General features: G+C 39.4%; 3 protein-coding genes and 1 pseudogene across 4 annotated transcripts; 1 reads left to right on the top strand and 3 right to left on the bottom strand.

The window, feature by feature from the left end:
• The first annotated feature begins 20,263 nt into the window (after positions 1-20,263).
• On the top strand, positions 20,264-61,786 carry SCAMP1 (secretory carrier membrane protein 1). Its single transcript, XM_074569962.1, has 9 exons — positions 20,264-20,424; positions 34,030-34,107; positions 47,076-47,174; positions 47,448-47,559; positions 51,170-51,298; positions 54,339-54,498; positions 56,009-56,110; positions 58,023-58,140; positions 59,956-61,786. Exons 1-9 carry the CDS (start codon positions 20,368-20,370, stop codon positions 60,118-60,120), a joined length of 1,020 nt encoding a protein of 339 aa, XP_074426063.1. The 5' UTR covers positions 20,264-20,367; the 3' UTR covers positions 60,121-61,786.
• A 6,954-nt stretch (positions 61,787-68,740) lies between these two features.
• On the bottom strand, positions 68,741-71,386 carry LOC141735726 (uncharacterized; annotated as a pseudogene).
• Positions 71,318-194,544, bottom strand: LHFPL2 (LHFPL tetraspan subfamily member 2). Of its 2 annotated transcripts, XM_074570655.1 has the most exons (4): positions 194,428-194,544; positions 130,673-130,725; positions 86,641-87,429; positions 71,318-71,712 (listed from the first exon to the last, which is right to left on the bottom strand). In XM_074570655.1, exons 3-4 carry the CDS (start codon positions 87,068-87,070, stop codon positions 71,456-71,458), a joined length of 687 nt encoding a protein of 228 aa, XP_074426756.1. In that variant the 5' UTR covers positions 87,071-87,429; positions 130,673-130,725; positions 194,428-194,544; the 3' UTR covers positions 71,318-71,455. The 2 variants fall into 2 exon arrangements, with proteins under 2 accessions (XP_074426756.1, XP_074426757.1); XM_074570656.1 differs by lacking the exons at positions 130,673-130,725; positions 194,428-194,544 and adding an exon at positions 87,628-87,648.
• A 24,895-nt stretch (positions 194,545-219,439) lies between these two features.
• Positions 219,440-285,886, bottom strand: ARSB (arylsulfatase B). Its single transcript, XM_074570628.1, has 8 exons — positions 285,571-285,886; positions 282,002-282,188; positions 279,388-279,578; positions 278,608-278,815; positions 252,000-252,243; positions 243,855-243,925; positions 220,665-220,793; positions 219,440-220,103 (listed from the first exon to the last, which is right to left on the bottom strand). The coding sequence occupies exons 1-8, from the start codon at positions 285,859-285,861 to the stop codon at positions 219,838-219,840; spliced, it is 1,587 nt and encodes a 528-aa protein (XP_074426729.1). The 5' UTR covers positions 285,862-285,886; the 3' UTR covers positions 219,440-219,837.
• Positions 285,887-288,358: the final 2,472 nt, after the last annotated feature.

The following is a 288,358-nucleotide window of genomic DNA, read 5'->3' as shown; positions in this document are numbered from 1 at the left end:
TGAAGCTGAATATGGAGCTTGTAGACCTATATGCAAGGTAAGTAAAGCAGTTGTATATAGAAATCACCATTACAAGAACCTAACATTTTATTACTTTAGCAGCCAAGTAAATACCATTGCCCTTCATAACACTAAAAGTTACCTGTCCTGGGATTTATGAGCAGTTATCACTATCCTCTCCCTCCTCTCCAGTATCATCAGCTGCTGTATGTAAAGGACTCATCCCTAGTCCTGGAAAGGAGTCACTGTATGGTCTGCCTCAGCAATTAATGTGGGTGGCTAATACGTAATAATGAAGATACTGAAAGACAATTTAGTAAGTTGATGAATGTGATGGACAGCTACTTAATTGCACAGGAGAAAGTTAATTCACTACTGAAGTGTCATTATTTAAGTAATGCTTGTCTGTTCAACAGGCATCTACTTAATAGAGATCTTATTAAAGCTAAATTACAGCAAAGCTGTGAGACATCTCCATCTAAACAAGACAGGCAAGTCAAAATGAGTGATGAGATACTCATTTTAGTAATTTTCAGTTTAGCCATTTATTGTAATTGCTATTGGATGCTATATCTTTCGTTGCTTCATTTGTCACTTCACGTTTTGAGCCACCTGACTTATACTTTTGTAGTTGTAAGTACATAAGTGATATAAAGTAGTATAGAACTATTTTTTTTTATTTAAGAAGTTATTTAGTTGAAGTGATACAAAACCAGGATAAGATATGAAGCAACAGAAATCAGGATTAAATATGAACTGAAATAACCTCAACTGCTAGATGAAAATGGGCATATGTGAATATCAACTTTAAATTTCAGCCTCTCATGGTTGCAACAGAAAAGCTTTGAAATGTAATAAAAGTGTTAACTGCAAGATATAAAATTAGAATAGATATTAAAAACCCTCTGTTGCCATTATTTAAATCTGATTGTTTTTAAGGCAAGCATTTGTTCTGGAGCAGAGAGAGGAGTTAAATATTAATATAATAGTAATAACAATAATAAATATAATATTAGACTGCAGCAATATAGATCTAGATTACTAAACTTATATCAAAACAATATCTAACCCATCCAAAGCCTTAAAAACAAGGACCGAAGAAATTTAGGGGAGAGAAAATTCCTCTAATGCATTCTTGTGCATTTCTTTTTATCTTCATATTTTTAGTACCAAAAAAATACCAATAATGTAATTTAATGATTCCACAGGTTTTCAATGCCGATCAGCAGTAGAAGCTAAATGCAACATGTACTCACATTTCTGCAATACTTGGATGGTAACATAAAATTGAAACTCTTTTCTACTTGTACGTCCATTAAATCAAGAGATCAATATATGGGGGCAAGCAACCTCACAAATTCTGTCACTGTCAGAAGTTATTCTGCACTAACATAGATGAGGATACAATCCAAAAATAGACTCTTCAAATTTCACAAAGGGTTACTAAGTTTGTTTTCCTAATATAGTCTTGAGAGTCTTTGTACAGAATCTTCTCTGTTTAGAGCAGGTAGCATGGGAAAATTGAAATTATTTATATTTAATGCATTTTTTTATTTCAATACATAATAAAATTTGTATATTTATTTTGTTATTGAAATTTAATTCAACCCAGACAATTGTCTTTTACATTAATGTGCTCATCTGTTTTGCTTCCTTGGTTCTTAAGGTAGATCCCAGCAGTGTAATAACTTGTATACAATAAAAAAGACCACTGATATTTAAACAAGCTGTTTTGACTATGTTTTGTATTTACGCATTTTCTTTTAATGTTACGGTTTGTAAAATAGTTTAATTCCAAGTTTGTTCTTCATGTATAACGTTCACCTTTTAAATTGCTTAGTGGATTTATTCTCTTAAAATATCAATTCTTTTAGTAATGCTAAGTATTATTTAGTAATACTTAGTAATATTTAAAATATAATGACTACTGACATGACATATTTTTTCATTTAATTGATTAAGATTTGGCATTGAAAGAACTTGTTTTCTCCACCTTCAAAGAATGGATAAACAACAAAAGGTGTTTCTTTACTCATGGGTCATATCATAGCTTTACATTAGATTTTAATGTATTTTGTTGCCCAATCCACCTTTATTAAAATACGGAAAAATGATCTGCATGGTGATTTCTCTTTTTCTGCTAGGTGGCTACAAGTTCAGACTAAGGGTCTGACCTGTCATCCTTTATTTGTGTGAGTACTCTTTCATCATTTCAGTAGTTCTCCTGTCAATTTTGAGTATTAATACAAATAAAGGGTGTTTCAGTTAAGCATAAAGTGTGTTATTCAGCTTTAATCACTTATATTTGGATTATTTTCACTTTCACTTATGAATATTTGATATCTTAATCTGTTTTTCCCTTTGATCGATCAATTCCAGAAGTTGTAGCTTCATTTCTTTTTTCAAGAGGTCTGGCAGAAATGTTCCTGAATATATAGCTTCATGTTGCACAATTTTAGTGCAGTACTAAAGGAAATTGTTAAAAAGTCAAGTTTAATTATTCCAGTCTGACACTGAAGACAAAGAGAGTTTTGTTTACACAGGTCTGACCTCTAAAGCATGCCAGATGTTGTGGAATGAGCTATATCAGAACTGAAATAGACGTTTACTCCTCACAAAGCTAGGCATGTTCCTCAGAAAAGAGGTCCTTTAACTGATTGCTCTCATCTGTCCATTTCTACATGAATTGGCTTTTTATTACTATTCTATTTAGTGCCTTTCTTCCTCCCTGGCAAGTAGGAAAAAGGCTTTATTACTCAGATCATGAAGTAAGTACTCCATATAATAATTACTGCTTCAGAAATAACAACTTGAGAGTAAGTTACAGGCAACATATGGTTTCATTTACACAAAGCATCACCTGATAAAGTGGAGAAAGTAATTCGTTATCTCTTCCCAGTATTTTATGGCATCTTTGAAAACTTTGTTTAACTGTGTCTTTTATTTATTGTTAACTCCCCAATGAAATTAGGACACTGTTAGTAACTTTCTCAGTTGGCTGTTTTGAATAGTGTTTGCTCTTGGACTTAAACAGCTAGTGAGAACTCTTTTCCAATTAATATTACCTTGCTCATTAGGCTTAGAAAGTGGGTTTCTCATTAACCAGTATTGGTTTGACCTCTTTTTGCCAGTACTTTACAATATTCTGTGAAAATTTTAAAATATTCTGAAAATGGGTCAACTTTCCAAAGCAAGCCTTGTGGGAACCAGAGCTTACTTGTGAGAACCGACTTGTTGAGAATCAGGCTGAGAAATCTATGGAGCCTTCTTCTACACTCACCAGCTCACCTCTTCATAAGGTCATCTTTGTTGTGTAGTTATCCAGACTGAGAGTTCTTACTGGTCAGCACCTACTGTAACTTGCCCATAGTTATGGAACAGCAGTATAATAGTGAGAGCCATGAGCTCTAGCATCACTTCTAATGGTCACCTCTAACGATTTGTCTACTTTGTAGTCTTTATGTCTCCTAGAAAGTACTAAAATGCCTTCATCTTACAAGTGAAAACTAGGAAACTTGCAGAGGAACATTCCAGGAAGAGCTGATGTTAGGCACTGTAGCAGATCAAAGTTTTGTCAGCTGAGTAGAAAGGCCTTTCAAATTCACAGGTATTCAGTATATACACTTATCTATACCTGCAGCATAATTCCTCTCTTACCTGCTTGCTTTATCAGGCAGTACTTACTGGATACTGTTGCAGATTAGAGACGTATATGAAAGTGCTATCTTTCAGTTATTCCACATCTAATATATTAATTCGGCATTATTCCTGCTGACTAGTACGATGGATGTGACAACCAGACTGGTTGATACAAGCAGTTACATATACTGCATGTAATAAATTACATAAATGCAGAATATCAAGATTTCTGTGTCATTTGTGTTTTTTTTTTTTTAATTTAGTGTCTAACAGCTCTAATATTTCCAATATATCATACTTGGATTCAACTTACAAGAAGGAACGAAAGTAGGCATCTAGGAAATAGTGAAGAGATGTTTTTCTTGCTGTATTATGTTGTGTAAATGTCTTTTAAAACTCTCAAAATTTTTTCTAGCTTGTATCGGGCATTGACCATACAACTCTTACTGTTTTAAATGGAAACAGTACGATTATACTTTGGAAACTTTGAAAAGTGGCATGATACACAAATATATACCATATGAGATTTAAACTATTGTTTATTTCTGTCTCAGGCCAGCTGTTCTTCATTTTAAAACTCATGCAGGGATTTGTATATTGATATCACATATTACACATTATATTTTAAATACTAATAATATAATGTGTATTTTTATGACATAATGTTTCTAATGTTGTATAGAATATAATAATAATAATGTTATCTAGTAGCGTTATATTGTATTAATGCTTTGGTATGATAAACAATTTGCTATATTTCATACATTACACATTGTACTTTATATATATTACATCTTAGAACATATTCAGCTGAGTATGTGACATAGAGCTGTATTTGAAGTCAGAAGGGAAATGCACAGGTCACACACAGAACTACACATTATCTATTTCTTCATGGCTGGAATTCTGAAACAATAATTCTGTTTCAGCCACAAGCTGTGCAAGTGCCACTCTTCAACAGTTTCTCCTGTCCTGGCTTTAGGATCCATTTGGATAATCCAGAATACTTACCCTAAAGTCTAATATTCTTTAAAAAATGGAAGAAGTACAATGCTTTCCTGGCATTCAATTCATTAAAATGTAAATTCTACAGGATAAACAACGATATCAATAAAAATATCATAATTTAGGGTATATTGCTTACTAAGTCACTGGGTGTAATGAGAGACATAAGGATTTGCAGAATACAAACAAGGACACAGGAGCTTCCATACACGGCCTCCTAAGTGCCTTGACTGCCCCTTCCACTCCGAGCTTCTGCCACTCAGGAGGTGTACCCATAAGAAGAGTCCTCTAAACACAGAAGTAGGTAGGACCAAAGCTGAAGTGGAATGGATGCTTCGTCCAGTGTTAGCTGCTGGGTTATGCTTCTGTGGTGCAAAGCAGTCTTGGTGTTCAGGACATCCACCTTCTGCTATACAAAAATACCCCTGCGTAGGTGGTAGTTACTACAATGGCTGAAGAAGACTGGTAAGATGGTGACACCTGGAATATACTAGCCAACAGGGGAAAGAAGTACAGGGAAGGCTCTGTGTCTTCTCTGTAGTTCTCTGTTAGATGTGTTCAAATTAAAACGCACAAGATCCTGACTCAGACAAAGAGCCAATACCACAATTCCTTACGAGGAGAACTAGAACAACTCACGCAGCCAGCTTTCCTTTGGCTTTGATATTAGTGATAGATTTCAAGTAATTTAATGTAGAATGAACTCCGAAGCTTTCTCTATAATTGGAGGCATTCATAATGTTCCCTTTATAAATTTTCTGGTGCCTAATAATGTAGTTTAGTTAATGTTGCAAGTTTTCCCTCATTCAAGGCACTAATATGGTCTCTCACCTATACACTTATTCCTTGAAACTTGGAGGAACATATTTTTTAAATGGTATTGATGCACACGCATGCACACACATTGACTGAATAACAGCAATTCCTTAGGAAACATTCAATGCAGAATTCCCATGTCTTTCTGTCAGCTCCCTCTAAGAAGCTAGATGATCCTCTAACAAAACTATGAGTTTCATCTAAAAGATTAACACTAAGAGAATTACCCTTTAACGCTAATAGCTTTAAAATTAGATTTATTATTTATGTTCCAAATATGCCAAAACCAGCATGTTATACTACTTTATTGCCTAATATTAGACAAACAAATCTCACTTCATTCCCAACCTGCTTGTTGCACACATAATGGCAAAGTGGTTACATTTCTTAAAAACTTCCTACTACAAAGTAAATACTTTGCAAGTCTAAAATTTTACCTAAAGCAATAAAAAGAAATGTAGCTAGAAAAGCAACATCCCTTTATGCAACGCAAACCACAGAGCTCTATGAAGAGCAAAGAACCCTGAAGTGATAAAGTGGCTTTTTTACCTCTTATATGAGATATTTTCAGATGAGGGATATCCCAAAAACTTACATGTGAAACTCTGATATTTTCTGCCTAATAATTTTTGTAACACTATTAAGATACTAGCAGGCTACCTTTAGAGTATATCTGTATTTTAATTGGAATTCACTTAAAATGTCACAATGCACCAAACGTCTGCCCAGCATTCAAATATGTTCACTATTCAAACATTTCAGTAAGTGCAAGAAGAGCCAGACCTTCCCTGACCTTTCAACATTTCCTGAGCCTTAAGCCCTTGCCCCAAGATACTCAGGAATTGACATAGTTTAATGGATTTTTTCAAATATATCCCTGCAGAGACTAGAGGCCGGGAAGCCAGCATACTTCAGAGTCTGGAAATGCCTGTTTTGATATGTAATAAAAGAGAGGGATCTAATAACACAAAAGGAATAGAAGAATCTCATAATTAAAAACCACAGAAGCCTTCTCCATCAGATGGTTACCTCTTTAGATATTATCTTTTAGTGTAGGTAAAAATATGCACTCTGGTCTTGAAGTGCAACAAGGCGCTTATTAGGCTTCTTCCACCAGACAAACACAGCTTTGATATACGAATCAGGTGAGGACTGGACTGCTTAGATACAACAATCTGTAAGCCTTTTTTCTTTAAGGAATATTTTTAAAGAAACATTTTCATCAAAATGCTGGCATTCAGGTAAAAAATGATTATAACTAAAGTTTACTAAAAGTAAACTAGCTTTAGAAAACAAAGAAGGCCTGTATGCAAGATAAAACATTTACATGAGATAAAGAATTCTAGAACAACTAACAGAAAGACATACTACTTTAACTAAGGAGAAGGAAAAATATTTGAAAATGACAGGATATCTTCTTTTATTCAGAACATAGAAGAAAGCTGTTTGGGGGGACACTTTCAGAAATGAACTTAAAATAATGACTCCTCAGTTGTTTGGAAAACAGTAGCAAAAACCATAAACAATAAGATTACACATAAGAAAAAGATATGGACACTTCTTATCATATTTATCACTTGTTTTAATTATGAAGCCATATAGGACAGTTGAGTGGGGACACAGAAGAAGCTGGAGGGATTTACCTAGTGGAAGTAGAAATTAAGATTTCATTATATGCTTATGACTTTATGTTCTTCATAGAATATACGTAATAAAGTTGGGAAGGATTATAGGAAATAAACCTTTTTTCAGCAATGAGGACATGAATTAAAATACTGTAAATCACAGACACGGCATTGTGGCCTAAAACAGTAAAGGATGACAGATGACTTCTAAAATTCATAGATAATAAATTTAGATATTTTGGCACTAATGTTACAAATAAATAGAACCTGTTTCAATGAAATATGGAATGGCAATTATTTACTGTGATGTAATTGTGAAAATATTATTACCAGTGAAATGACCTGGTGAATTCCAGGGCTTTAAATGAACAGTTGGTCTTTAGTATCTCTTTTTCCTGAAACTCTCTTAATCCACAGAAAAATCTTAAAGAATGCTATAAAAATAATTAAACAACTCCTAAAGGTTAAATTGTAACTTACTATGCAAAATAGAACAACTGAAACAACGTCATGGTGGGACAAACCAGGGCATTGCTGCCACAGAATTCCTGGAGGAAAAGCTTCTTCAGAAACACTGATAAAACAGAACTTACTGACCTCAATCCTGTAATGTAACTCAGCCCAAAACCTTTGGTATAAAAATTCTGGCAAGCATGAAACAGTCTCTGGAATTTAAAAGTGTAAGTGGCAGTATACAGCACTTTGGCCAATATGGAATTAGCCAATATAAATATAATATATAGATATACACACCCATTTACATATACAGTGAAGGTGGGAGAGGAGAGAAATGTTTTCACTCAGGCTCAAATTAAAAATTGCAAAAGTCTTGAAACAAGCGGAAGTATTTATTCATGGCATACAACCTTAGATAACATTATATTTATAACAGATGTATTTAAAGATAACTATCTGTGACAGCAATTCTTAAAACCAGTCCTTTACAAAAAAATCTCTTAGAAAGCAAGCTGATAAAGCTATTTACCTTATGAAACTTCATACAGAAACCTGAAACATGCAAAGGCAATGGAAATTGTTTTATAATGTATTATTTCAAGGCTACGCTTTTAAAAGACAAAATTCAAAATCTGTAAATTTATGAAGTGTGGACTGCAAATATGAACCAACAACACAAGATTAGAATGAGTTAATACAGATCACAACTATCTCAAAATGAAACTGATAGCACAGGTTCATTCATATCTGTTTCATGGAACATTTTAATCTTTATATGATTAGGTAGTACTGTTGTCCCAGGTATCAGTGTGAAATGTAAAATAACACAGGCCCCACTTCAAACAGGACGTGACAGAGAAGGGAGAGCTCACGTAGGGACGCAAAACTGATGTGGAAATGAATTTTGCAATAGCATTCTGGGAAGATATGAGTGGTGAAAAATGAATTCGTTGGGGAAAGGTTGTTACAGTAAATGTGATATGAGATGATGAAAGTCTTGATGAAGGTTTTTGCCTGTTGGGGTGGATAAGAAAGGGGGCCACTATGACTGCGTATTGCTAACATTTTTACTTCACTTTAATTTATGTTTCATGACAGAACCACTGCCCAAGCTTACCTTTTGGATGGGACATCTAGGTAAAACTGCATCACTTTTTAACATTTCTCAGATAGTTACTAAATGGATGGAGTATTTATTCTTGTGTTGCACTTTTCACATAAGCATTCATCTGAATTAAATACCAAATATGTTATTTTGCTGACTGCATTTTCTCAGCATTTCTGCAATGCTCCAAGAGATGCCCTTTCACAAAAATAGGAACAGTATTGTTCAGCTGCCAAGTATTTCTCAAATGTTAAGTGCATCTCACAGCAAGGACATGGGCATGAAATAGAAAGTATACAGCTTCTTTAGTCTGTTACTATGAATATTGCAAATTGAAGAAGAAATGTTTTACAATGCAGTCACACTTCTGAATAGAGATTTTCCAAAATCTTGATTCAAAATTTTGCTCTTTCTGTTCTGTATAACATTTGGGTTCTATATCATTCAAATTTTCACTGATTGTAAATATGGATTTTCTTCTGATTCATTCAGCATGAAAAAAACTAAGCAAATTTGAGTTACAGTTGTAGTTTGTATCAAAAAATAGAAACTCCTTTGAATCTAAAATTATACTTCTTTATATATTTTCTAAAAGCTAAAATTATAGCAAAATTCTCCATTCTTTGAAAGCTGGTCTAAGTTTGGAAAGCAGAAAAGCAATAAATATGGAACACTTTTACTACTATTTTTGCAAAGTCACATTTCACAGCAGGTCCAGACTTTACAGTGCCACTACCAAATGTTTTAAACATCCTGTAGGATGGTACATTTGTATGGTGTGAAAGGAAGGCCGTCTCTAAAGCAATGGAGTTGCACACCCATGAACGTTAGTAAAAATGTTAATTCTTTCCTTTGCTATTTATTCCTGCGTACGGAATTTGAAGAAAGAGGGGAAATAAATACCGAGAAAAGCGTTGAAGACAAATTTCTAAGGGTAAGTAGTATTTGACAGACATGTTGGAATAAGTACTTGGACAAAAACTGAAAGAGCATTTCCTTATTGACAAAAAACTCACAGAACTACTCCATGTGTGTAACTGCTCATTAACTAGTTCTTCTTTAGCATAACATATGCAAGGGCCATTCTTCCCAGTGAAAGAAAAACTCTTTGTTTATGTAATGAGTCTCATCTACATTGTTAAATTGATATCCAGCAGATAACCATACTTTTTCCCGGGAGTCAAGGTGATAGGAATTCAGCTCTCACCTGCTCTTTTTTGAACAGTATTTCCCCTCAAGCATCGGATGAACCCCAGCAGGGTTTGCTGTTTACATATTTAGGTGTTAATTCCATATGTTTTCCCAACAGTACTTTCTGACTGATGACTAATACCTATTTTCTTTCTTGGATTTCTACAGAGTTATTGTACCATGAAAACCAGAAAAATTAGAGTCTTTTTGAGAAAAAAACCCACAAACACACACCTGCTAGAGGGAACCAAGGAAACTCAATAAATAGAGATTACAATTACTGAACATTGTGAAAAACAGGTGTCAAGGTTTTCTGCTGGGAGGCTTCATTTCCTAAAACCTCCCTGAGTCCAAGATAGCTCAAAACATACTGCTACAACAGAGACTGAGGTGTCTCTTCTGGGTCCTGTTTGCTCCTTCTTTGGAAGGTACTTTAACTATGCTAACCATGCCTTAAACAATGTGACAAGATCTAGCTGCGCTGACAGCACAACACCAAGAGCTTACGCTGGAAGCAAAGATGCCAGACCAAGCAGAACAGTGCTGGAAGCCTGGGCTAGGCAATGGGGTCTCTGGGCTAATCAACTGCTGACCTGGCCCTGGGTTTTGTCAGCAGGGCTGGAGACAGAGGCAGTGAGTTGTTCCACTCCAGAGGGGGTCCCGGCGCTCATGCAGCATGTAGGGCCCTGGATGGGGTGGAAAAAGGATTTCCCAAGGCAACAGTAACAGGGTCCCCCATTGTCACTTAAGTATCAAAGCCAGAACATCCATCATTAAAATAACAAGCTCATCAATATTTAGTGAGTGCAATGCAGTAATATAATCATTGAGTTTGTTTAACAGCATGGTACCATGTTTCAAAGTGAGCTTCTTTACACTGATCACGTACCTTCTGGTGACCATTTTTTTACTGAGCTTAGTGAAAGTGACATCTCCTCCACCAAACCAGACACACCTATCAATTGCTAACACAAAAGCAATGGAAAAGGTTATGGCTTTCAAGGCAAATGTGCTTTGAGAACTAAAATAACAGTTTATTATCCCATCTTTTGCTGGCCATTTAGAGTACTTACACCATGCCGCTAGTCTGTAGATATTGATAGTCTAGGATATTGATAGTTTACCAGTAGATGAAAAATGAATTCTTCGTTTCTGCTAAAAATGCCCATGAGACTTATCAAAGGGTAATATCTAGCACTTTGTAATACCTGTTTATGAGCTGCACTCCGCATTATCAGTGGCTGGAGAGGTTTACATTTATTTCAGGGTTCTATTACAGATTCACAAATTAGTCTTTACTGAAGGACAGATCGAATTTTCTAAGGGGAAAAACTTGATTTGCATTGATTCACAGTATTCTAATTGTCCACACATACCTCTAAATTTTTTTCTTTCGATAAGCACACAATATTTGGCTGGAACAGGGCATTCTGCATACACCACAGCTCTACCACACAGTAATAATGATACCATATGATATTTGAAATGGTTTGGCAATCCAGTTTAATAGATGTGCACTAAGTATATACTCTATCCATCACTCTTTATTCCACATAAATGTTAACAGTATTCTCTGCTTCATCTGCAATGCTTATGGAAAGACTGAGACAAGAATATCCTTGGCAAAACATTAACTTTGTCAGTGGCCAATCTCTCTCACCAAGGACCTGCACGTTTTCTCCCCAATACTCCAAATCTCTGTTTACTGAAATGATCATTTGACATTTACAACCTCCAGGTTACTCTGAGCTTTGAATTTTCAAGTACCACATAGAGCTTGCTGCATGCTTCCACTCAGGTATTTCAAAGGGAATATTCATTTGACTTTAGCATGCTTATCGTTAGTAGTTCAGAGCTGGCATCACTGTCTTTAAAGCCAAGCATTTTTATGAAGTCCTGGATTTCCTTAGCTATTCACTTTTAGACAAATTTTATCATATATAAAACTATTTTGTGATGTAATTTTTAATTCTCTTTTCATCTTTTATCTTTTCATAAAAGGCTACATAGTCATGAAAGGTAATGGGCTGGAATGGAGATTAATGGACATTCTTGGCTAATTCTGCAATTTAATTTAAAGAGCTACTTTTGAAACCACAGAAAAAGCAGTTGTCTTTTCTAAATGGGGGACAAGGGGATGCAACCCTAATAAGAAATTTTTTGCTTATGAATTGAAGACTTTCTTAGCACATATGCTCCTAAATAACTTTAAACTTTTGAGCTAATAATGCAGTGTTGCTTCCCCTGCTTCAGAGATCCAAAATTTTTTCAAAGGCAGCAAAATACGTGTTTTTTCCACCACATTTGCTATGTTTCCAGTGAGGCTTGATCCAACCATTGAATGAACTAACTTTTGGTAACTGTTAACATTTTAAAGATTATAACTACAATACTTTTGTAAACAACAGATCAGGGTCACGATAAAATGACTAATCTGTTTCCCGTGTTGTATTTCTTCCCAGCAGTTAGATTTAGTGATATGCCTGCTTTCTTTTCTTTTTTTCCCCTTTTTAAAAACAAATCTGTCCTAATAAGGAATCAGTACAAAATGGAATCAGTGTTGAAATCCTTTCCTCCAGAGATCTGTAGTGCTTTAAAGAAACAATACTTTTTGTCTTGAAAGCATGCACTGAGCTACTGTTATTAGAAAAGAGAGAGCAATTACTGCATTTTTAAGATAAAACATCCTTCTTCTCTAATTGACTTTAAATCTGAAGAGGCACAAGTTTAACAAACATTTCATTTATGTTTCTTCTTCTTCAGAGAAAGCCTAATCTGCACGCTAAAATATGTCATTTTTCATATCCATAATTTGCCCCTTCTGAAAATAAGCCTCTCAAAATAATGAGTGGGTGGGTTTTTTTGTTCTGCCAAGATGTTTTTCCTTTTAATGATCTGATTAATAACTTGTTATGAATGTCAAAGGGCAAATTCAAAGCAAAGTGTTATTTATTAAAAAAACTGAAAGTGTTTTTTTTATATGAACCCTTGTGCAATAAATGTCTCTCATTTCAAACTATGCTGTCTCTACAGTTCTGTGCATGTGTAGCTATCAGAAACTTCCAGACGTCTTTTCTGTGTCCGTCCTCACTGCTTGCTCAGTCCCCTGCCCTTTCCTGCACACCTTTTTAAGTATGCAAGTAAGATGCAAAAGATTTTTCAAAAGTCAGCCCTTAAATGGATGTGCTTTCTTAAACCCTACATACAACTCCCAGGAGAACATAAACTCCTGAAAAGGAGACAACAAAATCCACATTATATATGCCATCAGCAATAGACCACCATGTGATTTTTTGTTGTTTTTGTTCACAAAAGGAAGGTTTGCAATTCATTCCTATGGATTATTTCATAAAGGCATGTCATACAATGCAACATATACCCCTCTGCTTTAGGTCACATGCCTATTACATGTGATAGGCTACTGTTTCTGGTTCTGTCATTGCCCTAAAAAATTCTGAAGAATAAAGCCTGAGAATACAGAGAGAAAAGCAGGAAAAATCCTGCATACCTTTAAAAAAACGATAGTCCTACCCAAACTGGGATATCTGCTTACCTAACTTACGGTTTGCTGTCATCTCTGCTCCTTCCAGTTGCTGACATTTCTGGGAATCACTCCTTTTTAGTCTTTATATAAACAGCAGACATGAACACATCAGAATCATGCCTATCCAAATTAAACCAAAATCTGCCTTATTTTCCTTCAACACTGTATCTTTCCTATTTAATGTTTAAATCATACAGATATGAATCCTTCTGTCAGCTTCACTTCATGTCTGCTTTTTCTGCCTTCAGAATATCTCCACCACACCACATCTCCCCAGCAGTGTCATAATCTGCAAGACTAATTTCACCAGACGATCCTTAGATTTAATAATCTTTTTTTACATCTGAGATTCAGCTTCAGAGTGCAGGTGAATGCCTTAAATTTCCTTCGTTGTCTAAGCTGTGGTTCCATGTTTGTGGTTGTGCATTGTCATATTACCTTGGAGTACAGGTCTGAGTCAGTCCAAACACAAGTGCACTTTTCCAGCACTGCTGTTCACTTCGCAAGAGCTAATGGCAGAGGGTTTTGGATGGTGGGAAGCCTGATGCTCTGACCGCTGCATGTGCAGCTGCTCACTTGTCCATCCTCTTTCCACGTGGGGCTCCCTGCGGACTGGCCTCTTTGGAAGAGCTGGCCTTCTGTTTATAATGTCAGACTTCCCCAATGTTGGTGGCCAGAAACAACTGCCTTTAAAGCACTGCTTCACTGCCAGGACACCATTCAGCACTGCAAATGCAATACATAATTTTTGCTTTCAACTGAGAACTGACTGCAGCAGCAGATGCACAAATCTGTGCCTAATGACAGCTGTACGTGTCCTGATGCAGCTGTATTGAGACCCTCTGTGCCAGATATGAGCCTTCTTGTCCACTAATGGTCACACACAGGGAGAATTGGTACATGCAAAGATGGAATGACAGCAGGCCAGGCTTCCCCAAGCCTAAAAATTCTCAATACATTGTCGGGCTTTTTGTGAAGATAAGTAACTACTTGCACCTGCACATCAGAATCAGGAGAGTCAAACTGTGAAGGATGCCCTCTGAACTATTTTATGCAAAACCACATATTTGTTCTGCAAAACTGTGTATGGTTTAATTGAAACCAAGATACCATCATTCCCCACACCTTTTGTTCTCAATCTTTTTACTTTGTCTTATTCGTTGCAGAACAGAACTCCTGACATTTGAGGACGACAGTTTTGAATCATTCAGTCCTTACATGCATACAGATACCTCCCTGAATTGTTTCCCAGATCCCAGAATTGCAATTCAATTGGTTTCTAATTGGAATTTAATTGCTTAATAATTACAACTTAATAATCACTCAATGAAGAAAATATGAGTGATTAAAAAGCAATGCAAAACATAAACCAATCAAAATTCAGACAACTATTTACATTCAACTGTTTATGTACAGTTTTAAATTGGAAAGGATGAGAGATGTTGAAAAGTTATTTGTCAGAATCGTTTGGCTGGAAGAGATCATAGCACAAGTCCTGCTATGATCTGTCTAGCCTATGAACTGTCTAGACAGTTCCCACTGAAGTCCACCACTGTACCTCTTCTTAACGGGTATGAATATGAGAAGAGGTTGGGGAGGTGTAAGTAAAGGGCTGCAGAAGCCAGGCATCTGCAGGATAATACAGCAAGAGATAATACAGTGGGAGGAGGAGACAGGTGAGACTGAGGTCTGCTCACTGCCTGATCTAGCTCTTTTATCACCTGCCTTAGCTTATGCTCTTCCTCCCACTCTTGAGCTGGTATGGGAACATATGCAAGAAGCACAGACTGTTAGTGCCACTTGGCTTCACTCCACAGCTGCCTGGAATGCTCTCCCCACTCCCAAACAGCATGTGTTCGCTTTGCCGTATCTTCCCTCGTGACTGTAGCTTACTATTCATTGCTCCCACGCGCTGGCTCCCACAGTAGGTTAGCCGTCCTCTTAAAGGCAGCATTTGTGGCAGCGTGTGGCTTCATCCACAGGTGTCACGACTCTTTAGACAAAAGTGGGAAAACTGCTACTGTTCCGTCCCCAGTGAGATGGATGCGTAAGTCTTCTTTCAGCACGAATAACTTTTCTTACATGATTACATCCTGCTGTCTTGGCCAGTGCTAATGATTGCTGCGCTCTCTAAGTGCGCCTTTGCTGCCTGTGGGATGGGAAAGAGGCAGACAAGTTCAGTCTGGGAGAAAAATTAAGACACCTTGCTGGTGATAGCTGTGCTGTGCCTGCATGTTCTTGAAATACAGGCATCCCCTGCCGTGGGAGAAAGGCTCTGCTCCTTGGACAAAGACGAGCAACTGGTCCACAGGGAAAAGACACAGAGGGAAGGATGGTTTGCTGATGATCGACTCTTTGCAGAGTCCCAGAACAGATGGAGCAGAATAGGACTAAGGGGAATATGAAGAGCAGCAGAGACTAATGGCTCCACTGGGGACAGCTTTTACTTTTCATATCTAGCCTTTGTTTTGAATGACATGACATTGAGCAATGTCATTCTAGGTCAGCAAAAATGATCCTTTGCTCAAGCCAAGAATGACCCAATTTTGTTATTACACAGCATGCCCTTAGAGCACCCGGACATTAGCGAAATCAGTTACTCCAAGTAACAAGTATGAGATGTCAGTTCTCTGCTGTGTGCTAAAGTTCAGTTCTGATGCCCCTGAGAAGCATGAGGAACAGTGGCTGGATGCACAAGTCCTTCAATCTGTGTGGGTCTGGAGTGCAGCGTATAGGGCAGGGCCAGTCACAGCAAGAAAGTGGGGCAGAGCGTGAGCTTGCAGGGCACGAGATCACTGGCAGTGCTAGACTGGCCTTTGGCAAAATGTCCACAACCTGGCTATGCATCAGTTACTTGCTCCCTGCTGCAATTCAGCTATTGCCTTGGGAATCCTTCTCCTACCTCCGAAGAGGTGAGCTGTTGAGAGAGGATAATTCCAAATATCCTGCTACGGTTCTGGAACACAATGGGAAAATCTAAGTGTGGGGCTTCACAAAGTAGTCAGGGTTCTCATAAAAATGGCAAGACGCTCACCAGCCTGTGAGCATTCATTGTTGCACCTGTTAGGTGGCCCTAGAGGTTTGGCTTGGTCACACACCACCTGCTGTAAACTGGCTAATCTGGTTCTACTCAGAAAAGAGTGCAAGCGTGCCTTCTCACAGTAGAACTGGCAAAGCTGCCCCAGTCCCAGAAAAAGACTAAATCTACCTCTTCAGACTATTTAAAACAAGTTTATATTAGCTCAACGCTTTGCATGATGGAAACACAGAGATTTTGATTCAGCAATCAGCACACTACAACTGCTTTTATTGTCTTGTGGAATCAGGGCTTCATTGATTCTAAGAAAGAGAGAGGTTAAATGGGAGTCTGCTTGTAGCATATTTTTGGAGTTCTGAATGCTGCCATGATTGCTGCCCTTTCTCCTGTCTTCTCCACATATTTTTCTTTTAAATTGAGGCAAAAGCTTTTGGGGAACACTGCAGCTCATGACCTTCAAGTATTATAGTGAAATGCCTGTTTATCACACTTCTCTTCCCTCTCTCCTAAATTAAAATCTTTCCAACATTTTGCAAATAAACTTCTCTGCTGTAAAACCTAGAAAAAGGTTCTTGTTATTTTAAATTGTTCCAAGAGCTGTTATCGAATAACCTAACCTAGGTGTCTTCTGCCTAAACTTTCAGCAAGACTTTAAAATTGATATCTGTACATGATCTAACTTGATGCTGTAATTTGTGCTTACACTACCACAGAGTTCCCTTGCTTGTTTCTACTACATGAGTTTCCAGCAGTCACTGAGTCTTCAATGCCAGTCACTTTGCCCAACTTCTGTAACAGAACTGTAGCTATGTGCTCATGTGGCACATTGACACTCTCCGTCCCTGCTTTCTTCTAAGAATTATGCTTGCATTTGATGCTGCATAGACTGTTCCATTTTATGAAACACTTCTCTGCAAGGGTTACTTTATTATTTTCAGAGAACGGTCACAATGTCCATGATCTGAAGCACCAGTAACCACAGAGGAAAAGACATTCTTTTCAGCCAAACCTTCATTCATTCATGTATGCATTCATTCATTCACGTTCAGTTGAAAGAGGAGCAAGTATACAGTTGCCAATGCACACAGCTTTTGAACTATCAATACATATCATTGAGCTATGATATATTGAGCCATGGGCGAATATTGGAAAACAACATGATTTAATTTGCTGTCACCATAAGTGAGCTATGTGAATGATTGTGACTAATACTGTAACTTACTTTTGTTGATTGTACAACAGCTGCCTTTGTGTTTTTTGAAGTATGAAGTATTTTACACTTCAGAGCAACAAAAAAGTTGAAAGTATTTTGTCGTTTAGAAGCTATGCTTTTATGATTTGTCCCATTTGCATACCATCTTATATCTGACAGTCCTTCACAAATAATTGAGGAACTTTTGCATAAATTAGAGCAAGCCTTGAAGCAATTATTGCTTTCTTTACTGATCCATGCAAAATCAATTCTCGTGTACACATAGGATTTTTCCTGACTTGTTGACAGAATACCACCATTGTAATACTGCCAGTGTCAGGATCAGGGTAATGATATATGCAGAGCCATTAAAATACGTAAAAGTGTTAACATTCTTCAAAAAACCTTGGATAGCGTACCCCACAAGTTAGTCTACGATTATTGCATGTGAAAAAAAATCACATTTGAATACGCAAAAGTTACAAGGCCAGTTTTACTTTCATAGCAATTTCTTTTCGTATGACCTGCCTTAAACCTCTATTTTTTTGCATTTAAATGAAAGTTTAAATCATTTCTTTAGAAAGCATGTAAAGAAATTCAGGATTCACTGGTTTTAAAAGGGTTGCATCAATGTAGACTGTTTGATATCAAGCACATGGGATTTCAGATTTCAACCACAGCCCTGAACCAAAGGTTCTTCAGTGCTTCAAACAGCTGCTCCCACTTATTTGTATCATTTGGACCGGATTCTTCAAACTGCAAAGTCAGTATTTCTAAGGAAGTATTTGAAAAGTCTTTCAAACAGCTCAAAATAGTTGAACACTTCCAAGAAGCCCTTTTAATGTGTCCATCCATGGAAGCAGGTTTTTGTGACCGTGGTTCAAAGCCATACCCTCCCTACAGCCCTTGTTGAACCTTTGTGCAGGACATCTGAGAAGCCTTATGCCTGGCAAGCTATCTATCATGCCAACAGACGGGAAAAAGGGAGTAAAATTGTGTTTTGCCAAAAGAGCGTCACTATGAAGGCTTTTTTTCCAGGCCAGACAGGCTGTCCTGACCCACTCTGAGGAAAGGAATTTTGAAATGAAGTGGGACTCATTTCCTTCCCTCTCACAAAATTTGCTATGATTTCCTTTTAATAATCCCATGAATTTTAAAAATAAATAAATAAATAAACACCATCTGTTTAAATTAACACAACTTCTTAGAATTGTTTCATTAGACAGTGTGGTACATGGAAGCCATCAGTCAGTCTGGCGAGTAATCGGGCCCATCACCACAAAAAAGACATTGAGGTGCTGGAGCAGGTACAGGGAAGGGCAACAAAGCTGGTGAGGGGTCTGGAGAATAAGTCTTATGAGAAGCGGCTGAGGGAGCTGGGGTTGTTTAGCCTGCAGAAAAGGAGGCTGAGGGGAGACCTTATTGCTCTCTACAATTATCTGAAAGGAGGTTGTAGAGTGGTGGGGGTCAGTCTCTTCTCCCAAGTAATAGGCGATAGGACAAGAGGAAACAGCCTCAAGTTGTGCCAGGGGAGGTTTAGGCTGGATATCAGGAAAAATGTTTACACTGAAAGGGTTATTAAGCATTGGAACAGGCGGCCCAGGGAAGTGGCTGAAGCACCATCCCTGGAGGCACTTAAAAGACAGGTAGACACAGTGCTTAGAGATCTGGTTTAGTGATGGTTTTTGTCAGAGTTAGGTTGATGGTTGGACTAGATGATCTGAAAGCTCCCTTCCAACCTAGGCAATTCTATGATTCTACGTATGACTGATAATCTGTAAATACCTAAAAAAAATAATTCTTGTTTGTTAAACCTGTGTCCACTGTCTCGCTGAATAGAGCTCCTGCAAATCTGCAGTGACGCACAGGCCTGATGGCAGCTTTACAGGCTCAGGTGGAGAATTCTTCTCAACCTTTCACCTGCTCAGTAGGGCAAACCAGTCTTAATGGTCAACCAAGAAAAACAAATTACACTGTGTGCAGATACTCCTCTCATCCAGCCCCCCGGACTGGTCTGTTCCGTGGTGCTGCCGTAGAAAATGGGAAGGCAGCCTTCAGCTAGGGAAGAGATCACTCTTAAACAGCGGTATTATGTAAATATCAGCCAGCCAGTACCCTGTGTGGAGGAAAGCAGAGGCCACGCACCTCCTCCCTTTGGGGACCGTCCCAAGGGCACCGAGTAGCCCCGAGACACGGCTACCAAGCGGAGGGCAGTGGGCTACGCTGGCCCAGCCGGCGCCTCGGTGCTGCCCGGCCGGGCGCCGCTCCCCGAAGGGAGGCCCCACTCCCGCCATGGCCGCTGGCAACGTCCGCAGGCCCTTTTCCAGCTGCCATGCCGGGAAGCCGCGGGCCTCCTTCTCTCCCCAGCTCCCGATGACAAGCGGGGGCGACAGGACAGAGTCCCCCATCAGCCCAGGCGAGGGCGACGGGCGGCCAAGAGCTCTCTACCCCCGGGAATGGGCTCTCCCAGCCCTCCTCCCTCCCCGGGAATAGGCTCTCCCAAACCCCCCTCCTGCCCGCCCCGGCAGCTGCCGCCCCCCCTCACTTTCAGGGCCGTCCCGCCCCGCAACCTCACTTCCGGGGCGGCCATTTTGGGAGGTCGGCGCTCCGTCTGGCCGGTGGGTGGCGGGGGGGGCGGGCTCGTGCCCGGGCCGCAGCAGCTGGTGACAGCGGCGGCGGGGCGGGGGCGGGGCAGCCGGCGACTGTCGGGGCCGCCGCAGGGGAAGAGCTGCCAGCCGGTGATCGCAGCGCCTGGCCATGTCGGACTTCGACAGCAACCCCTTCGCCGACCCGGACCTCAACAACCCCTTCAAGGTGAGGCGGGGTGTGGGCGGCGGCCGGCCGTGAGCCTTCCTCCGTGTGGTGGGGGGGGGGGAGGGGGGGGCGCTCCTGTCAGGGGAGCTGTGGAAGGGCCGGCGCTGCGGGGCGGCCTCGGGGGGGGCCTAGCGGGGCGGGGAGCGCTGGGCGGCAGCGGCGGGGCGGGAGGGGGGAGCTCTGGCCGCCGCGGGGCTCCGGGCATGGCGGCGCGGGGCGGGGGTGAGCAGCGGATTTGGAAGCCCTTAGAAAAGGGCCGTTTCACTAGTTCAGGTTTCCGTGTTTCCTTCCATTTGCTAAAATAATACAAATCGCATTTCAGGTGCGTTATCTTGAAGAAGGGGGGAAAATAAAAAAGGTTTCTTGATTTTGGCAGTAACTTTATGTGTGTGTATAATACTACTCCATTCTTTATTCTTCCATTTGACTGACCCAAATACTTAAGCTTAGTGAATTTACTCCCTGTTTCCTCTCTAGCCTCCTCCCAGCCTCTCATCGACCTACCTGCTTCTTTACCTTGTTTCTGAGGTGCGCAGGGTACTGATGGCTACGCATAAGTTCTGCCCTGCATCTCAAAATGCCGTGTTGTTATGTATTCTAAAGCTTTTAGCTTTTGCACTGTTGACCTGCTATACAGCTGAGAATTGTCTTTTACCCGCTGTTGCGGCTTCAGCTGTCAAAATGAACTGACCTCCTTGGATGCTTCCCCTCCTTATCTTTTCTTTTTCATTAGAATCCAGTTCAACTAATTTTGTGAGCTTCTTAATTTAATCATTTTGCCGAACCTTAACCATTTTGCCTCGCTTTTATTTTATGCTAACAGTTTAAAGCACATACTTAGTATATGGCAGTGAGTTTAGGATTTCAGCTGGAATAATTAAACCTTTTAAAAAATGAGCAGTCACATTTCAAGCATACTTTTGTGCAGGTAGCTGCTGGAAGCATGGTGTTACTGACATTTATTCACTGGAGTCCATCCGAATCATTAGTTCGGTTTTTATCGTCACAAAATTTAGTTTATAGTATTCCCTAGGCTAGACACTGTGTTTTTACTTCATGTATTATACAGTGCAGTGACCTTCCAGATGAACAGCAGCCCTGGCATTGAGGTTGCTGCCGACAATAGTTTGGACTGGCACCAATGGCAGTGAGCACTGTTCTTTTAAATGCTTTTTGGCACCAAGCATTGAAAAGGTGTCATTGTTCTAGAATATGTCTTCAGCAACAAAAATACGTGATACCTTTTCTCACTTTTTGTAATAGTCATGAAAATAGCATTAGGAAAATTTATTGTGTATCAGAAGCAGTGTAGTTGCCCCTGAATGTCTCATTAGCCCAGGTAACTTGTCAGAAACCAGTGTTTCTGAGACCTAAGCTAGGACCTATCTCATCCATGCTTATAGTTTGAAGGCATTGCTTAAAGTGCACTAATTTATTCCAGTTTCTTTTCAAGGAAAGACTTCTAGTGTAGCTGTCAGTCAGAATCCACGCTCTACTTCTTATCTGCATCATGATAAAAGGATGTTATAACAACTTCTCTGCTACTTGAAGCTTACTGTTAAACATGCATCTGGTTTCATTTACTTGCAGAAGTTGTTTTAGGAAATCTATATACTTTTTCTTTTTTGGAGGCTTTTTTCAGTTCTTTCAATCTTTGCTGACTTCCGCCTACAAAAAATAATCTTGCATACCTTTGCTCATCCACACATTTACTTGAAGAAGCAGAAGGCCTCATGTATAAACCAAACTTTGATTGTCATCTTCTTGACATAACAACTTTGTTGTTACTGGGTATTAATGCATGTCTGCATTTAAGTTTTGTCTGACTATGTGTTTTAAAATACTTTCCCCCTAGAACCAGTATTTCCGGATGGACCCTAACAACCTGAGTCACCCGAGCACCTTATTCAAATGTACTCATATTTTTATTTGACTGTGCTTGATAATTTTATGTATAATGAGATCAGTTGTTTTCCTACTTTTGAAGCCAGTTCCTGTGCTTGTGTAAAATCACAAAGTAGTATGGCAAAGAATGGGGGAGAGCATCACGTGGAAGAGTTGTTGCCAAGGTCTAAAGATAGATCCTTCTTTTTCTTAAATATTTTGGTTTTATTAATTATCTGTGATCTGCTTGTGAGGTTTCCTGTGACTATTCTCATGCCTTTTTATTAAAAGTTTACAGCAGAGATTCTTGCTTCATGTTGAATCAATTACGTATGTTCTTTGGGATGATAAAGGTAAGGCAGAAACATCTAGTTTGCTCAGTATTTTGGGTTGTTAATTCTTTTGGAAACCTAGAATTAAATTATGTTTCTGGTTTGGCATCTCTTGGAAGTAATGAAATTTAGATTGTAAAATAAATTTTCTTGGTAAAATACTAGCTTGCTTGGATTGATGATAAAACATTGTTGATTTTTGAGACAGTGGCTGCTTAACCTCTCTTTTTTTTTTTTTGGTATTCTTTTTAAAAGAAAAAACCCAAAGGCTGATATGCTTTTGAAGTAATAGTATTCCTCTGCAAATAGTAGTCCTCTGGATGCTGTACTATCAAAACCAAGAGATGTTTTGGTTTGCAAAACAAGAGGAAATGAAACAGATAAGTAACACTTTAATGTTAAAAAGGTTTTGATCACATTGAAGTTGCACAGAAGAAAAAGTGCCCATGTACCATACAAATGAAGAATTGGTAATCCTGCATAATTTGATGTAGCAGCATTGTGAAGAAATACACATTTGTTGTAACGTCAAGTATCATAAATGAAAGTGGACTAATAGTGAAAACTGTTTCATTTCTTTCACTGAGTAATCCTTGTCATAGCTTGTGAGCATGAATTCACACGTGGTAGAGTTATGACTGCCAGTCTCAAACAGGGTGAGCAGAGCAGGTCTGGTGTTTGTAACTGCCTTCAGCCAAGAGTTTAGTGTCTGTATAGAGATGGCAGATCTGAGCCCAAGTTAGAAAGTCAAGTTGGGGTTGGTATCAGGTCCAGAAAAACTAACCAGGGTTGGCCAAGCCTGGTGTTGACCAGGCAAGTCCTTAGTGAATGAGGCAGGTCTGACCACCTAGGACAGGTTTGGGCATCCTGAAGGCCCTAACAGTTTATTCTTGAATAAACTAAAACAGCAGAAGTAAATTCGGTATGACAAAGCAAAGGCAAATTTCTAATGCCTTTTTTTTTTTTTAATGTCATATGATATGGGATGGTTGTAGTCTTCTATCTTGGAAGATGATACAGATACAAAGGTTCTGAAACGGCAGTCTGTTGAAATCCACTGTAAGTTTCATTTACTCTGAAACAATTCAGCAATTCATCCACAATGAACACATGTTGCATTGTGTGTTTTGTTTTTTCTTTTTCTTTTACAAGTGAATGATACTATTACTAAGAGAATAAATTCTTTTTTAAATAGAGCTGTGGATTTTGCAGGCCTTTGTGGCTTGGCTGACAGGCTGAAAGATTTGAGGGCTGGCTTTTACAGCATCCAAATATATGAAACAGTTACTTCTGAGTGACTGTGGAATTGGGACTTCAAAAACTCGTTTCTGTGATGAATTCTTTTGGGTCAGTTCACCTGAGGTGTTTAAAGATCTGAGCGGGTGCAGGTATTTAATACTATAGAAATTATGGTAGGACTGAAAACTAAGATATATTTCTGTTTAAAAGTGAATGGTGACCTTCAGGTAAAAATCAAACTACTAAGTGATACGAAAAAAATGCCTCATGTCTTGTTCGCTTATAGTGTGGAAGGACACAGTCATGGAAACCCCAAAATGTATGTAATGTTAATTATGTGAGTAGTTTCTTTGTGTGGGATTAGGTATCCAAACTGTGGTTAGCTGTGAGTTGCTGCTCCAAAAAGACATGGGTCTTTTGTAGTTCTGTCATGACTGCCATTTTTGTGTGCATGTCTGAGATGCTCTAAGGTGTCTAAAAACGGCATCAGGCACCTGAATTGCACTCACTGAGGTCACAGGATTACTTGAGTCACTAGAGCTAAGTATATGTTAGAGTTTAAATTTACTACAGAGGTAATTCCAGTTATAATTTGGATATTACACTTAATCTGACTCACATGAGCACAAATGAATCTTCTATCTGGTTTGGCAGGAAGTACAAGCCGAAGGTTTGATGCTGAAGCTAATAGTGTGCATGACTGTTACCTTGTGTGGCAGCAGAATCTACAGAGTTTACACCTTGATTGCTAAAGTGAAGCTAAAGTGATAGAAATTTACAGGAAGAAAGGGAAGTCTTAGTTGTTTTTGAAGGATCAGGACCCTAATTAGTTGAAGCATTTCTGCAGTATTTGTGCTTTAGAATTCAAGAGTTCTGTTGTGTGCCTATATTTATATATGAGTTTTAATTCTTTTGTATGACTATAAAATACATCCAATTAAGTTGTCTGTCTTTAAATTAGTAAAGGACATAAAATACAAATATTTTTCTGACTTTATTACCTGGTTTCCCTTCATGATTTCAACATTTATAAATTCCCCTAAATCTTGCATGATTTAATGCTGAACATCATGGTATTGGAGGTGTCCTTTAGCTGTCCTACATGGTAGTTAACTTTCAAGAGTACGCTTCATCAGTGCTGTAACTACACTGTAATCTATTAAAACTGTGAAGTGTTTTACTAGATACTCAGTATTGGTTACAGCTGCATTTTTTTTCTCCTTATTTTCAGTAAAGTGTTAGCACCTACTGCATTAGTATTATTATTGCAGTATATATTCAGATTTAACATTACAAAGGGGAATATAACTCACCTTTCAGTGCTGAGGAAGGAGAGAGATTTGAAAATAGCTATGAGATGGAGAAGATGCTTTGTTAGGCATCCAGTACTCCATTGCAAGATGGGACCAGCACGGACTTCAGGACAAATTAGGCCTTGTGAGCCTATGAAGTTCTTTTTGGTTTCAGAGAGAGGGAATTTGTCTTGCTCAGTAGCTCAGAACCCTTCATAGCTCTGCTTTTGTCAGATAATGTGGCGTATAACGGAAACTGCTTGAGAGCCAAGTATAAAAAAAAACCCAGTTGGCTACTTTTGCGCTAGCCTATGTAATTATTATGTTCTGGCAGTGCTAGAGTGAAAATCTTTTGACTATAATTCTGTGAGGTGTGTGGGAAATGGCTGATACGTGAATGAGATGTTAGACTTGAAATTGGGAAAGAACTGTTGTAGTGGTTACTGAGTTAATTTTTTTTTTTTCCTTTGGGTTATTTTTTTTTAATTATAAGTACAAGAATAGTCTTTATTTTGCCTCCAAGTCATTAATTCTACCAGGTGTTACATGTGTAACCTTTGAGGACAGTTCATTTGTGTAATAAGTCATTTTTAATCATAGGTTAAAATATACTGTTGTAGATGCAAGGCATTAAGGCTTCCTTTATACTGTTAAATGTAAACTTTTTATACTACTAATGTATTATTAGGATAGCGAAACATGAAATCTCAATTTTAAGTTGCTGATTGTGAAGTTTCTGTGACTTTATTCGTTCTTGAGCATGCGATGATGAAGGAACAAGTAGAGTATGAAGAAACAGCAACGTTTGATGCTCCATCAAAACATCAGTAGCTTCTTGAAACTTTTCCATGTGCAGCTTGTGGTAGCATGAGCAGGGAGGAAGTCCTTGGGGAGTTTAGCTGTCTGATTTATGCCAAATGTTTACTAAACATGTGCAAATTGCAGTTTCAGAGGCTTAATCTGGCTGAATATAAAGTGTTACGGGACTGAAAAACACATCCTTCATGTGCAGGCTGTCTTTTCCAAGTGTCAGGTCCTAATTTAAAAGCTGAGACCCAACAGTTAACACAGGAGGTAAAAAGCTTTGATATCCATTGCTGCCAAATACATTTTTTTTTCTTTAAATTTTGTTCTCAAAAGCTAAGCTTTGTCAGAAATCTCTCCCAAAAACTGCTTATGAGGACATACTGAAAGCAAAGTATATCATATGGAGAGTTTCAGCTGAAACAGCAGTAGCTTTGATTGCTCTCCAGAACTCATTTATGAAAAGTAGGATGGATAGTTTTCTTTTTGATTGAGAAATCAAACAACTCAGGCCAACAAACATGGTTTCAGCCATTTTTCATTGTGTTTTTGCTTAATTTTCTGAGCCAGTCATGTGATGTTAGGAAGTACTCAACAGAAAGCAAGAAGTTAACTATTTAAAAAAAACCAAAACCAACACTCAGGATAAAGTCTTACTGGAAAGTGTACAAGTAGTATTATTCATATTTAGAAAAGGCTAGTATGAAGTGGGTATTGGTGATAATTAATGGAGAGCTTATTGTGAAATAAAAAGATCTTACCCTTTTCATGTAGCAAAAGAAAGCCTTTCAGTAGAAATGGTAGGGATAACAAATCCTAGTTGGTCAAGATTGACTTTGCTAGATTTGTGGATCTAATCGCATGATTTCCCCAGGGTGGATTTACCAGTCTGGCTTCAGTCCTGGTAGACCTCTGGCTTCTGCTTCTATTCTATGTGCAGTCAGAATTCTTTGAAGGTATAACATACCATGTTGGTTAGTTCTGAGGATAAGATTGGGACTGTGTCTCTTTTGCTTTCTGGGAGCTACTTTCCAAGCATAAAAAGCCAGAGGGAAAATGCATAGCTAGGTGAAGGTGGTTATAGAAGAGTAAATGCCGAGGAGGTTGGCAGGCTTAAGGCTGGTTGATGTTAGTGAGTGGTAAAGCAGTTAGGCTGGATGAAGTTATTTGCAGGGATCTTGAAGTAAAAGAGAAAAATTGTGTGGTGGCAGAGCTGACGGTTAGCCAGTGAATGATGTCCAGTTACTGATGAGGGGGGTGATAGGATTGATACAATGAATTATTGATATTTTAAAGGGACTTCATCTTCTAAGAGATTTGTGATGAGGAGGACTGTTTTCTCAGCTTGGATTGAAACTACTGTCATTAAGAGATCATTCTTAGTCTTTGAGCTTAACATAAAACTAAGGTCCAAAATGAAGATTTCTAGAGTCGCCTTCAGTACCTTATTCTTCCCTCAGCTCTGGAGCTACATAACTGATGTTATCCATGTTTTCTGACTTCATTCACTAAAAGTAATCGATCCTTTTCTTTTATAAGCCATTTTCCTGTTCATAGTGTGTTGTTTCTGCTTAGTCTTTTTTTCCTAGGATGAACCAGGTGTAATTCTGACAGTTTACTCATATATTGTATTTGGTGCTATCCCATGTAAATTTAAAATAGAAAAAAGGGGGGGAAAAAAAGAAAAATTCTGTCACTTCTAAGTATAGCGTTTCAGTTTTATGCTTTTTCCAAACAACATGACTATTATATTCTTTTGATGTACAGTACTGCTGGTATCCAAGTCTTGGAAGATACTTCGTTGTCTTGCTTACTTGCCCATGTCAGCCAGTGTTAAAAATTGACTTTGTCCCATTTCCGTATTAGTTACCTTTGTTCCCCCTGTTCTTTTCATTATAAAAGTATTTTAGGTGTTTTTCTGTTTTTCTTTCCTATATTTTTTTTGTGCTACTTAGGTTATGTGATTTTTACTTGAAATTCTTGTTTTCAATTGCTGATGTTTTTAAACCATTATAATCACTATCCAAATCAGTGTTAGAATGAGTGTTTATAAATGCTGTTTCTTGACCTCTGCAATAAGGTGTTCTTTGCTAGTCCTTGGAAGCAAACCATACTGAAAGAAATTAAATGTTCTGTGCAGAGCACTGATGTCACTTATTTACTCCCATTTAGGAAAAAAAGGCAACACAAGCCCATATTATCATTGTTACATTTTTAGCCTGCTCCCCCCCCCCGCTTCTATTCAATGTTAAATTATTTGCGCTTAAGATAAATGCTTTGGCCTTTTTGGTAGAAGAATGGGGTACCTCAAAAGTGAAAACTTTTTTTAACAACCTGAAGGACAATTTGTAGGGGAGGATTTCTAGTTTGCTACTTTCTGTTTACTTAAAAGAATTCAGAATCACAACTAGCCATGTAAACTTAGCTGAGGGTATTTTCCAGGATATTATTGGGTTATGTGTGCTATCAGAGCATCTTAATCATGGTAGAACAATGCTGGACCCATTCGCACTGAACAGTAGTACAAAGAATCGTTACAGATCTATCTACTTCTTCAGTCTTTAATTTGCCGATCTCTTTTGTATTAATGAAACCTGGTAGCTGATGACTAGTTTTGGTCTCCTAGACAACAGTGGTCTCTGTTCCCTTCAATGTGATTTTTAGAAAGCTGTAAAAACTTGCATAGAATGGATTATTCTCCTCCATTTTAAACATTCTCCCTCTGTGTTAACTGGGTACTTAGGTTTTTTTTATCTGTATCTGAGTAGTGTGAGTGTAATTTGTTAACGTGGCAGAGAAAGTGTTTTTAATAGTTCTGTAGGTGCTCTTGTCAATGTGGGATATAAATGTGTTGTGTTTTCTGTTTTTGTTTTGCTGGTTTGTGCTTTGTTTTGTGGGTGTTTTTTTTTTTCTGACTGACTTTTCTATAAAATACTGGCGTGCTTCTTGTACCTGACTTAGTGATTCAAAGTGTGATGCTAGTCTTTGCTTTTGAGATTGATGTTATAGGAGGTAAGCTACAAGAAGCATGTAAAATTAAAAATTTGATGGGAAACAGTTAATTAGATTCTGCTGTTTTTTTAAACTCTGGTCTCCTGAGCTAATTCTGATCTTGAAAATGTCATCTGAAACGACTGTGACTTCAGTGCACCGATAGCTGCAGGAGCTGGGTGTGAAACCGCCTGTTCTTTGATTCTGTTCTGTGGTTGGTGTTACTAATAGTTAAATAAAAAGATGGGAAAATCAGGGGGCTGAACTGTCAGGATTTTGGGTGAGAGAAGACTGGAGAAGGAAGTATGAATTGAAAAGAAGGAACAGGGAGTTGGACAAGATGAGAATTAGGGGATCAGCACTCAAAGGAGGAAGGACTGGGCGTGGCTGGGTGGCTGAGGAAAATCAGGTCATGGCAATCAGGCAGAAGTACTGGTCCACCATGACATAGCTTTCTCAGTCTGAGATTGGACCAGGCATTTTACAGTTGCTGCACTCAGTGGCTGGCATCAGATATTTAAAATCTGTCCCAGAAATTCCTGTGTTCTGTCTCTGCAGAACATAACCCAATTTTTAATCACTTAAATCATGCGGCAGGTTGAGGTCTCTTGATGTTTGGTGGTTCCAGCCATGCTGCTGCTTTGTGTTGGTGTCCATATATTATCACCTATTGGAACTTGTCTTTCTGGCTTTTTTCTGTTTCTTAATATTAAAAACCAAAAAATAACTAAAAAATAATTTGTTTTAACTTTATTATCTGGGTGGAATACCAAATATGGAAAAATAAGTTATGCCAGACCAGTTTCACTTATTCCTGTAGAATATTAAAGTCTTCCCTGTTTTTAACCACTAGAACATGTGTCATGCAACATAGAAATTTGATAGGATTAATTTAAATGACACTTTTTCTTTGAGTATGTTGTCCTGCATAACACTTATTGCTCATGTTCGTTATTCAAACCCCGTTTTCCAACATGCATTTTTAAAGTGAGATGCAATGAGTGTAAGGTAAATGATTCAAAGTAATTATTTGTATTCCCTGGGATATCATGTCTAATCTCTTCAGAAATCTCTTAAGTGTTTTGAAATACAAAGTGCAGCTCCCGTTGGCACCAGTTGTTCAATGCACTGTATGTATTCAGAAAAATTTGAAGTCTAGCAGCCTTCACCTTGACACCTAGACTATGACGAGCTTATTTCTTTCCATGCTGAGGATAGTTCTAGCACTAGAGAAGATCGCAGTGAGTATAGGAGAGATGCACATCTCCAGACTAGTGTTACCTTCTCCAACTACAAGGTTACTCTTCTTTTCCTATGATCTCTAGTTTACTTCTTGAGTCTTTCTGCTTGTGGAAGAAATCAGGCCATGAACTTCTGTTGAAGTCCAGACTGTGTAAATGAGGTTTTCTGAGAGCAGAATTTGAATGCTACTTGTCATGGTGGGGTTTGTGTATTTCAGTACAACTATAATTATTTCTTTTACTAGGTAATGAAACTTTTCTTATATAGAGCTGATACTGAATGTCATGCAGTTTTTTTCTGAGCTGCTGCTACTTTTGCAAACAATAGCAATTATTTGGTGAAAGTATAGCAATTATTAACAAAATGAGAATGGACTTCTGATGGAGGGCTTCTTGGTCTACCCGCTGTGTATATTTAAGCATATTCTAGACTTTTGATGTAGTAAGCCTATTTGGATCAGCATATGTTTCCTGTTGCTTGTCAGCATTAGAATGTCACAATAGCTGTGTGATGAGATCTGAGAAACTTTTTTTCCCCTGGTCTTCTCTAAAACACTCAGAGAAAAAAGGCTTTCTTTCATCAGATGTTTATTATTGTTTGCTTATTGTATTTCTAAATATAGATTGCTCTTCTGAATTTGACTTGACCACTCTTTCCTGCTTTTTGGAAATCTGCTGCTGTTCAGTGGCTGTCTCACGAGTGTGATATTCTAGTTATTCAAATAATTGCATTTATTGTCCTTCATGGGCACAGCTGGGCTGAGTTATTTGGTTAGTAGTGCTCTCTTAAAACACAGAAGTTTAGTGTTGAAATGTACTTTTTAAGCAGCTAATTTAGCTTAAAGTACTAAGTGCTATTTGAGTTTTAGTAATGTAGACATACTGGTTTCACTAAGTGGCTGATGGTTAGCTGTCACTAGTTTCATATATGCCTATACTTAATGTTTTTATGGGTGGAAGAGGGAATTATATGAGAGCATTTGTGGAAGGGGTACCATACAGAAAGCATGAACAAAGAATAAAATATTTTATGCTCTGCTAATTCACACTAACATGTAAAGACTAGAGTAAGTGTGCCGCGTCTGGCTAGGATGGAGTTAATTTTTTCAGACTTGTGACCAAAATGGTGATGGTAAGGCACCAGTGTTTCAGCTGTTACTGAACAGTGCTTGCACAGCATCGTGCGCGCCAGTTTCACACTCTGCTTCCCCATGGGGTTAGGCTGGGGTTGGGCAAGAGATTGGGAGAGGACACAGGCAGGACAGCTGACCCCAACTGACCAAAGGTATATTCCATACTATTGCTATCATGCTTAGCAGTAACATTGGTGGTGCTGGTGGGAATGTTCCAAGATAACCATTGCTCAGAGGCTGGCTGGGCATCAGTCTGCTAGTGGGAGGTGGTGAGTGATTGCCTTTGTATCAGTTGTGGGGGTTTGTTGCCTTTTTTTTTCCTTTTTTTTTTTTTTTGTCTACATGTCCTCCCCCCTTATTAAACTCTCTTTCTGAACACCCACAAGTTTTACTTGGTTTTGCCTGTCTGATTCTCTTCCCCAGGCTACTGGTGAGGGCAGTGAGCAAGTGACTAGGTGGAGACTTAACTGCTGGCTAGGGTGAACCTACCACACTAAAAGTTTTCAGCTGTATACAGCTTTCTGCCATTCTGTATACTGAATTATGAAATTGTCTTATTTGTATTAACTTTGCTTTAAGTTAATCTTTTTTGATCTTGCATTGACAAGTCTAGTAAACTAATGCTAATTCAAGTGTCAGATTTAATTCTTCCCCTATTTTTTATGATCTTTTTATTCAGTGTTTCAAATGATTCGTAGTTGAATTTTGACAACAAACATTCTCCCGGCACATGCACTTTCTCTTGTTTTTGTTGTTCATCTGCATGATATTTTGTGGCAGTCCTTTAATGAAAGAACATGTTACAGAGAATTAGTCCATCATTTTATGCAAGACCTGATGAGATTTCAGTTGCAATAGTGCATTCAAGTCTAGGATGGTAACGAAAAAATATGGCAGGCTTGTTGGGGAGACTGTCACCAGGGTGGCTTTATTGAAATCACCAATTATGGTGTAAGTGAAATGTAGGAAAGCTGACTTTTAATTGCATGTAATGTTGCAATGTTGCTTTATATACATTTATATAAAGGGTGATTCCTGTTTAATCACCATTAAAATACTGCTTTAAAGCTAAATGTATGGTTTAGCCAAAAGTGGCAGCATTTTATATGACCAGGAGGGTAGTTTTTATGTATGCTTATGCACATGAATTTTATTAAATTTGCAACATACATTTTTTTTTATTTTTGAAGCAATTGTTTTCTTGTCAAACTTTTTTAATAGTAAAATTTTTTTCATTGCCTCATATTAATAAATTGGTGACTATAGCTAATGGAGAAAACAAGCTTGTTCTCATTTGCTGTGTCCTTCAGGATTTTAGAGTTGATAGATTCTGCCCTGTTTTTGGTTTTGTTTTTTTTTTTTTCCCTAGCTGTAAATAGGTTGACCACAGCCATTAAGAAGATACTGTTCCTGCATCTGCATTACTGCTGCCAAGACTAAACTAATGCTGTAATAGATGCTGATTCTAAGAATCTAGATTTTATTTTTCAGTAGCTTAATAGTTTGTATATTTACTTAAGTGTAGATTAAGTAATTTACTGTATTTTAAAAAAAGACACATATTTCATGTAGAGGTTTTAAATGTAGCTGATGTTGAAGGAAATATGAATGTAAATGTATATAAATGTAAATGCTTATCTTCTTCCCAGTCTTTATCAACTCCAGTTTGTTTTCTTGAACTCGACTACTGAAGTTAAGAAAATCTATGTATCTAGACATAACAGTTATAAATAAGTAAATTGTATATTCCCAGCTATTTTGTATGTTTGATGTACATATAAAATATTGTACACTTGTTTTGTGCATTTATGTAAAAATACATGGTACTAACCATATTGAATAAATGGATCTCTTAATTTTCAAGAAAACCTTCCTTTCATCCATTCTTATGTTCTGAAGACACAAAAACCTTAAATTAAGCCACAGAAACAATGTATTGAAACCAGACATCACATGGAATAAGTACAGTTTTTCTCCCTTCAAAGTTAGTGTTGCTTATGGTAGTGGGCACTTCCGTTCTTCTGCAGAGCCAGGCCTGCCTGTCTCTAGCACGGAGAAACGTTTCATTCCTGAAATTGCGTTCTCAAGCTAAACTTCAAGCAGTCTTTCTTACTGTATAGTTCATTGGAGGAAAAAAATTACACTTCTTCCTTAATTTTACCAGCTCAGGTAGAAGCTGAACCAGAGGTACTTTTGGCATTACAGGAGACTGTTTCCTCAGCTTTGTTCTTCTGAAATGCTATTCCTATTCCTGAAGGTGATGGAGGTACTTCTGGGTAGGGGAAAAAACAAGAGTTACAGAAAGTTCATTTCTTCTGTTGTGCTTTTTGGGTGCATAGTTGTGAAGTCCAGTGGTCAATATAACGGTTTTCTTCCCTTGAGAACTTTTGTCCTTATACATCAAATATATGACAGATGGAGTTTCTTTTAGGCTGTGTTAATCTAGGTTTATAAGAGGCTCAGAATGGAATTATGTCATTTTGGAGACAGAGGCAGATGTTTACAGACTTTTTTATTGAAAACAATTTTATTATTTTTATATATATTAGTATTATTTTTATTTTATTTTTAATTTTTATTGAAAACAAACCTCTTTTATATTGAAACAAAAGCTGAGTTTTATATGATAAGTGTTGATTTGTCGCTTACATACACGTGCATACATTTACAGAACTGTTTTCTCTTCTAGGATCCTTCTGTTACACAGGTGACGAGAAATGTTCCTCCCGGGCTAGATGAGTACAATCCTTTCTCTGATTCAAGAACAGTAAGCACATTTATTTCATTATCATGCTCTTAATCTTTTTAGGTAAGATTCGTGAGGTATTGTTTTCAGAGTTTGGGACTGATGTAAAACATGTGATGGGCTAGCTAGAGGTAATGGACGATGTGTAAGGATGGATAGTCCCATAATGTATTTGGAGGATTCAGTGGGTAGGTTGACTTAAGTGAGCTTTGACCTGTTAAGGAAGAGTGGCTCTCTGAAAGGGGGCCAAAACAGAACTGAGTTTTCCCCCTGTTCAGTAAGACTTCTGTTAGTCTGTCCTTATGCTTTTCTGAATTTTACTTGCTTTAAAGGTTGTGAGTGTGGCATGCCTCCCCATTGTCTTGTTTTTGATTCCCATTTCCACTTAATGAAAGTGCTGCTCAGAATAAGAAAAACATTCTGTTTCAGTGACAGTACACAGGCTATGAGTGGTTATGCTGTAGTAAAAAGAATATTTTATGTCAAAGAAGCAGTTGCTTTTTGCCTCTAATTTGTATAGTTTTAATTTGCCTTGTGCTTATTTTCACCCATGTCAGTGCAAATATGAGGAATGGGGTAGTAAATTCATACTGTAACAGCATTTTTCAGTGGTTACTTTTGATAGTGAAGATCTTGTGCAAGATTAGCAAAATGTATGGATGATTACTGTCTGTCAGTATAAACATTCAAATACTTTATTTTTCAAATGTAGGCTTATTTCCTATGGTAAATCTGATAGTCCTGGTAGGAAATATTGGTATTCGAGTCTGTAGTGCAGCACTAAGGTTTCATACACTGTTAAAGTGCTAGACTGGAAGAAGCTCGTTTTTGAGTGTGTCTTGGATGAACTGTTAAAGGCAGAATGTTTACTATTAGCAACAGTATTAAATAAGTCCCCAAATTTTTTTTCTCCTAACTCACAATATAATGAATTATGTTTGATTTATCTTTCTGAAACTTGAAGAGCTTCAAAATTGCTTTGTATTAACCATAAGTTATAAAGACAGTTGGTCTTGTTTAGAAAAAATAATAAAGAGCTACTCTGACTTTTTTGTTACTTACGTACTTATTTTAACATGCAGCTTTGTGGGAAAAGGAAAACTGAAGTATATGGCTAAAGTTATTCGGCCTTGAACAGTCAGTGGTACACGTATAAAAAAATCTAATCGTGCACTACAGATGTCACTCATAGAAAACTGGGAGGATGGAGGAAATCTTGAAGTCAGTGTTCAGATCTACTGAATATGTGCAGTGTTCATGCACTGTGATTGAACTAATAATACATAGCATGTTGCAAAATTCATAAAAACTGAATTTGCTGAATTGAATGAGCAGTTCTTTCAATTCAACTGAATTGATTGAGCAGTTCTCTTTCTGTAGAGGAAAAGAACTTTCACAGGTTTTCTTGCAGAAAGCAAGACTGAACGAATAAAGTATATATTCAGCTACAAGTGCAGTAATAATCAACCTTTAGATGATGCTCCCCTTCCTCTCTCTGTATCTTGTGGATGCTGAATATGTAACTGTTTATTCTGTAATAATATGCATTTGCAGAAATGTGCTTAGGTACCTGAGGATATGCTCACAATTCCATGTGCTCACCTCTCTTTTCCAACCAGCTTTGTGTGCAAGAGACAGATATACTATGCTTGTACAAATAAATGTATGCAACAGGAGTGAGGGAAGGGGCAGTAGAAGTGAATGCCTTTGAAGATTGGATGAACAGAGGTAGAAGCAGCGTCTGTGAATTTTAGATTTGGAGTATTACAATGTCTGTCAGGGTAGGGATAGGAATTACTGTACGTTTCGTGTGCTGCTCAGAGCAAAAACATCCAAGTAGTTTCTGAGGGCTTTGATTTGCTGCTGTTCTTTTTTTCTACCTTTGTTGGGAAGCTGAGTCACCTTTAACAGTTTTGCGCAGATATCCCACTTCTAACATTCGAAAGCCGTAATGGCACTAGTGAGCAGAAAGGATACAACCTGGTGGTAGCAAAATGTGTCCTGGAGATTTCTGTGCTGTTTAGTTTGACAGTTGCTGGTCTGTAAGACTTAAAATGTTGTTTTTTTCACTCTCAGTAAAAACGTGTAGTTGTAGTTTTTAAGGAAGCTGAGAATGGTATCTTCCAGTCTATATCATTAATACAGCATTAACCTTCTTCCCCCTTCCCTGCAAATTAAAGTTAATAAGGCATGCTGGACTGCAAAAGTATTTCTCCATTGCAAATCCAGACAGGGACGTTTCTTCTGTGAGAAAGTGACTTCAGTCTCTGAATACTGACATTCCTTACCTTGGCTCAGTTGATGTTCTCCTTTAGCCAAGGGAGACGCTTCCTATCAGTTCTTTCTTGATTATCAGGATAGGACAGGAAAAATAAATCTACTTCTTCTCCGTATTCCTTTTTTCTTAAGTGTTTCAGTGCATTCACCTTTTCTCAGTGAATTTATATCCTTCACATCTGCAGTGGGAAGCTTGGTAGGAAAATAACGTGTAAGATATAATGACGGACATAGGAGATTTTAGGTCTGCAGTGTCACCACCTTGACATCTAATCTGAGAAATTAGAGTCTCTTGTTTTTTTGCTTCTTAGCAAATTTCAAAGCTTCTCTTATTTTTGATTGTTAAATACAATGCTTGCAACTACATCACCATTTCAGAATGTAAGGAACCTACTGTATGCTAGCTAATGTTGCAGTAAATACTTTTACTGAATTTTTTTTGCAGCTGCTTTTATGAAGTTAGCTTACTTCTTAATTGAGCTAACTTGAGAGATGGCAATTAGAGCAAATCTGTGCTTACTCTGTATTTGGAAATTGATGTGAGATGTTAACTTCTGGAATTTTGCTTTGTATTGCCTTTTTAATAACTGTACAAAGAACTGTCTGCCTTACTGTTTGGTCTACCAAGCCAATAAACTGTTATTTCTTTTTATTGAGTATGTTTTAATTGCATGTATGAAGCAACACTTGTTTTGACTACCTTGTTTTCACTAAGGCTTAGTCTGCATAACCTCTGTTGTCCCCTGTTCTTGTTTGTTTGCCTTGTATGCATTTTTATTGAACTTCTGTTTTTCCAGTGACTGCTGATTACTGTGAAATATATTTATAGGAGAAAAGAAGACGTTAAGTGGTTTCTGAGAAAATGTTATCACAAATAAATCTTTCTTCTTCTTTTTCTGCTGTACCCTGTACCCTTTTCTTACTATTTATGTCAGTCCAATAATAGATAATGTGTGTCAACTGAACTTTATTTAAGTCTATGCAGTTCTCCAGATCTGCTGCACAATGATAGAGCTTGAAGATATACGCGATTTAACTTCAGTACTTCTTGCTTCTAGGAAAATCCCAAAGTGTACAGCTATGTTTTACGGGTTTTTTGTTTGTGGTATTTTTGAGTAGTGGAATGATTTTCCAGGGCAGCTGGAGTCTTCTATTTGTTTCTTGCTAAGTGGCGAAGGGAGGGTGAGGGGTGGAGGGTGTTGTCGCTCGGCTCTGCTTAGGGATGTAAAAATGAGTACTTCAGTTTGATAGGAAGACATAGTGCAACCTGAGTTTAAAATGATTGTGTGCTGGTTGCGTTTTAAGAGACATCTCTTAAGAGCATAGGAGCAGGCAATTCCAAAGTATTGGAAATGCAGCAAGTGGGGTGGAAGGCTGGCTCAGCTGAGCAGTCATCTTCTAGAATTGAGGTGGAAAAAGAAAGTGTATGGACATTGGAGGCCAAGGACAGGCGCCATGAGAGGACTACAGAGGTGCTCTTCCCCAACGTAGGGAGGAAATTCTTATGTCCAAAGCTCGATTAGAGTTCAAGCTGGCCAGCACTGTGAAGGACAACAAAAAGGGCTTTCTTAAATGTGTTGACAGCAAAAGGAGTATCAGAGACAACATTGGCAACCTGATGTTGCGGTTTTGCCTCAGCCAGGAACAAAGAACCACGAGGTCTTTTTGCTCACTGTGTGCCCCTTTCCCCTTCCCCTCCCTCCTCCCCACAATGTCAGGACAGGGGGAGAATCAGAAGAAAACGGCAAAAATCGTCGGTTGAGATAAAGGCAGTTTAACAGAACAGCGAAGGAAAGAGGAAAACAACAATAACTGCTCATCAACTGGAAGCCGAAGCCCAGCGGTTTCTGCCTGCCCCTCCCCCCCCCCCCCTCCCCGCACAGCTCACTGACTATATACTGGGCACGGCACTGCCTGGTTTAGAATATGTGTTTGGCTGTTTTGGGTCAACCTCCCCACAGTGCCTTGTGAAAATTAACCCTATCCCTGCTGGAACCAGGATGCTTAATGAGGCCAGTCACCTCACAAATAGGGATGTAGACAAAGCAGAAACATTTAATGCCTTCTTTGCCTCTGTCTTTAACAGTGATGATGGGGCCTGTGACTGGGGGGATGATAAACTCCCAGCCAGCTCTGAAGTTCTTCAAGACTGGCTGTTCCAGCTGGATGCACATAAGTCTATGAGGCCTGGTGGGATCCATCCCAGGGTACTGAAAGAGCTGGCCAATGTTATTTGGCCATTTTTTGTTTTTTCGATGGTCTTAGGAGTCTGGAAAGGTACTAGTTGACTAGAAGCTGGGAAATGTTGTCCCAATTTTAAAGAAGGGTAAGAAGGAAAACCCTGCTAATTACAGGCCTGTTAGTCTCACTTCAGTGCCTAGTAAAATTATGGAGAAGGTCATTCTGGAAGTTAGTGAGAAACACTTGAGAGGCAATGCAGTCATTGGTTGGTCATAGCCAGCATGGGTTCATGAGGGGAACGTCTTGCTTGATTAACTCAATTTCCTTTTATGACAAGGTCACTCAACTACTTGACCAAGGGATGCCAGTAGATGTGATGGGGTGGGATTGTAGCAAAGTTTTTTTTTATACTGTCTCTCAGAGTATCCTGGTGAACAGAATGTCCAGCCCACAGCTTGACATGTCCGTGATATGCTGGGTGAGTAATTGGCTGATGAGTTGAGCTCAAAGAGTTACAGTAAATGGGGTTACATCAGGCTGGCAGCGAGTCACCAGTGGGGTTTGCCAGGGCTGAATTTTAGGATCAGTGCTCTTTAGTGTTTTTATAAATGATCTGTCTGCAGGAATTGGATATACATGAAGTAAGCTTGCCGATGATACTAAATTTGGAGGAGCTTGGACTCCCTTGAGAGGCTTTACAGGGACATCTGGTTAGACCAGAGAGCTGGGCAATCACCAATTGTATGAAATTTAACAAGAGCAAGTGCCAGATTCTGCAGCAGGGGCAGGGTAATTCTGGTTATACATACAAATTGGGAGACAAGAGGCTGCAGGGCAGCCCTGTGGAAAGAGTTCTAGGGAGTTTGGGTTGATGGCAAGTTGACCATGAGCTAACAATGTGTCCTGGCAGCCAAGAGGGCCATCTATGTCCTGGGGTGCATCAAGCACAGCATAGCCAGCCCGTCGAGGGAGGTGATTGTCCCTCTCTACAGTGCATTGGTGTGGCCCCACCTCAAGTACTGCGTGTAGTTTTGGGTGCCTCAGTGTAAGAAGGACATCAAATTATTAGAGTTTGTCCAGAGGAGGGTGACCAAGATGAATGAAAGGTCTCCAGGGCAAGACTTGGGAGGAGCAGCTGAGGTCACCTGGTTTGCTCAGTTTGGAGAAGGGAAGGCTGAGGGGTGACCTCATTGTAGCCTGCAGCTCCGCAGTGGAGGAGGAGATGCTGATGTCCTCTTTCTGGTGACCAGTGACAGGACACAGCAATGAAGGTGCGTCAGGGGAAGGTCAGATTGGGCATTAGGAAAAGGTTGTTCACTGAGAGGGTGGTCAGTCACTGGAAAAGGCTCCCCAGGGAGAAGTGGTCAGGGCACCGAGCCTGTCAGAGTTCGAGGAGCATCTGGATGACGCTCTTAGTCATACGGTTTAGTTTTCGGTAGTCCTGCGAAGAGCAGGGAGTTGGACTTGATGATCCTTAAGTGGGTCCCTTCCAACTTGAGATATGCTATGATTACAATGCTTTCTTCATTAGGTTCTTGATCTATAAAAAATGATTTATAATACCTATGCCTCTTGTGCATTGAATTGTGATCTTTGACTAATAACCTAGAAAAACAAACACATTAAAGCAATATTGAACTTCCACCATTTGAGGCAGATTTAAGCACTGACACTTTGGTCCCCTGTGCACACATTAGGAAGCTAACATAAGTGATTATGAAAATACAGTCGCATACAAAACCATGCGTGACTTTTTCTGTACTTAATGAAGAAATGCAGTATTTCAGCAGCTGGCTGTATCCTGTGAATACAGTGGTTGGAGTGCAACTGTTGCTGGGGTTATGTTCTTAATACACATATCAACCCAGCAGAAATTCTGGAATGATACCCAGCAAGAATTAACAGCAAATGTTGAAGTAGATACATGTTTTTTCTTACCTTTCTTTACTACTCTGTTAGAAGCTCTTCTGTCTACCTTTTCTAAGATCCTGCACCGATTCTATCAAGTGATACTAAATAACTCATAAAGGATGTTAAAGGCACAATAACATTCATTGAATGGTGTAGACACACTGTAGCTCAAAAGTATCTGCTTTAGATGCACCTTAAGAAGGCACTAATTGTGCTGGGTATTTGCTGCTTTGTTAAGCGTGCTACTGGGATAATACAGCTCATATAAAAGTGGAAGCAATTCTCAAAGAAAACTTAAGAGCTTAAACTCTGCCAAGCTTAAGTGTAAAAATGTAAGGGAAGCTCAAAGCTTTGAGGAAAAACTTGTAGAACAACTTGGGAAACTTTCTTTCCTGAAAGCAGGAAGCTTCTGCCATCTTCTAAGTTTGTAAGAGTACTAAAAAAATCATAGAATCATAGAATTGCCTAGGTTGGAAGGGACCTTTCAGATCATCTAGTCCAACCATTGACCTAACACTGACAAAAACCATCACTAAACCAGATCTCTAGGCACTATGTTTACCCATCTTTTAAGTACCTCCAGGGATGGTGCCTCAACCACTTCACTGGGCAGCCTGTTCCAATGCTTAATGACCCTTTCATCGTAAACATTTTTCCTGATATCCAGCCTAAACCTCCCCTGGCACAACTTGAGGCTGTTTTCTCTTGTCATATCACCTGTTACTTGGGAGAAGAGACTGACCCCCACCACTCTACAACCTCCTTTCAGATAATTGTAGAGAGCAATAAGGTCTCCCCTCAGCCTCCTTTTCTGCAGGCTAAACAACCCCAGCTCCCTCAGCCGCTTCTCATAAGACTTATTCTCCAGACCCCTCACCAGCTTCGTTGCCCTTCTCTGTACCTGCTCCAGCACCTCAGTGTTTTTTCTGTGGTCAGGGGCCCAAAACTGGAGACAGTACTCGAGGTGGGGTGTCAATGGTGTAGGAAAAAGCTAACTGAATTGTTTCTGTACAGGGAAAGTATCTTAAACTTGAATTCTCAATAGAGTAGGCTTTAGAAAAGCAATGAATTGCCAGCAATAGGTAGTCAGATGAGTGTTAAGAAAACTAAGATGGAAAATTGCTAAAGCATGAACTGGAATGCACCTCAGCTGGCTGTATACCAGAGGTAGGAAAAGTGATAGCTGTCACACTCACTATAGAAAAGGCTCTTAAAAGTATTAAAGAAATTAAGAGGCCAGAATGTATAAATTCTTTATTGGACAAGTGGGATGGTGAGTGGGTCACAGAAAAGTATACTAATCATAAATTATTTTTTGTTGGTTGGATGTTTTTTTTGTTTAGTGTTTATTTTGTTGGTTTTTAGCAGACCTCTATATAGGGGCTTTAATCTTCAAACAGACATGGAAGTTGCCTTGACCGCTTGGTCATTCCTGCATTAAGTAATGGTCTGCAGCGCACAGATCTAACAACATGAGACTCAGGCCAGCTATTTCCTTGCACTGCAGTGCTTGAAATAATGAGCCTGGAGTGTCCTGCTTCGTGTTACTGCAGTGATATGGGTGTATGGTCTTTGAGGGGCTGATGCCTGAATGAAGATCATAATTCCAGTCATATTATTACAGAGTATCCAAAGGTATATGTGTTTCTTAATCATGTACCCTCCTTTTAAAAGTTATGATAGCTGTTCAGATGCAAACCTCCAAATAATTAAGTCAGTCATACAGGTTACTGTAAGGATATATAGAATGTGAGACCATCTGTTTCATTAAGGTTATAGACTTTTTTCAGTTTAAAGGGAGTAATTGGTAAAAAGGAAAGCAAAAAAACAAAGGCAGAAACACAAACCTGATAGATAAGTGATAACAGTGACAAAACAGAAGACCAAAACTCTTTAGCCACTAATTTATGGGCTTTGAAGAGGGACAGCCTGGAGTTGTTAACTGATAAGAAGGAAGACAGAAGATAAGCATGAATATTATGCATAATTGAGGGCAGCCTGTGGGACTACAAAAAATTATAAAGGAATATTTAGGGGAATAGCTAAAGATGTGGAGCAGTTGAAGACTGAGGAGGAGCAAGGAGGAGACTAGAGAAGAAGATGGATTAAAAGGAGCTGGTTGCATATGAGTTGCTACCAGTTCATACGCTTGTCTGACAGCCATGTGCCTAATCACTGCAGTTATTGTTAAATCCTTTCTTAACTATGTTTCTGTGGCCCTTCCCGCTCTACCACATATGTGACTGCTGCAAAGTCTAGGTGCCAGCAACTGGAGAGACTAGAGAGACTTAGGTGCCAGCAGCATGGTCAGACCCCAAGTAGTAGCGGTCCATATATCTGTGGTGTAAACAACTGAGCTTCTGGGTGTCAGCAGCTGGAGGAACCATGGATCATAGGGTCCATGTGATTGAGGTGCCAGCAACTGAAGGGACCAGTGTGTTTTCCTCTGTGTGTATGTGTGTAATTCACTACCAAACTTCAGGCTGGACTAGCTGGCAAATAAAAGAAAAACCTCTCTCTGGGAAGACTCAAAGTCTGAGCCAAAAGTGAGTAAGGGGGTCTGGGCTTGGATATACGGCAAGACTGTGCTGGTGTTTGAAGGGGCTGCGAGTGTGGAAGTTCCTTCTGACACAAATGTATGAGTGCATGAATCTTCTAGTGAACGTCAAGCTGGGGAAGCTGGCAAACTGGAGGAAACTTTTATACCGAGTAAGAGAGCTCCAGATCCAGGAAGGTATATCAGGCAGGCTGAGGGCCCACTGCTCATACCTGAGGGATCTGAAACTGCTTGTTGAGCTTGTAAATCTAGAGTGAGGCTTTCAACAGTGAACTTCAGTGCTGATCAGCTGGAGAGGAGGAATGGGATATGACTCTGTGTCCCTATCTTCTATGTAGTTCTTACAGGATTATGTGGGGGTGTTGTTAAAGGCAGTGTCCTGTCTGTGGCATTTTGTGTAGCTGGCCATCCTAGTGTCCTTGGTGTGTGTAGGTCTATTTGTGTGCATCCCAGGGATATGCACTCAACTTGCTACTCGCTGAACTTGGAAACAGGAAAACAATAGCTGTCTCCAGCAGCCTGGAATGGAGTGCCCTCAGAGGGTGTCAGGGCACGCTGGACTGGGCTCCAGTGGTCGGAAAGGAGTAGTTCCCAGGTCTTGGAGTCTGTTGGAAGTGGTAGCCTTTGTAACATCCCTTAACAGCTTTTGGACCCCAGCCCCTCTTGACTTTTTTAGGCTTCCAGGATGCACAGCCCCTGCTACAAATCACTGGTGTAGTCTTGTTTCTCACAGGGAGCACAGGCTCTTACCTAGGCACTGAGTCTTTTACACAATTGTTGTTACGTGCACAGTAGACAGCAAGTTTAACACCATATACAGAGGGACCTGGACAGGCTGGATCGATGGGCCAAAGCCAACTGTATGAGGTTTAATAAGGCCAAGTGCCGGGTCCTGCATTTTGGTCACAACAACCCCAAGCAACACTACAGGCTTGGGGAAGAGTGGCTGGAAAGCTGCCCGGCAGAAAAGGACCTGGGGGTGCTGGTGGACGGCCGGCTTAACATGAGCCAGCAGTGTGCCCAGGTGGCCAAGAAGGCCAACAGCATTCTGGCCTGTATCAGGAATAGCGTGGCCAGCAGGAGCAAGGAAGTGATCGTGCCTCTGTACTCGGCACTGGTGAGGCCTCACCTCGAGTACTGTGTTCAGTTCTGGGCCCCTCTGTACAAGAGGGACATTGAAGTGCTGGAGCGTGTCCAGAGGAGAGCTCCCAGGCTGGTGAGGGCTCTGGAGACCAGGTCATATGAGGAGAGGCTGAGGGAGCTGGGCATGTGTAGCTTGGAGAAGAGGAGGCTGAGGGGAGACCTCATTGCCCTCTACAACTACCTGAAAGGAGGCTGTAGAGAGGTGGGCGTTGGCCTCTTCTCCCAAGTGAATAATGACAGGAGCAGAGGAAATGGTCTGAAGCTGCGGCAGGGGAGGTTTAGATTAGATATTAGGAAGAATTACTTTACTGAAAGAGTGGTCAGGCACTGGAACAGCCTGCCCAGGGAGGCGGTTGAGTCACCATCCCTAGAGGTGTTTAAGAAACATCTAGATGTGGCACTTCAGGGCATGCTCTAGTGGCAGAGATTGTAGGTTGGTTGGTTGGACTCAATGATCTCAAAGGTCCTTTCCAACCATGAAGATTCTATGATTCTATGTAGATGGCCAAATAGCGTGTAGTGTAACATAAACAATGTAGAAATCTGAATTGGAAGAATCTTGTACATAAGTAGTACCTTATGTTAATGTTCTGTTCATACATGCTGTTGGCTAACATCTTCAATTAGGTAGCTCTAGTGAGCTTTATGTTTGGTTCCTTTATTCATAAGCGTGTATGCATGCTCCAGTCATTACTAGCACTGCAGGCTGATTGGACAAAGCATCTTTGAAGGATAAATATTTTGAATCCATTGTTCAAATATTTTCTAGTTTGACAATCCACCTTTTTACACTATTACAGGTAATATTACTATTACTTTTTACAGTTTATATGAGGGCTACTGGAGTCCTTGTTGGAGATTGTGAACAGTCTTGTTCATTAGTCTAGCAGGCTCATCAGTTGTGCTTTCAAAACTACTGTTACATTAGCCACACAGCTACAATAATCAGACTTTTTTTTTTGGCTTTTGTAGCATTGCTCTAGCTTACAGTGCATAATGCGTAAGAGTTTTTGTTCAGTAGGTTTTTGTTTACTCTTGCAGGTTTTGTATCTTATGTTTGAAGCAGAAGATGGTAAGACTCTTGATGGTTGTCTAGTTTTTGTAGGAGTTCTTATACAGGCCTTTTTCCTTACCACAGAATGCTCCAACATAAGGAACAGCAGTATTAACTGTCTTTAACCAGCTTCATAGAATCGTGTAAGTTGGAAAAGACCATTAAGAGCATTGAGTCCAACTGTTAACCTAAAACTGCAAGTCCACCAGTAAACCATGGCCCTAAGCAACATGTCTACACCAGGGATGGTGACTTAACAGCTTCCATGGGCAGCCTGTTCCAATGCTTGGTAACACTTCCGGTGAAGACATTTTCCTAATATCCAATCTAAACCTCCCCTGGCTCAACTTGAGGCCATTTCCTCTTGTCCTGTCACTTGTTACTTGGGGAAAGAGACTGACCCCCACCTCTCTACAGCGTCCTTTCAGGTAGTTGTAGAGAGCAATAAGGTCTCCCCTCAGCCTCCTTTTCTCCAGGCTAAACCACTCCAGCTCCCTAAGACACTCCTTGTAAGATTTTTTTCTCTAGACTCTTCCCCACCTTTGTTGGCCTTCTCTGGACATGCTCCAGCACCTCAATGTTTTTCTTGTAGTGAGGGGCCCAAAACTGAAGACAGTATTCAAGGTGTGGCCTTACCAGAGCTGAGTACAGGGGGACGATCACTTCCCTAGTCCTGCTGGCTGCACTATTTCTCATACAAGCCAGGATGCTATTGGCCTTCTTGGCCACCTGGACACATTGCTGAGTCATATTCAGCCAGATGTTGACCAACACCCCAGGTCCTTTTCCTCTGGGCAGCTTCCAGCCACTCTTCTCCAAGCCTGTAGCGCATTGCATGGGATTGTTGTGACCCAAGTGCAGGACCCAGCACTTAGCCTTTGGTGGTCTTCATCGTACAGCGCTGAGTAATCTTTCCTAGGATGAGAAGCCTAAATCACTGAGCGTTTCTGATAAATGAGACCTCTCTGATATCTCATCTTACAAGATCACAAAACAGAGGTCTTTCATGTTGCAAGCTCTACACAAAGAATTGTAGTTTCCCCCCAAGCATATTTAGGAATAAAAGAACATTATAGTTTTGCTATACTGATCTGCTTTGGTAAAGTTCAGTTGATAACTTCAATCTAGGCAGTAGTTTTTTTTCCTTTATTTCATACCTATTGGTTAACATTGTATATGGTAGAGAGATGTGCAGAAAGTCAGAGATGATGATGAACAGGAATAAGAAAGAGAGGATTTAAAAATAGAAAGAACAAAAAAAGAAAAAACCTGAGCTACTAAAAGCTTATTCTAAGTTGAGTTCTTATAGGTAGTGACCAAGTGAATGAATTCCCAGTGGTACTTGAAGCTAGATACTACGGTACATACTGGTGGACTAGTTAAGCAGTAGATTATGGATCTTGAATTTGAGAATTTAATATGGTATATTGCTTCTCTAGTTATCCAGGTGATATAGGCCTTTGTTAAGTAGAAAGTTCTGGAAGACATTACTCATAAATGGCATCATGTTTCAGTATATGAATAGATCACTGTTAAAATCTTCACCTCTCTTAAACAGTAACTGTCCTTACTCATATCATGTCTGAACAAAATTAAAATTCTGTTTACTTTCTACTGATCCCTAAAATTCCATGTGTGATTAAGGCAAGTAGTGCAGTGTAAAAACAAGTAAGCAGAACACTGCACCATGGAATATAGTTAACTTCTTTTTCCTAAAGGTTATAAATATTGCAGGTAGCATATCAAATTTTCAGTTTACCAGTAGCACTTCCTTTAAAACAACTAGATTGGTTCTTACAGAGTTAATTAAAAGATGTTTATTAGAAGAGGAAACTGTTTTCCTATAATTGTTTCATGTTTTCTTAGCCTCCTCCAGGAAATGTGAAAATGCCTAATGTACCCAGTACCCAGCCAGCAATAATGAAACCAACAGAAGAACCACCTGCTTACACACAAATTGCAAAGGTTTGTCTGTAACTTTCAGGCCCTGTGTTCCTTTTAATTATAATTTTTTAAGTACAGTTCTGGAGTAATGTCTTTTATAAATAAGCATTGCTTTCCTAATGATTTATGAAAATTATAACTGCCTTTAAGTAATTGGTTAATGCATGAATTCATGCAATATTATGTCAGTCTTCATCCATAACTGGGGATGCTTAATTATAGAAAACGGACTTGAAATATTTATTTTGTGTTTATATTTTTTTATCAATATCTAACAGTGCTTGTTTTGTTCAGGAGCATGCCTTGGCCCAGGCAGAACTGCTAAAGCGTCAAGAAGAACTGGAAAGAAAAGCAGCTGAACTAGATCGCAGAGAAAGGGAAATGCAGAGTCTCAATCAGCAGGGGGGTATGCATGAAAAAAATACTTTAAATTGCAGAAATTTCACTTTTTCGTAGAAACTATTTTAGTTTACAGTAAAATTGTGAAATGGATCAAAGAGGGATTTTTATAAACTCTTCAGGAAAAGAAAGTTTATCTCCCTTGAGACAGTGCATACAGTGAATAAAAACTGGCCTGCCCTGTGCAGATTTTCACTGTAAAAATTTTAAATGTGGCTTCTGTTACTTGTTACTGTCTGCTATGAGCTATTTTTATTATAGGTTAGTATCTAAGTAATACTATTGAATAGAAATGGAGCATTTTGAGAAGTAGTAAAAGTACCTTCATAAGTAACATCTCTTTGATTTCTCTTCTGTTAGTATTTGTATCTGTAGAACTTTACTGTTTTGAAATGTTTTCTTATCTTTTGCGATGTTACAGGTGTAATATTCTATGCAAATAGCAAAAGATCTATTATTTATCTTTTATTCATTTTTCATATGATGCTTTGGAACCCATAGTCAAGATCAGCATCTCATTTTGCCACAAACTGTAAGTATGCTGTGCAAAACCATTAGTTTTTGTACAGCGTTTTTACAAATGAGAAGATCTACATCCTTTTAACTACTTCTACTGCTAGGAGTAGATCTATGGGAATACTCCTTTTCAAAAGGAAGAACTTCAGACTGAAATTAGAAAAAAACCCAAAACTAAACACAAAACACTGTGTGCAAGGTTGACTTTGTGTTGTCTTCACACTTGGATCTGGTATTCTGGCTGTTTTATTTCCACATGTGCTGGGTTTTTTTGAATATGCAGTGGTACAATTCCAGATTGCTTAGTAATTCAGATTCTCAGGGAATTTTATGGAATGGAATATTTTCAGTTGGAAGGGAACCTACAATGAACATCTGGTCCAACTGCCTGACCACTTCAGGGCTGACCAAAAGTTAAAGCCTGTTATTAAGGGCATTGTCCAAATGCCTCTTAAACACTGACAGGCTTGGGGCATTGACCACCTCTCTAGGAAGCCTGTTCCAGGGTTTGACCACCCTCTCAGTAGAGAAATGCTTCCTTGTGTCCAGTCTAAACCTCCCCTGGTGCAGCTTTGAACCATTCCCGTGCCTCCTATCATTGGATACCAGGGAGAAGAGATCAGCACCTCCCTCTCCAATTCTCCTCCTCAGGAAGGTGGAGAGCAGTCACGTGCCTGTCATATGCTAAAATCTGTGATTGGGAATTGCTGTTCTTCTAAGGAGAAGAATCGTGGTGATACTGTTCCTTCATTAAACCATTTTTATTGTCTCAATATTTGTTCTTTCCAATCTATTAAATCTCTGTACCTGTTCTCCCAGATAATGATTTTTATGCTTGTTTGTTTTTGTTTTTGTTTTTTCATTTCCTTCTCCATGTATTGTCCTTCTAATTTCACTAACTTTTATTGATGGTCTGAATTGATTACTTTTCTCTTCCAGGCTTTAGGGACAGTTTTGTTCATCTGTATCTTAGGAAACATAACTCTGAAAACCCATGCATGTTTCAGGATATTTATAAAATGGGTATTTCTTATTAGGTTGCACTTGTTCACATCAAAGTGCTTGAAGAATCGATGAAGAATCTAAAGGATTCTTTAGCAAGGATGAACAGAGAAAAGAGAGCTCTTAAAGCTTTAAAGAAGATACTAGTTTTTAACCAAAAAACTGTGTAAAAGGTGCTGCAAATCAGGAATTGTATATTGTGACTGAGGGGAAAAATATTCTTTTCCTTTTGATTTTTTTTTTTCTTTTGCACAGTCATTTGAACTCCTTCCACAAACACTGTAGAGTTGTCCTGATCAGAGGACAGGGTCTTTTGCAATACTCTCGCTATTTGCATTCAATTTAAGATGCTGGCTGCACATCTAGGACACTGTCATATGCAGTTGACTACAGTGGAAAAATGTTCAAGCTGGTAGGTCAGCTCAGCTTGATGCCTTTGGTCTTCTCTGCTCAGGTACTGTGCAACATTGCATTTGAGCTAATTGAAGTGTGCTGCTTCCTATTGCAGCTAGTTCTTTTGGGCATGCACAAAATCCCTTTCTGTGCTTGCATGAAGCTAGTTTGAATCTGCATTCATAGCGTAGGCATGCCACTGAAGTTATGTTAGTAGACCTTGAGGTGGTAGCTTGTGTTGGATGAAATAGCTCTGAGATAGCTCTTTGCTTATCAAGGTAAAGTCTTGGAATATGAGTATCCAAAGCGTATTTAGAAAAACACCACTTTGTTTTTGATCTCAAACCATCTCACCAAGCTGTCTTTCAGTCTTAGTTGAAAATTCTGAAACCTGTAACAGCGCAGTGGGAAAGCACATGAAATGCAATTCTTAAATAATAACTTGAATTATTATAAGATACCTGAAATTTTCCAGAACTCTATCTTGAAACTATATACTGTGGAATGAAGATTTGAATTACTATCAGATATTTCCCACATAAGAAATCCCTGAGTAGTTCTTAATATGGATGAAAATCTTACTTGATTGCCTTCTGTATGCTCCCTCTGCCAATCCCCTGCTCTGAAAGGCTTGGTGAAAAATTCAGCTAAGAGGCAGAAAACTTAACAGATACTCAGTGCTTTGGACCTGTTTGGACAGAACTGACGGCTTCATCTTGTCTGAGTAGGGAAACAAATAAGAAATAATGCAAGTATGTAGGCTTTGCAAGTTTTCTTATTAGATGAACTGCTAGTAAAGATATGGTTGAAGTTAGAAATTGCAAGCAAAACCTTGTCAGAATTTCAAATAAAGGCACCTTTAGGTTAATCTCTAGTTCAGTTCCACTTTTGGAACATGGCAATTAATGTATCTCTTGCATCCAGAATTTGAAATGCTATGTTAAAGTTTTGTTGTAGTTCTTATCTCAGTTGAATCTCTGAGTCTGTGCTTGGTATGACTTGTGTTCAGCAGAATGTACACTCTAGCCTGTGAGCGGATCAGCGTACAGGAAATCCAGTGTCTGATACTGTGTCCTTTGTGGTGTCCTCACTCTGTCGCGCAAGTGTATCAAAATACAGTGGTGCTGTAGGGTATCTTCTTGTAACAAAAGTAGTTTAGACCATTTCAGTAGCTGCCTTTCTTGAGGATTATGGGCTTTTAGGTAAAGCTTTGACTGTAAACTATATTGGGAAGTAGTTCAAAGTGTTGGAGATAGCCTGGTGTTAAAAATATTAGGATTCTGAGAATGAAGAATGCTTTTCAGTCCCCAATCTTTGTGTTCAACAAAGTATGTGAGTATGGTGGGATTTTAGGGAAATGTGCATTTAAAAGTCAAGGAACTCTGCCCGTATTTGCTTGTTTTGTGAAGCAAAACACTTTTCTCATTACTTTATAGGAACCATCAGATGCCTGCTTAGTCTTTTACATAGACAAAATATCGTACTTTTCTTAATCTGTCTGCACTTCACTGTATTTTATTTCCAAAATTTATATTCAGTATTGTGTGAAGATTGCTGATAAAATTCCTGGGTTTTCGTAGCCCAAGTTATCCATGCGCTTGTGAAACTCATGCATAAAACAATTTGAACAAGTTCAAGTGCATATCACTTCCTAGTATACAGAGATTAAAACTGTATTATAAAGCTCCTTTTTTCCTGTTTTGCAGGTAGAAAAAACAACTGGCCACCTCTTCCTGAGAATTTTCCAGTAGGTCCTTGTTTCTACCAGGACTTTTCTGTAGACATTCCTGTAGAATTCCAGAAGACAGTAAAGATTATGTACTATTTGTGGATGTGTAAGTATTTTTTTAAAAGAAAAAAACAAAGTGCCTGTTTAAACTTGCTACCTTTGGCTTTTGCAACCTCTGTAGTGAGAAATTGTTTTAAATCCAGAAGTCAAATGTTGAAGTGAAATCTTTTTGTTAGTTTCAGTTTTTAAAGTACTGAATTATTTCATAGAAACTTCCACAGAAAAAATGGAGGAGGATAATCCTAAGGCAGTTTGGTTCTACTATATTGCAGCTTTCTGGTTTAAGTATCTCTCTTGCTGTAAAATGAGCTTTGAACATTTATTACCTTAAAAATAATTCTACTGTTCTTAAAGTCAGTTTATATATTAAGAAATACCATTCACAATCAATGTTAATAGATTTGTGAATTTGAGAAGTATAACATCCATTTGCTATAATATATATAGTTTTATGTAGTTTAATATAGTTTTTAGTCCTTAGTGAAGACGTACTATAATTTTAGTCTATTTAAAAAAATAGTGTAAAGTAAATCAGCTGAAGAATCAGTCCATGTTAAAACTATCCTTTGTATACCAAGAATGCTCTACACCATCTTTGTGGGGTTAATTTCGCCCTCATTCAGGTGCTGTGTTTTGACTGGAGAACTGCTGGATGAACCAAATGTACAAATGCCACAACATTTGTTTCTTCTGCCTTGTGCAGTGTGATGAGAGCCTAACAATTACTCTGAGACTGAGGAAATTCCAAAGACTTAGGTGCTTTGATGCCTTAAATATATTTTTAGCATACTAAGGGAATGTGAATTTTAGAACTTTTCTGTATTTTTTTTAGGACTTCATATTTAGTTAGCAAATCTCCATAATTTTACCTGTTAATCTGGTAATCTTATTACTGTGATTGAACCACATAATTGAAACATATAAAATGAGCAGTCAGCATTGAATCAAGTGAATTCCACCTCATTATAGTCCACAGTTTTCTATATTCATTGCTGGGTCATTAATCTTCAAATAAGCAGCTAAATCCACTGGAATGTGTGACTAGTCACTCTCATAAATTCTGGCAGATATTTAAGATTTATATGTAATCTAAGGTCAAGTACTCCAAAATTTTAGGATAGTTACTAATTACGGCCATTTGCAGGACTGTTCTGAAGAGTTCTGATCAAAATACATAGGAGTTGTGCTTTTATACTAAGATAACAGATTTTCTTCTAGGTAGATGGACAGTTTTAACTGAGTCCTATTGCTCTTTTACTTCTTTAGCTCTAAGTACTCTCTGACTTAGGGATTGCTCAGGAAGGAAGGAGAAGGGCATAATAAAGGAAAAGAAAGACAAAATCTATTTCAGGAAAAAAAAAAAGATTGAGTGCAAAACTCTGTGCCGTAGGGCTGGCTGTTGAATCAGTCTTTGTGACTGTTCTTTCCCAGGATTGTATCTACATGGTTTGGCTCATTTTTCATTAGAAGCATTCATATACTTCTTCAGTGGAGGCACTTACTACCATAGCAAACCAGCCTGCTTCTGCTTGCTGCTCTACCCTACATTTTATTTCCTCTTCCAGAACCTCCTCATGTCTTCCTTTTTTCCCTTTTTAAAAAAGGGGGTTATATTTCCCCCTTTCCAGTCAGTGGGAACTTCACCAGTCTGCCACAACTTCTCAAATATGATGGCTAGGGGCTTAGCAACTTCATTCGCTAGTTCCCTCAGGACCCATGGATGCCTCTCATCAGGTCCCATGGATTTGTACACCTTCAGGTTCCTCAGACGGTCTCAAACCTGAACTTCTCCTACCGTGGTCAGTTCTTCATTCTCCCAGTGTCTGCCTTTGCCTTCTGCCACTTGGGTGGTGTAGCTAGAGGATTTACTAGTGAAGATGGAGGCAAAAAATTCATTGAATACCTCAGCCTTGTCCATGTCCCAGGTGACTAGCTCTCCCTTTTCCTTCTAGACAGGGCACACATTTTCCCTAGTCTTCCTTTTGTCACTGACATACCTATAGAAGCTTTTCTTGTTGCCCTTGATGCCCTGGCCAGATTTAACTCTATCTGGGCTTCAGCTTTCCTGACCTGATCCCTGGCTGCTTGGAGAATTACTCTGTATTCCTCCCAGGCTGCCTCTCCTTGCCTTCACCTTCTGTAGTTTTCCTTTTTCTGTTTGACTTTGTCCAAGAGCTCCTTGTTCATCCATGCAAGCCTCCTGACATTTTTGCCTGACTTCCTCTTCACTGCGATGCATTGCTCCTGAACTTGGAGGAAGTGATCCCTGAATATAAACCAGCTTTCTTGAGACCCTCTTCCCTCCAGAGTTTTATCCCGTGGTACTCTAGCAAGCAGATCCATGAAGAAGCCGAAGTCTGCTCTCCAGTCCAGGGTAGTGAGCTTGCCGTGCACCCTCCCTGCTGCCCTAACGATCTGGAACTCCACCATCTCACGGTCACTGCAGCCGAGGCTGCTCTCGAGCTTCACATTCCCCACCAGCCCCTTCTTGTTGGTGAGAACAAGGTCCAGCACGGCACCTCTCCTCATTAGCTTCTCTGTCACTTGGAGAAGGAAGAAACGTTTTTACTAAGTGGCTTTGTTTTTTTTTTGCTTTATCACATGGAAGACAAAGAGCTTTTAATTGAAAGATTGTTTTTGAAATCTTTATTTTCAAATTAGAATGGGTACAGTGCTAAATTTGTGATGCATTTTATATCATTTATAAGCTTTCTCAAAAAATATTCAGTAGTCTTAAATATCTGTATCCAGTTGTTACTGTAGAAAAAGTATCAATTATTGCAGCTGTCAAAAACTCTTTATTATTTTAAGTTTGAAAATATTTTCTTTTTATTATAGGACTTTTTCCTTCACCATATATCTGACAGTACTTGAATTTTCATGTTCAGTACTTTACTTGTGAATTACAGGGTTTGCCTGAAAGTTAGAAAACTCTAAAAATCATCTTATTGCTGAGGGTATTGATTTATTGTCATTATGCTGATGTTTTGTTTAAAAATGCTCAGTTTGGGTATTACTTTAACAGTTGTAATAATTTATTGTATAAATATAATCTACTTAAGCCTATTTTGCTTTTGCTTTTACAGTCCATACAGTGACACTGTTTCTTAATATCTTTGGATGTTTGGCCTGGTTTTACGTTGACGCTACGCGAGGGGTTGATTTTGGATTGAGTATTCTCTGGTTCTTGCTTTTTACCCCTTGTTCTTTCGTCTGCTGGTACAGACCACTTTATGGAGCTTTCAGGTAACAACCTCAGCTTGACTTAGGATATTTAAAAACTTGTTGAAATGCATTAACATTCCAGAATTTGCTTGATTATCAGTATGATAATCCTTTAATATGCTTTCAGTAGACACAAGTAGTACGTTTGCCATTAATTCAGTTGTTGTATTTGAAACATAGATGGCAATAGTCAGGAATATCATGGAATATCCTTTGAAGTATTTATAGCTTCTACCATTGACAAAATATTTGTAGGAAATATTTAACTTTGTATTGGGCTGATAACAATTTTAAGGAAAATTCTCATTTAATCTCTATCCCGTCACACCAAAATGAGAAAAAAGTAGGTTTTTTGTGAAAATCAACATGTAGATATTCTAAATCCTGTATTCTTTCAGTACAGTCCTGGGATTTTTTTTTTTTTTTTACATTAAAGTGATTCAGGATATTCTCAGTTAAAATACACTAATTCTTGTAGAGAAAGACTGATGGCCAGAAATTGCAGTTAAGCGTAACCTTTAGACTAAAGGAGATAAGTGTCTTTTTGCTAACCGAAGAAATACTGCTGCACCCACACGTCTTTCAGCAATCATATAGTTTAACTTACATTTGCTCTTTAGTAAATCCATAGCCTGTCTAAGTGAATATTTGATTGTTTGGAAAACTACTACTTGCATATTCAACTTTCTGTCAGTTGCTCATCTGAAAATGAAATAGTTACTGAGATGAACTGGTTGAATAAATAGAAATAAACTCGTTTCTGCAGGAAGAGCTATTAATGTCAAAATCTGGTTTTGTGACTTAAGAAGGTGATTTCTGCTTTCTTTACAACTCTGGTGGCAAGCATATGATACGATCATTAGTTTTGATAGTAGTAAGTTGAGGTCGTCTTTGAGATTTTGCCTGTACAAAAGGCATACTAATACCATATTTGGTTTGGTTTTCTTTTGTGTGTGTTTTTTGTTTTGGTTTGGTTTTTTAACTTTCAGTATTTGTCAGGCTGGCATTTTATTAATTTAAACAGCAAACCTATTTTGTATACTTGCTTTCAAGCAACAGCTGCTTCAGTATTCTGGTCTGCACTATGTTTCAGTAATCCCATAATAGATTTTATTTCCTTTTACAAGTGAAATATTTTCTTCCTATCCTGCCAGCACTGTGAACTTCAGTCTGAAAGTGGACCAGAATTCTGTTCTTCATGTATTGTAGCAAAACTTCTACATTTAGTCTAAGAGGCCTGAACAGAACACTAAGGAATAGTATTGTGCTGCTATTCTCACCTCTGTTAGAGGTGCAGGTGACAAAAAGACTATATTAAAGAAGGAACAGCTCTTTTAAATAAACACTCTACAAACCCACAGAATTACCGATACTTCAGGTCACTGTCAATAAATGAAATGAATGAATAAATAAATAAATCAATCACTTTTCCTCTAGTTATCACAGAAAAAATAATTATATTGGTACTACAGTATTTGCAAAAAGTCATTAATTTCCTGGTTGCTTTAATCTTTTTTCCCCCTTCTTTCAGGAGTGACAGTTCATTCAGGTTCTTTGTGTTCTTCTTTGTATATATCTGTCAGTTTGCTGTACACGTACTTCAAGCTGCAGGATTTCAAAGATGGGGAAATTGGTGAGTATTCTGTTTGCTGTAGCATTGTACTGTCTGTGAGACACTCATATTTGACAGAGCAACTGCAATGCAGTCTGAGTGTTTTCTTAAAAAAAAATCTTGTGCTCACTGTCAGTTGTTAAATTTAGCACTCAAAAAAAGCATTTTTGGAGTGCTCTTAACTGGAAAAGTGGGTGAAACGCAGCCCAAGATTGTCAGGTACTTCTGTTATTAGGCTGGTCAAAATTTTATCCTTCAGTGTAAACCACTTTGAACTATTCTTTTATACATTACCTCCTCTATTTTGGTAGTGTGTGGGGATGCTATTTGCTCTGTATTTAAGGTAGAGACATAAGCAAAACTTAGAGAAAAAAAATATAATTTAGACAGCAATAATATACTGTTTGCATATTATTTTGTATCATCAGTTATTTCTAATTATATCAGTATACTTACTAGTTATTAAGGAAATTTATACATAAAATTTGAAGAATGAGTTAACAATGTATTTGGGTGAATATAGTGATATATCTTTGAAAAGCTAATTTGTCCGAGTCAGATCCTTGTTCTGTAATAGTTGATTTTTGTTGTTGCTGCTTTTAAGTATATAAGCTTTTACATGAAGCTTTCGTTTATATTATCTTTTAGTTGAGCTTTCGAGATCTAATATTTAGATTTTACGAGGAAAAACTATTGGGAATCAGTCACCGTCCTCAGAAAAGAAGCCAGCAAACTGGAATTAACTAAAATGTGTCTGTAGTAGCCAGGTGGTAGCACGGAGAGCTGTGACTGGCAGCACTGTAGTTGGATAGTGACACTTCTCTGTATTGGTGCTTTTTCCTGCTAACCTCCAAACATACATAAGGCAGACAAAACAGCATTGCTTTAGAACTGTAGTGTAAGGAAGGATCCTGTTTTATTATTTTTTGCGCTCGAATCTGCTGTATTGCTTTTTCATAGATACATCGATTGACTTTAACAAAATAAAAAAGTATTTTAGAGGGCCAGCTCTCCACATATGTGGAGTGTGCTTTTAAGGATACCTGGGGAAAGGGTATGAAAAGAGCATCAGAAATGTTCATAACATCAGAAAATGTAATTTTTTGATTATTAGCAATAAATAATTATCAGAAAATGCTAATTACAGTTTGTATTTTTGAGTTTTGTGATAGTGTCCAGTTGGACGTAAGGGATATCAAAGCAATTTGAAAAAGGTAGAGGAATGTTTTGAGGTTGTTCAGGTTTACAGAAACTTTTTGCTTTTTTTTCCTGTGGAAGAATCTTTTCCATCTTAATGTTCTATTTTCCTTAAGGCAGCCTACTTTTTGTGGTTGCAAGTTTGATACTGTATTTTTCTGTTGGTGTTTCAATTTTGAAGAATGGTGTAATGTTTGAAGTGCATACTGATACAGCAGTCTTTTCTATTAGTTAATCTGATCCTATCTACTTAAAAAAACTATCATATTAACATCAATTGAGAAACCATCACTGTGTGGATACAATTAAATGAGTCTTCCCACATAGAAGCTGCGTGCATGGGGCATGTTTTTGGTTTATATTTAAAGGAGTTAAAAGCTATCTTTTTAGGGGCATATTGTCTTCCACAAAATCGTGTAGTCTTAAATCGGTCTGAAATGACAGTATGACAAAAAAATCCCCAAAAGTTGATGAGCAACTCTCTTAATGTTTTCACAGTTCTGCTCAAGGATAATCATTTTTACTACAATTTTTTGTATAGTTTCACTGCATGTGTTGGGAAAAACAGAAAGCTCTAAAAGCTTAGTATAGAACCAAAATATGCTTATGTAAAATCCCCATGACTTCAAAAATATTCACAGTGGAACAGAACGAGGTTATAAAGCTTCCCTTGATATGGATACCTGTGGTTGAATGGTTCATGTGCCGTGCTAGTAAAGTTTGTCTTTTCTTTCAGTGGGTGGATTTCGTCTCTTACTGGTCTTAATAAGAGTATTCCTGTTGGCATTATGATGATAGTCATAGCTGCACTTTTCACAGCATCTGCTGTTATCTCCTTAGTTATGTTTAAAAAGGTAAGTTACATATTATTCTCTGCTTCTGTTTCCTCTGTTTGACCTGGATTTTGCTTTCCTGCATGAGAGGGGTGCTCTCTCACAAAGTAATGGAGATTAAATGATATTCTTGGGGGTGTGCCTTATGTATTAACAACTGTACTTTTTTGCTTATACTGTTGTGGAGTTACAAAATGCCGTTTGTACAATGCATGTATTTTCTGCAAACTAAAAGGGGGAAGGATAGCTCTGAATATGAGAAATTGGGAGGTAAACCCACAATGAAAGGGTAGGTGAATGCACTGGACACAATGATTGTACCTGTAGATGCCAGGTTGTAATTTTCAAATCTGTGGTGATTCATCAGGCGGAGTGAGGTGTGATTCAAATGATTGGTAGGTTTCAGCTCTTAGCAAAAGCACTTCCATTAAAATCAATAGAAGAGGGAGATGCCTGGCACCTTAGAAAGGGATTTTCATTTCTCTGCTTATATTATTTTATCATTTTATGGTCAATTAATGATTGCATAGCATAAAAGCTCAAAGAAAGATGTTTTTTTCCCTTGGTTCCTTTTTGTGAATTTCCATTCGCAAGACCTAAGTTTTTATTGTTGTTTAGATTAAATGTAACTGAGAATTCTGATGATGATGTGCTGGCAATTCTAATAATTCAACCTCAGTTACAATTACACTTAAAGATTTTCACATACCCAAACTCTCCTGGCTTACTTACAGTAAGCTAGAAATTGTAAGCATTGCGGAGATGGCCCTTCTCCTTATTTGTTTTCTGCATAAATACTCAGATACAGGAGAAAGAAACGAGCAAGAAAAATGTATTGTGGAGCATTTTTTTGCACTTTTCCTACCGTATGCATCTGGATTCTTTTCAAAAACCTGCATACTCAGATGTGACCTGTTGCATCTTTATGGATGAGAAATAGTGACATTTATAACAAAGAAAAATGTTAATTAATTTTCCTGCTACACTTGAATGAAAATGTCTTTGCAATGTTATTTGACACCTTTATTGTGACTTGATTGAATACGAGTCTGAAATAGCATTTTAATTTTAATGCTCAGGTAACTGGAAGTTACTCAGGATTTGGTTTTCTGTTGTAGTAGAGATTATACGCCATATTGTTTAGAGTGTTTGTAAATCATATTGTTTAATACCTCTGCTTAATGTGCAGAGCTATTGGTCATCATACTAGCTTAGCAGATACATATCTGCATTATTAGGATATCTTGTATTTTTTAATATTCAATCATAGCTTTGCTTGTTCTTGTAACCATATCAATCAGAGAAATTAAAATTTTTCTAAAAATTGATGTGGAAAAAAGCTCACCAAAATGTTATTGAAACTGAAATCAAAACTACTTTTTTGGTTTTGTTTCCTGATGCTTTTTTTAATGTAATGCACCCTTACGAACTCTTTTAATGAGTACGACAAGTTGTATACAAATTGAGACAGAAGATATTTATTGCAATCTATGAGCCCTGAATTATGCTAAGGATGCAGCCTGTTTGTGTATTTAAATATGTTATTTCAGTAGATAGATACCACACACGTTTTAGTAAACACCTATAAGACCCCTCTGAACTTGCAGAAGGTTACAGGTATTCCTACAGTCAAACTGTTTGTGCAGCAGGGCAATCAAAAGTTGTAGGTTTTGTGGGGAAAAAAGTTCATTTACTCATTTCTGAATCCCCCCAAACACATGAGCAAACCAGATTTCCGCACCAGACAACTTCGCTTTGTGTTTGAGACTTTGCTATTAGTCTGCCATGAAGTGGAATGTTCAGCACTGTTTTTTCACTGCTTTTCTACCTCCCCAGGTGCATGGTCTCTACCGCACGACTGGTGCTAGTTTTGAGAAAGCGCAGCAGGAGTTTGCAACAGGAGTGATGTCCAACAAAACCGTACAAACGGCTGCAGCTAACGCTGCATCAACAGCAGCAACCAGTGCAGCTCAAAACGCGTTCAAGGGTAACCGAATGTAGGGAAACATAAAAAGTGATCACAGTTCTCTCCAATTGTACTTTATTTTGGAGTCACTTACTATATTCCCTAAAAGCCTAGATCAAAATTCACACAGCATGTTTGTCTCTTCTGCAGCTGTGCATGGGTAAAATGGGAAATGTTTGGTTTATTTTATTACAAATTTATTTATTTTAAAAAGATAACCATTCTTTGCCCTTCTTTGAGATGTTGCAATTCTAGACTATAAAGCCTTCCATATTTTACAGGGGATAAATTATTTCAACAATTGGCCTGAGAATGAATTGTGGCATATAATGATAAAATAAATGTATTAAGTATTTGGAAGGTTTTTTAGTGGTTCACTCCGGTATTTTTTTAACTTCAGGAAAGCACTTTGGATCAATTCTTTTTCTTCATAATAACTTTTTTTCCTATTTGTAGTATAAGAAGTGGGGTAGACTGAGAGATGTAGAAAGTTAGGTTTGGCTACTGCTTTTGCAATTTCAGCAGCTGCTGGAGGACAAATACAAGTAGGGTAGATACTATAAATTCTTTTCTTGGGGTTTTTTTAGGATAAGTCTTTTGATATGAATCTGTAAGCTTGCATGAATACTGTTGAGTTATCTGATCTTGTTAAAATAGTGTTTTGGTCCAGAATTTACCTGCTCCACTTTATAATTATAGCGTGCGTTTGTATCTATTTTCATGGAGTATTCTCTACCTGTGAGAAATGACTATGGTGCATAAACATTCTCTGTAATAGAATGTGTAATGCAGTGTACAGTTTAAGGGAGTTAACTGATGGTTTCAATCACAGAGCTAAATGATTATATATTTGCTATTTTTAAGTTCAGTATTCATGTCTTGGGATAATAATTTTGCTGGAAAAGAAACCAATATTGACTTTTAGAACACTAGTTTCTTGCCCCCCTTCCCTCTTCTACATGCAGTGGTATTTTTGTTGTGTTTGGGATTTTTTGGGGCTTTTTTTTTTTTTTTTTAAGTGTAGATTTGTGTTTAACAGTGGTACTAAATCTATCTCTAGCCTAGTCAGCCACTCTGTTTACTGCTTGTCCAAAACCCTAAATATACAGTATTTAATTTTCTAACAGAAATATTGTCTAAAACCAAGCTTTTTAAGCAAAGGCATTTAACAGATACTTTAATTCATTTTAACATTAACTCAGCCATCTCTGTGATGTGATCTAAGCTGGGAGGGGGAAGCTTTTAAACTATTTTGAGTTGGAAAAATGAGAAATCTTCATTTTAAACAAAGTTAAATTTTAACTCATTGAACCGGATGCCTAAGAGGTTAAATTGGTGCTGTGGAACTGAACAATCCATAATGGTACATACCATCATAATACTCTAGAACATAATCAGGTCTTAGTATAACATCACATTTCTCTCCTTTGAAAGACTATTTATGTTCTTGGATTGCCTCATGAGTCTTATGCACAATACTTGGGCTGTTTTTTCAAGCTCTGTTTTAGAAATGAGAACAGGAAGGACCACATCCCACAACCTGTAAGTATATTCTGTGGCCGAAATTAATTCATCTCTTAAAGTAAATCCCTTTTAGTAAGACAGCATAAAATTCTGAGGCACCTCCATGTTCTGAATGTGGAACGACTTTCATAGGTTCTTGTTCACTAGACTGTATTCATAATAACAGAAGAGCATTACAAAAAATAAAACCCCTGGCTTAATCCCTGCATCAGTATTGTACTGTTAGCATGAGGTCCCTGTTAGTCTCCTTTCTTTCAATAATTTCTTTAAATCCAACTTGAATTTGGATAAATGTCGTAGTTTCACCTATGCTGAAGTTCATATTAACGAATATACTCGCTTCTAAATGTTCTCTGCATCATAGAAGTTAAAACCAATTTAAATATTCTGTGTAATAGGGGCTCTAAAATTTCATACTAGTGGACATGCAAGCATTGAACTTGAATTTGTGTGGGAATGTTATTAAAAGCTTTCCAGATAAAAGCCACCATTTTCTGTTGAGATCAGGCATCATCCTTTGTAGGAGCTGTATACCAAGATTGTTCTTTTCATAATCTTTTGAATTTGAGGGTTGTATCTAGAAAATCTACTTTTAAATCTAAATTTAAGCAATTCTCTTGGTACCTCTTGGATAGGAGTCCCAGGGACATCATCCTTGCAATTTAAGTTGAAGATGGCATAATAACATACATTACCAGAATATATTATGGAAAAAACCAGTAGGAATAAAACCTGAATTTGGCAGGTAGATATTTTTTTTCCCCAAAATGTTTAAAGGTTTTTGAGAAAACAATTTAATGTTCTGTGTATAGGGAGTGTGGATTTCTAATGTCATGGGTTGAATGAACAGATTTAAACCTCCTAAGTGAAATTCAAGGTTCAGTTTCATGTGAATTGTTTAAACCAGAAATCTCTGATACTTTGCAGCCCAAAGGGGAGGGAGAAATTTGAGTTTAGCTTTGACAACAGAAGGCTGATACTTGTTAAAATATTTTGTACCTAATGAAAACTAGATTTTACAGTCTGTCTTAATATCAGAGTTATGGCACCCACTGAAGCTGTCATTTTGTAGTATTGTGGCAAATTTAGTACAAAGTACGAAGTTTAAACACTGGAATGTCAGTAGTCATTGATCTGTAATTTAGGAGTCAGTTTTATTTATCTGAGGGATGTTTGTATATTTTGTAAATTACTAACAATGCTCTGCCATCCTGGTGAATGTCACGGTTCTGTACAAATGCACTTCTTCTGTCCCTCTGTTGCATGTCTGAGTAGTTCAGAAGTTTTGTATATTTATTGTATTAACACAGTGTAATAGAATAAAAAAAAAAACTTTTTTCCTGGCTGTTTGCTTTGTATAGTTTTGAACAATATGGGGATTTTTCTTCTAACAGTCAGGATAACGTGCAGGGCCTATCATCTGTGTAAAAGTCTCACTTGGTTTTTGTAATTCTGTATAGAAATGCTGTATTTCTGTTGAAATGGGGAAGCAAAATGTCCACTATCGATATAATACATTAGGGTACTGAGAATTAGTCTACTCAACTGTTAAAAAGAAAATTCTTACGCGCTTGCAGCCCGCTTTCTTGTTCTGTAAACTCACGAGGGTTGAAATCTAAACGTGTTCTGTCATTACTGAATGAAATTCTACAGGTATTAAGTGAATCCTAAAACACTATTGGAAAGTAAAATGAAGTTGCTGAAAACAGCATTGTTTGGTAGTGTTTATTTTCCTAATTTCTGCCTATGAATTGACATTTCTGTATCGCTCCTGTGTCTTGCTTTTTCTTTTTTCAGTCTGTTGATTTTTTTTTTTTTAAAAAATAATATCAACTGTAACACCTGCTCTCCAGTACGGAGTTCATTGCTGGGTTTTCTTTGCAGGGCAAAACGTCTTCTAGACCCCCGTAACATGGTTACGTTTGCCAATGCACAATACAGAGAGCAATGCTCTGAGGTACAGTCAGGATTATTTTGGGAGATAGCAGACATGAGTTTTTGAAGACACGTGCACATGCATGCATCATTTAGTAGTGAAGTTCTTCATCAGCTTGATCTGCTGCTTTGTAATTTACGGATCTAGGATGGCAGTGGTAGCAGACTACAGAAACAGCTTTTGTGCAGCATTGGACCAGTCATGTTTTATGGTTTGAATTATTACACAATTTAAGTGCTATTGTGGGGAGATAATTCCCCTGGTTTGCTGAGGCTAGTTTTCCTCAAGAGTTTGTAAGCACGAAGTTGGGAAGGCATGTGCACAGAGAGAAAACAGCACAAGGAAGAGAACTGTGATTAAAGATACCCAATGATATACTTCTGGGAAGATATTTCTGCCAAGGAAAGGGCATGCACCTGGAGTGTTCTGGTTATGAGTCAGTAGTAAGGCACAGTGGATCAGATAATTAAAATAAATGTGTGTTAGGTTTCACTCAGTTACATTAAAATGTGTAAGAATTAGTTTGCATTTTATTTTTCCTAAAAATTAATTTTATGCCTGCAAGTAGCCTTTATTCTCTTCAATAGAAAAATCAGGAAGCCTTACAAAAGAAGCGGTGCAGACTTCTTACCTCAGCAGCAGAATACTAGTTTAAGTTTGTGCTAAGATTAAACTAGATACCATGTCACACACAGCCAAGCATGGGGGGGCAAGGGGGAAGTGTTGATGGGAATTATGACTTGTGGATCACGCTGCCATACATTCTGTTCTGGAAAAAAAAAATTAATTGTCCAGCTGTTTAATGGAAGCAGATACAGCTGATCTAAAATGTACTTTTTCTTGGATGAATGGATAGTGGTTACACCAAACAACACTGATTTTGTTTGTTTTACTTGCCTCTCAATATGCTTGGTGCTGCAATGTGATGATGCGACTCTATATGTATATATAAAAAAAACATAGTGACTGCTTCAGCGCGTGTTCCTCCACATTGCTGTTAGGTCAGTCAGAGGTGAAGGAGAACCGGCCAGTGCAGAGGACTTGCTCTACAAAGCGTTGAGAAGACCAGGTTCTGCTGCTTTGTACCCATGGTTCAGGAGGGGAAACTTTTAGCTGGTGAGATGGAAATTCCGGGCTGCTTCTTGGTGATGAAGTTTGAGGTTGTGTAAGTAATTGTCAGCGTGCTGGGAACAGGAAAACACGGCCTGCTTTGGAGTCCAGTTACTTGTGACAAGGCACTCAGCTTTTCTGCTCCACCAGCACATACCACCAGAGCTGGGGCCAGGCCCTTGGAAGAACTAGCTGCCCCTGACCACTGATGGTGCTGCTGCAGCATCAGTTGCTCTGCTGCTGTTTCAGCTGACGGTGCTGCAAGTAGATTTTACGATGTTTATAGCCTAATTAAACAATTGCACATCATCTGAGCTGTAGTTATTGCACACGTGCCAAAGCACATGTTGCCCTTTTGCAGTGCAGGGCACTTGTCTTTGCTGTGCATGCATTTTTTGGTGTTTTAGAGAAAAAAGTTGATATGCTGCATTGGGCATATGATACTTTTGCGGGGGTGATACTTTTTGTCCAAGGTAAGAATCACAGAAGGGTAGGGTTGGAAGGGACCTCTGGAGATCATCTAGTCCAACCCCCTGCCAGAGCAGGGTCACCTCGAGCAGGTTGCACAGGAACGCGTCCAGGCGGGTTCTGAATGTCTCCAGAGACGGAGACTCCACCACCTCTCTGGGCAGCCTGTGCCAGTGCTCTGCCAACCCTCCTCATGAAAGTAAAGAAGTTCCTCCTCATGTTTAGGTGGAACTTCCTATGCTCAAGTTTGTGCCCATTACCTCTTGTCCTGTTGCTGGTCACCACTGAAAAGAGCCTGGCCCCATCCTCCTGACACCCACCCTTGAAGTATTTGTAAGTGTTGATGAGGTCCCCCCTCAGCCGTCTTTTTTCCACACTGAAAGGACAAAAGTCTCTCAGCTTTTCTTCATGAGAGAGGTGTTCCACTCCCCTAATCATCTTGGTAGCCCTTTGCTGCACCCTCTCCAGCAGTTCCCTGTCCTTCTTGAACTGGGGAGCCCAGAACTGGACACAGTACTCCAGGTGTGGCCTCACCAGGGCAGAGTAGAGGGGGAGGATGACCTCCCTCGACCTGCTGGCCACTCTTCTTGATGGACCCCAGCATGCCATTGGCCTTCTTGGCCACAAGGGCACATTGCTGGCTCATGGTCATCCTGTTGTCCACCAGGACTCCCAGGTCTCTTTCAGCTGAGCTGCTCTCCAGCAGGTCAGCCCCCAACCTGTACTGGTCCATGGGGTTACTCTTCCCCAGGTGCGGCACCCTACACTTGCCCTTGTTGAATTTCATAAGGTTCCTCTCTGCCCAATCTCCAACCTGTCCAGGTCTCTCTGTGTGGCGGCACAGCCTTCTGCTGTGTCAGCCACCCCTCCGAGCTTTGTGTCACCAGCAAACTTGCTGAGGGTGCACTCTATCCCCTCATCCAGGTCATTGATGGATATATTGAAGAGGACTGGACCCAGTACTGACCCCTGGGGAACACCACTTGTCACTGACCTCCAACTAGACTCTGTGCCCAGAGTAATGTGATTGAATTTGCAATTATTTTTTTCTTTACCTTTCTCTGCTAGACCGAACTACTGATCCCACTGCACCCGAGTGATGCCTAAAGCTGGTTAGGGACACAGATTCCTGCACTCAGAAGTTCACTGAGATGAAGATGCCACAAATCAAATAAAAGGCACCTATTTGAACCACAGGAGCAAGACAACAGCTTTATATTCCTGGCCCTCTGATATTAATAATATACATTCACTTTCCCATTGCATCACCATTCTAAACCTAACTGAAGTTTGGGGGAGAGGTTACTGGAACACAGAACTCTGTAATAATTCACACAATTAGAGAATTGGACTCTCTGCTCTTTATTGTCAACTCGGTTAACCTTACTGAAAAAGTGAGGCAGTATTTTTAGCTATACTAATCAGTACTTCTTTGCAATTTCTTTCAGCAGTAATTTGTACTGGTAGAATAATAACTGCTGTGTCTGTACCTGCTTTGAAATACATAAAGATGAGTAATGCGGTGGTGTATCGAGTGGCACCTGTCCCTTATGTCTTCTGGACTGTAGGTTTCTAAATGTTCCAACTTTTAACAAAGAGCTACTTCTTCGAAGTTTAGAAACCGTTGGAAGTGTAATTAAACTAAATGACATTAATTATATGTAAATTTAATAAAAATGGACCATAGCAACTATGAAACAAAGGTGACATCCTGACGTTAAAAGTTCTTTAAACTGCTGAAAGCCTTACTCCTGCCATCAATTTGCTGTGACTGGACAAACACTAGCCGGAGGTGAAACGTAAGACACATTGTGGCAAATGCCATTTTAAACGTCTGTGAGGAAGCAGCATCTGTTCTGAACCTTCGCTACCCCTTTTAACGAGAAAGGAACTGTGGTGCTTTAGTTGCGAAATGAAAAAACATTTGTCAGACATATATTCAATTAGAAAGTCTGTTTAATGCAACTATATTGTATAATACATAGCTACAATTTCAGATCGCATACTTTTTGATCAGTAAGTGGTAATAATTGTTAAAGTTGGATGGACATCTGAAACACTAACATCAGTGGGCTGGGATTTTAAATGCTATTAAAGCTACAATTAAAAGCTACCTTGCTGTGGCTCAACTTGTCCAATATGTTTGAATTAAGGTAGTCAGACTCCTGTTAAAAGTTTGAAAACTCACATTTTAATTGAAATTTAGATTAAAAATAACACATCAGGTACATCATTCATGCTAACAAAGGTACATAGTGGTGACTCAAGAACAGAAAAACAGTACCACAAATAAACCATGGCTCAAAACCTACTCTAGCTGGATGGCCATGGCCCCTCTTCCTACACCAAGCGGCGGCGGTGTGTACGTTGCTGCCACGCTCCGGTTTTGTTGGGCTCTGACCTTTCCTTGAGGTAGGCACCGGCGCCCACTGCTTTCAAGGAAGACTTGAACTCCTCCTCTCCCTTTACCACTAGGACGTGAGATACTCCCATGTGGGATAACGATGCACAATGGAAATGATATGGCTGGAAGAACATTCTCAGAAGCCAGAGAACTTTATTGAGTAAAATAGATACAAAGGTGATATAGGCAACCCAGAAACAGCTCAGTAGCAATGTTTTTTGCAGTGCCGCGTTATAAATAAAGCACATTAAGAAACCTTGCTGAGCCTTTTCAGCTTTTAGATTGTATATTGCCAGAGATAGTCACAGCTTCACATTTGAATTGCCTGTATTATATAAATCTGAGTATTTCCAATCAATCTAGAAAAGATTTTTGTTAAATCTTTAAGCTGCTGTTACTACTGCTGTATTAATCTTTGAATACTATTGTAGTATTAATCTTCAAAATCAGTGATTCTGTTGCATTACCCTATGCTTTATAGTTTATCCACACCACCAGAACTCCAGCTGCTTCTTCCCTGGGAAGTCCCTTTTCAAATCTCTTGTTTAAAAGCAAAAACTAAGGAAAAAAATAAAAACCACAACAAAACCCATTCCTGGTATTGCACATCTCACACAAGTTTGTGTATATATATATATATATATATATATTTTAAATATGCTACAATTAAAAAAAAAAGTCTATGGCACTTTACAGAATATAAGTTTACGAAGTTGATCAAACCACAGATGTTTGAAGAATTCTTCAATACCACAAAACCAAAGTTAAACTGAACTAATTGGCACACAGGTTTTAAAGAATCCACAGCAAATTCTTCTAGAGCCTATGCAGTGCATGTACATTGAGAAGCAGTTACACTCCGCAGCCCCCTCATGAAATTAATTAAATTAGCTTTAAGCTAATTTATCTTCTTTTTTCCTTTGTTTTTTTTTGTTTTTTTGTTTTTTTTCTCCAAAATATCTTTGAAAGCTACTGCTGAGGTGAACTTCAGGAACAACTTTAAACAGCTGTCAAGTTTAATGAGTGCACCCTACACCTGATAACAACCTCCAGGAAAAAAAAAACAATCTGCAATATATACCATCTTATCACTTGCTAGAAAAACAGAACCCTGAGAAAAGAAATTCTGATTATTTTTTTTCTGTATTTCTTCCCAGCCTGTCTTCTATCTGTGCTATGTGATGAACATGGATATTTTTTGCAAGTTAGTTGATTATGTTGTTGCAGAGCAAGTTGATAGTATACCAGCAACAAGCAGAAGAGCTGGTTCTTCTTGGTTACAAATGCAAACAAAAGCGAAACATGCCACTGAAAATATCTCCTTTGTACTTAAAAACTGCACTATAAAAAAATTTTTCAAGCGTTCTGTAGATCACAGCAGAGGTCAGCTAGCAACGTAAATGAAGGTTGATCATTGTTTACTTCTAAGCTAAAGCAGTATATCCCCTCTAAACCTTTTGGAAGAACTGACCTTATTCTGACTGATCAAGTGCTCAAGCCAAAGCAGCATTTGTCACCATAATATAGCATCGAGATTTGCTGGCAGCGGTGACATGGACATTGGATTGCTACCCACCTTAAAAAAAAAAAAAAGCGCTAAACCCCTAAATCTATGTAGTAGTTAATTCTTATCTGCTCTACGTGCTACTCTTCTTCTTCCCAGCCCCCCTTTTCCAACTGCAGGGCCCCCAGGAGCGCAGCCGGGCTGGTGGCCCAGCCTCTGTGGCGCCGGCTCCAGCAGAGGGCTCAGGAGGAACGCCACAAGGACGCTGCTCGTCAGCCGTGATGGACCCACCGTACCAGCCAAGTGCGTGCCCTTCCGACCCAACGGGACGTTTGTGGGTACGGGAGAAAAAACAAGGAGAACACCACAGGTGCACACAGGACGTGCCGGCTGTGATTTTTTGTCCTCAGACATCACTTTGTGATAGTAACTTGGATAAAATCTTGCTTTGTGCAGGCGACTGGCAAAAATGGTTCCAGACCATAACTTTTGGGTTTTTTTAAATTAAACATTCAAAAGAAAAGTGAATTACCCTGTTTAAACTAGAACATGGTGGGCACAGCTTACAGGAGCAGGTGAATGCAGGGAGAGGCTAGATTAAAACAATCCCTTTTTAATATCAGCAGACGCTGACCTTGTTTGTTGCACGGCGGCTCAGAGATCGCCTCCATATCCATCCGGCACGTGGCTGGAAGGTGCCCTGGGCACTGACCCGGGCAGGCTGGGAGCTGGGCCTGGTTTGCTCCACAGATGTGCCATGCCGAGGAGGTGCCGAGCAGGCACCGGAGGGATGCTCCACCACCACCACTGCCAGCGCTCACCCGTGCTCACAGCTGGCCACGACGGCGGAACAGCTCTTGTATCACCAGTTACTTAAGCAGTATATTGAAATTAGCTATCTACCTGTACAGTAACAATGATTTTTTTAATACCTATAAATAACTAATGGCACACTTTAAGGGAGTGACCAGGCACAAACAAGAATCTCTGCTCCACATTATACAGTGAAGTGATGGAGAATAACATTGTCACTGGAAGATGTTAAGCTACCAAGAAGTAAGAAAGAGGATTCTAAAATTCACTTAGTATTGCATTAGAACTACTTCTCGGATGAGTTATCCCCAATGCCTGTATGGCACAGTTGCATCATTCCTGTGTTTTTTAAAATACCTTTTAAATTTTGTTTTCAGCAGTAGTTCTAGTAAGTGATGCAACACCACAAGTAATACAACCAACTGCTTTTGAGAAAGGAATGTCATTTGTGGCAAGGTCTGTTTTATTTCTGTTGATTTAGTTGGAAAAGGGTCCATACTACGTGTGGTTTTAAAAAAAGGGAAGAGATCTTCCCAGCTGTGTAGAATTTGGCAAGACTTCCTGAAAAATGTAAATTTCTTAAGGCCTCATGTGGCTCTGGGTCATGAGACAGACTGATCTGTAGATTAGGAATGAGGTTTCACTGGCAAGAGAAAGAATAATACTGTTGGAAGTCCAGTGTGCGATCTACATTTTCAGGAGAGGCTACAGCCCAGGCCAGACTGTTGGCATTCACAGGATAATGCCCAGCTGTGCTGTGGGGAGCTGTCATCTGCTTGGGCTTTCACGTGTTTTAATCAAGGCCGTAGAAATATTTCTGAGAATGGTTATTTCAAACAATTTTCTCAGAACCAGGTGGAAGCCAATGTAAGAACAGCTTCTCCATCTAGTCAATGGAAACAAAATGATTTACCTGCTAAGTAACAAGTAGCACACACCTTGCACTGTAAGTTTTGAGACAAAAGAACCCGGCAGGGACCCGACTTTTTACATGCTTAAAGATTGGTGTAAACTGTGTCATGTCAACTTTGCTTTCTCCAAGATATACTTACTATCTGAGAAGGCACTGTACTTTTAAGTTAGTTCAGTATCAAAAAGCACCTCAATGAAAAGTATGGTACCAAACCAGGTGGTGGTGGAATATTCACACGCGACGGGAGCCCTTGGAAACAAAGCCTAATTAAATAGGCTTCTCTTTTGTATAAGAAAAAAATAAAATAAATGTGCTGGCTTTTTAAATTTTAAATCCAAATTCTTCGAAGTGACCAAAGTGGGTAAGGCAATCCGATCAATCAGAATTTGTCAGTTAGAACAACAACATTCTTGCTATATACACGTGATTCCTCACCTCCTCAGTCAGATTAATATATTCCACTACGTCCTGATCATAGAATGAAACTAAAAATATCCCCAGGTATTTACATTCTGCTTTCTTGGGATCCTTCCTCTGATCCTCATTGCCCAGCAAGGAAGAAAGACCATTTCAGTAGTTCGGGGCTGGAATGCATGGGGCTCAGTCACACAAATGGTAGCAATAGGTAAGCAGATCTGCCTGTCCAGTCAATGGAAAGCAGATCAAGATCCAGGCACTGGTGTTTTTCCCCACTGGAGTTAAAGGAGGCAGATAAGGTTTTTTCCTTCTTCTATTTCTTCCTGCACTTTGTCACTGGATGTGGCTATTTCAGCTTGCGCCGAGAAGACCGCACAGATGAACGTCAGAATAGTGCCACCAATAGCTGTGTAGAAGGCCCAGCCCAAGGTGCAGTCTCCTAGTTTGTAAGCAGAAGCGTAAGGTCCACAATAGCTTATTGCTTTCTGGCATCCCCAACCTGCAGGGTAAAGTATCAAGCCTAAAATAAGGAAGAGGCCTAGAAATAAAAACAGAAAGACAGGAGTTTAACAAATGATCAGCGTAACAGCAAACGCAAGACACACAGTAATGGTCATCATGGTCACTCCTCACTCCTAAGTACCAGGATTAGGAGGAGAAGACTCAGCATTATCCATCCAGCTTTCCTTTACTGATTGTTCCCTAGTATATACCGTGCAGTGCTTCATCTAAACTTGGAGATATCCCGTTGTTTTTCTTGTGAAAGGCTTATTTCATATGACAATGGCCTAGTTCCTCATTTTAATCTCCATATTCCCTCTACATCCTTTGTTTTCACACAGAGTTTGCAAAACCTTTGAGCATCTCTACCTACTGTTTATATTTTCACTTTTCAAATACTTAAGAATGTTTGCATCCACTTTTGAGTTTGTGTTCAGCTAGTCCTCATTCAGCTTTATTTAGTTGTTCATCATTAACACGTTGCCTTTTTTCATCTGGATTTTTGCTACATTGATCTTCTGGCCTGGAAAAAAAATAAATAATTTCACGCTGCATCTGCTTATTTGGTCACACTATGACACGGTAGAAAAATAATACTGCCAGTTCAGTAAGCTGCTTTTGTAATGAAGGGACTCTGGAATCAGCTCCAAACAAACAGATGGAAGTACCCAGGGCCAGCGCATGGGTAACACCGGCATCCTCTAAACTGGAGATCGACTGATGCAGAAGGAAAGCACGTTTTGAGTGATGCAGGAGCAAAACCCTCAACTCCACAAACACCCCACTGTGCCTCAGGCTGGAAGTAAAAAGCTCAGGCTAGATGTTTTGCCTGTCCAATCGTCTCTCATATTCATAGTTTTCTCTCCTATGAGGACCAGTCGTTATCTAAGCAGTGAAGGGCTTCCTTAAGGAAATTAAACGTCACACTAGAGTTCCTGCACACATGATGTGGTCTTTGCACAAAGACGAGAGATTTAATCAAAATGCCTAATATGCTAGCGGCTACAGTACACTTTTATGGGTCTGGCTGAAAAAATCACAGATCTCCCTCCTACAAGGTATGTAAGAAGGAGCTAAACATCAGGACAGCTCATAGGTATCAAAATTTACTTTCTGTTTTCTTTAAAATTTTACTCAGAACAGGAAGAATTATGAAAAATAATTTTTGCTTAAACACAAACAGTTTATCCAGAAAATAAATACAGCCTTCCAGATCCCATAAATATTATTTATGTGTCCTGCACTGTAAAGCCCTTTATTCAACATGGCACCTTGACAAAAAGAGCTGGTAAAGGTGCTGTCACTTTCTAGAAGTGGGCTGAAAGGTGTGCTTTTCATGTATGGTGCTGGTTCATCCATGAGATTTCATCTAATCCCAAAATTTCTACCACGTAATGAAATAAAAAACAGTCCTTTTTCTTCCCTATGCTGAGAGATTACCAAGAACAGCTGTAACAACTTGTTTGCATCTTCAATTCCATTACAACTAGCCTATTCTGCAGTATGTTACATTTCCTTAACTGTTTGTTTAAAGAAATTCAGCCAGATGCAAGAAAACTTCCTCACTGAGAAAGAAAAGCTGGGTCCTAGCTAGTAAGCCGTTAATATACACAAAATGCAAAAACCATCATCCAACTGTCTAAAATTGATGTCTACGAATGCCAGACATCTCACAAAAGAAAGTCCTTCCTCCAGCGTTTTTCTAACGATGACACAACACCATGGGCATGAATGAACTGAATGTCATTATTCTTTGGGGCAGCAAAATCCATTAGTGAGTGATATCCGTTCTCTGTGAAGGGATTTCATCACTGCTTACATTTAAGAACCAATGACAAATTTTATGCAGCGTTTCCTGGCTGATTGGCCAAACTACATTAAGTATAAAGTATTGCTTTATCTTGGACAGACCTGGATAAGCTGTGCTTTCATCCTGCTGAGCCCCGCAGCCATTTCAGACTAAACACCAGCAGTTCCTTCTCCTCTACTCATCACTAGCTTCCTGTTCTGTGTAACCGGCATGACCACACTATCTATTTTTCTGACTGTATGCTCGTATGGGCAAGTTGCCATTTTCTCTAATGATCACAAGCCCTTTCGTAGTTAAAAATCACCATCACTGAATTAAAAGCCGGATCGGAAATGCCAATGTAGCTGCTGCCAACAAGGAAGTTTTTATTTAAAATTTACCACTCCATCACTCACAAATCCAGAGAGCCCATGTTTAACAGCAAACCTGGCTTATGACTGAGTCACAAGCAGGACTAAGAAGCTACATCCGTCTGTTTTTACCAAAACCAGAGCTCTGAACAACTCCTGAAAGCTACTGGTTCATGGTGTGAATGCCCCAAGCTGAAAGGCTGTTACCCAAAACTCGGGCCCCCAAAAGGCTACAGCGATGCTGTCAAGTGTAGTCAACAGGACTTTACTGAATTAAAGATTTTTTTGTTAGAGTACAGAAAATCCATGGAGAAATATTGACTACAGCCCATAATACGATAAACTACAGCTGTTTTCTCACAGATGAAAACAAAATTTGTAGAGAAGTCTTAAGTATGGACTGGAATATGGTCAGAGTTTCACCTGATTTTTCCTTCATATGACTAACTGTGAATCCTATACTGGCCTAGCATAATAAAAGAAAAAAAAGAAAGTAATGTTTCCACCAGCAAACCTACCTTCTACTACTCCATTTCAGGGCAGATAGAGAGCTTCTCATTTCTCATTTCATTAATACCTGGTTCATACTTGCTAGGAAAAGTGAATAAAGATGATCCAATCAAGCCAATTCAACACACCCACAACAAAACCAGCACTCCTTGGATTTCCCACTCACTAAGAGCAAGTTTAGAGGCACGGACTTCCCCATCACATATTCAACACGAAACTCCAACACCCAGAGCAATATCTGATCTGTGCAGGGTGCAGAGACCCCCTCCTGAATCTCCCCACCTGCCCAAAAAGGGGCGCTCAAGTGAAAAGATCAAGAGGAGCTTTGCCTCTTGCTTCCAAGTAACTACAAAATAGTCACAGGCTACAGAGCTCATGTCAATGACTCCTGCAGCTTAAACAAAATAGACAGAAGATGCTTTGCCACCCACCAACAGAGCAAATCATGGGCTAAAGCAGAACCAGCAATCCACAGCACTTAACTGTCCAACTACCTGTAACCAGAGCAGCAGCTTCCAGAGACTCCCCAAAGAGAAACGCCTCTCTGCTCCTGGGAACATGGACGCAGACAGAAGGGAAGGAAAAACACCCATGTGGAAAGACCAAGGTAAGATACAGTAGGGGTAGCAAGGGCAGGAGAGGTTCTGGTGCTGCTTGGAAAGTCATGGTCTGCTTTTAAACATGCAAAACAGTTAAACATGATACGAGCAGCTCGGCAGTCTCTGTGCTCTTCCGCCTTTGACCGAAGGAGCGCTGCACAACCATTTCATGCAACACGGAAAAGCCAGAGGGCTGTTTCTACAGCTAACAGCGTAGCCTTGATCTGCATCTAACACACGTGCAAGCAGCTGCAGTTGAGCAAAGACCACTTACAGGCCGGTCTGTGGCCAGACAATCCACAAGGGGAAAATACATGGTGAATTCTCAGCGCTGATTTCCCATACCAGTGTCTGTAGGGCAGAGCCTGGCCAGGCCCCTTACATCTCTTTGCTGCTTGGACAGAAGTTTAAGCTGAACTGCCAACATGCCTGCCTTTCCGGGGCTGCTGCTCAGTCCCTGGGGCTCACCTGCCTGCAGCTCTCTCGTTCTGGTTATTTATTTGCATTTCCACAGAGCCTGCCAGCTCTGCTCACAGCTTCTGCCTCCAATAGCTGACAGTCTGCTTTTCAGACGAGGCACACCAGCGAGACATAACCTCAACCAGCGTATTGGCAATAGCTTCATGAAATCCATAGCCTGCTGGTTACCAAGGTTTTCTTTTACAGTCTCTGCAACAAGACAGTCTTAAGAAAAACGTCGAAGGAGGAGAAATGGGTTCTCAGTTGCTCGTGGACGGCGCTAGGCCACACAGGTGCACGTGGTTTTGTTTTGTGAAGAGTCCCCAGGGGCGCCGGATGGGCTGCACCAAGCCGGGAGCAAAGTACCTTGCCAACGAATGAACCACAGCGGAGAGTGTGGCCTGGAGCTTACAGGGGGCTGGAAAGGGGAGCCCAGCACCTTATCCCTGGCACTCATCGATGCTCACAGCACACAGGAACACAAGACCAGCTCCTAGTACAATCTACAGATTTGTGTATAAAAGTTGCTTTCTGGATTGACTGACTATTATAATTATTGGGTTTCTTGAATTTGATTCAGCTGTTCTTACACTTGATTCATTCAAATATTACTTCTGTATTTAATATGTATTGTCCAGCTTTCTAAGTCATTTAATGCTGCAAATTAACATTAAAGCACTTAAGCTTTTGTTAGCCATAGAAGTACAAAGCTGAGTTTTGTGTTGCATAACTTCATGTCAGCATAATGTGATAAAGCAACAGTTATCTCCTGTCAACAGTTTGCCTTGAGACCTATATGGCAGGACAACAGTAAATATTAATGACAGAGATTTCTTTTTCTTAATAAATCAGGTTTTGCTCTTGTCCCAGTGTCTTTGAAGAGAGGGCAATCTTCAAGAGAAAGAACAAAAATCAAGCGCTCTGCCTGAAGAAAAGTTGTCTGCAACAGATTGTTGCAGTTCTTCACGCGGACGTACTGTAAATGAGTTTTAATTCACAGCCAACCTACCTGTGGAATTATTGCTGTTTGTTCCCCCTGCTGGGAGACACAAACTCATTTTGAGAACATTACAAGCTGTTTTCTGTTGTGCTCCTCTACAGGCTCGCAGAGCTCAGACTTGCTCTGTTACAGACTTCACCCCCTCCCTGAGCACAGCTGCGCTGCTGGGAGCGTAGCTTCTGCTGTACACATGCTCTTGTTACGACTGCTTAATTAGCTCCATCCCACTTCTTTAAATCAGCATGATAATTTTTCATAATTACATTTTCCTTTTTGTTAGCTGTTGCAGGCTCTCAGTTACCTTTGCTCTTAGTTGTCCGTAAAACAGAGGTCTGAAAGAATGATACGCAATGCTGCCAGATGCCCAGGAATGACAAGAGAAAACTATTTAAGTTACTTTTTTTGTCCAGAGACCTCATCTAAAACTCTTTGGTGTGAGTCTGTCAGCAGAGAACATCTTCCCGTCTTTCACTGAAGGCAATTTTCCCACTTACTTAACATTTTATTATGAATCCCTAACTATCTGCTTCCAAAAAGAAGCCTTAAGAAATACAGAATTTAGATGAGATTTAGATTTTATTGTGATTATTAGACTAAAATATATTTCCTGATTACAACACAGACAACCTATTAAACATCAGCCTTTCTATACTCAAATGATGTAAGAGCAACTGCTTTCTCCTAAAACACCAAAGCAAACCGTGACAGCATACTGTGAAATATCAATATAAATATAGCAGATCGCATGGCTGTGCAACGACATTTCTGAAGACAGTTCAATAATGCTTTTTCTATAGGAGAAGTCTTTTTGTATTTGTGCACCAAGAGCTTTTCCCCTTCTAAGGGCCTGGAACTGCAGCAATCGCTCCTCCTGGTTTTATACACTGTGAGCTGCCAGGCTATCGTGGAAAACCAACAGACCCATCTATCGTTACGGGCATTTGTATGTCACACTACATGCTGGGGTCAGATCTGAGTAAAAGCTTTTTCATTGCATCCTTGGAAGCAACCCTTGAGACAGGGTTTAGGCAGATGCTTGTTTAGCTAAGTGAAGGCATTCTATTTAGTTTTGACAGTCTCCTGTGCAGCTGCTGTTGTGCCATATTAAACAACAGCATATACTAACAAAGCCAATTTCCATTGCAAAGCCTGAAACTATCTTCTCATTTCCTAGCAAAATAGCAAAAAAAGCTTTTAAATGCTGCTGAAGAAACAGGAAATTAAGCAGCTGTGATCAATGAGGTGGTACTGCAACAGGCTCCCATGGAGCAGCACAACCAAGCAACAACATTTTAGGAGAGGAAGAGAAAAAAGGGTAAAGGTGGGGAGGGATTAGCCTTGCACAACACCATGCAGGCAACCCAGGCAGGTCGCTTCCTCAGTGGCAGTGATCCTGCTCATTCTCATCTTCTGCGCAACCACAGGAGATTAACGCTCAGCCCGAGGGCATTGCACCAGCCAGGCAAAATAACCCCGCCTTTATTGCTCTTCTTTCCAGATCTGTCAATAAGCTACCTGAATACCAGAACAATTTTATGCATAAAATATTTGTACAAATGTACTACACTGGCTTAACCCAAGGAGGCTTTCACATATGCAAACTTTCCCTGACAAACCCCTACCCTGGAGGAACACTACCAGGTCACCATTTGCGTGCTTTTGACCACTTCAGCTACCGACACTCAACCAAAGCACCGGCCTCCTACTCAGCAGCTGTGTAACAGACACCTTCAACCCTGTGAAATGATTCGGTAATCCCATCTTAATCAGATGAGAGCTAATGAGGTGGACGCAGGCCAGCTGATGTGGTGGTCTCAGCACTCCACACTGGATATAGGAAGAGGGTGAGGGTAGTGCTGAGATGCTGAAGGGAGGAGCACAGGGCCCCAGACCTGCCTCTGCAGCTGCTCTCCATCCCCCTGGATGACGGCCAGACCCACCAAACACATGGAGCTGACCAGAGGCAAGAAAGGTCTTTGTCCAGGAAGAAAGGGGAGACACTCTGCAAGCCCTAGAGCCCTGCAGATGGCCTCTGGCCCACTTGGAAACGCTGCACAACAAACAAAAGAAAAATTAGTAACACTGAGAAGATCAATGCTTAAAAAAAGCCTACATGGGCACCACACTCAATGCAGGTTTGCACAAGCAGAGGGGATCAGGGGTAAGTTTGGAAGCACAGCTGTTGAGGGTGGGGAGCATTGCTGGCAGGCAATGCACTGTGGTAAGGTCCATACCTCCACACCTGCGGTCACTGCAGAGGACCGCAGCCATGTACAGATCCCAGTGAACCTGGGATACCCTAAGCTGAGGCAGGAGAATTAACTGTTTATAACCAGGTGATATTGTTTATATTGTTTATAACTCAGGGTGATATAAGGGTAAGCAGTTACCAGAGGAAAAAGCAGTTCCCTAACCACTGCTTTCCCCAAGCTGAGGAAAAGGATAAGATCCCCACTCTTTTCAACAGTAAATTAACTATACCATTTGTTCATGTGTCTTTTTCCATTTCTTAAGCAAATCAAAGATGCTCATTCATAACCAAACCTATGCAAACATACGTAAACTACTGATGCTGGGATGTGGAAACAGGGACAGGACTACAGTGCAGGGGGCTACTGGTGGGAGACAACTGAAGTTATTTTGCTACCCACAGAAAAAGCCAAAAATAAGTCAGTTTATCAGCTTGACATGGATTGCTTTGGCAGAATAACATCATTTGGGGGATTCAGGACTTGGTTTATTTGATACTGGTGTGATCTAACTGCTTGGATTTCTCTGTAATGAAATGTGACCCTGCAGACTCTTGTTTTTAGGAGAGTGCAGGGCAAATTTGCCATTAGCTTTTAATAATTTTTATACTTGTGGTGAGGGTCCCCATTAGTTGGGGGGGAAGGAAATGCAGAGACTCAAAGTAAAATCAGTCCCAAGCCCTGAAATGACACCGCTGCCTCTTCACTGGCCATCAGCCATATGCAGTCATGTCACCACACTACGGGAGCTCCTGTGCGGCCGATGCTAACCCTGCAATTAAGTCGAGATAAAGCACCTTATAGGGGAAAAGCCAAATGTTTACAAGTTTTCAGCAATGCAGAGGTAACTGCAGTTACTCATAGGGCCACTGCTCAGGCACCACTGCAAGGGCTGGTCACCTCTCACATTCTACTTTTAAAGCCAATGAAGCATTGACTGTTTTTAATCTAGGACGGCCCAATAAAAGGCTTGAAGCTGCGAAATGAGAAACTCAGTTGTGGATGGTAAATTCCGGAGGTTCCTGCATCAAGGAAGGAAATATCAGACCGTGCCAATTATTCCATCCATGAAAGAAGCAGAGGAGAAGACATAGCATGTTTCACATCACTCACCGTAACCTTTTCCCCTGCCATTTGACCAGTGAGCGCCATGCCCTCCAAGGGAATGAAAACCACCACCTCCTGACCACAGCCCTGTGGGGGCGGCCAAAGCAACAACCTGCCTTGGCTTAAGCCAAAGAGAAAAAAAGGCTGCAGGCCATCTCTTTCATGGCATTACATTTCCTCAATACTGATCCTGCAGCACAAACAAGACCTTGGGGGCTGCAGGGGGAAGGAGCTGCAGAGGAACTCCATTCAGCGAGAAGAAAAGAGGAAGGGGGATGCAGGATGGGGAGAATTTTGGGTGTCTTCAAGGGTTGTACAGCAGCAGAGTGCAGGTGATCTGTGTGGGGGAAGGAAGCAAAACTCAAACCCACTGATTTCCCTTACCACCACACCTGGCACACTGAAGACAGGAACTAATCATAAATTAGCCCCCCCCGTCTTGATAGAGCCACTTTCATCTTTTTTCTTGTGTTTGGGTGAAAACACAGCATTTGCTGAGTTTAAATATTCTCCTAGTGTTTGCATCCTATATATAAACAGCAGCACCAGTCTTGGCTCTGAGGCTGGGAAGCAAAAATCCGAGGGCAAGGGAGCCCTGCTAGCCTCCCGCTTCCTCCTGGCCTCTCGGGGGGCAGCCAGCGCTCCCTTAGCCCGCATCGCCAGGGAAGGGGTGTAAAGAAGTTCTCGGCAGCCCACCTATGCCAGTAGAGGTAAGGGACCTTGGTGTACACATGTGCCACAGTAAAACACTTCTCAGTGGGTAGCGTGAGTGTCTCACACTGAGCACTGTTTGATGGAAGAGATTTATGCTTCCTGAGAAAATCAGCTGCCAAACTTGATCACTGAAACCCTGTATTTTTTGTTTATTTTTCTGTTCTATTTACAATCTGCTGGGTGTCGTCTGGTTCCCACATGCCCATCCTGGTAGCGCAGGAGATGAGCCGACCACCAAATCTAACTAAACACTGAAATCTTCACTTTATTTCTTTGAAGTTACTAATACTCTCCCTCAGGCTCAACAGCAATTTAGCACTTGAACTCAATTTTCCTTCCCTGGCATAGTCCAACACAGCAGTCCCCTTCACTTGAACTTTCAGCAGCCAAGCGTGTATTAGATGTCGTGCTGGCATTTGGCCATATAGGTTACAGGAAGCACTATACCGCAGACAGCAAAAGCAGTTCAGACTGTCAGGATTTCCATTATAAATCCCTCCCCCCTTCCCCCCCCCTTTTTTTCTTTCTTCCCACCCCAAGAATTCAGAATTCTGGCATCAGAAAAGAAAAACTCTGAGCTGAATCCAAGAGGAAATATACTTTTTGAAAAATGCATGCTCTGCGTTTTAGAAAGACAAACAAGAAGCTTCCTTGCCTTCGAGGGCAAAACCACTTTCGCTCTGCTCTCCTGCTGCCTGGGCTCCCCGGCCGAGCAGCAGCTTCCGTCGCCTGCAGGCAGCAACGTGAGCTTGCAAGGTGCTCTCTTCCTTGCTTGCCAGCTTGGCCCTTTCTCAGACAAAATAATGCTTCTTTACAGCACGCTCCTGCCTACAACCGAATATCCTAAACTACTCTGCAACTATCATGACCTTTCATGTCATGCTCTGAGCATCAGCGAGCTCTATAGCAGTGCCATGCCCCCTCCACATCAGCTTGCTGCTCCTTCTGCGTTTTCTCCCCTCTCTGAGCAAAGTCCTGGCCAACCTCCCACTTCCTCCTCAGCTTCCTCCTCCGCAACTCCCAACGGCCTCCCTACCTTCCAGCAGCCAGGAGCATGCAGCCGCATGGCCCCATGCACCCCGAGCCCACCCTGCACAGCCGGATCCTACTGCGTACACCCCCACAAGCAGCTCTAGACCCTCTTTGCCTTCAGATGGTTCCCATCACGCTCTGCTCAGGCCATCTTCCTAATTACCTAGCTTTCCCAATGGAAATGATGACCAGTAAGTACAATACACTGAACTCTTTTTTATTGCAAGAGAAAACAAACTCTTCCAGCAGCAGAGATGGACTGTTACAGACGCAACTGCCTTCAAACTTGGTTTCACCTCTTCATGTTAGAAAATTGTGGAGAAGTTTCCTTGCATTTGAGGGTAAAGCTGCACTCCTGGAACTGAGCTATTGCCCAAGTACTGCGGTTGTTTCTGATAGAGGAACCCCCCAGATACCACAGCAGGGAACAGAAGAAGACATAAAAGGGAAAAAATAAGAAATCATGGGCAAAAGAATGAACACGGGAGAGCTTGTGAGATACCCAAATAGATAATGTGGAAGAGACTTCACTGCTTGGGACTGGACAGAACAAACGCCAAGTTAAAAAACAGTCTCCCAGAACAAAGCAGGGGTACAAGAGGAACTGCTGGGCAGGAATAAAGTAGGGTGAAACATTAAGGAAACCTCAGCCTTGGGTGATCAGAGGAGAATACTAAAGTAGGACCCTGCAAAGAAAGAAGCCGAGTCATCCCCAGCAATGCTGCAGGAGAAACTGCTGGGGTGAGGGAGGGAAGCCCAAATCTACTGCAAACTCCTGGGCCCAAGCAGACAGACTCTGACAAAGTGGCCGGGGGAAGCTAATGCTCCCGGCCCACCTGCGGCAGCCTCTGAGGCCACAAACGTCTGCTTTGTCTAACTGGATGTATATCTGCTACAGGCGTAACAAGCCCGGCCCGCTAAGCCACAAGACAGCAAAACGCAGCCATGCGTTCACCTGACCAAACGAGACACCCCTCAGTGTGCGGCTGGGAAGCAGCTGGTGTCTTGACTGATGCAACCCAATTTTTACATGCTTTTTTTTTTTTTTTTCCATGCGCTTGTCAGAAACCTGTTTAGTCAAGCCCTGTTTGAGCTAGGAGACAGTGGGCTGTGAACAGAAAGTGGTGAGAAGGGGGTGATGCACAGGAGGCACCCCAGATGAAGCCATCAGCACTAAGAAAGGCTTTAGAGAAGAGAAACTATTTTACATCCCTTTTCGGTCAACTGCCTGGCAATGCAGCCCTGCTCCAGCATGGCAGAGCAGGAGTAACTGACACCGAACTCCCAAACCCAGCCGCCTTCCTGGCACGCCAGCACCCTTTCCGCTCCACTCCCCACAAAGCCTTCACAGGAACATGATGGCATCACTCCCCACAAGGAAACACAGGGGCCTGCTCGACTTTTGCGGTTGAGATAATATACATGCTGCTAATTTAGCTTCCGCCTCCTGGCGTGGGGTCAGGGTGTCGCTGGCGGGTTGTGGCTCACCAGCAACCTGTGTCCCCACAGGCTGTGGGGAAGGGGCCATGTCCACCCAGCCGTGATGCTGGGGACCAGCTATGCCCAGCTGTGCCCACAGAAGTAAAAAAACAAAACAAAATAAAACAAGAAAAAAAAAAAAAAGGCCAAGAAAAGTTGTTGATGATGACCTTCACGAAGGAAACTGTGTCAGGGACAGAAACCGAATCTTTTTAGCCTCTGTCCATGTTATGTTTAGAATATATTACTTAGCACCAAAGTGAAGTACCCAAGCCCAAATAAGGCTTGTAAACACACATGCAGCTATCGTATATGCACACCAAGATATGTCAATAGGGAATCTAGTTATATTTACTTCCTATAACTAGATGATTAATGTGAAAATGTACTTCAAATCGGTTCTTGTCAGCTACCATATAATAACATGCTGTCTCTTCTAGCCTCTGCATTTCAAGTGATTCACAGACTGCAAAAATAGAGTACTTTTCCCAAAAAGACATTCAAATGAAAGTCTGCCTGGTCTTCTTGCTGCTGGGTAGTAATTATCTATTTAATTACATGGCTCCATTCTTTGCACTCTCTATTGCAGAGAAAAGACGCTTTTCCAGATGAAACGATCCTCATACTTCTCCAAAACCAGGGCCACTGGTTACTGTTTCTACAGCTCCAGAATGAAAGGCACTTCAGTCTGAAAATAAGTGGTAAAAGGTCTTGCTCTATAAAAGAAATTACACGAGTTTAAACAAGAGCCATATTTTCTTCTTTATGGCTTTGTCTTTCTAATTTCCTGCCACAAAAAAACTCTCTATGGACCAGATACATGTATGGCTCTTTTCCGCTGACCTTAATGAGAGTTTGCACATTTGTCTAAGGGCTGTAACAGAAGAGATGTTGCTTTCTGCTCTGTAATTTCACCGTAGGCATCATCCAGGTCACAACCAATGTTGAAAGATACATCCAGTGTCTGTTATTTTTTTTTCATGACAAATTCCAGGAATAAACAAACTTGTTGTATGTTTTTAATTATATTAAATCTCCACTGCAAAGATATAGAGATTTTAAATGAGATTAAATCTGCAAGATCCTGGGTTCCTGTAGATGACTCTACCACGGGTGCATCTCATCTTTGAAAATGAGATGTTTGACATACTTGCAAATATTAGACTGATACAGGCTGATAAACAAAATGAATTTGTGAATTCTTCTCCTACGCTTATTAAAAATATAATTGTTCACATTTGAAAGAACGATCTTATGCTTAAGTCAATCTAGGCAGGGTTATATCTTATTCTCTGGTCAGGGCATTAGTCTAGCTATCATAATCCCTGTATGGATTAACTATGCCGACAACTGTCCTTGAACAACTTGCTTAAGCAACCTTAAGCAAATTTTCCAAAACTGAGGAACTGAGAAAGCTGAAATTAACAGCTGCGATAAGTCGTAAGAAAAATAATTTCAACTAAGTAAGCAGATGCTGTAATGCTACTGGCACAAAAGTAGCAGTGGACCAAATAAAACTAATCTTGAGAAAACAAGTTGCTAGCCACAAGACGCCTGGCTGCAAACACTGGCAGGCGTACTTCTCACAGCAACGGTTTCAGTAACGTGACCTTTCTATTACCCGGTTTCATGCTGTGTCATTTATCTGAATTATAAGAAAGGAAGTGCTTCTATCCTCACTACAACTCAAAAAGGACTGATCTATCCCCTAACATGTACAAAATGCTTTGTGGACTGTATTGTTTAATTCTTGAGGCCACAAATTCCATTACAGGTATAGCTGGTTTGATAATAAAACATAAAACTGTCTTTGCACATATTTTCTCACAAATGTATTGTCTCCAGAACAGTATGCTAATACACAAGAACCTACTTCCTGCTATCTTGATGTTAGACTAGGTATTTTGAGAGGGTATCGGAGTTGTAAGTAAAGTTATCTTTTCAACAGACCCAAGTCTGACACGTGAACATCTTCTTATGCTGCTAACCAATCCCTCCGATACAAATACCCCTCCAACAGAGAACAAGTAATGCCATCTCCTGAAAAACAGGTTTTGTGGATTATTTCTGAAGTACAGGGTAAAGCAAGGAGCTAAAACCTTCCCTGGCTTAATGTTCACTGCAGAGCTGCTTCCTTGTCGCACTGGTTCTGGCAGATTCTGTAAACCAGGAGAGACTACAGTAAAACCTGTAGTTTTTATCTAAAGGAAAGTCATCTGCTAATTGTATGCCATGATGTGAACAGAAGCATCTTGAGCCAACTCAGGGATCTAATTCTGCCCCAGAAGCACAAACCTTACATTGTGGGTGATATGAAATAAGTAGTATACTTTTATACCGAACATGCGCGAAGTGGAGGATGGCGAGAGCCACCACAGTAGTGCTTCAGGAGCCAGCGTCAGTTGAACCCTGGCCCATACCACTGGCTCTGGAGGGCTGCAGCAGGCAGCAAATTCAGTTTTTGCCTACTTCCCCGTGTGTGGTTGGAGTAAGATTAATTTAGGCCTCAACCGAGCAAACCAGCTTCATAAATGTTTGAACACCTATCATTACACCTCCTGTCTAGGTACAGCCGCCACAGATGTGTTTGGCCACCTCAGTGAAGGTAAAGAGGGGAGAAGCTGGATTCATGTTTCGAGCAAACAAGTTAAAAACCCTTATTTTTGTTGTAACAAAACCATTTTATGAATTGAAAACATCTGCTTAAGAGCACCACCAAGAGGGAAAGAGGAGGTGGCCCTGGCTCATTCCCTCCCTCCCCACAGGTCTCTGAGGGCTGCCAGAGGTAGGGCAGAAGGCCACTCTCCTCCTCCACACAACCACACACACAGAGCACAAAAGATGAAAACCTGCCTATGGGACAGGTTCTCCCCACCGCTCACTGGCGAGACAGAAAGCCAAATACTTCTCTAGCTAGGGCTGTCCAGTGTTGGTTTACTAACAATCATTTAATCTCTGTAAAATCCATGGGTTTAAGCAGAAACACCAAATCTCTAAAACCTATTCATCTTTTCAGGAAAAGCACAACTGATACTTGGACAGTGAAAAGATAAGCTCATTGGGCTGTGTAACTGCAGCGGAACAATACGCTGGCTAAAGGAAGGGCTTATTGTAAGGTATCGCTTGTCAAGCTCACAGCCTTGAAGGAGGCTGCTTAGCATGAAACACTGGAGAACTGGGCGTGTGACTGCAGGCTCTTCTGATCCCCAGGGTGGTAATTGCTCTTATTGCAGTCATGAAGCCTCTGAGACACTGAGAGAACTGCCTTTGGTCCATGAAAAAATTACTAAAGTAGCAAGAGGCAGATAGACTACCTCAACGTGAGTATTAACTTTGCTCTCTGCTGGTAACAAAGGAAAGAAGTTTTTGTTACTGAAAGAAATTCAAACAGAGGGAAAAAACTGAATAGCAAACAAAAGCAACACTAGTCAGTTCATTTTGGCACGCATCAGGCTGAAATTCTGCTGCCAATGTCAATCCATTACATGCTGTGTAGCTAGCTATAAATTTCAGTTGTGTTTGAATATACACCAGCATATAGAACTGCTTTGGGTCTGCCTAATGCAGCCTGTCTGTAGACAGGACAGAATCACTGTATTTCTTCAGCTGAATGGCCCCAAAATCAAAATCTGTAGTTGCTGTCAAAGTGCACCTACCTGCAATCCCTTGTAGCAGCCCGCAGACATTAAAAATGCTTTTCTTCATAATACTCTGCACGCACATAGTAAAGACAGACACAAACGCCACGGCACAGAGAATCATGATTCCCACAGCTAGGAAAATAGCGGTTGCCTGCCAGAACCCACTGGCAATCTCATTGAAGTTTTCGGCGTAAGGACCACAAAGCGTGTCTCGTCTAGAAAGCTGCATGTGAGAGATTCTGGTGCAGCGCCCGTAGATGCCCAGCGTCGGATGGTAAGGCTCCTGCGACCCCCCTGTTCTGTTGTCCACATCCTCAGAGCTTGACGGCTTTGCTTTGCCAATCAGCCAGTCTGCGCTCATGAAAGCGATGAGCTCTGCGAAAGCCACCACAATACTCAGGAGAGTCCATAGCATCGACCGACACGTTACAATGACATGACACATATTGATGTCCAGCGCTTGTGATCAGTGCAGCTGGCAGTCTTAAAATCCAGGCGTGAGGAGGAAAAAATTAAATTAAGAAAGAAAAAAAAAGGACCTTAGGAAAATCACTGCGGCTGCTCTGCCTTCTCTTTCAGCTCTCTCACAAAGGCCAAGATGAAATTTCTCAGGAGAAAAAGTGAACGGCCCCAAGTTTTGCAAGCAGTGCAGTCATTTGTTCTCTCCGTTTAGTTCCTCCTTTTTTCCTTCTGGGATGCTGAACTCTGAAGTACGCTTTTCTTTCTTAATATTCATACTGGCACATGACACTGCAGGCTGGCGGGGGAGGCCGCAAGGACTGCCCACTGTTTGACATCACACACCTACAAGAAAAAAAAGAGACAACACATCAGCAGTGGAAAAAAGTTTTCATTTCCACCCCCAGAACGAGCCAAGATCTCGCTCAGATCCACATTAACATGCAAAAGCTCTAACAAGGGCCCGTCAAACAGAGCCTGCTGGAAACCTCATGGGTTTGTCCCAGGGGAATGATTAATCTCCTGCTGCCCGGCTATACTTACAGCATCTGCTCTACCCCATCCCATTCCGGGTGTTTGTCAAGCACTTTGCAAGCAAAGGTCTAAGTAACACCCAGCAGTCCCACCCACTCCTACCACCACGCCCCCACCATCTTCTCTGGTCGAAATTACCAAGGTTGCTGGCAGTAACCCAGCAAAATGTTCGTACACGTTTAAGCAGTTTCACAGACGTGCGGCTCCTGCCTTCAGTTTGGGGAGGCAGCACGGCGCGCCTTCAGTAAGGAAGCTGGGCACAGCTCCACGTGCCAAGGGCACCTGGGTCCAAGGAGCAATGAAAGAACCTTGGTCCAACGCCCTGGGCTTCTGCTGACTGCATATGAGCCAACCCTGGCCTGGAGAGGAGGCAAACAGGATTGCAGCTGGGGAGAGCCCACCCTGGGAGGAGGTGACACAAGCCCATCATTTTGAAGCCCGGGTTTTGCAGGAGTGGTGCTTCCCTGGGTTCTCTACCCAGCTTTGCACCAGCGTTTCAGAAAAGCAATCTGCCTGCAGGTAAGTCACACACCTCACCATGAACTGATGCCAACACTGTCAGCCTCCGGTGACTTATGCCACTGGAAACAGGAATCTGCGAAAAAAAAACACCCCAGTGGCTGCCATGCGGCCAAGAGCCCCGGTGAGAGGGGCTGCCAGTCAGCCTCAAGCTTCTTGACTCCTCTCAAATCCTCCCTCCCACCGTCCTGTGCGCGCTGAGACTGCAGCAAAATGCTCCCCAGGGCTTTCGACAGTAGCTGATGACATTCCCAGAGTTACACTTATCTTTGTACAAGAGGCAATCAGAGATCACTAGACTGCCAATCATATCCAAATACTGGCCTCAAAATAATGAACGGGTCATCGCACACGCCTCTGCGCTTGAATTGAAACTGTGTCGCCTGAAAGCAAAAGGAGGGAGCAGGAAATGCCCTCACGTTACCCCTTCCGTGATGAGAATGTAGCACTTCCAAGTTTTCCTCACAAAAAACAAAATACTGACATTGAACTGGAGGCAAGAGAGTTGAGAACCAGATCTGGACCTCATTGCTGCGCTGCTGCCAAACACAGAGGGGTCACCAGAAAAACAGACATCCCCAGTTTTTTTTAGCTTTGTCATGGGGTTGGTATTTAACTTCTTAGGAGTTTCGAGCCCAGTGGTTGAATCCTAGTCCTGCTGAACGCAAAACAAAACACATACCCACAACTTCAACAATTCAGAATTTCATCCAGCAATTTCTGCTCCTTTCTATAGTAGTTGTAGTGAATCATACGCAAGATTTTATCCACATTTCTTTTCCTTGTCTAGATCCGCAGGCTCCTCTGGTACTAGCAGATACACAGACTTAAACTGCTGTGACAAAAATTGAACTTTGTCTACCTTAGTCTGACGTTATGACACTGCCTTAAAGAAAGGCAAAAGATACTCAGATGTGCTTTTAGCCATATTGAGATAACAGTTCAGCTCATTTTCCATTTTTTGGGAGAAAGCATGAAGTTTTCAAGCAACCTGACAGACTCATGACTCGAATACACCCTTTGTAATAACTGAGAGCTGAAGTGTCAGCCTGCCAAAAAAAAGTTCATTCTCTCAGTATTTCCACTTTAAATAACAACTGGAATGTAGGAAATATCCACTATAAACCTACAGTCTTCTGATGTCATCTGCACAATTAAAGAGAATTTAATAGAAAATGTCTTTATTTCTTACAAGAAGTTCAAAAAAGCACTAGAACCAGTATTTCTGTGCAGGCACTGCACCCATGTGAACTCCTAATCTTTCTAACTCCAGGATTTCAATTGAGGTGCAAAGTAAGTGTTGAACACTCATCATAGCTGTTACTGCTTACCCTGTACTTGCTGAACATAAAATCAAACAAAAATTTGAGCAACCTGGTCCAGTGGGAAGTGTCCCTGCCCATGGCAGAGGGGTTGGAACTAGATGATCTTTAAGGTCCCTTCCAACCCAAACCATTCTATGACTCTATAATTCTGTTTATTGAACACAGATGAGAACAAAGTTCATATTTACTTAAGTAGGTTGAAATTCCACTAACAGACATAAAAACATGGCACTGATAACAAACATGGGATGCTGTATTAGAATCAGAGGAAAAGACCAAACCATGGGATTCTTTTCCATTTGAAATACAATGCCAGAATAAATTGCAGTAACATTTTAAAACACAGTCTGTCCAGAAGTCACTGCATAAAGAAAATAGCCTGTCTGAAGGTGATATGGAGGTGGCGTCAAATCTCAGGACTTCGCTGAAACATACATTTCCCTGTTTCGCAACATAGGGAAACTTCACAACACCTAAAAGTTGGTAAATGTCATCAATAACAACAGTTCAACAGAATATACTTTGCTTTCCAGTGAGACATTTACAATTCTTCTTTTCCCAGGTAAAGAGTATTTTATTCTGGTATAAAACGTATCTCCAGAGCAACATACCCTTATTCATGGGAGAACTTCTGCATAAAGTTATTCCTGCTCTAATGATGCCCTTGAATGGTAGTGCTACTCACAACTCCTGTTCGTGTGCAGGTGGACAGAAACATATTAAGTAGGATGGCACATAGTCCAGAGGAGGGACACGGGCATTTCTTCTTTGTGGGACTTTGAAAGGAACGATTGCAGAATGCTGGAGAAAAGTTACAGTTCAGTCCAGTTTAGTCACACTTGTGTAGTTAACCTTTTCCTTCCAACACACCCAACCTTGAGTTTCCAAATGAACCTAATTAATTCTTACGCAGCTCCAACAGGATTGTTTGTGCCATACAGCAAAACCTTTCCAGCTACAGACTGGGCTAAATAATTGCACTTCATTAAGTTTCCCTCCAGGACTCTGCGCACCCCTCTTCTTCCATTTTTGCTTAAACAGAAACTCAAGCTAGGCCCTTGCGAGTCTGAAAACTGGCTGTTTATTCCTCCTCGCAGTTTCCCATCCCTCGATGAGTTTTTTCCATTACAGAACTGTTATGTTCTTCACAGCACACCACTCAATATCCACTTCTGACTGACTGTCAAAACATTTGCTTTGACAGCCCAAATTCAAAATATACAGCGGTTCTTTAACCCCTTTGATATTAACTCATTCAAAATAATTCTTGCTGAGGAAGCAGACTACAAAAAGTAGGCTCATCCCTTAGTCATTTGGGCCTCCCCCTACTTTTACTATTGCATCCAGTTGTACAGGTGTGGAAGGCGGCTGCCTGCGCTGGGGAAGCAGGTGCCCCAGGAGGGAAACAGCCCTGCACAGCAAGCACCAGCATGAGCCGTACACCACGGCAGCTCCCCAGTGTGAGGGTCTTGGCAGCGCCATCCCACCCCACCACAGAGGCCACTGTTCCTCGGATGGACAGCAAAGCTCTTGGACGCATCAAACCTACACCTTCAGGCTCATTTACACTGCTCCCTGAACAATGCTCATGGTCAGGCTCTGCATTAAGTCTAACGCAGTTAAAAGATGTCAGTGAGAACATCGGCTCCTCACAGCACCCAGCGAGAACAAAACTGAGTTTTTGAATGCAAAAATCTTTTGGTTGTTTTAATCTAACAAAACAAACCATCTTAAAGTATCATTAAAACTTTCTTCCTCTTTAGATGCAATTTGACAGCCAGATACTCTGCCTCAAGTTAATACTTTCACAGACTGTTCAGCCATTGCCTTTTACCACACAACATTGCTATATGCTAAGTAAATAAATAACATCTATTTTTCTGAACTAGATAAAGAAACACACTTGCCTCCATTGCACTTACACTGCCAAACCCAGAAAGTTAGAAGCTGATCCAAATTATAATATTTGAATTAAGGTTTTGATTTTAGAGATGTTGAGCTGCAGGGTTTTGCTCTGGCATACCAGGCAGATAGGAAGGAACAGCTGCAAAGTTCAAATCTGAGTCAATCACATACCACGGCTGTTTATTTTAAAAAGGTATCCTACAATCAATGCACAAGAGACCCACAAGTACCTTCCAGAACAATGCTATGGCCAGTCCTTCATGCTCCCCTTATAGTTTGACCAAAGACAGGGGCTTAAGACTAAACCCTACTATTCAGCTTTCACCCTTCCCAGCCTGGTTCCATCAGCTCAAGAGTGAGAATAAATCATCTTTAGATAAGTGGCTTTTGGCTTGGCTTAAACAAACGGCTGAATGGAAGGCCACACAGACTGCTGAAACAGTCCCAATTTATAAAATAAATCCAGGCACAATTAGACATTTTCTTCTAAAGCTTGCTACAGTCCAAAGCACAACTACGTGGAGGAGTTTCTAAACCTTGTTTACAATACACAAGCTTGAGCATCTTACAACCCAAAACGTGCAAATCTTGGAAGCCAGGGTTCTGCTTTCTCTGAAACATTGTTCGTTAGCAGTTATAAACACTGTGAAAACGCTTTGAACTATGAGAGTGGAAGTGGCTATTTATGTTGATGTTTGCAGACTTATTATTTAAAACAAACAGAAAGAGGCTCACACAGTAAGACTCAGTTACCTCAAGCTGACCCCCCCCCAGGTTGACATGAGCTCCCACTTTATGCAGCTTCCATCCTTAGGTGTTGCTGGACAAGCAAGCTAGTCAACTCTTGAGCTAACCCTGCCTGGCAGAGTGATACAGCCACCAAATGATGGAGGCAGTAGGGACAACACTTAAGACAATGTGGGATGAGCATTAGAGATTATTCATTTTCTGGGTGAGTGATAAATGTGAGTGAACGAACTTCTCTTCCCACTTGACCCCCTCACAGGAGGTGCATTCTTCCAGGAACTGCTGGTCAGTAGGAGAGGGCAGGCTCCTGCTGACTTCCACTCAGTCTTCAAAGTAGTGGACCAGGCACCATGCAGCATTTCTCAGGAGATACCATCATGAACATCAACCCACTTTGCCAAAGGTGCACCTCTCATTTCTATCCCCACGCACTTAGAGGTGACTTACAAATGTAAGAAAAGGTACGTTCATCACATTCCCCCATCACAAGAGAACAGGGACAGGATTAGTACTTAAGGAAAGACAAGTTGTCCCGAAAGGTGTGGAGCAAGCTTTCTCTGCAGACCACAAGGAGCTCTGCTGGCACTGGCTTCTAGTGAGCAGTGTGTACTTACCACAGGAAGCACCTGGACCAAGAAGAGAGAAGGACACTTGGATGCTTCAGTGTGTCTTTGTTTTGTTTTTAAATGCAACACATTTCAAAGTCATCAAAGATATTCAGGATCAGATAACAAAACAGGAGAAGGTGCTTTAAAGCTGAAGTGGTTGCACAGCTTCAGACAAACAGCTGAGAATAAGCAAAGGATTCCCTCCCCCTCCATCCACCTTCATATTTTCATCAAATTATTGCCTCCTAAAACAACATTCCAGAGCAGAGCTTTTTACTCAAAGAACAGAAAGCAAAGCTTTGATTAGTCGTCACTTGTGAATTAAAGGAGGAGAGCAAACATTTGCATATCTCATAAATATTTAACTGTTATAAACCTGCCCAGGCATATTAATGAGTGCATTATTGTGACAGGCTGTTGAAAACATGCCATACTCTATTCACAGACAGATGCATTTCGCTGGTAATAGAAGGAACGTAGACTTAGAATGCATCATGTCTTGTTCCTGTTGGCACAATATAAGATGTGAAATACAACCAAAATATTTTGCAAAATAGTTAAAACTCACTGAAGTATCCTAATCAAATCTCGTATTTCCTTGCCTTTCATTTGAATTATGCCCTGTTGATTTCAGCCTTTTTCTACCAAAGACAGAGCTTGAACATGTAAAATCTTTAAATAAAACTATTGCTCATGTGCCCAAATTCTATGTACTGCAACAGGTAAAAAAAAATATAAATAAACGACAAGAAACCCACTGACAGTGACTGTTCTCCTGATGCAGTATGAGATGGTTATTACATCCCATCTTGCAAGGGGGCTTCTTCCTATCATGCTATGGAAAATGACATCTATATTTGTTTCTAGAATACATCACTGTAAAAGAAATGAATATAAAACTTATTTCCAACTTAAAAAAAAAGCAGTTGAAATGTACTATTCTCTTTCTGACCTCATTAAAAGCCATGGCAAAACTCCCACTGACTTTAATGGGGCCAATACATCACTGAAAAATCACTAGAAGAATGAGAGTTTCCAAATTTTCAGACCGACTGCAGGGGAGGTTTAAACACAGGATTCATTTCCCTCTTCCCTCATCCAGACAAAACTTTGCTTATTGCCCCCCCACTAAGAGGAGATCAAGCTAACTTGGATTTCCAGCATCTCCTCTGAACCGCAAATTCTCAAGCAGATTTGTTCCACTGCTCTGTATTTATTGACTTAGAAAATTCCTTAAACCTGCAGCCATTACGTTGTGTTTTGAAAACTTACTCAAGATCTTTTGCAATTCCAAAATTTATTAAAACCTATGAGGCTAAGAAAAGCTAATGTGTAGTATTTCTATTGTTGCTATCTCAAGAGAAAATTACACATCACATCAAAAATCATCACTGAGGGAGCAATCTTGGCTACAATTAGTGATAGCCTAACTGCTCAGGAATTTACCAACTGGGAGTGGAATCGTGAGTTTCCTTTCCTACTTCGATTCCTCACTAGCTCACTGAAGTCTCAACCTTCAAGAGCCTCATCTGAAGCGCCCTTTCTTGGTTACCTACAATATCACACTTATCAAGCAGACTCATATATTCATTGTGTTGCGATTACTTCTTACAACCCCTAACTACAGATTCTAAAGGACTTTCGTGGGGGAGAAAGGGTCATTAGGAGGAAAATGGGAAGTCAGAAGGGAAGTACTACTAATATTTGGTAGCAAACAAATCCTTGCTATTTTTATACTAAGGATTTTTACCTTAAAAGGAAGCTAAGCTTTGGCTGTTTAAATAGTTAATAGTGTGTGCATGAGCAAGAGCATCAGCCCAAAAAACCTTGGAATCTGTGCTTGCTGTAAAAAGCAATTCAATCCCATGAGTTCATCGTGACAGATTTGGAACTGCTCTTAATAATTTATGAATATTGTATTAAGATATTTATTATACTAATATACTGCTTATTGTTTAATGTGAGGCTGGTGAGAAAAACAGGCAGGAAAGGAAAGAATGACTCAGTTATGCCACTTCTCAGCAAACTCTGGAGAATTGCTTACTAAAAAGACAATACTAAGGCAGGAAAAGCCTCACAAACACAGCACATCAAAGATGCAAGGACTGTTTAGGAAGGAACAGTCTCTCAAACTGAAGGGAAGAAAAGCTGTTTAGGACACACAAGCTTAAGAAAAAGGGACCTATTGGAGGTGCCTGTTGAAGTTAGGCCAACACGAGACTTTAGGCAAAGCAGATACCCCTGCAAACCCCCAGAAAGGAAACACTGCTTCAGTTAATTCTGGAAAGGAAACCGTTGCCGTATCTCCTTTCACAGTTGTGGCTGCATGAGCAGAGCGACCACAAAGGTTATGGATCTCCAGCCTGTCTGAACAGCCCGGGGTGGGTCATCCTGCTGCGGAGACAAGATCTAAGGCTGTAGACCCAAGGACTGCCCTTTGTGAACAGGAAGCACCCAGAGGTATTTGCACTGTTACTCACTGCATATGCCTGCAAACAATCTCCTACGTCAGTCCCTCCAGAAAGCCACCAGTTAGCAAGTCACCTGACAGGTATCGACTGTTCCCTACCTTCATGATGCATAACGTTCCCACAGCACGGAAAGGACGCACTTTCAGAACAGGCTGCACTTTGGATCCAGGCCTCAAGGAAACAACCCAGCTATGATACCAGTGACAGATGAGAAACTATCATGTTTCAAAATGCAGGTATTCATTTATCTTCCTCTTAATTCAAACTGAAACATCCTTCAAAAATAATCAATACAGCCAAGCAGCTCAGCACAGTCACGCGTACAAACTCACATACATGACAGGAACACCGTTATTGAGCAAACACTGATTTTCAGTGCACTGGCGCTGAGAAGACCTGATAGTGACTCAAGGTATCTGAAGAGCATCGTGATGGATCAGAGCTGCCATGTTTCCATACTGGAAAGGCATGTAGACGTCTGAAATATCTGGGCCCATATACAACAGTAAATTTGAAAAGGCGATGTACTTGGAGAAACACAGACACGCAATATCTCTGCAAACATCTACTGAGTGTGAGCTTTAACCATTATTAACCACGGCCAAGAGAAAGAACTGAAATGAGATGTTTCTGATACTGCATATTTAATTAATTAATAATTATAGGAATGCTGTGTTCAGTTGAGATTCCTACACTTTAAAATGGAAGCTCATTGCAAAGAGCTCGGACAAATCTAGACTAATAATTCAAATTCTGGAAACCCCATTTTAGAGCAAGAAACAAAAAGAAACAAATGATTTATTTTAGCCACTGGATTCAATTCTAAAGCTGAGATTGGACATACTTCTACAAGATGAGCCATGTACAAAATTCTGCCTTGTTTTATGCATTTTGACTTGCCAGATTAGGTATCAATGACAGCCCTTTTCTATCATTAAAATGTATACGACTGTGAAAATTAATAACTAATAAAAAGTTGAAAAGGGCTAGCATCTACACCTTTCTTAGCTTTACTTTCTCTGAAAACAGTCTATCATCTCTCTGCCACCAATGTCCTGCGGTTTGTGTCAGAGTAGCACTTAATGGAGCAAACTAATAGTGGACCTGTGTATGGATATGCCTATAGGTAAGGTACTGCACTGTTAAACATCCCAGTTTTCCAGACGAAATGTTCCTCAGTCATTTAACAAGATCCGTAGCAACACTGGGAACTGAACCTGAATTCTGCCATTAAAAACCTTAAAACTTTGGCGGTTTTATGTACTCCTCAGTTTCATACACTGGTGCCAACAACTTTTCTTGTCATCTTTCAAACACAAACTTCAGCTATTCCTCTGTCACTTTGAGTCTCCAGCCCTGACACACTGCCTGCAAAGGTACTCTTTACCAAGTATGACCATGGACAAATGATACCAAATGAAATTATCATATCTCCAACAGTAACTTTGATCTTCCTGGTCGCGGAAAAACAGTTTCATTATTAAACTGTAATTTTTTCCTAAAGTATTCACAGTTGAAACAGGTAATTCCCATAGCAACAGGCCACAACAGCTTGTCCATCCTATGGGGAAATACAAATTCACCTGCAAAGAAACAAACTTACCGCTACAACTAGCCTTTTCTACTTGTAGTTCAGAGAAGAACGTAACTTCAGTCGTAACACCTACAAGGGATTGATTCTGCCCACACGCATACCTTATTGAAGAGAACGAAGCTATAGGACAATAGCAGATATTCAACAGGTCCCACAAGGTTATACAGAGTGGACTTACTTCAGGACAGACAGCCTTTTTATGTATTGGGTTGCTGAGTTTTCTTTTTAAAGAAAACTGACATTCATCCTTTTGAAAGCAGTCTAAAAACTAGTGTAGACGTAGCATCTGAGTGTACTGTTGCCAAAAGGTAGAAAGTTCTTGATTATGTCTTCCCCTTGAAAAATGCAAATAAATCAAAATCAAACCTGCATATCCGAAGATCTCCCAATGCCTAGATAGACATCTATTAGTAAGAAAATGTCCCTGCATACTACCAGCCTTCAAAACATCTGCCTGCTCTGTAAGTTTCACACGTTTAATTGGATTCTGAAAATGGTCTTTAAATATGAGATTACCTATTAGATCTCCTTGTTGCATTTCAAGCTTTATATAAATTAGAACTTCAGTGCAAAATTAAAAGTACAGTGTACATACAGAGTCCAAGGAAGAGTTTCATTACCTGTCCATCATGCAACTTGCTGTTTCAAAACAATTCTAAACAGTGCACTGCATTTTGTAAATTGATAATGGCAATTATTAGCATTAGTTGGTTCTTCAAAATACATGGTTGCAAATTATAAATTTTATCTTCCATGTACTTATAAACGCCCTCCTAGAAAACTAACTCATTTCATCAGGGACAAAGCAGATCTGAATAAATCTTTAACAGCATTTAAAAAACTGAGAGAAAATATGGTCACGCAGACTAGGCATTTACTTAAACATTTCTCAGAACCTTATCTCACGAATCCACAAAGGTCTTTCAGTGTCACAGCTTAAGCTGTGCACCGTGTCACCATTTGCATATATTCCTATTCACAGTATTTTCCTCAAATATGTATCTCAGTTATGCTCTGCAACCAGCTTCCTAGTTCATGTAGCTGCACGTTTATCTCTGTCTCAGATAAGGTAGGCAGAGCATGCTTTTCGGCCAGTCTTTGTCTATGTGGTTAAAACTGTAGAATTAATAGTTCAGATAAAGCAATCAAATAATTAAAACCATATGAACTTAACATGGAATATGCTGAGGAAACCAGTATTTTCTCATTGTTTTTTTTTTTCTTTTTCAAGACGCTTAACCCTATGTTCTCTCACTGCTGAGTAATAAAAGTTATGAGATTGGTCCAAAACGTCAAGGGAGAGAAAAGAAAGAAAAAATCCAAATAGACTACCTAAAAATGGAGAGAACAAAAACATGCAGGTAGAGAGCAAAAAGCCAAAGCTATAATTTTTGCAGCTAGTTTCCTTTGACAGCAGGGTTTTTGGTTGTTTTTTTTTTTTAATGAAGCATTGCTTAACGTACTGAAATGCTTTCCAATGATTGCTACTAAGCGTCAGATATCTGATAGTGCATAAAATCTTGCTATTAGACACAGTTAACGTTTTATTTTGTCTATACGTAGTGCAAAAAGCTTGGAAATGTTCTCTCCTTACAAAAATAACTTTCCATTCTTCCTGCATAAAAGTTGAACCAGGAGACTTATCCATTTTTCATTATAGCAGAGAAAAGATTATGGGACATTAGAGTTCTCATTTTATTTAGAGTTAACCAGTAAAAGTATCTATATAAAAAGCTGAACTTCAAAAATTATAATAATCTCAAAGCATTAAGACAAAAAAATCGGTTACAAATTCAACAATCAACTGAATAAATCAAAAAAAGCAACAAAGCAACAAAGCAGCTAGCATGCACATCCAATACCCTGCCAGTCTCCAAGCACTGTTGGATGAGTAGTGTCTGCAACACATGCAGAACATCATCAATTTGGCACCTATTGCACCAAAATGGCACAGGAGGCTCCCCTTTCTTATCTATATGACAGGGCGTACAATTCTACATGAAACTGGACATCAAATGAATTAATCAGTGTTCAGTGAATGCCATCTTTAAAAAAGTAAGGGGTTATTTCTTTGGGGGTATTGTTTTTTTAAACTTTAATTCAATGTCTACAATTAAAGTTGATAGATGAGTTCTGCATTTTGCATAGCATAAATTCCAAAAATACACTGGCTGGTGTACACTACACTTTCAGCACTAGGGTAAAACAGAGCTTTCGAAGTTAAAAAACAAAACACAAACAGGTTGAACTGACCATTTGAGTCCTTGCTCCTGGAATCAGTTTTGTCTGTGTATTCTCTCAGCTGTCAAGATGGCACAGGAGTAACAGAGTAGAAGGCTCTCAAAGATTTTTGTTGGACCCTGGTCCATTTGCAGCACAGCCAGAACATGCCAAAAGATTTAACTGGACTGACTCATCATTTGGATAATGATCTCATCTGAACTGAAGCTGTGAAAATACCAAGGGACTTGAGATGACATCATCGCTGTTGCAAAACCAAATTCTTTTGTAGCTCTCCTAGAAAGAAGGCTTTGTTGGAAGACAGAGATGAGAGACTTTTAAAGCAGATGCTCCTGGGAAAATGCCCCGAGGACGGCTGGTACACGTGCGCAGCTAGGTCAGAGCTGTTGCCAGTGCTGTGGCAGCCTCTCGGCAGCAGGCTGTCCTCTCCCAGCTGCAATTCATGCCCTGTGTCCTTATTGGTTCTGCCCTTGTAGATCTGAGATCCATCTTGATTGCTCACCTTCGCATTTGGAAAAACCACGTAGCTTTGGTAGTGGAGCTGTTGCTGCTGGCTTCACTGCTGGTGGTATCTGCACTGCTGGTGATGCCTGCTTTGGTATTGAGTCTTTTTGCAGCAGTATTTTAAGATGCCGGCTGAGCAGGTCTCAATAGAGCACTAGAAAACATAGCTTATCTTTTACCAATATTCACAGGCTTATCTTTTCTGGACTGGAAGAGACCTACAAAGATTGCTGCAGGAGATGAACGGCAATTGCGCTCCTCTGTGTTGAAGGCATGTGTCACTGACTACAAGAACGCTCACATATGTTTACTCTACATGGTTTTCCAAAGAAAGGAAAGAACAACGTTGTTCATTTTTCACTACAATCAATATCTGCTACCCTATTTAGGGAAGGGAACACAGAAGGCAGAAGATATTAGATGAAAAAGTCATCCTTGTTTTTCTCAGTATGGTCCTCCTAAACAATGGTTTTTGAATGGTTTCAAAACCAAGCTTAGGGTAATTCCTGCCTTCGAAGCAGTATTCGTACTTGCTCATCATAATCATAAGGGCATGACTCTGCAGTGTGATGTAAGACTTCTATGAATCCTACCAGCTGTATTGAACTCTTGAATGTTTTTTTCAAAATACAGTGTTACAAAAGAAGAACATCAGTATTCACTTCAGGGGGGGCTAACATAAAATTATCAGAAAAACTCTAAAGCATTTTGAAGAGTTTGAGAAGAGTCTGTTTACCTAGGACACGCTCAGCATCTTGTCTCCCAACTGCAGGTTGAAATAAGAAACAGCAGGAACTGTACAGCAACGTAGCTGTGCAGCAACATTGCACTCAATTGCCATATGCTGGAGCCAAATACTGCTTGCAGCATATGCACAGCCCTGATTCTCTTTGTCATTCCACAGACACTGGCTTGTATGCATGAGGGCTTAAAACCAGTTGAAATTGCAATGAAGTATGCTGCAAGAAGAACAAGAATGCACATAGCTCCTTTCCCTAAATGTGGAAAAATCTTTGTGTACTAGGTTTTGGTCTCTTTATGGGCCATTACAATAAGACTATATAAAAAGGTACTTGGCAAGTTGGTTGGTTTGTAGAAAAAAACCCAAACAAACATGACAGGTTTGGTTAAATTAGCCGTGTGTGTCTGAAATGTAAAACTAAGATGCTGGTCACAGTTATACCTAGTAAAACAATCCTCTCCCTTGTTTTCAAACCCATATTTATGTTTAAGATTTTTTTTTTTTTACAGGAAGCTATAAAAAGAAACAATAAGCAGAAAGCTCTTAAACCACAAGCAAATGCAAGGAAGAGATAAGGTGAAATACTAAAAATAAATTTGCAGCAGTTGTGAGCTGGTGAGGAAGGAAAGTAACAGTAAAACATCCATATCTTTATGCAAATATGGTTAAAAAGAAAATAAAGACTAGGAATCAGCTGGTGAGAGGAAGAGCATGGTAGAGCAAAGCACGCTATGGGAACGCAAACACAGGCTGTTACAATAACCTGTGCAGGAAAACTGCATGCCTGAGAGAAGGTCAATACACTACTACTATACTCAAAGACAGTGAGAGTGTGCTAAAATATGAAGAGGAACAATAGAAATGATGGACATGCAGTTGCACCTGTGTGGAGACCGATGCACTCGTTCATGCTCCAAGAGACTGGCTGCTGAAGGGCAACTCAGAAAGCCTGTGCCATTCTCCAAGGAAACCCAGGGGGGCAGCCCAGCAGCAACACCACTTCTTGACAATGCTGGAGAAACATAAACCTCCTGGGGCAGGTTTGACACAGGAAGGCGTCCTCACTCCAGGTATCTCTGAGCTGCAGATGCTTTATAACACTCACCAGCACAAAAAAATTACATAACCAGAAGCCTTATAATATAGATGTTAAGTGATGACCTAGGAAATGTGATACTGATTTTATAAGATGCTGTAGAAGAATGGCAGATAATTGATATGTGTGCAAAAGAATGGTCAGTGATGGCTTAACCTTTGAAACCTCTCAGGGAATTTATAAAAAGAAGTTTAATATAGAAGATTGGAATTTATCAAACATAGCAGTAACCTTTCAACATTGAAAAATGTAGTGCTGGGGGAAAAAGAAAATCAACTCACTCTCAACTAAGACCAAGAAACAGGACACCTGTGAACTCTTGTAAGCAATTCCCTTAAACCTATGAAGAACATGAGATTATGGAAATAAGTCTAACCTCTCCACAGTGTGTTCCTTTAGAACGACAGGCAAAATCCAAAGCTTAGACTATTATTTCTTTGGGAGGAAAAGATCAAGAAGGGTCTTGGGACAAGCAGGCAGTTATCCCTCCGTGCAATTTAAACTATATTTTGCCTCCTGTAAATACTAAGAAGACATACACAGAAGAGTGCTGCTGAAGACAATTTGAGTTAGGCTAAAATTGGGTACATCTCTTTATCAGACCCCAAACAACGGAGTTTCCTAAGGTTAGCCTACCATTGAAACTCTTATAACTGAGGGAGCAAAGCATCCAAGAGTTCAATACAGCTGCTAGGATTCATAGAAATTTTACATTACACTGCAGAGTCATGCCCTTATGATCATGAGCAAATACGAATACTGCTTAGAAGGCAGGAATTATCCTAAGCTTGGTTTTGAAACCGTTCAAAAATAACTGTTTAGCAGCACCATATTGAGAAAAACAAGGATGACTTGTCCATTTTCTCTTCTGCTTTCTGAGACAGCAGAGAAAAAAGCATTCGTTTAGGTTTGTTGCTGCTGTACTTATGTGGTAGTTAATCACTCAAGAACAAGCAATGCCTTTGTAAGACAAATGAGGCATGGAAACAATTAACACAGTAAAACCTCTATTTGGCTTTTTTCTCTCCCTGACTTGGTAGACATAAGCTATATTTGCATCCATAGTGGAAAATAGGGAATACTGCAACACTTCCATTATTGCACCTTTCTTAAAAGCACCTATGCTGATTTTAAAACTATACTATAAACTCAGTTGATTTAACTATGGTAGCATATAAATAACATCTTTTACAAAAAGATTTATATTTAACTTGATAAAATTAAGCATTGGCATAGAGCAGATTTTTAAGTCTGACAATGCTACTACATGTGCATCTAAATTAATTCAAAGTCATGCTCCCCCACACTGTCTCAGGGAGGTAGGTGTTATTCCAGTACTGATAAACTGTTATGCATGCTGGCAAACAGATGCACCGTAAAAAACAGACTGAGAAAACAGAGAACACGCCCCACCACTTTTTTACCCCGAGTCATGAAAGCAAGAAACCGAAGCCCATTTGACTCCAACAACAAAATCCAGGCAATGCTCACTGGGTAGGAGTGATGGGTGTGCGTGTTTTGTTTTATTTTACTTTGAAAAGATTTGCTAGATATATGCTGCAGTAACTTGTCATGTATAAAATTATTTAGCTCCTAGTTAAAATAAAATTGTGGCTTAAAGCACAAAACAAATACAGACTACAACACTGACCTTTCAGCTGGTAAAATGCTCTCATGTACTCCCCAGAATATTAAGACACAAATCCCTTTGGTTAGTGACATTGTTTGAATTTAGTTCACAGAAGAAACTAATACACAATGTCAAGGCTGTAAATATCAAACTTCTCAACTACAGCAAAACCTTTGAAACAGTAAATATGTTGGCACAGATTTATTATCTGCTCAGATATTCTGAGCAGAAAGATTTCATAGGATATACTTAGAAATGCTCAGTACCATTTAAAAATTCTAACTTCATCACCAACAGCCTATGAACTCATCGTTTCCATAAGGCTTGCCTTGCTATTTGATCACAGGAATACAAGCTTCTTTTGAGCATTACAACTGTAATCTTAGAAACAAAACAACAAACTGACTCAGTTACTATGTTTTCACTTAGATTGGCTGCTATTCAGGAAGTGAGACTCTAATTACTAATCATCTGAGAGAGCCCTCGAAATGATGAGTGACCTTTTAAAAGTTCAGAAGAATAAACACGTATCATGAAATCACTGGGAAACAGCTTCTTAAAGAAAACAGGTAATGGAGAAACTTAGTTGAGGGTGAATGTATCACTGCGTGTCTGTCACATCCTGGCTTCAATGTTTTGAACACAACAAGGCTGAGCGTCAGCCCTCTCAAAAACCAGTGATAAAGCTTGTTTTTCCTTTTCACAATAAAAACCGATGCTTACATTATATTCACATTACCCATACATGCTGTAACACTAGAAGACTACCTAGGTCAAAAAATTCTTGTGCTGTGTTGCAATATTGTGAGCTCAGACAGTGGTTAACACTAAGTCCACCAAGCAGCTACCAAAAGGTACAATTAAGGGCTTTTCAAGACTGCATTTCAAAGAAACAGACATATCTGAAAAGACAATGAAAAACATACAGTAAGCTAAAACTGATTACATCAAAGGTAACCCTTACAACCTTTCACTGTAAGGCAGACATGACCTTAAGTAGAGGAATTCAAGAAGCATCCAACTGAAGTAAGTCAGTAATTGGACCTGCCTATAGCAATTACATATCATAAACACAATGAAACTAAAGCCCTTGTACGTATCCAGGACTATGAATTAACTATCCATGAGATTAAATAAGGAAAAGGAAAAGTGTAGTAATAGAATACTGATGCATTTTGGAACAGCTCTGCTGCTTTCTCACCCAGAAATGGTACTCAGGAAGGAGATAATATTTTGCTGTATCTCAAGAATGTATGCATTTGCTCAGATGTCCAGAAAATTACAGACAGACAGATCTGGAATGTTTCTGGTAAAGTGAAAAAAAAAAGGGGGGGGGGGGGGGCTGGAGGGGATGGTGAAGGGACCAGAATGAGCTCTACTTCAAAACTGTCCCATTCTCCCCTTCTCAGTCAGAAGGAGGTGATGAATGGAGTTTTGTTTTTATATTTTAAAAAAATCGCAGCATCAAGGAATCTGGAAATGGCGGCAACACCGAGCACTACTCAGTTATTTCTTGAAAGTACAACATAAAATAGCATGAAATCAAAAAAGACAACATTGAACGAGGGCAAGCAGCAAGAAAGAGAAATCAAGTCTATAAAGACAGAGTGAAGAGCGGGTAGCAGTATTACAAAAAAGGATCCAGCTGTAAAATGGGTCACAACTGAGTAGAAGTCAAAAGTATGACAAGATGACAAAAGCAAAACTAAAAACTTCTAATTCAAGGATGTGCCAGCACTCTTACGAGGACACAGAAGGAAATGATTCCACACATTTTCAAGGCATCCAGCTTTTTGCTTTACACTTGAGCAAAAGATGTAGACAAGACAGACCAGAAAACAGCAACAAGAATGGCCTGAGATCTTAAAAATGTGTCATATCACAGAAGATCCAAGGATCCTTAATTCACATGACAGAAGGGGTCTATAAAATGGTATTAACTGAGGTAAGTAATACAACTAGGTTCCTAGAAACAGGGTACACAAATTTTATCCAACAAACGATTTTGGCCTTAAGTATGAGACACAAGCTAATTAGTGTACTTGTAAAAACAACTGCACTGCTGAATAGAGCCATAAGAAAGCAGAATGGAACAGAAAAAATCCTGTGTGGGGTTAACATTCAAAAATCTGCATACAGACTTTCTCTACCTTTCTCCCAGTTTCAAGTTTCAGCAAGAGGTACAAAAGCAGCTGTGGCTGGGGTAAGCTTGCATGGCTGGACAGAAGTGCAGTAAGAATTTCAGGGTGATCTGAAAAGAGCTTTCTTTTATGGTGCAATCAGTCAAACTTCAGATTCATGCCCTTCACATGGCTAGCCTATAAACCACAGGACAATAAATCAGCCAAATCAAAACAGGATGTGCAGGGCAGTCGCTGTGTTTCTACAACACCTCCACTGGGATGCAGACACAAAACCCATAGAGTTTTGCAGTAACTTCCAGCCCAGGTGATGCACATGCTCAAAATGGTCCAGCACTAACTATAAAACTGAATCCCATAGCACTGTCTGCTGTGTGGCTTCCTGGTGGCTGCAGGAACCTGCAAGAAAAGCTTTGTACACCATCACAACCCAAGGATATTCTTCCTCAAGTTTTAGTTATGGCAGCACAGAAGTTCTCCACATTTAACCTGGTAATAGCTAAGGCTGCATTAAGTTAACTATGTAAGTGTAAGAAAAAAGTTCAACTGACACACTTGTTCGTTGGTGAATTTCAAGTTGGGTAAAGTCTTCCCTTCCTAGGAAAGGTGAATGAAAGTTGTTGCAGTTCAGCCTAAAACTCAGCACAGGTTCTGTTTATCCACCAAAATGTAAGTTCTGCCTTAGTACAGAGATTTTTCAACACTTTCCACTCTTAAAACAGATTTTCATTGCTTATAGCTTTGCCAAAATAGCAGTTTGGGCTGAAATTTTCCACACCAGATGCCTGCCTGAGGCTGAATTTTCTTGCACAAGTTTCAGCCAAACAGTTCAGATGTTTTAGAAAATTAAGCTACATTTTTCAGCATTAAAAGCTTCTGGTGACCTTTTCTTCAAGAAGGAAAGACATTCCTGACAGATTTCAAATGCCTGTTAGCCTGATAGAGACGTAAGACTTGTAATAGGGGATAAAATTTTCTATTCTATCAGCTGCTATGTGACCTTGAGGTGTGCACACCTACCCCGATTTGGCAGTTGCAAGCCTTTCCTAAATTTGTCTAGTGACTCAAAGCACCCCAGACTGCATCCTCACTTTGCACACCTTTCCCTCAAGCTGGACTCCTGACCAGAACAGCAGAGCAGAGTCACTATCCCCTGGGGACAACATGTGATTTCAATCAGCTGTGCACCATGACAGACCAGAGCTGGAATCAGAGCTGGAGACAGGGCGTGCTTTTCTCTCTCCTGCCAGTAACTGGGCTATGCAGAGGGCCAGGCTGGGGGGGCTGCTTTGGAAGGAAACAGTGAAAGAGCTTTAAAAACTAAATCCCAAAAAACAACCCCAAACAAACACACACAAACAATAACAACAATGACACCATGGCTGGAGACTGGGTGGGCTGAAGGAATGAAGTGAGCTGGAAGAATACTGAGAATCTGGATCAGGGAGACAGGACAGACTGATGAAGAGACAGATAGGGCCTGTCCTGAGGGCACCCCAGCCAGCTTACTCAGGAAGAGCGACTGGGTATTAACGATGAGAGGTGAAAAACACCTATAAGCGTACAGAATTTACTTTGCACAGGCAACCTCAAATTCGGTATTTCCGTACCTTCTAAAACTCTGCATGGAAGCATTCCAAAAGCTCCCTCATTCTGCATCTGCAATGCTATTTGAAAATGTCCACATGCACTATTGTGAACAGTGAAGTTAGATGCTATAGCTGAACCAGCCTAGCAGGGACTCCTTGGAGGCTAAACCTGACCTTCTACTTCCTATTCCCAGGTACATTTTCCTTCCGCTTGCCTTGACCATTCTGGTGGACAACAGATCCCTCCATGGGGTCACTGAATCCACCAACCCAGCAAAAAGTTAACCCAGAAGAGAAAGGGAGGAAAGAAAACCCAGGAAGCAACAACACAGGCATCTTCTCAGTGAGCAAGCTGAACTGTCTCCCAGTGAAGATGAGAAGCACCGCACCTGGCAGTAGGAAGGGGGCAGGATCACACAACAGCGAGTGGGTGGGGAAGAGAACAAGACCTCCCCCTTCTTTTCAGATAATGGCCTTCAGCATCCCCAGTTGAAGGATATTTATTACAAAAATTACAGTGTGACATATCAAAGCTTTAGAAGCAAGAATGCTGTTGGCTTACCTAAAGCTAAGCCATTATCTCTGTTTATAGACAAGCAATGTTTCTCAACAATAGTTTAAACCTCCCCACCAATTAGGGCCCCTAGAAACAGAAGCTTCTTCTAGAAAACATGACAAAACTATTGATATTTCTTTGTTCACAGTCACAACTCTGCAGTCATGTCATGCGCTGAAATTATTTCACTTAAGCAATGTTTCAGTGACTCACAGGCTGGTGTGCAGTATATTCCCCGCAAAGAACTCAGCTTTATTGTTTATCTCATATCTATGCTGTTTAAAAACAATATCGTTTTATTTAGTCTTATTTTTCTGCAGTTCAGTCACACTGGTCCAATTGTACCCACTGGGCACCCCGCCCACTTCAAGATTAAAACTAGAAAAATAATCCTTCTGTTTTCATTAAAATGCTCTTCCTCCTTTACCCACATTACAACTGAATTTGTATTCAGACACTTTCAGACACTACACCCCAGCCAAAGTTTTGAAGAGTCTTCTTTCTACCAATTTTTCCTAAACAACAGCCTGATGACCCCGTCCCAACCCCAAACCCTGACAATTCTTGCAAAAATACGCATTTAAAACCATCTCAAAAAAGGGGTCGGTGATCCAGCTCCAAGCTGTAATGCTTGACTTTGAAAGTAACAGCAGCAAGGTGTTCAGAGAAGCAGTACCTCTGACTCCAGACGAAACAGCCCAGCCGTCGTTTGGCTCTGACACTGAGCAGGGGGTCACCAGAAGACTTATGGTCTCACCAGACCCAAGACACTCATCGGAGAATGCTGGTGCTAGGCGAGACCGCCCCAAAGTTTCATAAAGACCTGGGGAGGAAAGATTCCCCCATGCCACGGGCTCGGTGAAAGGACGCTAATTGTAAACATGAAGTTACTGACCATCCTGGAGCATGCAGGAAGACATGCACAACACAGCTTCCCAAACGGTTCCTGCAGTTCAATGCTTATTTCACAGATACACAGATCTGGCTGTGGCATTTTCCCCCACCATGATCTTGCTGGGCAGAGCTGGGTCTGAATCACAGCATGAAGAATCTGTACCATGAAGCGCCCTGGAGCAGGGAAGGGATTGCCACACCATTCTCCAGATACAGACTAGGACCATTCATCACACCAGCTGATGGATCAGACTTGCGCACTGAGGAAAAAAAGGAAAAGCAACAAAAAACCCACCACACACCATAGGATCTGCAGCAAGAACGAAAGATTCTTGCATCACATTCTTCTTCTTATGCTGCATTCAGGGCGTTTTTGGCACAAACTCTCTTCCTGACCTCATCTACCATGACTATCCTCCAAGTCCCGTCTCAAGCTCATTTTCTCAAGGGAGCTCAGCAGCTAGAAATTGCAGCTACACGTGCATATTTGAAAAAACTAAATATGCACAGACTGTCCAAGCAAGCTCTCAAAGAACGAGCTTCCAGTTGGTTTAGTCATCCAGTTCCAGCAATGTACTTTGTTTCAGCCTGTTGTTCTTATCTTCAAGACATTAATTTTATTGCAGGATGCTTTCTGGGGGCAGAGCACTTTTGAAATCAGAACATCAGACACTAAATCCTGACATGGGATTAATGAGAGGAGGCCTTTGTTGGAGGCTTCTCTGGGCTCTTGGAAGGTAAAATGTATTTGTTGACAGCCTCCGTCTCTTTCTAGACCGTTAAGTGCCGAGCGCCTTTATTACTCCATACATAATTGCAAATGCCTGTACTCTCAGTCATGTGAGTTGTATATAGTAAACCTAAATGCAAACTGTGTCCTCTCAGAGCTCTAAAAAATCAATGTGAACACCTACATCTGAAATTTCCAACTGCGATCCATATGAAATTAAAAAATTGAATAAGTGTTGCAAGTGTATATCATAAAGAAAAACACAGTACATCCATAAGTGTGTAAAGAAAGCAACAAGACTCTGCTTCCAGCAAATTAAGAGCATTAGTAAATTTGTATTTAAAAAAAAATAAAAATCACCTTTTCCTTTTTCCCTTCAGGAAGAGCTGATACTAACTGAAGTAATTTGGTTTTCAGATAACAGACAGGAAAGAATTTCTCTGAAAGAGATGAAAGGATTTAGGTAACGCTGTATATACAATTAGAATTCCCAAATGTTTGCATCACTGGCAGTTCCTGCGGGTGCTGGGGGAAAGATTAAGCTTGATTAAATTGCAGATTGTGCAAGTTTATTTATGGACTCAGCTGTGAAACTGAGAATAAAAATCTATTTGAAACAAAGCTATTATCCATTAATCTGTTGGTAAACTATCTGTATTCAGTTTCCCAATTATTTTCAATATAAAAAACATTGTTTTAATAGGAGCTGAGAAATAAATGAAGTCTAGTGAAAGCATTAGATGCGGAAGTGAAGGGACAAGCAAAATTTTTTCAGTCTAAGAGTCCGAAGTAGAGATTTCACTGCTTATTTGGCCAAAATACCCATGTTTGTCACATGGTTCTAATTCATGTAATGACCTATTCAAACTGAACTGCCATTTATTTTCAGCCCTAATTACTTATTAGCACATGCATTTTGTCATGACAAGATTTTGCTAACACGAAAATATTTCCTGGATGGTTTGAAAGCCCTACCATATTATAAGCCAGATGCCCACACAGTTGACTGAAAAATTGATATCCTATGAAATTAACCCCCCCAAAAAAGTATTTCAAAGAAACTGGAGGTCAGAGAGAGAAGGACATGGAAATTCACCAAAACATTCCTTATAGTCCATTTTTCTCCCGAGACTGCCCAGGACCATCAGACAACCAGCTGTATTCCTGTTCTTCATGGGGGACCTGAATGTACTTGTTACTGACAAAGTAGGTTTCAACCCTAATCTAACAAAACTGAATATAGACTTGAAAGATGTGTAAGAGTTTACTCTCAATTCCAGCAGAGGCAGGATTTAACCTGTTCAACCCACTTCCCAGAATATTTTATAGGGAGGAGCACATTCAGCAATTTTTTAGTTTGCAAAACTGTAAGAGAAAAGTTGAGGCGGACTTGCATTTGAACCCCTCATTGCACCATGCTGCCGAGATGCAAAAGTTGCTTCCATTCCTAGAAGAGTTCAGACAGTCAAAAAGTGAGCATTTTTTTTCAGGAAGTTGGATTTAGAGGCGTTAAAAAAGATTTGTCAAATTAACTCAAAATGTAGCTAAAAGAAAGGCTGCAGCTTTTGCTGCTAACTTGGCATGCGAGAACAACAAAAGCCCCAAAACAATTAAAATTACAAGTCAGAGCATGAAATATTCCAGCCTTTGATTTTTTTTTTGTATTGTCTCAGTTTCTCTAGGCTTTTAAAATGCCATAAATTGCCTCTATGCCAGAGAAGTTGCCTTTCCAACTTGCAACTCTAAGCGCTTGTTTATGTGAAATACACTGCTGAGTTAGCCTTCACCTCTCAGGTCTAATCATAAGTTATACTGCCAGGCAGATTTTGTAAAAGCTGTTAGCACTGATTTAGCCATGGAGATTGAAAAAAAAGAATGCCAAAATGGAAAAAAACCACAATTATCGATGGAATATTGTCTTTCTTAAGCCACGTGTTAAGAAGTCCTCTAAAACAAATCCTGTTTCAGTCACACAGGCAAAAGACAGAAGTCAGCCCTTCAGGGCCTTTCCCAGTGTAATACAGGCTGAAGAAGAAAATTTGCAAAAAACCTTGACAGCAATAAAGGGGATTGTGCAGGGTAGAGCTAATTGGCAAGCAGTAATCTTTGTGCATAGTATATGACAACATGGGGAGTGCTCTGAGGTCAGTTAAGGGGCCATTTGATGCTGAAAAGTCCCAGGTTAATAGGTTAGCATGCCCAAAGTGAGTAAGATCCTATGTAAAAGTGAAGCTTTACACAGTGTATTTGGGATATTTTCTCAGCCGTTCACCTCATTCTCCTTAACAGAGGCCTCTGGCAGTAACAGGAGGAGAAGTACAACAGCTTTCCTCGCTTTCTTTTTTGTAATGCCAACATCATTCACATAACAGCCTATAAGAATATGCTTCTTTTTTTAATTCTCCTTAGTTACATAATAAGCATACAAATGTGCCTGGGTTTTGTGTCTATAGCAATGAATCTCTGTTTTGCAGGATTAAAGATTATAGTGGACTACTTAAAAACAAGCCACAGAAAACCCTTTTGAGAGAACTCTTCTTGCGATGAAGAGTCCTTGCAAGTTGAATTCTAATGCTTCCAACGTCTGCATTCTGAAAAACACTATTCACAAAGCTGAAAACAACCCATTATTCTTCGACTGCAGCCATCAGTTAGTCCTGACAAATGTTTGAAACAAATTTGAAACGAATATTCAAAATGTACCCAGTTCAGTCAAGACTTACCGCACTGCTTGCAAAATTTTATTAGAACATATAGAGAATATATCCTCGCTAATCCCACAAAGTTAAAGTGACATATGAAAAATAGGTACAGTGGTTTGAATAAATTTTATTCTCTGGTGTAGTAAGTTGTATTCAGGTATTACACATGTTATTTTTAATGTGAAGTGAAAATAGTATTTTAATGGCCTTTGTTGCTCAACATTCAACAACTTAAAAAAAATTGAGCTGCTTAGATGTGGGTTGAATTGACTTTCCTGCCCTGCTTCACTGCCATTTTAATCTATACTTTTCAATTTCTTTCTAAATGGCTTCTTTCTATAGAGTTACAATACTTGGGAAAGAGAAAAAGAGGGATACTTCTATTTACCTCCCCCTCCCCTGTCACTCACCTCTCCCCCACAAAGTGCAATCTACAGGCTCTTCATTTATGAATCTTGTTGGTATTATCCTAAAAGCAAGGGAAAATTCCTTCTAAGACTGTCTTTTGGCAAGTCAAAGATAATTCCTTACACAAAAAGCTGCTGCCTGAAGTCAGATTTCTCTTTTAAGTAGGAAGGATGCAAGGTTAATTTAAATTTTCTTTATGCTGTTTTGCAAGTTCTTGAAAATTGTATTTAAAGCCAAGAAATGAGTTCTGAGAATAGGAAGAACTTTGACGTGGTCATCAATACTTTAAATTGCCTCCTTCAATAGCTAGGATAAGAACATTTTACCAGATAAAGAAAGCAGAAGATGCAGGTCCAGTTCACAGGTACTTAAAGGACAGACTATCCAAGTTATCATACAATTCTGTAGGGGCGTATTTGACCTTGGTCTACCAGTATAATCATAATATGGACCACTGAACCACAAAAACTTCCACTGCAAGATCTCCTATCTCAAAAAGATCCTGCATTAACCGTTAGAAAACCTGTGATAAACATTTTACAATCTTTAAGCAAAGATGTCAGTTCTTTGTAATCACGTACCTTTTCCTCCAAAGAAAAGCTCTGTTAGCTCTGTTAGCTGCTGGCTAACCTGATCTTTTCCAAAACTCATCACATGAGTGTTCTCAGGTTGGAGCAACTACAGAAGCTCATCCTGTCACTCAGCCTGCCCATCCTGTTGGTCGTTCTTCCCCTTCATTTTTGAGATCCATAGCAGCTATGAATAAAAGAAGCAAACGTCTCCAGTTTGGCTCGCATTGGAAGAACAAAGGAAAATGATGACAAACTGATGAGGAAGACAAAACAAATTGAGAAAATGTGCTATGCTTTATCTGAAGATGGAAGAAAGCATGGTGAAAACGGAGAAGCATGCAAGTTGATAAAATAATGAAATATAAAGATATTAATGGCCTGGAAAAGATCATGCAGAAAGCTCATGTATATGTGAGACGTAATCACCTAACCCCACTAAAACAAATGTTCTTTTTTTTTTTTTCCTTTTTTATTAAAAAAAGATCCTCATTGTGATTCCATGTTTGGGAAGTACAATCTCACAGAATAATGCTCTGCATAATCGTTTTTCTTCTGCGCAAATATTTACATTGTATTAGTGGAAGAGTAACCCATACTCTTCCCTCCCTGGATTAAAGCATCACCACCAAGTTACACAAGAAGTCATGGCTAACTTGAAACAGCTGCTAAGCCACTTGTATCTCTGTTGCTTTGTAATACCCAATAACTCCGAAGGATGATATCTTACATCTGCTTTTTTTCTCTTCTACATCAAAGTCTTAACAGATAGCTTGTAAGTGAAGTTGTCATAGAAGCTAGGTCTCGAGGAGAGGCACAGAAAGCCATCCTGTGGTCGCTGCAGATGTTCCCCTCTGTACGTTTTACTAATCGCTGCCTGCTGAGTTTTAACATTCTTGGAGCCACAGTTTCCAGATGTCTCCTCCAAAATTAATACAAACAACCGGGAAGTTTACAGAAGTGAGACGATCTAAAAATTTCTCTTTCCTCACAATTTCTTCCCTGCAGCCTCTGATATCCACAGAGGAATTGTACACAACACCACGGATTCGCTGCCCTAACACAAACACACACAACAACAGCATACCCAATAAAGGTGTTGCAGAAGACCCCCATATCATAAATCACCACTTTCATGTACCAGAGACAGCCCTTGGTGCTCACCAGCAGCAATCAAACCACTGGGCTCCACTGCCTCTTCCTAGTCACAAGCATTCTGTTCATATGTATCAGCATGCCAAAATGGGGAGCTCAGGCTGACATTAATGCCCACCCCCTCAGAGACATTATCCGGAAGTCTGACAGCACAAGATGAGATACAGAACTCAACACACTAAAATTTAATGGTAATTCACCCCAACATACACTTGACCAGCATTCTGGTCCTATCCTACACTGCCCTCGAGCAAAGGCATCTACTTTATTTTCCAAAGAAGTCCTTTGAACGCAGAAGAGAAACTAAGATATATTATTCACATATCCAAACTTTCAAATCATGTTTCATTATAAAATGAAACTCTGCCAAGTCCCTTTATCAAATTCATCAAATATTTTCCTGTTTCTCTGGAAGAATGAATGCAGCCACCCTATTATTTTAAAAAAAATAAAATCAAACAAAACAGATTGTAACAAGAAACCCAGCTTCAGTGATTACTGCATTTTATTCAAGGACTCAAATTGCTTCCAGCCAGCAACCCACAACAACGACCTCTGAGTATGGATGCAGGCATTTATTTTTCGGTGACAATTTTATGAAGATGTACACACACAAAACAGGTCCCATACAGCCAGTATTTACAGCCTCCCTTGCCTCCTGCCAGAAATTTTTCTTCTTCTTTAAACAAAAAACTACTGCTTTTCCTCATGGAATGAACATTTCTAAAGCCCCGGAAATCTAGCTGCAATTAGGCAATATAAATCAAACCACTGTAATGAAGCACACAGATGACCCAGTTTAACCAACATAGCAGGAAGGTTTTTTGGGAAGTATTTCTAGCAATTTTTAGCATTAGCATACAATATATTTTTGTCTGTCAAGACAGCTATTCTCCCTTCCCGCAAAAAAAAAAAATAAAGAAAAAGAAACTAACCCAAAAATACGTAAGATCAAACAAAAAGTACTTGTGCACTACAGCTAAAAGTCATAGTCTATACAGAAAACAGAAATCATTCAAACTTTCCTCTAAGAGCCAGCATCACAAGAGTTAAGATAATCACTTCAAACACAGACAAGATTTCCAAGATCTTGACCTAATATCAGTGAACAAGGGCACAACTAGGGCTTTCAGCTGAAATGGGGAACAGATATTTTGCTGTTGGCTGTTTCAGAGCAAACAAATCTGACCCTTGTTTGCACCAGCAATTCCATTCTTGTAAAAGCCTGTGGTACACACCTATGAAAAATATTGATTTTATAAAGTTTCAGGTTTTAAGAAAGTTCATGGAAAATTCTTCATCAGCTTGGTATGAGCCAGCATCAGCTGGTAAATGGCAAGTTGAAACAATTGCAAACTGTTCTGGATAATACTTCATGCAAGTTAAAAAGAGATTCGATGAAAGCACATTTCAGAACAGCCCTGGCCCAATATCCTTTTCTAAACAAGCATCATGTACTTCCTATTGACCAACATTCAAACCGTTGCTATAGGAGCTTATCCATCAGCCTCCCACCTGCTCAGCACCTCTCCATTCTCCTTCCGTTTTTGAGCTAAAAGTCATCTTTAAAATGTGAGGGGGGTAGCAATAAGACATAAAACCTGAGACAAGAGACTGTGCCAAGAGCTACTGGTTTTTTATTAATCCCGGGATGAGATTAATTAACAACAAACAAACCCATCACTCACTTTCAGGAAGAACCTCTTCTAACTTACAGATCAAGCTTCACTGTCCCCTCTCCAGTCCTACACCACCACAGAACAAAAGCTGTTGCTCTCACTAAAGTCACAATAGTACCTTCTTTTTTAGAGAAGGAATTACATAGTCCCTCAGACCTAAAATTAATGTTTGAATACTAATTATTTTTTGTAACATGTAAATGTCAGCTTATAACAGAACAATGAAGAACTGCATGAAGCAACTCTGCATTTCAAAGGTGTCAGCTATGGTAAACAAAATACTGTGCTAGAATACCGCACTGACAGAAGCTACATAATTTATAGTTTCTACAACCCTGCAAACTCCAGAGGATATTCCTACCATGGCTGAAAAGAACCAGAAGTTAAGCAACACTGAATGCTTTTCTCTGAATACCGCTGCAGGAAGGCTTTCCACTCAGAAAATAAAACGCTGGAATCTGCTCGATGCAGTAGTATTCAATATGCTGCACACAACCTCCAAAACGTCTGTGTGATTTAGAGTCCCTAGGCTGGTTTTTATTTTCGCTTCTGCAAAACCATAGTTCCCCTTAGCCTTTTGCACTTTAGAAAGGACAAGTCACCTACTGAGGATTGCTTTGGACAAAAAGATGAGCTCACTCTTCGACCAAAGGGGCACAATTCAATTTACTTTTAAAGGAGCAAGCAGGCAATTCTGTCCAGCTATAGCTAACAGTAGTACTTGGTAACACTAATGCTAACATTTGAAAATTAAAGATTATGATAATGATCTGGGACAATGCCTCTTATTTTGTTAAAATTATAAAGACAGCATGTTAATCAGCATAGCTGCCACCAACCCTTATTGTGCAACTGTAAGCCATCATGCGCAAGTCAGCAAAATGCTTTAGCAACTGGAAAACTCAGTCTAGACCTTTATCAAAAGAGGATCAGAATAATAAGATCACAAAGACTTGTGCATGCATTTAATTAAAATAATATGTTCTTTACTACAGTATGTACTTCATCACACTTAGCAAACATCGAACAAAATCCATTCCATCACTGTTTAAATAACTTTTCCATGGCAAATAACATCTATTCTGTTATCATAAATTTAGATCAAATTATAAACATTTTACTCAACAGACTTTGTTCTAGACTATGCCACAGAAACATTAGCCTGTTAAGGCATTTAGAGTCAGATTTGAGTTTGACTAGCTCTTTTTCTTCTTCCTCAAATCACAGAATTTAAACAAATGAAGTTGTATGCTGTAAACTACACAAAACTATTTAGAAACTAAAAAGCAGGAGAACTGGAGCAGTCCACAATTCAACAGGTTTTTCCATGTAAATACACTTACGTCCCAAAGAAGAACACTGCTTTTGTTCCAAAAATAATGAGGGCAATGACAAAAGGTCCAATGTTTTATCTACAGTTTTCTATCTCTGCTTTCATCTTCTCCAAGGCTTCTAAAACATCTGAGGCTAATATTTGCTAGATTTCTCTCTGGGCCTCTTTTAACCCTGTGATTTATAGACTCTAGAGGTGAAAAAATGCCTCAAATATAATGAAGTGAAAGAAATAAAACTACTTAATAATGTTCTAGTAACAACCTCGTTGCAGGCTTTTTGAAAAAACATGCCAAATTCTGTGAAGTTCCAGAAGAGCCTTTTAGGATGAGGTGTGTCTCAACATATACTGCATTGTTAAGGGTGTAGCCACTACTCACTGAAGCCAAGCGGAGTTTTTCACCTACCTTCAGTGGACTCTGGACAGAGGTGCACCAGCGTTGCTACAGATACGGAGATAAACGTCATAGGAATAGCTCTTGAAAAAGCCACAGCTGTTTCTCACTTCAAGCATTAAATCCAGGTGGATCATGTAACGACTCTTACAGTTGTGCTGATTATTCCAAGTTTGGACACAGCCAACATTTTAAAAATGCCTAAAAAACCTGGGTGGATTAGGCCACCCCGGTTGGAAAATCTGACTCAAGACATAACTTCATATAATTCTCGCTGATTTAGGCATGCTGCAAATTGCTGGACCTTTACAATAGATGCTGCATCATTGCACCCTTTGCCAGTTAGGAAAAAGGACTAACACAAACACACAAACAGCTAAGAATATGGAATTGATCTACAGATTAAACACAAGTGGAAAATGGACTCATTTTCTCTTCATCTAAGAGTCTGCTATTCTGACTCTCGTTTCTCATGGACAAGAATGGAAATAATCATGCAAATATCGAACGCCCAGTTTTATGGACCTATTTTGAAAGGTGATTCTTTTATTAAATACATGATATTTTACCATACACTAGCTTCCAAAGAATTAAATTGTAAAGATCTGTGTCACATTACTTAATACCCTATGTTTAACCACTATAAAGTCAAACTTATATTGTCCCTTAGTGAAGGATGGGTATAATTACTTAAATCAATACTTGTAATTTCATCAGCTGGCACAGAAAACAAAGTTCCATCGTCAAAATATCACTGCACAGTTCCCAGTGATATTCCTTTTTATTAGCATGGATAACACCACAAAAATATGCTGGTAGGTGAATCTACAAGCATGATCCTGTAAAGAAATGTGCAACTATAGCCAATACCAATCGAAACTAAGGCAGCTTAGATGATTTCCAGTTCTTGTGATTTTATAATGAGTCATATCTGGTGTCTTCCTTGAGTCATACATATAGGAACCTCAGCAGTGCTGCTCATAATTACATTTTACAATTTTGTTACTATGGTGAGGGGGTAAGGAATCTGCCTTTTTACATATATGCATCCAGACATGAAGCATGCAGGTGACACCCTTGGTCACATGCCAGACTGCTGGGTATCACATATTGTTGCACAAAAAGCAAGAGGTTGTTACAAAAGTGCTTTTCATCTGGTACTGATAATTTCTTAGCGACAGTGCACTAAGATCCATGTACATGAATTCCAGCATGTCTTCTTTGTTGTGTATTTTCACTAATGAGAGAACTCACTTTTTTTTCTTTCAGAGAAAAACAAGTATTTATTTATTGGACAGCTTACAATAGCAATGGTATGACATTCCACCCACAAATAAGCTAGAACAAGTGAAAAAACCTGCAAGCTGAATTTGCCACCTCTGGTTTTTTCCCTTTATCAACCAAATATATTTAATAAGTAGTATCAGTAAGAAAACAACATTGGTCACAGTCTCTGTCGTTAAAAACTGTTAATTCTGTTGTATGATTTCAAGACCAAATGCTATTCAAGATGCGAGTGGTCATGCAAGAATCAACATTATCTACATAGGAAGGGAAGAGGGAAAGAATATCAGTGCTTGCAATACAAACATACTTACACATTTTACAATTCAGCTCCTCTGAATATCCTCAAAACTGTTACTAAGTTTTTGAAAAGCAACTGCCGCAAACAAATTGCCTTTCAATGTTCAGATAAACCTCTGTAAATCCTAACCATTGTCTGAAGCATATACTGCTATTCCAGCCATGACCAAAACAGGTTAAATCGGCAGAGGAACAAGAAAAGAAAAAAACCTTGTCCTCATTTCCAACACTGAAAGTACTAAAACTTTCTCTCAGCTTGCATCCAGCAGGAAGCAATTCTGCTTCCACAATGGATTAAGTAGATTAACTAATAGATCAAATTTTATTGTCATATAATAAAGAAAGCCAAAAAGACCCCTAAGTAAACTCTCTCCACATGACAGATTCAAGCAAGCACAAGTTTAAGGGCTCCACAGAGCCGAATGCACTAAAGGAAACATAAAACCAAGGATGAGTTTCTAGAGTATGCTGTTGTTTGCTAAAATAAGTTAGATTGTGCTCAAGCTGCTGTTCTTACAAACGTCCCCATCTGGCCTCAGCAAACAGGGGAGAAAAGTGATGCAATTTTCATGGCACCTGCATCCTCAAAGCCAGACACTCATCACCTAGGTGTCAGACAGCCCTTACACAAGTCTTCTCAAATTATTGCTTCCCACCAAGACCTGAAACTGGCTCCCTTTAACATCTGTTAATCTAATTGGTTCCTAGGAGCCTGTAACAATTAAACCTGTTGTTGCAAGAAGCACAGGGAAAGGGGATTTTACATACCCACAGCTGGGCTGTTAGCAGAACAAATGGACTGCGTCTGACTCAGGCTCTCACCAAAACCCAGTTATTAAGCTGTGAGAACAAGCCCTAAATGAACCTGATGGCCTCTGCAACTGGGCTGAGCTCAAAGCCCTTATCATTACCAGCCGCTCCGCCATAACAACAATCGTAAGGATGGGGGCAAAGGCTTCCCAATTTCTGTAGTCAGTAAATTTAACAATCCTGGAGGAAGGTACTACTATAATCATGGCAAACATGAAGCGAATCACTCATTCAAAGTGAAAATAGAATTTTTGCATGATACATTACGAAGTTGGCAATTTTTAGTTCACCTGTGTTAAGAAGGAAAAAACCAATCAAAATCCCTGTTTAGATTAAAAATATTTTTACAATAAGGGAAGTATTGCAACAGCTGAGCAAACTCAGCTTTTTACTTATGCGAAATACTTCAGCAGATTTAAATTAGAAGTAACTTTCTTTTTTCCAGAAGGAAAAGTGAAAATGGAACAAAGTGATAGCCAGCTCAGTATCGGTCCCAGTCCCATTTCTACAGACACTTAACAGATGTCCGTCACTCTCTGTAGTTACAGGAGATTCTCACCTTCAGAAGGAGTTCTCGTACATCTAAACGATGTGCATAAGAGTTTGCAGAGCAGGAGCTGTAATATCTTCTCTATCATCAGCATCCAGCATAAGGAGAGAAACTAACACTTCATCATAGGTTTTGTAGTTCTTCAAGCCCAAACATCTCACAGCCTGAGAAAGAAAGCAAGCCCTGCAGTTTTCTTCCAGTGTGCCAGATTAATGTCTCATACAGCTAATTTCTCATCCTCTCTGCCGTCTAGTTTTAAAACATCTTAATGAAACACTTTTTGAAGTATTTCTGCTTTGTGCTCTCTTCTATGCTTTCTATACCAGTACTATGCTACCTAAGCAGCTGGGCACAATGCTGTACTGAGGTGACACCACCACAACCCTTGGAAGTTCCTCAGAAGCTCTTGCAATATAGATTACGTGCCTCACACTTGGACACCTGAGAGTTCGCTAGCTCCCATCCTAGGAACAACAAGTGTTACTTACTTTATGGGAGCCAGGGAATTAATAGCTTTCAACCTTTGTTTCATTAAGAACTCTCTAGCCACTGGCTTTTATTTTTTTGACTGTTTTGTTTGCTGTTCATCCCTTTCTTAATCTACTTCTCTTAATTTTCACCAACCTTTGTGAAATTCCACAAAGTCAACTTTCAAAACAGAAATGTTTCTAACAGATAAGTTGAGACTTTGCTACTCATAAGTGAATGCAGAAACTTTTCCCTTTTCCAGAGTATCATTGAAGAAGGCCTATGTATCTGGAAATGTGCGTCTCACCTCCCGCCTTTTTTTTTCCTTTCTGGATGTTTCCTTAGACCATGACAATTACGGACACCTATCTCTACATTCCTTAACGTTAGTCAAATATTCATCAGATGAATAATTCCTTTTCTCTGATGACTGCAGAACCCTTCAAATGTGTATTAATGACGTTTTATAATCATTCTGAATAAAACTCAGCATTAGAAAGTTGCTCATGGTACACAGAGCTATTTGATGCTCCAACAGGTAAAACTGTTAAAAGTGTGACAATTTAACCAGGTTTCTTTTAAGGCTACTCAAATACCTAGAAGCACCCAAGACTCCTGACAGGCTTTCTGTAGGTATGAAATTCTGAGCTTTGCCTCCAGACACATTTGAAAACAGCACTAAGGGTCTATTCACATCTTTGGACTCAGAAATAGCTTTTAAGTTACAGTCTTGCTAGACCATCATCTCATGAAATGCCATTTTACATCATTTCTGGTTAATAAGACTGATCCTCTCTAGTACCTTCAGTGCTTTCAGAAGTTACTCTATTTCCTCTGAACTTTTATTAACTTATTTACCTCACTTTCATTTCTGCTCTGCCTAGGGTGAACTCTTCCATAGCACAGCCAAGTTGGAAGAGAGAAGGATCGTGATTCACCATGAACATCTTCTTTCCCCTGGCACAGTATATGTATGTGCAGTGGTTTGTTAGAGTGACAGGTGAGCTGCTACAGGCACAGCGGTGAATGCAGACCACTGCCGGAGTATCAGAATATAGGACAGACGTGAATACAAACAAGCTACATTTAGACCTAGAACAAAATAGCAACCTTTCAGACTGTCACAAAACATGTTAAATATTATGATTTTGCACTGCTAATCCTAATTCCCATCTCACTGTTGTTAGTTGAGTACCATCCTAAAAAAGAAGTGATGAATTTTTTAAATAATTTGCTGAAACATAGCACAAATTAGTGTGCCATTACTGTTCACTGATTTCCTTTAATAAGAAGGAACTGTAAACACAGACTGGTGATTAAAAGAAGTAAAAGTAAACGGGATAAGGACTTTCCAAGCAAGAGTCATGGCATTTGGTAAATTCTCTTTTGATTTAAATATTGCATGTGTAGACTAAGCAGCATCCCCTCTGTATTTCACAAGCATTATTATGCTAGCAGTACCTCTGAGGTGAAGTCCCTCCAGCTGTCAGAAAAAGTCATCAAAAAAATAATCAGTAACAAAGAAAACCAGCTTGACAACCAGCCATCAGAGGATGGACTGGCGAGATGCCAGGGAGGCACACCTAGAAAATGCTTTAATTGCATTAAATATAATGTTGTCTTGACATACGTCCATGCAGGACTACTTTATTATCATACTCCTAACGGATTTGACAGTTTCGGAAAGGGATATGAATGGTATCCAATTTCTAGAGAGAAATATGCTCAACGCAATCTGGAAAACTAGTTGGATTTCAAGGGATGTTTTCAACCTCCCTAGTATAGAATTTCTTTTTATTCTTCTCAGCCTCAACTTTTCCAATACACGAAAAAAATAATTATCTGCAAGGAAGGATTTTTTCCTCATTTAATAAAATTTACAAATCTTTAGAGACTATAAACTTTTTCATTTTCTACTGCACTAAATTTTATCCCCAAAAGAATCTTTATAAAAATATTTATCTTCCTGTGTTATTTGTCTAAGAGGTGGATTTAAAAAAGATCCTATAAAGGACAATTGCAGCCTTCTACCAAGTAGAAAAAACTATTTTGCTTTGGTGGGGAAAAAAAAAGATAAAAAGTGACATAAAACCTGCAAAATGACAGCCTACATTTGGTATAGCAATTTTTTTCAATTACAGCAGTATGCAGTATTACCAGGAATAATAACTATATTTCATCAGAATACCATTCATATATTTCAGAACAATAAGATACTAATTTTAAAGACATTTTTCATGGGCATCCTGAAGCATTTTAAGAGGCATGTATAGCCTAAAACGACATTTACCTTTGGGTCAGATATGTTACCTCACCTCCTCCCATCCATTCCTCCTATTTACTCCATTGCACTGAAAGTCAGTAATATTCTCTCCCTGTTGTTTACTCTTTGTCCTAAATCCTTTTCCATTACCTTGCACGGTGCTGTGATTACCGGGCTGAGGGAAGCACTGCCCCTATGCAGAACTGCAGCAGCACGATCAGACCGCAGGCCTTGAGGGTCAGGGATTCCTGACTACATGTAGCAGCAGCTGTTGTGATTAAGTCACATCTCTATTGATCTCATGCTGTTTTAAAAATCAGTGAAGTAGGGATTTTGGTGGTTCCCTGGTATTTGTAAAAAGTTCAGCTAGTAACATTTGCTCACCAGGCACCCCAGTTCTCAGTTCATAACTCTCACTGAATGCTTTTTCCATGGTCTGAGTGCATAAATTGTTGGCGGAAAAAAACCAACATTGTTTTCTTATGCTTCAGTTCCACAATGTATTTAGACATATGGGTTTGGACAGCCATCAACAGGTTACTTGCAAGCTTGCTTAGAGGCCCTAATACCTCCCTCCTTTTAATAGCTTTGGAAAGTAATCTAACAGCTCCCTCCAACAGCTTAAGCTAGAGAGGGCCAGAAGGATATAAGAGAATAATTCCTCTGTGGGACATAGAGAAAAAGGGTAGGTCAGCCTCAAGAAATTAAAAAGGAACTATTTCTTTCAAGCAGTTCAGTTCTACTTGGACATAAAGTACTTGGCTCCACCATTGAGGTCCGTGCACTGCTCTGCTTTCTCCGTATGTAACCCTAATCACAGGGTGGAAAGCAGGTTTTAACGATAATATTGGTCATTCCTGACAATCAGTCCTTCTCAATCTATATAGATTTCCTCTTTCATTGACAGATTCTTTTTAAGAATAGCTCTTTTACTGGACTTTATGATAGCCCCGTTTCTAAGAAATCATTTGCATGCACTAGCATGCACTAGCATGCAAATCTGCTTAATTTCAGACACATCTAGAGCGCGCAACTCACAGATCCCATACTTTTGAAGTAAGTCAGTGTGCTTTAGTATGTTGTAGAAAGAAGGGGGGCAAAAATAAAGGTAAAACACAGTCTATTTAGCACATCTGAAAATGAGCTCAAGCTCTTTTTAGTTCCAGCAGCTGCCTATAATGGAAAAAATGAAGATTGGCTGTTGCCAGAAAAGTGGGCAGTAAGAAATAACAGATGTGAAGTTTCAAGCAACATCATTGGCTAGGTCAGTTATACAGACGGCTTCAGAGCCGGGGTCCCCATTGGGCTGCAGAGTTCTCAGAGGCACGCTTGCTTTTTGAGCTGCTGAACTGTTCCCCTTGCTTAGCTGAATTTACTCAGCGACCTCACCCATGAATGCAATCGACAGGAAATATTCACATCCTTGCAAGCATGTGTGGGCTGTGTGTAAAAATTCCTAGATTAAAGTTAGTCACTACATTTTCCAAAATGATTTTAACATATCACTTCTCTTCCTCCACCCTGCTCACCCCTCTTTATTTCATGGACACTTAGGGCGAGTGGGAAGAAAAGACACGTTCTTCAACACAAAATCTTATTACATGAGGCTCACAAAGTAAGATCAAAGAAACCAATCTAATCTGGTGCATACATTTTTAAGAGAAAGGGCAGTGGGTGAAAAATGCCCTTCCAAGAGTCAACTCCAATTACAGAAGCCATTTTCAAAGAAGAATGAAGTTTCTTGACAGAGCTTAAAGGCAAAATTATGAATACAAGTAGTCTGCAGAATATATCACATCAAGAGCAACTTCTGTCAGCTCAATTTGCAAGATTAAGTGGACTTCAATTTAAATTAAAACTAAATACAATCAAAACTATATTTAGGCATCAGAAATATCCCTTGAAATTGTAATGTGGATCACAAAGATGATTGCTACTTCAGAAAAACCAATTATAAAACTATATTACAAAAGATAAACTATATTACAAAAGAATATGCTGCTGCATATTCTTCCAGTGAAGAATATGCAGCAGCAGCAACTAACAAGAGCAGAACTGAAGCTGGGCTGTCACATGCATTGCAAGCCATTCTTCTGCTACATTCAAAATGTGGTTGTAAAATGCAGCTCTTAATAAGCCTAGGTTTTCATGCTATGTCTCATCTGGTGTATTTATTACCTGCTGCTGAAAGAAACAGTACTACTCCCCCCACCTACTTCCAGCTGCTTATTCCCTCTTTGTCTCTTGTGTTACATCTAGTAGTTTCTCAGCCAGGCCACGCCAGCGTAGTCATCTGATGTAGTTTTCCTTCCCAGGCAGTTAGGGTTTTTTATTGAATTAGCTGCTTACCTTGAACTCACCTTGGGGCTGGGGGCTGATGTGAGAGAGGGGAAGAACAGGCTGAAGCAGTACTGCCGCTTTTGGCATCAGCCTGCAGTTGCGCAAGACCAGATGCAACATTAAACCATGCTCTGAATAGTACTACCAGCTTTCTTCTTGCAGAAGGAATATTCAAGTGTCTCCAGGATTCCACGGCACACAGTGCGTCCCTGAGAGTTAATATCACCGTACAAGAGAAACTCTGCAAGTGAAAATAGTAATGCTACAGCAACTGAAGGACCCCACAGGCAGCAAAGCACAGTGAGATGAACTGATGTGTAATATCTGGACAAAAAGCCTTGCAATCTAAACAGACAAAAAGAGTAAGAAATGAATTAACTTTCCTAACATCACTTAGCAGGTTAATAACAGAGGCAGAAATTGAATGCAAGAGTCAGGACAGGCAGCTCTATCCGCTTTGCCACACTCCTTCTTGTGGCTGCAATTGCTATTTACTCACTGCTTGTGGCGTGGCATCTCTACGACAAGAACTGCACTAGGTTCCAGAAACAACAAAATTAAAATTAGCCATTGTATTTGTTGCTCCATAAGCAAATTATCAGTTCAGTGTGGTTTACAGCATCTGCAAGTTCCCACTGCCTTCCCAAGGAAAGAACTCCGAACCTTAATATACTCCTAACTCAGTAACTCATCCTCTTTCCCCTCTGATGATAAGACAGAAGGAAAGAAAGCGAAAAAATGTCCACTGCTATTTTAATTTCTGTTAAATGGAAGCGGGGTGTAATTTTAGATTAGTGCTTAAAAACACCTTCAAGTTCTCCAAAGAAGAAGTAAACAAAGATAAATTATCTGAAAAAGGAAAAAAAAAAAAGGCAAAGCACAGACACAGAAAAGAGATTGCTTATAGGGAAAAGCAGTATCTATAGAAAAGAAATCTATAGAAAAGAAATCTATAACTTCCTATTTACTCTACCTGTTAAAAAACAAAACAAAACAATAAAGCCAGAAACACTGGTGACAGCTCTGTTTTCGGCTTCCAGAGGCAAAAACCCCGCCCTGTCTCTGTGCTGTTATGTACATAGTACAAAACTGTACTGATATAAACAAAACCATATATCCCAAACAAAACATAAAACCCAAATGTCAACTCCCTGTCAACATATGTATTCTGCTGTGAACTACATACGATTAACACACAGGGACCTTTTAGTCACCTCAGAACTATTAACAATTTTTCTATTTTGGGCTTAATCAGAAACCTAGAACCTAATTCCCGAAGTCAGAAAGCACTGCCACGAGGCAAAGTTCAGCACATACATAAGATGACAGCTAGAACACCTTAAGCAAACCAAGTCTTTCCTTTCTCTGCTGGTTATCATGACATGAGGAAAGACCCTCGGAAAGGACTCTGCTTGCTTTCCTTCACCTTGGTTTCTCCCAGTTGTTCCAAAAGCCAGATGCACAACCCTCATTCTCCAGTGCCAACCGGGACTTTATGCAGGAAAGCTAGGTAAGTATCATTATCTGAAAAGGAACTGGACTGGCTGGTCAAAACATTTAGTTTCATGTAGCACAAAAGAGTATTTGCCACATCAGCTGGCAGGTTCCAGAGTAGCTGGGATGCCAAAAGTCCATGGTCCAAGAACTGCACCTATGTGTCAGCCTGTGCCAAAAATACTTCTAAGTGGCTGGTCAAACTTCAGCTATTAAAAGACAGGATCAAACCTCCAAATCTTCAGAGACTATCAACCATCAGAGTCCCCAGGCTAACATTCCCCAACCATATTAAACACCTGCTGCCTTCCAGAGACATCCAACAGGGGCATCCATTGTAGCACCTGACCTTTGATGAGGCATCTCACTGGAGCACGGATCACCGTTAGCTGTGACAAGTGGGTCCTGGAAGTAGCTTAGCACCCCTGCGCTAAGCAGCCAATTCTTGATTAATATTATTTTCACATATAATAATTGGTGCTTTGTTGCCTAATACAATTTCGGAGTCTATCTTTCAAGTTTATCAGAAAAGGCACTACAAGCCCATATCCTACTCATATTGCAACAGAAGGAGCATACACACAAGTCAGGGAGTCTGTGAATGCTCTTATAATTAAATTGTAACCTTGGAGAGAAAAAGAAGAGGAAAGAGTAAGCAAAATACCGAAGATTTCATTAAGAGCTTATCAGAAGGTAATTTTATCCTTTAAATTTTTATCTCAGTTGTTTATTTCTTACTTCCAGTTACTATTTTATTAATTATTTATTGCAACTGAATTGAAGATTTTTATGGAATTAAGTGCTTACCTATTTTCAAATGTTTCCCCAAGACAACTTATGTAATGCTTAAGAAGAAAACTCAGACAACTAGGTGTTTGCTGTGCTCATTAGCACTTAGAGAAAGTATTATTATTTACATATTTCATTATGAGGGGAAAGTTATATTTTCAATTTTCTTTCGACATATTAGATCACACAGAGCTAATCTTATTAACTGTGCAATTTTACCATCACCGCTATACTTGAGCCTCTACATTGGCTTCCCACCTACTGCTGCTGACAGTTGCTCAAGTCGTTGTTTAAGTTAGCTTCCCATTCTTAATGCATGTGCTAGTGTTTTTGTTATGTTGCTAAGCATTACAGGTCTGCCCTCCTAACTGATCCAAGGCATGTTACTATAAAATAGGCCATATTATCTTTAACACTACCCAAGAAGCAATTTTAAATTAAAAAGAAGTCTCTTTAATTATTAACTAGCAGCTTCTTAAAGAGCATCAAACTTGAAAGAATGAATACCTATATTTGTTGTTAGATAAACCTATGTAAGCTGTGTGTGTCGTACCAATGTCAGACAGAGTACCATGCAGTACATAGTTCAGTTGTCAGTCCTAGCAACTGCTGTGAAAGTCTGGTATGGTATCTCACTATAATCTGTAATATGACCAAAGTTCCAGTTCAGCAAAAGCCAGTGCTTCAGCTTTTTCCTTGTTCAACAAAACTCTTAAACACGTCTTCAGTTTCTAAACAAATAGCATTTTAACTGTATTTCAATAGCCCTTATGCATATCTTCTGATTCTCCGGTAAATCAGGGCCTCGTATCAGAGCATCCCACCAGAACAGCCACCATATTAATCAGAAAATAACAAGTATCAGCACTCTGTAAAGAAGGAAATTATTTCAGTTTGAAGTCATGCAATTAAATGTAAAAAAACTAGAAGTTGCTTCGCATGAATTAAATTGTTTATAAAACTACTTTTAAACATGCTTGAGTCACCAACAAGCAGCAGTCATAAGCAAGTTTTAGAGTTACTTTTAAAAACACTGAGTATATTTTCTTTAAATTTCCCTTAACCAATACGTATGTTTAGGTTGACAGAAGGACAGTTTTTATATTCAGAATTTTTGGGACAAGTGACTTCTGAACACCAGGCATATGGTATTATCAGACCTTATACGTGAAGAGGCACAGACCAGAATCGTCCATCGTAGACTTGTAAAGACACTTGACAATGGTTTTAGCTTTTTGTGGGATCACATGGAGTACTACCTGTTGAGTTAACACATCCGTTTCAATTAGTGGCACACTTGCGTGTTGTGGAACACTTGACTTATACAATGTGTCACACTAGCACATAGGTAAATTAAGCCACATAAATCCATATACATGTAGATATCTCAGCAAGTAAAACCCTGGCTGATGAGGTTCAATGTACTCTGAATTCCTTCTTGCACAGTTCTTCGTGATCCTGAAATTCAGTGTGCCTCCTATTAGATCTAGACTTGAGGGCAAAGACAAAAGATGGATTTTTCTATGGGAACTTGAATGTTGTTTGGGTCTTTCTCGTATGCACCATGACGAAAAATATCCCAGATAACTGAACACATTCAAAGTGGGCAAAGACCTGTAACATTTATTCTAGAGTACTAAATGAACTAATTTAAATACCAGAAATCATACCGCTTATTTTTGAGGACTCTTGAATGCCCTGGCAAGCTCTTACAGAGGTAGGAAAGAACAAGTTTCATTCTTACCAAGAAGGAGGAATAAGGTGGATGGAAAGTGCCTTGGAACTATCAATTAATTCTACTTGTGTACTGATGACACCATAAATACAGCAGTTTAGTCCTGAGAATTTTCAGCAATGGAGGATGGGGGCACAGGGGTAGATAAACAGTAGGCAAAAGGGAACTATAAAAAAAATCAATTGACAAATTCACTTATTTGCTTTTCCTGGTAAAATACAAGCAGAAATAGAAAGGAGAACTACATGGAGGTAAATATTCTAAACTGATAAATTCCTTCAAAGTTTTAACTAAATGGCATTTCTAAAAATTAAGAACTATACAAACATCATTTTCATAGGTCATTAAAGCAAAAAAGAAGACAAAAACAAGGCAAGAGTTTGTCACTGTATTGCATTTGGTTCTTGGTCACCAAAGTCAACAGTACATACAACCAAATGCATGGCTTCTAAAAGCTTAACATTTGCTGCCAACAGCACTGAAAATAAACAAGATCCCATAAATACAAAATATTTCACATACACTGTCTCTGGAAACCAGAGAAACAGAAATATTACAGTAGTCCAAATAACTATCTCTTGACAAGAAAACATGGTCGCTTTTTGAAAGCAGTAGTTATTACTAGTATTAGTAGTAGAAAGTTTTAAGTATTATTATTACTACTCTTACTACTATTAAGTGCAATGAACAGCTGGTGAGTTTATCTCTGCATTTGTGAGGCTGTCTTTGCCAGCCTACACCTACAGCTAGGGAAGTGCAAATAATAAATTTATAAATGCATTACTAAACAAAACTCACTTTAAAAAGTATTTGAAATTTTTACAGTTCTTCCTTAGATCCTTTCTGCATTCTTCTGTAGTTGCAGCAAGTAGATAATTGGCACATCAGATGCAAAGAATCAGCAATGAGCAGGGTGTAAGGGATCAACCAAATGATCTGTCTTTACAAAGGACACGACAGTTCGCAGAGGGGGAGTGAAGAACCAGAGACATAAGCTTTGGGGTTTAAAGAAAAAAAAACTTCAGCTTGCAGTAATTTATTAACTTACCTTAGGTTTGCATGTATTCTAGAATGGTATCTGATTTTGTAATTGCTTAATGTATACATTGGTGTGATTCTGAGAAGTCTGGATTCAGGCATCATTCATTTAATACAATGGATCACAGGATATGTTACTGCTTCAACAAGTATAGATGGAACTATTCTGCTTGAAATACTTTAAGTTCAGTATTTTCTAAATCAAGGTGGTGGTGGGAAGGAGGTTTCACTTATGATAAGCAGTCACTGAGACTACCTCCTCTTCACCTTCTTAAAATCTCTGCTTAAAAAAGTCAGATGAATTCTCTGAACAGGAACTCGGTACTCAGAAGAAAATATTCAAAAGGCATAACCTTCTGCACGTCTTCCATTCCTCAAACAGCAGTCAAACTTCAGAGTCAGAGAGCATGTGAAAATACCAGATAATATAATCTGAATTTCATTTACTCACCACTGTTCCAAGTCCTTAGGTCTTGGTCAACCACTTCAGACGTCTGGCAATACCTAGAGAAATAATTGATGTAAAATGTAAGAAAGGTACAGAGCCAAAAACATTAAAACAATATTTACTATTAGTATTGGTGGCTGGAATGGTACGACTCTGCTTGTAAGAGATTATATGCACATGGGTAACATTTCACTACCAGGACACTTCTGCTTTGCTAGAAATGCAGCATTCTAGACATCACTCCAACCACTAAGGAGCTAAGAAAAATAAGTACATGTGAAGGAGTAACACATAAACCACTAAGCATGCACAAAATTGCATCTTTTTCTCTTCCTCTGTTTTACTAACAAAGTGTGCCAAGATGTGAAAATACATTTAAAATTATTTGTATATTCTATTCTGATTTATAACAACACTTTAAAATCAGGTATGACTTAGGAAGAACTTCAAAAGTTCCTAAACCACTGGAATAAAAACCTAAACTATGCAGCACGTTCACCCCACAAGCTTATGAAATGCACCTCCAAACACCTTCCACCATCCCACACATGCATTTCATAGAACTCATCAAAGACGAACATTAAGTCCTGTACCTGAGATGGGCTAATCCCTTTGACAGGCTGGCACTGACTACCCTCTGAGATGTAGCTGGGGGCCTGGGCAAACAGAGGGATAAACATGACCCAGCAGTTAGCCCTGGCAGCGACGAAGGCCAAGCATATCCTGGGGAATATTTACAGGCGAAGCTCCTGCTAATAAGTGATTATTTGCCCTTAGCCAACTTGAGGAACACACATCTAGAATGCCACATCAAGTTTTGGATCCCAAATACCAAAAAGTAATATAATAAGGTGATAAAGGTCAGGTAAGACTGATTCAGTGATGCTGAACTACAGGATTTCCCAGAATAATAACAAATTCTACATTTTTATACATACATCAGGACAGGATATATGAAGAACCTCTCCTTATATAAAAAAAGAAAGTCCCTCAAGACTCCAACGAAAAGAGATAATTTGGCATTGGTGAAGATGGTTTAACAACAGAAAAGTTGGTGCAGAACTCCTAATAAAGCGTGCTGCCAAGGACAGAGGAAAACATATTGGGAGCACTGGAAAGCCAAGCACGACTTAAAATGGCCTCTGAATTCCTGGCACATAGATTATTCCTCCAGAAGAAAAAAACAACAGACTGGGCTAAGTAGCTTGTGATTACTCCAGCTTTTCTCTTCTGCCTCAAAAGCAGTTAACGTGACCGTGAAAATACAGCAGTGTTAGCAGAGACAGAGACAATGCTTCATGAACAAAAATGGCCAAATTGTTTTCTTTTAGACTCAAGCACCCAAAAATCCACGATCAATTTTAAGTATGTAAAAATGATGGATTGCTTGGACAATTACAATTAAGTGGTGCTTTTAAGGAAAATTTCCTTGCCTGGAGTTTGGGCCCTCTAAGAAAGAGAAGCAGTACGGGCAGGGTGAGACAGGATCAGCCCAACGAGGAGGCTGTAGAAAAGCCTTCTCTCACAGATCCAACCACCCACCAAAGGCACAGCAATGCTCTTCCTTACCCACACACAACAAATAAAAAAAAAAAAATGGAAAGCAAGTATAATATTAAAAAGAAAGGCTCTTTTTTGCCACCCCATTTGTGATGAAGCTAACAAAAAACTCCACATGCCTTCCACTGCCCCATCACCACACAGGCAGAGTGCACTTTCCTTGTACCACAGATGGCCAAAATGAAACCCAAATCCTCCCAAACAAATCAGAATGAGAAAAACACATGTATGCTCGCTCTCTCTTTCTCACAGACTTTGCAATAGCTCAGATGGATTTCTACAACAGTTGGCAAAAATACATAAAATCCATTTTTTTCCCTTCTACTCAACTGGCAGTAAATTTTGCAGCAGCAATACACACACCCTGCCCCAAGAAAAAAAAAAAAAAAAAAAGGAAAAAAAAAGAGAGGAGAGAGAGAGAAGAAAACATTACATTCTTCATTTTTAGCTCCATTTTCATTTGCAAGGGAGAAATGCTTTAGCATAGTTCGGGGAGAAAGAGTCTCCATACCAAGCAGAGTCATTGATTTAAACTTTTATTTACAGTCAACAGGAGAAGCAAATAGGTTGGACACTGTTAAGAGAACACAGTTGGTTTGATAACATCCCCTTGTCACATACCCTGGCTTTGTACACAATAGGAATTCGGTATACTTAGGCTCCCCAGCAAAAATAAAATAAAAAAAGGACACAGATATATCCGCTGTATCTTAAAACATCCTTTTCAAGTAGCTTTTTCTTCAGATATACCACTGTGCGATACTTCCATGTATTATATAACAACAAGTATCCAAATCAAAGAAATATTTACTTACTTCAGGAAGGTTTGTATGACCAGTTATGTCGCTATGAATAGAAATAATGCATTCAATGCCTTCTTTGTCTTTTGCTATCAACGCAGAACAGTATAAAATAAAAAACCCTGTACTATTTCATAGGCATCAATAAGGCTACATTCAGAAACAACAGCAAAACAAAAAGGGGAAAGTATTTTCTTTAGGGATACACTGCTCGCAGGTTAAAAAAAACACCTCTAAATTCATTATAACGCTAAACACCATAGGGAACTAACAGCTTGAGATATACAATAAATTTTTTTTAATATTTCTTCTGAGGCTGATTATTCTCCGTTTCTCACAAATGTACAAAAGAAAAAAAAAATTCCAGTTTTGCTTTTTGCATTATCTACTTAATTTTTTTAATCTACATGATCATGCTACATACATATCTGTATGTATGTAATTTAAAGCAAATTCCAAAGAGCTTACCATATATAGCAACGTAATTTGCAAGCTATTTCAATGAGAACAAAAAGTCTCACTTTTTTACACTACAAAAAATATTTCACCCAAATGCACCTGCCCTGAAGTTTACACCTAATAAAAGCCAGATGTACTTCTATTACACTGCTGATCCCTGCTCTTAATGCCTCTTTTCCCACTGCACCACCTTAACCAAGAACGAGGTACAGCATAGTTTTACACATCATTAAAATGTTTAAACCAAATATTACATTTTTATAATCCTAGGAATTCCCACAAAACTAAACAGGGTAAATACAGAAGCATTAAGTGACCTGCACTGTGAATGAAAGATCCCTCTTAGCCTGTTACCTAATGCAATAAGCACCCGAGTGATAAGTGAATCAAACTACCACATTTGTTTAACTAACTGAAGCAAAAGATACGCAAATTTATTTTTAGTAACATTATTCTCTAAAATGAATTTTGTCTTCTATGCATTTACCTATGCATAAAACTTTATTTGAAGTTAGTAATACGAAACATCAGCCAGGAGCCTGATCCCACATTCACTGAAATCAGTGGGAGCTCTTATCTTTAGCGTTACCCATCACGGCAAAAGGGCATAAATTGTTTACTTTGAAGGCTGTAAATGCACTTAACAAGATCACTTTACATCATGCTTCTTGAGTCACATCGCTGTGTCACAGGGAAGGCAAAGCAAAAAAGGCACGTCACCCTCCCATGGCAGCACCATGAGTTACACCACAGCCAGTGGTTTGGTCTTGCTCTATACAGCCCACTACCTCCACCAGCCCAAGGCAGCCAAACCCAGTAGCTTTACAGCAGTATCTCCAGCAAGAACATCCACAGTCACTAAAAATGTTCCTCGGCTCCATTCTGGCCATAAAGCTGCTGTAGGTGGCTGCAGCTTGGCCACCACTGAGAGGGACCTGACAAGAAGTGACTCAGAAAGCAGCTTTACCCCAGGCCAGCACTGCTCAGCTACCTGCTGCCTGCACGTGGATGGTCAATCCCGGGGCAACAGGCACACCAGTAACACGGCTCCAGTGCTGCTGGTCTGATGGCCCCAGGCTGGGCTGAAACAGGCTCCTGGACCCAGGCAGGAGTGCGGGCAGGATCCAGGGAGGCCGAGGTCCCTTGGTGCCCCAGGGTCCCTGACGGCCCTGACCCGGGTTGCCGATTCAATGCTCTAACCAGCAGCATGGTCCTCAGCAATCAGCTAGAATCACTTGGCAAGCTCAGGCTATTCTTCCTAAATGTCAGCTGCCTTAATAAATAAAAATTTCTGGTGAGTATTATTAGCATCTGAATAATTGCGCCCAGATTACCACACTGTGGCCTGCAAAACGATAAGTTTACAAATAAAGCCGTCTGCTGGCAGAAGTGGAACAGAACGACTCCAAAAGAGACAGCTCAGTTATCTTTTCCTGAAGGCCTGGGAGATGGCAACTGTGGAGTTTTGCTAAGGCATAAGCCATTAATGCACTACTTTATTTAATTGGTAGACAGCCTGAGCCTGTTGCAGAAGACTCTAGAGCATTCCTATCACAACAGTCTGGAAAAAAAAGACATGTTATCTCTCTCTCTCTCTCTCACACACACACAACACACACACTCTTCAAACCAGCAGCTGCGGGGTTTGTTTTGTTTTCAGTCCAACACTTACTTCTCAGGCCAAAGTTATAGTCAGAGTATCATCCTGGTGACACAAGCTGTGACTATTACAAATCAATGAAACAATCAGTAAAATGTCCAAGTTGCCTTACAGAATTCCTGTGTTTTCCAGTACTGCTGCACCACAACTAAATTAGGAACCTGTTTGTTTTGTGGTTTCAAACTAAAGAAAAAGCTGCCTTAGGCACAATCCTCCCCTCCCCCACAAACAAAAGCAGACTTGTTTTAACATTCAACTTCCTTTATATTTAAGACAAGATATCTAACAAAGCAACCAAATACAGAACTAGGGACTGACTTACTAAGACACAAACAAGCTGTTAAGAGTCCTAAAAATACAATTTCAAACTGTATGATGTCAGGAAAACAACATTGTTTACCTTGAGGATATATTCTATATTGGACTAATTTCCATGCCTTCTTCACAGCTTTCATCTTCATAGATGCAATAAATAAATACATATAAAAAGCAGCTTATCAAATTAAAAGCACCCACAGGTACTACCTGTGTCCATCCACCAGTGAAAAGCTGCTTTTTAATCATGGAACACTCCAGTGATTCATGCAATGATTTTGCTAAGTGACAAAATCTAAAGCTTAGGCCATTCAATTTGACCTCAAAGCAAAGTTCCTTCTACTGAAAATAGTCTGTCTGAACACTGTCTAACCAATAGGCCTATCGTGCACTCAAGACCTTAATTCAAAGCTAAAACTACTGCTTAGCGCACATCAACTTCTTTATTTTCACCTCTTCTCCAGCTCAAGTCTCAGAACTGATCTTCAGTCTTGTAAAAAAACAAAACCAAAACCCAACTTAAAGAAAAACTAAATAGAGTTGAGAACCTGAGCAACATTCCATGTGTCTTTCTTAAGTGTTTCAGTAAAATAATGTTATGGAAATGAAAAGTCTTACTAAAGTCTTATTTGCCCAGTTTTTCCTGCTCCTGCAGAAACAGACTTCTACAGACCTCTGAAAGTCCTGAGCCATCTCCACCCAGCCTGCTTTTTCAACAGGAGCCCACAAGCCCACAAAGAGGTACTCCTTTGATGCTAATCCAAGGAAGGGGAAATGAGCTAGCCACTGCTTGGTAAGAGTTAAAAACTGTACTCGGTTTGCAGATGGAAGAATTAGCTAGCCCCGGGGATGGTGGGAATTGAACAGCAACTAAGAAATATGTTAACTGTGGTTTTGTTTACCACAAAGCAGCTTTCCTTTGCCTTTTTAATTTTTGTCATTTTAAGCTTTCTCTGGAGTCAATTTGCTTAAATACTGCTAGAGAGACGATCTTCTTTTCAGAAAATGTCCTGGTAATACAAAAAATAAAACGTCTGGGTTTAGTGTTTCCTGAAGCCAGTAAATATACTCTTTGAAGACTGGCACAGCACACACTTTGTAAGAAGTTCTAATTATTCTTTCAATTCCTCTAAAAAATCTTTAAATTATTCTTTAAAATACATTTCTCAGTAAAACTGAGTTATAACTTCTTGACAAGTTATGAGCTCCTAGTGATAACATTTTATTTTCCCCGAGATTTCTACTATTCTTTTTACCACCTAAAAGAAGATTGTGAAAGATTGTCTCCACATATAGACGTACACACAATGAGGAGAATCACATCTAAAAAGGTCTCCTGATTCAGAGGGCAAAAAGATAATCTCAGTTTCTGGTTTTCTTTTCCCTTTCAGGATTATTACAAATTAATTCTTTAAAAAGACATACTGATTGTTACCTTTAGCATTTCCTATACAAAGGTACTTGTAAGGTTGAACTGGAGGGCAGGGGGGTTGGACTAGATGATCTCCAGAGGACCTTTCCAACCCCCTACCATTCTGTGAGTGCCATGGGCCAATTTCAGACTCAAATAACGGACTTGCAGAATAATCCATGAAGGATTCAATTCAAATAGGAATGGCTGGTAGGGAGAAGGCTACCCGACTTTTTTTTTCCCAGCTGAGGGTAAAACTGACTGTTGTCTTCAATGGCTACTTCCAACATGTATAATTGTAACTACAAATAATTGAATATAAATTGTAGTTAGACATGTTTCCCTTGAATATGCATTCTTGGGCTTCCTTCTTGCTTATCTTCTATCACTAATTAATCTTTACATTCACAAAGGTAGGTATTCAATGTGCAAGAAAGTTTATGGTAATTGTAAGATCACCCCCTAAAATTCTTTACTGAAACTCATGAGAGGGTGTATACCTGACCCAAACTTTTAAGTTTGATGCAAGAACTTTTAAAATTCTTTGATGTCTTTAAGTTTCATCAACTACTTACTTTCCTCATGTTTCCAACTGAGAAACTGAGATGGTGATATGAATCAGTTCACTTAACTTGGGCTCGGTTTATAACTTTTTAAAAAAACCACTGTACTTTCTCATTAAACAATGATTTTCTAAATTAAAGCAATGAATTAGGAAAAAGAAATTAATTATTTACAGTTCAGATGGCATTCTCCACCGGATTCACAGAGTTCTAAAGTTTACTGGTAGCTTGAATCCTATGGAATGATTATTTAATATGCATACGTCGTTCTGAGAAGAGGAAGACCTTCAGAAGCATCTCATAACTGATCTTGAGCCTGTTGAGCAATACCTCCAACAAGATATGGGGGTAATGAATGCCAGTATAATCTTAGAATATATCAAAAAAGTTATCATCAGCCCAGAGGACACTGAGGTCTTACTTTGAACACTATAAAGAATTCTTATTATCCGTAAGCGAGGGGCAGGTGTTCCTAATCCAAGTTGGATTAGGAACACAGAAGGAATACGGCACTGATCAAGGGTAGAGACCTAAGAAAATATATTGTGTTGCCTTCTTTAGCCTAACAAAATGGTGACAAAAATGAAGTATAATTGTTTCCCACAGTTACTGTAAGCAGCTAATCAGCAAGGAGAAAGAAGAGGTATTTACATTAAAAGCCAACATTGCAGCAGGAACAAAATAACTGTGAATTGACTGTGAATACACCTAAGATGCAAATTAAGAAATGATTTCTAAACCATTTGAAAGAGCAAGATTCTGCAACAGCCTTTCAACAACAAAAAGCACCAGGTGCCCACCAAGCCACTCTATCACTCCTCTCCTCAGCAGGACAGGGCGGGGAGAAAACAGGATGGAAAAAAAATCTTGTGGGTCAAGACAAAGGCAGTTTAGTAAAGACAAAGGAAAAGCAAAGGCCATGTGTGGATGAAAAGGGGAAAGAAAAAGATTTATTCTCTACTTTCCATCAGCAGGTGATGTCCAGCCACTTCCCGGAACGTAGGGCTTCAGTACACATAGCGGTTGCTCCAGAAGACAAACATCATAGTAATGAATGGCCCCCTGCCCTCACCTTCCTCTTAGCTTTTATTGTTGAGCAGACATCATATGGTATGGAATATCCCTTTGGTCAGTTTTAGTCAGCTGTCTTGGCTGTGTCCCCTCCCAAGACCTTGCCCACCCCCAGCCTACTGTTGAGGGGAAAATGTTGGAGAGGCAGCATTGATGCTGTGCGCTGGTGTGTTATCAACACCTTTCTAGCTACCAATACAAAGCACAGCACTATGAGGGAAAATTAACTCCATGTCAGCCAAACCTTCCGAGTTTTAAGTCAGAGGCTGATGACATGATGAAAAGCATTGCATACAACTTGATTACCTGCAATAACAAAGGAACAAACTCCCCTACAAAGGCTGTCGTATCCAAAGATCTGTATATTTTTTAAAGTACGTTAGCATATCTTCCAATCACCTCTCCGAAAGTATGTATTTAATAGCTTAAAGCCACCCCAAGCCTCACTGTTAAAACCATTTAAAATACTCTCAAAGTATTAAAACATCAAAAATGCCGTTTCTTACTTGAGTTTTACCAGCCCCATACAGAACTACTGGCTGTATTGCATGCTTTTGATTATTAAAGGCAGCAGACAACTGCATTTATTAAAATTCTTGATCATGCAAAAGATATCTACAGCAGCTACATAACACAAAGTCATGTTTAAAGAACATGAAATACTTAGCCATTTATGTCATTCTAGACAAAAGCTAAAAAACAAGACATGGGGGTATGAAGATGTTTATTTTGAATGTTATTATCTCTTTTTTTTCTTTTGCAAAGTGTATAAACAAAGTAATATCCATGAAAGAAAGTTATTTTGAAACAAAACATGAAAAACTAAGGTCAAGCAGACCTCCCCAAAAACAAAGAAAAGGAAGAAATTGGTCACTTCACAAAGCACAAGCAAAACAGCCTCAGGAAATCCATATGAAAGATTTTTTTAAAGAATACATAAACTCTGCTATAATCTTCACAGATATTTCCAGCAGTCAAGCTAAGAGACAACACCTCTCTGGAACATAACAAACATTTCTGAAAGTTCCTTCTGTTCTCTCTATCTCTCAAAACATTGTATTTTGCTATTTTATTAGCAATGATCATTTTAATTGGCATTGGCCATTTGCTTGCTACCAGAATAAACATAGTCACTGATGTGCAAGGTGAGAAGTTAAGGAACAGCCAACAAGGCAGTGAGATGGAAGACTGCCATTCCTGCTCCTTGGAAGGAAGGAAAATGCATCACTGTTAATCTCCTCACACCCCACTTCAAGTTTGGGGGGCAACTCTATTATTTTCCAGAGAAAAACTATCTGCAGCTCAGCTCACAGCACTCTTAACCATTCAATACAATATGATAAGGCTAATTTTAAAACTTCAAAGGGGGTTTTAAAAGTTTCCAAGGAACCTCTCTAAACCCTGAAATAAGACATAATCTTGTCTGCTTAATTAAGTTTGTCAAAATTTAAGACACAACAAATTTCTTAGGTTCTTCCCCCTTTCCCCCTTTTTTTGCAAGTTCAGGAAAGCAAATTATTTCCAGGCTACGCTGGATCAAATAACTGAAAATAATCTTATACGTATAAGCTACACATTTTAACAACGGTTTCAATTCTGCAGCAACTGAAAATGCAGATTCCTACTAGTAGACACTATTTTTCACGACTTATACAGATATGAGAGAGGGCAATCACACTAGGAACAATTATCAACAGCCCTGTTTCCATAAGCTTTCTTATCAATTATGAAGAAATTCATTACAAAAATAAGAATCCAACAATTCCTCAAGTCTCGCCAACTGTCCAATGCCCTGATTCAAAATTATAATTCTGTAAAGTTTAAAGCTGTTAAGTTCCACAGTCCCTAAGTACTAACCTTTTCTCCCCCAAAATCAGCTTTCTGAAGTAGTTGTATGGACTACCTTTTTAAGTGATTTTTCCAACGAAGGCTGAGGTTTAGAACACAACATGCGTAAGTTTTCTGACATAATTGCTTTCTTATGGTATTCCAGCAATTGAAAATTGACTTGAAATCTCTTACAGGCAGAGCTGGCTGGTTTAAATCATTGCTTTTGAAAGCACACAGATGATATGCAGCTACTTTACTCCCCAATATCCTTTACAGCATCAAAAGAGCTCTCAAAAAAAGGAAGAAAATTACACATATATACACAATCGTTCTTTCATATTCATACACATAATATATCCCAGCCCCATTCAGATGGTCCCCTGAGGTTTTGGCCCTAAAGAAAGAGTTAAATATCTGAAACAGACCCTTTTATTTTACATTTATTAGTGCTGTTTTCAAAGGACCATTCAGAGAATGAAGCCTAAGAAAAATGCAAATTCTCCACTCCACGCTCGACTAACAAAGCATCCAATCAGTTCCCACTGAGATCCAGTTCATTTCGTGTCCACATGTAAGTGATTAAGAGTACATTGTTTGAAATTTAATTCCACATCTGTTCTTCTGTGGGACTTGGAAAACAGATGAATTTTTCTGACAATTGTTTGCAGAGTGGATAATCACAAGCATGTGTAACAGTATCCCAAAGTGCAAAGGGAAAACACCATGAGTCTAAGAAGCTTTTTTTGCTGAATGTTTTTGTTTCTTTTCTAAGTAAGATAAAAAAATAAGATGCTGTCAGATGGAAATCATTAATAAATGCTTGAGAAGTCATCCACTATAACTAAAAAGGCAAAGCAAAATCCAGCTTTTCTTCCCAAAGGTCATCATTTCATGTTCCAGTAGTTTACCCAGAGAGCCAAAATCCATTTTATGGCCTGTGAGGTAACTTCTAAAAATTAGGCAGAAGTGGCAAAATCCCGCAGAACAACTCAGAAAATACACACTTTCATCATGGAGCTCTGCAGTTGAGAGAAAATTCCAGTATGAGAGTCAGCATCTTTTGAATGGATCACACATTTAAGTGATAAGGACATATTTTCTTTTGATCTCTATAAAATGCTGATAAGCACAGAAAGGAAGAATAGATAACAACTCTTCACTGTATTTGCTAATACAAGTGCTGACATTATCAAAGCATACCGGGGAATGTTAGATTCAAGAAAGCACTTTTTTCCACGCAAGACGCAGTTATGCTGAGAAAATCTGCCAGGTTGCTGTGGATGATAAATAACAGGACAAGTTAATGAAGGGAAGATCCACTGACAGCCATTAAATGCAACAACTGCATCTTTTGACCCAGTAAGTCCTGAAGATGCAAAGCAGTGGAAACTATGAAAGCATCAGTGTAAATTTTCTCTGTACTTTACGCCACTGAGTATTATCCGATAATGGGTTAAATGAACCTCTTGTTAACTATTTTATTTATGGCCTTAGGACATTACCTCGGAACTTCATTTGACCTACATATATAAGAGTGCAAGAGTGACATTATCTACAGTGATTGAGAAAGAAATTCACGGGGAGGGCTCAGGGTACATGAAAGACACTTTTTCTTCTTTTTTTTTAATTTCACTTAATTCTGAGCTTAAAGTAACAATTAGTCATCTATGAGGACGCATCATAGAAAGGCCAAAAATTTTGGTTTAGTCACACCAAACTGATGAATCCGTCAAAGAAACCAGATACTGCTGCCAACTCCTACAATGTTATTGTGAACTTCCCAATACTTGGTATTTTCTTAAAACTGCGGATGCCAGAGATACGCGATAACCTCACATTTTAAGAGGTGTTTTCAAATTTTTCTCCACAGTCATTAGCACTAGAAACATGGACAACAGAAGCTCAACAAGAAGAAAAACAAAGAACAAAACAAGACAAAACAAGACAAAAACCCACCACACCACGCCGAACCACACCACTTCATTTGTAAAATAAGAAGCTTCATTATTTTCGTCTGTTTTACCCCACACTGGTAGTGGCAACAGTGGAAACCAGGTTAAACATGGATAGTCTCATATGTGGTCAGTGCTGAAACACTGTGACACCCCAGATGAAACAGACAAAGAATGTGAATGAGAATGAGAGAGACTTCCTAGAGTGAATAAGCAGAAAAGGTGCAGAAGAAATCTACTTCAAATAACAGAATGCTTATAATTTATGTAAAAAGAAACTATACAAATAAGGAAAAAAAATCTGCCTTCCGCAGCAAAAGGACACTGTTGGGTTCTAAAAGGATTCTGCTCAGCAAAATTGCTATGTGACGTTACTTAATTAGGACTTGCATTCAAAATGCATAGGATAACCAATTCCATAAGTCAGAAGGCACAAAGAGGACCTGCTGCATATCATAATTATATATTTTCAATTTCACTATGTAACTTAAGTCACAAAGGAAGATTTATAATGGTGAGCATGTGATCAGACAGCATTGTGCTTTGGAAGAAACGTTCCTATCAAATCTGAATTAAAGCCACTGAAACATTACAAATGATTAACACTAAAAGCAACATTGCTTGGCTAAGGTTTAAAATACACTAAATATCCTTATTTATACATAAAAAGTAGGCAGGTTATGCAGACATGATTACCATATCCATCAATAAAATGTAAACAACAATGACTTTAAGATTTATTTTTTCATTTAAAATAGTTTCTTGTAAAGAATAACTGAAGGATCCCTGCGGGTAGAGGAAAATTAGGCAAGTCATTAACTGTCTGCAGAGAAAGATCAGGTGAACAAACCAAACTCCCTCCTCCACGTCCAACCCTGCTGATGCCAGGACAGCATCAAAGCTGAGCCTCCACGCTCAGTTATGTGTCAGTCCCACGTGAGTCCACTTTCTTCAAATGTTGGGAGATGTCCCAAGGAAGAGTCTTGACTTTTCTTCCATGTGCTATGGACACTGGAAGAGAGGTATTTCTAATTTTTTTAGCTTAAGTACCCTCTGCCAATACCATTTCCTAAAATACTAGAGCATGCATATACACATTTATACATATATGCGTATTTATAAAAAAAAAAGCAACACCCCATATTTATACTCAAAAGACTACAAACATATATACTTTAAAGACTCCTATAGGGTTTTTCTTCTGTTAGTGTGACCAAAAGGCTAAATGAAATACAATACACATAGGAGTCCCATGGGTCTCTTCCACTTTGTCCTTCTGTAATTGTACTAAAAGCTTGTCTGGAGTCTCTCTCTCAAGGCATCTGGAGTTGACACTTCTCCGATTTATCCAGATAAAGAAAGGTCCCCTGCTTCTTCCCTGCCAATACCATGAAGAATTTAATGTATCAGCAGGGACTTGAAGCTTGAAACTCAATCCGGTATTTTCATAAAACGATTCACAGACTTGTGCTGACTTTTTTGACTTAAGAGCAAGGGGTTTCGTACAGCAATCTGGGGCTAGATTAATCCACTCATGTTTCCAGCAGTGGGGGAGGGAGGAGGAGCATCGTAACATGCAACCACCAAATTGATTTTAACATACATAGACAGAAAAGAAATCCATATTACAGTCCCTTCATACCTTCTTAAAATATCACAGCAGCTATTTAATGCCTCCTATGAAATAAGGAGGGATGAACCAAGCAACATACAGCAAATTAAGGAAATAAAATAAAACAGGAACCAAGAAAAAAGAAAAGATTGTTTTTTATTTTACAGGAGGGGGACAGTGGCTTGGAACTTAATCTTACTCTGTACCAATACTCGGATAACAAGGAAAAAAAATCAGAGGAGGATTCGGATCAAAGGAGAATTCATGCACACAGCTGAATGATCCCCCTTTTCATAACTAAACAAGATGACAGGTACTTAAAACAGAAGGAAATCCTGTTCTACCACATATACTGAGGAATTTGTCAAATGCTTAACAACACTTCCACTTTGATTATGCCATCCAATAAAATAGGCATCAGCAAGGCTAGTTATTCTGTTTGCCTCCTGAGAATGGACTATTTTGTCCTTGCCACTACTCTGACTGAGTAAAAAACAAGAAAATTAAATAAACACATTTCTTTTACTTCTCTAGCAGTTTTTTTAGCCACCAGAAATCAGACAGAACTGGTGTTCTTCTATATAGAGTCTTAAATAATATCAAACCTTAATTAATCTTAAACATCCTTTTAATTTTTAGGGCACTCACTGTTAAGATCCTAAAATCAGTTTTCATCTTCCAAATTCTTAATCAAGGTCAGAAACATATCTCAGAGAGAGTTGGGATTTATAAATTTCAGCCTTGGGAAATTTCTAAATTTATAAGCCTTGGGATTTATAAATTTGAGCCTTCGACTCATCAAAATGTTTGACGTAAGCAAGAAACAGGTTATAGACAGTGATCCAGAAGCACAGCAGAAAATAAAATCATATGACAAAACCATTGGTTTACATATAATCATGCATTGAGGATGGATATCAGAAACGTGACTTGCACGTAACAAGAAGATAGTTTCCTCTATCAGAAACAGAAAACATGTATCTTCAAAAGTCATAGGCAGGATAGATTATTTCAGAATCACTGAATACCCAGCAACGATACCAATATACTAGAATAAACACTAAAGTTTTTGCAACTTTTTCTGTTTTTCTGGAAACAAAGTTCATCCAGTGAAGGCCATTCAGGATTGTGCATCCAGGTACAGTGTTCCAGTTTCCACATTTGGCAAGTCATCTAAAGGAAATGCTACTTTAAAAAATTCAGTCAGTTACCAGTTACTGTCCTTTCTTTATCTTCTGAATACTGTATATACTTCTTAAAATTTCTTCACATGCTAACAGAGGTTTTAGGAGACTATACGCATAAGTACACTAATGAAAGATTCCTAATGATTAACTCAAAATCCAACCGAATTAAAAAAGGGCCATAGAAACTAATATTAAGTACTGTTTATTTCTGTGTATATTCCATGCACCTATAACATTTTTCTCAGAAATTAATGTGAATCAATATCTCTTATATCATGTTACGTCATACTACATGTCTAGTTATCTGTAAAGCATATTTTCAAATGTAAAAATACTTCTAAAAGCCTATATATCTATAACAAGAGTTCTTATTTTTTATTCCTACAGCATTAAGAGTTTGCTTTTAATGAAAGACTAACAGGTTTAGATGACAGCATACATCACTATTAAGTTTGCCTCTCAAACCTTTGTGCCTAACATAATGGCATCCTGGAGAGCCAATCAAAAGCACCTTGCTCCCGAAACAAGTATTTTTTTAATTACTAGAATCAAAGATCAATTAACTAAATGCTACTTCATTTTCTCTAATCAACGTTGTTTTCTTCCTGCCCAATATATAATGTTTCCATGATCACCCTACAACCAAGCTCCAAAATGATCTGTATGTGTTTTTCAAAGCCTGATTAGGGAAGCTTCTTTCTGGTCAGTTTGGTTGCCTCAATCATTTCTTTGACAATGTTAAGGATTATGTGGACCAGCGATCAGGAACCTGTGAGGCCAGGGACTTAGTTTCATATACACTTTAGTCACACTTGGTTGTTTTTTCATGTTTTTATTGAGTAATATTAAGATGCGTATCACATTTGGCTTGTTAAAATGTCTTGCCTATAATTATCAGCTAGCAAGAATGAAAATTCAGAGGCAGCTGCTGCTATCGAACAAGGAAAACGGAAACCTTCTCTTTCTGCATCTTCAAAATCAGAGCTCTGTGGAACTTTTGGAAAATCCACATTTAGTTAAAACCAAACAAAAAGTAGGTTCTTCATTAAAATAAGTATTTCTGACTTTCAGGTTTATCATAGCATTGCAGTCAAAATTCTTAGTAGTGAATTTCTTTGAGTTCATTTAAAGTTTTAACTTATCTAATCTTATTAACTACCTACCATTGAACAATTAAATGATTAACATTCAAGAACCCTACTACTCTAGGTCTGCCTTTTTTGGTCAAAGACTTTATTCCAGCACCATGGTGTTACTGATTGAAAGTCCAAGTCCTGGTTATCGAGAACATTCAATGCCAAGACAAGAAAACGCTGAAGAATGGAAAAACAAATAGCCCAATAGGCACTGTTTGAAGATGAAGAAAAAGCATCTTCTGTAACCACAGAACAATACATTAAACCTGGAAGCTATTCTGGATCTTCACACCTGGACAGTGATCCAACACTACGTGGACGAGCCAAAGCGCTCAATAGCAAAGAACTGTCTAGATGTGAAGGCAAAAATGCCTTTCAGCCAGGTAAAATCTAAAGCTGTAGTACTGGAGAGCCCGTGGTGAAACAACTCCTTACCTCCACACTAACAGTCTGGCCACAGACAGCAATTTTTTATTTTATTTTTTTTTCCTCTTTTCAGCTTTATGGAAAACCTCCATTTCTTCATGAATCTTGTCTTAGCCTGCTAGGGATGCAACTCCCATTTTTCTGCCTGTATGGAAGGACAACCTTATTCAAAACTTCTTTTAAACATTAACTTTGGACGAAGATTTTTCAATTTGTGGCACAGATGATCTAAGGTGGAAATGTCCTAAATTAGAAAAATTATTAAAAAAACCAAAATGGGAAGGAAAAAAACAGTGGAGGTGGGAGAAGGTGCTTTAATACTCATAAAGGTAAAGAGGAGCAACAATGCTTTTCTTTAATTCTGAATGTTGGTATAAAATAAATTGAATGTTTTTGTCTAGATTATAAAACAAAAGTCCTTGTTATAAAATCTAGCACAAGATGATAACTAATTTCAGTAGAAAAACAAAACAAGTTTGAGCTTTGCGTAGGAGAGCTGTGAGGCCAACCATGATGCCAAAATACATTTTTAATATTCCTAAAAAACAAAAACAAAGCAAAAAACAAACAAAAAAATTTCATGGCAACTTTCTACGACATGTTTATGCAACAATCAAGCATGACTTTAAAGCCACCATTATCATAAACAGTAGGAAATTATATTTAAGACTATTGCCTAAGCATAAGAAAACATGGAATTCCTATTAGTGCTTTTAAATATAGTAGAATACAGCGCTCTCTTGTAATGAAGCTATGAGCAGTAAAGAGATGAAAAACACTCCTTAAAAGAGGAAGGAATAAAAAAAAAATACCTTCAGTCCCTCATAGTTTACATTACTTATTGTATTTATAGGTTGTGTAAATTACTACCACTTAAAGCAAAGCATTAGTTCCTAAGGGAAAGCATGAAGGGCACACTTCCTTTGCTTAAGTGTTTTGGGTAAGTAATATGTTTACATTGCCCCAAACAGCTTTTAAGTTCAATAATTCTACACCCTTTTACAAAACAAATACATTCCTGTATTCAGTCAAAAGGATATCTGTAAATTAAGAGTATTTTCCTGGTTCAACACAATGTTAATGGGATTTCCATTTGTTTCCTGTTTGAATTTTAAGGAAGGATTTTTCTGATAAATGCATCTTTGTTATTTCTGAGTATTACCTAAAAAAAAAGTTGAGGAGTTATGTTTGCCAGACCCTCATCCATGCGAGTGACAGCAGCTCTATTCACAGACCTCCACACCACGAAAATCCATCTGGCTGAAACATTCTGATGTGCATATAGTTTATTTTATGGTTTATGCAGTTTAACCTCACACCTAGTATTTTCATTTTCTTTCTTCATGAATTCACAGCCACACAAACTATACCACAGCCACCAAAACCAATCACAACCGGCCACCACAGCGATTTCAAAAGTACGCTTTGCCCTGAGGAACTAGGCTAGCAAAGTAAAACTGGTTTAAAAACAGAATACTTGCAGCTAATGCATACCCTTTCAGGGACACACACACCAGGTTAAATTAGTGATACTAGGTCAGCTTGCAGCTATTTCCTGTCCCCCGTCTCCCCCAATACAAATACGAAAAACAAATGCCTAAATCAAGATGAGATCCACAGAGAGGTTTGCAACTGTTCCCTTTCAAAGCCATAAGAACAGCCTCTGGAACAGAGATGAGATCTCCACACTCTTCTCCTTGAGTGCTATGAGCCAAATAACGAGGTCAGGGCCAACCTCCCTTTCCCCACGGCACAAAGAGGGCTGAACAGCAGAACAGGTTAATACTCCAATAATTCCCTTTTTTTTTTCTCCTTTGCACAAAAAAAGGGTGCTGTCATTTATCTGCAGGAAACGGCTCCAGTCCAGGCCTCCCTCCTGAGTGAGAAAAGTGTGAAACCTTCATGGGGGACAGGTTTCTTCCTGTACCTCCTTGCCATGGACCATTTCCTCCTCAAGGACGTGCAGTAGCTGAAACACGCAGCTTCGTCAAGCATTTTAACACCTTTGCTCTCTGAAAATAGGAAGAAACATACAGACCTACATTTTTAAAATTTACTTTAAAAATTATATAAATGCATTCTATTTTCACAGCAATATTAAAGCCTATACAGATAGCTTGCTGCCGCTGGTTCCCCCCTTACTTGAATGTACCTGGGGACTGGATCAAGAAATCTGTGCGTAGCCAAGATGCCCTGCTTGCAAGTCACTACTTGCTTTTTGGAAGCTTTCCTTTTGCCTTGCAATCAGCCTCCTTCAGCTGTGTCTGGCCTCTCACCTACATCATCTCTGCTCCCTCCAACAGTTGTTCTCACTCCCCATGCTGGCAGCTCTCCCTCCATGACCCATTCCACCACAGTTTTTAAAAGGCTGTACCAACGGCTCTTACCTTTGTTCCCTTTCCTGTGGAAACTGAAATTTCTCGAAACTTTATGCCTCCAAACAGCAGCTGAGGAAACTGGTTTTATCTAGTGTGCAATTATTCCTTAGCTCTGCCTACTGGGAGCCACTGGATCCAGCAGCTCGTCTATTCACAGACAGATGGGCTAGCTCATCCACCCCAGTCTCCTTGCAGAATCAACATGTGGGAAGGGGACATAAAAATAGTTACAAGGATACAAAGAGCTTACAAAACCACACAAGTTTTCTAACACAATCTTTAAATTGCACAAATTCCCCAAATCACTCTTACATATGCATTACTGAACAATTTAAAATCTTTACATTCAAGAGCTTTATTGTTTTAAGATTACAATAAAAGGAGGGAGGATACTTCTTGCTCTTTGTACTTTCATAGCATTGTTTTAACCCCTGTTATAATCGATGTTCAGAAAACAAAGGGTTTGGCTAAAGCATACATTTTCTAGAGTATTATTTTTAGCTTGCTTAACGCTGAAGGAATTCACTACAAGCTCTCCATGACATCGAACAACATTCCCACCAGTCTCTCTGTTACAAATTAATGAAAAGCTGGCTACCCATTCTCTGCCTAAAGGCATCTACCATGCATCATAAACTTCAGTCATGGGCACAGAGGAGCAGATCAGGGTACAAGCTTACCCCAAGAGTCCAAAGGAAGCTCTCTGCTTCACATTCATTGCAGCAAGACGATCTCTCAAGCCTTCTACACAATTAATTCTCATGTTCTCTGCTCTTCTCTCATTACCAGGCTTCTCCAAAAGCATCACACATTCAGAAGAAATTGAGAAGTTCTCTGATCCTCTTTAAAGCACAGTATGCAGGACAATAACAAGTATTTTTTACAGACACACTCCACCACTGAAATGGTGAGTTTGAAGGAAAAACTAGAATCAAGCTTTTGCAAAATCACATCAAAAAGACTCACTGGTGATCTTTCCATTAAAAGCCCTGCTCTAAACAAAACCTATAAAGCATTTTAGCTGTGTACTTTGGAACAATGCCTAGAAAAAAGGCTACAAAGAACCCCCCACCCAAACCACTGCTCTTTGACTGGTATTTATCAACAGCAAAGCAAATATAAAATTATAATATGAAATAGCTTGGCTACGAAAGAAAAAAAAACCAAACAACCAAACCACTAAAGCAACAACAAAAATGTTACATATTTTAAGTAAATTTTTAAAAAGTGCTAAACATTGGTTTAATTCAACTGGTCCTGCTTCTGTCAATGGGAATAACTGACACAAGCTATTACTGGCTACTATAGAGCAATTTAATTTTGAAACACTAAAAATACTTATATACAGTTTTAATACTACTAAATTTGACCTATTTGGCCTATAAACCTTGCCAGTCGGATTTCTCTGTTTCTAAAGAAAAGGGACATTTTACAATTTAAAACACAGAAGAGCCAAGGGATTGTAATAATCTAATTTAAACATAGTGTGAGTTATAAGATAATAGAACAAGTGATTTATTTAAAAAAAACATTTTAAGTCATCATTTATGATCACTAAGCTGGAAAGCACTGGCCTATCTGCCAAAACCTGTGGTTTGCTTTTGAATTCCGTAACTCAAAACAATGCTGACAAACGTGCAGAGGAAAGATAAGTAAAACATTTTCCCTTAAGTTTAGTATTTCATAGCAGGCCACATATCAGCCCCACCTTTCACCTGCCAACCTGGTCCTTATTCTGCTCTCCAGGATGGTCTTTTCTTTACCCAGTTCAAGTTCTTCTAGCTATGCAGCTCCAAATAACATGTAGTAGATGACGACACAGTCTAGCACAAACTTGCAACTTCTAGTGTAGAGCTGCAAACTACACATACATAGTATCCTCCATGCAACCTAGCAAGCAGTAAGAACATATGAGTCATCCAACTGATCCTTCTCACCATTAAGGCTCCTAATACAATACATGAAGAAATCACTCAAAACAAAGAGAGATATTTCATCAGCTTTTGGAGGAGTGAAGTCTGAATTATTTTAATTAAAATTTATAGTGTTTGTCTGCTAATGGAAAACATGAATCTGAAATAAACCCTTATACGGTAAAGAATTCCTCAGCTATAGAAAACTAATTAAAGCAAGTAGTTCCATGAGCTCTGCTACTAACGAAGCTTATATTTGTCAGATTTGTGCTTCACAGTTGATCAAGACTTCTCCCAGGATGTTTTTACAGTCCCTCCTCCAACTGGCCACTGATTTTTGTAAAATAGAGGTACCCTGTTGGCTTTGAGAATTTTGCCTTTCTGTTGATGGCTGAAATCAATCTACTGAACAAAAAAATTACATAGAGAAAGAAGCACGTATAGATCCCAGCCTAGAAACCTAACAGCTAAGGGAGGCCAATGCCTTGTAACAAGGGTGCACAACAGACGCGGGCAGGAAGGGCTATGTGAGATGCCTCACAACACAGAACAATGCCGTTTCCTCCTAATACAGGAGTGAACAACTGAACAGGACTCGGACATTTTCTTTGCCACGCCACACGGACATTGCCCCACCAGCCTCTCTGCTGAACTTCTACCACCACCCACCACCTCATGCTCAACACGCTCGCATTTGGCAGCGCTGCAATGCCCAGCCCTTCCCACTACCCATCACTCCCTAACCCTCCCCACTGCATAGCACTACTGTATGTTCCAAACCTGCCACAATGCTACACCCATACTGTCCTTTCCACTAATGTATGCCCAAAATACCCTCACTCCTTTGCGCAAGGCCATAAAGGTGCAGCATAGCCAAACGGGGAGTAACAGAGCATTTGATAAACCACAGACAGGCACGTATGGTTGGCTGATGGGCAAAGAGTGAGGCACAACTGGACTGCTAGGGCACTCGGAGACAATCCACTCACAGGCTCAACAGATTGGGTCGCCGCTCAGATCCAGTTCACGATCAAGTAAATGGATGGACTCTTTTTGGAACTAAAACCAAATGTTTGGTATTTAAAATTCTGAAGTAAGTACATTCCTATTTAACTGAAATTTTACATAACATCTTGTTTCTCAGCCTCGCCAGCTGTTCATCAACATGTTTCTCAAAGTAAGATGCTATAATAAGATTGTCTTCATTATTCTCAAATTTTTATAAAAAATAAAAGGAAAAAACATAAAAATAGAGCTATTGTAAGTGCTTTTAGCAACACAAATGCCTATGGAAATATCTTTAATCAAATAACAGCATTCACCATTGACTATGTACAGCATACAAAGGGAGGAACTTCAGTAATATAGTAACTTGTGGAAGTTATCATCACTTCAGAACTACAATTTGTTGGCAACTACAATTCCTCCTTAATTCATAGATGTCACCTAACCTATAATATATGAGCATAGGCATGAACCAGCCTTCACAGAACCTTGGTTAATTAAAGAAATCTTAACTCAGTTTTACTGGTGGCAAAGTAAAAAAAAATTAGTGCCTTCGCCACATAGTAGATGGCGGTGCTTTCAGTGTGTTGTTATGTTGACTCTTCAACAGGAGTACTGTCAAACCCTCCAAGACCAAAACAATTTGATATCTTCAGCAAAGAAGAAAAAATTGCCAACGAGAAAAGCATAGAGAAAAGCACACCAGGCACACCAGGCAGAATGACTGATGTGTGGAAAAGTCAACAAGGAACCATTTCTCACAACAAAACCTAGTGGGAGGCCCACAAAATGGTAGATCTGCAACAATCAAGGAAATGCTTTTTCTTCACAATGTATACTAGAGTTACAGAATCATTGGACACAAGCAAGACATTGGACACACACAAAGCACAAATGGACTCAAAAAAGAACTAAATTCTTGAATGACAGACCCACTGCTGATTATTTAAAACACAAATGCTTGGGTGCAACCTTTAGCTGAGGAGGTCCCTAAACCACTAATTAAGGGACCTAACCATGGGAATGAATCACTATATATACTTCATGCATTTCTTACATTTTTCTCCCCACACATCTTTACTAGCTGCCTTTGGAGAGAGTATGGAACTAAATGGACACTTGGCCTGACCAGAACATGGCTATTCTTCTGTTCTCATGAAATACTGGAAGACATGCCAAATACCAGATGAAGGCAGACAAACCAACAGGCACAAAATGTACGCAGACTTTAGACTCTTATTCCCCTCCCAGCTCACAAACAGCATTAATCACCATTTCTGCAAACAGCATGATATAATGTAAGACACAACAGATTTGGACAGAGTCATGTATAATTATTGTGAGAAACAAAAATTACAAATGAGAAAAATTATTTTACCTCTCTCATATATGTGATTTCATTCGCTACTGGGAAACAAGCCATGATCCACAGCCAACTCTCAAACAGGAAAACAAATTAGGTACAACCAGATTTAAAAGCTGAGGCTGTATTCTCCAAAGAGGTTAAATGCTGGTCTACTTTTAGAAAGCTTTTCTAATTCAGTGGAAATCAAGACTGGACAGGTGGACCCTGTATCTGAGGAATGCCTCAGTGCAGTGCACAGATCCTGCCCAGTGTAAGGGGTGAGAAGTCATTTACGCCAAGATTTCTGTCCCCTTCGTGTCTTAAATATTACTTTTCTTTCGGTTAATTATTAAATTTCCATCAAGATCTACAGTTCCTTCAGATTTATCTGCAGGTCTGTAAACTGGCAAATCAAATCCAGCTACACAGGAATAGGGTGGATTAGGTAGTGTTTTGTGGGTTGGTTGGTTTGTTTTTTAGTGTTACAGTACTTATTGTATAAATGATAATGCGAGAATAATAATTACGTACAGAGAAATTTTTCACAACTTTTTCTAAAAATCAGAGTTATATTAAATCTGATATCCTTTCTATTGGGAAAACAACAAACCAACTAAGATTTAATTCTGTCATAACCTGTTTATCATGAAATAGGATTTGCTTCTTTTCACAGAATTTGATGCCCAAATTCTATTCGCTGCTACGCTCAACAGCCATCAGGAATAACAATAATACTTCAGCCTGGAATACTAGCATTACTCAGATGCCTGTAGCAACTGAGATTCCCTGATCCCCAGTTAGGTGACATATGAGAACCTGTTCCTTCCAGTGAATCAAAATGCAATCAAGAGGACAACAGTTTTTGTACGACTACTTTAGTTATTAAATCATAGAATCTTAGAACATGTTGGGTTGGAAGAGACCTTTACGGGTCACCTAGTCCAATCCCCCTGCAGTAAGCAGGGACATTTACAACTAGATCAGGTTGCTCAGAGCCTCATCCAGCCTGGCCTTGAATGTCTGCAGGGATGGGGCCTCCACCACCTCTCTGGGCAACCTGTTCCAGTGTCTCACCACCCTCCATGTAAAGAACTTCTTCCTAATGTCTAATCTAAATCTACCCTGCTCTAGTTTAAAACCATTGCCCCTCATCCTATTAAGGAGAGATAAGGGGGGAAAAAGACCCCATACAGATTGGTCGAAATGGCTGAGAATGCCTCGATCTTCTTTGGACAGAGTTAACTTTACTCCCATGATTACCAATACCTTCCTGTTGGTTCTGGTCACAAGCAAGTCCACTGAAAAAATATACCACCTTATTTCTCTCTGGCATAAGATTTTTCCACATGAATGCTCATTCCTGAGGAGCTACACTTTGTTTCAAGAGCCTGTTAGTTTCCCTTTACTCAAGTTGTTCCTATGCTAGTAAAACTATAGGAGGAACTAGAAGAGACTTCAAAAGATCACCTTACATAATTCCTACTGTGAGATACAATCAGGTATAGTTAGATCCTCCTTGTGACTATTTTGTGTCTAACCTGTTTCTGGAAATCTGTAATCTCAAAAGCTATTCCACAACATCTTTAAGTCATCTATTTCAGTGCCTAGCTATGCACACCAACAAGTTACTGAGAATATGTAGAGGGCTAAATCACATAATAGCTGCAGGGTATTAGGCAGCTGCCACAGAAACCTGCATACTTAAGACAGTTCTTACGTTTCTATTATCCTTCTAAGTCTTACCACTGTTTCTCTGCCCTCCTCTAATGGAGGATAGCATCTCCTACAAAGCTTTTCATTTACCATGAGATGTCTCTCCCACAACCCTTGTTTTTTTCCTGTGAGATGAAATAAAGTCACTTTCAAAATCTTCTTGCAGTTCATATTATCAAAGTACTTTGTTACAGCTGCTTTCTTAAGACACACTCCAAGATGTCTGCATCCTTTAAGAAGAAGAAAAAAGGAAAACAGAGAAAAATGAAACGGAGAAAAATGAAACGGAGAAAAATGAAACGGAGAAAAATGAAACGGAGAAAAAGAAATGGAGAAAAGAGCTAATATCCCTAAACTGCACACAGTCGTCTACCCGACTCCTCATCAGTGCTAAGCAGAGAATAACAGCTATGTCCCCTCTTACATTCCTTGTTCACACATCTCAGATTATATTTGTCCTTCAACTATGAACCTCAGTTTTTTGTTGGCTACATTACTTTAGCTTTTTATTCCTCTTTCAACACTTATGCAAAACATAGCAGGTTGCACTTACCTTTTGGAATTTCAACTTGTCATGTTTGGACTGTCTCTCCGAATTGACAAGACAACTGCTTTTCAACCAACCTTTTTCCCACATGGGATCCCTTTAAGTTTCCAGTGGAGGCACAGGACCCTGTGTAGTGAAGTTAGTCCTACAGATAATAGGCTTGCTTTTGTTAGTTACCGTTCATGACTCCTTTTAAGAAACCAGTGGATTCAGAGGGTCTGCAGACCACAGCTTGAAAGTCATTTCCTATCACCACTTGTCTTGAATTTCAACATGCTAATAATGCAAAATCCCAGCTTGCTATTGTCCACAAATATATTCTCTGTATTCTACTAGCCAAGTGCCTAATAAAAATACAGAACAAAACCAAACAGAAGATACACTGGACCTATCTGAAATGCTCTCTCAATTGTCAGTGAACCATGAACAGCTACGCTTGGAGATGTTTTCTTAACCATTTGTGTGTTTGCTTTATAACAATTTCATGTGGAGTTCCCCAGCCATTTTCTATGAATGATATGTAAGATAGTGTCAAGAATATCACATGCAGTCACTGCATGAAAAAAAACAATCATGTAAAGATACCACATCCATCTACCGCTCATCTTTTATCTACTAAGTTAGCTATACTTCCAAGGAAGGAAATTAAAATTCTCTGCCAGTTTGATTTTGATAAATCTATACTGTCTGCTTATCAATTTTATTGTCCCAAAGGTGCTTATAAAGCAACTGTTTAATAACTTGTTAAAAAATGTGTGGGGATTAAGTTTTCATTGACCAGTTTATAATTCTTTTCCTCTTTAAGGTTTTATTGACTGGCTTACAATTCCCTTCATTTTACCCAGCAGCTTTAAAAAAAAAATAAAAAATATATGTAGAAGGAAAGAAGTAGGGAGTCTAGTTTTACATTTGTCTTTCCCCCGACCTCTAAAGAATCTCCTCCTCTCTTCCCAAAGACTCTCTGAAGATTCGGACTAAAGGATCCCTAACAAAGAGGAGAAAGATAATGCTGATTTTTTAGTTTAGCAACCTCCCAGTTCTTACCTGAGCACAGTAAGCTATTAAAATCAGTGAAAGAGCACGATAAGTTAATCACACAGGAGCTTATATAGTATGCTGATGTCTCTGGAGAGGACAGAGAGGAAAATGATGAGAAACGGACTTTACTAAGGGCTATTCTTGGACATCTAGATTAAAAAAAAATTCACTAGTTTGCTGCCTGAGGAGATATCAGTGGGTCAATTTTAAAAAAATAATAAAGATAGTAGGAAAAAAATAGCCTAAGCCACTAACCGTACTGCTTACCTTCAACAGCCTGTTGAGGGGCAGTAAAACAGACTGGTTAAACAGATGTTTAAAAGCACACTTCTGAACACCTTAGTAAGACCCTCTGGCCAGATTTGGTAAGCAGGGGCCTGCTCGGGTATCGGCTGCACTGCTGGGAAAGTGCAGGAAGCGGGTGGCTCCATCGTTCCAGTCTGAGGCACTCCTTATTGCTATAGCAGGGGACTATTGTGCTAATGGAAATCCCCTGTTAGCTCTCAATTGCAGTCAGCTCTGTCTCTTTCCTGACAAGTTTTCCCAAAACATGAGTGCCTAGAAAGGCCTGTAGTTAAGAAATTCTCCATAAGGTTGGGAAGCAGCTCACGCTGTCAGGGACAGCAGAGGCACAAGCCACTCTGACAGCCTGCCAGGACACAGAAAACACAGCAGGAATATTGAGAAGGCAGTCTTTTTTTCTGTACCTGCCTTGAAGTAAATGGAAATGTCAGGTTACCTAGAAGGTAGGCTGAACACTGGATTCAGCATGTGAAGAAGACATTACTCCACTAATATGTGTTGTTATGCACTAATCAGCTAAAGCAGGCTGCCAGTACCGCCAGAAACAAACCTATCATAAGTGCAGTTATTTAAATATTGGTCACAATAACCTACTTAGCCTTCCAGGCACATCAAAAGGTACTTCTCTCTCTTTTTTTTTTTTCAATAGAAGAAAACTAAGAGAAGAAAAGAGAAAAAATAGAAAGAAGAGGAAGAAAACCAAGAAAAAGAGACAGTGATCAAAAAACCACTTCCTCAGTTTATTCAACACAGATCATTTCTGGCGTTTATGTACTCTGGTTCCATTCTCCACCACTGCCAGCTGCCGCTACAGATGCTGAGTTAGGCTGACTATATATATGCATTGTAGCTTCAAACCCACCTGTAACCCAGGAAGTATAACAGTAGTCACTCTCTTTACCAGGGGTAAAGCCCCATGGGGAGATGAGTCCACACTGGAGCAGGTTTGCTGGCAGGACTTGTGACCCTGTGGGTGACCCACGCTGGAGCAGTTTATTCCTGAAGGACTGCACCCCATGGAAAGGACCCACATTAGAGCAGTTCATGGAGGACTGTCTCCCACAGGAGGGACCCCACGCTGGAGCAGGGGAAGAGCGTGAGGAGGAAGAAGCAGCAGAGACAATGTGTTATGAACTGACCACAACCCCTATTCCCCATAGCCCTGCGCTGCTCAGAGAGAGGAGATAGAGAAATTGTGAGTGAAGCTGAGCCTGGGAAGAAGGGAGGGATGGGGGGAAGGTGTTTTAAGATTTGATTTTATTTCTTATTACCCTATTCTGATTTTGATTGGCAAAAAAATATTTTCCCCAAATTGAGTCTCTCTTGCCCATCACAGTAATTGGTGGGTTATCTCCCTGTCTTTATCTTGACCCACAAACCTTTTGTCATATTTTCCCTCCCCCTGTCCAGCTGAGGAGGGGAATGACAGAGTGGCTTTGGTGGACACCTGGCAGGATCAACTAACCACACAGTAAAATATCCATAATTGGTCTTTTAGTTGGGTCATCTTGAGGCCTGTGATATTATTGGTGCAGAGCTACTGCACAATTTCAGTTTGCTGTCTTCAATGCATATATGGGACGCAAGCAAGTAGAAGGCCTCATACCTCCTGTATGCTGGCAATACAGTGATGTATGTATCTCATTAGACAGTAGAGCACTGAACAGTTAAGAGACTTACTGAAAACCCAGACAGAAGAATTGAATACTAGCATACTAGCGAGAACATACATGCATGAAGGAGGACTGTATCAGCACATTTCTTACTCCTTACTCCTCACAAATGTCCACATTTCATTAACTAAGTTCAGGATTTGAAATGTTTTGGGTTTCTTTCCAGCAGAAACTACTTACACCTTATCATTCAACAAAGACTTGGGTGAAATCAACCATACCTTTACCATGACATCTTAGAGTCATTCAGAGGCACAGCTGGCAAGGATTTTTGATCCACATTGGCAAACAAAAATCCATTTGATCTGATTTGGATCAAAATTTTACTGAACAGGAACAGGTAGGTCATAATACCTATATTGGACTTCAAACACACTGGACCGAATTGAACAAATTCTTTTTGATTTATGAAGTTATATATTAGCAGAAAGAAACCACTTTTCACAGAACATGGCAGTTGAAGGAATTAGATTGGACAGTCTCTTACTAGTTTAAGAAAAAGAGAGACATACTGACTGGCTGGCTCTGACGGATCCTTTGTTCAGGAGCGATGTGCTTCCACTGTGCTTCCTTGCTGTGTGTCCAGGTACACGTCACACTGCCTCGTCCGGTTCCTTCAACTATTCTGTACAGAACTAAAGGTAACACGGGGATGAGCTGTAACACACCTGTCTAAAGCATACCATGAGGAAAGGCAAGCCAAATATTTAATTAAATTAATAGCTGTCTTTCTAGTAATTTAAAAATATGCACCTACTATTCACATGACAATAAAACCTCCTGCAAAAGAAAAAGTGCCTTGACCCACAGCCCATTCCATGTCTTCCCCTTCTACAATATATAGCTCTTCATTATGTATTTGTTTGCACGGGACTTAAATAAACACTTTGTTTAAATAAATCCTTCAGTCTAGAAGGATGGTTTATGGCTCTCAGTTTAAACAATTACAGTGGTGCATACTTGACCAATGGATTGCCTTAGCAGACCTTAACAATTCACAAACTTCCAGAGGAAACACAGAAACAAAAATGCCAGTGTTTGAACTAAACAATGGCAAACTGAAGAGTAAGCATCAGCATCTAGTTTTACTTCATAACAGTGATCCCAATTAATTCAGTTGTACTTTTCCTATAGGTGTTCTAAAACCAGTAACAATTCCTTCTCCTTTTTAATGCTAGGATCGTTTAGTTCAAGACAAAAACACGTTTATCTGACCTGAATAGAGATGAATGTTTTTAATAAGATTTTGTCAGACAAACCCTGTTTTCACACACGTAAAATTTATTCATTACCCCAATTAACACACATTTATGCTACATATGAAGTACAGCAAACTCACGTCATTAGAAAACTAATTAAGATGTTTCTAAGGACATGTTAATTCATGTCATCAGAAAACAAAACATGGATTTCTGAATTATACACCTTCCCCTCCCAACCTGTCAATAAATCAGTCTCCTTCATAATTTTTTTTTTTTTTTAGGATCCAGTTTTTAGTATTGGTTGGCTGTAAGAGTTCTCCAGAATAGCACCATAATTTGTTTTATCTAAGGCAAATGAAATTTTATGCATACATATGCAGTGGATATGTTATATCCTTACAAAAATAAACCAAAAGCTGATAGCTCCCTTTCAGAAAAATAACCTATCTGTCTTCAAAAAGAAGAAAGGAATATACTTTTAATGATTTCACAATACAGCCTGGCACCATATGTTTCATTTGTGTTGAGTTTTTTTCTATTTTTGTTTTTCTTCCCTCTTGAAGGACTAGAGCAAGCTCTATTATGCATGAATTCGGAAAGCACAAGTCAGCCAAAAGTCACAAATCTCTCAGGATAGACATGTCCATCTGTCATTTCACAGCAGGAGAACAACAGCAGCTTCAATATAGACACAACAAGCTCACACAATCCTTACACAGCCAGACAGAAAATCTGCCTTAGCTGATAGCTAGCTGCCTTTGAAACTCCAGACAGATGTTCCTGTGGAACACCAGGATCAATTACTGCTTTCTTGTTTCTGTATTTTCAAATTCCTCATTGGTTCATAGCAACCAAAATATAGTCAGTTTACTGCTTGTAATCTCTACAGAGCTTTGGGAAAATCAGATTTCAGAGGAAACAGAACAAGAAACATAGAAGCAGAGTATACTAGTCTTTAATCTGCATTTTTTCTACTGTTGGGTCTTATTTTAGAAGTAAGCAATCCACAAAGTTTGACAAAGACTGTGCTTGTATTCCTATAATGATCTTCTAGAACTATTCTCAGCAGCCTTCAATGGTCTTCTTCTCCATAAATCTGTGTAACAGACAGCATATTGCATTGCTTCTCTACTGTTGAAAAAAAAAAATCAGCTTTTATTTTTTTAATGATTTATTTTGTATCTGTAGATCTCAAAAACGAAAGTTCTAGACAGAAAAAAAATTATTTGTAAAATCCCCTAATTTAATCTTTAGGTGGCTAAGCAGGAAAAATTGTCAAAGCATTGGTTGCAATTCAAGTAAAAAAAAGTGTTACTGATAATACTCAATCAATTTAAATGCCTAAAAATAATCTCACCAGGACCATCTGTAAAACTTTTGTTTCAGTACTATATGTTGGGCTTTTTTTGCCCTTACAGTCAGTCTCACTGGGTTTTGTTTACAGCAAATTTGCAACACTGTCTCCTTCACAGTTCCCACACTTTTCAGAAGTAAACAAATGGCTCCTTTTAAACAACAGAATAGTGCTGGTGTCCTGTGCTCTACTGTAAAATTTGCCTCATTGAGAATAAACTTCTAAACAAAGTCTGACTCCTAGCAACTTAGGACACACTGAAAGTATAGGCCTTGGAGTACCTTCAGAAGTCAACGTTGGGATTTAAAACTAAGCAAACCCCAAATTAAGCAAAAGAATCGCAAACATGAGATAACTCTACAAGATGGTTTTCGTTCAGGAATGCTATCATCTGCATTTCCTTTGCTCAAGGAACGCAAGACAGAGAATGGTGACTGTCCAGGCAAAGAGACAAAATAAAGAAGCTTGGGACGGAGCAAGAATAAAATGCTCAAAAGACAAAGATGGAATGGACTTATATGCATATTACTGATAGAAATTATGCTTTATATAACCTTTGAATTCCAAGGTTTCATTTCCAAAATTTATCTGTGTCTCTTCAGGCCTTGGATGTAAAGCTCTCCTTGCCAAAATCATTCCCCTTTTTGAAAACACAGAGCAAATTAATTTTCTTTTGACACTCCACAAAGATGTAGTTCAGTCCCACCTAACTAGTAAGGACAATTAGTCATGCATTAACTCTTAGTCCTTTAAAGTTTTCTGGTAGGAACAGTATACAAAACTTGAATAAATAATATCTCAAATCCCAAGAGACAGTATGTATGTCAGAGCAGTGGGAAAAAAAGGCAAGGAAAACTCTTTTAGGGGGGCTTTGTTTTAGTTTGGTTTTGGATGGCAGGGGTTGTTTGCTTTCTCATCTGTGTTGAAGCCTGGAATAGCCTGAAGCCACAGATAGCACAGATTGAGCAGGAGTAAGAGTGCAGCTGGAAAAGTCAAAAGGTAACACCGAATCCAATTCCTTGGAACGGAACAAGAGTTAAACCCATCACAAAGGAAAATTAAATCAGACATATCTGCTTTTCACTTCTACCCAGATCTGTTAATACAGTTGGTCACTTTCCTTGTGCATCACCGCTTTTTGTGAAGCTGTATCATACCACATAAATCCTGTATTATTCAGTAAGAGGTGCTTTCCTAAATAGCACATTATTTTAAGCATATCACAATTAATTTCTCATTGTGCAAAATAGGCTTTTTTCTACGTACTACACTCTAAAAGGTCAATTTCCATTTTTTAGCGAGATAACTAAGCTGACTTAGTTGATGCAAACTTATCCTTTAAAGAAAATAAAGTTTCAGGTAAACATTACAGTTTTCCTTTTTTCCTTACATAAAGGATCCATTAGAACAGGATCTGTGCCTCCAGGAAGCAGAGGAGAGAAACAGTCTTCAGGTGTGGACATACAGCACATTGTAAATAAGCATCTCCCTCCTCCATCTGCTCTTTTTCCCTCCACTTTTCTCAATCTCCTCTGCTCCCCCAGAAATAAGATATACTGATAACATCTGCAGTAAGACCAACACTGAAAAAGAAAAGTGCACAATACTGAACTAGCACTTGACAGACAACTAGATCCTCACTCAAGTTGTATAACTGTTCAGGGCAGAAAGTTCCTAAAAGACTAAATATTCTTATTAAAATGAAGGAGGAGCAGTATTCAAATTAATACAAGAGAGTGAATGGTCATAAGAGTTACAAGGAATGGTTTAATGATTTAGAAACACTTATTTTTCCTTGGAAAGTGCTCAAATTCAAATAAAATCTCCCAGTGGAGACACAGTAGATCTCAAGATACAACAAGACTTTTTAATATAGTGTTGGGAGAAATGAAGTCACAATCTGTAAACTGCAGGGCTGGAATAGAATTTGTACCTTAAGGAACAATTTAATAATGGGATCCTTGCAAAGAATACTTTTCTTGCATATGTTAATATCATCGGTATATCATCATCATACTTTTGTCCAAAACTCTCACAAAAAGTCATTAAGATTATGCTTCGTATGTTTAATGTGGTATTTAACTGCTGGACTTTACATAAACCAGTACAACACTTGTTGACGTCTTTCTGGACCCTAGCTCAGCACTGTACCACATCATCCAAACACTCCTTTTAAATCCACACAAACCCAGATTGAAGCCTAATATTCACCAGGAAACTCCTTCTAACAAGGTACATTTGCAAAGCCTCCATGTTTTGTTAAACAAACCAAAGAGCAATGAGTTCTCCAGTCAGAAAGGTATAAGCAGAGTCGGGGCCAGTCTCTCAGCCCTATCTTCTGTTCCATTATGGGTGACCACTGAAATGATGAGTAAAATTTAAAAAGTCTTATCCAAATACAGCTTTAAAAAAAAAAAAAAAAGGTGGGGGGCACAAAAAAACCCCACCAGTTCCCACTGTGTCCTCACACACTGGCTGGCAGAACAAAATTATCATTTGCAGTTTCCAAATGCAAAGAGATTGATCACAAATCCTTCCGCAGGACTTATGATGCACTACATACTTCCACCCCACTGCAAGAGCTGCTCTGCCCGCCGGCACCATCATACAAGCACTGGTCCATCTTCCTTCATGTAAACCCAAGAAGTCTGTTGATAGTTCACAAAGACATGGGAAACTTTGGTTCCCCTATCACAGGGGAATCGCTCTGCAGGACAGGAATAACTGAAGCTTTCGTAACAAGTATTGACATCCTCACCAGCACACGCCTGCAATATTTGTGTAGGCAAGAGTGATGTGATACCTCAGTGAGCAGTGGGTAAACGGAGCAGAGCCTTGAATGCCCTTCACCTGAACCAAATCAGGAAGATCCCTTCAAAGAGAAGTTGCCATCTACCATCAACAGATGCAGAAGTGGATGATCCCTATAGCATGAGGACACAGAAGAAGGACATCCACAGTCACCATATAAGTAACTCAACAACCAAGTATGTCTCTGCAAGACAGCAAATATTTTGATAGGTCTCAGGAGGAGCTAGGCTTTGTTTCTGTGATACCACTGACTCTTCACTGCCAATAACTGTGTCTTCCGTTAATGTTTTTCTAGCCTTGTACCTGGAAATGCTCACCTTAGCGTGCCCAATGCCATGTCTCCCAGTCATTCCCCAATCCAGGGTACTAGGTATAGGGGACACAGCACCACGGCGCTCCTTGTTGCATAAAGCACTACTTTGATTTCCAGGAAGAGACCATCTTATTTTCCTCTTTCCAAAACTAACATTACTGCTACTGTAATCCTGGAAAAAGAGATACCCGGGGGAGAATCAAACGGTAACAACAGAAGTTGTGAAAACAAAATGGCCTCCTTCCATCTGCGAAACATAACCGCTGGGGAGGGTAAAGGGAGAATGCTTTGAAGAGGAATCTCCGCATTAAGGATTTATTTAGATGTGTCAGACAGACAGTGTCCTGCTGTGCTTGTCCCCAATTATCTGGAAGTAGAAATAAGATGGGGAGCAGATTGCAAAGCTTTGATCTGAAGCAGAGCAAGGCTGGTTTCATGATTTCAGTCATGTCATGGCCTTTACAGGCAGCCAAGGCTGAGATCTGTTCCTAAAACTCTCATACATCTTACAGCCTCCTTTATCCATTGACCTCCTTTGATCAAAATGATGAGTAGCCCCTTTTGCACCCAAAAGGAAAGCAGCTGGTGGAAGAAAGTAACCCCAAGGCTGTGGTTTCAGGAGCAGCTGAACCAGTTTGAAGGTTTCTTGCCACCCAAAGGGCAAGACAACAGAAGCCTTCCCCGCTCCTGCCCTCCCTTCCCACTGCCGGGGGCCTGACCACTCAGTCCCATCTCCTTCCCTCCTGTACACCTGCACGTCACAGGGCCTCCTAACAAGACACAACATTTAAAAGCCTGGATATTTCTTCTCTTGAGTTAGTCTGGGAGAGGGGAAGAGGAGGGCAGAGCGAGGGAGGCAGGACCCCACTGCAAGCAGGGGTACCTCTTCATGGGGGCCCGGGGAATCTAGACACTGGGCCGCTCTCAAGGCTGCCATCTTCAAGTACCATTGGAAAAGGTTGCTTCATCTGTGGGATTTTTAAAACATCTTTAATTTGCCCCATCTGTAATATTTTTTTGTGTATCATTTGACAGGAATCACGCCCACACGTTGATTATTTTTTTTTCTGATGACTACAGACATCTCTGGTTTCTATTAGGACAGCAGTAGCGAGCAAATACTCAGCCTTGGTCATTGCTTGTGCTAAGGCTTTCTCCAGCCATGGTCAAAAATAAACTCTTTCAAATTTAGGAGAGACCTACCTAAAACTGTTATTAGCTTGCTTGTTTGTTTTAACTGACTGAAGGGTACAACAGTGTAACATAAAACCATATTCTTATCGAGTAACACAAAAATGGTTAAGTTTGTAGCACACTAATTCATTAAAATAAAACATCTGTAAATTAAGTAACGACGACATGCTAGTATTATGCGTCCTAAATATTTTAACACAGACATAGTCACAGTATTTTGTGCAGTAACCAACTACACCAAATGGGTGTAGTTTAGAAATGTATGCATAAAATCATCCCATTTCAGGGACAAATGCACGTTTCACAGTTTAGTTAGGAAATACAACGTTTCCATGGGACATTACACCTAGTATCTGCCATTTCATTTGTTTGAGAAAACTAAGTATATAATAATAACTGCTAATGATTTACTGACCTACCTTTTTCAGGATCTTAATGTTACAACAAAACACAAATCTGCATCTTCCACTTCCACTATGCAAGCATCCAGATCTCCTAGAACACCGCATGTATTTGAAGTAGCGGTTTAGAACTACAAGCTTAATTGAAGAGGAAGAATTTAAATGGCCTAAACTTATCCACCAGTTAACAAACTAATTTATCTGATCATATCTGAACACATATCTCATCACTTGAAGTACGCCCCAAGTGATAGAGCACTTGTGCCATTTTTAAATCTAAAGGGACAACGCTTTAAAAAAGTCTGCTCACATACAACTGTTTTGAACATCAGCAGAAGCTCTTTAATGGACAAATTACGAAAAAAACCCAACCAAACAAACAAAAAACAACCCCCCAAAATTATTTGCCTCATAGCATCTGAATACTCCTACTATAAGGAGAGTGCCAAAATAACGTCAGGGCAAACCCAGGCTTCACTACTGCAAGGGTGGATACCCTCTGAAGCTAAATTCTCTCCTGATAAGAAACATCAAGAGCTAGCCATTATGGAAAACAGACCTTTATCCTTCTAAGTGATAACAAACTAAATTGTGACACTGGAGAAACCTCCTGTTCCAATCTAGATAAAGAAATCTTTTTCAGATAAGATTTCATTTGCATCCTTTTTTGCAAGCAAGAGATTTGGCAAGCTCATCTCTTAACAGGGAGGAGATTTTACCAAAAAAAAACCCAAACAAAACCACCACCCTTTTATAAAAAATCTCCAAGCTTTCAAGAACAGCCCGTAGTTATCACGAATTTAACGAAAGTTCAGAATATAAATACAATAGCTCTTGAAACAGAAGAGATAAAGACACAAAGGCTCCTGTAATTCTGGTATCAACAGAAATTTATGAGGTCATATTGCACAAAAAAACAGGCATATAACAAAAACAGCGTAAGTTGGGTAACAACATTCAATCCAGCAACACGCATGTCTTGAGCAAACCACTGGCCACAACTAATCAAGGAGCAGCTCAGTGGCACTCTGATGACTACACCAAGCTTCCTGAAACCTGCCTGCATTGGACCCTGTTGGAAACAGTGGGATATATTTAGTTGACAAGGCATTCTTCAGTTATGTTCCTTCAAGATGATCAACATCCCAAATAAAAGGGAAAAAGCACTCAAGAAAAAGGCCATTCTCTATGCCTTTAGCAGAGCCCCACATCTTTGCTCCTACCCAACCACAGCAAGACTTCCCAGAAAAATATTTCTTTTTTTCATGGATACAACCAGCCTCCTTACAAAAGGAGAAAAAAACACGCTCCTTTTCCTGATCAGATGCCAAGTTAACCTGATCCTTTCTTTCTAGCTCTCCATGTCAAACTCCCATTACAGGTGTTGCAAAGAAAATACAACGGGGCCCATAGTTCTAATTAATCCTCATGTGGCCAGTATACTACTTACACACTAAATACAGGGAAGCTCAGTTCTCAGTAAATGCAGGATAAATCCAAAAGAGTCTCCAAGATACTCAACATTTTAAACTCATCCACGAAAGAGCTGCTTTTAAATCAAATTAATTCACTTCCAATACATATATATTTCTGCATCTGTCATCTGCATCTCTAGTAAGAAAAGCTCCATGGGCCTTTAGTTAACTGCATCACTTGTATTTTCAACATTATGGGGAAAAAACAAAACAAAACAAAAAAAACCCAAACCAACCTTTCTGTGGCAACAACATGACATACACTTAGATCCCACTATATTTCACTGTCTTTTCTTAAACCCAAGAGTTCAGTCAATGAACATTAGCCCCTTAACAGCAAGGGTAGCCTATAAATGATCAAGCCGCAACAATCCCCACCCCACTCTAGAGGGTCAGAAAAAAATCTATTGCTTCTTAGTGGGCAAAATATTTAACCAGTCTGAATAATCACTTAAAGAGAAGTTAACCCCTTGATTCCATGTGTTTAAACATTAACATCTTCAGACTGCAGAAAGTATAGGCCAGTTAGCCTTAAAAAAACTGTTTGCAGCCCATGTCCTTTGATGTGGAAATACATACAATAGCCTCTAGCAAATGGCAACATTTACACATGAAGTAACTTTTTTTAAGGTTTACTTTAATTATCAACTAGGAACCTGGTGGTCTGAATGCTATTTCTGATTCTTTATGATCCGAGAAACTAATTTAAACCAATTTTCTCAATTAAAGTCTTTACAATCTTACCTTACAAAAAAAAACCCAAAAAAACCAAATCCATGAAAAATTTACCTGTTGAAACATTTGGAGTCAATTGCTGGATAAATCTCATTTTCTCAACCAGCAGAAAGCAAAGTCTTACATCTCCTCAGGAAAGGATTACCAATTTTAGGAAACAAAATCTTTGTTTTAAAAAATCAATTTCTGACAATCTCTTTGGAAAAACTAACATATATTAGCACAGCTTCAAGTAAACATTCTTAAGCAAGCACCAAAAGCAAAAGATACGCTAGTGAACAGATGAATTTCACCTTTAATCCTAGCATGTTTAGGAAAAGCAAGATTACTTCCCTTTGATCTATAAGCAGTCAGGGATAGCAAGCAGTACATCTTCCACTGATTTTTTACTGGAGCCATTGGTTTTCGGCTTCTTGGAAATAATCAAGCCTTGAATTTGAGGAATGTCTCATGGTGATAAACAAAGGATACATCACATCACATACTTCCAAAATATGCTAGCAAATACCACCTAATTCCTTTTTTTTCTGGTGATACTGAAATTTTCAAACACAGCTGGTAATTAGGTGTGTAAAGTTAACATCAAGTTGCTTATGCTGGCGCCTAAAATTAGAAGTGAGAGGAAGCTAGCTTCTGCAATACAAGTCTAAGGAGGAAACGAACTTCTGCAGTACAAGTCTAACAAGACAATGGGGCAGCAGCCAGCCTGCCCACCCACCCCACAGCGCTGACAGCTCAGCAGCTGGCTTTTTGTTGGTCTGGAGAGTTTCTTTCACCAGTGTCAAAACATGGGCACTCTTCACACACAGACCTGTACCAGAAGCACAACATCTGCCACCACCACCCAGTCGCAGATAACAACCTGAAATCCTGCTTAAATCATGAGATGGATGTGATGCTTTACACTCCCTAGACCCTTTGGACATTTTGTATTGTTCATATCTTTAAGAAGTCATCTAAAGCCAGTCATGCTCCTAAGCACAGGGACCAGAAAGAGCGAATCCCACCTCCTGACTGCAGGCACCAGATAAGAAGACACACAGAATCAGGTTCCCTCAACCATTTTCTCTTTCCTCCTGTGTCCCTTAATCTCAGCACGAGTGGCTCAGCTTCGGTAAGAGGGGAAAATCCTCCAACTCCTCTCCTTTGGACAATCCTGTATCCTGGTGAGGAGGACACACCACTCAGCAGGGTGACTGCACGTTGGTCCCGCCAGCTTGTAGGGAGATGTGAATACAGGTTATGCATTTTCCCTGCAAGCACCCTAACCAGCAGGCAAAGGGAGGTGATGGTACTACCTCTTTAACCAATATGCTGTGAGACTGCAGGGCAGGGCACAGATCTTTTAGCTACACGTTCTCAGAGATGGTAGAGACGACCAGCACCCACCAGCCAGGAACCTCCACTCCAAAGGTAGGCAGGAGATGAGCAACACTTTCCATGGGCTAATTCTGCAAGCCTCCAAGTTCCCTTGGAGATCTCCAGTTCTCTCTACTGACTCTACAAACATTGCAGGTGCTAAGCTCAGGTAACGTGAATCAGGTGCCTAATTTTTTGGGATTTGTACGTGGAATTACTTCGAAATTATACACAGCATTTTTATGACTTAATATACGGTATATCAGTTTCTGGCAGAATTTTAAAGGAAGCCATTCTGAAAACAAATTTATGGAAGAAAAATGAGTCAAGGGAGAGAAAGATTCAGTTTCCTTTTACAGCATGACTCATTTTAATTATCATCCTGCAGGCAGATCAGTTAATTGCTAGAAACAACTGATCGTTCACTCTTTTTCTTCTTAGGTAAAATTGTCATTGCATACTCAGATTGAAAAATCGTAACATGAACTAAAAACAGACCTTGTTTGATATTTCTAGCATTTTGCCTTTATTTTGCATTTTTCCTCTATTTTCAAACTATTGTTTTTGCAAAATAATGGTAAGTTTACATTGCTCGGGAATATTTTTCATTTGCTTTTTTATCATCTGAAATCAGTTACCTCATCTAATAAAGCACTGTACCATCTATTTTTTAAGTTAAGTATCCAGATGCGTCTCCAGAAGTTTATATTTAAATCAATATATTATGACAGCTTTATTTCACAGCATAACTCAGTACACAGGATTTTCTTCAAAGCACTACCTCAGATCAAGGTTTGGTTTTGTTTTAGAATACCACAGGGGATCTCAAACAAACCTAATTTGGCAGGGAAGGATAAAAAAGACAAGAATTTTAATTGCTTTTTTGGGTTGAGTAGGTTTTTTGGGGGGCAGCGGGGAGTTGGGTTTTTTTTGTGAAACAGCAGAAGTCATGCTAGAAAGAAAAGACTTAAAAATCAAACAGAGACTTGGTGATATGGCAAGTGCTCAGCTAGTGAGATCGTGCCAAAACCAGCACCCATAATAGACATACAATGGAATGACAATGACTAAAGCTCCAAAAAAGGTATCTTTCCTTCTGTCCTGAAGGAGTTGTGTACTGCAGCTGGGAAGACAACTTTTTTCCAAGAAATCAAATACACATGTTGGTGTTTCAGACTGGAAATAAGACATGGCAGGTATAAATAAAGCAGTCCCCCGGCTGCCACAGTTTATTATTGAAGAGTAATATATCTAGAGAAATTATTTGGATTTATCGACGTTCTCAATTACATCCAGGTCTTCAAGAATGTACCGTTTCACACAAGTCTCCAAAAGCGTTCAAGCTTGTGAGGGGGAGGAACTGTAGGCCACAAGTTGCTGCCAAGGTAAGCACTAGTGGGGTCCACCAGGCCAACTAAATGTGGTGATACTGCACCTACGTGTAGGTGACCGCTGCAGGAGGGACTATCCCAAAACAAGCTCACCAGGGTAGAAAGCACACCCAGAGACAGACTGGCTATCCCGACTGACATGAAAGTAATGCTGCAGCTCAGCCAATTTCAGTCACCACTAATGGGTTTTTTTTGGTTGGGACTTTTTTCTAGAGTTCTCAAAGTGCAACACCTTGAGGGACTTTAATGTTCACCAGTACTGTATGGCACACAGATTAGCTCAGAATCTGACATGTGAAAGGGCGTGATTTTGACAGATGGCCTCCATGCAAATACACACAGCTAAAAATATAGCTAATCTTCTCACCAGCAAGTGAAACAGATTCATACTTCAGGGAGCTAGAGAGGAAGGACTGCTATGTAACTCAAGCCATATGACTTACCTGAAATAACTCAGTGTTGAATTACAGTATATTTTTCAGTGGGAAAAAAAGAGTAATCATGATTCTAGAATTGCCCATGACTTTCTTACTGACACCCTAAACAAAATAAATACAATATAGGAGATAGTTTTCAGTCCACTGTAGCTTTCTCTGTCTCTTTTCTGGTCACAGTCAACATCGTCTTTGATTCATGGACATAACTAGGGTATTCCAGTAACAGTTATACTAGTAACAAATACATGATACAATCTCTGTATTGTCTACTTGCAGGCAGAGCACCTCATTTTTAACAGCCAGGAATCACACTAGTCCTTTCTGGGCATACTGCTACATTGAGCACTTTTGTTGAGCTGATAATCTGCTGCAATTGTCTATTCAGAGTTGCCACATTTCGCACAGGTCATGTCTGTGGGTGTTATTCATGTTTCCTATCAGGATGACTTTGACTTCAGAGCTACCATCAACCAGATTCAACCTACCAACCTATCCACATCCCTGCCTCTTTCTGTTATTTGTCATTCCACTAATTGCTGTATGTCATTGCCGGGGAAAAGAATGATTTTTCCATCATTGGTGATTTTCAAATTCACGTGGAATGCTCTTTTTATGTTGCAGGTCAAAGAAGAATTAATTCAGAAGTGTCCCAATGCCTCCATTGCCCAGGAAGTCAGGCTGCCTGACCACAGGGACCCTTTCAGGCCTTGCAAGCTCTGGCTTTGTGACTCTTCGGAGCTTGGCAGAGGTAATGAGATTTTTGGTTTATGTCATCAATAAAAAGATCAATGATGAGCCAGCTTATCTGCAAACCCAGCTGAACAATGACAACTCCATATTTACAGTTACATTAGGCACCTGTCATTTAGCCAGGTCAAAGCTGATGCTTTGATTCTGCATTGTTCTACTTCATGAACAAAAACAGATGTTGAAAGGTTAAATACTTGACGTAAGACTATTACACCTTTACCTATCAGCCAAAGTTGTCACTTCTTGTAAAAACATTATCAAGTTGATTTTATCAGATAAATTTTCCACAACCCCATACCAGTTAGTATTAGTTTTATACACTTCTTCCAGCACCTATTAATTCAATCCCATCCTAGACAGCACAATGTCCTATCCTAAAGCCTAGCTTTCCAGCATTTCCATACAACCCACCCAGCACCTTTCCCCTGGAGAAGGCAGAGTGTGGTTTTCAGGTAGCACCCACTGCTTGAGGAGCAAAATATTGCTGCCTACCACAACATGATGCAGGGGGTCAGGCTGTAGCTGCTGACCATGCAAGAGGAGCCACTGAACATTTCTGGTGTACCACTGTCCACCACTATCAACCTGCTCTTACCTCCTCAGGCAGCAACAGCAATGCGACTGTTCAGGGCTGACAGCACAGACCACCCGCCCGTCCATCCATCCAGCTGTCTTCCTAACCTTTCCTCCCCAGCAGCCTGTAACAAAACCCAGATCCAGCCGACAAGCCCATGTTGTACAACATTAAGTCATCACGTGTAATCTAATAAACTAGAGACAAAACACTGATGTCATATTCTAGTCTCTGAAACTTCTCCAGAATTAAAAAAAAAAAAACCCAACAAAAACAACCAAAAAAAACCAAAACCAACAAACAAAAACTGGAAGGAGAGGGGGTGAGGATGGGGATGTAAACAGCATTAACAGAGCAGAGAACTTACTACTCAGCTTTTCTTTGCACTCTCTTTGGCCCTGGTAATTTTAAAGGACGCTGTTTAACTGCTGGCATTACTGGACTGGAATCTGTTTTATTACAAACCTGTGAAAAGAGCTACAGTATCTCTTCTAAACACTGAAAAACACTAATAAAATCCTTGCTGGTTTTGCACTCTCATTTACAATACCATTCCTATCAAGTAATGCATCGACTGTAATGCTGCAGTTTGACTTGCTCCTGACAGAATACACTTCTAGTTCAGCCCTGAACACATTGATCAGGACAGTCACACCCATGGGCAGAGTCTTGGCTTCTTCCAAATAAGATTTGTAGCTGTCTCCTCTTCAGTGTCCAAAGACTGAAGTCACCTATGAGGTGAAACAGGATGAGACTAAATTCGGGGAACACCGATTATTAGCGCACCCTAATAAATTCAAACACAAAGGACTGGTGTGAAAAACAAACTCTTATTTTTGTATATTTGGAACCTTAGGACTGCGTGTCTTAGAAATGAACAGATGTCTAGAATTCGGTGGGGTGGCACTGGGAAGCATTCTGAGTTGCATGTCATGGTGGCCAAAGAGATACTCCGCGAATCTCTTAAAACTAGAAATCCACTGTACAGCTGCATTCAGCAGCTGAGTACCAGACTTTGGGACCTAGAGGCCCTTTGGCAATTCTGTGCTCTCCAAGAATTCACAAAGAAAGTGCCTGGATGTTCCTCCAGGATTTCATGACAGCTGAAAACAGGCATGGGGCAGTTCCTGCTGAAAAGGGGCTTTAACAGTGACTATCAGCTATGCTGGATTGGGGTTTTTAATTAACATTCCAGCTTGCATTCTGCATTTCTGCACACACAGAACTAGTTTCTTCTCATCTATGTGATCCTAAGTGTACATATCATGTATAATCTTAATGGGGGGAAATTAATTTCCTCTTAACCTGCATAATAACTCTATAAACTTAAGTCAGATATCTACTGGCACTGCAACACTATCACTGCCAAATGGGTAGGTAGTCTGTCTTTCAACACTTTTAAGAAAAGTAATTTTCTTTCGTTTTAGATCAACAGATTCATATAAATTTAAATTACAAATATACAGCTAAAGGCTGTCTATAGCTACTCATAGTTATTAGTTTCCAGCAATTCCTGTTACAATTGGTGGTGGTATTTTCCCACACAGTTAGCAAGCAGAGTTTTATACAGGAATGAAAAATTACAATTCTTAAGTGCCAGTCTGCCAGAGACAACTTTAAAAAGACATCAAATTCTCATCAACATGAACTCAACACTGCATAATGGCCTTAAAAAGAGAAGCTCCAGACAGTATTAACCAGTAATCACTCCTGAAGGGAAAGAGAAGATACAATGCTCACAGCACTATTTAACATACTCTGGTTCCTTTTTTTTGTTTTTTAAACCCTCAAATGGAAACTGTTTTCTCTCACTCTAACTAACTGCAGCTCTCCTGAAAGCACCTGAAAGTCTATCATTGACAATTCATGGTGTAACTATTACCTAGGCTTACCAAGTTTTAAGAATAGAAATTCGTGTCTTCAATTCTATATTAATTAAATAAATACATGTAATTAGGCTTCTGTAGGTGATTGAAAATTTGTTTTCCAGAGGAAAATTCCTATTCACCAAGTACTCAGAAATGCTGATCTCAGCTAGGTCAGCATGATAAATTCCACCACCTTCTGAGCAAAATCAAACATTTCCCAAGCTGCGTCTAGTGGTTCTCTCTCCACAACCCTTTAAAGTTGACAGGTAGGGTAGCTCTGCAAAAATGGAAGAGGTTTTAAAACAACAGACAAAAGATGAGCATTAGCTTTTCCCTTGGCCATTCTGAGATTAAAAGCAAATACAGCATACACAACAAGACTCCCAGCCTCAGTATGCAAGTGGTCATTAAATGTTCAGAGGCTTTTGTGCCCTGTTCTTTTGGTAGTGCACGAACAGCCCCCTGTACTGGACCTGCTCTCCAAAGGTGCTGACATGCAGTCTCAGAAGTTTCCTCTTCTATCAAAGTCAGACCAACCATTAAAAAAAGGGATAAAAACAGTACTTCTTGCGGATGTATCACAGCAATCTAAGCAGGACAACCTCTAGCTCACTGATCATGTTCCCGAAGGCAAATCTGTATTTCAGGATGGAAATTTGAAGAGTTCTCTACCGAGTATGGGAGACTAATGAGATCTGGATGTGAGAAGTAACCCACAGTGCCACAAAATCGGACCATATGCCCAGAGTACATGAATGTACACCACACGCGTGAAGAGCACACAGAAAATACATTAGCGTATGCAGCACATAGGTCAGTGTGTTCTTCCTTAATAACAGCAATAGATCTCTTAAGTAAATAACATCACTATCCTTTCACAATTATCTGCACTCATTTCTTTCTGAAATGCTTGACATAAGCTTTATTAATTGACTAAACGGATAATAAATACAGGCTCTGAAGAACTGGCAGGGGCAAGAGATAAGTTACTAAAATGAACATGCACTCTTTTGAAGCAAGTAACTTCATTTCAGCTGAAACAAGATAGACAGGCTTCCTTTAACAGGCATGTTTTCAATACAAAAATCAATACTTGAAATTTTATCTAGAAACTGACACCACCCAGCTAAAGTAGCTCAAATTTCTACTGCCCTGTTTCTGCCAAACCAAAGGAAACTCCAATTATGAATCTAATTTTGCACCTTCATCTGTCCTATAAACGGAGGAAAACAGAGATAGTATTGGAGCTTCTTTCAGATTAAAACCAAATCATGTTTTCCAAATTTACAGAAACTGCTTTAAAAAATCATGTTAAAAAAAAATTCCCTATAGACATAAATGAAAGACCAACTGATAACTGTACATGTTTTAATAATCACACAACAATATCCCTCTGTTATTTTTCAGAATACTGAGGTTTCTTAGAAGCATTTTCTCCTCAATAGCAGCCATGCCAGAATACGGACGGTTGAAAACATGGTTGCTTCTTTAAAAATCAACTCACTCAAACCATTCATGCATTAAAAAAGCCTCATGAGTCAACAATGCAATGAAAAGATAACTGTAAAAAGGGATAAGCTAACTTTGCCTTTAGGAACATATTTTATTAATTTTTTAGTAACGTTCAACTTTTTAGAATATCAGCTGTAAATGCACAAACTAAAAATAAATGCAGAATCGTAGAAAAATTGAGAAGTACGCAAGTGTGTCATATCTTTAAAATTTGCATTTACCATAGATGAGTAATTTAATAAACCACACTTCCTGGCAGTGTGCCACATCCCACCTCTTCAGGAAACACCAGAAGAATGTATGACTGCAACGTGGTGGGTCCCCAAGTTATCTGAAAAGTACATTGTGAGTGGTACTTACTAATTCATAAAAGGGGATTTAGTTATGAAGTTTTGGAAAGGGAATGGAAATATCTCAGCTCTTCCTCCTGGTTAAAAAAAACAGCATCAACATTTCCCCATTTTTTAAAGCAGAGGTTGTATTTGCTTGTTTTGTTCAATGTAGTTCATTGTCTGTTGGTTACAATTAAAGTTTCCAATTAAAGGTTTTATAAACCACCTCTTCACATCATTACACATGAAAGACTGGGGACTTTTCTACCAGCTGTATCATCCCTATTAAAAATACACGAGCCCCCAGTGTATTAATTTGTCCATGCTTTTAAGACAACAGTGACTTCAAATGAGCTTAAGGTAAGACTAAAGGAATTGTATGGCTATGTCTGGTGGACATTCAATGAAATGGAGCATCCACCCTTTTGGTTACTGCAAGACACACAGCTTCTCAAATATTTAGTCATCAGTAACTATATGTATATACACTCACACAATGAAAATCTATAAATAGTAGTTAACATAATAGGTACAGCATGACCTCTGGCTTCATCATCAACATGTGTCCTCCATTCGCTTGGCCATGCATCTGCAGTGGACAAGTATCCAGTCCTGCTGCCTGGTGGGACTGTGGAGTCCTCATGAGTGAGGAAGATGGGAGCAGGATACAGTTTGCAATTCATCCAGCTCCGTGCCCTCTGCTTATGACTTATGGACCTCAAGAAAGAGAGAAGATGGCAATGACAGGCACAAACACATTATTACAGAAAACAAAAAAGAAAATCATAAAAGGGGAAAAATCATGGAAAACATGCCAGTTTAAATGCATGAAACGGAAAAATTTCCTAGAGACAGAGAATGAAAGGGTTAACTACAAACCTACACATTGAAGTATTGTGGTGACCCTCCAGGTTCTGTATATTAAGGTCAATATTCAACAAATACTTCCATTGCAACCTCTAACACAAGTTCAAGAACTAGTGAACTTTAGCACTAATGAAGCTAAAGTTTGTTTAAAAACAAAACAAAAAGGAAAAAACCCACAAACTGTTCTTAGAAACTAGTGATAGGGAACAGACAGTCTGGTCAGTCTAGGTCAATGCAGGACTGCTCATTACAGCACTGCTTTCTGAACAAAGCATCCTATTTAATTTTATCATATGTGAGTAATGCAATTTTTGGTATTTGACAGGAAACAGTTCCAGAGAAAATTATTTCAATACACAAAGTAACACTGACACACAGCCCACATTTTCCTTATTTCGTCCTATTATCACCTTGCTTCTTTGACCTCATTTCACCACTGTTTAACAAAGCCATTAAGAGTAGTTTTGTTTTCCTCATAAATCATCCTACCCACCCTTTGATCCTTCTGACACCTTTGTCTTAATTCCTTGGATTCTGTCAACCTCTTTTCATAACAGGTACCTGAAACTGCCTGCAATTCAAACAAACGTAAATGTATTCCAGGGCAGAGAGGCGTGTTATAAAACAGAAGGAAACATTTTTTCTTTTCCCCATTTCTTGTTCCATAGAATATTTTTGCAGACAATTGGAACCGATTTTTTTACATCACTATCTCAAACTCAGATCTTATGCATTTTCTCATTTCTTTAAAAAGTAACAGTTTTTAGGTTTCTCAGACCCATTGCTTTTTAGTTTAAACGGCATATCTGCATAGTATTAAATAACATTTTTCAAGATAAAATTCAAAATAGTGTTTTTCCTGCTGATATTTAATTTGGGAGGCTTGATGCTGAATGAGGGATGATACTATGATGTCTGTCTCTGCTGGTATTTTCTTAACAGATTCCTGTCCTGAGGAATTATATATTAGTTTGACACAAGAGTGAACTGCGAGTTTGAAAAAAATATTTATGAAATTATGTCAATTATGGTCAAATAGTATTTTTTTCATATGTCCAATCAAACAAAATTAAGACTGTGTCTGTGTACATACTCAAAAGTTAACCATGTAACAAGCAATCGCATTATTATAAATATTAAATATCATAAAAACTGCAACACGTAGCCACTTGCTTTTATAATATTTTCCAGACAGTGCATGTGTTTAAAAATTTAACTGTTCACATATTTAAATAACTATCTACCTTGTGCTGGAACAAACCAATGCGTAGGTGGTGAATCCTCCAGCTGAGCTGAGCAAAAGCATTAGCACACAGAAAAATAAGTGAAAGGGAGCCAAAATAACTTCCCTCTAAAGGCAGAAACTCATTTAAGCATATGAAAAGACATGATCATTAGGGAAACTAGTTTATCTTCTGTTTCTGAAAGGATATAATAAATAACAGACACAATTACAGTGTGGGCCACATCCAGGAAATCTGTGAGGTCTCTCGGACCACACACTCCTTCCAGAAAGTCACACATAGTAACCATGAAGCAACTAACCCACTCAGGGCAAAGCTCAGATTATTTACATATGGCTAGAAAAGTAGAGAAAGACATTCACCAAATGGTCACCAGCACCTCAAGAACTACTGCCCTTGCCAGACTGAATTCTGGCTATCCCAGTGGCATTTGAGAATGCAGGAACAGCTACAGACCTCTGCACAGGCTTGCACCCTCAAATAATTCCAACACGAGAGGAGAAACAAATTCATTTTTAGACAAAGTCTTCCATTCACTGCTTCATTTATTTTTTTAAACTTCAAGATGCAACAGCTTTTGGAACTGCAGAGCGGTCTGAGCCACAGTCAGCGACCACAGAAGTGGGTGCGGATCGACTTCTGCCAGCCTACAAGTTACAAACATCCAAACCTCCACGCAAAAGGAAAGGGAAAACCAACTAGTTCCCAACCATGTTAAATTACAGGAGGAATATGAAATTTTTTGTTCAATAGTTGCTCCTCCTCAAACTGGCTGACAGGTAAAGAATGTCTGCCCTTTTGACAAACCACACATACCCTATCTTCAAAACAAAACAGATTACATAGGAGCCATTCAAAAACTTGGCTCCCAGCAGAGTCATAATCCACAGGGAGAAAACAACTACTGAATCATTTATTCCACTGTGACAGCACGTGAACTTCATAGAAAAAAGGAAAAAAAAAAAATGAAGTTTCTGCTGCGTAGACAGGTTTAGGCTGACTATAGCCATATATAGCCATTTGCCCCTTTAAATCTATCTCAGTCACATGAAGACATGGACAAAACCCCCCTAAAATAAAGCATGCATGGAAAAACTAAGATTCAAAGCTTAAAACATGGACCAGCATCTACCCACTAAGGACAATGATGAGCAGCAATTTTCATTCCTCTCTTGGTTCATAAACAAAGACTATTACTACATTACTCAACCATTAATGGTGTAACAGCATGCGCATGTTAAAACAAAAGAAACATTTAATTTGAACTAGTTAAATCCAAAACTACTATGACATATAACATATCCAGAACCAAGTAATTTAGAGTTATATGCAAAAACAGAAAGGTAGTGTACAGCGAAGAGACTAGGAAGTTGCCAGTTGCGAACAGCAGACAGAACCAGTAGGTGGACATAGTTATTATTTTTTAAACAGGACACTAGTTTCACTGCAAGACCAGCAGACAGGCAATTGCTATCATCTGGTAATGAGATAAACAGAGATTAGAGAGGTACAACCTGAGAATTTCCATGGCAATACAAATACAACGGAGCGCTCCCTGCCCTGAGCAAGGAAGCTCAGAGAAAACTGTTGGGGAGAAAGCAGAGCACCGGGGGTTTTGCCTGGAGGAGCCCAGACTTCAGAGTCCGTCTGTTGAGCCCTTGCATCCACCCTTGCACCACCACTTAGACCTTATGCCTGTTCATCTCTTTACAAGGACAATGCCCTGCACACAGGACCCTTCTAGGACATCTGTGAATATGAAGCCAGTACTTATTTGTTACTATTTCACGTAATGTTTTCAGCTATTCTTATCAATTACAGTTCGTTTAGAAAAAACAAACACTTGACTGTACCTGCTTCCTTTCTCAATAAGGAGATGTTTTGAGAGCCTGAGGCTTTGCAGGAAACCATGGGAAACCAATGTTAAAAACAAAACACTGCTTTCTAAAAAAGAAAGGGGAAATAAGCTTTATATTTTTGAGAACTTCACTGAGGAGGGGCACATAATGGCCTAAGTCAGCCCACTAAAAATAAGTATTGGATAATCTTGTTTCCCCCTAGACTGCAAACTGCTTCACCATGCTATTCAATGCAACTGTAATTGCCCATTCTTCATTTATCAGACAAACATCTTCCTGAAATGGGCCGTAATGTCTGAGGATTTCAGAGATAATATGGAGTATATTACGTGTGTTTGCAAAGATGGCTACACATATACTGTTCCCCCTCAGCTGATGAATGATGCCTCAGCCCAGACAGAGAGACAGATATGGGTCTGATGCATTGGATTTTAATTAACCAGTGCTTATAAATAGCCTTTCACATTATCAGATACAGAAAAACACAAGGGAGCAATGACAGCATTGACTTTGATCAGTCTTTGTCTTTGTTCAGTCTTTCCAGTAGAGGAAAGTACATTAGAAAGGGACACATTTGTTTTCGAAATTATCTGGCTTGTTTGATGCAAATCTGTACTCTTCATCCTCACTGAAAAAAACCAAAAAATTCTACTATACATTACTACTATTATACATACTACAATATATTCTACTTAGTCACGAAAGCAAGCATGAGTGGAAAGCGAAGCAATAAACATCAGTGCCTACAAAAGCAGATTGTCCCCTGGCAGAGAACTCTATGGCCATAGATAAGGATTCAGAATGAAAAACTTCAAATAGAAGATTTGTTAATTGGCTATTAAATTCATTTTTTATGACAATAAAACTTCTTGTGCATTTGAGACAATTTCTGATATCTTCAGGAGTAATATATTAAGGAATGAAGAATAAACTAATGTCTGACAACCTTGACAGATATGTCTTACTATCATCATTATTATTATTATTATTACTGTGCTTAAAATTTTAACCATGATTATTGCAGGAGGAAAGGAGGGGAGTAAAGACTTCTTTGGAGTATCATTCAATTAATGATCTCCCTTCCATAATCTAACCTCCAAAAAGAGGGTTTTATCAGTTTTCTCCTAAAAAGTACGCTTTGGTTACATAAAAACCTAGAATAAGAATCACCATCATAGATACTATGTCTAAGGTCAATGATGAATCGATCGATCGATAGCTAGACACAAGGCCATTTTTCTTTTCTTTCTTTTCAACCGGAACTCAATAGCAGAAGGCTAAGTGGAGAAAAATCATTAGATTGTTTTTCTTTGGACTGTTTTCACAGATTGTATCTAAAGTATGAGCCCCTCAGATATACTCCCTGATTCTCTAGGAAAGAACTTTGCATTATTCTTCAGATAAAAGGCAGACTGTTAGATATCTAAACAGTAGCTTCATGTTACCTGACATACTTCTCAGTATAGTCAGATAATGACATGGCCAAACCTTCCCTTGTCCTCAATGAAGTCTTTTAGTCCAACAGAGCTGGACAACTTTCCTGTCTAAACAGAAAACATATCTTTCTTTATCAGTTCCAAAACACCCAGCTGTGATGCTGCTGACTTCAACTGATTGCATTTGGCACAGCTTTAATAAACCTTCAGAGAAGATAACTGTATTTGCTATATGCAAATACATCAATTCAAATATTTGCGGGTATCAGATGATGATATTTGAACATGACAGTACTTCTGGGTTTTCCTACAGTTTATTCTTAAGGTGGTCACAAAACAACTCTGCTGTAGTAACATTAATTAACGTTCACTCAGTGTGCAGAGATCAAAGTAGTTACTACATACAAATATCCCAACAATAACAAAACAGCACTCTCAGTTATTTACAACAAACTTCAATAGTCTCACCTACACAAACCCAGAGCTGCCCTTCTTTTTCCACCTCCAAATCCACAGATTTCAATAAAGCCCACTTTGGTACATAAAGTAGACTGTATGGAGTTTCAATATTACCAATCTACTTCAGCAAATGTAGGAACAGACTACGAAGGCTCAGGAAAAAACTTCCTAATAGCTGCATGATCCTTGCCTTTTTAACCCAGCCTCCACCACAGCAGCACAGGATAACCTGCGGTAACACAGAATGGGCTAACGCCTGGTACAAAAAAAAAGCTACATGGCAGTATAACCACCACACAAGCTTTCCACCTCCAGTCAAAGTTACTTTCCTCCATGCCTCAGACCACAGAGAAAGGGAGGATAAAACTGTTTATTTGGTCTTACAAGAATAGAGGACACATTTAGGTGGTAAGACATGAAGAAGCCTGCAGATACAGTCTGGAGTGAAAGGCATTGTTAATTTAACCCCTAGAGCCACTTCGGAAAACCCAGCAAAAGTGAGTTAAATGTATTAATACATGACAGAAAAGTAAAGAATGCATGTGCAACACATGGCAGTGTCCTCATTAATGCCAGATTACCATCTGGTACATTACCATCTGGTATGATCAACACACAATAAATTCACCCCCGAGCAGGTGTGGACACAATCACATTTCTGTCAAGTTTGCCAGAGCGCAGGATGCTGCATTCATGCTGACTCCATGCCAGCTGAAGGAGGATGAACAATACCTGGTCTGGCATCATCTGAGTTGCAGAGAGACAAACAGTATCTGACCGAGCAGAAAACCTACTAGTACAAGGTTAACACCAAAATTTGGGCTGACGAGGTATGTTTATGTGAGATGTCTGCATCATGTTGTTATGCGTTTTTGATCTGCTGGTGAGTGCCCTAGAGAAGTACCATTGAATTAACACTCTAACTCAATCCAGTAAATCAGTGTCTGCAGAAAAATAAGTAACACAGCACCCTCCTCCCTCTATACTGCTCTGTCCCAATCAGAAACCTAACAGCTTTCAGTCTTTTCTCTAACTCTGCAGGGAATCTCACATATTTTGTGTTCATGTCAACAGTTAAAATGTATCTATAGTAGAAGGGAGAAGGGCAGAGAAACAAAAAACTTCCATATTAAGCACAATTTCACACACGTGTAGGAGAAATAAATCAGAAAAAACAAGTCAGGATTACAGACATAGCTGCTTAGATTCCCTAAACGAGACAATATGTATTATCTCATCTGGCAGTTTAGCATGAGTGAAATGAAACATAATTTGTAGCTGACGCCAACTGACAGGAGACAGACAAATGTTCATGGTAATTTTTGTGTTTTGTTAAAAATGTACTTCTGTCTTAAATTATAAGGAAAACCAATAGGAGGCTTTTGGTCTACAAAGTACAAGATTTGCAAGATGCTACCCTGAGCTGCTAAGTCACAGAAAAATGTGTCTTGAGTTTTTACAATTTGAAAAGACAAATCTAAAATTATGCCAGGTCAAATCTTCTATCCAGTACCCCCGTCTCCAAGAGCAGCCAAAAGCAGATGTCTGGGGAAGAGGATAAGAATAGTGTAAGCATTTAGTCATACTTTCCCCAAATACTCTCCAGTCTCCAACAATTTGCAGCTCAGGGACTTGCAAAGTCAGAGGTCACACTTATGTATTTATAATTCTCTACAGACTTTTTCTTCCATTCATTTTGTCCAGACTCCCTTTGAATTGGTATAAATTTTCAGTATTCCACCACATCCTGTGGAGTTACACAACTTAATGATATGTGCGCAAAACAAAACTCCTCTTTTTGCCAACCCGAACCAAACACCTGCTAGTTTCATTTCCATGCTCATTAGTTCTTGCAGTGGGAGAGACAACGGACAACTGATCCCTATCACCCTCACCATGCCATTCATGGTTTTATAAAATTATCATTGTACTCCCAGATGTCCATTTTCCTCATCAACTTAACTGTTCTTTGTATGGAAGGTGTTATGCATCTCTGATTGTCTTTGCAGCACTTCTCTGGATCTTTTCCATTTCTCATGGATCCTTTTTGAGATGGTGGTCCAGAAATGCACACAACACTCAAGATGTGGGTACACCATCAACACAAATGGTGGATTTGTGCTCTATTCCTTTAAGACAGAATTATAAAATCCCAGATTTCTAACACTCTGTTTGCTTTTTTGACTGTGACATACTTGTGGAACTATTGATTACAAATGTAGAGTCTTTCTTATATCCAGAAGGTAACAGCCAGCTCAGAGACCATTGCTTTACAAGCAAAGGTAGGTCTGCTCTCCCTGCCCCTGATACATCATCAGTTTTTCTTCACAACCAAGTTGCATATACTGTTTTATTGCCTAGTTACTTGGTCTTAAGTATTTCTACAGTTGTTTACTACCCTGAATAACGCAGCAGCACACGGAAACTCTATAATCTACCCTTTCTTCTGAATCATGCATGAACAAACGAACAGTAGAGGCACTACAACAGATCACATGCATCTCCACTGGTAACTTCCCTGTACTGTGGCAAGAAACCATTTATATCTACCCTCGGTTTTCTGCTTAAGACAGCAGAATCCACGTAAGAAACTTCACTAACCCCCCCCACCACGGCAGCTTGCTTTCCTTGAGAGTCTTTCTGAAACCTAAGAAGTCTAAAAATAAAACTTGATCTCCATCATCTATATGCCTCCAGGTTGACGAGGCATTATTTCCCCTTCAAAAAATCATATTAGCTCGCTCCCATTACCTTGCATTTATACAGGTGTTCACTATGTCTACTCCTTGGTACACCTGTGTGTTACAGATGGCCAGCACGCTGCTCTGTAGTTCCCAAATCTCTCCTGGTATCCCACTAAAACTGCCACGCATTTACCATTTTCAGCTGTTAACAGCACAATCAGCAGTTATTTCATTCCTGAGTGAATCTGAATGTGGCAATTTGCTCTTGTTCATTTTTGCCAATTCTTCTCTGTCTCCTGCCAACATTTCAGTTTGAGACTGACCCTCTAATGAGTCTCACATAGAAAAGAACTCCAGTGCAGAAACCTCCATCAACTTCTTCAACTGTGAACAGAAAATCAAAATATGCACTTAGTCTTTCTACTATGGCCTTACCTTCCCTGAATGTTCTTTTTATTCTTCAATAATCTGTTGGCCCTACAGTCTCTGCATCAGACTTCCTACTCCTTGACTTACTCCTCAAATTCTTTTTTAACCTGCCTTCTTATCAACATATAATTGTGCCAGAGTTTGACCTTTCTATTTTCCTCTTTCACACACAACTTGCATTTTTTAAACTACAGCTGCTAGCCCTGAAAGTGCATTTTTTAGTGAGCTTCCATTATACAATGAACTAGTATTAACATTACAAAAATAAACAAGGATGGAGGCCACAAGTTTCTTGTGAAAATATTTACCTCCATCACCTGTAAACTAATGGATAGACCTGAGGAGAAAGAATGTTTCCCTCCAGCATTAGCATCGGCATGAATTGCTTTCCCCAGTCCACAGGACTACCAGGAGTCTGGTGAATTTTTCTTTCCACAGATTCTTCAATACATGTGGCTAATTTAAAACACTTGCATGACAAGGAAAATACTTTGTCCTAAATTTTTCTCTCTCCTTTACATTTCCTTCCCTGAAAAGGATCGTTATAAGCAGAAAAAAGAGACTTAGTTAGAAATGTCTTCCCTTTTTTTAAGTAAGGTTTCCGAAGCATATTTGTTTCAGTATTTCCAGGATCCATATGATGTGATAAAGTAAGCTATTCCATTACCAGACAATGTTAATCTAGAAAAGTCAATATGCTTATTGAAGGAAAAGATGAGAACTCAAAATGACGAACTGGAGGTATGACCTGAGGAAACAGGGTCATATTCAGTAAGAACATGTGAAAGATGGTACAGTTAGGCAGAAATAACCAGCTATAAAATGATCAGTGAGAAAAATGTCTTAGAACTTGTGTTCTTGGATGAAGACCTGGTGGATCACTGCCTGACCATGAAAAAGAGTGACAGTGCTGCAAAGAAGACATGCATCGTGTCAGCACGTATGAAGACAATTCCATTCCATTTTATTCAACACCATGAAAACCTCAAGTAGAACAGAGTCTTAACTTGGGCAGAACAAGACAGAAGTGAAGTAATGGAAGACAACCCAAAGAAAAGAAACAAAAATAAAAGGTATAGAGCAAACAGCACATGTGAGGTCAAAGAATTGGGCGTAAAGAAATAGCACGCTATGATAGTTAAGAAGAAACATAATAAAACATGTTGTAAGAAGAAAAACAATTATTTGCTTTGTCCAAGACAGATGCCGGACAAGCAGTTATGGTGTTAAACTGCAACAAGAGAGGTGTGAATTGGATAACATGAAAAGACAATTTTCTCATGGCAGGATGATGTAAGGGAGACTGCTAAATTCCTTAAGAAACAGTCACAGATGACAGATGTGGATGATCCTAACCTGAGGCAGATGAATGGACTAGATGACTTCATAAGACCTCTTCCAGTCCTGTTTTTTTTATGATCTTTTCCTTGGGAACTGAGGCAGAATCACTTCTTTTCAGTGATTTAACAAAAAAAAAAAAACAAAACAAAAAAACCGCCCCAGAATTACAGGGATGCCTTGGAAAAAACGAGGTTATAAACAACCTTCTCACACATAAACTATTCATCCAGACCCCTTCCCTGCCCAACTCCAAGAAGCCTGTGGAAAGAAAGGAAGACGAGCAGCCAAGATATGGACAAATTGTGCTGAAAGCACGGGCTTATATTCCCTGACCTTCCCCAAACATTCTTGAAATGTGGCTTGGAAGCAGATGCATACTGTGCAGAGTACAGTCCATATATGCACGTGTGACACTCCTGATGCACCCTGAAAGCAACAGATTGCACATCCACTGTGCAATGCATGCAACGTGCAACAGAAAAACTAGGGAAACTCCACTGATATGCGCTGGTTGAATGCCAATGAATAAGAACATTCCTAAGGCTCTGTTTTAGACTAGACTTTCACTCTTTCACATTAACATGTCCCATTCTTGCACTGAGCAAGCTCAAGAAAGGCTGGATATTTCTGTACTCCAAATTTGGCTGCGATGAAAGGCTAACTCTAATTCAAGCTGTCAGGGCTGTCATGGAATGTGGTCTGGGTCACTTAGATATAAAGATTGGTTGAAGGTAATTACACTGATTTTATGCAGTCATGATCATGACTAATGACTGAATAAACACGTATGCGCAACACAAACCTCATACACATTTCTGCAAACTGGCTACCTCTGCTAAATTATCTAGCATCTCAGCAGAGCAATCAGCTGGGCAGCGTGTGGAAAATCTTGCACGCTAGCTGTCATGTACTATGTACATTAGTAGCTTAAAGAACACCTAGCACAGAGAAAAATGAGACCTTTGTTAACTCTTTGAAGGTCAACCGTATCAGAGAAACAATGTCCTGAGAAAAATCAATGCAAAGAGAGAAGAGACATACCATTGCATGAAACTTCCTATTGAGCATAAAACTATAAATTCATTATCATTCCAAACTGGGCCCATCACTTGCTGTTGAACCCGTAAGTTAAACCAATCTTCTAAAAGCACAGAAACAAAACAACAAATATGACTGAATTTAAAATTAAGACTCTTCAAGATGAGATGGACAAGGTTTTGTGTCAGTTTGGAGGAAATATGAACTTACTTTTTCAGGTTACTTGCTTGTGTCTACTCCATAACCCACTCCAACTGCACATATGTGCAACTAATCTCAACATATAAAAGCTATAAAAGAATAGGTTACCATATTTAGACTTGAACTTACATTTGAAATTTTCTTGTAAACTTTAAATTATTCAGACTTGCCTGTGCAGAATGATGCTCAGGTTTTATCAGACGTCTGTTCTAAAATAGAGTTACAATTGCTAAAATTATCACAATGACCATGTACGCTTACTGCCTAAATTTATTAAATAAATGAGTTCCATAGAAGGCTTCCAGAGCTATAGTATTTGCATACTATATTGGAGATACCGTCCACTGTTTATATCACAAGCACAATTCAGTACATACTATTCATCAGTACTAATACTTGTGCAAAAAGATGCTGCTGTTCTTTGCACATAAAGAACTCTCTTGAGAAATTCTGTACAAATCTTGCTTTAGTAAACTCCAGGCAACTGACAAATTGTACTCTTATCTGTAGCACCGTCTCTTACACAGATACTTTAATGCAGGAACAGTGACAAGATTTACAGCACTGCATATATATGTCACTTGGTTAACATTTCAGGGGAAAAAACCCACCACCCCTATATATTAAAATATTTTTGCTACAGCTTTCCCTCCACAAACTTAGTTTGTACAGGATGCATCAAAGCAACACACACATGCCGAGAGACAAAACAAGAGCATGGAACCATTAAAATAAAGCTTCTCTCAAATGCATTTGCCATCATATAAAATCGGTGCATTAGCACCACCACACACTTCAGAGATGAGGTCAGATTTTGACAACTGAAAGTTCACTGAAAACTCTGAAAAACCTGTTTACAATGACCCCAGACATAAGCCTTGCAAGCTGCAATTCACTGACCTATGTAAACTGATTTGGCTTTCAGATAATCTCCCACTGAATACTATTGCAAAATCTATAAACACAGATGGCACCAACTGGCACCCCATCTGCAATCTCAACAGAAGATCAAATACAGAGACTGAATTTATCCTCCCACATCACAGGTGATTCTTTCCAAACAGGTTTAAGGGATTATGCCTAGAAGCTGAACCAAGAAAGCTCTGTCGCAGCTGCATAAAGTCTCAGCCACCCTGAAAAGCCATACTACTTGAATGAAGCTGGTTTAAAAACTGTATAGCATTTAATAAGCCTATGCAATATTCAGTTCAGACCAGGCCCAGGTTAATTGCTACAATTTTCACTTTGACTACTTCTATTAGCAGTAAACTTAGGAGATTTTTTTCTAAAGCACCATAACAGAAGAACCCACTCAGGATCAAAAAGAATCTTGCAAGATGAAAAGGCCAACAACCTGCAGTCAAACTTTAAAATAAACATCAATTGTTCTATTAAAGCCTATTATATGATTTTATCTACAAAACTTACTGTTATTCATCTGGAATAGAGCAACAGCATTAGTACTGTTACTGGTGAATAAATGATGCATGAGAACACACACAATGTATGCAATGTCAGCTGTCAGCAAGCATGAAGGCCAATTAGTGACCTCTAAAGCTAACTCAAACCCAAGACATTTTCACTGATAAGATGTTAGATACCATGTATAAAACATGGATAAACAATACCTACTTAGTCTTTAAGAGGAGCAACGAAACTGGTGAAGGGTCTAGGGCACAAGCCTTACGAGGAGCGGCTGAGGGAGCTGGGGTTGTTCAGCCTGGAGAAAAGGAGGCTGAGGGCAGACCTTATCGCTCTCTACAACTCCCTGAAAGCAGGTTGTAGCGAGGTGGGGGTCAGTCTCTTCTCCCAAGTAACAACTGATAGGGCAAGAGGAAATGGCCTCAAGTTGCGCCAGGGGAGGTTTAGATTGGATATTAGGAAAAATTTCTTCACTGAAAGGGTTATTAAGCATTGGGACAGGCTGCCCAGGGAAGTGGTGGAGTCACCATCCCTGAAGGTATTTAAAATACGTGTAGATGTGGCACCTGGGGACATGTTTTACCGGTGGACTCAGCAGTGCTAGCTAAGGGCTGGACTAGATGATCTTGAAGGTCTTTTCCAACCTAAACATTTCTATGATTCTGTAATAAGATAGCATTAAGACAAAATAATTTGAAATGGGGCATTGATACCAATGGCAAAGGAGGCTGTGCAGCTGCTTCAACAATATTGCTTCATTAATCCTTTCTGAGCAATAGAAGCCATAAAAGGTGAAAATGAAAAGATCTGAAAAATCAGCTTAAAGTAAGGCTTTCTTGTGTGTCTTAGTTCATTTATTGCAGTCCTCTCACCGGCTGCAACACAATATGGCCCTTTCTCAAAGACATTTTTCACATCTTTTTACAGTATTTCATTTTCATGGTTTGTCATTTAGTTTCCATGCTTTCACCATGGGCCTCAAAGAAAACGCTAACACATCAACATTTAAACCAATATAAATAGGAAATGTTTTAAGGAACAAATATCGCTGCAGCTCTCTGCTCATGCAGTTATGTCTAAACATGTGTGATTCTCCTTTGAAGACTCATATCTAACTACTACACAGCTCCAAGCTGAGAAAGATGGTATGATTATTAAGGCCAGAATACAGGGAAACCTGGAGAAATTAATCTTTAGTAACAGACTGTAGGGAGGGTATTTTATTTTTTACTACATCTACTGAATCAGAAACTGGATTTTATAGATTGTGTGAAAAGCACAACAGTCTCTAAATATCTTCTGCCATGATTTATTTGTGCTCGGTCATGGAAAAGGTAACTGCCCAGTTGTTACATGTATTCCCTGAGCTCAGAATTTCAGATATATTCTTGATTTACTCACACAGATTGGGGATATTTGCAGTCATTTGCTTGCCTATGCAGCAAATTTATAGTTTAATAATTTTCTCATTGTGGATTTTGTTTTCTTTGGAATTACCTTCCACAAAATTATCTCCCAGGAAAATACTTCTAGGAAAATTGATTATTCTCTGATTAACTGGCGTTGAAATGCTTACTCATAGTTTATGTCTGACCTCCTAAAGTCTAAACATAGGGAGAAACACAGGCAATTAAAAAAACCTGAGATCTCAGATCAGCAGCGTTTTCCAAAATGCATTAATTACTTTCAATAACGTAACACGAAAATGACTGAAACTATTTGCTTTACTCAGAAGACTGTTTCAAAATAAAATAATAGAACTGTTCTTTATGCAGCTTTTGGAGTATCTGACTATACTTCCCCAGCAATTTTAAAAGACAAATGATAATAACACTAGGTTTTTTTTATCTGTGCTTTATAAAGGCCCTACATTCAGCTTAATTCAAGTTTATCTGTATGTAGGAAGATGATTTTGGAACTAACCCTGTTAGTTCCAAATTTCTAGTGAAGATTTTAGGCACCATGACCTGGGAGAATCCTGTCAAATTTTGTGAAAGCTGGAAAACCAGAAGGGAGAAATAATCCAAGCAAAAGTCTTTGGCATCATTTTAACAGACTTGTCAGCTATAATCACATCAGCAATTGTCTCTGCATCAAAGAAAGGGTTCTGAGAGCCAGTAACACCTTCCAGCCGCTCCACCACCTCTGCCCTTGTTCCTAAGTGACTTCAAAATGTTGACACCCAAATGATTTATCCCCTAGGCAGAAAGCAGAAAAATGGGAACTGTTGTGGGGGAAGGCAGGCACCAAAAACAGAGCGGAAAAGTGGCAAATGGGAAGACACAGAAAGCCCCTGTTCATGGGGACAGAAGGAATGGGGGGCACAAAACGGCTTCTCTCATTGCCAAATGCCACCAGCAGTTCAGAAGCTGCTCTCCTTTGCTCTCCTCTCTGCAGGCTGGATGGTGCAAAGGGTCAGCCAACAAAAGGAGCCATGTGTGCATGTGCCTGTGGACGCATACGTGTACATGGCAAGCAAGGACAGTTGGGGACAGCGGAGCAGCCATCCTCACCTCCCCTCTGAGCTCCAACAAACAGCTCTGGGACTGTGGAATGGCAAGGGGGAAGCCCAGCCGTTCCAGTGGGGGCTATTGCTACGTGAAGAGACTTTTCCCTTTTCCTTTTGTAATGAGTTGGCTTTAAGATGCTGAGGTTGAAATTCCTAGAAATTTGTTGTTGCCTACAGTGGATAACCAGGAATCTTACATCAGCTAGGAGCTGCCATCCCGTGTTCAACACATCCCCTCATCGCAACCACCACATCTCTGTCACTGGGGAGCCCTCCAACTGGTACTGACTGTCTAACAAAGGAGAAACTTCTGGAAATACAGATTTTGATGAATAATAATTATGTTTTTCACATCACTCAGAAAAATAACGAATCCTTCTTTTCATGTAATTATTATTTAAACAATAATGTCTACACTGTATGCAAAATGAAACATCGGGTTTCTTGCCTGGTGGGAGCTATACAGTCACCTGCGATCCAACCACCTTCTGTTGATGCAATAGCATATAGCGCTTAGTATGTCATTGTCCTACTGTATTACAGAACACCACAAGCAATTTTCACAGCTACAAGCTAGAACATGAAAAAGGATCGTGCCAATTACTGGCTTCCTTTCAGTCTTTGGCGGCAGTATTCCTCATCCAAATTTACCAGCCCAGCACAATCAAGAGGGACATAGATGTGGAGGAATATGTTTTGATTAAATAGGTAAAAAGAAGTGACTGTAACATTCTGATATAGGAATGCTGCATCCAGTCACAGTGATTTATGGTCTTAAAAGCAAATGACACACTACAGTTACTTACCCAACATGTGGGTACATCATCACTCAAGCATTTCCCAGAATTCTTAATAGAAACAGATGATTAACTAAAAAAAGATAAAGTGGGCACTTTCCGAAGTACTGATTAAACCCACCCCATGACCCAGACAGAGAAAACTTGTCAAGGAAAGCAGTGATGTGATTAAAGCTGGAGTGGCTGCAATTAGCATATACAATGAAAATCAAAGAATGGTCCCACGACACCACATCTGAGATAAAACTCGCTCATTAACAACTGCCCTAGCAGAACAGAATGACGGTCTGTTTATATCCTGCATCTAACAGTGGGCAGACATGGAGAAAATACTCAAGAAAGTGCCGGCGATTAACAGGGATTGTATTTTTGTAGCATGTTTTATTCAGAAGAATAAAGCAGGACATTGATTTTAGCATCACTGACACTTTCTAACAAGCCGCTCTTGGTGCACACTGTGTGTTTTATTTAGGCCTCGATGCATTACAGCTCTATAAGGCTTCTACTACGAAAACAAATCCCCTGAAAACAAAAGAGCTCACTGCAGATGTGAGAATGCACAGGACTGGGACCAAGGAGGTATCTTCACTAAGGTATCTGTAATGGAGCTTAGGAATGTCTCCCTCAGAAAGCCAAACCTTTTAATTAACATATATAATACTTTCCTCTAGAGGAGGTCTGCTAGAGCTTTTTAATTTTTTTTCCAGCTATTCTTAATACACATCTCCCATCAGGACGTGCACAGCATCTCATCTGCTTCCTTCTGGCTGGGTGTGAGCCTCCTGCGATGGAGCAACCCCAGCTGCTCTGCCACCAGGTACCGCACACTTGTCCGGACACCGCGCTGCCAGCCCGTGGTGTTGTCCTTGATGTTGCTCCCAGGCCCCCACAACTCCTGACTGAGGGGATCCAACCTCAGCAGTCTGTTACCGGCTTCCTTCGGAGCGACACCTTATACCACCAACAAACCTTCGCCGGCAACTTGTGCCGTGCACTTCTTGCCCTTTCCTGAAGCGCCCTAAGAAAGGCGATACTCCCGCTCCTCCTCGAGAACTGAGCCCAGCACGGCGAGGGGAAGGAAGAACACGCCGGCGGTGGGAAGGCGCCAAGGTGAGCTTTGAACCCTGTCTCCCCCAGGCAGCTCGCTGAGGAGGCGACCGGCTCCCGCCCGCCCTCCTCGGGAGAGGCCGCAGGTGCCGCGGCCGGTGGGCGCAGGCCTGGCCGGGGGCAGCCCGGCTCCCGCCGCCTCCCCTCCTCACGCTCCCCGTCCCGCACGAAGAGCGTGAGACTCATGGGACCCCGCCGTCCCGTCCCGCCCCGGCTCCCCCCCGTTCCCGCCCCGTTCCTCACGGCGCTTCCCACAGAAAAGGAACAGGGGGGAGGGCGGGAGCCCCCCGCCGCCCTCCCCGCGGCGACTGACACCCCCACGGCAACGGCGGCCGCCCAGTGCTGCCTACGTGTGCGCGGGGCACCCCGCCCGCCTGGGCTGGCTGCTCGGCGGCACCTCCGCGCTGAGGAGGGAGGGAAGGAGGGAGCCCGGCCGTTCCGGGCGCCCCGCTGCCGCCCGCCGGGTCGCGCCCTGGTTCCCCGCCGCCCCGCGGGGAAGGGGCGAGCGGGCGCCCTCCCGCCCCACCGCTTCCCCAGCGGCGCCACAGCCCCGTCCCCCGCCGCCACCTCCGCGCCGTGCCTCGTCCACCCCCGGGCAGTTTCCCAGCTACCGGCCCCGGACGAAGGGGAGCTGCAGCCCGGCCGCCGCACGGTCAATGAATGGAAAGGCAGCCAGCGGTTCCTGTCCTCCCTCCTTCCCTCCACAACTTCAGCGGCGACGGCGCCGCTGCCGCCGCCGCCTCCTCTTCCTCCTCCTCACCTCCGCCGGGCAGTGGCCGCTCCTCCGCGCTGGGGCTCCGCTCCCGCCGCCTCCGGCCCGCGCCCCACCGGGCTCGCCCTCCCCCGCTCCCGCCGCGACCATGCACCGAGGAAGGAGGAATGGGATCCCGGCGAGCGCCCGACCCGGCCGCCCCCAGCCGGCGGGAGGGAGGGAGGGAGCCGAGGGGCGGGGAGGGACGGGACGCGGCCGCCCTGCCCTTCCCAGGACCGGCCCCCTCACACTGACGTCCCCCGCCCTCACACCGCCGGGACGCCATGGGGAGCCTGTGCCCGGCGGCGGGGGAGGGCGCCCGGCGCGGGGCCGGGTGAGGGGAGGCCCCGTCCGGCCCGGTCTGGGCCGCCCGGGCATCTCATCCACGGGCGGCCCGGTATGCCCTCCCCTGGTCCGTGTCACAGCTCTCCCGGCGGGCTGGCCAAAGGGGAGAGCCACTGGAAAGAGTCCGAATAAAGGCGGACCCGCCATCCCGGCGGCTTCATTCACCCACGGCCCCTTCACCTGCCTCCGCCGAGGGAGCCGGCTAAGAACGGCCACCGGCCTGCACGAATGATATTAACCATTTCGCTCCTCATCGTAATAGATAATCCGCCCCACTGGACCGAGGCACAGAGGACACGCTGAATATAAAGCGGGAATGGTAAACACCAACTCCCCCCACTTTCCCAAACATTCCTCTCAGTCTAGACCTTCGGGAAAAAAATGCAGTTAATACTTACACAACCTACATTGTAGGAAAATGCCTTAGAAATTGTCTGCAAACTTTCTGTTTTCAAACCTTTTCCCCTCAGAACCAATCATTTCCCACCAGTCTCCCTTTAAAATTCCCAGTTAGCGCTCCTCCAGTTTCAATGGAACACAATGATGACCGAGGCTTTACAAGAATATTGGGATTTTTAAAGTGTCTTCAGATCCTTCGTGCTAAGCACATACGTGCCTACTAGCAGCGATACTCATTTAAAACACCTGCAAGGTTTCGTCGCAGAGGTGTCCCCACGTGCCCATGCTGTTCCCCATGGTCGTGCCCCATCTCCTACACCGGTAGCTGCAAGGAGATGACAGGTGCCTGACCAGACCACGCTCCTCGGCGTCAGCCCCACAGATTGGAGCTGGCTGTTGCAATAGATAAAGCCAGCCGCTAAGCAGGTCAGTAAAATAAATCACTCTTGGTACCTCAGAGACAGCAATGCGAAAGGCGATTTGCCGCAGCTACAGCTGTCCTCCCCCTGGGAAAAAGTACGGAGTTCTCTTTCCACAGCTATCGGAGCGTTCTCTTTTACTGTTTACTTGAAGCTGTGGTTTCAAGCTTGAATTACTCTTTCACTCTGAGGACAGAGAGGGATGGGTGCGGGCTGGCCCTGCTGTCAGCCGGGGACTCCAAACTCCTCAGCTGCGAGGGCACACTCCAGCCAGCTGGGTCCCGTGGATGGATCCCTGCCTTTGAGAGTAGCATCTGCTGCTCAGGAAACCAATGTTTTCCTAAGTATGTAGGTTTAGGACGAAGAAACAAGCACAAATAAGAATGATGGTCCTGCGGCAGAAACGTTAAAAACATACACAGGTATCTACACGTAGTGAAAACAGAGCATATGCTTTCATGTTTATGTTTATTGTCCAAACTTGTACCCCAAGACTACCCTTCCCCTTTCTCTCTGGACAAGTCATCAGACGACACGTTCTAAAAAAGTTTTATAACAGATATTTTTATTAGTTCCTATTAAAGACGCTGAAGATTCATTTTCTACAAAATAAGGGTGTCTTTGTAAAGCTGAACTCTCTGTGACCTCTGAGAACAGCTACTTTAACATACAATAGGAGACAACTCAATAGGCCTGTCCAAAAATAAACATCTGTTTAAAGAATATTTTAACCCTAGAGACTTCACACAAATTGAGTGGTCACGATGTTACCTGATAATACAAAATTAACACAATATACATACTAATTTTCAAAAAGCTGTAAGACCTTTTGCATTCCAGTTTTTGAGTACGCTTTGAGCTAGTCTGTCTCCATAATAAATGGCTCTACTACTTTCAGATCAGAGTGTTTTCCCAAACAGATAAATCCCCCACACTGTTTCAAAAGGACATTAGAACTGTGATGGTCCATCAATAACATGAAACCAGAAAGTATAAAACCTGCATTGCAATTATTCTTGTAACAAAGATCAGTTTTCTCACTGATCATCTATTAAGTCCTGAAAAGATAAAGTGCCTAATGATTTAATAAAGCTTACCTAGAATGAAAGGAAATAGTTATTAATACATCCTTGTTATATTAATTTACTAAGTTTGCTTCCAAACATAGGCACCCATGTGTGTCCAAATCACATGTAAGTCTCACTGCAATTTACAGACAGGATAAAGAGTGATGTTGTGATGGTTGCTGTGATAGTGGATCCAATGGAAGCAGCAGCCTCTTCTTCCTCCTCCATTAATTGTTTAAAAATTGACTGCTGTTTCAAAATACACAGTGGGAACAGTTACACAGGAACACTTACACAGTCCTGCTATCGGTTAGTGTTTATGTGCAGGGTTAGCAGTTGTATAGTAATTACTAATGGGAATGATGAAACCAGACAGTAAGGCAATGATAACCCATAGAACACTATGATAAAGATTTTAAGAAACTGATTACAGACTCAAAGTACTGCATGTAATACAAAAGGCAACCATGGCTTAGAACATTTTAATTTGGGCTATTGGATAGTCCAACTCCACCGGGTGCTGCCTGATCATCGGCACAGATCAGTACAGTCGCTTTTTACCACACTATCCTGGATGCAGAAATTTGTGTGGCAAGATTGGTTTGTCAGGTTGTGGGCCTGAATCACTCTGGAGGTTAAAAAACCAGCCAAGAACAGGCAATTTTTACCAGGAATTTTAGGAAGCTGCACTCTGAAAACCCCTGATTTGGTCCCGAAGGCCAAGGTTTGGGACCAGACAGATCTAAGCATAGCATATCGTTTTCTTAATCTGAAATGCTTATTTATTTGGAATTGGTGTGAGGAACTTGTTATTTCCTTCTATCGAAGTAGAGAATTTTTAATGCTAACTAATTACGATATTGGCTTTGATGTGCAGCTCTAAACATTTTTATTTTGATTATCTGAAATCCAACTGCACAAACAAATAACTCATCACCAGAACTTAGTACATATGCACTACCCAAACAGGAAATGGAGACGTCAAACAACACACTTTGGATTAACTAATATATGAGATGGAAAAGATGATACAATGGTTTTTCCTCTTGCTCATAGATCTTCCCAAGTATTAACTTCATAGACATTCATTTGTTTAGACAGTTTTCCTCCCTAAACATTGGTTTACTTATAACCCCAGACAGTAATACCTGACATAATTTTGATTGATCTATTTAAATTCTCCACGGACTGTTAGAATGAAGGATTATTTTACCCTGAAATTTCCTGAAGTTCACCTGAACAAATACAGCCTTGGATAGGGCCCAAAAAAACATTCTCTGAAGGTTATAAGAATAGAATATAGACAGGGTAGACAAAACAGGATAGAAGAAAGTACAACCAAAGAGGCTACGACATTCAAATAACTAGCAAATAACATATAGGTTGGAAAGCAGAACAGACACTATTTGGCTCAAAATGAAGCTCTCGCTTAGTCTGTGAATAGTCACTGGAAACTATTAAAAATATTGGAGAAGATACAAAAATGTCTATATGGTGCCTACAAAAAGCTAAAAATGAACAAAGGGAATATCATGTATGCATATTGCAATTAGAAGAAGTAGTTAGACTAAACAGCAAATCAATGCCAACTTTATAAGCTTGATATATTCATATTAGATTTGTTCCAATTGTATTTACTTTCCTTTTTTTTCTTAAATGGCTGCCGTTCCAAAACCTTCTCACTGTGGAAGATTGGAATAAATCTCAATATGCTATTGAAATAAATGGTCTGACTATAGAAACACACAGGGAAGAATTTTATTGGAGAAACATAATGTTGGAAAAACAATGTTAAAATTGGAAATTGTCCTAAGAACTCCAATGAAAATGGAAAGACAGAAGTCAAGGAGACTGAAAATGGTGGGAAATACACAAAAGAGATGACTCAGCTCTGAAGACCTGAGGAGGCAGAAAAAATTGAGTGAGGGAATGGGTGTTATTTTATTGTGGTTTATTTGTTCCCCCCCCCAAAGAAAAGTAAGATGTAAAACATCAGCAGAGATAGTCTTCAAGAAAACGTCTCTTTCTCATGTAATCCTTGTTTTTGTTTACAGCTTCAGAAATCTCAGTTCCTGTAAGCACTTAGTTATGACATTTAATTTTTCAGTAGTTCATTCCTCTAGTGTCAACCAGCATTTGGTGTTACAGAAAAGAATCTGATCCCTTTATAACCAGTAACAGTAAGGACAAAAACAAACAAACAAACAAAAAAACCCAAAAAGCCCACACCACCAAAAAACCCCAAACAACAACAACAGAAAAGGGCATATGAAGATATGAAGTCAGGGAAACCCATCTATTGCAACTTGTTTTACCATAGCTGTAGGAACTTTGGTCACGGATCAGACTCACACTGTACTATAAACAGAGTAAAACAAGGGCATCCTGGCCAGAAACATCTTACACTCTAAACAAATCAGACAAAAATCCCAATTCTAGACACAGAAAAGCAGAAGGATGCTGAGAACGAAATAACAGTAACAACTACTGACCAGCATTTTTGGCAGAAGTATCTTTAAAAAAAAAACAAAAACACTGTGAATCTATCATCATGGATTGTTTGGAATAAAATGGACATTTTAGTAGGAAATGAGAGATGAGAAGAGGCTGTGGTTAAGCTGAAAGGGACATTCAAAATTATCAGCTTATGTTGAAGATAATTTAAAAAAGGTGGAGCAGCATCCTGAGTGGATAACAGCAGTATCATATTGAATCTACCGAGTTCACAGAAAAGGACTTTTATAGTTCAGATCCAAAATAAAGTTTATGTGAGAGTTTTAGCCATGGATGGACAGAAAACACCTTATCTCAAAGATATTATGTACAGAATCAATGTATAATATCTAGTTTATCTGCACATGAGGACTTAGGGAAGGTTTGGAAGGAAAGGCTGGTAGCTGTCTTTAACCATACTGAATTTGAACTGATGTCTTGATTCCAAAATATCCAGAGAGATATATTGAGATTTTCATCTCTACAGGAGAAGGAAGTCTAGGGTGACTCAGGAAAGCTAGTTTAATAGTGTGGAGATTATTTTGATACTAGGAACAAATAAAGGGGACAAAGGACAGAGCTGCTTTAGAGCTTTCATGGGAAAATGATGAAGAAAACACCCTTCCAGACATGCAGACCAATGCAAGGCAGCAGCATGTATTTATCAAAATAAAAACAAATTGAAGAAATAAGGTCAGTTAAAATGGTGTGGTTCATAGACTGAAACCTTTAAAAAGAAGGCAACATGGGAACAGACAAAGGCCTTTGGTGGGTGTCAAGAGATATCTATTGACCCTGGTTGAGTATTTTGAGGTCTCACATTCCAGCTCTGAACCAAGCTTGGTGTTTTAGGAACAGTAATTGTTAAACTAATTTGGGACTCAGCCAGCATGGTACAAGCAGGAATCCACCACTGTATTTTAAGAAGGCTGTAACTGAATGCAGACACTCAGGCTCACTGAAGGGATACAGATTTATCACTGTGTCTAATCTGTACTTTTGAAACACATATTATTGTAAGTAGTATGAAAAAAAGCTGTCTAGCCAAATAAATGTTCCCTGACACAACAGCAGTAACAGCTGTTTTATCTCCTTTCCCATAATTTGGGGGTTTAGGACTGAGAAAATTTTTAAGTGCACTTTGAGGCGGTAATTCATGGGCATTTAAATCAGCAGTATCCTTTCTACTGAAAAAAAAAGGAGACATCCATTAGGCATAAATAATTAAAGAGGCCAAGTTTTAAATATGACATTCATCTATTGAAATTCCCAGATTAATAACCAGCTATGCTAATCTATTTCTTTTCTGATGTCTTAAAATCTCTTTTCATGTCCTAAGGAGTGCTACAAGGAAACATATACAGTTAAATGATTTAATGATCTTGAGCAGGATACTATGCATATAATATTTGAAATTACCCTATCAACTCATATATCCAGTAGAAAAAAGCAACTCCAATACGTTCTTCAACTACTAGCTTATTTATCACAAATGAGGCATTTTCTAGGACTTTGTCCAAAGTATCCTACAGTTCTACTGGCTGTGTTACAAATTATAAAAGGAAATAGTCTAGTGCTGTTTCTAGGAATTATACATCTCAAAATTATTTCATATTTTTGATTCATCAGTGCTAACATCATTAGAGATAGGAAAATCTGAAAGATTATTAACACTGCCAAGTTTTTCAGAGTAATTTAAGACATGAAGAAATTGCATATGAATTGAGAAGATTCACCCAGACTATCTAAAGAAATTCAGTAAAACAGTCTTCTTACCCCATAACTCCAGCTCTAGAATAACTGCTTGAAACATTTTTCAGAATTAAAATGGGCATCCCAATGAGCAATTCTGCCTAGGGAAGAACTCAACCGTGATAACATTAAGGCTTTCTAAGCTCCATGTGCAGTGTCAGTGAGACAAAGAGCAGCACAAAGCACAGCAGTTACAGAGACGGATTACTCACACTGGCAGTTTGTGCTGCTTTTGAGCTAATTTCCAGCCCCACATTCAAGGATGGAAAGTGGATTCCTAGCATATTTTATGCTTATCTGGATGCTCAGGATTATACACACTGACCATGGCATTGCCAGGATGGAAAAGGAGAAAAAAATGATGATACAGATTATTTTTTGTTGGATTCCTCTTCTTTGTTTTGTTTGTCCTCAAAACCATCTCATGTCCACACCTTGAACTCTAATAAAAATGTTCTTACAGAAGATATAATAAGGTCTTCGAGCCCAGAAGTCCAAACTGGTAGTCCATCTTCTTTACTTGTCACCCACCTGTAATACAGTACCTTATGATGTTTTTGAAAGCTTTTCCCTTTCTTGTCTCATGTGGCCCTAGTTTCACTCCATTTTCCTTTCCTGCTCTTATCACAACTGTATTAGAACCCTCCCTAGTTCTGAATATCATAGAACCATAGAATGCCAGGTGGGAAGGGACCTCAAGGATCATCTGGTACAACCTTTCTTGCAAAAGCACAGTCTAGACAAGATGGCCCAGCACCCTGTCCAGCTGAACCTTAACAGTGTCCAATGTTGGGGAATTCACCACTTCCCTCAGTAGATTATTCCAATGGCTGATTGTTCTCATTGTGGAAAATTATTTTTCTTATGTCTAACTGGAATCTCCCCAGGAGTAACTTGTACCCATTACCCCTTGTCTTTTCCATGTGACTCCTTGTAAAAGTCACAAGTCTCCATCGTCTTTGTATCCACCCTTTAAAGACTTGGAACATGGTGATAAGGCCTCCCCTAAGCCTTCTTTTCTCAAGGCTGAACAAAGCCAGTTCTCTCAGCCTTTCCTCATACGGCAGCCTACCAGTCCTTTGAGCATCTTTGTGGCCTTCCTTTAGGCCCTCTCCAGCCTGTCTGCATCTTTTTTGCATAGCGAAGACCAAAACTGAACACAGTATTCCAGGTGTGGCCTGACAAGCACTGAGTAGAGTGGGATAATGACTTCTTTACCTCTGCTGGTGATGCCCTTGTTGATGCAACCCAGCATCCTGTTGGCTTTCTTTGCCACAGTGGCACACTGCTCACTCATAGTGAGCTGCATGTCCACCAGGACCCCCAGGTCCCTTTCCACAGAGCTGCTTCCCATCCAAGTAGATCCCAGCCTGTGCTGCACTCCTGGATTATGTTTTTCCCAGGTGCAAGACCATACACTTGTCCTTGTTGAACTTCACAAGGTTCGCCCACTCTTCCAGCCTATCCAGGTCTTCCTGCAGGGTGGCTTTTCCTTCTGAAGTGTCCGCTTCCCCATTCAGTTTGGTGTCATCAGCAAACTTCATCAGGGTACGCTCGATCCCATCACCCAGATCACATGAAGGTGTTAAACAGCATTGGGCCCAATATCGATCCCTGGGGGACCATACTTGTGACAGTTTGACAGTCTGAAAAGGAGCTATTTACCACCACCCCTGGGTGCAACCTGTCAGCCAGTTCCCACCCATGGCACAGACCACTTGTCTAGACCGTAATGCATCAGTTTCTTTAGGAGGAGGCTGTGGGGAACCATGTTGAAAGCCTTGGAGAAATCGAGGTAGACAATGTCCACTGCTCACTCCGCATCAACCGAGCAGGTTACTTTGTTGTAGAAGGCGACCGCGTTTGTCAAGCATGATTTGCTCTTGGTGAATCCATGCTGGCTTTTCCCAATCACGTGTTTCATTTGACTTCTGATATGGATAATATGAAATGATCATACTCATTTCCAAAATCTAATGACACAAGAGTCTTGATCTATTAGCTCTTTATTTCCAGGCTGTGTAAAAGAAGGATGGAATTCTCATTTACATGTATCAAGTTAGCTATATAGTCTTGAATCACACATTAACCCTTATCCTTGTTTTTCCCTCAGAAGCATCTACTTTCTGTTTTGAAGCTTATTTATAGTAAAGCCAAATTGGAAAGCATGCAGTCTAGTGCTTTTGCCAACACTATATATTTTGGTTGAACTAGAACTCTGAAAATAAATTTAAAAAAGTGCAGAAGAGTTGTTCTGTGTTTAAATTGGAGCTTCCTGAGAAGTAACACTTTTTCCATCTGCTTTTACCTTGCCACAAACTATTCCAATATACAAAAGATGCAAAAAGTTAACTTTTGGAGGACATATTGTACAAGCCATCTTCATTAAGAGAATGTATTTCATTTTTCCAGAAAGCAGTTAACACATAATATATAATTTTAAAAATAATCTTGAGGCAGTTTCATCTGTAAAATACCTGCAATGCCCATCAAATATGAATTGAAAGTAATAACATTACAGAGTAGAGCAACTCTGTCAAAGAAGAGGCCTGCAATATCATTAATACATCCTTCACATCCTGTTGGGCTACATCATGTTCATGTTCATGGCCCCACTAGAGTATTAATCTGACATGTGTCAGATTAAAAAGATTCAGATATCCCAAGCAGCCTGGGGGCACACAGCAGCATCTCTGTTCCAAAAAACAAAAGATATGCACAGTACATACTGACATTAATTTGGGGATGATCTTTTAATGGCGGAGGATCAAATACAGTCTATACAACTTGGAAGAAATGGATCATGCTAAAAGAAAAGATTTGTAAACTAATCAGGAAAATGCCTTTTAGACTTGCATCCTGTATTTGTTGATATGGTCTGTTTACTGACTCACGCCAGTAGGCTTTTCTCTGTCAATCACTAATCACAATTAAATACTAACAGGTACAAGGATGTGCAATTTCCTTGTAACTGGGCAAACTACAGAGTATTACAATATTATCTTCCTTGGGACATGGCCATGTGTTCTGAATTTCAACAGAAAAAATTAATGTAAGATGTACAAAGAGGTTTATGCTTGATACTTTAAGAAAAATCAAAAGCTTTTGAAACAAGCAGATTTCATTGTGCAGTGCAGCATACACTAGATTTAAGACAGTCAGCCTAAGCATTAGGCACTTTCAAGTAGCATATACTGAATAGCCTTGGAAGAGTGAACAACCATTTGCTTAAAACATTATTTTGAAGAAAACACATGACCTCAGAAGTTGTTCAGAGAGCTCAAATGGGAGCCTACAAAAAAACCAACAAATTTGTGTCAGCACACTTACAACTGTTTTGGTACCTCAAGCTGTTAATGATAAAGTAATGGAATTCTTTTTTTTGATAATAATGTAAAGCCAAATAAATGCATTGGACTCCTATTTTTCATATAACACATTAAAGTGTTTATTTGTCTTCACATACAGCATAGTGCTGCATGAAGCTTCCTTGAAAATACTGTGCCTTTTCATTTAAAAGTGGCATTTCTGTGAAGTAATACTCTAAATTTGTATTTCAACTTAATAATAGCTTATATTTATTATTAAGCCACAAAATGTTCATTGAGTGTTTTGGTTTTAAATTCCATGTAATTGAACTTACTGGGTTTTAGCAATTAACTTACTGCGTTTTAGTGTTGTGCTGACCAGAATGCTGGCTAAAACAAACTTAGAAAACAAGTTTAATGACTGAGAAAACCCTGCTGAAGGAGCCTGATAATTAGGATTTATGGCATTTCCCTGTAGAGAGCATTGTCTTTCTCCAGTTATTCCCTGGAAGCTGAATCCATCACTTTGTATGATATGGTATCTCTCTATCAAAGAATGCGAAAATTAACTTCAATATAAATAGATGAGACCTAAATAGGAGCTTTTGCTGGTCTAGAGGTTCAAGATTCTGGACCATAGGCTGCTAAACTTTTTTTAGGGACTGAGCCCTGTGCTAAAATATGTATTTCACACTACTCTTGGATTTCCTTTAAAATAAAGACTGGCATTTTTGTGACACTGCCTTTTACCTTATTGATTATTTACCCTTCAGGTGCATATCTGTGTATCTCAGCATGGGAGATCTGTTAGGATCTTTAACTCAGGCTTCTCCGTGCCACATTATAAAAACTCAGTCTTTGAAACCTTCTCTTAAAATACGGTGATGCCTCCCATGGAAGAAGTTCATTTTTTTCATAGCCCTTAAAATTCTCTACACTATCAATAGTACTGCACCACCTCAGTACAAGGGATTTAAATTTCTCTTTTAGGCCATTTGTTTGAATTTGTGTATGTTCAGTGGCAACCCTGTCTTCTGATGAGTCAACTGCATTGTCTCTGTGAAATAATCAAATAATCTTATTCCAGTTTTATGGTCAGTTCTGACTCCAGCATAAAACTTGTGTCTGCAATAGCTGCCCCTGTTATAGGCAGTTAATTAAAGATCTCTGATCGCACACTTACAAGCACTAAACCAGCCTTTTATTTCCCAAAGGTTCTCTCACATGCTGCTGGGTGTTGGCAAGTCATACTGCATCTTTAACTATTTTGTGTGTAAGTAGAAAACTTTAAATTGCTTTTTTGTGTTTTTCATCTCTATAAGAATTAAATTAGCTTTTCAAGAAGTGATGAATGATGTACATTAAAACACAAATGAAAACGCTTAGTTGGAGATAACATTAAAGAAAAACTACAGTGATTAGTACTAGGAATTCGTGCTTTCATTATTTGAACAGATAAGACAGAATCAAAATAATAGGTTGGAAACCAAGTATTTCCCCTTAGCTGCAGACGGTACTGATATTGCAAGGACACTGTAATTATTGAGAATAATATGGAAAAAGAAATAAGAAATGAGAATTAGAATACCACAACTGATTAAAAGTAAACATTGTTAATGATGATAATTATGGGGCTAATAAACTCAAGAGGAAAGAGAAAGGAAGAAACTAATTACAGAGAGAAATAAGGCACATATTGACCGAGAATAGGTTGCATAGTCATTGGTGCATGCTTTTCCCACAGTACCTAAGCATCCATAAAGAGCTGTAGTGAATAAATAAAATTCTGACATGCAAAGCCAAAGTAATAGAAATTGCAGTTTCATTGTATAATGATCTTAGTTAGCTATTACCTATACCTTAGGGCTTAGCATCATGGTCAAATTCAATAATTATACAGTACATCAGGTGTAGTTCACAGAATAATACTGTGCTCGCCACTGCACAGTAATAAACAAAACTATCCAACTGAAACCTTTAAAATACATGTTTTTGCTAGGTGAGTTAGTTTTAACAAAATGGCATATTTCAGTTAGTACTATTTCTCTGAAGAGTTTTTTTCCAGCCTTTTCTTATTTAGTACTTGAGCGACAGTTACACAAGAAAGTGGTAGGCGCATCTGCAAAGTCACTGAATGAGAAGTGAACAAATGTCTTACCTTAACATCAAAACTAACTCAGTTGGTGATCTGTCCTGGGAGTCGCATTTCGTTATGAATCCTTGAGATGGCACTGGGAGAAATTCCTATAGAAGAAAATTCTAAGTATGATTTAGTAAACTGAGAAGAATTAGACCTCTTTGCTCCAAGGGAAGCATCATGTTTTGTCTGGGAATTCACAGTGTGGCAGGGACATGCTCGGTACACATGATCACTCTAAGTGCTGTGGGAAGACACGAGATGGTGCAAGGTCCTTAAGAAATGGTTCCACGCATCAGTTTCCAACCAAGTACTACACAGTTAAAATCAGGATTAAAGTCACTATTAATACATAGAATATATAGTCTGGTTTTGTAACAGCAAACGAAGAAAACTCATCTCATATGGCAAAGTGCACATGGTTTCCCAATGACGTAACAGCAGCAAAAATAACAAAACCCTAAGCTAAGGGTACAGCAGAAGCTTTTATGTACGTCCTCTACTTACTGTGTGTTTGCCAGTCTTGTGGATTCACATTTTTGGAACAGTCACAATTTCTAACAAGTTGGATTCTTGTGGTTTTGGCTATCTGATTTCAATTGAAACATCTGACTCAGAGCCAAATCAAGGTCTTGCTGAAACCAACTGTAGGCCAAGTGGACTTCAGGCAGCCCAGATACAGTATACACAGTTAAACAAATAAGGGATCTTTTTTTCTCTTGTCTTTCAAATTAATTAAAGAACAATAATGGCCCTGACCTCCATTAGTGCTATCATGATCAAAATAAATTAACCACTTCCTCTTAGGAAAAAAACCAACAACCAAACAACAAGCAGATTTATTTCTTCATGGTCTGGTCATAGAAAATAAAATCCAGCAAAAAAATATTTTGCAAGTCGTAAGTCTACTAAATCTTTTCAGTGACAGGTATCTTCCTTTTTTTTTATGTAAGTACAGAGAAAATAGAATTGCTGAGTAACTTGCATAAAAATCAAGACTTTTCCCTGTACTTGGGAAAACCATGTAACAGAGAAACAGATGGTCCATGCCAGAATTTGAACAAATTATAATTGTGGACTGAGGCGAGATCCAAAAACGGAATAAATATGAGGAGGTTACACATTTAGGCATTTAATCAATCAGATGCAATATCCATTGCCCCAAAAATTATTTTACAGTGGAATTATTCTGCACTTAGAAACTGTTAAAGAAAAACAAGCACATTAGTGTTCAGCTAAAATAATTTGTAAATGATTGAATATGTAAACCAAAGACTTGGGGCCCCACGGTTGTGCAGTATGTGCAACTACATTCAGCATCTTTTGCTTTATTTTTCTCTTCAAGCTCAAACTAATAAAAATGAAAGTTGTCTTTGTTACCCCATTAGCATGTCCATTAAACTTCAGTTTCACTAATTCACCATCCATATTTTTCCCTAGTAATTTTATTTTAACTGTGTAGTTAGGATTTCCTGATGGCTTTTTCTTTCAGTTTTTCTTATTACAGTCTTTCTTTGTTTAAATTCAGCTGGCATTTTTTTCTCTAACGTCTTCTAGGACAGTACCAAAAAAAAACCCCTACCACAGACAGCGAAGAATGTATAAATGAATGACCCTTAGACTCGTGAGTCAATAGAGAAAGTTGATATAATCCACCCTCAACACCAACAGCACATTCTGTCAACTCAGCTGAAGTTGACAATATCATCACGTTTGCGATAGAGATACAATTATGGCTGGAAGATTCCCACAGCCCTGCCAGATTCCGCAAGGGGATTAGCACTTGTCTGATTGCAGTACACAACAAAGACATTGTTAAAATATCAGTGCATCAATCAGGAGGAATTTGGAGACTTTGAAGTTTAAAAAAAATAAAACAACAGTGTGGGAAAAAGAAGCAGTTAGAATAGTTAAGTGCAGTTATGTACATCTGATTTAGTTAAATGACACACTCTGACAAGCATTTGATTCTTAATTTGTCAGTAACAAATTTAGAAATAACTTTTTTTAAAAAATTTTCATCAATTACTATCAATAGTTATTTGCAAGTACTTCAGCTTTATGTGATCTTTTCCCCCAAGGAAGAAACTAGCAAAACATAAAGGAACATTAATCACCAGTAATCATGAGTCTCAGGCTCATAATTAACAGAGTGCAGAGCCTGAGAATGCAATTCCTTGTGCTAATGCCAGTGTTCCTTCCTCCCAGCAGCTGATTTCAGAAGGTGGTGCAGAAAGTCTAAGGTGGTGGATCTATTAAGAATAGGGTGTATTAATTGCCAATGCATTCTCTTCTAAATCTCTCTCTGCCTTGCAGGCAATTAAAAGTGACAATGAACAATACCCACATCATTTCCCATAAGCATAGTCATTATGCTGGAATTTTCTATTGCAGCCTCCTTATAGTAAACATACAGACATGTGCAGGCTTTTATTTTGCTGATTTACATAAATAGTTTCTGCTGTTGTTTGGGTATGGAGCTGAGCTAAATGTCGTATATCAAAGGTGTCAACTATAGGGATGTACTGAAACCCAAGGTGTAAGAATTCACCAAAACCTTGCTATGATTTCCCAAAAAATTTGTACTTGCTGCAGCAGTGGACTTCTCAGAACTTCTTAGACCAGTCCAGCAAATACCACAGTTTTAAGAAATGTTCCTAAAATTGATACCTTAAGGATCCATAATTTCAACATATACAGATACACTGAAGCACATATATTGAATGCATAAAGAACAGCAACCAGAGATTTCCTAATACTGCTCTCCTTACTACATTTGTTCCTACTACAAACAAATCTTACAGAACTTTATACAATTCCAACTGAGTTTGCAGCTCGTGTCATGCTTGGTAAGTCTTTCATTGCAAATAATCTGATATTTTCAGATAGGCCTGAGGTCTTCCGATGAAGTCAGAGGGCATGCTGACACCAGCATGAACTTGAATAAATCCTAATCCAGAACAAGCAGCCAAAGCAACTGGATGACTTTATTAGTCCAAACTAAGAAATTAGACTTAGACTTTGCAGTGACCCCTCTAAAAATATATATCCATCATTTACAGCATCACAGAAAGATGAATAAACAGAAATGATAGCAGCAAGGAAAACTGTATAGCAACATGTTTGCTCTATCCAGTGTGCTACAACCATGTTCTACAACCAGTGGTCATCAGGTGAGTAGGGTTATGTGCTGTTAGGACAGAAGTGTGCTTGGATAGACGTACTGTGCTCGCAAAAAAATTGTCTGTTTTTAAATTGTATAGCTGGCCTTAGCCATCACCACATCATCGGCAGGGAAATAACAAGTCTGTCAGAAAGAAACTACAGGCTGACTAAAGTGGAGTTACTCACTCTGCGCATGAAAAGATCCGATTGTTACTGCTACATAAATATGCAGAAGCATGCCACCGCCACATGCTTGCTAGAGACCAGAAATAAAAATATAGAAAAAAGGGACTAATATCTTTCTAATAACTGCATAGGACTTGCCGGTATAAACTAGCATAGCTCAGTTGGCTAAGGCAGAGCTATATCAGCCTCCTAACGTGAAGATCTTGGCTCTTCTATGACTCTGATTATTCCTGAAGAGTCTGGAACAATAGGGGTGAAATCGGAGAAACGTGAAAGCATGAATTCCCCGTGAAACATGCATAACCAGATGATGTGATGAGAGCAGGAACTGACAAGAGAAAGGCCAGGTCACGAAGCTTTCAGTCTGTACATGCCAACAAATCATTAAAGGTGCGTGAGGATTTGAAAATGCTACACGATTTGTTGAAAATCTGTTCTGCCTTTAATTTTTTGGTTTACTGCCTTTGAGAGGAGAGGAATGAAGAGTGTCAGATTACAAAGTGGAATTCCTACCGCTGACCAGTAGACATTGGATTTCCTTGTTCGGACCCTAAGGGAAAGAACAGTAGCCACCGTTATGGCTTTTTGGAACTTGATTTCTATGCAGTAATGTAAAGCTAAATATGGGCCCATTTTAGAAGTATAGAAATCTACCAAATTTACTGGTCTGTCTGTCTGTATGGGCTTTATTACGTGCCTACCAAAAGAAAATTCTATTTTAAACATATTTTTCCATTCTAGGTTTTATAGCTATCATTTGATCTTTATGGAAAAACTTCTTTCATTTCCATGTTTTTGAGCAGAAGGATGAGGACATGGAGATTACAACATTTTCAGGGCAGTAAATTTTATTAATGATAGTTCCTAATATTAGCAGTTCTGGTTTGAAACTGAAGTTCTATGAATAAATGCATGTTCAATATCTTTCTCTGGAGTAACACCTAGCTAACTTTTACTCTAAAGATAAACACACAAAGAAAAAACTAAAATAACATTAAACAAGAATTGAGAAATACATATAGATCTGAAAAATAGGAGCGCTATTAACTGAGGGAGTAAGTTTCTTGTCTTCCAACAGTGACAGGATAACAGTTGCTGGCACATCACATCTTGTCAGCACATTACTGTTCAAATAGGCCCATGATTCCACAACAAATATAACTTTATCAGCGAACAAGAATCAAAGAGTTTTCCCCGAACTGATAACATAATTCCAGTTTATATTGTAAATGGGAATCTTTAATTCCGCTCTACAACTGGACTGGGCCGGTTCAGAAAAAAAGCTGGAACCATGGCTGCACTCAGGTTGAGTGACCAACATCCTGAACAAAGCTTTTCCAAAAGGCACAGCCTTTGGCATTTTTGGCACAGCTCTGTCTCTTATGGGCAACTAAGACACACATATGTTAATCGTTAATTAATTCATAATCTTCTGAGTGCAGCTCATGGGCAAAGATCTTTCATGAGCACTGCATTTACTTGAAGCTATGGTTTTGAGTGGAATTACTGTGACTTTCTCTCTGATGATGCAGTAATCAGCTTCTAACATAGCAGTGGAAGGAAGCAACGCTTCAAGGCTGCTGCAGTTGTGTGTGCTTTTGGGGCTGAGGGTAACGGAGCTAAACAATGCCAGATCTGTGCTACATCTCGGGTTTTGATGATTATTGCTATATGATAGTCATTTATGGCTGGGCTAATGTTTAGGTTGAAACCGAGTGTTCCCAAAACATCTTCTTTTATTCTAATATACATCAGCAGTACGTTATGCAAAGCACAATGAAAATAAACTACGGTTAAAACCAACACTTACATATAAAAAGAGGCCATTACTTTATTTGAACATGCCATCAAACAAATGTCATTAAATCACATTAAGTAAAAGGACGGATAGTGGCTGCTATTAAAAAGTCAGCTTTTGCTAGCAGTTCATGATGCTTACAAATATATTTCTATAGGACATGAGAAGAATGGCTGTTAAACAATGTTGTTATAGCAGGGTCTCAGCATCATCACTGATTCTGAAAAAATACATGCTACTGCATTGAGTAATTTCATCTTGGTATTTAGAACCAGAGACCCAAAATGTGAAATTTAGGAGTACAACAAACTTAGATGAAGTAGAAGCTTGCTTTGTTTGGATTTGGGTTTTGAATTGCATTCATACATACTTTATGTCACAATTTAAACAAAAAATGCTTAATTCATTGAATAGTACAAAAATCCTCAATAATACTTGTGGGTTAATAATTAGACTTGTCTCATAACACTTCACTCAGTCTTTACAGCCAGATAGATGGCTTCTTGCAACTTTATTTATTGCTATAAATGGAATAAACATTTACATAGGAACTCCTCCTTTTTGCATGAAAATGCTCTCCATTTTCTAGTGGCAGAATGCTCATTAAAGAAAATGTTGGTTTTAGTAATTTTTTTTACTATACCATGCCCTTTTCTTTATTATAAAGTAAATACAGAAAAAGGGTGAATTCTAAAAACTTCTCCACCTAAAATAATATATGTTAAATCCCTGTGTATTGTGGGCAGAAATCATTACCAAAAAATCCTGTTGTTAACAAGCAATTATAACTCAAAGGAATTTCAGACGCCTTATACCTGCTGCCTCTAAGAGACAATCTCTCAACCATTTACTTACGCAAATGTTTCTTCAGAGTGGGATACTTTGTAGGGCAAATATAAACAGAAATGCAATTGTTCTACTCTATTCCCTCCTACATTTTTCAAAATCCAGCTGGGATATTTTCATAAGTCTTCTTTGATATTATAAATGTGCCTATTTTTTACTCAGCCAAAGGCTGTGCCATTTCAGCTGTTCTGGATTTTTTTTTTTGAGGCTGAATTTATGGCAAAAGAAAACTATCAGTAAATTCTTAGCCAGGCTTCTCCACTATATTAGTCTTGGAGCTTTAGCTAGAAGCAGAATAATGGTAATGTATATGTTGCTTTTATCCAGTTGTTTAATATACCATGACCATGCTCTCTTCATTATAGAGTAAAGCCAAAACAGAACTGAAAAGGCAGGAGAATGACTTTGTTTCTATAACATGTCACTGCTGGGGCGGCGGGGTGTGACCAGACCAGACTAATAGCCACCTTGGGAATATTTCAGACACTGCTTTATCAATCAAGTATGACATGTAAAACAGAATATTTGAAAACAAAGCAAAGGGGATAAGAATTAAAGTGAGAATTCAGTACATCTGTAAGGGCCACCTATAGGGCAACACTGTTTTCATGGTTCTTGGGATGGCAGTTCTTATGATTTTCACAGCCTCTTACCACTAATACGCAGGGCAGAGGGGAAAAAATGATGATCCTCCAGAAACTGACTGTTTTCACAGATAACCCCACACTGGTGAGCAACATCGAGAAAACAGTCTGGAGTCACAGAACTGCCATTACTGTAATTTATAGAGGGAAAAAAAAAGATATTTGTGTGAGTTAAGTAGAGTCATGCTGGAACTTAGAGTATGTCTGCTAGAAGTGAAATCAAGCCTCTGACTTAATGCTCTCAACATTCATCTTATCATCATCCAGGGAGACCTGTTAAAGTTTTTTTCCCAGCAAGGCAGGATAAATGTAAGGGTAACTTAAGGGCTCAGATGTCCTTGAATAAGCCATTTCAGAGCTTTCTATCCAATAAAAATTGATGACTCCTACTTCACGAGTATGCTGGGAAAACATACACAATGAGGAAAGGCTCCAGCATCCCTGGTTAATAGGGCCATCGTGAGATGTTCCCGGCAGAACTGTAGATCCCATGAAATGATTCAAGCAGGCCACAGATGTCCTGATCAAAGTTTTCCATTCATTACCGTGGGCCCTATGCCCAAAACTACTCAACAAGCATTGCTGAATACCGAACACAGCTTACTTTGTACGTGTATTCACTGCGTTCTCACTCCTTGTTTGCTTGAAGAAATCACAAGAATGCATGGCACAAAGCAAGACAGAGCTCTTTTATTTTTATCGCTGTCCTGAATGCCAGAATCTGGCAGCCCAGATCTGTGGCTTTGGTGTAGTACCTTGTTGTGGCTTTTGAAGACTCGTCCAAATAAGCACTGCATTCCTTAGATCCAAATCTAGCGATTCTGACCATACTTTTTTCTAACTATAGTCCTTCAGACAAAATATAGCTGCCTTTGTTGCTATTGAGTTTAGCCAGAATTAGGGGATCAACATCCGGTAGCTGCTTTGATGATGGCAGCCGGTAGTCACTTTTTTGAAACTTGGCAGCAGATATATTGCCAACCTTTCCAATATCTCTCCACTCCACCCCGCAAAAATAACACTCTCAGGAGGGAACACTAACGCAACAAGAACTTAATGCATCATCCTCTTTGCCTCTGCTAACCACGGTATGCAATTATCACAAAGGCCGTCACTGAATCCATCCGTGGTTGGCTGGCTGACTCACTCTGCCTGCTTCGTGCCAAAACGTTTTTTACTGTTGCTTGCAGCAGTTCTGCTCGATGTAGATGAGCGCATACAGGCATTGTACAGCACTGGAAGAAGACATGTGAGAGCACTGGAATCAGAAAAAGCAGCTTGGGACCCCAGGAACTCTCTACACTGTACGTTTAACCAGGATCTCCCCACATAACAACCCAACCCAAAACTGAACAAAGTCCACTGCCAGCAGCTGACAAAGAAAGTAAGCTGAAAGAGTTAAAATGCTCAGTTGGAAACCAGATGGACAAAAAATAAATTCCTTAAAAGCATCCTCAGACTTAGAATTGGTGGGTTTTTTTTCCCTTCTCCTAGCAAAAGCACTACTTTCTCATTGCAAACTTCAGCTTATTTATAGCTACAGAGACATGAAACCTATGGGTCCACTTCAGGTGGGGCTGCAAAGGGGCTGCCAAGGGAAGGGCTGGGGTGTAAGAAAGGGTGCTCCGACCCCTCCATCACGTCAGAGCTAAGGTTAATGTTATGAGAGAGACACAGGCTCAGGGGCCAGTTGGAGGAGGGCCTGCGGTGGGCTGCCAAAGGAGCAGGTAGGCAGGAAAATGAATTCTCCCTCGACAACTGCTGCGTCTTGGAAATGGTTTGGTGCTCCTAGGCTAAGCACAGCCCACACCTACAGTTAGATTCTGGATCATCATGTATTGCTTGACACTATATATTTTTTTCTTTGTCAAGTTTTCTTTCATTTAGACTGTTTGATTTCTGTGTTTTGTGATTCACTTGCCTATTTCTCATTTGGGTTTCCCTGGCCCTAGACCCACAGACATGGCTACACGTGCAGATCGCATGTCCTCCCATGCCAGACTCCATCACACCTGCCATATCAGTGGCTCTGTCACTATGACCCCTTCCATCAGGTCTCTTTGGTAAATCAGCAATAGGTTGGCACAGGTCTAATATGATTCTCTGTGTAACCTCAAGCTCATTTACTGCTTCTTACATGGAAGAGCTTTAGGAATATCCTTAGTAGCCTTACTACCATTAAACCACTTTGTCAGAAAGTAAGATGAGAAGCAAATTCACAGAGGCCAACAGGGACTGCTTGTGGAGATTCAAATCCACACAGACCACAAGGGCTTAAACTCTTCTGTTTTTTTAACTTTAAACTTCTTCTGTTCAGAGATTCTGAAGAGGATTAAACTCCGAGTTTTATCCAAGACCCGTTTATCGACTTCAGGAAAGTTGGACAAAGTATTTTCAGACTGAATATAGGGCCTTTGACTCAAGAACAGCTCCAGACCTTCTGTTTTGCTTATAAAATTGTCCCTTCCTTGTTTGTCTGCACCCTTTTGTAAATAAGCAATGCAAAATGAGTAGCCAGTGTGAGCGTTCTTCCTAAACTTGGTTACTTTTCTGAAGCTTAAATAATTTCTGCAATATAAAAATGAAGACTTCTGAATTCAAAATGCTCAGATGTTTGCTAGATTAAGAATGAATCTTAACTTGGAAAGGGATGAAATGAAGTTTTATTTAGAGAGTTCAAAATGCTTGCATTTTTGAATGTTACTCAAGTAACCACAAAATATATAAAGAATTCTGTATTTCTCAATTTGAAACAACTGAGCAGTATACAACTCTTTGCAGATGCCAACCTAAACGTGTCAGCCAGATGTTTTTTTTCCCTAACCCAATTCAATTAAAATATTTTATTAAGGACCACCCATGGAAAATAATTAGGAAATAAATAATTATGTGTACTGTAGCTAAGAAAATAATTAATCCTCAGATTTTAAAATACAACAAGACAAAATAGGGGGTGAATTTGATACCTACAGATGATAGTGATACACCACAATCTCCTCCTAGTAGATTAATTATATGAACTAGGATGTCAGCAAGATATTAAAATACAGATTGCAGGACATAGAGAAAAGAGAACATATAAAAGCTCTACTTACCTCTGAAATTAAAATTAGATGTTCTTTATCCTTTCTGACTTTAGCCAAGGTGCTGACATTGATGGGAGACTCAAACCCATTAATTACTTGAGCTGTTAGAAGTTAGTTGGTGTGTCTTTCTTTTCCATGAAATTTGATATCAGCATAAAAAGAACAGTACCTGTAATAAAAATATCACTAACAAAAGTTCCCATTTTTGTGGGTAAGCCAACATCTTTCCTCATGTAACACGAGTGCCGAACACTGAGTGACACACAGGAATGTAGGGCAGAAATTCCCGCAGCCCCTGAGTCCAGTCCCTTGTTGTTGTGGCAACCACATCCTGTGCATGCTACTATAAACTAAAATGTTATATGTGGGTATTGACTGAGAAGTTAGCTTTCTAGCCTTACATGTCTGCTTGTGTAGACAGAGTGCTAAATAAATACGTGCTATAAGAAAATCAGCCAACTCTTTCACAAGTGAAAATAATGTAAATTCATTGGATCTACTTGCCTTATATACTGGGGAACGGCTGTCAACTTCTCCATCTGCATTTTGACTGCAAGAATAAATTAACCAACACGTTCTGAACAAATGAGGAATGGAGTACTAAACAGATGGAACCTCTGATATGTATTTCTAAAAAGCATTTGAAGGCCAACCCATATCATTAATGCATAACATACAGAAATAGTAACTCTAAAAGTTGCGCAAGGTGATTTGACACCTTATTCTTTCAGAATCCCATATTCCAAACCAAGTTACTAACTATATGCTGCCGAAAATTAGCATATGAAACTTAAAGTTGCAGTACTAAAAAGATAAGTTATAAACTGGCATATATCATTACATTGGTATAAAATAAACAAACTGCAATAGTTAGGAAAGGGAACTGCAATAAGGGTTTTCTACACCTACTGAAGGAAGATGCAAGCTTTGTCAAGGTGATGCAATAGCTTATAAAAAAGTTGTGTTGCTTACGTTTTTCATCCCCTGCTGTGGTCAGCAAATAACAGACCCTGAGCCTCAGTTATCATAAAGAATCTTCAAAAGAATCTCCTGCTGCGCTGTGAAGCCAAGACTGTCACGGTCCATTTGGATCTGTCAAATTTACAGGACAACATACTCTGGGAACTATTTTATGAGGTCATTAGGAAAGAAAACAAACACATGCATCAAACAAGGGCTCAATCCCCTGCGTACTGACTAGTCTGACGTGTGAATTCACTACTTCATCCCTTAATTCATGAGGTTTCTAACTCACAAGTTGTCTAATTCACAACTTGTAGCCCATGCACCTATAAGCAAAATACTTACCTAGCTGATGATGAGAGTGCTCATCCTTCCTCCTCCATCACAGTGGAGGCTTCCCCTGTACTGCCCCAGGAGGCTCAAAAGCCTCAGCAGTCTGGCTGCTGTTGGGTATGTTTCAAAAGCCTTTTAGGTAAACCGACGTATTTGTACCTTCCTGCTTGGAAGTTTGGTCTAATACCATTTCCCTAACATATCCAACCAAACCACAGAGAATATACAATTGCCCACTTAAAGGAGAATGATTTCCTCCCAAACTATTTTTTTTGTTTCCCTGTCTTCAAGGGTGAAGAGCGTGAATTAAATAAATAGAAAAAATAAAAGGAGCAGAAGTGGCAAAGGAGAGAGATAAACATTAGGCTTTTTGGGAAAAAGACAAACAGCTGAACGGGCTTATGGAGAGCTTTGGCTTCACTTCTACTTGTAGGAAAACATCAAAGGTGGAAAAGGCAAGCTAGGTTTAAGACAGTATAATGGAGAATCAGCTGTATCAGAAAGCAGGAATTTCTGTTCATTTTTATATGCATTTTCAGTTTTCCTGAGTTTCATCTTTTCCATACTTTATCTTTCTATTTTTAAAAAAAAAGCACAAATTCTGTCAAGTCTGCCTCTTCATGAATTCTGTTTGCTAAAAATTAGCACAAGTCTCCTGAAGAAAACTAGGAAAAGATGTGCAAAATTTCAGTGCAATTTATAGGAGTTGGTCCTGGAGCCAGAAAATAGGCAATTAGATCCCTGCTTTCTGGAGAGGATGACACATAGAGCTCTGCAGCCTGAGAACTTGGCTAAGAACACTGAGAAGCAGTACCAAAACTCTGGCCAGACTCCAGATGTTTGAGACATTAACAGAGCTGGTGGGTTGATCTTGCATCAATTTGATGAGTAACTGAGAAATGTTGCTTGGCCTCGTTTCTTCATGGCTCAGAGCCCACTTCAGGATGAAAACTGTCTACTATGGTAATAAAGAAACAAAATCTGAAAAGACAGGGTACTCACCAGGCAGGCAATAAAAGTAAGGTTTTGTTCATCATAGAATCATCGAATAATTCATGCAGAAAGGGCCCTCTGGAAGTCACCTGGTTGTTCCTCACCACCACCGCCAAAGCAGGGCCAACTTCAAAATCGATCCAATTTCAGGGTTAGATCACATTGCTCAGGGTCATCTCCAAACAAGGACCGAACATCTCCAAGGACAGAGATGCCATAGCCTCGCAGTTCCCATATTTCACTAACCTCAGGGTGTAATTTTTATTTTTTTTTCCATTTCTTCTATTGAATTGGAACTCCACGTGCTCCCTGCGTGCTGCTAATCTTTGTGCACCCCTAAGAAGAGTTTGGCTTCATCTTCTCTATGCCCTCCCATTAGGTAGCTGATGATAAAAATTTCCCCTTTTTCTTCTTCAGCATAAACTAACCCATTTCTTTAACCTCCTCTCATTTTCTCTCCTCCCCATTATCATCTTCATGGTGCTCCACTGGACTCACTCCAATTTATCAATACTTTTCTTGTACAGGGAAGCCCAAAACGTGATGCTTTGCTTGAGGGAAATAAACACTTCCTCTAATGTGCTGGCTACATTCTTGCTTATACAGACCAACATTTGGTTGGTCTTCTTCACCAAGAAAGCACATGGCAACTCCTGTTCCATTTATTGTCCAGCAGGATGCTGAGATTTTTCTTCCCCACAAAAATGCTTTCTATCTGGCCATAGCCCAGTGTGTACTCCAGCATGGGGCTGTTCCCCTCCAAGTGCAGGAGTCTGCCTTTGTTGAACTTCATGAAATCTTTGTTCACTCATTTCTTCAGCCTGTCAACATCCCTCTGCCTAACAGCCCTGCACTGCAGTTGACCGCCACCCTCCACACCAGTTCGATACATCAACATGAGCAAGAATTAGGGATTTTACTGTATTCTGGAAGGTTTTGGTTTTTTTACCGTGGGAGATTTCTGTCTGTTCCCTTTTCTGAATGGAAGTGCATGTTAAAGGCAAAAACTATGTAATCTGTTGTATTTTTTTTCTGTTCTTTACAGATATATAACAGTTTCCAACAAAATTTATCTTCTGGACAAAAATGAAACAAAAAATCCATTTATTCCACAAGATGGATGCATTCTGGATGTCCCTGCTGCCATGATTCATCGCAACTTTTTAAGAAAAGTAATCTCTTTCAAGGAGGGAGGCAATGTTTTACCTTCTGCATTAAAACCATATTCTGGACAAAGAATATTTGAACAACAGATTTAGAATTTTACCAACATTTCACATACAATTACTGGGAAGGAGAGAGTGGGAAAAGACTGAAATTAAGATTCCCAACATATTTTAACAGTAAGAAATACTGAATTACTCAAGGACTGAGCTCACAATTAGCAATAGTTTAATAACCAAGGTAAGAAATATGTGACTAGGACCCTGAGTCCATAAATCAGATTCTGTTACAGGATTGTTTTGCAGGATGCAGTGCTGTGCACTATGCCCAAGGACCCCAAACCCCAGTTGCTGCTGGATCACAGTGGGGATCCTCATCAGGGTAGAACACGGGCACTGAACGTTTATAATAATGCTGAAGCCGTGAGAGCAGTTTTTCCACCACATGAGGATATTTTTCAGACACATCATTTTTCTCTTCCGGATCATGAACAATATCAAACAGCCAAAGTCTCTTTGTTGGTGGATCAGGTGATTGAATCTTTGACTCATTGAACAAAGATGGTGGAGGGAACCAATGACTGCAACCTGCAGAAACAGGAACAGACCAAGGGTTAATTCTCAGATACGAAGCAGCACTGTGGAAACACAGAGTTATAGGTTAATTGATGAATTCACTAGGTCCCTTAACAAGTCACTGGCCAGTGACTGTTGCTGCATTCCTTAACTCCAGCCCAGCACGAGAGCGTCTCTAGTCCAGGGCTACCTATACAGGAGTCCTGTTTATACAAAAATGCTGCACCATCAGGATTCAAACTTCCATGTAACTTAATTTCATATAAATTAATTTCATGGACTTTCTTCTTGGATTTGATGGTCCTTATGGTTCCCTTGCAACTTGAGTTATTCTATGATTCTACGATAGTTTTTCCACTACTGTGAGAGTAACTTTATACAAAATATTTGCAAAATGAAAGAATATGTTATTTGGATGTTAGAAGTGCCCTGTCTAGATTTTTGCACGTAATCAAAAACCTGAGAAGTCAGCAGAATAACTAAAATAAATGAAAATATATTAAACAGAATCCAAATATGTTTGGGTCGGGTGGGATATATGACACGCTGTACAAAAATAAGTTACTTCATTACCTGGATATCCAGTTAGTAACTTCCATTTTCCATGTCGGATTGCTGCATGCATAGATATATTGAAAAATGTATCATCCCATGGAGAAGATTTGCTCTGCGGTAAAGATGTCCTATTGTCAATGCCAAGACCTTAATGAAACAGTAAAATAAGTTAGGTACGTTGCATATGCATGAAGTAATTTTTAGAATTCTGTTGGAAAACAAAGCAGTATTATCCATTTATTTTTATATATTAGATAAAGAATTTGTTATATATATGTGCAAAGATCTGTGCTATGATTCACTGGATGTATTTAACTCAGAACTTGAACTGCACCCCAAAAAGTTACCAGTGGAAAATGTCACACCTGAGTCTGGATAACTGGCTTCATCTTGTATTCAGATATTATATGTGCATCTCATATACCTACATTAATGCTCATGAATTGCTAGATTTGCTCATAGAAGTGCCTATATCTTTTGCCTGTTAGGAATACAGGATTGAAAGATCTCCTGAATCAATGCTACTACTGTTAATTCTCTTAGATCACTCCAGGGACGAAGTCCCAGCTCCTGACTTGTATCTACGCACAGAGAGATATGTCTCTGGACTGAGCTGCCTACATTCACACAGATCTGTATCTGGCCAGCGAGGGACTTCTATGGCATGACACAGCGTGAAGCAAGTCTTCATGCTGTCTTTGGTAGAGTTGCATATGACATGGCCCCATATCCAGATACTGCAGAAGACTCTCAGGTGTCAACTATGTGCAGAATCCCTCTCAAAAGGAAACCTGAAACTCCTTATAGGAGGAACTCAGAAAAAAAATTAACATACATACACCAGGGATGATCAGGAGACCAGTTCTTTACTGAAACCAGGAAGGAGTCTGACAGACACTCCAGAAGAATCCAAACCATCTTGCATATTAGCTTTCATAAACAAGATAGGAGTTTAAGACAGAAAATCTAAGAGTTTTACATTAATTGTATCAGTTGATACCTGTTTACCAAAAGACTACCAGAAGGCAACTCTATAATCAGAATAGAAACAAGATATCAGGAGGTGGAGAGAAACCAATGTTGATTTTCTAGCATCTTTCAAGAGATGACTTTCAATCACTTTAGGGAATTTGAAGGACTCAGCTGACAGATTTTTGCCACTGAAATGAAAAAAAGAATCCCCGAGATGCACAATGATCATGGAGATTGAATATTAGAAGCAGAACTAGAGGTTTCTACAAAGAGTAAATTCTGTACATCACAGTGGGGCAAACATACATCTGATAGAAGAGAACAACAGAGAGTTTGGAAAGGAAATGCGAGGACACAATTTCTCTATTTTTCATGAAGGTCCTGCTAAGTTTCTATTTTATTACTGGGATTCACACTTTGAATCATTTTTTCTTTAATAAGCAGTTTTTGTGCATACTCAAGTTCCCTGTTTACATCAGGGGATGTAAATGCCCCCACATAAATAAGGCTATAAAAGGGGACTACTTGTTTAGAGTATGCATACACAGATGGGGGAGGACTCAGCTCATGTTAGATCATGAAGCACTGAAGCTGATGATAAAAAAACCCAAACCCCTATAAAACCAAGGAAAACTTCATAAATACCCCCAGAAGAATCTCTTCTGGAAGATAAACCCCCACACAGCCATGTAATGTCCATAGCAGATACAATCAGTTTAAAGATTGATATTGCTTACTTTTCAACATCATTATGTTATGTATTATTCTGTCATACTGTTTGCTACTGGGAATACTCATCTTTGCCATCTACTTTCTTAAAAAGCACAGTGAAAGACATTCAGCGGATCAAAAACCACAACCATAGTTTTTAAACGTTATGACTCAAAATTACAATATTAAGGCTTGGTCTAAAGGAAGAATTATGTGAGTCTCTGTTTCTGGTTTTAAGGCTTAGTGTGGAGAATATGCTTCTGATTGCTGAGCTACAGTATGTGACGCCATAATATTACACAAGATCAATTATTTAAAACACTTCAAATAAACAGTATGAAAGATTGTATTTTTAGATATACTTTGCCAAACATCCTTAGAATGCCATGCATGAGACTTAAAATAAGATTCCAGACGATAAAACGATTTTTAAAACTCCTTATTTGGTCCAGGTAACAAAACCAAAATCCTACCCTAAGAAATACTTTTACCAGAGCTTGTAGTTGAAATTGTTTGGTGGAATATTATCTTTCAGCAAATTTCTTGAAGAGAAAGAGATAAATTCCCTTAACTTGAACTATTATAAAGAGAACTCTGTCAGTCATGTTAACTCACCCATTGCATGCACTTGTCTTCTGCCAAAGAAATGTGCTGTCTATTATTCAGACAAGTGCCTCGCTTCCTAGGCAGTACAGGTCAACTTCTACCAGACATATCAGCCATGGAAAACAGACTGATGCTTGTTTGATTGCTCTCTACATGGGATTTTTATAGGTCTGCCAGTTTATTACATTATATAAGCACCAGGTACAGAACTAAGATAAATAAAAATATTGCTTGATATGAGTTCTCTTCTTCTCATCATGCGACTTCCACCTTAAGCTCAGATATTCCTTCCCCTGTATTTACCTGACTTTCTCCTTCTCTTCATCCCAGTAGTTAAGTTTCTACCTCTGTCTTCATTCTTCCACTTCTGCTCGTGCAGACCTGGGCAGTCGTTTTCCTTGCCATACTAATTTTACAGGGATCCATTTTCCAATTTGGCAGATTAAAGAAGTCACATTCTTTTTGTTTCCTTTGCAAGATAAAACATTCATTCCCATAGCATCTAAGCAGTTTTTCTCTGTATCTGTTCTAGATTGCTGGGGGTTTTTTTCTTCTTTTTTTTTTTCCTTATGGTTGACCAGGCAGTAACAACAACTCCATGGACTAAGCCAGCAGTCAGAGGACAGATACCTTATTTTGATCTGGATAATCAAGTCTGCCTTCATATGCCCGCATACTCTGCTTATGGACTTACATATAAAAATTGTGATGCTTTTGCTTGTGCAGGGGCTAGACATTTTATTTTTCTGACGTTTGATCACCAGTGTATCAGTGGCTAATGAAATACTAAAGCTTTGTTTGCACCTTAAAAAAAATCCCAACAGCCTTTGCCATGAATTTTCTTATTTTCAAACAGAAGCCACTGTTTCCTGAAGCATAATTTCAGAGCCTCACCAGCTGCTATATTTCTTTTTAAGTAGTCTCTTGGGAAATGATACAACTTTTACTAGTTAAGAAAGCAGTGAAATTTCATTCAGATATTTATTTTCAAATATTTAATGCTACAACAAATTGATCTAAATACTTTAGTGTTTTGTTTGGAGTTGTAGGTCACCAAAAAATATTCAAATAGCTTTTATATCTCTATAGAAGAAACAAGTCCTTCAGAAAATGTTGCCCTTGGTAAATGCCTTTGGTGTTTATATCAAATTTCAAGACCATCCTTAGTCTTAACAACCTGAAAAAAGGCTTCAGGATCAGATTTTAAAAGGCGTTGAGGTGGCCAACTCCCACTATCCACAAAAGCAGTTTATTATCTAAATACTTTAAAAGCCTGGCCCTCTGCCCCTCATGAAAACTTCAGCTTAATTCTTTTCTTTCTATCATCATACATTGTTTCTCTAAACAGACATATATTCCAAACTGTGATGTAAAAACCTAAATAACCTTCAATAGCTAATTTGTACCTTCAAGAGACTTGATTTTTCAGAAGGCCAATGTCATCAGCTCTGAAAAATCTATGCAAGATGCTCAGAAAGCATTGGTCAAAAAATGCTAGCTGCACTTGCATAAATAATTGGCATTTTGATAATTTTCGTATTCCATAGCATACTCTTCAGGCAGGACACTGAAAAATTTACTACTGGGTAAGTATATAAATAACAACCTGAATGATGAGCAACGGATACATGGGACTTTTCTAAAAAGTAAACAATCTTCCAATGCATTAAAAGCCTTGCTAATGCATAAACGTAAGTACAACAAAAGGGACTGTAATGAACATGGGGGAAAAAAGCCTGTCCTCACTCTGCATACACAAAAGAACAAGCTATTGCTATTTAGGGAAGAGTTGGCGAAGTTGTAATTAACAGGTAATGTCCAGCAGCAGAAAAGAAAAACCAACATCAGAAGTGGCAAAAAATGGGACAGTATGCCACCACCTAGGTTCTTATTGTGCCTCACGCTGGATACTGTGCAGTTTTGGTCCTGATTTTACAAAACAGAAAAACCATACAAAATAGAAAGAGATGTGACAAGGAAGATTAAATCTATGGAGCGGCTTCTGTGTGAAGAAAGACTAAATAAATAGTACTCTTCATCCTCAAAGATGGACAAGGGACAGGACAGAGGTCTATCAAATTGTGTGTGGCCATGACAAGCTGCATAAGGAACTGGTCTTTCCTAATAGGGGCACCAAATAAATTATGAAGCTGCATATTAAAAATAAATGATAGTATATACTTTCTTATCACAAGCCCAACTCCAGTGTGTAATGCCTTTCCATGGGATGCTGTGGATGCCAGAAGTTTATGCATGTTGAGTTATAAAAATGGTTCACAAAGTGGAAGAAAAATCCATCAAGGATTCTTATATCCAAAATCACAACCTAAAGATCAGGGGCTCCATTAGCTGCAGGTTGTGCGGGACACACAAGAGAAGTATATTTATGTGCTTGCCCTCATACTCTCCTTCCTACACAACTCCTGCTCTTGGAAACAGAGTAACAATCTAGACAGATTTCTGGCCTCATCATACACAAGACGTGTTACCAAATTACTTTCAGTTCAGGACAAGCTAAATATTTTGTTTACAAAAGAAAGCGCTATGTCGAAAGAGATGTAGGCAACCCTTTTTATAATATTAATCTCTGTATGTACGGAACTAAAAGGGTCAAAACTTTCACAAAAGGCAAGTATAGAATCACAGAATCATAGAATATCTCAGGTTGGAAGGGTCTCATAAGTATCTTCAAGTCCAACTCCCTGCTCCTCGCAGGACTACCAAAAACTAAATTGTATGACTGAGCATCGTCCAGATGCTCCTTGAACTCACCGGCTTGGTGCTGTGACCGCTTCCCTGGGGAACCTGTGACAGTGACTGACCACCCTCTCCAAGAAGAACCTTTTCCTAATGCCCAATCTGAACTCCCCCTGACACAGCTTCATTCCATCTCCTCGTGTCCTGTCGCTGGTCACCAGCGAGAGGACATCAGCACCTCTCCCTCTGCTGTCCCCCTTGAGGAAGGTGTAAGCTGCTATGAGGTCACCCCTTCTCCAAGCTTCTTCCCTTCTCCAAGCTAAGTAACCCAAGCGACCTCAGCTGCACCTCCTAAGTCTTGCCCTGGAGAGCTTTCACCATCTTGGTCGCCCTCCTCTGTAAGTATAAATGATTCAGATTCAGATTTAACTGTAGTTTTACAAATACATGAACACCATGAATCATTTCTAGTTTACTTTCAGTGCTATTCTTAAAAGGGGGGGACAGCATAAAGAAACAAGAATATGAATCTGTATTAGCAATGGCTTCCAATGCACAGATCAGTCCGTATCAGTGCAGACAAGTCAGTTATTTGCTGAAGGCTTGTTTTTCACTTATACCAGAACGTAAATCAAGAGTAAAATAATTGAAATGATGGATTCACACCAGATTTATACTACTGTGATTGAGATCAGAATCTGATACCTACATTATTTCCTGCTTTAGTCATACAATTTTAAATTTAAACAAAGCCCCTACAATTTGCAGAAATGTTACAAGATGACAGGTTTTGCCATACTGAAGAAATTATTTGGTACATTCAATCCAGCAGTGTGTCCCAAGAAGTAATTAATAACTGATGATTCAAAGTAAAACAGAAAAGATAAACCCAAACTGCTTACTTTGCCCAGCAATCTGTTCTTTCACTTCACTAACTATAGGGAAGATTATAAAAAAAATGATGCAATGTGCTTAGCACTGTTTTTTCCCTCCTAGTCTTCCAAAAAAGCTCTTCTGACCTCATTCAGTATCCCATGTGTATTCCGGATTTAATACATCATTTAGGTTAGGGGGGTAGCTCTTCCAGAGAAAAAAACTGTCTTCCTATGTATATACTTACAATAGCCTTCTGCTTAAGTCATTAGTTCACTATCCAACTGGGCAATGATTTTTGGGGGTGGATAATAGGAAGAAACATTTCTTCACATTTCTTCCCTGGTGATCAATGTATGCTGGAGAATCAATCATCTGCTCCTCGGCTCATACAATCCTAGTTACCTATCAGAAACTAATCTAAAATAAAAAAATACTAATTTATCTGACCACAATAAAAAAGACAAAAATGTCTGAAAACCCATTTATTATCTGTGTAACTCAAAACCTTTTAAATTCCTCTACTACTGCTGTACACCAAAATAACTTTGTGACCCTTTGATGCCTGCAATGCTACATGGTAATAAAAAAAGAAAAAGAAGGGTTGATCCAGTTTCACTACATTTTACAGCTTTAGATGTCTTATCAGAAGCTCTCTACTCCTCTTCCTGTATGGTGCCTATAAACCCAACTTGTTTATTTTTCTAAGTCTTATGATGTTCCTGACAAGTTTTACTGATACTTTCTGAAATATTTAATATTCAATCAAGAGAAAATACTGAAAAACCCACCCATTTTCCTAATGCAAGCAACAGCAAAGACAACAACAAAACGCCACTGCAACACAGTACTTGGTAGGTAGGCTGGAAATTTCAGATCTGTCAGCATCTTTGTAAATATTTCCTATGATTTGTTTCAACCTTTTTCTTTCCACTTTGCAAGGCAAATATTTCAAGTACCACATAACCATAATTTGTAAAAAAAGATTTAAGGACAGTCAACACCCATATTGTGTAATTTTGCAAGATTAAAAAAAAAATGTACAACCTGAATCTTTATTTTTTTTTAAAGAAAGGATCGTTCTTTAGATCAATCTAAAAGATAAATTTGTGGAAACATTTTATTAAATGCAATAAATTTCTTGAGTATATTAATTTTACCTTCATGATCTGATTTTTAATCATAAGAAGGAAGAAGATAAACTGCAGATTTTCAGCTGAGATTTAAAAAGAAAATACATAGGGGAATATATATTACATATCAACATATATATGATATTCTCACAGATCTAGTAAGTATAGATCAATTGCTCTTCTCACTCCTCTAGCTCTCCTTCTTTCTTTCAATGAGACCAACTCAAGCAATTGGTAGAAGCCTAAAATGTGGGGATATAAATAGACAGTACATCTAAAAATAAAATATCCTGCCTTCAGTCTATGATTAAGATGATGAAAATGATGCATGTTGAGAAGAAGTTTTCTTGGTTGTTAAGAGATCAAAGAGCACACAGTTCTCTCTAAGATGCCATTTAGCGAGGTCCCAACCACAAAATTTGAAAGGTCCAAAACAATATTGCTTGAAGTATGCTATATTTCTGTACGCTGTGGTCTACAATAGTAGTGTGCAGGGAAGCAACGTTGGGCACTGGAGAGCAATGTTGGAGAAAGACAGAAGAACGTTAATTTATTATTTATTTTGGAGATGGACACCTGCCCAAAGAATTAATCTAAACAAACTAAGTAAGTGTCATATTGGCTATGCCTCTACAATTTTCCAATATACTACACAGTAACAAAACCATTTATAAGCAGCTACATATAATCAGTGCCCTTTATGGACAGCAGAACAAACAAAGCTTCTACCTTTGTTTCTTGATCTGCAAAACAAGGATGTTAGAAGTTATCTCCCTCTTGCAGTATATTTCCCAAAGGAAAAATATCACCATTCTCTGTAGTTAAATTTCTATTTGTGATACTATAATATCACAGCGCTTTCGGCAGCACTTTCAGCCGTATGACAGGGAAAATATAATCAGAAAAAGCTCCAAGCTTAATTGCAATTGCTTGATGAAGAAGATGAAAAGCATGCATTAAGAAATGCCACAAAACCCAGGGTGAATTAAGATCTGAGATGGCTCACACTCCTTCCAGTGCAAATTAGAAACACATCTGAAAAAAATAATAAAGAGGTGCTACTGTTTTGCAAGTGTAAAGTACATTGAAGAGCTTTCAGCCAAAGCAGGAATATCACCAACATTTCCTGTAACACCAGTGTGTTTTCCTTTTTGCACTACCTGTATATCTAAATAGTTTGATAACTCGCACTTTACAATGTATACTGCACAAAAGGATTCCCTAGGTATTCTCTTGGAAACTAAAAATGATCTCTGTAGTTCTCAAGACTTCTATTTTGATATCAATTTTGTCTGGCTATGCAACACTCCCTATCGTTTATTTGGTTACTCCACTCCAATATTTAAATAATACTTAACAGGACCCACATAGAACAAAAGTTTGTTCCTCATATCACATGTCCATCTAGGCCAAGAAACTAAGCAACTATGGGAAAGAAGAAATATCCTCACGTGGATAGAAAAGCATCTAAAATGCTTTTAATGGGGAATAAATTATTGATAAAATGGGGAAAAGTTTTGATTTCACACTGGAGAGGCCACCATTGGACTCCTAAAGGAATTTGGGCTGGGACCCATGGTGTTGAACAATATGTTCAAATATGTTTTGGAATATCCAAAAGACCTGGAAAAGGGACTGAACAGTGAGATTACAAAGTCTGTGGATGATAATAAATTATTTAAAGCTGACTGTAAAGAATGACAGAAGGCCTTTATAAGACTGGGTTAGTAGGCATTAAAATAGGCAATGATACAGTGATGCATATTTGAAATAACAATCCTAAATTCACATGCTGCGTGTCACCCATAATTGTCCAAGAGTCAAACCTTGGATTGTAACAGATTGACCTGTTGCTTTTTTAGAATTATGTCAGCACTGGTCAAAAAGAAAACTGAGTGCAAGGAATTATTAGAAAAGGACTAATGACCAAAGCAAAAAGCTCCACGCAACTGGAAAACTGTACTTCTGGTCTTCAGATCTCAAAAAGAATACAGTACGACTGAAACCAGTTACAAAGTTGGGTCACGTGCAATCCCTTGTGAATTAAAATCCTCTGCCAGATGCACATTCTGCTTAATTAATTAATGTTCTAGGGAACTCCAGGGACCAGGCTGCTTCCGTCCCCTGCATGACCAAAGGAAGGTTCTTCCCATTTTGTGTAATGTTGAGCCAAATGCAATCAAATAATCAAAACCTTATTGTTTTAATTGACAGGGGACATATCAATGTAACACACAGTTTGAGCACTTACTACTCAGAGCTCATGAAATATCTTGAGTGAAACCACATCATCTTTGTAGTTGTTAGTATATTCAGTGCAACTACAGTCTCTATCTGACCTGACCAGACGTCATCTACAATGCAGAACGGCACTACTACACAGCACATACCCACAGTGAGAAAAGCTAAACATGCTGAAACACTGGATGAGACATAAATTCTTTACCCAGGAAATTCGCTGTCTGCTTTTGCCAGTAACAGTCATGTTCCAACTGGACTAAACTACGTTCTCTGAACACATATAATCTTGGCTACATCCTCAAATTCAATTACGTGCCTTTTTTTTTCAATCACCAAAGATGTTTTGTGGAAAAACTCCATGTTATTCTATCGCTTTGCAAAATCTCCTTTTAATAGCATCTCTGCTTGTTGCTATCAGAACAGCTAGAACGTCTCTCTGAGCTGCTGGTCCCCCGCCGTCCTTACCCCCATGTGATAAAAGACATTCAATTTTGTCAGTAGGCATCACACAAGCCGTAACTGTCACCAAGGCAGCACTGCAAAAAAGTCCTGCTTGTTTGCAAAGATTCTTGGGAGGCTCATTGGGAGTGCTCATGTTTTCAGACATACCTCTGCTCATGGAGGCTCAAGAGACACATACAGAGCTATAGGCGTGACGAGAGGCACCGTCATGGGATACTGACAGTTACACCCTCAGAGCAAGGAACACAGCCATAAAGAGGTTGCATCCCATAGCCAGAAGGCAAGAACCTACTGAACTGCAGAAATTAGTGCTTGCAGTAAGACAGCTTTAGGGAATGAAGTGGCACTTACGCATATGTCCGAAAAAAGATACTGAGTTTAAAATAATTCAATCTTGTGCATACAGACTGTCAGATCACTGAAGACCGTCACTCCAGGAAGACAGGCTTTCAAAAGGTAGCATCACCTGGCAATGACAAGTCTCAAGGGGATAAATTAGATGTTCTGTTTTATTTTTTTTAATTCTGCGGAGATTATACTCTAAAACATTTTGAGTGATTACAAGAAAGTTTCTTTACTTTGTAAAAATGTTTTTATTAGAGAGGAGTGAACAACTCTGTATGTTGTGGAGTTAGAATTCTGCTTACTAGTTGAACCAAACACTGGGAAAAAAACACTCAGACTACTTCTACTGGAACTTAAAAGCAACAATAACTGGTATTATTTTCATAGTAAGGCAATGCATGTGCCTCCCTGCCTCTTGTGATCTGATTAGTAGTCTATAAAAACCACAGAGGAGATCCCCAGACAGAAGTCTGGGACTGGCAAACCAAAAACCACTTATATATGAAACCCAAATAGAAAGAGAGTATTTTCTAGTATGTTCATTATCATCTTTAAAATCAACATACTATTTTAACCATCCAAGAAATCCCTATTATATTCACCAGCTTCTGTATATTGTCAGAAAAATGGTAACAGAATCATTCTCCCACTGCTTCCATTAGAATAAATCAAAGGTTTTGCACATCACAGATTCTGTTCTAATGTAAATCATTTTGACTCTATTATCAGGATTTAAAACATTTACTTACATGATGCCCATTAAATAGAAAAGAGAGAAAACCCAAGCAGTTCAAAGATCACAGGTGATTACTTTTCTATCAGTAGATGCTGCAGACTCCTTCGAATCTCCTTAGCCTGTTTTTGTGTCACAACAGCAGAAGCAGTAGGTAAAAAATCACAGACTTCTGTAAATATCATGGAACTCCACATAAAAATTGCCCTCACAAAAACAGTCTTCAGCCTTCTAGAAATCTCATCACACACATACACACAAAACCTTCAAGATTGGCAGGCTCACTGTCCTTTACTAACGCTCAACTGTGGCGCAGCAGGAGGTCTGTTAGGGCTTGAAAAAACCCCACACTGAAACTAATGAAATTCTTTCCATTAATTCCAGTGGACTCTGGTTCAGACTGGTTAAGCATCAGTAGTAACAAACAAGGACTTCACACCCTACAAACTTCTCTTATCAAACAAATGAAGCCAAATTCCCCTTAATCCATCCAGTTCAGTAGACGCAGTGTGTTTTCCATGAAACCTTTATATGAAAGCCTTCTCCATTTGTATTCACAACAATAATTTCTGGCTACAGTACGTAAGTTTTAACACCATCACCACCACACCACCCCAAATTATCACCAAATTAAAGTGATTCTGAAATCAAAAGTGCCAATACATGATCTACCAATCCTCAGAAGAAAAACTTAAGAAAATAATAATAATAATAACAACAACAACAACAATAATAATAATGATTATTTATTATTGTTGTTATTATTATTATTATTTATATTATTAGTAGTAGTAGTAACAGCACACAATCCCATGAACGTTACCAGCATCTGGGGTTTATAGATGAGCAGAGAAAAGAGAATTCCAGAGTCATTTTCCCTACTGCAACATCCATGCCACTAAGCTCAGAAGTTAAAATCTAGAAATTGTTAGAAATTGTTTACTGAAACATGTCGCTTGATCTTCCCAGCAGCACTGAAACAGCAGAATAAAGGCAGACGTCAGGTAATAGGCACCCAAACACTTGATTCTTTATAGGACCATGCAGCTGGAAAGGGAAACAGAAAGTTGAGAAATGAACCATAACTTCACTGCAGTGAAACTCAGGAGGCCACCCTATAACTTTTCTTTGTGGTCAGCGCTGCTTCCCACAACCACATCTTCTGAACTTTCCTCCGACGGCATTTTTCCAACTGTCCAATAGTTTCCTCTCTAAAGGAGGACGTTCTCAGTTCACACCAAAAGCCCCAGCAACTGCAGGCTAGACAAATTACTGCTCGTCCACTAAAGCAATTAGAAACAAATGCCAATTTGATGCCAACCTATTTAATTTTCAGTAAATTGGAAATGAAGAAAAGGCTCAGACCAATTAAATGTTTAACTTCCATATCTTTTTAATAAAAAGAAAATTAAACTGAAAACTAAGGGTTAAATTCACATGAGGATGTACCTGACAAAATGAGAGCTTTTGTCCCTCTTCCAAAAAATCTAGCCCAACACTGGGGATAGGTTTCTGAGCTTTGGGGATCCAAATTCATGGCCTGAGTTACCCTGATTGTTAGAAAGGATTTTGAACCGTGATCTCCCCAACAGACTGTATGAAACTCTAGGATGCAGGTTTTCCCTGTATTTTCCATTTCACATCATATAATACATACAAATATTTTGAATGACAACACAGGCAATAAGCCTTTAACTTGGTGATGGGATATCTGGATGGGCTTGGGTCATTCTGATTTCCACTCATACTAAATTTGTACATAAAACTTTGAATTTATCTAACAAAGTGAGCAAATTTAGTGGATACACCATTTGGAACAGATTCTTAACTTCCTACTATCTTCTAAATTTTAGTTCAATGACCCATGTGTTTTTCTAGCATCCATACATGCAAAATATTCTGTAGGCACAGGGTGGTTTTCATTTGCAAGCAGTCTGGTCCATAGTTTGATTTGCAGGTAGTCTACAAGTACATCCAAATTAGGGACTCTACATTACACCATAAAAACCAGAATGGTATGTGAAAAAAACATCCAGATTTCCTTTGGTATTTCCCAGTTTGGAAGTACCTGGATCGAGGGAGAACAGACAGAAGGTGGCAGGAAGGTTTAATGTGGGAACATAAGAACATATAAATACCTTTCAGCACACACCGTTTCTAGTGAAGGCCATTTTAGCAATTGGAAAGCTGTGCTCTTCACATTGTTCAGCTACACACATAATAAAAGTAGTACAAATCTATGGCTTGGGTCAGAAATGACACTGGATTTCCATTCAATTTTAATTTCTTTGCTTTATGTTTTTGGATTAAGCACCAACATCCTTTACTTTAGCACGAGATTATTTTTTTTCCTCCTAAATATCAGGAAATAATATATTGAACATGGTTCAAGCTTTTAATATATACACTAGATCATAGAGGTTATAGCATTGCGAGCAGTAAAAGTACTACATTTTTCATTTCCACTGATGAATATTAAACCAAGTCTCTTCCAAACACTCTGAAAATCATGACTGTCTCTAACATAGTAATATAATTTATACAGTCCCTAAAATCTTAAACCAGTCAGATGAATCAACTATTCACTTGCAGGGTAAGAGTAAGACTGCATTTTCTAAAAAAATTTTATTGAGAAATAAAAAAGCAAAAGAACTAAAGACATAGTTAATATTTTTACAATTAGGAGACACACTTAGACCTTATATATCTTCTATTTATAAACATAAGGTCTTTTTAAATGCCACACTTGTTTGTCTACAGTATGGAAACACATGGTAGTTCTCCATACATTTATAAATGGAATTGGAGGGGAAGAGGGAGTATTTTTCTCCCCTATATATACTGAAGCATAAAACTTGTCAGATACAAGTAGATGAGGATTCCCCAGGAAAAACTACCACTTACTCATAAACAGAAAATTTTGCAGTGTTTCACATAGCTGCACTAGAAATTATGTAGACGGTGCTGTACTGGAAATTTATTTTTAGCACTTTATACAATGGAAACTTCGTGACAAAAACTACCTTTTGTTAGACTTGAATCTGTGAAGCAGCCTGCTGCTTCATTTTCATTGGGAACCGCACAAGACAAAGCAAACTCCAGGAAAAGTTTTAAGAAATTCTCCCTATTGCTCTGGCAAAGTGCCTATTTTTATCTTGGCATGAACGCAGCTCATGTTCCTCCTGCAACTGATTCAGCTCTGGGATCCAGTGCGTGCAAGACAGTCTGCAGTATAATCAGTTCGGGCTAGAAGTGCTGATCTCACCAGGACCAGTTCGATCCTCTGCAAATTGTCTTAAGGTCTTCATTGATAACTACTGAATGTCAGCAAATCTCAGTCAATGAACTGTCAAAATGAAATTAGTGATATCTCCCACAAAATACAGGAAATTTTTAAAGCTTCCTGATTATAATGGATAATGTTATAAATGTCTAGCCTACTGTTTCTCGGGATATATGATTTCATTTTCTCTGAATTAACTCCTACTTCCATGACTGGAATTTTGGGAAGCAATGGAGAAATGAGAAGAGATGGAGAAATAGGCAGAAGAAAATGCTATGGATACTTACCATAACACTCATAGTGACCATCATCCACCAAAAAGCCAAAATTTAGAGCTTACTGCATGTCTCAGGAAATACATGTATTTTAAACTCTTGATCAGCACTTGCTCTGTTAGACCGTGGATTTAGGATTAGATAAGGGATTTTACATCCACTGCAAATGTAGTCTTTCTGAGAGAAAATCTGCATGGAAATTTAGGAAAAAAATATTCTTCTACTATGGGAAAAATTAAATATCAAAGTTTCAGTTTCTGACTTTAATAGATGAACAATACTCTGAGCCCAAGCAGATTATTTAGACTGTTGTAAGGAAATGTCTTATTTGTGAACAGACTGCTTTTGTATAGACACTGCTACTTGTACATTACCAAACCTACAATCAGTAGGTTATTTAGTGCGTCTTAAGATTTTTGCCTTCTTATGAAGGACCAAAGACAAAAAATCTCATAAAAACCAAAGCTAAAAGTTATAAGGTAGCTTTGAACAGCACTGTCTAATTAAGTAGTGTTTTCTCTCTTCACAATAACAAACACCATCAATATGAGAGTTGAACAAGTTCTTCATAGTTATTTCTAGGCCTACTGCAGTGCTGTGGACCGCTGTTGTTACCATCGGTCTGTACTATAGAAGACAGACAACTCTTCTACCCACTGGAGCGAAAATGTTGCATATTTTTTGAAAAGGCTCAAAGCCATGCAATGCACCTTCCTTCATCTACACATTTACCTCCTCACACAGACAAAGTCAATTCATTTTTGCTTTTCTTCTCAGTCTTTTAAAGCCAACAGTTTTCCCTTCATGCTTATAATGAATAAAACAAATAAAATATTCTACAGTGTTTCCAAATCATACCTCAATGGCCAGAAATAGCCCTTCAAAAGCAATGGGTCTTCTATCTGTTACATTTATATAACTTTTGTCTTTGCTCATCCTCACTTATAAGGTACATTTTTGAAGTTGCACATGTGTTCGTAGGTCCAATGCTTTAATTAACATGAGAGTCCACGAAAACGTACCAGAAGGAAGGACCAGCTTACTACAGCCACTTGGAAATGTGGATGTCTCTGTGGGCTAACAAGGCATGTATGTACTTTTAACTGGTTTCTCTTTTTTTGAATTGTGATGTATAGACCAATTATTTCACCTCAACAAAGAAACTCTGGAAATGTCAAGGGCTCTTCCAACCCATGCTGTGACAATGAATTACTGAAGAAATAAGGGCTTTTGCTACTTCACTGAGGAAAGACATTTTGTGACCTTTTGCTGCTTTATGGCAATAATGAGTTTTCTACAAAACTCTGAATCTTTCCGTTACTTTATTAAAATAAAAACGTTTGAGGAATAGCTGTGACCTTAACCTTGGAAGAATGAATAGAATACTGATCTTGAAGAAAAAGATAAGCCCTAAGACACTACACCTTCCACCGTCATGTTGACAAGGCATAGGACTGTGCTGTAGACAAACTCACCCAGCAAAGCTCACCTATCTTAATTCACTTAGTTGAATGCTGTGAACATACAGATTCACAATTATCCCTTCTAATGTCTGTTTTCTCATAGTAATGTTTGATTCCAAAGCAAAGATTTATACTAGAATATCATGGTCAGCCTCTTACCTTTCAAAATGCATACTTTTCTTCATTTCAACAACAGTAAGCACATGAAAATACTCTTGTTCTTGTTTCAAAATATTCACCTTGATTTTTACAACAGATTATATCTTTACAAAAAAACACACCCCACAAACAATTGAGTAAAACCCAGAATTACTCATGGCAGAAAAAAATCCCTCTGAACATCAACGGGGTGAAGCTTTTATCCAGATTATTACATTCTTATAAAATGAAAGAATGAAAAAATTTAAGCTATTCTAAATAAGAGCAATCTTATTAATACAGCCTACTTCATTAATAAGTATCACAAAATGAGAAACCGTAAAAGGAAATGCTCGACTTTCACTTTTGATAGAAAAATAAGAAAAAAAACCTGCCCAAAATTGCCAGACCAGCATGAAAAGCACCACATGAAGTGGTTGAGGGCCACACGCGGCTCCAGGATCGCATATTGGCAACTCCTGCCTTATAAACTTACAGGGGGTCATTGCAATTTATGATTTTCTTGTAATGAAAAGATGACAGAGTTCAGATGGTCAGCACGCATATGTGTAATCTTGCAGAGAAATGGAAATTCAGAGAAGCAAAGAACGTACCTGTCTCTTTCCCCATTCTTGACCATTCTCCCATTCCAGCTGTCACTATGTAAAGTCAGTCAGCTAACTGTACTGGTCGATTTTCTGCACATTTTTGGCTCTGAGAGTGGATTCTGGGTCTTAGTCTGGAACAGACACGGAGTGTATTTATCCCATTTGAAGCCCACGCAGCACACTCATCCACGCATACCTATGTCTTCTGCTGCTGCTGAATAGCTCCATTACGAGGGATTGTTCTTTCACTTTTTTTTTTTTTTAAATAATTCTAAAGCAGCTAGATCATGAGTAATAAAACTAGGGAAGAAATCACTTCTGGCCTGCAAAGCCTCGGGAATAATCTTTCACCTGGGCAAAAGTGAATAAATGGGGCCTAAAGGAGCCTAGACTGACTATTCCTTAATGAAGATGAATCATTTTGGTATATGTATGGATGTAATATATAATGCTACAGACATTATAATGCAATTTTAATGCCCATGAATGAGACATCAGTCCCACAACTGAAATGCTTTCTCTATTGTAATACATCATATGTTCATTCTGCATATAGCAGATCTAGACCCTTATAAGCAATCATTTATTTTGGCAATTAATAACGCATATATGAGAGGCATATATATGAGATATACGAGGCATATATGAGACAATGCCTTTTTTCAAATGTCAAGGAGAGCAATGTGAAGCTTAATTAATTTTGCTTAAGGCAAATAGAAGTTTGGAGAAAAATCACAGAATGTTTTTACAAGTTCTCTGTCTTGGATGTCTGCTTCTGTGAATAGATATCTTCAAAATAAATTGACTACAATTAGTAGCCTACAATTTTATTATGCCTTTGAAGTTTTAGTTTATGGTTAAGTTTGGAATTTTAAATGAAGGTAAAAGTTTTTTCAGCCTAAACCAGCCCCACCCAACATATTTATTTTGAATACATCTCTCTAATTTAAAGACATTCAAATTCTTTTTAAAGAGAAAGTGATGCTACACATGTAGTCGGCAAGGTTTTGTGAAATTCACTAAATTAATTCATAAATTTAGCAAGTCGGATTAAAAAATAATACAGAGTGTACTGACAGATTCTGTTTAACAACTCTGAATTAAAGGGTACGTTTCCTTTCACCATCTCATTTAGTCCTGGTTCTCAAAATAAAATTGCCTTCTGTGGGATATAAAGTTTCAATATTGCTTCAAGACAGGGCATCTAGCAATGACTGTGTGGTCAGAAATATGTTTGGTTTAGCAGTTAGGGGAATTTAGACTTAAATCCAGTTGGTTTTTAATTCAGCTGAATCACCAAAACTTGATGAAATGCCATAAGGCTGTCTAAAAGAAAGCAGATCTTTCACAATGGAAGAGCTGACGTCACCTGCACAGCTGCCAAACCATCAACAACTTGGCTTCTTTTTTTTTTTAAAGGCAAAGTCACAGAACGGGACAAAACGATTTTGGTTTTTTTTTTTTCCTTCCGACACATGTAAATCAGATTCTTGATTTATGCAACTTTTAAGTTACTTTATGCCTTTTATTTGCATGGTCTTAACCTGTACATTACAGAGAAAATGATACTCTGTTTCAAAATGATTTTAGCTTTCTTTTCTTAATTTTCCTTTTTTACTATCAAACTCTCAAAACTAACATAAAATGTGAATGTTTCAGACCCAAACCTGGAAGACAGTAGATCTTTCATACCAATGTCCTGCTTTTACATAATTGCGCGCTCTCTATAAACCCACACTGAGACCCAGTGACTGGGACATATATTCATCACTTCTTAAAATAACGGACAGGGTGATGAAGAAACAACCAGACAGACAAAAGCGATGGCTTTTAGCAAGGAGGGAGAGAAGCAACCACCTCTGAGGAGCTGGGGTCCAGCTCCATCTGCAGAGCTCACCAGACCGGTTTAGCCCAGCGAGGTCCACCCAGAAGGTGTGGTTCCCCACTCCTTCCCCCTGAGGCTGTGGCTCCAGGAACAGCCAGACAGTGCCAGGAGGGTTGGCTCTCCCTTTGCGTCCCCACTTCCAACCGCACAGCCCTCCTCACCTTCTGCCTTGTGCTGCCCCTGGCATCCACCAGCCCCTTCGATGAGCAGATTCAACCTACCTGACAGAGGAAAACCAGACTAACAAGTTGGATCCGTCCATGGAGTGCCAGAATGGATGCAAAAGAAGCATCAGGAGCATGCGGCTGGGAATGGGCCGAGGAGGAAGTGAAGCACATCCCCAGCAGAAACCTGCTGGATCACTTCATCACATATTATGAAATGGAAACCTCAGGGTTTAATTTCAGAGCCAACAGAATCAGTCTCACCCGTCCCCTGAAACTCCTTCTCGTCCCATCCTTTGTGCCAAAATGAACACTTGGCTATATATCCAACATACATCCGAAGAAAAAAAATAAAAAGGTTTACTAAAATCTGAACCAATATCCTGATCTGGCTCTGTGAGTGGCTTTGGTGACCCACGAGAGCGGAGCAGTGGTGAGGCACTGTGGGAGGCAGGATTTCCTCTTTGGTAGCAGCAGCAACCTCCGCTAGCTTAAACCCCATGAAACTACTGCCTCTGGCTGAGGTTCCCTGGTGGCCTGAGCTGATCTTAGCTGCCGGGTCCTGCGGCCTGTCCCTCCATCTGCCACCAACCACATTCTCCCTACCCCGCTCCCAGTCATACAGCTACAGGGCAAGTTGATTCAGCTGGCTGATGTGGTAGAAACGTCTCCTCCTCTCTCCCTCCGCCACCCAGAGTAGGCTGAAGGCTGGCTGATCTGGCAGAAGACTCATCTTGTCACCATGTGATTTCCAGATCCAACCCAAGGGAAGGAAAGGACGGACGAAAGGGAGAAGACAGGCTGGCTCTCTGGCAATAGCTCACCACCAGACTGGCTTCGCTACAAAGACCGCAACCTCCCCCTCCTCCTCATCCTAGTTTTTGGAGATCCCACTCTAGTTTTTCACTCCATCGCCTCTCCGTTACACCACCACAATTGTTGTAGGTCTGCATTGCAAACCAGATCAGTTCAGTGACAGAAAAGATTTTTAACCCTGACCACTCCACAGGTCAGAGGCAGCCTGCGGGCAGAGTCTGCGGTCAGGGCCAGGAACCCCTTTATTAGCACTGAAGACAACAACTGAGGAATTACAGTCTAAAACACTGCAATATGTTTGAGACTGCTGGAAAGGTTTGTTCTGGAATGAAGAAAGTCTGCCTTTTGAGAGAGAAGATGATTACTTGAAAGAGTGAAATAAGACCTGTCAGCATTTTTTTGTAAAATGGAACTGCAGATAAACTAGTTTATAGTGTTTTCCCTCTTATCTTGTTTAGTATTAACAATAGGAGAGAAGTACAGTGCTTTGATACAACACTACTGTAGGGCTATAGTATTTACCGCTGGACATGAGCTCCTGAAAAAAGGTAAGTAGATGCTGCTCAGTAGATTCATCAGGTCTGCTGGAGTAACCCTGGCTGATGCCCAGACGTAGAAACCAGCGCTCCATCTGAGCACTTGAAAAGTTGTATGATGTTACCCCACGAGGGGTAAACACACGCGGGTCAAGGTCAGTTCTAACAGATCACAGCAGCAAAGACGTAGTTAGCACTGTAATCAAGACAGCATGTCCCATCTTTTAACTTAACGTTCTGTAATAGCTGAGTTGACACTAAATTAATTAGTGTCTTTTGCACAAATTCTTCCCTGAAGGAATGCTTGTTTTGGTGTAAAAAATCTGAACAGAACAAAGCTATTTTGGCCAAAAAAAAGCAGTGAATTACATGAGACATCCCACCATTCGTGTTACTAAAAATATAAAGTATCAGTTTATTCAGACAGAGATGAAAATAAATTCATCCATTAAATAAAAATATTACAATGAAAGAATGTATACATTACATGCAAAGCACTCAAGTGTTCAGGAGCCCTGAACCTGCACTGAGTGCAAGTGCAACAACAACTTAATGCCCTATGTGTGCACAACAACAGCACAGTGACTTCCTTAATAATATTATGATCAGAACTTGCCTGATTATCCACAACATCCTGAAAGTTTTTTTGGTTATGTTTAACCGTATTTTGATTTTAATTTCCTCTTTGCTCTTCCACAGAACCCTGCAACTCCAAAGATTTGGCTGATCTGTATCTTCCAGTAATTATTTTCCTTTCTAATTCAATTTCTACAAAAAAGAAAGTATTAGTATAATGTGAATACTTCATCTGACACAAGGTGATTTAGGTGATGTGATTTTTTAAGTGGATTGTGACAAGGGCATAAAGAATGCCAAAGACTACACAGGAGGTGAGAATGAACCCAGCAAAACGTGCATACATTTATTTTGGCACCATAGGCAAAAGAGTACTCTGATCTCAAAACAGTTAGGACAAGGAAACGATAAACAGTCAAGGAAAGAGCAGGACTCCTGAGTGACACACAGTTTATCACCTTGGTGATAGGAAGATTATATGGGCAGTTTATTTTAAGATGCTTTTTTAAAAAAAACCACGAAGACTGCCATGATTGCTGAAAATATGAAAGGACTTATATATTCCAAGCTTTGTGTCTCCCTAATCTATCCATAATAGAGACACCAACATAATTTATCTGGATCTTAATTCTAAACTTACTACTCAGTTTGCACAAATGAAAAACAGACACTAAGTAGAAATTATCTGAGTTACATATATATACAGTTACTCCTAATAACTCAAGATTGCTAAATAGAAATTTTAATCCTTATATGACTAAGCATAATTTCACTAGCTGGGTCAAAAACAGAATCATAAATAATACAATGACTCACCCTGCAAAGCACAAAACCATTCCAGCTTCCAGCTAACTTATAAGAAATCGAGCATGTTATGACAATAGATGGAGTACAAAGAAAGCTGGATTTCTTGTCCCCAGCAATGGTCTATAAATTAACATGCTCTGTTGCATTAGAAACAGTATGTTAATTAAAAGAACAGTGATCTGAAAAAGCACAGCTTAATGTATATTTTGTCACGTATAACAGTGCTACATCTTGTCAAAACTATCAGAAATACAACTACTTACTCTCAAATCCGTTAAGAATAGTATCATAAAATCAAAACTAGGGAAAATGTAAGGTATACTAATTTGAAGGTCAACTCTACCTGTTCCTGATCAAAAGTGCTATTAAGGGAGAAACTAAACCAGGCGGCACAAAGTAACTTGCCAAAGTTATAGGCCTTTGCTGAGAAGAGACAGGGAAACCCTATATGGCGCATAAGGACATGTGGGCAAACAGTTACATTTTTGGTTTTAATGACTCCAGTTTTGAAAGATACATAAAAACATTGTAAATTTACAGGCATGTATGCCCCTTCTTCTGTTCATGATGCTTAGAGGTCACATCTCATCCAGCATAAAAATTCCACTTACTGCAGCTTCTTCCCAGCTGCCCCGCTCCCTGCTCACATCTCACGCAATGCACACAAAAAGTAAGGACACACTATGTGTAGCTGACTATGCCATCATGGAAGGAATCTGTGGAAGAATTTCCTGAACACAGGCTCCTGAAAACCTCCTCTGCTCATCCCCCTTCGATTTACACCCAGAATCTGTCTACTCAAACACCTCTGCTGAGCCCAATCACGGCAGTTCCTACAAGGAAAAGATGGTCTCCGAAGTATGCGGGAGAATACCACATCAGGGCATAACATCGTACAGGAATGCTACAACTCACTGAGCCTCCTTTGAAGGGAAATTGGAGTAGCTACACCTTAATTCCATCAGTATGTAGGAATTATCTGCAGGCAGTGCCATCAGCACTAGATAGGCACAATGTTGCTCCTTCTGAGAACAGCACTGCAGAACCAGATGTGCATTGCAGAAGGCCACCTCACCCCTTTCCAAACAGTTACTACAGCACAAAGTGTATCTGTCTTGCAGGCAACAGATCACTGTCCCAGCTGCACTGCTTTTCCTCTTCCTGGATTTACTTCTTTATTTAATGAAATACAGAAATGCTGTAAAAACACTGGAAAGGGCCTGTTCCAATGTTCTGCATGAAAAAAAAAAAAAATCACTGCTTGAAAAGTTTGTAGTCCTTAGCAAACTAATAACGTTGAATCATAAACCAGACAGTGCTTAAAGAGCTATAGAACTGGCAAACGTAAGCTCCAATTCATGTGATTATGGCATTAAAGATCCAACCCATGTGATGATGGAACAAAAGCAATCACAACACTTGGAACTTCTCAGCTTCCCACAAAGTCAGGTTTTCCATTTGCGAGGTCATATTATATAGCAGTACCAAGACGTGTTAGGACAAGCAGTTCATTGGGAGCTACCTGCCAACCTGGAGCACTGAAGGCAGGGCTTGGTAGGGTTTTTTGGCAATGTGCCTCCCTGTGCACCTCAGGCACACGGCTCCTCCTCAACATTTCCATGTCCCGAAGTATTTTATTCATTACTCAGCAGTGCTTCAGAGCTCTCCGAAATAGGAAGCGTGTGTTGGTCATGATTCAGTAAGTACTTAAAGCACCTGGGGGATGACGTCTCTGTATTTTAAAAGCTATTTACTTAAGAGAAGAAGGCATCCTACTCTATTTTGTTTCACCTAGCAGGAAATACTTCACGTAAGGAAAACAAGGAGTGTTCAGAAGGTAAATTGTATGTTTAATAACTCTTGAACAATCAGTAGCATACTCACACGGGAAGTCATCCACAAACAAGGGGTCTATGTTATGCAGTAGTTCCACTCTGGGGGAAGGTCTTCCTTCACTAGGAGAGATTTCAAAAGGAAATGTTAATTTCCTTCTACAGCTCATTAGGATTCTGCATGTTTTATTTTAAGGCTTTTTGTCATCCTAATACAGAATGAGCTCATAACCACAGACTAATTGCTATCAACTTTAATCTGAATGCTCTTTTCCAGCCTAGTAGCAACAGCTTTTGCCCCAATTAGTCTTCCCTGACTTCACTGGTGTTTACTGGGATTATTCACAAGTTTACAGAGTACAGAATTGGTCCCACTGAAGGAGGGTTTTACAACAATCAATTTCAAAAATCAAATTTTGCAGTGTAAGCTGGCGTGGCACTTGCTATGCTCTCTGCATACCTGAATGTGTGCTGAAAGCATTTTGGCTAGGTGCCTTAAAAAACATTAGAGGCATTGTCTACCCCTCAAAAAAACCACCTTCGATTTGTAATTGAGGTCACAAGGATTATTTAGACACTCTGAAACTTCTTGGGGGGGGCAAAGAAAAATCAACCCTCTTTTTCTAGACATTGACTACATAGGGACGGCACGGAATGAACCTCCGAATTTAGTGATAAATTTTCTGAGTTAAGTAAAACCCAATCCTAAAAAACTGAGTAAAAGAAATTTACTCCTTAGAAAGGGCAACAGGAGTAGGAAGACATAATTAGAAAGAACCTTGGGTACATCATGGCACAACAATATTTTATTATTTTACAGTAACCTAAACACATCTTTTTAGAAACTTCCAAGTATCTTAAATTGTTTTCTTTTTGTTAAAGAGATTCATTGTTAGACTCAAAAATTCAACCAGGACCCCTAAACCACTTGACACTAAGAATAAAAAAATCAGATAATATGTAACAGGGGAAACTTCAAAAATGCCTGTTATTTTAATATATAAAATATATAACTAAACAATGTTTACCTGTAATTTCAAATTTTCAGTAACAACTAACTAAAATTATATTGTTGTATTCCATTTCTAAAACGATTTCTGGACGCTACACATTTTGAAAAAGTACAAAACTAACAAGGAGGATTGGATGAAAGATTAAATGTATTCAGATAACACATCCTTGGAATTAATACAGAGGAAGTACAATAATTAACCTACAGTGTTAGTAATTCAGTATATAAAAACTGCCACAGAAATGTTTTTCCCAAAATGTGTACGAAAGGTTAACTCTCCCCCTGCCCTGCTCCCTGATTTCTATAGTAGTCACACGCTTAACTAAGGAATGCCTGGCCTTATTTAACCAAATTTTATCTTAGATTTAATAGACTCTTACTGTCTCTAGATGTTCCATCTACAGCTGTGGTTAAGCGTGCCTTTTGCCATCTGCTCATAGGCAATGGTTACGTGAACCCCTTAGAACAAGTTAAACTACGATGCAAATTTACAGCATGTGAATGACTCCACAGTAACTGCTTGGGAAGATACTCTTATTTTGCAGTTTCTGAGCTATGTCTACATTTTTCAGTATCCTTTTAAAAGAAAGCAAACACCAGAATTATGCTAAGTGTCTTCCACCAGGGTCAAATACAGAAGAAAGAAGTAACTTACTTCTATGTGCTTCTCCTGTTTATACATCCAGTATTCATAAGTACCACGTTAGGTAGAAAGTCAGAACCTAGGATATTCATGCTGTTCGAGCAGACTAGTACTACTATCATATCATTAAAGGTAATTTCCTTTATGGCTTTTAATCTGGAGGGTGGATACTGTATCCTAAACATGGCTACAAACATGGCAGGTAGAACACTAAATATAAAGATTACGGCTGCACTCATTTAAATTGTTCATGCGGTAGTTGTCATTTTTATTGAATCCATTTTTTTCTGGGATAGAATATTGGTATTAGTAACTTGGAAATGTGACTTATATATAATTATGAGATATACTCCCTGAAGCTTACAGCACCACTGTACTGGGCTCTGTAGCACTATCAACTGGTACTGAACTGCTTGTTCAGTTTGGGTTTTATTTGGGTAATTCTGTTGCGCACAAAATGGAGGTTTATAACCAGCATTCATTATTCACAAAACAACAGCCAGAGGAAAGAAGATGGCATTGTACGTTGAAGAATGTGGCTAGTTGACAGAAAAGAACACCAGGACGATGGAAGCGACGTCTTGGGGACAAGAAGTAGAGAATTCACGCTTGTAGCAGAGGTGCCTTTCCCTGTGCCTAAACTGTGTCCTCCTTCCCATTTAGAGAGCTCCATGCTGACCTCAGACCCCTTAAAAGACACAGCCTCAACAACAGATTCACCTTGGCAGATGTTCTGCCAAGGATGTTTTGCATCAGAAATACAGTCTATCCAACAGGGCTAGAAAAAGAAAGCAGTAAGATTCTCTAGGGATTCCTGCCTTTGTATTTAGTAGCTTCCAGTGTGATCGTATCTTACAATGCTCTAATTTTAGAATACTTATTTTTAGAGTACAATATTCTAACATATTGCTCCTGTCCCTAAAAATAAGGAACTTTTGTCTGGTTATTATTCCACCATGTCTGACTGACTAATTAAGCAGTTAAGAGGTATTGTTTGGTATTGTTTTCCAAAAAAAGTCCTCTATGTAAGAACATCTTGATGACAACATAAGGACTAACTTCAGAGTTGGTATGAGAATCAGTTAATTTATGCTGAGAACATCGCTCTATCTTCTGCTTCGCAATTTTTGAAAACATACAGAAAGATCTATTATTCCTTAGCGAACATGAACAAACATTTACATGTGCTCTTCCACTTTTGTTGTTGTTGTTAAATAGGCAGAAGGTGTCCTTGGGAAGGAATCCAAGGTTTTTCAGGGTAAATATGTTTATCTTGCACAAAAACATCCTTAGTGTCACTCAGCAAAATCTGAGCCTTTATAACCTTGCCATATATTGTATTTCTCTGGATCATATCTGTACATGCTTTCCTAAAATAATTACATTTCAGATAGGCTGGAAATAAACATCGCTCTCAGTTTTACATTACTCTTTCTTCAGCATTAATTTATACCACAACAGTGAAATTTTTTTTCAAACAGATATTTAATTCCTAAAATGAACATAATCATTTGGTACACAAAAATTCAAGTTGATCTTGCTTCATGTACTTCATCTAGTCAATTATGGTATTTCCAGCATTACAAAAATATAAAACTGAAACTTGTCCTTCAAAATGTATGAGTAAAACTTGAAAAACCTATGCTTGCTAACAAGCTTTGAAGAAATACTGGTATTTTGACTGTATTTTATTCTGAATCTCTCAGTGCCTATCATACTGCTTCATGTGCTCTGCCCTTTGGTTTTCCATTTTCCTGCTAATGCAAAATAAAATCTTTTTTTCTGAGCATGGGCATACTAGAGATTCAGTACCGAAAATCAAAATATATCAAAACAATGCATCAACCAGGGCAAATTTCTACATAAGTAAAATTATTTTGCCTTGTGTCTCTATTTCAACAGAATAGCAAGCATCTGGATAACAGATGTTTCTTAGAAATGCAAGTACATTTTGAGATACTTGCTTGGAAACATGCAGTATCATTTAGATTCCTTGACTACATGCATTTTAGTGTTGTTTTCCATTAATTCTCCATTACTATTTTTGTAAAATATATTAGTGATATTATCCTGTACTTTTAGTTATAATTTCTAATATGTACATGCATGGTTTTAGAGATTCCAGCTATACTGTAGTGTTACCCATGGTAACCTAAAGTATTAGAAAAGTGCAATCTACTATGATTTATGTAGAAGGTTTATTGCTGAAAATGGAATGGTCTGATGGATATCCAAAAATGGGCTGGTACTATCCTAGGTTATTTTTTAAAAGAAGCTGGGGATATTAAAGGGAAAGTTAAATCTAATTCCAAAGGTATTTGGAGGAAAATTAAGTTTAGGAACTAGCAGTGCAAAGATATGCTGCAACAAATATTTGGATGGAGATGTTTTTTTGGTGGCCTATTACCTTTTACTGTCGGAAACTGTAGCAGAAAGGCCAAGGTTAGTATGGACAGAGAAAGAGTGGAAGACATGTGGATGACATGTGGAGACAACAGCACAAACACACAGCAGGGAAAGATCTCTCATAACCACCCCGTGTTAACGACACCAGACTAGCAGGTCAGCGAGACCCCAAGACCCAGTTTCACATGACAGGGAGATGGGGAAACACAAGAGTGATGGCACCTGGCGACTCACAGAGGTGGGACAGGACAGGGAAGCAGTGCCAAAAGGGTACAAAAAGGCATAACCAGAGCCTGTGCATGGTCACCAACCTAAGAAGAACACAGCAGATGTCAGAAAGGACTTAATAGCTGGTGTCTCTGGTCCTCTGCACCATGACAACAGATCCTGGGCCTAACATCTGGTCACAAGCACTGTGGTGCCTGGCTGTCAGACGCATGGCTTGAAAACCCCTGCCCTGGTGCCTGGCTGCTGGGCAGACTCCTTAGACACACATCTTTTGGTGAGTAAGAGTGTCAGACTGTGAGAGTGAAACCTGCTTTATTTCAGTTTTTATTTTAAATAACATAACATTCCTCTTCTATTAGGTCTCTCATTGATATAGTGCTGCAACACTATTTCCTACGCTGCTAGGTCAGCAGATCAATTTTGCAAAGAGCAATCAAGCTCTTGAGTTCAAACTCCCTGTCAAAGAACTTTTAAGGAGCATCCAAATTTTTACCTAAGAAAAGAAGTTCAAACAGTGAGAACAATAACATTGTATTTCCTCATTTTCATGCATTGTATGAAAGAAACGTAAAGTACAGCTAGCTAAAAAAGAATGCAAAAGAAGCTATTTTTGTCCAGAAGAAACATGTGCTCCGGAACTTTATCTTTTCATGCCATTTGCTCCTAGCCATTAACTTTCTTCTGGTTCTTCAAGTTAAAATTAAACAGAGGAGGCATGAAATGAAAAGTTGAAAATCACTTCTATTTACTACAAGAACTTAATATTAGCGTCATGTTAACGCAATTCCTAATTTGGACTAGCAATCATCTTAAAATCATTACAGAACGTTCATTTTGATCTACGATTTCAGAATTGGTATTTATACTTCTAAGAGTATCTGCATTGTCTAATATATTATTTTGAATATCTAAATCAAGCTTCCAAAGTTATAACCTTTTTCCCTCTGATGACACACATAAGAAACAGTAGGTTTAGGATTAAAGTCCACCAAAAAAAACCCTAAACCCACAAGAAGCATATGCAACTACTTGTATTAAACTGGGCTGAGAAAAATACAGATGTAACACAGTGACTGGCTATTAATTTACTTTTTTCAAATGAGGTAGAATCTTAGCAAAATCTAATTTCATTCATTATGACCAACATATTTGAACTTTCCATCAGGTGTCACCAAAAGGGCACTGTGCCTTCATTGTTTAGCTATCCAATATTCAAGTGACCTTTTGAGTTATGATAATGAAATTTAATACACTCATTTCTCCTGATTACATGGAAAAATCATGTGAAATTTGACATTTCGGCTGCCAGGTCAGCGCAAGAGCAGCTAAACAGTTCACAAAAACTGACTCTTTTCACCCCTCTGGACACAGGCCGGCTGGTTGGTTGGCCCTACTGAAAATAGTGGAGGTCACCTATTCCCTAGCAGCGCGAGTAAATATTGCATTCAGTTCCTCCACAAAGAGAGAGGACTCAAGCGCCAGGAGCGTGCAGGGGATGCACAGCTGTATCTATTCTTCCTCACGTACAACTTTCCTGCTGAACTAACCTGATCTGAGAATACAGAGAATACCTGGTTGAAACTAAACCTAATTAGGCAGGAATGTGGCTGGTAGCTGGAAGAAAATTCTATGGCTTAGGAGTACCCCAGGATCTTGCTGACGCTAAGTTTTCCCACAGTAACATCGGCATGTAAAATATTTTACTGTCTCTGGCTGGACAGGAGTCTCCATTCCTTCCTGGAAGTTAATGGTCCCTGGCCTCAATTATACACATCCTTATCTTCTTCCACTTGGAAGAGAGCCATACGGTACACCTGGGCATAAGGCCATGAGCTCTCTGCAAACTCCAGCTGGTACAGAAAACTACCCCATTGCTCCTCAGAAACAGGCAGCACCAAGAAAGGAGTCAAGCTAAGCAGTTTCAAAACAGGTAATCCTACTAAAGGTATAGAAAACCCCAATTCTGAATTCAAGAGAAGGGTTTTTTTCTGTGGTTTTTTTTTATTTATTTTTTTGGGGGGGAGGGGGGTTGTTTGGTTGGTTTTTGTTTGGTTTGGGTTTTTTTTTAACTTCAACATCTATATAGGGCTAACCAGGGACAGGTAGATGGTTTCAACTCTTGCCCACTCTAACTCTCAATTTCTCATCTCAGTCCCTAAGCCAAACACTTGCTGCTCATGCTTGTTTAGGAACGAACTCCTGCAACTCACTGTTTGGGATGCTAAGACACACAAAAATCAGTGTTTATTGTAATGCACTACAGAGAAAATTGCAGAAAACAGCTGCATTTCTCCTGCAAGCTGGGAAACCTGAGAAGGGGACAAAAGGTTATAACACATGTAATATAATATTGTCTGACTGCTATAAAAACATAACAAAGGCTATGAAAAGAAACAAAATACTAATTCTCACATGAGCGGCATATAGGAAATAGAATGGCTGGTCCTTTTATTCTGCTTTAGCAGTATTAAACTTTCCATCCTAAGTGATTCTTACGTGAATTAAAACTATACTCAAAGACCAACTAAAATAAATACAACTTCTAAGAACGTAGACAATAGGATTTAGCCCCATCCATGAATACAATATGTGCAGCACAGAAGAAGGAGAAACAAAGGAATTTAAACCAGTGTCACGATGCAATTTTTGCAAAACAAAAGGTTGGTCACAGAAGTTTAAAATTCTGCAGAAACTAAGGTTTTAAGGACTTTGTTATCCATTTTAGTAGAACAAAACTACGTTAGAATAGAAGAAAAGCTTTGAAAGATGAAGGACTGACTGAATGTAAGTCTTGACTGAAGATAGGGCAAAGGGCCAACACAGGGTTTCTTTTGATAGTTTGTTCTAGTGAAAAAAATCACCTTTACCAGTTAATGCCTTTTTCATTTATTCTTTTACATTCTATTTTACTTACTCTGCTGAACCCAACACAGCAGTAATAAGAACATATTCAGGTGTGCCCAGAGTCCCCACTATCCGGCATTTGTGATACCATTTTAATTATTCTTTTCCAGAGGAAAAATATATGGGATTTAACTCATTTTTCTTTTAATGCACAGAAGACTCTCCATTATCTGAACTAATGGGGCTTGGGATATCCCAATTAATCCAGACATCATGAGAGGCGCACAGAGTCAGAGAGAGCCCAGTAAAAGTCATTAGCTCGGTCTCAGAGCCAACCCAACGGGAGCTTAGCTGCCTCTTTCTTCCAGCCATCTAAGCATGTCTGCAGTGTGCTCCTGAGTGCTCCAGCCTCCTTAAATCAGGCACAACATCACGGCCTCTCAGGAACCAACTCAGGACTACTCTTTGTACTCAACCTTGCAGGCTTTCTGAGACACTGGACAGCATGGATAGGGACCTATTCAAACGGTTACACTTGGGAGTCAGCCTGACAGGTCCTGTAGTGGGCTAACAAACCATCAAAGTGGAATCCATGCTCAGTGAGTTTAACGTCTGCACAGATTTCCCATGTGTTCAATTCCAGACGTGTACTGCAGAGACACCCAACAGGGCTCTGTAGCGAGCAGGGCAGGGTCCATAAAATTTACTACCTTGTACTCCATGCTGTGCAAAATCACTTAACATACTTCTGGATCATACAGCATTCTTGAAAAAGTATACCATGTTTGTGCATTGCTGTGTCCACACTGATAAATTCAACATACCAAGTTAAAGCTGAATGGAGGTTTTGCATCTGTGACCAGGATCAATTTGCAACCTGGATAATTCTCTCATGGATAGCAAAGTTAACTGCACTTACACCTTCTCTTTATTTACGGAAAGGAACACGAAATATATTCCACCCCCATCACCTCCCCCTGCCCCCAGTTCCAGCTCTGTTCTCTGGGCTGAGTAAATTCTTCTCATACCAGAATGCCGACTCAGTGATTTGACATGCAAGTTACCTGATAGCTTCCCAAACATCAAAGCCATCCAAAGGCTTAGTGCCATTGGTGTGTCCTCCAGCAAGGTGCACCAGCGTTGGCAGCCAGTCAGAGATATGGATGAGTTCATGACTTTCTACACCTTTTTGTTTCAGTAAAGGACTTGCAACAAAGCCTACTCCTCTCACTCCTCCTTCCCAGAGGGTCCACTTTCTTCCTCGCAGCGGCCAGTTATTCCCACCTGCCAAAGTCTGTCCTCCATTATCTGGAAAACAAGTAATTAAAAGGAATTATTGGTAAGAAAGAAACAGCACAATCCTTCACACAACATGTATTCATCCATTTGAAAAAATATTTTCACAATACAGGCATGTCATGCCAGTATTTGCGTAGTGTTGTTAAGTGTTCATACAATACATCACGTGTTCAGAGCATGTTACAAACGTGAGTTAATTCTCACCAGAGTCTTACAAATTACTACAATGAAAAGTTGTTGCTAGGCAGAAATGATTCCATACTACAAGCCAATGATTTAGAAGGACTTTAAGAGCAAGCTCTGACATTGATTCTAAATATCATTAGACATCCGAAACTTCCAGAATCAAAGACTTAAAAAATTAGTTCCAACTACTTTACAGACCACAAGAAAAACTGCTATCAATGCCATCATTAGTACTCAGAATACGCTGTTCTAAAAAGCAGTAAGTTATACTTAAATTGGAAAATTGTTATTCCAGTGTCAAGGCAATACCTGTACTTCTAGTTTAGAACTGTTTGTTTCCCAGATTTTTAGGCAGCCACCTTGATTTGTAAAGTCACACAAAACAGTTTCTCAGGGAGAAAAAGAAGGCCCTAACAAAATGAGTTGAAACTAGTTAAAATAGTTGAAGCAATTCAGAAATAAACTGAATTTATTGTGTTTGGTGAGAACAACATATAAGATGGTTACAGAAGAAGTTGAACTGTGACTACAATAACTAAGAAATATCTACATGAATTAGAGATAACTCATGTAACTCTTTTTTAACGCTCTCTGATGAAGCTTTCACACTTAAAATAAAATCCATATTCCTGAAGTTAGCAGAATTAATGATTCTTTGAAGTTACTTTAGTACTGCTGTATAGTTGTAATGTAATGACATGTAACCTATTGTAATGATCTCAGAAGAGTCGTTGATGGCAATTCTTTAAAGAATAATTTTTATGTATTTTAATAAGGTTAAAATTATTTCAAATAGTAGTTGTTGAACTGACAGTCAGTGTAATTTACATGTTTATGCTGTATTTCCTGATTAAAAAACAGGAATTTGAGGGAAGAAACAAGAAGTACGTGCCCAACACCTTACAGAAGAACTGTTCTGTAACCACAACACTATAAAATGATCTCCCTTCTGTTTCATTAATTAGGGATCAATGTAAACCCCCAATGTGAACACCCTTCTACTGCACACAGAAACCACTTTTTGTTCTGCTACAGAATAAACTAAACTAGTGCATGTCTCTGGAAAGACTTTAAAAGGTGAAAGCCTAAGCTAAATGAAGCACTTGGAAAAAATGGCATGATTTGAAAAGTGTAACGTGTTTTGTGGCCCAACTAGCTTCCAGTAGGGCTGCTTGTGTGTCCAGCACTCTTGGGTTAAAAATAAATAAATAAAGAGCTTCATTGTCTTCAATATGAAATGCAGGCAACTAAATATTATCTACCAACATTTCTCACACAACAATGTTGAGCAATGAGATCTGAGAATTTAAGTAGTTGCTGGTTACCAAAAAAAAAAAAAAAAAAAAGAAAAAAAAACTTCCAACAATTCTTTCTGCTTTTACTGTAAACAGGAATTCCTGTCAGGGATACTCATGGGACAGAGCTTTCAGTAGCTTTTAACCTTTGGTGGCCTTAGAATAAAAGCTGTCTTATCTACACTGTATTAGAACACAGTTCAGACATAAAGTGGTATCAAATCTTAAGTATGTTAAGCAGCATCTTTGTCTCACAAGCTACTTGCTGTCCATATCAGTTTAATACTAGCACATGAGATCTTATTGTAGTCCTGAATATCAGCAATGAAGTAGCACGGAAAATTACAGAAGTAGACTATTTGTCATTATTAATAAAATTAATATTATTATCAATAAGTAGACTTATTTTTTCTTTACTTTCTGAGGTTGAGTTGAAGACATTCACATTGAGACAGTTTCGTTATACAGTAAATTCCCTGAGACAAGGATTCTATCTAACATGTATCCTGTAAAAACTTGTGTGTGGTATCAGCATTCAGAAATAGCACACTAAGTTAAAAAAGGGAAAAAATTTGTTCTTGTTTTGATAGATTATCTGATACATAAATGAAAAAACCTGACATGAGAAACAAGCTTCATCCCACTCATTTTGACTTCTCATTTTCACATTGCTAGAACATTACTGTTTCCTTCTCCCTCAGGAATTCATGTTCAAGAGACCCCTTCTGCTTCATTTCTTGACTAAGTTATCAAGGAAGTGTTGAAGGAGGGAAAGGGATGGTTTCTGGGTTGATTACTGAAGTTTGTTTCTTTCTAGGCATGTAGAACAGAGCTGATCCATCATGGTCAGCCTAACCATGATTACTTTTGGGGGGCATGGGGTATAGAAGTGGCAGATAAAAGGCATGAACAACCACAACAGGACTGTAACTGGAGTTCTAGTCAGTCTTACCAATGAGGGTATGTCTAGACAGCAGGGGACAAAACGAGTACCTGCTGCGTGTATGTTCAGATACTTTTCCCCTAAGATACAGCTGTGGATGTATACAATTGGTGCTAAAAGCTTGCATGGGTTCAGAAAGCCACTGGAGAAGTTAAAGATAAAAAAACAGTTGATAGTTCCTACATGAAAAGACATCACCTCTGTCTCAGGAATTTCTTCGGCCACAAACTGCTAGAGATTTAAAAGTTTTCACAAAACATTTGCTGAAACGCACCAACAATGAGTCCCAATACTCTTTCCAGACACGTGCTACTACATTGCTGTAGTGATGGACTGGCTACAGATGGAATACCTGCTAGAAGGACCGTTTGTCTGTGGAAGTACGGGCATTCTCATGTTTTCCCAAATAAGCTATTTCTTACTAAATCCTCATGCTATTTTAGCAAAGTATCTTGAAAAACACACAAGTCCATATGGAAACTCCTGGTAGTTTAAAACACACATTTAATATCCACTTAGGTAAGAGACAAATAGGATTGTTGTTGCTTCATGTTCTACACTGGCTTCATATCCAATTCTAAATCTACTTCAAAACAATATTTCCTGAATGATTTATCATCCATTTTTGCAACTGTTTTTCTCCATGACTCATCCTAATAGCCTAATCTCAGCAGACAGTCTCCAGAGCAAAGCTTTTGGAATCAAGGTACCTGCAACTAGAGGCCCTGATTTATAACATTTCTTATTATTAAATCTTCAGCCTTGTTACTTCAGCTGAAAACACAAGCCTCCCCCAAGCATGATACTTCAATTATCTCTTTCCTGGAGACAAACATCAAATATGATTTCCATTAAAAATAATAGTGAAATAGTCTGGAAAATGTAGTGAGCATATTTTTCCTATCTGTAAGAATCATTTTTGTAATTACATCTCTATAATTTAGACTTCGGTAGTACCCACAACATATTATGTGCATTAGAAAAATCATAAAACAAACCAGCTTTTGTCCCTAAAGAAAGGATAAAAGAGGAGAGAATAAGGCTATAGTTAGAAATTATGGTATTTGGCATAACCGTTACCTAGCTAATTTATTCAGTGTTGTTTGTTTTCTTAAATGGAAGCATTGCACACTTTTAAAGAGCTTTGTTGTTTGCTTGGTTTGGCTTGCTTTGATAGGTGTTCAGCTACCTTTGCTTTTATTTATCACTCCCATCATTCTGTGTTATTTTAAGGAGGGGAAGTGCTTTTTTTCCATTCTGATGGAATTTTCTTCTACAAGTTGAAATTTGTGACAACGAAAGAGAACATTGGGGAGAGATGTTCTTGCTGATGTAAGAATGGGTTAAAACAGAGTTCGTAGCAGGCACTACCACCATCAATGAAAAAATGAACAGAAGACATATGCAGGGTAAATGGCAAAACGACAGAATAGAGAAACAGAAGCATCCTGACTATTTTAAAATGTAGTTTTGATCAAAGTTGTGCACCCTTGAATTAACAACCACCTTGTTGACTATGGAGAAATCTGTATAATGTAGTAATTGCATCATAAACACCAGTGATATGCTGCACTGATTTAGGAAGAGTCGTCATTCCTGCTATGGAAGAGAAACCAAAAATCCTCAAGAGAAAACGAAGCACACTGGCAGTTGCAAGCATTGGGGAGGGAGCCTGCAACAGTCAGATCTGAGGGAACCACGTGGTCACGGACAGAACAGTTTCTTAAGGGCAAGAAATATTTCTGAGGGTCAGGAATTGGTCAAAAGAGTCCCTCGGAACAAAAGTCAGGCTCATCTCTAACATTATCATTATTCTCTGCCAATTTACATGACTCTTGAGAGTAGCATAATTCTCTTTTAATTTTGTGTTGTCCTTCAGTATCCACAGAGTAGGAATCTGACAGGATCTGAACGTATCTTCAAACAAAGAAACTGCCACACTAAATAACTTCATTGGAACTGACGCTAACAAAATTGGTAGGTCTAAACCCCTCTGAAAACCAATGCAGTGCTTCCAAACCCAAAACACCACCACATTTTATGTTAGTCTCTCTATACGAACGTATTTGTGGGACCTGCATCCTGGTAAAACAGATTGATATAAAGCTCTCCAGATGAAATAACTTTTGTCTTCAAAATAGTCATGCACAGTACCCTAACCCCTTGAATAATTTTCAAAGTACTGGCAAAGTTGATCCTCAGAAAATATCATGCATTACTATAGCAAAAATAAATTTTTGAAGTGAGAACTTCTATCTTCTGTTTTGATTAAAATATCTTAAAAAAAAATTAAATATTTTTCTAACAACTCTAGCAACTACCCAAATATGCCTTCAAGAAAAAAATCAGTTCTTCTAGGGCAATTCCTGCATTCTTTCACTCTCGTACACCTATTAACATCTAGTCACTTTCTCACCCATCTTAAAGTACATACATACTGTCCACATTAAGATACTTTAAGGGAGTGAGTTGAAACAATAAAAATCTGTAGTACCTCCCTTCCAGATGATTTTGGATTAAAATAGGACACATTTCCCATGCAAAAAATTGGAGAATATAATCCATTTTCAAAGAAAATTTGTACAACAGACGGTGACTGTCTTTCAAACTATTGTGGGATTTTTGTTAAAAGTAATGAAAAGAAAGGGCACTTTTAAAAAGTTTATTTAATTTAATAAAAATCTTTCAACGTAAGTAAAATAAAAGCAAAGTAAAGCTTGTGCATCTTGAATATACCTTTAAAAATGAAGGCCAATGTTTTCTTCTCACAAACATCTGCTCTTGTAATTAATATTCATTGTCATATACATGAGAAAGAGTTTAATTTGTTAAATCTGTAATTTGTAAACTGTCAAAGATGTTTTGCAGGAGTTCTTAAAGGAATCAATAAACAAAAGTAAACAGAGGGGCCCTTCTGTTTCTCCCAAACACTTCTCTGAAGAGTTGCCAGCTGCCAAACATTTTGACTAGGGCCGTATATATATGCAGTGATGTGGGATGTATGTAACCAGTAAATAGTTTAACGACTAAAACTTCTTTGAAGAGCAGCTGGACAATAAAAACCAGCAATAAACCAATTCTGAGAGCAATAACTAATGAAGCATGTATGGATTCAAGTCTTCAGATGGACTCACTTTTTTATTGAACTACGCTGGAACTGAAGCAACAGGCTGCTTCATACGACGAAGATAACCCACATCAGCAATAGATACTCGCAACTATGGGAAAAGCTTCATTTGGGAATTATAGCTCATTAGATAACAGAAAACCAAAAAAGGCAAAAGCGTTAACTTAAGTATAAACCCTGACAAGTGTCCTTCCCGGGATCATAAATACCTCTTGGCCATGTGCATTCCTTGCTAAGACAAGTCCACAGTGGTTACAGAACTCAGGGACAATATTAGTATCATTAATAGATCTGTCAGAACTTCATGCGTCAGAGCTCACGCCCCTGACAAATTCTGTTTAAATTGATCAAGAGGCTCAGAAGTCATTGTTGGGAGAAGACACTAAATGGAAACAAGTCCTGTAATACTGTATAAGGCCAGTTTTCTAAGGAAGTAAGGTTAATCTCCCCCATTTGTACACACAAACATCATTATTGCGTACGTAGTGGAATGAAAATCTTATTTTAAAAGCTATAAAGAGACCTTTGTGTTTTATTTTTTGGATGGTGGGAAAAACACTGTAAGAAGAGTTTCCAAAGAACACCTAAGTACGCTATGACCAACACGCTAACTTTCTTCACCAGGTGGACAAATGGCCCAAGCAAGTTCCTTTCTGTGACTTCTACTGCCTGCACACACGATCTTACCAGCTTCTGCTCTTGATGTTGCCTCACATGCATGCTCTAGAATAGAGGTAATATTTTCTCTGCAAATAGGCCAGAAACCGGTCTTCACTTTAAAGATTTCCCTCACTGCCTTTTCTCCAGCTCTTATGTAGGATTTAAGTGGGTAAATTAAAAATAGTAAATAATACAGAAAATAATTTTGCTTTTTTTCAGTGTATTATTCAAAAGCAACAGACTGCCTTGTGGAATAGCTACGTATTTTCTTCTGACACACTAGATCTTGTTTCAATTACACTATAGCAAAGTAACTTTTTTTTTTTTAAACAGAGCATCCTTTTTTTGTCTCCCTTGTGACCACTCAGGTTGCTGTATTCTTCTTAGGACCACAAGTGAGCTACACGCCGTGATCCTGTTGACGGGCCTAGCAAATTGTTCTAGACAAGTTCCTGGGAGAGGGCTTCCTTTAATTTCCCCACGGATTCATCCAAGACTGTATTTGGTGCTGTTTCTAAGCAGTTTTAACTCCGGTAGTTCTTTTCAGTCTTTGTATTTTCTTAGTTCAAATAAGGAGCTACTCACAAGTCTCCTTATTAAAAAAAATATTAAAAATCACCCTTGCTGACTACATTTAGTGTGCAAATTGTTTTAGACAGTGAGAATACCTCATAAAAATATGCAGGGTTTACATAAACTGTCCTTAACTTCTATTTATTCTAAACCTTCCATTCCCCTAAGATGATAAACTCAGAGTGTTTAAGTTTGTGATACATATTATACAACCTTGGTTACAATGGCAGAACTGTTATCCTAACTATGTGTCATAGTAATCCTAATTATCATGAAAAGTTTTAACAATTGTTTTTGGAATTTGTAGAACAAAGAGTGATCCAAGAATATGGAAAATATTTACAACAATAACTCTGGAAAATACATCAGTAATTAATTATTTCCTATAAGAAAAATAACAGTCTTAACAGAAAATTAAAAAAAAAAAACAACCAAACAAAACTCTTTCAGCACAACAATCTAATAGGGTAAGTATTTCTGGACTGTTCTGCCTTGTACATCTCACAGCACAAGAAACTCTGCATAAATGAACATTAGCGATGAGTTAAAAAAGACCAAAACTGCTTGACACCACTAAAAACAAATCAACATGCAAAATACTTTATGATAAAGAAGTTAATAAATTTAAATACATAACTTCTCCTGGATGCCTAGGTTCATTTTTAAAAATAGCCATCTAAAAGTTTAGCAGATCTGTATGCATGTAACTCATACATACACAGAGCAAGAAAAGACCAACCAACATTTAAAGGAAGTATTCAATTAGGAATCAGTAAAAAAAAAAAAAAAAAGAGAGAAAAATCAAGTGCTGTGTGCCAACAAAGTCTTTGACTATGCAACCACTTTTTTATCCTATTTAGAACAGAGCACAAGGAAAGCATTTGAAGTAAAACATTTGCAAGGGCAAAGTAAGAAGAAAGCTTTACTTTAAGCATCTAGATCATATAAATACAATTAGATATCACGACTAAATTCACTAATCATTTACCATGTACTGGTGCTTAACAACTTTAACCAGCCATTAGTGTCTGTAAAGATATAACCTAAAATTTCTGGCTCCTGGCTACAAACACCTAGGTCTCCTTTTTTCCTGAAAACAGTTACAAAATACTTGCCAAATATTCTTACTGTATCTACAGTACTTTTCAAATACACCATTGGCATGCCCCAGCTTTTTTTTTTTTCTGTTTTCCACCTGTGCTTAAGCTCCTGCTTTTTTGAATAGATGAATTTTTCTGAAGCTGCAAGAGAAAACTCCCCCACCCTGTAATTTCTCCTCATGGGCCCCTGTAGTAAGCTGATCTAGCACACATCTGTCCGATACATAAACCATGCCAAGCTCTGTTTGAAAGGCTTGTCTAAAGCCACACAGTATTTTTAAAGTGAGCACAGACCAGAAAAAAACCACCAACTCTGTTTTATTTTGTAATGCAGATTTGGGCATTTCAATACTTTATCAAATTAAAGCAGCTTCAAATAATGAGAAAAAGTAACCTTTTAGGCTCCTGCTACTCCTGAAACTAAAAGCTGCCGGCATACTAAAGCCATCAACTGCACGCAACCTAGCATGAAATATGTGCAAAAAAATGTTTGAAGGGGAAATACGGTCAATAATAATTCCTGGTCTTGTTCCAGTTTCTTGCTTCTGATTAACAGATTAATTGCCTTGCGAAGACGAGAGTGGAAGGTAGTTTCTCTTTGCTAAAAGGAAGAACAGAGTCCCTCCTATATGCTCCCTCTTTCCATTTAAAACAAATAAGTGTTGTAAATGTAACTCGGAAGAATGTTTAGTTTCCAAGTGCATCCCCCCTCTCCCTACCAAACAGAAGAGATACGTCCATATGGTAGACAGACACTCAATGAAAGGAGGACTGGGTATGACTGACAAATGACCGCAAGTATGCTGGGAAGCACTCAAATTCCAGCATTAAATTTTCTAAGTGCAGAGACTGTCCAATAGCTGGCAACGTCTAGGTGTTTTCATTCGGTAAAAGCATTCGGAAGTTTATTTTGAATACATTCGGGTTTCTTCCTCTGCTTCTGGAAGCAGCGTGACTCTTAGAACAAACCTAGTGCTGTTATCCCTACAACGTTATGGATCTAATTAGGAGGCATATTTATAGCAGCTTTTGGAGGAAAAAAAGCAGGAAGTCAGGCCACTGTTACTGTGCTTACGGACACCCTGTATAAGCAGCGATCAGCCAAAACTAATGCATCCATACTCCCAGATGTATGGAAAATACCTGACCTCAGGCCTGCCAGTTTTGTATTTTAGGCTGCAGCTGTAAGGTAAAAAAAAAGAGGATCCAATTCCAACACATGAGGACAGGAGACAGCAGAAAGCTAGTTTTACATCTACTGCCAATCAGAGTCGTGTACAAGAAAAGACGACCCCAACTTCAGATGCAGCAGAAGCGTTAAGGTGTGCATGGCCTGCAGGGAAGGCTGCCACCCTTAGGGGATCATTATTTCACTTTTCTCCAGTTTGGTCTTTTGAGCAGGAGGGAAAAAATGACTACTTTGACCTAACACCTTTTTTTTTTTCTTTCTTTCTTTAAAAAAAAACCAACCCCCCCAAAAAAACCACTTCCAGGGATATGAAGCTGCCAAAAGGTAGAATTGCATGCAAACAGCAGAGAGAAATGATCTAATATACAGGCATTAAAGCCTCACAGTTGTGCCCAGAACCGAGATTTTCCATCCTAATATCCCATACCTCCTCTTCCTTGGTGTTTACTTGAGGGGGGACTGCTCTGATTGCCTTTTGTCACTTCTCTGGCACACAATAAAGAGAGCAATCTGGAACTAATTTAAGCAGTTTAGCACATCAGGATACAGCTGGGAAAGGTTTTGGGAGAAAAGCTGAGGAGGAAGACGAGGGCTGTGCACGGTCCAGCTGAGCCCGCGCACAGGAAGGGGGTGCAGATGGGCACCTTCCAACAACAGTGCCTGCAGACGGGGAAAACCACGCCACATCGAAACTCTCCAACCAGCCCAGGAACAGCAGAAACCTCAGTGCAGGGAATTAAGAAATCTGCTCTAACAGCAGGAGTGGCAGGGCCACCGCTCAGTGTCAGGAGCATTTCAGCTGATGCTTGCTCACCCAGCAGTAGCCCAGCTCCTCTTGCCTGTCTACGACTTTTATATTTCATTTGCTATGAGCCAGATGTGGGTTTTTTTCTTCTTCTTAATATTAAGTGCAGGCACATGCATTGGCTTTACACAGTGCAAACTATGACTTGATTCCGGCAATTGGACAGATTTACATCTGTTTTTCACATCACTTTTGTTCGAGAGGAGTGATTTGAGTTTTTAATCACTTGGGGCCCTAGCTGTACCCAGAATACATTGGCTCAATTCACAAGCGGAAAGAAACACATGTCTGCTGGCAGAAAGAAATAAAAACGAAACAAAACTCTTCAGTTATTACTTACCACACCGGACATTTGAAAAAAGGGCAGCACACACCTTAATAAGAAGTATCTGTCCCTAAGCTAACTCTCACATAAACCACAAAAACCGAAATTCCACCCGACAAATACATCAATAAAAGGGTAAAGAATATAATATTCTTTATAACACTAGCCTTAAAAATTCTGGGGAGCAGGGGGGAAGGTTAATTACTTTGTGATTGGTTGCAACTATTCTGTCTCCTGCAGGCTGTTTCATTCTCCTAGGGATGACAATGAAATGACACACCTACATTTATTCAGCACGCATGGACAAGGTGGGGAATGCACCCATCTTGTACTGGTACACTCAGCAATGTCCAAGACTCTCCCAAAGTGACCTCAGCTTTTGCTAAATGCAATCAAGCTTACATGGGGAGGAAAGGGATTATTTGATAAGGTAACATGGTGATATAGAAACACAGGTAATGAAGAGAAATGGACGTTTACACAAATAATGTTCTTTCCCTTTAATGATCTAAGCAGCATTTTTAACCAGTTCTCATAAATCTGTTCTTCAGCAATGGATTATGTTTTCAGGATGGGGAAATGGCAGAGAACATACTTGCTGAATGAATACTTCAGAGCAATTTTTTACTTGTTATTTATTCTTTAACATCTTTGCTGGGTGACAGGTAATAATGGCTGAATAACACATTGCTGAATCTAAGAAAGAAGATGATAAGCTGCCTAAAACTGAACCTATTTTATCCAAATGAGCAGAAAAAACCCTAGTGTGTACAGTGTGCCTAATATTCCTATCCCCCTCCTTAACTATGTCACATCAATGCTACGTTCAAGTGAGTGAACAGAAGGAGCACTTAAACTCAAAACTTTTAATTTAGTAACAATTGTTTTATTCCAACTTTGTCATTTATTTTTTTCCCATCTACATGCCAAAACATGCCCTCTTCTAATTGCTCCTGTGTTTGAACCTCTGCAATACGCCTGCAAGACACCATGGTAGTTCAGTAAGGTCACCAGCAATTTCCTCTTGGCAAGATCCAACCTTTCTCCAACATCATCATCCTTGAACTTTCTGCCACTTTTGATCATATTTCCTGAATCCTGAAGTTGTGAAATCTCTCCTCTTGGCAAATATTTAGCTTTGCAGACCACATTCAGTCCTCAAAAATACACATATAACTCTCAGCGATTTCAAAGGGGAGCTGTTCATATGCACAACGGAAACAACTGTAGACTTCAAAGGAACAGTCAAATTGCACATTTTGCTCTTGGTGGGCATTTTGGTTTTGATGTTTTTGTGCCTAATGATCATTCCTCAGAAAGTTTATCCTGGAAACTCAATCCTTTACAGGTTAACTGGTTTCCTGTTCCATCCCTGACACTGGGAAAGAAGCAGAACAATCCAGAATGCACTGACAGATTCCTCTGCTAAAAGACAGTAATTTCACTATAAACAGAGCTTTAGCCCTGGATGGCCAAGTGTTTCCCAGTACACCCATACTTCAGAAATAAGTTAATCCTTTCAGTTATTTATGGTTCAACCTGTGTCTGCAAAAGGCATCTGTCCACTATCGCTTGTCATCCGTGACAACAATCAGAATTTATCATCTCTTTCATATTATCGACCAAACCACTCACACAATCCATCCTCAGCCTGCTCAGTCCAAACTTGCATGAGTAAAGATGTACTGTTTCAGTCAAATGGGTAGGGTCACTGTAAACAAGGGTGAGACAAGAGGAGATGGTGGCATCCTGTGTGGTTAGCTCCCCCAGCCTCCACAATTGCAGTTTTATCTTCCTCATATGGACTTCTGGCCTCCTGGCTAACCACTACCTGACCCGTACATGTGGGTCCAGAAATCTCATCTTCCCCCTACTCCCACTTTGGCAAAGGAGTCACTAATTCTTAAAAAATCCAACTCCAAGTCTCTCTCAGGATTACAGAATAAGTGACCCGTTAAATTAGTGAAGGTCTTCAGGTCCATGTTTTCCCAAAGCCTCTCTCCACATTTGCCTCAGGCTGCAGCAAGATGTGCTCTTTTGGCTCTGACTAAACTAATTTAAAGAGTTAAGCTAATTAAAAGCTCTCAGATCACACAAGAGGTCAACAGTCCCTAAAAGGGCTGGTATAATTGCATGTGTGCTTACTCTTAACAGGGTTGCATCAAAATTATCTGGATTAATAAACTGAAAACACTGTAACTGCTAAAAATGTTCAAGCTACCCAAGGTCACTTGAAGAGAATCACAGGAAGCCACATGAAGTCCCTGAATGCAGCTGAGGGACCTCAGGGGCAATTGCCTGTGACGTGAGGCACCTGTGGGCAGAAAAAGCCCCTAACCTTAGTCCCACTCATCACCGTCACTGTCTACACAGCTATTCTTACTCCTGACACATGCATTTTTCCTTTTAGTTTTTTTTTTTTTCGCATTTGCATTCTTTCTGCTACCTTTGACTCTCTAATGAACTGTAACTGTTGGCCAGCAGCAGTTTATATCTCCTAGTCAATGTGAACCATTTGCAGTCAGTAAAATGTCATTATTAAACTGTTTTAAACAAAGGCTTTGCTTTTTCAGTCCACTGAGATCACGGGAATACAGCTTGATGGCAGTGTAGTGGGTGATACATTCAAGCAGGCAGATATGAATTCACATCTTTTGCAGCCACTAGTGCAACCATGTACAACTTTCATGAGAAAAGTAATGGAAGAAACTTTGAGAACAGTAATGGAAGGATACTATTGAAAACATAAAGACTTGACAGAACAGAAAAGCATGCATAGGATGTCATTCTTAAGATCCGCTTGTTAGAAACACTTATTTGATTGCAAAATGTGTTCCAATGCTGCAGTGCGAACAGAAAGCAGACTTAAAGAGACATCGCTATTAAAACTGTCATTAAATTATCAGACATCAACATACCCTAACTATTTCATTGTTGATTTGATAAAGTATCTTCTTGCAAGGTATCAGCAGCAGCGCAGTGCTCCAATACATGCAGCTCTCTGCCGTGACCAGTAATAATCTTTTGCATAGCCTAAACATCTAGATCATATATAATACAAGAATAACGAAAAACACGCACTCCAGTTGCTGCATTATTTGGTTTTATATGTAGTTGGTTAAAGCCATTTACTCTAAAATACCAGTGAAATTACTGCTGGAGATTTCTGGTTCTTCCCAACCAAGTTCAAGCAACTCTGGAATCTTAATACAGAATTCAGGGTCAGCTCACTTCAATGTACACAAAGCTCTGGCTATATTTTAACTTGAGAAAATGCAATTAGAGGTCAAACCTAAGAGCAGGCACAGGCAGCATTCCACACAGCAGCAGTGCTCAAAGTTCAGATAAAAAGTGGGGGTATTTCTTCCTGCTTAAAGAGAAATGTAAAGGTAGATGCTGTATACTAAGAGACAGATACTCCAGTCATAGCAGGCACATGAAGGTATCCAGAGAGGCAGAGATTTGCAAAAGGCATAAAAGTAATTAGTAGGAACATATAGAGAAAGCAGAGGAAAGATTAAGACTGATCAGTAAGGAATTCAAAAATATAAATATGGATCCTTACAAAAGGAGGGGAAATCAGCTTATTCGTTCCAGCATTAGTACTAACAGCTAAAAAACCTGCAATGCATGCTGCAGTAAGAATTCTCCAAGCCAGCGTCACATCAGACATTTACACTGACCCATGGCCAAATCTTAACATCCACAACTAATGTACACTTCCAAACTCACGCTGCTCAACTTTAGTAGCTCTGAAGATGGACACTTCCCATCTCCTAGTCTTAGCTATTGTACAGATTCTTTTTTTCCAATATTAAAACCTTCCATTATAGTTCCCAGCCCTGTTTCATCAAAGAAATCCGTGGTTTTTTTCTGCATGCACAGGAGATGGGCAACACTAGGCCTATCTAAGCTTAAATGCCATATAAATCTTAAGAGAAGCAGATGATCAGTAAAATCTATAGGCAGAAGCACAAAATTACAATACAAAACTTTCCTTCCACTTTTAAAGTCAACCAATTTTTAACCGATGCAGTATCTTACTATAAATTAATTGTCATCTGGAGTAACTAACATGCATTTATGGATTTCAGTGTTTCTTTGGGTTGTTTTTTTTTTTAACTCAAAAATCTGTAAAATGTATGGCTTCCTTGGCATTCAGCACATCTATATTCTGACACTCATGTAAATTCTGCTGGTTTTCCTCTCCTATGAATTAAGGCAGAGAGGGGAAATCTTACTTCTTTAACACATGCTATAGTGAAATCCTCCACAAATATAGATTATATTCGATGCATAAGAATAACATGGAATAATGTAAAATGAAAGAGAGAAAAGAATACAGAGGACAGTTGTGCGGAGCTTTATTTGGAAGGCCTCTGCTTCTTCTGTAGAGTTTAGCCTTCAGTCACATGTTTATTTGGAGCATACTTTAATTCTGGAATATTCATAAATAAATGAAACAGATGTACTAATCAAACCATAGTTTATATGAACATATTAGTATGAAAAAAATGAAAAATCATAGAAGGAAAACAGATCCAGAACATCTCAACAGGGATTCAAGTAATCTCTTTCAGATACTACTTACTTGACTAAGGCCATCTTACAGTATCTGCAGCTTCCAATACCTGCAGATCCAAATTCTTAATGCAGACCAGACAATATTGCGCATTTCTTTCCAAAGTCAATCAATGACAGATTTTCCCTATGTTTCTATATTGATTCATAGAAACAAGGGCTGTCCATGATTGACAAAGTAAGTCTCTTGGAGAAGCAATATTTCTAAATAAATATGAAAGCTTTGTGTGAGACAGTTTTGTGTTGTTCCAAACAACATTAATCAGTTACAAAGGAAATCTAAAAATTCATGTATATAAAACTTAAAGTTTCATTCTATTTGCATTTGTTCTACTAAACAACTATTTAAAGAAATACTGAAATATGAAATTATAAAAAGTTAAGGGTTTCCACCAGTGTTTTTGTATAATCTTCTATAATATAATGCACTGGTGAAGTTTGCAGTCCTAAGGGACACGGGACGGGCGAAACACTAAAGTCAGGACCCTGAATTTTAGGAAAGCAAAATTCAGCTCTTCAAGGAGTTAGTCAATACGGCCCCCTGGGAAACTGCCCTCAGGGACAAGGGAGCAGAACAGAGCAGAACAGAACAGAAAACATCTTTAAGGATGCTTTCCATAGAGCACAAGAGCTCTCAATACCCAGGTGTAAGAAATCAGGAGAGGAGGGCAAGAGACTGGCATGTCTGAGTCAAGACCTGCTGGTCAAACTACAGGGCAAGAAGGAAATGCACAGGCACCGGAAGCAGGGACAGGTGTCCTGGGAAGAGTATAGGGATAGGGATGCTGCGCGGTTGTGTAGGCATGGGGTCAGGAAGGCCAAGGCACAGCAGGAGCTGAACTTGGCAAGGGATGCAAAGAATAGTAAGGGCTTCTACAGGTATGTCAACCAGAAAAAGAAGGTCAAAGAAAGTATGTCTCCCTGATGAGTAAGACTGGCAAACTGGAAACAATGGATGAGAGGGCTGATGTATCCAACAACTTTTTTACCTGTGTCTTCACTGGCAACCTCTCTCCCCACACCTCTCGAGTGGATGGACCACAAGTCAGGGACTGGGGGAGCAAACTCTCTCCCACTGTAGGAGAAGATCAGGTTCATGACCAGCTGAGGAACCTGAACATACAGAAATCTATGGGACCTGACAAGATGCATCCCAGAGTCCTGAGGGAACTGGCTGATAGAGTTGTCAAGCCACTCTCCATGATATTTGAAAAGTCACGGCAGTCAGGTGAAGTTCCCGGTGACTGGAAAAAGGGAAACATTGCACCCATTTTAAAAAGGGTAGAAAGGAGGACCTTAGGAAATACCGACCTCTCAGCCTCACCACTCTGCCTGGGAAGATCATGGAACAGATCCTCCAGAAGCTATGCTAAGGCACATGACGGACAGGGAGGTGATTCGAGGCAGACAGCATGGCTTCACCAAAGGCAAGTCCTGCTGACCAACCTAGTAGCCTTCTATGATGGAGTGACTACATCAGTGGACGAGTAAAGATCTATGGATGTTGTCTATCTGGACTTCTATGAGGCCTTTGACATGGCCCCCTACAACACCCTGCTCTCTAAATTGGAGAGATATGCATTTGATAGGTGGCCTATTTGGTATAATGAATTGGCTGGATGGTCATGTCCAGAGAGTAATGGTTAATGGCTCAATGTCCAGATGGAGATCAGTGACAACTGGTGTCACTCAGGGGTCTGTACTGGGACCAGTGCTGTTTAATATCTTCATCAGTGATGTAGACAGTGGTATTGACTGCACCCTGAGCAAGTTGCAGATGACACTAAGCTGAGTGGTGCAGCTGACACACCTGAGGGATGGAATGCCATCCAGAGGGACCTGGACAAGCTCGACAAGTAAATGTCATGCAGTTCAGCAAGGCCAAGTGCAGGGTCCTGCACTTGAATCATGCCAACCCCCAGTATCAATGTGGAGGATGAAGGGATTGAGAGCAGCCCTGCTGAGAAAGACTTGGGTGTACTGGTGGATGAAAAAACTGGACATGATCCAGCAATGCGTGTTCACAGCCTGGAAAGCCAACCGTATCCTGGGCTGCATCAAAAGAAGCGTGGCCAGCAGGTGGAGGGATGTGATTCTGCCCCTCTAGTCCGCTCTGGTGAGGCCCCACCTGGAGTCTTGCATCCACCTCTGCAGTCCCCAGTACAAGACAGACACGGACCTGCTGGAGTGGGTCCAGAAGAAGGCCACAAAGATATCAGGGGGCTGGAGCATCTCTCCTGTGAGGGCAGGCTGAGAGAGTTGGGGTTGTTCAGCCTGGAGAAGAGAAGGCTCCAGGGAGATCTTATTGTGGCCTTTTAGTACTTAAAGGGGGCTTATAAGAAAGATGGGGACAAAGTTTTACTGGGGCCTGTAGCAACAAGGACAAGGGGTAATGGTTTTAAAGTAAAGGAGGGTAGATTTAGACTAGATACAAGGAAGAAATTTTTTATGATGAAGGTGCTGAGACACTGGCACAGGTTTCCCACAGAGGTGGTAGGTGCCCCATCCCTGGAAACATTCAAGCTCAGGTTGGACGGGGCTCTGAGCAACCTGATCTTAGTTGAAGATGTCCCTGCTCATTGCAGGGGAGGTTGGAGTAGATGACCTTTAAAGGCCCCTTCCAACCCAATCCATACTATGATTCTGTAAAATCAAGCTATTCTAAGAAAACATAATAGCAGATATTAAAAAATATTGAAGCTTTTGGGCAGATTTAGTATATATCCACTCCACTGAGTCATTTCTAGAGATAATAAAAGCTGTATTCCTCTTTTTCTTGCCTATTCAAATTTCAAAAGTTGGCTGTAGAAGAAATTCTGTTTCTAAAAGAATGATGGCAATATACAAAAGAGACATTGCAGCTATCTCCTTTGTTATTATTAGTTAAGAAACTAGTTGTTCAGTAAATGGCAAATATTTGGCTATATCTTAATATTTAGCACCTGTAATAGAACTTGGTAATTTAATAGTAGCCCATATATGTGTAAATTCTTGGTGGTAGTCTAAAACAACATACAGGACAACATACAGCACATACTAGATGTCATGCAAGGAAGAGTTGTGAGGAAAACCAGAGTAAGCTTATTTACTCAAAATTTTACTAAGCTTTTTTGAAATTACTTTCGGTGTTCTATTAGAAGACAGTCTCCCACAGAAATTGGAAGACATTTAATCATTTGGATACCTAAGATGGGAGATCAGGTAAACAGACAGAAATCTATACCCGCTGGATCCTAGTAAAATATGAACGGAGCAAATTTTTTCCCTCTTCTCCAATTTCTGATACATTTCCACTGTGCACACCTGACCTCGGAATGATGAAAGCTTATAAAGGAACTCAAACTCGCATAATTTTGTGTCTTTCCCCCCTTTTTCTTGTTGTGCTACTGCACTAGGAGATTTTACAATGAGTTATAATCAGCAACAACAGAAGCACGCGTCTAATCCTGAATCTCGCAGCATCCAAAGTGACCCTACCACTGTGCCGCTGTCAGCCAGGCAGCTCGATTGCCGTCACAGAGGATGAATTAGAAGGGACAACAGATTGAGGACAGATTTTCAACCACATTTGTCACACTGATCTAAAACAGTATGAACCACTAAACTGGATGCTGGAAGATGTTGCTTCTTTCTCGCCTTTGTGTAACTCTGACTTTGTTTTCCAGTACTGAGTTTTTTATTCTTCTCTCTGATATTGTAATACTGCATTTTAAAAATCAAATGTCATACAACCTTGAATACTAGTGACCGTATAGGTTCCTTCAGTCCACAACAACTAAACAATAATGGGTGTAAAGAGTATAGAAAGAGATGGCAGAAATAAGATGGCATAACCAATTCATCCACAGTTTAATTCTGTAAACGTTTGTGACGTTATATATCTAGTGCTCCTTTGAAGGGCTGGGGCTTTATGAGCAATCATGCTCTTATACTTAATCAGAACCATATGGAGGTCAGTGTGAGGGTCCATCCAACTGGAGGAGAACTGGAAAGTATATTAAAAGTTAACTGTGAAATTATTTCATGTGTAACTTACAGAGTTTTAGAAGCCAATTTAACAGTGTTAGTGTCTCCGTATTGTTGAAAACAGACCACGTCAATGAAGCATCTCACACCACCTACGACATTTCTACAAAGCAGATTTCTAAGTTTGCAACTAAAAATAAATAAAAGGAGCAACATGCAAACAACCTCAAACAAAAATAAAAAAAGACAGAAGACAGGACAAACCCCATATCCCTATACCTTTCTTGCTGTTGCCGATTTCTGATGGGGAGGCTACAGAAAAGCCAAACCCCAGCAGTTTTGTTTACATGAAGAGATGACATCTCTTTTCTGTAATGCAAAACTGGGCTTTGTATGATTTTGTTTTAAATACTATTAAAATTATGGAGGCAGTCAATAGTTTATAGTAATAAACAGCAAAGAAGGGGAACTACAAGCAATGCTGATACGATAGTTCAGAACCCCCACAGTTGTTTGCGGTCATGATACCACTACGTACCACTTAATATGCACTTATTTAAAAATGAAGTGATGGATATAAGCAGGAGATAAGTCTATACGCATAATTCTCATACACAGAAGTTTGGACGTAACACTACAATCAGTTGCCAATATCAACAAAACAAGCAGGCAGTTAGCTGTTGCACTTTTTTTTTTTTTAAACCCTTTTTAATTTTCTGTGTGAATTTCGTGTATATGAAAGGGAATTAAATAGCACTCACTAGTGCCAGACACAATACGAGCGAGCACCAGACAGCTTCAATGCACAGCTCTGTAAATGCATCTCATTTTTGACCTCCAGCATTCTTGCTAAAAGTCTAGGTCACAGAACAGGACTTCAGAGCCCTTCCTTTGTGTGATTTAAGCTCATGGTTGTGACTCACAGTTAAACAGAGAGCGCTGTCGATAATAGCAGTAAAGGATCACATTTGAGGAAAATTTCTCCCCTCTGATCTTCACAGCATGAATAATGCTTATTCTGTACGTGTTCCAAGTGCGGAACTCCCATTGAGGTTTCATTAAAAAAAAAAAAAAAAAAAAAGAGTACCGAACACACAGCAGAGATCTACACTGCGGATAGCAGACTCACAGCGTGAATTAGAGAATAACTTTGCCCTTAATTTGAACTCAAATTCTTCCTTGCTTCCCCATATTGCATATTACAGTTGTTGCTGTGTTTTTCAATGGTGCTGCAAGTGTGACAGAAATGCAAGCACGCTCCCTCTGACGGCTAACACGAAACATATATTTCCAACGAAACAAACCAAAATCATTTGTTTAAGATCAGCTGATGAAAAAGCATCTGTTGTATACTTCAGTCTGATGCTGTATAGTCTGAGAGGAAAGAGTAACCTTGATGGTTCAATATAAGCATCAGAAAAGCCACTCAAATAAGCGTCTTTAAGAGTGCTGACACATTATTATATTTTCAGCACTTAATACAGATTTTTTGTGTGCGTGATGGAAGAACTACTGAAAGCCTTTCCATTAGAGGAACAATAGAAACAGAAAACTACATCTTCTACTATAAAATTCTGCTAATGTAATTTTTGTTACGCTTTAAATACACCCATAGGGCTTTTATTTTCCATCAAGGGAACATAATACCTCCACCAGAGCACCATTTGCTGAGCAACTTTACTGAGCATTTACAGAGCAACTTTTACTGAGTTGTGCTCAGATAAATCAACCTCTGTGGTTTTTCTGTAACTCACCAGAACTGTCTCTTTATTCTCCTGACTTTTCTAGAGTGGAAAAAGAAAAAAAAAAAGGGAAAATTGATCTCATGGAAAAAAAATGCATTTGATGTACACGAGATTCCAACAGTTACAAATTTAGCCCTACAAAAGCTGCGTGAACAATGTCCTTTTTCACCCTATTGAGTACTTTTTTTTTTTTTTTAAACTCCCAGTACAGCTTTCATGATAGGAGCAATCCTAGTGCAGACAGTTTCAGGCGACTGCTTTGATTGTACGCAGTCTCAGTAATTAAACAGGTCTCAGTTGTTACAGACTCTGCTGCGTCAGGTCTACGCTAGCATTCACCATCACTAGAGAAACACAGAGGGTTAACCTAAAAACAATGGGAATAACCTGACAAACTGTTCTGACATCTGCAGTAAGCAAGTTAAATGAGACACAGTTGAGAAAACTCTGGACTTGTCCCAATGACAGAGCACTGAACCTGACTGCTGATTTGGGGGTAGAAGATTCTGACACAAAGAATAATGGCTTCTTAAACACTATTATGGAGAACAAGCTAGTATAGTTTAATAGTAATCATAGTTTAAGACAACCTTTTAAGAGCTATGGGAAACTATTAAATGTTGTTAACACGTAAAATGAGTTGTTTTCATCATTCATCTCAGTCTGAGAAAAAATTTGCTAGGGTAACTATTAGCAGGCTTAAGTCAAAGCTTTACACAAAAACAGCCAGTTTGCGACTGTGGGCAAAATTCACTTCTGAGTTCCATTTACAAGTGAACTTCACTTCACTCACTGGCATTTGCTAAAAGCAGGAAGAAAAATTCAGGATTCCACTTCTGCTGGAATTTTTAAACACAAAGGGAAAAACGAAGCGAGGGTCTCTGACACAAGGTCACCCTCTGTTCAGGAACTTGTGTTTGGAGTGTTAGGTTTTCCACGGAAAAAGCAGGGTGGATGGGGAGGGGTTAATGCTAGAAGGAAGAGAAGATAAATAAACATTTCCTACAAAACATTTTAGGTTGACACAGGATTTTAAAACAGGGGAAAAAAATAATTACTATATTGACTATCAACATCTTCTCAGTTTTCATTTTGAAATTAATTTCCATCACAAGATAACATTTCTGCCTTTGATAATATACTCTTACAAATCAGACTAGGTGTCTCATTACTACTACCTGCATCGTATGGCAGAGAAAATATTCTTTTTGTTCTAAAAAATGTATTCTTACCACCCATACTTTAATGTGGAAAAAACCTCAAACAAGAATAACAGGGGAGTAGAAAACACCAACCACATGCACCTTTCACTATTTATCATTGACATGCAACAACTGTGACCAATGCAAGTACAGTGACCAGCCGCAGCTTTTGCCTGTATAAGAACAAGCTTAAATAAATATGAAATAGCAAAGTAGTATTTGGGAATATAGGGACTCAAATAACTATCTCAATTGAAGTGCTTGCAGCTAAGGCACCCGTTCTTATTCCCTCTTAGGAAGCAGCAGATGCTCAGGCAGTAGATGCCCCGGCATCTTCCTCACTGGCAATGCACCGAACCTCTCAGAACCTCCTGACAAGACCTTCAGATCTGTAATTGAGAAGGTTTACCAAAAAAAAAGTACAAAAAATTTGATAACACAACCTTCAAAATCAGCACGTCTGACAGCACATCCAGAGAATAACTGCTCTAACCAATCTGTCCTTCACTTAGCTTGGACAATCTGCAATGAAAAGTCTCTGGGAAGCCCATTACCAACGAAAGAGAAGGCGCAGGAGTTCATTCAAGAACAAAGACATCAGGGAGAAGTTAAAAAACTGACCTTAGGGAGCCAGTGAAAGTCAGATCCCTGGTTTCTACCGAAGTAGCAGCTGGAAATAAGCAAGAAAAATCCCAACACTTTATTAGACAAAAGCCACAATATGCTGGCTGGAATGACAAAAAAAAAAAAAAAAAAAAGAGAGAGAGAGTGTGAGAGAAACTGAGAAGAAATCTTTATTAGGGTACTTCTTTATTAGGGTACTATGAAATTTTGGGGGAAAAAAAATTTAGCTGAGTGAGAGAAAGACTGTATAAACATCAGTATGTCCAAAACAATATGTGCCTTTACTAATTATGATTCTAAAATGATAAAAAGCCCCTCTTTTGGAGTGAAAACAGTCATCACTATCACATGCTCCATTATGGAAAGGATTTATGTAGTTTCCTCTTAGCAACATAAACCAAGGCTTGAAAAGTTCCACATATTTTACTGTTCAAAGCCCTCTTACGGCAGCTACCAGACACTACAGTGCTAATCCACATGTAAGAATTAACAGACATATTGGAAGAAAGAGCAGTAAGGAGTTTTGCTCCAATACTATTTCGTATATTAAAACGCTGAAAGTTAAATAAAGCAAAGGATAGTAGCTTTAATACTGAACTGAAATTAGAGGTTGGATTCCTTTGCTCTAATGTTGGCAAGTTTCCAACAAAATTACTTAGAATATGTTGCAGAAACTATAAACACATGGTATTTTCAGCAAATGCCCACTTATTACCTAAAATCATAGGTCTATATTTGAGGCAAAATTTGGACTCTAAGCCAGTGTTAATAGTGCTGAGGTAAATTTGTACCACTTGAATGCTTTTTATGACCTTTATTTTAAATCAAGGCCCTCTTCAGGGAAGTTGGTAGTTACAGTCTCTTATATTTTCTAAAAAGAAAAATAAACCCTACATCGCATTCTTTTTTATTTCAAGTGGATCGAAGGCCATGGGTACCCAAGAGAGTGCTGCAGCTTTTTTACATGTTTTGCTTGAATAGGCAATGGCTTCATTTTCACCACTGATGGCATTAGAGCTGACTTACTTGTATCTGTAGTATAAAAGGTGCTCCATAAAAGCAAATTTTATTCCGTATCACACCAGTCAAAACTTTGCAAGCTACTACTTGATACACAAATATAACAGCACATACCATTGAACTAGCTCGGTTTTTTCTTTTTCTTATTTACCTGTAGAAATAGCTTGTGTACCTGTTCAAAAAGACACCAGACATGTTGATTTACACAATATACTGATGGAGTCAGACTTTGCTAACAACAAGATTACTTCATTTTTGGCCCGGCGTCTCCATCAGGCCACTTTAAAGAGGAACTGGAGCTCTTCTACACATTTTACAAGGCCTTTTTAAAACGTGCAGTATTTCCATTTGCCAACTGGCATGTTTTCAAGGCAATCCTGGTTGAGCCATAACATATACAAATAGGAAGAAACACGAAAGAGTTTAATAAAAAGAAATCTACCGTGACAGCAAAGATTATATCATGTTCTAGAGTATTTCAATGAGCACTCACTAAAAAGAGATCTCTAATTTTGGGGTCAGCACTTCACAGTGAAGGAATCAACCGGAAGACTGTATGTTTGCTGTGATGCTACTTGCTATAGCACACAATAGCAAATGTAAAATTACTGTAAATTGTAAATCATTTTTTGGGCGGGAATTTTGAAGCAGTGAGAGATGCAAACACCCAAGTGTGAATTTTGGCTGCAACTAAACAGGGAATAGTATTGAATCTAGTAAAATCTGCCATAAAGTACGGTCTTCGCTTCTTTTTCCTCTGCAGGTTTCCAACACTACAGTTATCAAACCACACAGGTTTATAACAAAACAGAGTGCTTTTATGATTCTGTATCTTTAAGTACTATGCTGAAGAGACACATATGTACTGCTCATTAAAATTATGGACACACTTTATCCTTCCCTAGATTCTCCCTTGCAGTTTTCATTTAAATCCTTAAATCGATTCCTAACCTCACAACATGGGAAGAAGTTTCTTGGAAAGAATTCCTGATCAGAGAGGGAATGTGTCTCCCTTGCTGTCCCAGGAGAGCACTTGGGGCCGGGACAGGGGGCACAGCTTCCTCGAGCAGGCATGCCCTCAAGAACTGAAGGTAATATCATACCATAAATATATACCCATATTATAGCTACCAGTGCACACCGAAACGCCCATTTACAGAGGACCTGAAAGCTGTGCAGAGAGATCTCACATAGCACAACTCTCTGAACAAGATGCTCAATTGCAGACCCTCTCGTGTTTCTTTTCAACCACTTTCTAATGCCAATTTTAAAACACACCATACAAAAAAGTGATAAATAATATAATATAGAAAAGCTGAATGGATTTCACGCTTTTTTTCCCCCTTTTTTGGCCTTTTTTAATGCTTAAATGTTTTTGACAATTATTTTTTTTGGAAACTAGATCTTTAATATATGCAATGTCTTATGCCTGTGAAGAATAGTTGTTTGAAGTGAAGAGAGAAGACTGAAAAAAAACCAAATCATTGCCCCCTGACCTGTTTGATCTAGGCCTAATTTCCCTGCATTTCAATCATATTAAATTCCACTCATGGCCGTGTCAATTAACTCAAGACAAGTCCCATTAGATGAGGCAGACACTGGATTCTCCTGACTGACTGACTCTTGTTGAAATGTACCTGTAATTGATTGCAAGATAACTACTGTTAAAAGCAGGGTATACTGTCACTGTTCGTAAAAAAACATTTTATAAACAAAAAAATAAATTTATCTTTTTAATTCAGTCCTACCCTGTAATTCCAACGCAGATGTCTTTAGTTTTATTCCACAAATGTACTGAACAAACATTACTGAAATAACTCTACCAGGACCCCACCAACAAGCTCTGGATTTTTTCCATATGGAATAAATATTGGTATCATTTTCCATATGGCTTTGCTTACTTTCAGTTCTAAATATGAAAACATCGTAAACAGAAACAGGCATAGAAGAGTTATCGAATCCTGTTAAAGCCGAAACCTGGACACAAATTTAACACCACAAGGCAAACAGGTTTGGACTCAAAACGAAATTCCAAGATTCCAAGTGCTACAGGAAGCAGCTGCTAAACTCCAAACACATCACTGCACTTTTGTAAAAACTTGGGGTTTGGGGAGTTTGGTGAGGGGTTTTTTGTTGGTGGTGGTTTTGGATTTTTTTTAAAGTGTTCATTGAAAATTAATTTGCCATTTTGACAGCCCTAAAATGTAAAGCCTGAGCAAAAGACCAACTGTAAGCATTGAAAGGCTTACATTGAAAGGCTACGTCCAACTCCCAACCAAACAAGAACAACTATGTCCCTGAAACCCAGCCAAGCAGCTGTATGTCAAAAAGGCTGTTTCATTCCTAATTTAGAAACAATGGAGACTGCTTTGTAATGTATTATTTGCATTATCCTAATAATCTAGAAGCCAGATAGTGCCATAGCACATACAAAAACAGCCTGTAATTTGGCGGCCTAGACTATATCATCACATATTAAGCTTTTTAATTAACAGATCTTTGCTTCATGGGAGTAAGGTGCCAGTGAAATATTCCAAGCAAGACAAAAATTACATGTTATATGGAAATAAGGGAAGTAAAGAGTTTTGTCTTCAAACTGCTTGGTGTCTGACCGTTCGTGCTTCATGCAACACGTGGCAATTTACAGACTGATCAGACAGCTATCTGTGGCTCGGGACAAATTAATTTGCTCTCAGTAAGGATTCAGTTCTGACAGATACTCGGTAACCACAGGGCAAGAAAGATGCCTCCAACTTCACTGCACTCCTTGGTTTTTACAATGCCGTTTTCACTCCGATAGGAGTATCCCCCATTGGCACAGACACTTCTTCAGAATTGTTTTCGTCATGCTTCAGAAAGCCGCAAGAGGGAGGACAGAAACTGCTTCTGGTATAAAGTCCTGTTTCGCTTTCATCTTTCTTTTGTAGTTAGAAAATATATGGGGGAAGAACAGAGGGGCCAGATGTCTCTGAAGTCAGCTTCTTAGACACTGTGTCAAAGTTATTACTGAAAGGATATTTAAATGAACTTACCAGTAGAGAAAACAAGAACTGTGTTGTCCCAAAGACCATATCTTTTCAGAGCATCAGTAAGATTTCCTACAGCTTCATCCATAAGAGTCACCATCGCTGCATAATGGCGCCTCTTTACATCTTTAATGGAGGAATATGGTTTCATGTATTCGTCAGGGACCTCGAGAGGTTCATGGACAGACTGAAAAGCGAGGTAGAGAAAGAGGGGCTGGGGTGGGAGGGATAGAATGGAAATTAGTTGAACATACTTGTTTTAGTTGAAAGTACTAAATGCGAAAGTTACTGCAGCAAAAGCAGCCTTCATTCATCAACAGCTGCAGGGACTGTGTTTTGATTTATTCTACTCTTCTCTCTTCTAATCCCTAAACATAAACTAATAAAACTTTGACAAAGGACTGTTGCAAAGCTGTGTAAAAACATCAGGTGTATCTTCATAACACAGTTGTTAACAGGTTTTTTCTATGAGACTTCTCCCATTAAACTTTCCATTCTCTTTTTAGAAGAGCAAGCTACATGATAAATCATTTCTATAAATTCGTTACTTACACTATTAAAAAAAGAAACAGAGAAGGGTATCAGGCCAGGGCTGTGCAGCCAAAGCTGATTCTGACAGCAGATAAGGCAAGTTTTACCAGTGCTACTTCTCGCATTTAGCTCTACGTGCCCTGCTGAAAAGCCCCGAATTGCAGCTCAAGCGCAGATCTCTCTATTAAAATTTCATTAGCTTTTTTTTAAACGTTCTTTAGTGCTAAAGTTATCAAAAACAGTTGCTGACTGTACCTGCTCAGTTTTATGATTGGCTATAAGATCGATAGCTCTTTCTGTGAATAAATTAGTAGAGTACATGTTTTTAAACCCAGTTGCAACTTCTTCTCCATCTCGGAAGTCCAGAGCGCAGCGTGTTACATTCTTTGCTTTGATGAGGACGCAACGGTCATGAGAATAATAATCCTCACTCCCCAGAAGATAGCCTAGAACAGGAAAAGATGTCAAATAAGCTGGCTAACATAATGTCGTATAAAGAGATACATCGGGGAGAAAGCAAGTCAAAAATACATGTCAAAACTTTAGTGGTTTTGAGTTCATCCAACATTTGACCACCTGTAGTGACATCCCTTGACAGGTCTAAGTAGGTCAACATTTAATACTTCATGGACTTTTTATTGTTAATGCAAATAGTAATTTCGAAACACACAAAAGATTTTGGAAGAAGTTCAATGACTTTATATTCATAACGTGATATCAAATATACTAGCATTAAACTAATGCAGTGATAGCAAATGCAATGACCCATCCATGTACTACTCTGATTTTTAGTGGGTATGATTTTGTACATTTGTAGTTTCACAGAAAACTTCTCTATCAGAAAGTTCGGATTTATTTATTTATTTATTCAAAAACATCCAAGTATGAAGCACTTTTAATGTCAGCTGTAAAGCAACTCCTGATCCACTGCTGACACCAACTGGTGAAAAAAAGTCACTATTATTTAAAGATACCTAAAAGAAACAAACTATGCAAAAATTCTAGAGGTACAGATTTGCTCCTATCAAGGGCTATCTTGTCAAGCATTGAATGCTTTCGCTTTTTATTAACCAGAAACAAAACTCTTTGAGATTTTCTGAATCTCAGTAATTGTTACTTTGGAAATTAGATTTCAGATTTATACCCCAATATCCTGAAAAACAAGACAAATCTGCAAAAACGTATTCTTAAGTTCTGCAAAACCAAACTAAAATTAGGGACAAAAGTACAAAACAGAGGAACTTCACTTGAATTTTTATCCGTCAGCTTCAAGTAGTTACCTGTGCAAAAAAGTATGTACAGAAAGAATGAAGTTCTGTTTTAAAAATAATACAGACTTCCAATACATTTTTAGGAGGAAAAAATGGCTTTGTTTCAAGGCATAAGGAGAGATTTTGTGGGCAGACTGCCTACATCAACATACTCAGAGCCGCGAGCTGCATTTTTCCATTTTGAGTGCCCAGTGGGGGAGACACCGCTTCAAGTTTGCCAAAGAATCAAATGCCCCTTAATTGCAATTAACACCTACTGAAATTACATGAACATTATAGGATATTAAAATGCTACATTCTCTGAAAAATAACGTCACGTGGGGCACTCAATGACCATGCCCAGAGCCAGCCTGTACTAAGGCCCCTGCATTAAGAGCCTACTCGGACTCAGGGTGAAATATCCTGAGGAGCATCAGCCTACCTACATCTATGCTGTCAAAAACAGCCCAAGCACCTGCAAAGGGATGGGAGGAGGCATGTATGTTTAAGCAGCGAGTCTTTATATTACAATCCATATATATTAGCTTAATTCAGTTGTGGAACCATGGCCCCAAGCTCCCTGAAGACTCAAAAGGTACAAACAATCTAAGTGAACAGTTCTTCCCACCTGAAGTTTGGATCACTACTATAATGGGCACGTAGCAGAGTCAGGCTCATCATTTAAGTGCCTAAAGTTAGACAAGAGCAACGTGGAAGTTTCTCTGTATCTTACTCTCTCCGCTCTTTAAGTGGGCAGCAGTGCTATCAACGGCTTGCAACATTATTTTGAAGACGACAAACTGTTTTGAAATCATCCATTTAATTAAAGTGTCTTGAAAACAGCCAAGGGGTGATGGACAACTTTGCATTCAGTACCATGCAGAATGAGACATATCGCAGGCAGCCTGGTTCACCTAACACCTGCGGCACTTGTGCAAAGCTAATAAAAGCCCAGTCGACACGAGCCTTTGCGAGAGGAAGGATAAACAATATGTAGCTCCAAGTTGGTTTGTAGCACAGTCACACTTGGACAACCTAATTCTGGCATTATGTTTTTTAATCTGAAGATTTGGCTTCATAACTTGTGAGTTCCTGCAATAGACCTTTCGGATACTGTTTTATGGAGGCTCTCACACCATCCTCCTTGCCAGAGGCTCTGGAAAACCAGTGCTACACTATTCACAAAGCATGAACACAGTGTGGTATGATGTCTGCTTCTTTCTTAAAAATATCAGCTTTCCGAAGTGTAACATCATTCGCAGAGCAAGCAATGTCTACTGTCTAATCTAACACAAAACACTTAGATTAAAGACACCTACAAAACCAAAACAATCACTACACCTTAAATCTTCTAACTGTCATGGAGCCAAATTAAATGCAGATCATAAGACAGAAATACTTTCTTTGGAGCCACTCAACAATTATATTTTCTTCAAGAAGTTGTAAGGTTTAGGCATGCATTTAAGGCACTATTTTGTTTTAAGTAGTTATACTTTGGAAACACGCATGCCCAAGTGTTGATATACACTAATAGTAAATCTGCTGTTCTTAGAAGAACTGGTCAGTTTCTCATAATTTTTAACGCCGCGGTTGTTGCCCACACTAAATCTAACAATTACCAAAGTAAGTATCAAATCCTCTGCGGGTTGGAAGGCATTCTTTTCTGTACATCCCTAAATGCCACTTGCCCACCATGTGAGTAACGTATCCCGCCTCTTGGAGTAGCTCCGGGAGGAGTTTCTCGTCCAGTGGCAGACAGCTGGGCTGGCATGGCCAAATTATCTGGTGTTGTAAACCTGTGTGGATCTAGCAGAGAAAAGAAGGATGGGAGATGGGTTACAACACAGCAACGCGTTCCTCTGGGCTACTTTATAAGCAGGTGCAAAAAGAAACAAAGCTAGCATTAGTTTTAGGGTGTGCTGCCTTCATGGATGCAGCACCAAGGAAGATGAGGAGGCCACAGGGGGAGGGCAGGGGGAGTACGAGGAAGACAAGGAAATAGCACTGCAGGGGTTTACAACATCTTCCCAGGCATAAATCTAGTGCGTAAAAAAAACAAACGCAAGGCCTTTTGCGTTTGCATTTAAAAACCTAACAGGAAGCAATTACCGTTATGGTCCCTGTGAAGGCTCGGGATAACATCTCGACACCAAGTGAGAGATTTTAAATGGGATGGAGATGGGCAAAAAGGTGGATGGCAGGTGAAGTGGACAAGCTTTTGCCTATACCAGGGAACAGTCACGGGAGGAAATGGTGATAAAGGCTAAGTGAGTGCCTTTTGCATTATTCTTCTAACTGTACATTATATACACACATTATGTATTTATTTACGTGCTTAAAGTGTATGTGAGCACTTTTACAAACAAAGCATGCGGATACTGGGGATAACGCAAGTTTTGGACACTGCGTAGATCTGACCTCTAGTAGTTCCACCTAAGTTTCCAATCTTGACAAGTGGTGAATTTTGTATCTCTCTGCACAGACATGACTGATTAACTATTATCCAAGTAGTACATGTTGCTTGATGCAGGAAACCTCTCCAGTTCCTGTGTACTGTGAGTTGACTTTTCTGAACTTCCCTATCTCCTCCAGGAAAAAAAAAAAAAGCACTACCTTAAACTTAGGCCAGCAAACATACACATGCAAGTATGAGTATCTTATTTATTTACTAAATATTTCCAGTAATCTGCCTCTGTCAAAGCACAAAACCTCCAAGACCCCCTAGAGCATAAGACATCAGATTTTATATCTCCACTAAGCAGTGGAGATACGGTGTAGCAAGCTGCACAATTAATTTTTAAAGCATCACTTTAGCAACACTTTGAACTCACTTTTAAACAAACAAACCCTGATCTCAGGCAAGTCGGTAAGCAGACTCTCATAAAGGGCTTACTAGTTACTAATTTTCTTTGAAACAGGAGTTGGAAAAAAAAATTGTTTTTTAAATGCAGTATTATAAAAAGATTACTAATATAGTGAAAGACACAAGCTAGCAAAGCATCGTAGTTTCTTCCACTGTCTCTAGAAAGCAAGAAAAAGGAGAGGAAAATATTAAAAATAGTAATAAAAAAAATACTATCACCTTCATAAACCAGTATCTTTGCTTTTCTTTCTTTATGGACTGCAAGATGACTATCAAAATTCCAGCTCCAGATAGGAACAGATTTCGGTTACTTTTTCAAAACTCTGAGCAATTATTAATCACACCAGTAGGTAAAACAAAACAAAATCCTACATATTTGCTACATAATTATTTCCTGCACACAACTTTCCTCCTCAACTTTATAGAAAAATTACGTCCATTTTCTAATATCACTCATTACTCACTTGTAACAAGGTCAACATGAAGATGATTAAATTATCAAGTCAGATACATATGATGAATTTAAATCAGGACTGAACTACGAGCATTTCCAATTTCCACTTTAAAGATCAGATGCAGCACTGTCCAGTTAACCTGGACCCAGCTCTAGATAATCATATTCAGAGTATGAACTGTATTATAGAAATAGTCAAAATGAAAAAATGTTTTATGTTATGTACATAAGACAATGTAAAGAGTTGGTAAATAAAAAAAAAAGTCTTCCTATTCTTTATTATCTTGCTATTCTTTATTATTGACTTTTGGAGTTACTAGAAACAGAACACATGTGGCTTGGAAAGAGTAAGCATCACCTAGAACAACCTTCCTGTGACAAGAAGAAACATCTACTAATACAGGATGACATTTATTTTCATTCTGAACAGTTTCTCTGACAAATAACTCTGGTAAACATGCATGTGCAGGACTTTTTGAGAGAGAAAGTTTCTGAAATACACTTAACCCTTTGTGAGCTCCTCCTTTCTGTCTGTGCTGTATTCTTCTTTCCCCCTTCCTCATTTTTGCCAAAGTTGCAATAAAAAGAAGGGAGGAGAGGGGAGTACAGCAGTACGATGAAGTCCAATTCTTACACCTGTGCAACTGAAGAAAATGGGGAAAATCATGACTAGGACTACGGAGCAGCTGGTCACCCTGAGTAAGGGCCACTCTGTGTGCACTCCATCAACGGGTGCATAAATGTCTACACCTATGTTACCGTATGAAGAATGTACAGGTTAGGATGCATTTAAATGCTGCATTGGAAAACAGGCTGCATGTCAACTGCGCGCCTGTCCAGCTGAGAAGTACGTAACAGAAGGAATATTTTTTCACGATACACTGCCATGCCTGTTAATACAACTGATGATTAGCGAGCACCTCAGGTTTTCTGAAGCAGAACAGCTTGCCCGAAGCTCACGCTTAGTTTACTGCTCTGCCAAAAGCAAGTGAAGTAATTCTGTCTGCGCATAAATGCAACTGGTTTTTGTATAGTAGCCTTCTCCCGGGCGCATCTTCGTGTGAGATACAAGGCCGAACTACACAGAGTGTTGCTAAGAAGCAGCAGCAGAGAAGCGTCCCACCAGCTACCTGGTGACAGGCTGGGGAGGGTGACAGAAGGGGCTGGGAGGGGGTCGCTTCCACCAGGGGTGGTGGGATGGTGGGATGGAGGGATGGTGGGGGGGAGAGGTGGCGGGATGGACGGGTGGCAGGGTGGAGGGATGGAAGGATGGAGGGGTGGTAGGACGGAGATGTGGAGAGGTGGGGGGATGGAGGGGGGAGGGATGGAGTGGTGGAAGGATGGAGGGGTGGAAGGATGGAGAGGTGGAAGGATGGAGAGGTGGAGAGGTGGGGGGATGGAGGGGGGAGGGATGGAGTGGTGGAAGGATGGAGGGGTGGAAGGATGGAGAGGTGGGGGGATGGAGGGCGGAGGGATGGAGTGGTGGAAGGGTGGCAGGGTGGAGGGGTGGAAGGATGGAGAGGTGGAGAGGTGGGAGGATGGAGGGGGGAGGGATGGAGTGGTGGAAGGATGGAGGGGTGGAAGGATGGAGAGGTGGGGGGATGGAGGGGGGAGGGATGGAGTGGTGGGAGGGTGGCAGGGTGGAGGGGTGGAAGGATGGAGGGGTGGTAGGATGCAGAGGTGGAGAGGTGGAGGGATGGTGGGGTGGAGGGATGGTGGGGTGGTAGGATGGGGAGGTGGGGGGATGGAGGGGTGGAAGGATAGAGGGGTGGCGGCGGGACCCCAGTGGCTGTCCCGCCGGCGTGGCCACGCTGGGGCAACAACTCGGGGACCGATGTTCCCCGGCTGCCCGCCGGGACGCGGGTCCCTACCTGGTAGCGGCCGCTGAGGAGCTGGCTGCGGGAGGGGGTGCAGAGCGGCTGTGTGTAGTACCGCTCCAGCCGCACGCCGCCCGCCCCCAGCGCGTCCAGCCGCGGCGTGCGGATGGCCGAGCCGTGCCAGCCCACGTCCCCCCAGCCCAGGTCGTCGGCCAGCACCAGCACCAGGTGCGGGGCGGGCGGCCGCCCCGCCGCCGCCAGCCCCGGCAGGCAGAAGGGCAGGCAGAAGAGGAGGCAGAGCGGCGGCGGCAGCGGGACGCCCGCCCGCCCCGACATGCCCGACATCCACCAGGAACTGGGCCGCGGGGACCGCCCCGGGGACGGGCCACGGCGGCGGAGGCGGCGGCTCCTCCCGCCGGGCGGGCCGGGCTGCGGGGGGGGTGTCCCTCCCTGCTGGGCCGCCCCCCGGTGCCGCGGCTCTGTGGCGGGCTGTGCAGCCGTAGGAGCAAGCCAGGGTGCGGGGCGCCCCGCTGTGGGTGGGAGCCGTGGGGCTTTAGGGCGAGAAGTTTATGAAACGAGTCAAAAAAAAAAAGAGATTGTGAAGTTGTTGCCGGTGCTCGCAGAGCGTCCGACGCGGTGACGCTGGAGTTCGTGTTCCTTCAGTTCCTACGTGAAACATGCGTTTTAAGCCATGGAGCCTTTCCTAGGGGAACCAGGGAACTGCTCGCAAGCTTGTGTGTCGGGTTTCCAAGGAAGTCAGTACAACACTCTGAGTAGGGGACACTGTATTCTGCTACAAGTAACCACAGTGTTATTTCTGTCTTCATACGGGACCCCACGGCAGCTTATCCAGATGTGATGCTGCCAGCAGGGTTCACTCTGTGCATAAGCAAAGTGTGGCAGCTGCGAAACAGCCCGGCCTTGCTGCGTGCCAACCTGTGCTACAGCCTGCGAAAGACGAATTGCCACCGCCGCTGACGAAGCAGCCGAGCTGTGTAAGATGGCAATCATTCCTGTAGGCGAAAAGTGCACGGCCTCTCTCCTGCCATCATCTACTGCTGCTCTCGTCCCCTCCCCTCCTGCAAAACCGTGAGCCACCCGGTGCTTTTTTTCCCCTCTTCGTTTTGCTCGTTGGGATGAGAAGCCTCGGCCTGGGCCTGTCTGTAAGGTGGTGCTCGTGACTGTTACAGAGCAGGAAGGAAGTGAAGCAACCCAGAAGCAGAAATAACAGCCATGTCAACAGGGCTGTTTCTTCAGACCATGTAATCTTCTAAAGCAATATGGTAAACGACCACCACCTTAGTTATGATCTTGATGAAATACCTAAGACTGTGAAAGGATAGAAAATAGCGGTCAAGTCTGAATGATTTTGTCCATCCATGGCATACACATAAATTTCAGAGTCCAGTTAAAGATCAAATAACCATGTGTTTCACATTTGCTGGAATGGTACACACATGCATTTCCAAATTTATATAGCCATTTGGTAACAGGTGAAAGAACAATCCACACTAAAAATCGTATTTCTTGGTAAGAAAGGCAAATATTGAGTATGCCAGAGTCCTGTCTGCTTTCTTTTTGATTGACAAATCTCTGTAGAATGAAAGTTCCTGCTCCTATGAATGAAGTCTAGTGCATAAGTCTACAAATTTACCAGATATTTTTTTATAAATCCCAAATAATTCCCTGCTGGTTTGAAAACAACAGCAATGGTAAGTGATGCCACATTTTTTTTCTACAGTAAGAATGTGTGTGTCCATGGCTAGTATTAGAACACGAAGCAAGAATACTGTCCGGAAGTTAGTTTTCCCTGAAGTAAATTCCAGGATTTGGTATTTCCCTGAAGTAAATTCCAGGCTGGCATGTGGCTATGAGTTACGTTTTCTGTGTTGAGATGTGATTCATACTGTTCAAAAGGCTGGAAAGTTCCAATCTATCTTGTTTATAGCTCAGATCGCATTACCAGTCATAGTTGTCTCAATGAATTGTGTATTTTAATAGCTTCTTCCCTGTCCTTATTATAGGCAAAGTTCCGTTCATATGTTTCCATTCCCACGGAAACCATTCTTGTTCACTCAAAAGAATGACTTTGAAAATCTACATAGTGTGGATGAAATCGTAACTGTTGGATACAAATTTTGGAATAAAATTCATAATAGCTATTCACCTGACATGTTTCCAAAGGTATCATGGTGTTCAAGTGCAGCTGAACTCATATATTCCCTTCTAGTGGAGTGCCAAGAGTTATTTGCTGGTTATCCTGCTCCACCAGAGCTGGATACCCTGGTTGCCCGAGCTGCCAGAGTTAAAACATTAAGTTGTACCATCTAAAACATAGACAGCAGATGCTGCACAGTCACAATCTGGATGTTGCTGCCTGTCATATTTTCTTAGTGGTTTTGTTTTGGTTTTGTATTACTACTTGACAGATTTGCAATCCCAATCAGAAAATACTGTTTGTATCAGAGAGTGTTCTCTTGCATCAAAATAACAAATCCTGGAAATGGTCTGTGTTCAATTCCCTATGTTTCAGTATACCTTTTCTGATTTGGGGATGAATAATTTGGATGCTGTTTTGAGGCCAATGACTGATGAAGTCATTAGAGTGACACACAAGATTATGGTATCCATGTCGAATTATCATTCCACACAAAGTATGAACATGGCACATCTTGCCATAGCATGTAGGAATTTGGAATAAAAATTCAAATGCTGGTAGTAACATCTACTCTGGTGTACCAAAACTCCCTAGAGATGGAGAAAGAATAAAGGAAAACAACAAAAAATCTGTCTGAGAAAACTGCCTTCTGACATGTCCTGATCTCTCCATGCACAGAAGTTT

Source organism: Larus michahellis, chromosome Z (assembly GCF_964199755.1).
Source record: "Larus michahellis chromosome Z, bLarMic1.1, whole genome shotgun sequence".
NCBI classification, from domain to species: domain Eukaryota; kingdom Metazoa; phylum Chordata; class Aves; order Charadriiformes; family Laridae; genus Larus; species Larus michahellis.
Note: the sequence above shows the minus strand (reverse complement) of the source record. Positions and strands in the feature narration are given on the sequence as shown.

What these genes read in the sequence shown, in the direction of transcription:
- SCAMP1 (XM_074569962.1), top strand. Translation starts at nt 20,368, where the DNA reads ATGTCGGACTTCGACAGCAACCCCTTCGCCGACCCGGACCTCAACAAC. An exon ending in CTTACACACAAATTGCAAAG is followed by an intron (nt 47,175 to 47,447) that starts GTTTGTCTGTAA and finishes TGTTTTGTTCAG; the next exon opens with GAGCATGCCTTGGCCCAGGC. An exon ending in TATGTACTATTTGTGGATGT is followed by an intron (nt 51,299 to 54,338) that starts GTAAGTATTTTT and finishes TTGCTTTTACAG; the next exon opens with TCCATACAGTGACACTGTTT.
- LHFPL2 (XM_074570655.1), bottom strand. Translation starts at nt 87,070, where the DNA reads ATGTGTCATGTCATTGTAACGTGTCGGTCGATGCTATGGACTCTCCTG. An exon ending in GCTGCTACAAGGGATTGCAG is followed by an intron (nt 71,713 to 86,640) that starts GTAGGTGCACTT and finishes TTTTATTTCTAG; the next exon opens with GCCTCTTCCTTATTTTAGGC.
- ARSB (XM_074570628.1), bottom strand. Translation starts at nt 285,861, where the DNA reads ATGTCGGGCATGTCGGGGCGGGCGGGCGTCCCGCTGCCGCCGCCGCTC. An exon ending in CCAATCATAAAACTGAGCAG is followed by an intron (nt 278,816 to 279,387) that starts GTACAGTCAGCA and finishes CTCCCACCCCAG; the next exon opens with CCCCTCTTTCTCTACCTCGC. An exon ending in GTTACTAACTGGATATCCAG is followed by an intron (nt 220,104 to 220,664) that starts GTAATGAAGTAA and finishes CTGTTTCTGCAG; the next exon opens with GTTGCAGTCATTGGTTCCCT.